Raw genomic sequence first — 288358 nt, 5'->3', positions numbered from 1 at the left:
CTCAGCTTAGTGGATCTCACTCAAAAAGGACTTCAACAGGATAGGTGCCATGTCAAAGTAAAGCTCTCCTAGTCATAGCCACAAGCCCATGGTCAAACTGCACATTAAGTTAATTGCATAGCATGTCACTAAGGCTTCTCTCTCTGTTTCTGTCTCTCTGTCTCTCTTTTTTTTTTTTTTACTATAGAGTATGCATGAGCACAATTTTGAGTATCTCTACACCAGCCTAAAATCCCACATTTAAAATCAGGCTTTCTGCTTCCATTTTAAATGCAGGATCACAACGGACTCCCTTTACACAGGCTTCCTTTCCCCCTTCCCCCTCCCTCTCCCCCTTATCTGAGTCTTCCATATGTTTCATTATACAGCTGCTAGATGACACTGTGGTCTAGCTCCTCTTCTTGCAGCTTTACCTTTTTCACGGAGGGAACTCAAGTGGAACACAAGTGGGGTAATTTGATAGCCCATGATCTCCGATCTATTTAAAAATGGAATAAAGGTCATTTAGTGCAGGGGACGCCCCAGAGGTTAACGACGTCATCTAAAGGGCCCACAAAATTTTGTGAGTGAGCAATCTTAATAGCAGGATAAAAGCACTGTGTGAAGAAGTCCTTGGATCAGGACTATCGTGCACCAGAAAGAGAGGATTAAACCTTCCCCACAACACACACCATTTCCTTCCCAAAATCCACCTCCCGCTGCCTCATGCATGGGGGGAAAAGAAAAAAAAGTCTTAGCATTAATGGAGGCTTTTTTGCTTTTTTTAAACCCCTGTGTGTGGGGGATTGGGGGAAGCAAATTATGGTGGGGGTGGGGGAATCACACTCCCAATGTGTGATGGTCCAGATCCAAATTGGGTCAACAGTCACTCACTCCAATTAAAAAAAAAAAAATAGAAGAGAGAGAGAAGCCTCAGTGACATGCTACAAAATTAACACAATGTGTAGTTTGACCCCTAGTTTCTGAAGGCTGTGGCAGAACTCCGAGCAAAGGGCTCACAGGATGACATATGTCTAGAGGATTCAGCTGGCTGTAACTGGGGTAGGTAATTCTCTGCACCCTCAGATAACTATAGTTACTTAGTTTGTTTGCAGGAACTGGTGGCAATTACACTGGTTTGATACTGGTTTTAAAGTGGTTTATATTGGTGGTGAAGAGAACACTTAGGGGGCAATCTACATTACAACTTTAAACTGGTTTCAAACCTGTTTCTGGCTATTACAGCTACCAAATACAGGAATTCTGGGAATTGTAGTTCTAAGAAGAGGGGCCACTTGGGCAGGGGACAGGGGTCTCTAGCAAAGAATTCTCCGTACCCTCATGAAACTGCAGGATCCCTTTAGATAAACCAGTTTGAAACCAGTTTAAAGTTGTAATGTAGATTGCCCCCCAGAGAGACAGAGGGCTTCTTCACACAGAGCTTTTATCCTGCTATTGAGATTGGCTACTCATGGAAGTTTGCAGGTCATTTAGATGAACCTTCAGGGTGTCTCCTGCACTAAATGACCTTTATTTCATTTTTTGAAAGACTGGAAATAATGAGCTATCAAATCAGAGTGCTTCAGTTCCATTTGAGTTTCCTCGTGAAAAGAGGAAACCAACCCTGCAAGAAGAGGAGCTAGACCACAGCGCCATCTAGCAGCTGTTTAGTGAAACGTATGGAAGATTCAGATAAGGGGGAAAGGGGAAGGAGAAAAGGAAGCACGTGTAAAGGCAGTCCGCCGTGATCCTGCATTTAAAATGGAAGCAGAAAGCCCTGTTTTAAATGTGGGACTTTAGGCCGGAGTAGAGATGCTCACAAAGGGAAGCAAGGAAAATCTGGAGGGGAGTGTGTGAAGTAACCCACCAGTTGTGGCCAAGGCCAATGATTGCTTCTTTGTTTTTATGAACAGATTTCTTCCATGTAAGTGGAATTAGGATCACTCACAGCCTTAATTAGATCCAGAGTACAGTGGTAACATCAGTAGTTAATTGCCTTCAAACTCATAGATGTTCAACGGATACAGTCTGCTCCTTTTGTTTGTTTGTTTGTTTTTTATTCTTATTGGCAGTACATCTGAAATTCATCCATCTGTAAATCCATAGCTCCTTCAGAGCCCAAAGCTTATATCTCTAAACGCTTATATCTCAAAAGCTTATATCTCTATATCTTATATCTCTTTGCTGAGCTTAAAAAACAAAACAAAAACAAAAACCAACAACAACCCCCAAACAGCATCAGTAAGTACACTCTGAAAGCAACAACCAGGAGAGGCTGTGAAAAATCTAGTTCAGAATAAATTGGCTGTGCTGAAACATTTGTAATTAAGCATGATAACCAATTACAGAAATACCTGGAGAAGCTCTGCGATTCACTTCTCTCACATCAGAGGCTTCCTAATCAATTTGAAATAAACCAGCCGCTGCTGCAGAAAATAAGCAAGATCACAGCATTTGCTAATGAGTCTCAGAAATGGATTTCACTGCATGAAAATGTTCATTGTCAGGTGAAAGGCAGCGTTCCTCAAATCTTCAGGGTCATTTCCATTTGCGTGGAATTGGGGAAAAAAAGTCCCCTTTGTTATTTTTCTTTCTTTCCCTTCCCACTCCAACATCCCTTGCTACATGGTTGCTTTTCATTCTTTTGGTGATTTCTTAGTATGGTATGTCAATGTGGCCTACCAACTTCTAAAAATATACCCAAATAAGAGCCTTTTGTGTCAAAGCAGCAAGTATCCACTTTCAATTATTACTTAATTTCACTCTGTAACACTGCTTTCCTTACATTCAAATGCACATGACATTTGGGAGAATTGTTTGACAGAAGACACAGTAGCGCAGTGACGCTGAAGCACACGCCAGAGGAGTGTATTATGACATGAATGACACCACTTAAAACATCTGTAAAATGTAAGGTTTCCATGCACTCTGTCCCTCAGGAACACAAGCTATGAGCAAGCTGTTCCAAGATCACCCCTTCTGAAGGGAGCGAGAAGGGTTTACAACCCACAAAGCCTCAAGGGGTGGTGCAATGCTTGCTTGCTTGCTTTATTTTTTTCACAATAACAAGAAAGATTTCAACCCGGCAGCTCACCTTCCTTGATTTATACAGGACATCGGCCATGGGGAAATCCATTCCCTGCACATGCATCTGGTTATGTTAACATGCTCTCCTCTCACCAAGTGTGCTGGTCCACTTGCATGATAGCATTAACGATGAGCAAACTGACCCCATTGTGATTTGGAACTGGACTGCAGATTTATGAGCCAGCCCAGCTCTATAAATGTGGACAAAAGCTCTCCTATATTTTAGGCTTTTGAATCATGGCCAAAGTTTGGCACATGCAGATTACCCAAATACATCTTGGGATCATGGTGTGCTTAGTGCAATGTTCATTTTCCAACCCTGTGCACCACAGCTGGGGAAATACGAAAGTGACTTACCTTTCCGCGGATTATGTTGATGGTGGGGGGGAGGTGTTCCATCCCTCCCCCCGGAATCCTGGCCGGGGGGGAGGCGCTCTGTCCCTCCCCCTGGAATCCTCGAACAGCTGGCTGTGCTCCGCGGCAGCTCCGCGGAGCAGCCGGCCAGGCCCGGCCCGGCCAGGCCAGAGCTGTCCGCAGCCGGATTTCTGGCCACGGAGAATTCTGGGTAAAAAAACAAAACAAAAACAACCAACTGTGTACGCAGTTCTGCATACACAACTGTGTACGCACATTTGCATTCCTTCTTTTTACCGTCTTAATCTACGTAAATATTTATGTAGACTATGATGGCAGAAAAAAGGGGAATGCAAATAGCGTAGCGGGCGCTATTTGCGTCCCTTTTTCATTCACCGTTTTAGCCTACATAAATCTTTTTATGTAAAGATTTATGTAGGCTAAAACGGTGAATGAAAAAGGGACGCAAATAGCGCCCACTATGCTATTTGCATTCCCCTTTATTTTCGCCGTCATAGTCTACGTAAATATTTATGTAGATTAGGACAGTAAAAAGAAGGAACGCAAATGGCGGCGGCCATAGCCGCCGCCATTTGCATACGCTTTTTTTTTTTAAACCCACCCAACCATGATAGGCTACGTAAAGATTTACATAGCCTTTCACATCTTTAATTTCTTTTTTTAAAAAACCTAGCCATGATAGGCTACGTAAATCTTTACATAGCCTATCACGTCTTTTTTTTTTATATATACACAAGCCTGGAAATGGCGGCGGCGGCAGCTGGTCGGAAGACCGGCCGCTGCCAGAGCCGCCACCAGAGCCGCTGCCGTCCGGAAGATCCGCCCCAGGTAAGTCTCGTCCCAGGGGGGATCAGCGGGGGGGCGGGGGGGCAGGCCGTTCCACCACGGAGTTCGGGGGGCCGAATGCACTGGCATTCGGCCTCACCGAGATCCGTGGCAGAATTCTCTGACATCCCTAATCACAGCACCACAAGTCACAATGCAAACTCTCTCATTGGCGATTGTCACATGTTACGAACTGAGTAGATCAACATGGATCCACAGGTGGAGGCAGTGGCTGTGAGGGAACATGCAAGCTGCACTAGGCACAAGAAAAAGAGAATAATTTGTAAGAAATCTCAGTATTAATTACACACAGATTTCTGTTTTGGTGGGTCAGAGGCAGGGTTCATGATGCAAACAGGAAATACAAAGAACCTAGATACACAGTATCTGTGATAGGGTTGCACCCCCTCTGAAGGAGCAGGTTTGTAATTTGGGGGTGGGGGAAAGGGTGCTCCTGGATCCATCTTTGTCAGTGGAAGCTCAGGTGACCTCAGTGGCCCAGAGCACCCATTACCAAGTTTGGTTGGTACGCCAACTACACCTCTTTCTGGATAGGGATAGCTAGCTACTGTGATCCATGTATTGGCAACCTCACAATTAGACTACTGTAATGCACTCTATGTGGGGCTGCCTTTGCATGTGGTTCAGAAGCTGCAGCTAGGGCAGAACGAAGCAGCTAAGTTGCTCAGTGGAGCACCTAGCTAGACATTGCACATGTGTTAAAAGAACTGCACTGACTGCATATTAGCTACCAAGCCATGTTCAAGATGTTGTTGTTAGTATTTAAAGCCCAAAACAGCTCAGGACCAGGATGGGAACTGCAGTTGAAAAACATCTAGAGGGCTACATGTTCCCCTTCCATAATTTAGAACTTTGTATACTGTCCTTCATACAACTATATCTAAGAGCTGTTCACAAGAAAATACAATTAGGGCACACTTCTATGAATGCTGAGACAGAAAAAAGCCCCACAGTTCCCAGCATGCCATGCTGGCTGGGGGATGCTGGGAGTTGTAGGACATTTTTCTGTCTAAACATGCCTAGGATAGCACCCTTATATAATTAACATTGTGCAACACAAACACACACACACAATTACAACAAAAGCACTTTTCAAATTTATCACATCAAGACCAATTCAGGCAGCAGAATAGAGGACCCAATTGCAGTGCTTAAAATTAGGGATGGGCAAATCTGTCAGTTCTGCTTTCTCCTGCATTCGAAGTCTCAAGTTCTTTCTCTCCCAAATATAGGGATGTACGAAACACCTACCTGGCTCTGCGCCGGGCAATCCATGGTGGGGGGGAGGCGCTCCATCCCTCCCCCCGGAATCCTCGACAGGGGGAGAGGCAATCCGGTCCTCTCCCCCGGAATCCTGCCCAGCTGGCTCCGCTCCGTGGCCAAGCCACTCTGTCGTAGCCGCTGCCATTTGCGTCCCTGTACTGAGCTGTGATAGGCTACGTAAATATTTATGTAGCCTATCACAGCAGGGGGGAAAACCCAAGCATACGCAAATGGCAGTAGCCGCCGCCATTTGTGTACGCTGGGTTCCCCCCCCCCCCGCTGTGATAGGCTATTTAAGTATTTACATAGCCTATCAGGGCAGGGGGGAAAAAACCCAAGACGGCCGCCATTCGCAAAGCAGCGCGGATGGGAGCAGGTAGAGATGTCAGAGAATTCTGCCACGGATCTCGGTGAGGCCAAATGCCAGTGCATTCGGCCCCCCAAACTCCATGATGGAATGGCCTGCCACCCCCCCACGGATCCCCCCCGGGATGAGACTTACCTGGGGCAGATGTTCCGGGCGGCGGCTGCGGCTGCGGCGGCTGGTCTTCCAACCGGCTGCCACCACCACCATTTGCAGTCTTGTCTTGTTAAAAAAAAACAACGATGTGATAGGCTACGTAAAGATTTACGTAGCCTATCATGGCTGGGTTTAAAAGAAAAAAAGAACCGCGTACACAAATGGCGGCGGCTACGGCTGCCCCCATTTGCGTTCCTTATTTTTGGCCGTCTTAGTCTATGTAAATATTTACGTAGACTATGACGGCGAAAATAAAGGGGAACGCAAATAGCGTAGCGGGCGCTATTTGCGTCCCTTTTTGATTCGCCGCTTTAGCCTACGTAAATATTTACGTAGGCTAAAACGGTGAATCAAAAAGGGACACAAATAGCGCCCGCTACGCTATTTGCGTTCCCCTTTATTTTCGCCGTCATAGTCTACGTAAATATTTACGTAGATTAAGATGGCCAAAAATAAGGAACGCAAATGGTGGCAGCCGTAGCCGCTGCCATTTGCGTACGTGGTTTTTGTTTCTTTCCTAGAGCCCTCCGCGGCCGGAAATCTGGCTGCGGACAGCTCTGGCCTGGGCTGGGCCTGGCTGGCTGCTCCGCGGAGATGCCACAGAGCACAGCTGGCCGTGGAGGATTCCGGGGGGGAGAAACGGATCGCCTCCCCCCCCGTTGAGGATTCCAGGGGGAGGGACAGAACGCCTCCCCCCCCATCAACATAATCCACGGAAAGGTAAGTGACTTTCGTACATCCCTAGGAGCAGGTAAGTGCTCCGTTTCGCGCGCCTTTCGTGGGGTGGGGGTGGCGGGGACTTCGTCCCACGCGCCTTTTGTGGGGTGGGGGGCGGGGGCTTCATTCCGCGATGGATTTCGGGGGGCCAAATGCACTGGCATTTGGCCTCACCGAGATCTGTCGCGGAATTCTCTGACATCCCTACCCAAATATGAAAAACATGTCCTAATCAGGATGTTAACAAAGTATGGATCACTGCTGTAAGAGAATTCCTGTCCATGACAACTCACAGTTGGGGGCCAAATTATACATTACATTAAATGTGCAGCATGTGGCTGCTTCTGCTTTTTGCTTGCTCACAAGTAAGCTTGTGAATCCCTGATCTGGATCGAAACCACCATGAGTGGGGAGAGAAACCACCTTTCTCTCCCAAGAGCTTCCCTCCTAATATTTGGCCCCCGTGCAGGAGTTAAAGAAGAAAAAAAGCCTCTGTCAGTGCCAATGGCTCCTTTCCCCTTTTAAAAATCCCCCCTGTAGGGGGAGGGATATTAGGAAGGAATTGGCTCCTAATGCCCTCTATGCATGGTGGTCCAAGACAGGTTCTGGGCTAAAACTGGGCCTCAAACCCAGTTGAAATGGGTCTAGAAAATTTCATTCCAGTGACCCTGGAGTTTTGCAGCCACCACTTCCTTGAATATCTTTCATTTATATATAACTTGATCAAGTTCTCACCTTGTTCTTTATTCAGTTTTCCCACTACCATATACATATATTTTTTAAAAAGCTCTTCTCTTTTCATTTTTGGTTTCTGTCTCTGTCATCATGCAGATTTCTCATTTAAGGTGAAATTCATTCTGAACTGAAGTGTAACACAAACTGTAAAAGTCAATTAATAGAATCATGTTCATAAATGTTGAGAGGAATGGAATATCTGCCAACACTACATTGAAGTCATGTAATATCACGCATGCTTCTTGCACTTTTCAACATAGACCTGCACTCAAAGATCACCTTCTAGAAAAATAGTGTGTTGACCTGAGACCAGCTCAAGTTCTTGGAATGAGCTTATGAATGGACCTAGTAGGAACCCTTTTGACAATGAATCAGCTGCTGTCAAAATTGGCAGCATAGTGGGTCCCAAAGACTCTTGAGCACTATGCACAACCTTTATGAATGCTAATCTTTCCCTTTTCAAACAAGGGGGGGCGGTTCTTTCTACATTAAAAAAAAAGTAGAAAGAAGACCCCTCAAGAATTGCCTACAATGAAAAAGGTATGTGGAAACCCTGTCCCCCTTCCCAAGGAGAAAATGCTCCGAACTTCTCACCCCTCCCAGCCTCTTTCACCAGAGTTCTTGTTTTGCTTTTGCCACCCCCACGAAATGCTGAAAATGAAAGAATCAAAATTTGCACCACAGCACTAGTTTAAACCAAGTACTGGACCTTGCCAGACCTGAGCTGATGTATGTACTGTACAAGCCAATGCATGTGCATATTGCAATAGAAAAGCTGAAAGGGGGCCTGAGACTCCACTATAGGTAACTAATGCTGAGGAAGGCAAGAAGCTGCAGTAATCATGCAAGAAAGTTAACCTAGACCTTGGGTCACTCCAGAGCCTACCCTGGCAGGGACCTTCAAACTATCCAAACAAGTCCAGCAGGGTGACCACATTCTGTAGCCAACAATCCAAGTAGGAGCGAAACCACTGCAATGCAGTGCCTGCCACTCCCAACTCAGAGAGCCATCCTACAAAGATGCCATGGTCGATGGTATTGAAAGCCACTGAGAGATCAAGGAGAAACAACAGGGTCCCCCTGTCTTTCTCCCAACATAGGTCATCATACAGGCAACCAGGGCTGTTTCCATGCCAAAACCCAGCCCAGACCTTTACTGAAATGGATCCAGATTATCAGTCTCATCCAAGAGTGTCTGGAGCTGGTTGGCAACCACCCGCTCAAGAACCTTGCCCAGGAATGGAACATTTGCAATTAGTCTGCAATTATTAAGTTTTTCCACGTCTAGGGAGGATTGTTTCAGGACTGGTCTCACCACCGCCTCTTTCATGCAGCCCGGGACCACTCCCTCTTGCAAGGAGGCATTAATCACCTCCCGGTCCCAGCCAGTTGATCCCTCCCTACTGGTTTTTATAAGCCAAGGGGGCAAGGATCCAATACAGATGTGGTTGTATGAACTGTCAGGGTGGACACTGAGCCCATAGAATCCCAGAGTAGTTCTGATTCTGAGGAAGAGGAGTCGCTCCTGGGAGAGGAGTGCGCTCCTCTTTCCCAGGGCCAACAGCTGACAGAGATTCCTCCCACCAACATTCCTAGCTTAGATAGCAGTCCTGGGAGTGACAGAGCGTGGGAAGCAGACTTGATGGACGCGTGTCGCCGACGCAGAGAGCGGAGCCAAATGGAGGGCGCGGAAAGGAGGCGTAGTGCCCGGTTGGCGCACAAACAATGGTTGCGCCCAGAGGATCCAAGGGAAAAGGGGAGGAACTCTCCCTAGCCCTTAAGTTGAGGGTCTGCCAGTGATTCCCTTTCAAACGGGAACCAACTGTTCCAACTTAGGGCATAGGTACTCTGCTGCTCATATCTAGTTGCTAATAGTAGAGTTGTTAAGTTGTAAAGGAGGAATAAAGCTTTGAAAAGAATCCCTTTGTCTGTGTCTGGACTTGGCTACTGGATTAGACTGAGAGAGACCTCCAAGGAGCCCTTGACATGAACCAGTCCAAGCACCTTATCCATGTCTACGAGCTGTACCAACTAAAACTCATCCAAGAAAACCAGACCAGGCTGTGCTCTGGACACCTCACCTGATTCACCAGCAGTAAAACTGGAGTCTAAGTCCCAGCAGATGCAAGAGATTTTATCTCAGAAGTGCCTCACCAGTGCATTACAGTGGGCCTCAGATCATTCCATAGTGTCCTTAAGGCCAGAATGTAAAAGGCCCCAGACAACCCTAAAAAGCTCCTCTGGGCAGCATATGGACAATATGCAAATGCAATATGGACAATTGAATAGAGGCAGGGGTAAAAAATTTCCTTGCTTCTCTCACTGCCTTTGAATACACCTGGCTATAGGTACACCCCAGAGTTCGACTGCATCTACTAGGAATTTTTCTCCACCTTGCAGGACTTTTTCTGTCTAAACATGCATAGGATTGTACCCTTAGGTGCTCAAGACACTGGAGTAATGTTTGGGCCTTCTATATTCTTCAGTTACATTTTTTAAAAAATGGAACAGTCTTCCTTCCCATTTTGTTAAAGCTGCTTTAATATGGGAAAAATAGCATCAAACTCTCCCTTTTACTTCAAGCCACCCAAACATCTGTTTTAGTGTGCATTTAAGGATGATCTTCAGCATCTCAGAAAAGACATCAAGTAGGTATGAGAGAACAGAAATTGTGCTTATTTTGTATAATATACAACTCAGTTCCAGAGGCACTTTGACTATTATAACTCGGACAGCTGTGTTAGAAAAGCTCTAGCAGGTTTGACTTTTCAGACACCACTAAGAGTCAGATGATTCTCCTACAACATCAACTATCAAACCATTTGCTCACGCACTTTACTGCAACCTCTTCTAGAGTCTCTGTGCGACTGCATTCCCCACCCCATCATTCCCAACATATCCCCCCCCCAAAAAAAATACAGTTATCCATAAAAGAATCTAATTCAGGTCAGATGTTTGTGAATTCATTATGTGAGTCACATAACATGAGTCACATAGCAGATATGAAAAAGGTGCCCCAGGTTTGTTTCAGGCCCTAAATATTTAAAGGGTGCACAAAGGAAGAAATCCCTTGAGAAAAGGTTAGCTTAGCAGATGTACTTAGCAGGTGGTGAAGGAGAAAGGTTCTTAGCTCAACACAAGCCTGTCTGGGAAGTTCCTGCAAGTTTCTAAAAAATATCTAGAATTTGGAAGTAAATTCAGAAGTCTGCCCTTGTGGTTATGGGTCAAGTCTTCTGAAGGAACTTGCTGGATTCTGTTTAGGCCTGGAGTCAGTCTGGGACACTCACTCCCCAACCTGCACGTACCACGGGGGCACCAAAGGACAGCACTCCAGTGGGGTTCATAATGCCATAAACCTACAATAGTGCCACAGGCCTGGGTCTAACAATATGCCCACACAGTTCAATCTCTGGAATAACCAAGTAGGCATCTAGTGGACATCCAGAAAAATAACCCAGCAAGCCAAGTTATTTCCAGATCACAACCTGTAGGGATAGTGCATCTCCAGCCTATTCATCCAGCTTGCTTTTAAGTTTTCAATGAAAAATGCAACCACTGACCCTCCAGATGTTATTGGGCTGCAACTCCCAATATCCCTGATGATTGGCCATGCTGGCTAGGACTGATGGGCCACAGGTTTCCTAGGGCATCCATGTGTCATCTTTTACAGAGGACATTTCTCTATTTGAAGGGCTGCCAGAGGAGTGTCCTCTGTTTTGAAGGCATCTTCAGTTTGAAGGGCTGTTGGGTCCAAGTCCAATTTAAAGATAAAGATCCATCAGGAGGAAGAGCTGGTCCTTGAAGTTTCCCATCAACAGCAACTGGGCAGCAGACTGAGCAAGGCACACAGGTCACCTGGTCACAGTCTTCTGCACTATGGTGCGATGTACTGAATTTCTATTTAAAATATAATAATAATTTCTAAATTTGCTTCTATACCTATAAATTAGCATATGTAATTTTTCTACAAATCATTGTCCTCCTTTGTCCTCTTTTTTTGGTGATTCATAAGTGGCCACCCTATTTCCTACCCCTGCCTCATGGAAAAGAACTCATAGATCACTGGGAGAGGATATGCCTTGCATGCCAAAAGTCCCTTGTAGCTCCAGGCAGGCCTGGGAAAGAATCCTGCCTGAAACCCTGGAGAGCTTCTGCCAATCAGCACAGACAGTACTGAGCTAGAAGGACCAATGCTCTGACTCAATATAAGTTTACTAGGTGTGTCCACTTTGGGATGAGAATTAGTACCTGTTTGTTAACCAGTTTCACAACATAACCAGGGTTAGAACAGCATTTCCAGTAGGCTCTATATTTACAAATGGAGTCAAGGACAGGGAAAACTGTTTACTTACTTGCTTGTTTCAAAAAACCAATCATTCTTGATGAACTGACAAAGCTGCATTTCCCATTCAAGAAAACACATCCTTGTTTTGGCCCAGTCAGTGACCCACTCTTTTCTATCTGTTAGAAAGTGAAGAAAACACAGGGAATCTTGATTACTCAAATATGCTGGCAATGATATGAATCTATTGGGATCTATAATGGATGGTTGGTTAAGATGCAAATATTATGAGATCACTGTAACACCACTCCGTGACATCTCTCAGACTGGTCTGGATATCTTTACCCAGCGCAACAAGTTTCAAGAGATTAAAAGGCCGAGAGGAGATTATTTATCAAGTACTCTGCGCCCTTTATATCTTATGAGCAATATTGCAAGTATTTGTAAGAATGTCTGTCTGGAGTTAGAAAAGGATAGATTTTGTGGCACTGTCGAGAAGTGAAATCATTTTTTTAAAAAAAATAGTGCTCATCATAAATTAACCTCTGGCTCCAGGGGTAGCTTAGCCCCTGCACCAAAAGGCTGCTGTCAGCACGGAGGTGTGTGCAACATAGAAGGCAGGTGGATGGCGCTACAGATTCCGGCAGAATGGAAACAGAGTTTGGACTGATATGCAGGGCAGGCATAGTGAGGAAAGGGCTAGGAAAGCAGAAAGACAGAAGCCCCCTACATACTGTATACACATGAAGGAGTGCCACACAGTTACCAGGAAGCAAGGTTGTGCTGCTGCCTCCATTGCTGTGCTGCCCAGTGTCCACGCTTTGAGCATGGAATAGGGAATTGGAATGCTCGACCTAATTAAAGTTGCCCAAGCTTCCATATGTACTATTGCGGTAGATTTAAAATAGAGGCTGGTTCAACAAAAACTGATTTTTTGTGTATGATGGACACTTCTTAGGCTTGCTAAGAAGAAGCTGGCTAGCTCAGCTAGATGCTGGCAACACACTGCGGACCATGCCTCACTGAGGCGTGTGATGTGGGCATGCCCTGTGGCGGCTTCTTTCTGGTTGGGAAAGAAACCTTTCTGGTTATATTGCTCGTATAAATTTTGTTCTTGAAAAATGGCGCTTTTAAATTGTATTCCTGTGAAGGGGGGATTAACAAATGGACATCAAAGGTGGATACTTGCAGTTGCAGAGGGACTTCTACTTCAACCTTGGAAAGATAAACATCCATCACCTATCAGTCAGTAGTCTGAAGATCTTACTGCTCTTGCTGCGCTTGAACATATATCCTACAGCAGAGGTTGGCAACATGGTGCCCATGGGTGCACTGACACCCTCCAAGGCCCTGCTAGACCCCTCTGGAAGCTTGCAGCCTTACCTTCCTCTCCCTCTGTTGCCACCATGCATGCTATCTTTCCTCCCCACTCCACCTCACCTCACCTTTCTTTCCCCTCTGTCGCCCCCACACCCTTCTTTTCCCACCATGGCCTTTCCTTTCCCTGCTGCAGACTTTCTTCCCCTCGCCCTGCTGCTGGTGCTGCAGCCAAGGTGGTCTTTCCTCCCCACCCCTAACTCCACTTCCTTACCTTGCCTTTCCTCCCCTCCCCTGGTGGTGCTGCCATGCACACGATTGCTGCTGCGGTCTTTCCTTCCTCCCCCCACCCCGCACTGTTGGTTTTGCTGTGTATACAGTCTCTGTGCTCTTTCCTTCCCTCCTGTCATGGTAGCACAGACTGGGAGATAAGATGAATGCAGCAGGAGTGGGGGGGGGACTAGAAGGGGGTCATGAGTAGGAGTGGAGAGGAGGAAGAAAATATATGCAAATATATGCTTATATAAGCATATATATATATAGAGAGAGAGAGAGAGAGAGAGAGAGAGAGAGACCTGAGTGCTGCATGACGGAGTGAGCTCCCGTCTTCAGTCCCAGCTTCTGCCAACCTAGCAGTTCGAAAGCAAGAAATTGCAAGTAGATAAATAGGTACCGCCTTGGCGGGAAAGGTAACAGCGTTCCGTGCACCTCAGTGTTCAGTCATGCCGACCACATGACCACGGAAGCATCTTTGGACAGCGCTGGCTCTTTGGCTTAGAAACGGGGATGAGCACCGCACTCTAGAGTCGGACACGACTGGTTGGGGACACCTTTACCTTTTTATATATATATATGCCTGCCCAAGGATTGAGATCTGTTGGAGGAGCCCTCCTCTGCATCCCACCACTGTGAAACATACACTATGGGGGGATGTGGGAGAGGGCCTCTGCTGTGGCACCCCAGTTGTGGAATGCCCTCTCCTTGGAGGCCCGACTGGCACAGACATTGGTCTCATTTTGGCACCAAGTAAAAACTTCGCTTTTGACCAAAGCCTTTGAAAAATACATGAATTCCCTAAAGTTGCACACTATTTTAACAGTTGGGGTTTTTTTAGATTTTTAATTGGTGTTAGCTTATTTAATGGTTTAATATGCTTTTAGCTTTTAAATTACTTATTGATTTATACTGTTTAAATTGATTTTATCTGTACGCTGTATGCTCCATCCTAATGATATAGGGCAGGATACAAATGTTGTAAATAAATAAATAAATAAATAGAGGTGGGGAAGGAGGAGGAAATCGTGAGCATGGTGGAGGAACTGGAAGAAGTAAAAGGGGTCATGAGAAGGGAGATGAGAAGGAAGGGATTAGCAAGGGGGGTCGAGGAGGAGGAGGAAGAGCGGGACTCCCACCCTGACAGCAAGTTTTGGTGGTGCATGTGAACACATTTCAAAATGTAAAATGTGCATGCAGACCCAAAAAGGTTGCCCACCCCTGCCAGCAGTCATCAATTTCATCTGAATGCTTCTTTAGATAGACTGCTTATAATAACATATATATTTGAAATAGAAGTGTTCAATCTTTTTTTTCTTTCCTTTTTATTAATGATAGGTGTGAATGGATATACTTTTTTTTGCTATGTTCTTTTTTTTCTTTTTGTTTGTTGTTGTTTTCCCCTTTCTCTTTTTTTTTTTGTTTCTATTATAATTGCAAATAATTAAAAATGATGATGGAACATTTATGCATAAGTAAACGAACATGCCTAAGTGACTTGTGATTGGGACTAATGTGCTATTGGGGGTCTTAATGATGCAGAGTGCCTTTGCAAATGTAATAGTGCTGTGCCAAACATTTCTCACACATTTTTTTTACCATTCTCATTCAATTTGATAGAAGAAAAATTGCTCTTGAAAAGAAATTCAATGGTGAAGAAATTCCAGAGAAATTCTCATGGGGTGTGTTTGGGTTTCTTGGGCTTAACTTACCTAGGAGGTGGCCGAGGAGTGAGCACAAGTGTCCTGTTTTTCAATGTACAATAATCTCTCTGGTCGCCTGTGGCCTTCTAAGCTTCCTACACTTCAATTAAAGCCCAGTGGAAGGCAACATGAGGTAATTCCTCCCATGGAGTCTTTTCAGATCAGGACGTGCCGGCAGCCGGGGAGGTTGGCTGTGATTAGGTAAGCTCAGAAACACCACAAAAATAAACTATGCAACATCCTGAATGAGGCAGAACAATGGAAGAGAATGGGGAGATAAAACATTCAGGAAATTGGAGGGCAGATTTTGGGAGAGCACTGACTCCACCTCATCCCTGGAGCTGGACACAACACTGCCCCCACCTGCACTGTGGTGGATGCAAGCTGGGGCCCAGGCTGCCGAGGCAGTTGATGCTGTTGCAGCACGAACCCCCCCCCCCCCGCGCAAACCCTTACCAAAAAAGACAGCAGCTGTGCTCCAAGCCCTGCCAATGGGGAGCCCTCCCTGAGAGAAACTGTGGAGAATTTCTCCTCTCCCTGGAGAAATGTGGTGAAATGGTCTCCCAAATTTCTCTGCCAACAAGTAAGGTGGGGAATTTCAAGAGGTCAGTTGCACACAGCTATAATATATAATGCTCCTTACAGACGCCCACACACTCAATATGTGAATGTCGGGGGGCATGGCTAGCAGCAAGCGGAATGTGGGGGCCAGGGCCAGCTGATCAGCCCTGATGCTCAGTAATCATGGTGATCCCCCATATGCATGTGCGTGTGTGACACACGGAGCCAAACTGCATGATACGCTAATTGTGCTGTGTGTTACCGAAGGTTAGCTTTTTCTTTTCTTGAGCGCAATTGCATGCACCCCCAATTTGGATCAGGATTACCACACCCCAAGAAGGGAGGATTAAACCTTACCACCCTACCATTTCCATGCAAAATTGCCCCCCCCCCACACACACACACATATGCAGGGAGCTAACAAGAAGAAAAATCTCCATTGGTATCGATGGTGGCTTTTTTTTTTTTTTTTACTAGCTCATCAATTAAATTAAATTAAAAGGTGTCCCCAACCAGTCGTGTCTGACTCTAGGGTGTGGTGCTCATCTCCATTTCTAAGCCGAAGAGCCAGCGCTGTCCGAAGACGCTTCCGTGGTCATGTGGCCGGCATGACTGAACACCGAGGTGCACGGAATGCTGTCACCTTTCCCGCTGAAGCGGTACCTATTTATCTACTTGCAATTGCTTGCTTTCCAACTGCTAGGCTGGCAGGAGCTGGGACTGAAGACGGGAGCTCACTCCGTCACGCAGCACTCGGGTCTCGAACTGCTGTCCTGCAGACCTTCCGGTCTGCAGTTCAGCGTCTTAACCACTAAGCCACTGTGGCGGCTTACAATTACCATACCAAAATTATTATGTTACATCTATAACAAATAGAAAACTGAAATTTGGTACATGTTTAGTCCAAGACTATTAAGAAAAAAGAAAGCAGGAATACTATGATGTTACGGTTCTCTGCTTGTGGTCCATATGGGCCAGTTCTCATGACTAATTTTTCCAAGGCAGAACTCTTGATTTCTAAGCCTTGTGCAGATAGTGGAATTTGGCTGTCCAAACTGGTTTGCTATGACTTCAGTTTCCTAACCAAAATACATTCTAAACATGAAGATTTACAGAGGTTGTTTCAAGTTGGAGAGGTAGACCATCAATCCTTCTAACTACATATTCAGCCTGCTGAGCACCAGGACTGCAGCCAAAACTAAGACCACTGAGAAATAAGTGGGAGAGATATCCATCGGCATGCTGGGGTAAACCCTGAAGTTTGCAGAAGGACAAAAAAAAAAAAGCCCCTTTCTAAATAAAAGCTAAAGGGGCAACCCTCCCCAAAACAGCCCAGTGAGGATGAAACATGCTCAGTAGTGATGAAATGCAGAGTAAAAGTCAGAAACTAAAAGCAGAAGTGGGTGGGTAAGTGGGATCTCATGCTCAAAGTTAATGGTTGGCTGGAATCTGAATGGAAGCATTCCTTTTAGACAGCTGGATACACTGCAAAATTTTATTGCAGCCCCTGCTTATGGCAGACTAATACCTGCTTCTGTGTGGGTCACATCACATAGTGATAGCAAAATATTACTGCACATGGATGAATTGTTTATAACGATTTGTCCTATGGGCAATATGTATCAGTGTGTATTGGCTGATAATATACTTGCTGTGCTATATCAGGGGTGGGGCATTTGGGACCCTCCAAATGACATTGGACTCCATCGCCTATTATGTATGTATATATGTTTGTATGTATTTATTTTTAAATTTCTTCATCGCCCATCTGGCTGGTCACCTGGCCACTCTGGGCGATGTACAACAGTACAATTTAAAACAGTAAAATTACACATTAAGCATTACTTAAAAATACCCTAACCCACCCCAAATGCCTGCCTGAATAACCAAGTTTTCAGTGCGTAGCGGAAGCTCATTAAAGAGGGGCATGGCAGAGTTCCCTAGGGAGGGAGTTCCACAGAGTGGGGCCCACCACATAGAAGGCCCACTTCCTCGTCCTCACCAGCCTAGCTGTCCTGGCTGATGGGACAGAGAGAAGTAGGGGTGCACGAAAGTCACTTACCTGGTCTCGCAGCTGGCTTCACGGTGGGGGGGAGGCGCTTCGCTGCTCCCCCCGAAGTTCAGGCCGGGGGGGGGAGGCTTCCCTCCTCGCCCGGCCGAAATTCAGGCCGGGGAGGAGGCGCCTCGCCTCGCCTGGCCGCGAAATAAAAAGTTAAAAAAAAACACGCCCCCATGATAGGCTGCGTGATGATTTACGTAGCCTATCACGGCTAGATCTGTAAAGTCAGCCGTGATAGGCTACGTTAATCATCACGTAGCCTATCACGGGTGACTTAAAAAAAAAAAAAGCACGTACGCAAATGGCGGCCCCCATAGGGAGCCGCCATTCGCGTTCCTTATTTGGTCGCTGTAGTCTATGTAAATCTTTACGTAGACTACAGCGAAAATAAGGGCAATGCAAATAGCGTTGCCCTTATTTTCGCCGTAGTCTACGTAATCTTTACGTAGACTACAGCGACCAAATAAGGAACGCGAATGGCGGCTCCCTATGGGGGCCGCCATTAGCCGTACGCGCTTTTTTTTTTTTTAAGTCACCCGTGATAGGCTACGTGACGATTTACGTAGCCTATCACGGCTGACTTTGCAAATCTAGCCGTGATAGGCTAAGTTAATCGTCACGTAGCCTATCACGGGGGCGTTTGTTTTTTTTTACTTTTCTTGGAATGGCAGCGGCGGCAGCCGGTCGAAAGACCGGCTGCCTCCCCTGCCCCTGTCGAAGCCCTGCCGAACCACCGCTGCGACCTGCCACCGGGAGCGACATTCGGGAAAGGTAAGTCCCATTCCGGGGGGGGGCGGGGGGCGGGGGGGCGGAGAATTTCTCCCCGAAACTACTTCGGGGGGGGCAATTACGTTGGCACTCGGCCCCCCGAAGTTTCAGGGAGAAATTCTCCCCCATCTCTAGAGAGAAGGCCATCTGAGGCTGATTTTAGGCTACTGAGCGGCCTGTCTGGTGTTGCTGGAGGCGCTCCTTGAGATAGGCTGGGCTGGAACCGTATAGGGTTTTAAAGGTCAAAACCAACACCTTGAATTTGGCTATGGATGTACGAAAGTCCCTTACCTGGTCCCGCAGCTTGCTTCATGGTGGGAGGGAGGTGCTTCGGTTCTTCCCCCAAAGTTCAGGCCGGGGGGGAGGTGCCCCGCCTCACCCGGCCGAAATTCAGGCGGGGGGGAGGCGCCCCGCCTCGCCCGGCCAAAATTCAGGCCGGGGAGAAGCGCCCCATCTCCCTGGCCGCGAAATAAAAAAGTGAATGTTAAAAAACACAGACACACAGACGTGATAGGCTACGTAACGATTTACGTAGCCTATCACGGCTAGATTTCCAAAGTCAGCCATGACAGGCTACGTAAATCATTACGTAGCCTATCACGGGTGACTTTGAAAAAAAAAAGCGCAAATAGCGTTGCCCTTATTTTCACCGTAGTCTACGTAAATCTTTACGTAGACTACCCGGGCCCAAATAAGGAACACAAATGGCGGCACCCATGGGCTCCGCCATTTGTGTACGCGGTTTTTTTTTTTTCAAAGTCACCCGTGATAGGCTACGTAACGATTTACATAGCCTATCACGGCTGACTTTGGAAATCTAGCGGTGATAGGCTACGTAAATCGTTATGTAGCCTATTACGTGTGTGTGTTGTTGGTTTTTTAACATTCACTTTGTAGTGGTGGTGGCGGCAGCCGGTCAGAAGACCAGCCGCCGCCCCCGCCCCTGCCAAAACGCCGCCGGGACCCGCCGCCGAGAGGGACATTCGAGGGAGGTAAGTCCCATCCCGGGGGGGGCGGGGGTGGAGAATTTCACCGCCAATTTCGGGGGGCCGAATGCGTTGGCATTCGGCCTCCCCAAGATTCGTGGAGAAATTCTCCGCCATCCCTAAATTTGGCCCAGAAAACAACTGGTAGACAGTGTAACTCCTTCAGCACTGGAGTGATGTGATGTGATCACGCCCCAGTCAGCACAGTAAAGGATGATGGGAGAGGTAGTCCACAAACATCCATACAGCCACAGGTTCCCCACTCAGTTCTATACAGTGAGTGTCTGCTTTTTCTGTGAATACTTTCTATTTTTCAATTGAACAGTTACACGTGGTTTTGGCATGCTGCATACCTTACATTATTATTATCCACACACCCAATGCAATGGCATCCAATGTGATGTGCAAGCAACACAACAATATTTTATATTTTGTAAACCCATATGGTATAAACTGCTTTCTTCTGCTCTTTATCTTGGCTGTAAGTGGTGGCATATATTTCTGGATTTGCCCTCCATGTTAGCCTATGGAAGAAGAAAAAGAGCAAGCAGTTCCCTTGTTCAAAAGATAATCAACAATGGTGGTGATCAGAATAAGCGGAGACTGCTATACCCTGTTTCTGCTTGCAGCTAACCTATTTCAGCTCTGAGCATCTGATTCACAAACTGTCTATCCCCGAGCAAGCATGAGAGAGAGAATCCACAGCAGGGGGTAATGTAATGCCATCCTCACTATTTCTCCCTTAGCAAGGAAAGCCAGATTATTTTGATTGCAGGAGGTCTGCCTGAAAACACAATTTAGATGGGTGGCTGTTAGAAATCTGGCACGTACAAATGTATTGTTGCTGTGGAACTGCCTCAGATAATGTTTTCTATCACTTTGTACAGTTTGTGGGAGAACTGCAAACTTTCTTAATACAGTACCTTTGGACCAGTTTATACATAACCCATTGATCACTTGATGACAGCAGTGTCAAGTGATGTTCTGCATGTGTGAATGGTCTGTCACAGATATTTATAACACTACAGAGAGAACTCTGATGTCTTTTCACATCATATCAAATGGCATGCTTTTCAGTGGAGCCAGTTCACACATTTCGCTGCTAGGTATCATCATGTGTGCGCAGAAAAACCAAGTGATGTATGTGCAGGTGTGAATCTGGACCTGAAATTCCAAACATGCAGGAAACAAAGGTTGCTTGTAATTCTATAGCACCTGTAACTGTTACAGGGATCTGATCCGACAGAGTGCCTGGCCTGGATGGGAGACCATCTCAGAAGCATTTGTAAACCACTCTGTTCTCTTTGGAAGAAGATATAAATGTAATAAACAATTTTAAAGAAAATTAGATGGTTGATGATAGACAGAGACAGACAGACAGACAGACAGACAGACATGGGCATTTTGAGAATAAAGCCACATGCATGAGACAAGAACTTATAAATGTAATTGGGGCTGGGGTGAAAATGCACTAATTTTATAGCTTTAAAGAGCAGCTTGGAGGGCGAAGTTACACAAAAGCCCTCACACACCTTTTTTTGGCCTTTGGTCACCTGTTAATGGGTCCTGATTGTAGTGGTGGCAACAACTTACTCTGCTCCAGCTGGGAGCCGTTTCTCTGTCTCTTTTTGTGTGATTACACCTGATGCCAGGCCCAGCCCTAGGATAAGTAGTGTCCTGAGTGAGGAATGCTTTTGCCCTCCCCCCCAGACAGGTTTGCAGGGCCTGGTGCAGGTGTGATGTCCATCGTGATGCCCACATAATTACTGCTGGCAATAGATGTGTTTCTCAGATTTCATGCTGTGACTTAGGGAATAAGTCCTGCCTGGGATGTATTTTCAAGGATATCCCTGAGGAATATTCATCAGTGATTCGTCTAAGTAGCCCACTGGATGTCATTACTGTTCTCCTAAAAGCAGAGGGGAGGGGAATGGTGGTGGGGGGGGGGAGAGACAAGTGCCCCAGATTTTTTTCTTCAAACTATAGCTGGGAGATCATGGGGTAGAGGGAATGAAGATTGGGGGGATGAACTTTTCATCCACTTGGCCTCTGTTTGCCTTGAAGTCCTGCACTTCAAGTTTACTCTCATCAGAAGCTTCAGCAACTGTACTTTGCAGCCCTTCAAGAAAGAGATAATTACTTTTCTTGAGTCACATGCTTACTAATATGGAAATTCTTCTTTTTTAACCTCCCCCCACCCCAATGCAGTAAAAGAACCACTGTTGCTTTAAATAATTTAAGATGCTGCATTGGAGATGCTAATTTGCCATCCAAAGCTGATGGAATGCTGAAGCTCTGACAAGTTCACATTTTGAAGTCCTCTTTGAACTCTGAATCTCCCTCTCCTGCTCTGCATTACAAGCAGTGATTTTATTTTTTTTAAGAGCAACATAGAATTTTTTGATACTCTTTTTTTAGTAGTCCCCGTATACAACACTAGGGAGTGGATTTTGACTTTTGCCAGGTTCCGTATCAGCAGATGTCTGAGAACAGCCACTGAGTGTTTTCTGTGGTATGCAGTTTATCAGAAACTGAACTAGCAGGCAGAGAAACTCAGAACAGGGAGTGTTTATGATGCAAGTAAAGAAACACAGCCTCCCCAAATAGATTTGTCAAAGTCAAAAGAGTATGCAAAAACATCTTTGGCCTTAGGATAGCAAGTGAAGTAGCATGGGATTGGATCCAGACTTAGTAAGATGAACTTTGGCACAATTAGAATCCATAGGACAAGTTGGTGATGACTTCAGGCCCATTGATGCCAATGGGAATGGAGTGCACCTAATCTTTGGACAAGGCCAGCGCAATGATGAGAGGGCCAGAGATTAATGGAACATGAAATATCAAGTAAGAGTTGAGACCAGCCAATGGGCTGCGCATCTGCTGTATGATCTCCCGTACAAAGGTATCCACCTTTCCCAGAAGAGATCCAAGATATTTCATAACTAAAATGTTGAGATATGCAGGAAAGCTGTTCATGTGAATATCCAATAGATATATCAACAATAGCAGTGGTCGTTTGTCGGGTGCCAGCATTGTTTCATGAACAAGAGGGCCCCACACACTCTTATTAGTGGGATTCAGCAGCTAGATCAGCACTATGGAAGCATTATGGCTGCTGACTGGCTATCTGTGCCCCGTATGGGCACAGGTCAATGACATCAGTGGATCATATGGGGCCAATCAGCAGCTGTGCATACGCATATAGTTCAGAATTAGCTACTCTGTGCTTCCAATGCCATCACATGATTCATGCCATTAAGAGTGTGGCCCCTCTCTTATTTAGTCACTCAGTATCCGCTATACCTGCTACACCACTTCACTACCCACTGCTGGGTTTTGTTTTGTTCATTTTATTGATCCATGGTGGCTGTCAGGCTTTTTCTGTGGCCGTAATAATTCTGTGTTTTTACATTTTGTGCACTTGTGTGACAACAGATTTACAGGTGTGTTTTCATCTCTCATTGGTTCAAATTTTTCAGGTTTGTTCCCCTTTTTGGATTGTGTGTGCCCTGAGATTATCTCCTTTCTTCCTTGCTTTTTTGTTTGTTTGTTTGAGGTTGACCAAATACTGACTGCCACTGCAGATCAAATGCTTTCAGATATTGACTGCTGTTGCATGTCAGCTGTCAAATAAGTTAAATATGAAATGCCATCATGTATCTGCTATCAAATACTATCAGACATATACAATTTTCAACATTGTCAGCTTCAGGAACTGAAATCAAACATCAGATGTCAAATAATGATACTGATATAAGAATATTTAGGACATTTGATTATTGGAAGCATTTGCAGAGGAGAATTGGGTTGGAGAAGGGCATCCCTCTTCTCACAGTGAGCAGTGCGGACTATTTAAATGAATAGGTTTTGCATTCATCACCACTCTTTCCCCTTCTGCTCCCTGAAACATGTTCTGCTTACATGACCTGCAGCTTAAAACTATGTGTTTCTGTTATTTGTACCAGCTTCCTCTGGAGTCTTAATGAGTGATCTACTACCACAATGATGTGTGAGTTAAGACTTGTCTAGACTGACGTTTTTTGTAGTGCGTTCCAGGGAAACATAAGTACCTTTCCCCCAGGGACACTGCCATGCTCTTCATTTGTAAGCAAGCCGTGGGCACTGTCTAAACCTCACATTTCCTGCATTGGTCCCTTTCAACTATTCAGGGCTGAAGTACTTATTCCTCTGGATTGCAGAAATCAGAAACACCAAACTGATCCATGATATTAGTGCTGTATGAACACCACTTCTTCTTTAATTAGAAGGAGGGAGACTTTTGCCATCCAAGAATTCTGCCAGAGCAGGGGCAGCCCAAGATATTTTGCTGCCTGAGATGAAGAACAAGACGGCGCCCCTTTCCATTCCACATACAAAAGCCAACTGGACTGGCAGATTAGTCTGCCTTCAACACGGATGACGGGGCAGCATCCTCCACTGCACTTGAAGACAGCAGGCTAACTTAGGCAGTGTAGAGCAGGCTGCATGGCACATGGATCTCTCCTCCAACACCTTGCTGCCACCTTCCAGCATCTGCTGCCTGAGGTGACTGCTTCACTCTGCCTAATGGTAAGGCCAGCCCTGCACCTGATGATGGATCACTCCAACCTGATATGGTTTGTAAAAAAAAGTATAAGCTGTTTGCCAAGTCTTGGTGAGTTCCCCGAATCACAGGTCTGTCATGGAAAACCAAAGAGGAAGCCTAACCCTGTGCCAACCACCTCAGTGAAAGTCATGTCACTCATAATAAAACTCGTTTTTTAATTGATGTGGGAAATAGTGCTCAGTTATGCAAACTGATGGGGTTAGTTTCTCCCTAAAATTTTGTACAGCTTCATAACTGTAGGGCTTGCTTAATGGCCTCTAAACCAGCTGCATTTGGCTTATACCCCAGCTGTGTGAATGAAACAGTTCTGCAGGTGGAATCTATCTGTCCAGAGAAAAAGAATGGTTGAGTTTTTGCATCTGGATTACAGAAGGCAGGCAGCCTTGGGGAACTACACGGGGATCCTGTTGCTTTCAGGGAGGGGAAACTGGTGCTGTCCCAAGGCTAGTTCTCCTGCTGCCTTCTGCTTGAACATCTGTAGATAAAAAGATATTTTATTTACAGGCACTGTTTGGAGGAAGTAGTGGATGAAAAACTTTACAATGTTCAGACAACGTACCATGCACAGTAAAAAACAAAACAAAACAACAACAACCAGTGTAGCTGCTACCAAGAGAAGCACTCTTGTGTACTAGTAGATATGAGGCCCCCAAGATGTTTCAGGGCAATCAATGAATGAAGTGATGGAGAATGGATTCCAGGAAAGGCAGACAATGACAGCTAATGGTCTTGAAGCTTTCAAACTGGCTATTATTAAAGATTTGCACAGACAGGGAAACTTCAAATAAAATATCAAACTCACATTTGAGAGGTTTGCACAGGTTTGCACAGATTTGCACAGGTTTGCACAGATTTGCACAGACAGGGAAACTTCAAATAAAATATCAAACTCACATTTGAGAGGTTTGGTACAAGTGAAAACCAAAAATTGCAAGCAGCACTCCCATGTTCAGCCAGTCTCTGTTTAATGTGAACTCAGTTTAATCCACCTTCTTGCAGTTCTTAAAATAGGCACAGGGAGGGAAGGCAGTGAAATGGCAAAAACAAGCGTGCTAATTCTCCAAGGAGTCATTTTCACACAGGTTGCTATTAATTGTAAAAATAAATTTAAAAGGGCTTCTAATAACCTCTGTTGCTGTCCAGTTTTTCCTGTGGTTGAAACTATTTTTTAAAATAAAAGCAGAGGTCTTATGGAACTAATCCCCCCCTCTCAACCAGATTTAAAACAGCAAAACAACCTTCACCACTGTTTCTGCTTTCATCTCCAGTGTGAACTGATGGTTATGGAAGGCTTCCTCTCCCTTAGGACTGAACTGGGTCGCATTGTGTCACCATCTTTTATTTTCTTTAATATTGAAGGAAAGGAAAGCACAGATTTATAGGGAATCTAAGCTTTGGCTGCTAATTTTAAAAGCATTTTAGGAAACTGAGCCATAGAGAAAGGACTTTCTCAGGAGGCCTTACTGATCATTCCATTGGCCAATGGAATGTCACCAAGTATTAGTGCATAAGTGGGCCTTCTCAGTGATGGCACCCACCCTTTGGAACACTCTCCCATGTGTGGTACAAGTGGCAGAAATGGTGGCAAGTTTTAAATGCCCCTTGAAAACACGCCTATTCACACTGGCTTTCCCTGACCTGTGCGGGACTCTGGTTACTATCCTGTTTTATTGTGATGGTATTGTAATGATATGCATGTTTTTCAGTGTTTAATTATTATTTATTTCACAGTTTTTATATTGTTACTTTGTATTTTAATGTGAATGTCTCAGGGATTTTAATATATTAAGTGATATAGAAGTGATGTAAACAATAAATAAACAAATAAACAAACACATTGTTTGTGAATTTATAATAAATTAATTAATTTATAAATAAAGTTATTTATTTCACAATAAATTACCACATAAATGAACAAAAATTAACATGCTATCATCAGTGATTCATACAGTGAGGAACACAAATTATATCCCCCTGGATAAATACTTTTGGGCCTTACCTGATATTATATAGAAAGGAGGGACCACAAAAGAACTCAGATGTTATCTCTGCTATGACTGTTGGTAGCAGGAAAACAATCCCTGAAAGAGGAAGTCTTTATCAAAGAGGTACTTCCTGTTGTGGGACCTCTGAGCAGTGCCAGCTCCACACCCTCAATGGCTCCCTCCCTCAGCAGGTCTACCTTCTCATCACCATTATCACCAGCTCCTGTTGCTCTTCCTCCTCTTTCTCAATATTGCAGAAAGCCAATGAGCTAGTAGACAGTGGCATCTACTGCTCCTCCTTCTCTGGGCCTGAATAAGAGGCACGTGAATAAGTAGGTAGCCATGGTGAAGAGGAGCAGGAACTCCAGAGGGCTCTTTTCAGTGGGCCCCTGCTAGGATGTTGGCCCTCAGCAGGTGCCCAACCATGCCTACCCTTGATGCCAGCTCTGTCATTAAATGTCATTTAAGCATGACATTTTTACAAAGAGACCTCCTGAACCAGACCAAGGCCTATCTAGTCCAGCATTCTGTTCCCACACTGGCCAACCAGATTCCTTGGACCTGCTTCTGAATGTAATCCTATTGATGGTTTCCACACAGTGCGTCTTTAACTTAACATAAGAACATAAGAAGAACCATGCTGGATTAGACCAAAAATCATCTAGTCCAGCATTCTGTTCACACGGTGGTCGACCAGCTGTCGATGGGAAACCTACAAGCAGGACATGAGTGTAACAGCACGCATTAGCACCCTTTTGCTCATGTTTCCCAGCAACTGGTATGCAGAGGCTTACTGCCACTCATAGTGGAGGTAAGATATAGCCATAATGACTAGGAGCCACTGATAGCCCTATTCTCCATGAATTTGTGTAATCTCCTTTTAAAGCCTTCCAAGTCGGCGTCCATCACCATATCACATGGCGGCAAATTCTGCATGTTAACTATGTGCTGTGTGAAGAAGTACTTTTATCTGTCCTGGATCTCCAGCCAATTACAATCACTGGGTGACCCCCAGGTTCTAGTATTATGAGGGAGAAAGCAAAACTTCTCCACATCCACTTTCTCCATACCACACATAACTTTATACAGCTATCATCTCTCTCCTGACTTGCCTTTTTTCTGAGCTAAAAAGTCCCAAACGATTGTAACCTTTCCTCATACAGAAGTTCTTCCAGCCACTCTATAATTTTGGTTGTCTATGAGCACATGCGAGCAGCAGGATGTGCTCATAGACTTATACACAAAATAGAGCTGTGAATCTTGCGACCCAAGACACAGACGAAAAGGATTTTTTCCAAGGCTTTATTCCTTTACAACTTAATGACTCTTTCAGATGCTAATCACCAGCGACTAAGCAAGGAACTGCATTGGGGTAGTTAGCAGAGTAGCCTAAGCTCGAGGTAAGGCAGTTGGTCCCCATTTGAAGGAGGAGGGTGGGAAGACTGAACTTATGGGCTACGGAGAGGTCCTCCCTCCTGCCCTTGGGTCCTCGGGACCCGACCATTGTTTTAGCACCAAGCGAGCAGAGCGCCTCCTCTCGGCACCCTCCATCTGGCGCCTCTCCCTGCATCTGCGCCGAGCATCCAGCAAGGCCCCATCCCCCGTTCTCTCGCTGCCAGGGTCACTATCTCTCTCAGGAATGCAGGCAGGAGGAATCTCTCCCTGCCGCTGTGCCTGTGAGAGATGAGCGAGCTCCTCTCCCATGGGTTGTTGCTCTTCCTCAGAATCAGAACTGCTCTGGGGCTCTATGGGCTCAGTTTCCACCCTGACAGTAGGAGAGAAGGTAAGCGCCCCCAAGCCAGTTTCCCCCCAACCCCCGGAATCCGAGCTGAGTGGAGCCGCTCTGGAGGATTCCGGGGGGGGGAGGAATGGATCGCCTCCCCCCCCCACGGATTCCCCACCGGAACAGACAGTGGGGAATCCATACACCCCTAGTTGTCCTTTTCTGCATCTTCTTCAGCTGTATAATATCCTTATTAAGGTCCGGGGACTCGAACTGTACACAGCATTCCAAGTGTGGTTGCACTATAGACTTATATGCAAATAGAGTCATGAATCTTGCATATAAGTCTATAAAAGCACCATAGATTTCTATAAATGCATTATGATAACAGATAGAATTCAGTTTTTCCTGACACAAGCACTAATGCTGTTGTACAAGCATAAACCAACACTTGCACAATGTAACTAGCACAATGGGGAAAAGTGATTTGCTGCCAAAATACGACAGCAAAATGCAACCTGTATACCTTATTTTGAAGAAAAATCACCCCCTTTTACTGCTGCAGTTCCAAATTTAAGCAGCAAATCACCATCCCCCCCCCCCCATCGTGCTAGTTACATTGTGCAAGTGTTGGTTTATGCAAGCACAACATCATTAGTGCTCATGTCAGGACAATGTTGGATACTACCCATCTCCTTTGTTCCGTATTGACCCTCCTAATACATATGGACAGGCAAAAATTGTAACAGGCCATCTCTCTTCACGTACCTGGACATGTGGTTTGCAGTACAATGGCACTATGACACCTTGGAAAAATGACTGTCAGGAAGTGACCTTAGAATGAATGGGTAGCTAGTTCCTATTTTACAGATAGAGAACTGGTATTATATCTTTAATAGATTTTTCTTTAGGATAGATTTTCATGTTCACGAGGTACTTTGCTTTGGCATGGGGCAATAATCAGTGTATAATCCATGGGGCTTTTGATAATCATTCAGAGCTTTGGGGGGACATACCCCTGAATTGTGGAATGTGGTGCCTCATGTCAAGTGAAATATGTTGTCGGGGAGATTCAGAACTTTAAATTCATGGTAATTTTTAAAATAATGTTAGACAGGCTTGTGTAATTTTATTTATTTTAGCTGGAGATCCAGAATTTTAAGTTTATTTTCTATCATTTCAGTTTGTATTAATTTATGTAAATATGTTATCTTTGTATTGATACCATCCATTAAATGTTTGTTTTGTGATGGTCTGATGTCTGTATGCAAATAGATACATCTGAACTGATCTGAAAGTGAAATAGAAACGTGGGGAAACTGTTACTTAATTTGCAGCAATTTGCATTTCTTTAATTATCTTGGCTACCTGGCTCCTAAATTCCATAGAAACCTGGCCATCCAGAATCCTAGAGCCACTGCTTTATCTTCTTCCAGGATGCCAGGTAGAAGCAACTGACTTACAGTGAACAGATCTAGGTTTTTTTGAAGTAATAAAAATGAGAAAGAGAGAGATCGAGATCAAAGAAAAGAGACCAAGATGCTCAGCAAAACTGGGTTAGTGTGGGCATGCTTGCCACAAACATAAAGGAAATGAAGTAAGAGAAATTGACTGTTCAGGCAGGCCAAGTACATAGAAGCTTAAAAGCAAGAAAAAGGTTTGCATTAAACACACACACACACACACTGCTGTTCCATGGTAGGTGGAAATGTTAACAGCTTTGCTTTGTGGGAACCTGATTAAAAGTCATTATAATTTCATTGACCAGCATCGGTCAGCAGTAAAAGATCCCATACTTTTGCGACTACTCATACATGTGGTTTTCTATGCTTCTCTTCACATAGGTGATAGAAATCAGTCTAATATAACATTATACTATGGAGGTAGATTTTTACATCACCATTCTCATATGGTATAAAAATAACAGGGAAAGCTAGGGTCTAGAAGTTCGAATTAAGCAATTCAGACCAGATGGATCAAAGCTGGGTGAAGCCCACACATAAAATGCCATAGCTCAGTGGCAGAGTTCATGCTGATGCCAGGTTCAGACTCTGGTTAAAATAATCTCATGGAGCAAGGCTAGGAAAGATCTCTGCCTGTAACATTGGAGAGCCGCCTTCAGTCAGAGCAAACAGGAGTGGGTTAAAAAGAGAAATGTTCGGATTCACTAGGCTGTTCTAGATCTCTTTGGTGTGATGACCTGTAAGACAATTTGCACTCTGAAGCCTTTTCAGTTATATTTCATGACTGCTTCTTCTTTTTTGCAGAAAACAGGAGCTTTTCTAAGCCTGTAACCAGAGATGGGCAAAGGAGCAATATTCCAGCTCACTGCTCATGTCATGCTCGATTTAGGTTCGTGTTTGTGATCCTTGCTCATTTGGTGTGAATGGAGAAATTGCGCAAAATGAACAGTGATCGAATGTGAAAGTTGCACAACCCCCCAAATTCCCCCCATAGATTAAAACGGGGGTGATTTAGACATTTACACAAATTTGAAAATGTACACAGATTGAACATGGAAAGTTGCACAAATTGGAACACGAGCACATATTCAGTAATTTGCAAACATTTTCGGTGGATATGTTATCACTCTTGCATTTGGGGTTGCGAACAGGGCAGGCTCGAGTGGAAACGAAATTCTCATACATCCCTACCTGTAACTCTCTAATTGGCCTGCACTGGTCAAGTATTGCTACAATGCTCAAGTACTGCATGCCCCATAATTTTATAGTATGTGGCATGCCAAAATCCAAATGGCGCATGCCATATAATATAAAATAGAAATTATCAAGCCATCTTGAGACTCTCCATGTCCATTTAAAACTCTCCAGGGGTTGCAAAGAAAGGTGTAAAGTATGGGTAAATAAGGAATGAGAGTGATGATCAGGGCAGAGGGGAAGTGATCACAGAAACAAATTGGGTTGTGGATGCTAAAGCAATGAGTGCAATTAATTCTAGATGCTTTGGTTATAATACCTCTGGGGAAAAATATGAAAGAATTAGTGGGCTTCGTGTTTTTAATGGACGTCAGAGAGGTAACTTTAGGAAGAAAGAAATTAGGCCCAATTAATTATAGCAGTATTCAGCAGCAGTCTTATACTTTGTATTGAGAGAACAGCCGCGCCTCCATGTCTGGCCTGCTATACAGTCGAAAATAGACCCTACCCCAGGACCCAGCAAGATACTTGCCTTGAATGTATGGCTGCTTCCTATATTTTCTCCACCATCTGCATTACTGAGTATCCACAGTGGATGCAGATGCCCAGAACATTCGCCAATGCTTTCTTATGCAGTTGCCTAGCAAGAGGCAGGGTATCCAGGAGGACCACTCTGCCTTATACCCAAACCTGCTCCTAATACAGTGACCAGTACCTGCACAGGATCCAGCTTTTTCTCTAGGAATGGGCATCCATGGTGAGCACCCACAGCTAATCATTTCTACTTAGTAGTGCCGTGCTGCAAATTTCAATTATTCCAATTTTCAGCATTGGGGGGGAGGTGAAATGAAAACTCTGCTTAAAGAGGCTAGGGAGATGACAATTTTGAGTAACTTTCTCCTTGGGGAGGATGATAGGATTTCCACTTACTTTTTTAAGTGTAGGTGGTGGCTGAGGGGTATTCTTTCTTTCTTTCTTTCTTTTACTTTGAAAACACCCCCCCCACACACACACACTTTCAGCTGCCCAGGACTCTAGGGAAGTTTCTCTAGACCAGCAGCTCTTTCTGAACTCCCAGGAGACCACGAGACCTCACCCTATCCTATAGGCATTCAGGAAGGGCTGTGGGGCTGCAGAAGCCCTGCAAAGCAAGAACAAATGGGGCTTTTAGAGCTTTAGAAAAATTCTCTTCTCCCTTGCAGCAACACAGAGCAAGCAAAATAAGAGTTTTTTCTAAAGCTCCCAAAGTACCTTTTGTTCTGGTTTGCAACAGCCCGGGACTCTTTGCAAAGCTTCTGCAGCCCAGGCGTTCTTCCTGAATGCCTATAGGAGAGGGCAAGGTCATGTGGTCTCAAGTGCTCCCAGGCTAGAGAAGCCTGTCTGTAAAGAGTCTCATGCTGGGGGCGTTTTTCAAGTAAAAAACAAAGAAAAGAAAAGATCCTTCCACCACCTTCCAAACAAAAAAAGTCATGTGGAAACCCTGTCCCCCTCCCCAAGGAGAAAATTCTTTGAAATTCTCCCCCTCCCTCCGAAAGGGGCAGAAAAAATTCACAGGGAGAAAAAAGAATCCTGGAAAGAGGTGGCAGGATTCAGCACAGCACTACTGCTTATTTTTTCAAATGTGCTACCATGCACTTGTCCAGAGAGCCATAATGGAGGGTCCAACTTTTTCTCTCTTTCTTGCCTTGGTCAGGGCCAGAACATGAGAGAGATCGTTCAGTGCACTTAGTCTGTTCTTGATTTGCTTTACTTCTTTATATGACCTAGGGATGGCAGAGAATTCCACCACGGATCTTGGTGAGGCCGAATGCCAGTGCATTCAGCCCCCCGAACTCCGTGGCGGAACGGCCTGACGCCCCCCTGCCCCCCCCGTGGATCCCCCCCGGGACGAGACTTACCTGGGGCGGATCTTCTGGGTGGTGGCAGCGGCGGCGGCAGCTGCGGTGGCTGGTCTTCCGACCAGCTGCCACCACTGCCATTTGCAGTCTTGTCGCTTTGGTTTTTTTTTTTTTTTTTTTACAAGACGTAATAGGCTATGTAAAGACTTATGTAGCCTATCATGTCTGGTTTAAAAAAAAACAAAACCGCGTACGCAAATGGCGGCAGCTACAGCCGCCGCCATTTGTGTTCCTTATTTTGGCCGTCTTAGTCTAAGTAAATATTTACATAGACTAAGACGGCAAAAATAAGGGGAACGCAAATAGCGTAGTGGACGCTATTTGCGTTCCCCCTTATTTTCGCCATCTTAGTCTACGTAAATATTTACGTAGACTAAGACGGCCAAAAATAAGGAACGCAAATGGCGGCGGCCGTAGCCGCCACCATTTGCATATGCGCGGTTTCTTTTCTTTTTTTTAATCCAGACGTGATAGGCTACGTAAGTCTTTACGTAGCCTATCACGGCTGACTACAGGGATGCAAACGGCGGCGGCTACGGCCACCGCCATTTGCGTCCCTGCTAGCCAGCGGCCGGATATCTGGCTGCTGGCGGAGCCGGCCGGTGGCTCCGCGGAATCCCTGTGGAGCGGAGCCAACCGGCCAGGATTCCGGGAGGGGGAGGCGCAGAGTGCCTCCCCCCCCCAGTGAGGATTCCGGGGGGAGGGACGGAGCGCCTCCCCCCCAGCGGAACCCGGCGGAGCCAGGTAAGGGGACTTTCGTACATCCCTAATTTGAGCACTGCTAGCCACCACAGAGTGAGAATGTGTGTGCGTGTGAGAGAGCGAGAGATTGAGAGAGAGAGGGAGAGAGTGAGTTTGGGGCCAAGAGTTTAATGTGCCCTACTTGCTTCTTGGACTGTGAGTCTGGAAGGGGGCTAGAGTGAAGCAGGACAGCAGCAGCCAGTAGCAGCTAGCACAGTCAAGTATGTTGCTTTGCTCTGTGAGGTGCCCTCACCATTCCTTCTGTTTAAAAAAATGTTCACGCAAAATGTTATTTTTTAAATTGCTGGACTGGGTCAGAGGAGCAGTCATGGGAATGTGTCCTCACCAAGTGTTATTTTTCCAACTTCTTTCCATTTTTTCTTCATTTGTCCCCTTTTTTCTCCCAATTCTTTACCTTCAGTTTGCCTTTTCTGTGCATTGCAGTGGTTTCTGCTAGGTTAGAAAATCTGGGTTCAAAGAACTGCTTTTGTGTCTAGTTCTGTGAATCCTCCCTGAACCCTTTGCTTTACACTCCTGATCTTCTCGAAGTTAATTTGACTCAGTTTGCCCTTTCTGTGTGATGGGTTCCTTCTGTGGCGGAACAGTCTGCCACCCCCCCTGCCACCCCCCAGGGATGAGACTTACCTGGGGCGGATCTTCCTGGCGGCAGCGGCTCCGGCGGCAGCGGCTCCGGCGGCGGCAGCTGCGGCGACCGGTCTTCTGACCGGCTGCCGCCACCGCCATTTCCAGTTTAAAAAAAAAAAAAGACGTGATAGGCTACATAAAGATTTACGTAGCCTATCACAGCTAGGTTTAAAAAAAAAACCATGATAGGCTATGTAAATGTTTACGTAGCCTATCACGGCTGACTTAAAAAAACAACAACAACGCGCGTACGCAAATGGCGGCGGCCACGGCCGCCGCCATTTGCGTTCCTTATTTTGGCACGTCTTAGTCTACGTCAACATTTACGTAGACTAAGACTAAGGATGGACGAAAGTCCCTTACCTGGTCCCGCAGCTTGCTTCGCGGTGGGGAGGCACTTCGGTTCTCCCCCCGAAGTTCAGGCCATGGGGGGGAGGCGCCGTGCCCCTCCCGGCCGAAATTCAGGCCAGGGGGGAGGCGCCCCATCCCTCGCCGCCGAAGTTCAGGCCGGGGAGGAGCGCCCCATCTCCCCGGCCGCGAAATAAAAAAGTAAATGTAAAACACACACACACACACACACACACACATGATAGGCTACGTAACAATTTACATAGCCTTTCACAGCTAGATTTCCAAAGTCAGCCGTGATAGGCTACGTAAATCGTTACGTAGCCTATCACGGGTGACCTTGAAAAAAAAAAAGCGCGTATGCAAATGGCGGCGCCCATGGGCGCTGCCATTTGCATTCCTTATTTGGGCCCAGGTAGTCTACGTAAAGATTTACGTAGACTACGGCGAAAATAAGGGCAACGCTATGCCCCCGCCAAACCACTGCCAAACCGCTGCCGGGACCTGCCGTCGAGAGGGACATTTGAAGGAGGTAAGTCCCATCCCGGGGGGGGCGGGGGGCGGAGAATTTCACCGCCAGTTTCAGAGGGCCGAATGTGTTGGCATTCGGCCTCCCTGAGATTCGTGGAGAAATTCTCTGCCATCCCTAACTAAGACGGCGAAAATAAGGGGAAGGCAAATAGCGTAGCATCCGCTACGCTATTTGCGTTCCTCTTATTTTCGCTGTCTTAGTCTACGTAAATCTTGACGTAGACTAAGACGTGCCAAAATTTGTGTACGCACATTGTGTTTGTTTTTTTTTAAGTCAGCCATGATAGGCTACGTAAACATTTACGTAGCCTATCACAGCTGACTGCAGGGACGCAAACATAGCCACCGCCATTTGCATCCCTTCTAGCCATCGTCCGGATGTCCGGCTGCTGGCGGAGCCGGCCGGCAGCTCCGCAGAATCCCTGCGGAGCGCAGCCGGCCGGCCAGGATTCCAGGGGGTGAGGAACGGAGCGCCTCCCCCCCTGTCCAGGATTCCGGGGGAGGGACGGAGCACCTCCCCCCCCCCATCAACATAATCCACGAAAGTTAAGTGACTTTCATACATCCCTAGTGGTGGAACGCTATAAATTTCACCAGTGGGGACAGAAACAAGGAGAAACTACAGATCAGTGTATTGCTGCTTTGAGGGAAATGGTTGTTACTTGTGATTTTGGAGATATGGCAGAGGAAATGATTTGGCATCAGTTGGTAGAGAAAACAGTGATGCCCCACATCAGGGAACGCCTCTTACAAGAAACTAGGGATGTCAGAGAATTCCGCCACGGACTCCAGTGAGGCTGGATTCTTTAGAATCCAGCCCCCCAGAATCCGTGGCGGAACGGCCTCTCCTCCCGCCACCCTGCGGAATCCCCCTGGGACAGAGCCTACCTGGTGGCGGATGTGGCGGTGGCTCCAGCAGTGGATGCAGCAGCGGATGCGGCAGCAGCAGCTCCGGCTGGTCTCCCAGCCGGCCGCTGCCGGGCTGCTGCAGCCGCAAATGGCAGCCATCGTAGCGGCCACCATTTGCGTGATTGCAGTCAGCTGTGATAGGCTACATAAGTATTTACGTAGCCTATCATGGCAAAGAGCAGGGATGCAAAGGGATGCCGCTACGCCATTTGCAGCCCCGCTCTTTGCCGTGATAGGCTACGTAAATACTTAAATACTTATGTAGCCTATCATGGCTGACTGCAAGGACGCAAATGGTGGCCACTACGACGGCCACCATTTGCGGCCGCAGCAGCCTGGCCACAGCCAGAACTCTGGCTGTGGCTGGCCATGGCTGGCGGCTCCGTGGAGCCACCATGGAGCGGAGCCGGCTGGGAAGGATTCTGGGGGGAGGGACGGAGTGCCCCCCACCGCAGATTGCCTGGCATGGAGCCAGGTAAGTGTTTCGTACATCCCTACTAGAAACTGATCTTACCTTGCTGAAAGCCATGACAATTGCCAGCCAGATAGAAACTGCAGTGGCAGAGGCAAAGCTAATGGATCAAGGCAAGGTAGAACCAGTACAGGCTGTGCAGCCTTTCAAAAAAAAAAAAATCCTGAGGTCTATGGACAAGTTTAAAGATGGTACAAATAAGTGCCTAGAGCCCTCAAAATGTGCACAGATAGTACGCTATCGTTGTGGATCAACACAACATACAGCAAATTATGCTAACTGTCCTGCAAGGGAGGCTCAGTTCAGACAGTGCAAAAGGAAAGGACATTTTGCTAGGGTATGCCGGAGTGCCCAGTCTCAACAATCTATAAGTGAAGTTGCTGTACCAGAAGTTACTGTTTTATGTCTGGAGAAACTTGCTGAAGCTACTACAGTGGACAGAATGACATGCATTGTTACAGTGCGTGTTCCTATGGTAAGGAAGTCCCAGGACATTGAGTTGATGTTAGATACAGGCTCTGCAGTCTCCATACTGCTCAAGTCTGTTTATATACAGTAACTCACCACTTACAGCACCTAAATTGCATCTCATAAGTTACTCAAGGGATCCAATTTCAGTAGGGATGTACGAAAGTTCTGCCACGGATCTCGGGGAGGCTGAATGCCAGTGCATTCAGCCCCCCAAAATCGGTGGTGGAATGGCCCGCCCCCCCCGCCCCCCCGGGACGGGACTTACCTTGGGCGGATCTTCCTGGCGGCGGCAGCTCTGGCAGCGGCTCCGGCGGTGGTTCGGCAGCGGCTGCTCCGGCGGCCAGTCTTCCGACCGGCTGCCACCACCGCCATTTCCAGGTAAAAAAAATACACACACACAAAAACATGATAGGCTACGTAAAGATTTACATAGCCTATCATGGCTAGATTTTAAAAAAACACCATGATAGGCTACGTAAATGTTTACGTAGCCTATCATGTCTGGCTTTAAAAAAACCCTGAAAAAACGCACGTATGCAAATGGTGGCGGCCATGGCCGCCACCATTTGCGTTCCCTATTTTGGCACGTCTTAGTCTACATAAACATTTACATAGACTAAGACAGCGAAAATAAGGGGAACGCAAATAGCGTGGCGTCTGCGCTATTTGTGTTCCCCTTATTTTCGCCATCTTAGTCTACGTAAATGTTTACGTACACTAAGACGTGCCAAAATAAGGAACGCAAATGGCGGTGCTCATGGGCGCCGCCATTTGCGTATGCGCGTTTTGTTTTTTAATCAGCCATGATAGGCTACGTAAACATTTATGTAGCCTATCACGGCTGACTGCAGGGATGCAAACAGTGGCGGCTACGGCCGCCGCCATTTGTGTCCCTGCTAGCCAGCGGCTGGATGTCTGGCTGCTGGCGGAGCCGGCCAGCGGCTCCGCAGAATCGCTGCGGATCACAGCCGGCCGGCCAGGATTCCGGGGGGGGGGAGGAAAGGAGCTGCTCCCCCCCCGGCGAGGATTTTGGGGGGAGGGACAGAATTTCTGAGAATTTCTCCACGAATCTCAGTGAGGCCGAATGCAAACGCATTCGGGCCCCCGAAATCGGCGGTGAAATTCTCTGCCCCCCCGCCCCCCCAGGATGGGACTTACCTTTCATGAATGTCCCTCCCGGCGGCGGGTCCCGGCGGCGGTTCGTTGGGTCTTCGTTAGGGGCGGGGGCGGCAGCCGGTCTTTCGACCGGCTGCCGCCGCCGCCATTACAAGTGCAGTAAAAAAAAAAACCCAAACCCGTGATAGGCTACGTAACGATTAACATAGCTTATCACGGCTAGATGTCCAAAGTCAGCCGTGATAGTCTACGTTAATCGTCACGTAGCCTATCACGGGTGACTTTGGAAAAAAAAAAGCACGTACGCAAATGGCGGCCCCCATAGGGAGCTGCCATTTGCGTTCCTTATTTGGTCCCTGTAGTCTACGTAAAGATTTACGTAGACTACAGCGAAAATAAGGGCAACGCTATTTGCATTGCCCTTATTTTCGCCGTAGTCTACGTAAATCTTTACGTACACTACAGGGACCAAATAAGGAACGCAAATGGCAGCTCCCTATGGGGGCTGCCATTTGCATACGCGCTTTTTTTTTTTTTTTCCCAAAGTCACCTGTGATAGGCTACGTGACGATTAACGTAGCCTATCACGGCTGACTTTGGAAATCTAGCCGTGATAGGCTACGTTAATCGTTACGTAGCCTATCACGGGTGTGGGGTTTTTTTGTTTTGTTTTTTTCACGGTCGGGTAGACGGGGCGCTTCTACCCGGCCTGAATTTCGCCGGCGAGGGATGGGGCGCCTCCCGCCCAGCCTGAATTTCGGCCGGGCGAGGCATGGCGCCTCCCCCCCTCGCATGAACTTCGGGGGGAGAAGCGAAGCGCCTCCCCCCCACCGCGAAGCAAGCTTCGAGGACAGGTAAGGGACTTTCGTCCATCCCTACCATCAGCATAATCCCCAAAAGGTAAGTGATTTTCCTACATCCCTAAATTTCAGTCCTTGGTTGTCTATCAGCAAAAGTAGCATTTGAGACACATTGTGTGGCAGCTGAGTTCTGCGTTGTACCAGAGGGAACTCCCATCCTGGGCAGAGATCTTTTTGTTGTACTGCGCGTGCAAGGACTTAATGGGACTATCACCTCCATGCCACCCAACAATACTACAGTTCATACTTCGCTTGCAACTATAATAGCTCACAATACAGGAGAATTAGGCGGGGGAAAGAGCTTCATTCACAAAGTTAAAATTAGACACAATATGAGGCCAGTACAATGGAAACTACGCCAATTACCATCTGCTGTGAGATGCTGTATCACAGGAACTTAACAAATTAGTGAAGAATGACATCATTGAGGGTACTGATTCCTCTGAGTGGGTTCCCCCGTTGTTGTGATCACAAAGAAGACAGGAAATATCCACCTTTGTGTGGACTTGAGGGAGCCAGACAAGGCCGTGGTGGTTGATAGCCGCCCGCTCCCTCACATGGAAGACATCTTGACTGAGCTGCGGGGAGCCGCATTATTTTCCACCCTTGACCTACAAAGCGCATATCATCAAGTCTTATTACAGGGGGACAGCAGAGACCCCACTGCATTCATCATCCATGATGGCTTGTTTCATTTTAAATGTTTGCATATGGTTTAGCATCAGCCCTCAGTGCCTTTCAAAAGACGATGTCTCTGATTCTTAAGAATCAGCCAGGAGTTCAGTGCTATCTGGATGACATTATTGTATTTGGACAGACCCCAGCACAACATGAAAAACAACTGCAAACTGTCCTGCAATGCATAACAGATGCAGGACTAAAGTTGAACCTTTCCAAATGTGTGTTCAGACAGAAGGAGTTACCTTTCCTTGGGCATATTATATTACAAAATGGATTGAAAGCTGATCCTGACCATGTCAAGGCAGTTACAGACGCTCCACCACCTGGAGATGTGCAAACACTGCGCTCCATCTTAGGCCTCATGTCTTAGTATGCCAAATGTGTGCCAGATTATGCATCTAGAACCCCTACATCTGTTGCTTGGTGGATCTACACTCTGGATGTGGACATCAGCTGCACAAACCAGCTTTGAGACAGTGAAATCACTGATTGAACATAGCCCAGCATTGTCCTTATTTGACCCAGCACTATCTACCATTGTGACTACAGACGCCTCTGACTATGGTCTTGGAGCTGTACTTACCCAAGTTCATGGTGACAAGAGTGAAAGGACAGTTGCTTTTGCATCCACAACTTTACAAGGGTCAGAAAGATCTTACTCTACAGCTGAAAAGGAGGCACTGGCATGTGCATGGGCTACAGAGAAATGGCGGACCTACTTGTGGGATTGCGCATTCACACTGCGCACTGATCACAATCCATTGACAACCTTGCTTACAACTAAAGGTTTGGGGAGGGCAGGAAAGAGGATTACTAGATGGTCTCCTAAACTGTTGGGTTTTACATACAAGATGGAATACAGACCTGGCACTGAGAATGTTACTGCAGACTGTTTATCCTGGCTATCTTTGCCATCCTCAGAAACTGAACAAGATGAGGACACAGAGGTGATTGCTTCCATCACATCTGCTCTGACAGCTATTTCCAAGGAGCTGTTTAAAGCTGCTGCTTGTCCTGTCCGGTACAATGCAAACTATGGGATTACTTCATGGTGAAATGGTCACACAATGTGCATAATGTGGATCAGAACCTGTTGCCGTTCTTCAAGATTCATGAGGAATTGTCCTTATATAATGGTTTAGTTATCCGAGGTACTCATTTTCCCACTGTTCCACCAGAATTACAAGCAGAACTGATACAACCGGTCCATGATACGCATCCGGGGATTGTATCAATGCAACAATGACTGCGTGATTTATACTGGTGGCCTGGAATGGATATGCAAGTTGAGGCTGCTATCAAATCTTGTGCAACTTGCCAGCTTCATGACAAGATAGCAACCAAACTTGTGCCTCCACTACAGCCTGTCCCGCTGCCTGATTCAGCCTGGGAGAAACTGGCCATTGACATTGTGGGGCCGTTTGATAAGGGTCCTGCTGATTATCATTATGCCATTACCCTTACAGACTATTTTAGTGAATGGCCCGAAGTGGCTTTTACTCCAAAGGCTACTTCTGCTACCGTTATCAAGTTCCTCACTTCAGTTTTCAGTAGAGAAGGAGATCCCAAGAAATTGATCTCAGATAATGGCACCCAATTTACTTCGGTAGCATTTGAACTTTTCTGTCAGAAAGGACTATCAAACACAGATGCTCATCAGCTTATTATCCACAGGCGAATGGAGAGATAGAGCGTTTTAATAGAAGTTTGAAGGAAAGTCTATAAACAGCTGACTTGGAAGGCAAGGCATGGAAACCTTTCATTACAGAGTTTTTACAAGTTTATAGAGCCACAAGACATGCCACAATACAGAAGTCACCATCTGAATTATTACACGGGAAGGAGACGCACACAAAGCTTCGTGTTGCTGGACTACAAATGCATACCTCTTTACAGTCAGATGTGAGGCAAACAGTACAAAAGAAACAACAAAACTATAAGAGGTATACAGATCACTGTTATGGAGCCAAGGAACCAGGAATACAATGTGGTTCATTTGTATGGGTGAAGAAACCGGGAATCATTTGGAAAGGCGAACTGAGATTCACTTTACCCCTCCAGGTACTTGACAGGGTAGGACAATACACCTATAAACTGTCCAATGGCCAGATATGTAATGCCTGGTACCTGGCTCCTGATCATTCTGACTCTGCCAGAAATGGCCAGATATGGAATGCCAGAAACCTGGCTCCTACTCAGTATTATCCTCTTACCGACACTACTGGTCACCTAGTTGGCACTGATGACTCCAGTGTATTACCCCTTGCACAGAATAGCCAGCCAGGACCTTTGCCTGTTCTCAGTGCACCAGACGACAGCCTGCATGGGCTAAAGACTATGTTCTGTAATTTTCTCACATCAGCTGCAATTAACAAGGTTGTTGATTCGAGGACAACTTGTCTTACATTGTTTGCAGAGATGTGCTAGTCTTTTATGTATCGGTTGGCTGAAAAGGTATTGTTTTTTAAATAAGGGGGATATGTGGTATTGTGGTAAGTGAACTGCATGTTGGGAGTTGTAGTATAGGCATGGAAAGAAGTGGGGTGGAAGTGAAAGGGAGGAGTCAGGAGGATTGGAGAGTGAGACTATTTGCTTGAGTTTCAGTTTTAAGAAAGGCCTAGTGAAGGCCTAGAATAAAGAATTATTTTTAAGTAGCTGTCTCTGGTGTCTTGGGATTCTTGCAATGCAACAGATAGTCAGCCTAGGCCAGTACTGAAGACCAGGCCTCAACACCTGCCATCCTTGAGCAGCTGCAAGGCCCCAGCACCCTAGTAGGGCCCACCATGCCTGCCTTGGGCCCTCTAAAACAAAAACAAAAACAACCTGGCCTGGCACTCCAATAGCATTTAGCAGCTACTGCAATTTTATTTTCACAGCCTGCCCCTGACCAGTGTCACTCTTGGGCCTCTCCATGGGAAATTAAAATGGCAGCCCCCAGTCACTGCTAGGAACACTGCTGTGCTGCTGCCTGACACAACTGCAGATAAGCTCTCTAGGCTGCACCACAGAGGAGGGCCCCCACCAGAAGGCACTTTACCTAGGGCTCCCTCAAACCAGAAACGGGGCCTGGAACACAATATGGAATTCAAGACCTGGTTACCACAAAATAAAATACCTCACACACAGCTGAACCTGTGAACTGCTTCTTTGGGAAAATACTGGGTTTTAAATGATGTGAGGTGTTATGAAAGCCATCACTTGATGTTACAGTCAGAAACATGCATGTGCAAACCCACTCGGCTCAAGAGATGCTCTTCAGAAGGGAAAATACTACAGAAGGACAAGAGGAATTGTGAGTTTTCTAGGGGCATTTCATGCATAAGCAAAGTCATGATTGTACAAATAATGTGTTTTGTGTACAATTCAAAGTGAGTACTTAAGAATGCAGGGACAACTGCTGTTAAAATATCATGTTTAAAAGGGTAGCATAGCATTTAGCAGGGGAAGAAGCCGAGGATTTGATTTGAGAATCTAAGATGATGAAACCTGACAGAGCCAGCAGGCCAATCCTCAAAGCACTCTGTCAGTCTGTCCCAGGGAAGAGAAAGACCCTCGGTTGGCCCTGACCCCACAAGGCGAGAACAACAAGGCACTCTTTGAACGTACAAGCCTTTACATGTAAAGCAAAGAAAAGGGAAACATTTATGCTGTGTATAACCCACCTGTGGAACTCATTACTGCAGAAGGTCAAGGAGTCAAACAATGCATCTGGATTTTCAAAGATCTGGAGAGAGCTGTGGTCATCAATAACATCAGCGGCTATGCAGGCAAAGATAATATTATTCTACCCTCATAATTCATGGTGTCACTTGATCGTTCACAGAGCTTGGTCAGGAATCTCTTCCCTCGTCTGCATGGAATTGCACACAAGCTGGCACCATGCTGCTGCCTCCTCTGAACAGGTAGAGAAATTATTGTTAGGAATGGCTTAGATCACCTCTTTAAATACAGTAGGATACATTAATCTGGATTGTAAACTTGCCTTGGAATTCAGGGCCAGAACTAAGAAACTCATAGCTCAGAATCCAACGGGGCATTTATGCCCTGCCCATTCTCTTCCACCCCGCCAATTCCATTGCACAAGCTACCCCCACCACGTGAGCAATGTTGATTTACCACTTCGGGGCAGCCTGACACAAGCAGAAATGCTCATTTCTGGAAGGAGGCAGGCCAGTGGAGCTCACATAAGGGAGCTCCACTGACCTTCCTCTTTGCAGAAACAAGCATTTCCACTCATTTGGGGGCTTACCCTAAGGACTGCTAAATCTCCCTTGTGTAAGCAGTGGGTCCCACTTGTGCAATGGAACTGGCAGGGCCCACCACTTGCGGAAGGGAATCGGTGGGGCAGAAAGGAATCCATGGGGCGTAAGCACCCCATTGGATTCTGCCTTTAGTCTCTAGCTAAGACCTAGGCTCATAAGCTACCATGGGCTATGTTTGCTCAGGCCTCAGAACTCTTTTCAGGAAGGGATAGGGATGTGCAACATTGGCCCCTGTAATTCACAGTCAATACGAAGCTTCCGGATTGGTCAGATTTGCTATAAGTGCTGGGAGCCTGGCATTTGGTCCTTGCTTTGTCAGCAGAATAATACCTTCTGCCTGCAATGGCTGCAGCTTCAGCAGCTGAGCTGAGGGGCCCTACTTTAGGTCTCAATTGGTGATATGAGCACCAGCGACTGGCTTTGACAAATCAATTTGTCTTTATCCCAATGATCATCCAAAATACAAATCTAATTGTATTTGCAGATAAAAGGAAGTATTCTTGGAATGATATTACCCTTCAGTGCCCTGGATCAGGCCCAAGTTCAACCAAGGGGCAACCCAAAAATAAGTCAATCAGCAGGCAATGGTCAAAAGCACAGTTTTAATCAGGCAAGAGGGAGCAATCCAAAAGGGAGGTCTGAAGAGCAGCCAAGGTCCAAACACAGATAAACAGTCAGATACAATATGCAGTCCAAGAAGCAGAGTCAACCAGGGGCCCAAGGTCAGTAGCACAGAGGTTCAATCACAAGGCAAGGTGAAAACAGGATACACAACAGAAGGAGATAGTGAAGGTGTTATTTCCAGCACTGGCAAGGCAGACACTGAAGGCTTTTAAAACTAAAGCCTGCTGAGCCTCACCCAGGCCTCAGCTGCGGTACAGTAGAGCTCTCTGGACAGAGCCCTACTCATGAGGAATCACTATCTCCTGAGGAGTCCTTCTTTGCAAGTGAGCACTCCTTCTTACGGGAGCCGGACTGGCCTGTTGCTTGAGGCAACAATGCTCCTGGGGGCCAGGGGGTTGCTCAGACTCTGCCTGACAGGGATGGACCTGCAGCACTCTCCCCTGTGGGCCCAGGCTCCTCCTGGTCTGGTGACAGTGACTGCTCTGGAGTACCCTCAGTTTCTGGGAGCTCTAGTTCTTCCTCTGAGGAATATTCCCCCAGTGGAGGCATGACATTCAGCTATAAAGCAGCCATACAATTCAGATATGGAAGTTCTGAGATTCCAACAATATCAGTCTTGCTGTACTTTCAGTTAAGGATATTATAACTACCTAGTGCTGTTTACATCCTAATGGCTTGCTTCCAAATTTTTCAGAGGTTCATAAAATAAGGGTTTGATTTATTTTCACTTCCCAGGGGGACATCTTGCAGATGCCAGTTTCATGACCCAATGCTGTGTTCCATTTGAGCATTCATAAATTGTTATGGATGTCCGAAGAAGAGTTTCAAACAGTCTTCCTACGTCAGGAATACATGGAGTAAGTTGCTGTGCTATTTTTTTTAAGGATTTGCATGGTCAGGAAACATCAGATGCATAATGGCTTTCTGATGGCTTTCAAAACAGCCATCGCTGCATAGTCTTGACTGTAGAATAATGTATTAGTATATTTATGAACACACATATACTTGTGTATTACTATTTATTTTTATTTACTTAGTATTTATAGGTTGCTTTTCCACTAGAAAGCCTTCAAAGCAGCTTGTGTGTGTTTGTGTGAGTATATAAAATCCAGTAATCACAAAATTAAAACTATACCATGGCTGGTGTCACAGGTTGTCAAGGTCAAAGAGCTTTTCTACATGAGGCTGTTAATCACTATATCTGCTTTCCGTTTCAGCCAAGAATTGAGATCTGAGCTCTACAGAAAGAGCTTTACCTTCTGCCACATAACCTCTAGGTAGCACTATGCTACAGAGGAATATTGCAATTACACAAGTAGGAAAATACCTTTCACTTTCAGAAATAACACCCCATTTCCCCTGATCTAAAGCCAAACAAATAAACAAACAAACAAAACTTCCCTTAAAAAAACAGAAGTGAATCTGGAGGATCACAATGTGATCTAAGAACCCGTAAACTACTGTGAGTAAGGAATCACAAGCACACAATAAATGCCTCATGTAGGAAAGCTCTAACAATGGGGCCTGCAGGCCCATAAGGGACCTACCAACATGACCCTTCTTACTTTGTATGGGAATCCATAAAGAGTTCATTTTTCCTGAACTGGGTAAGATTTGGGACAGAGGAATATAAGGAAGTGAGAACATAAGAAAAGCCCTGCTGAATCAGACCAAAGGTCTATCCAGTTCCACATCTTGATTTACACAGTGGACATCAGATACCTCTGGGCAGTTCAGGAGCAGGATGTGAGGGCAATAGCCCTCTCCCACTGTTGTCCCCCAGTAACTAATAACTGGAGGTAGCATCTAACCAACATAATTTGTAGCTATTGCTAGAGATCATCCATGAATGTTCTAGTCCCCTAACCATCATCAACAAGCCATAAACATGTATTGTGCAATAACCTAGAGAAAATCTCTTATATGCAAAATGTGCAGATATATTTAGTCCCAAACTTAAGAAAGAGGGTGGCCTTCCCCAACCTGGTCCCCTCTGGATGTTTTGGAATACAACTCCCATCAACCCCAGCCAGTGTGGCCAGTGGTTAGGAATGCTGGGGGTTGTAGTCCAAAACATCTGAACTGCACTAGGTTGGGAAAGGCTAAAACAGGAAGTCTGTTGTTTTTAGTCCAAACAAAAAGCTCTGGGGAGTTATTGAGCAACTCGTAGTAGTGCATCCCTGGCCATTTTGAAACTCCACCAAGCGCTTGGAGGCCACCACTCTTTTGAGAACTGAGTTGCAATTGACTCAGAAAACATACATATAATTTTAATGAATGTGACAGATGGCAAGTCACAGTTGGTGGACATGCTGCTACTATCCTGCAATATTAATATGCTGGCTTCACTGACTTCAAATTTGTAGGGGGGGGGGAGGTGTGAGGGTTGTATATTTTCATCTGTCTGTCTGTCTGTCTGTCTGTCTGTCTGTCTACCTATCTACCTAATGAAAAATCAATGGATGCATGTTGTAAAAGTGTTCTTGTGTACTGTGAGGAAGCTTAGAGCAGCCTTCCCCAACCTGGTGCCCTCCAGATGTTTTGCAATACAACTCCCAACTTTCCTGGCCGTCGGCCATGCTGTCAGAGGGCTGATGGGAGTTGAAGTCCAAAACTTCTGGAGAGCACCAGGTTGGGGAAGGCTGGTTTAGAAAACCAGGCCAATGATGTATAGTTCTGTAGTACTATCTCCTGATATAGGCAGTAGGATTTTCTGAGCTCTCCACAAACGCTATGCCATTTCGCCTGGATCATTGCTTTAACTATTCTGTGTGAACATACAAAGCTGCCTTTTATGGAATTGGTCTAGCTCAATATTGTATACTTTGAATGACAGGGATTCTTGAGTTTCTCAGATAATTCCCAGCTCTGTGCCTGAATTCCTTTAATCCACAGTGCCAGGGTCTGGATCCTTTTGCATAGGAACCATGTGCTCTTCCGTAAGACCACCTGGTGCCCCCCAGGTGTGTTGGCTACAACTCCAGGCATGGCTGGCTGGGACATGCTGAGAGTTGTAGTCCATCACATCTGGGGGACACTAGGTTGGTGCATTAGGCCATCTCACCATGGGGCTGTGGCTGCTGAATGACTTCAGAACAGTTGAAAATAGACAGACCAGTATTTTATTCCAGAAGAACCTTTTACAGCCTAGTTCAATGCCTGTTTACTCGGAAGTAAGTCCCACAGAGTTCAATGATACTTATTCCCAAGCCGTTATGCACAGCATTGCATTCTTTACATTATTATCTTCCGTTTCCCTTCTCCCAGATATCAACAAAGGGCATTTATGGTGTCTCTTCAGTTCATTAGAGTGCTGTGTGGTTCGGTCAGGACAGTTATTTCTAAACTGGGCAAGCAAATGGAGCGTGCTAGCGTACTGGGAGAAAGCTGCTAGTGGGCCATGAGAAAGAAATTAGTTAAACTACTATGACATTTTTACCCCACATTTCTTTCAAGGAGCTCAAGGCACCATACATGGTCCTCACAGCAACCTTTACTGCAACTACTATGCCCTGACAACAACCCTGTGAGGTAGATTAGGCTGAGTGATGGTGACTGGCCCAAAGTCCTCCAGGATAGTGATTTGAATCCAGTCCTTCCTGGTCTTAGTTTGACATTCAGTCTAGGCACTTCACCACACTGGCTGGCTGTCAGACTGAAAGCCCAAAGCACCCACCTGCATGGGTGGGTGCAGCCTGTTGTGTCTCTGAATGATTCACAGCTCGGCCTTAATTTTTTCCAATCAGCTCCTGCTGGGGACAGGTAATTTTTTCCCATATCTGGGCACTGGCACACAAGTGGATGACTCAGTCACTGCTGTTGCATGATGAATGCATTTTCCTTCCAAGGAGGCTTGCCTAGAATAATGATTCACACAGAAACACAGAGGAAGGGCTCCTTTGAATGGGAGTAGTTCTACTTTTGCACACTCTAGAAGTAAACCTTTTGGGGGGTAAGGGTTTCTCCCAATTTTTAATTTAAGAAATAGCAGGGCTGTAACATTGGTTAAACAACTAAAAACTTTTAGTGCCTCATTAGTTGGGCAGAATATACAAGGATACATAAAAAGTGTAGATACAAACACTGGCTCTCTTCACACCTTCTTTAATCACTGTTTTTTGCGGGAGCTTTAAACTATGCCAATGCTCTCCTGCTGCTATCTCACAGATTCCCTCCCTCTTCCCATGTTATCTGAGAATAGGAAAACCTGGCATTTTCTGTGCTTGAAATCGCCATTTCCCCCCTGTGTATTTCCCCTTTAGTGCTTTGTCCTGCTTTGTGTGGGCATGTGCTAGGGGGGTGTTGCTGGGCAGTGTTGAATAACATTGTCATGACAACAAATCGGTGGGAGGGGGGGCAGGTTACTGACCACACTTCCAGTGACCATTTCTGCCTCTCTCCCATTCCACTAAGGGTGCTTGAACTGTAAAGTGGTTAACCATCCCAAATGGTTCTCTGAGATCCCCCTGAACACAGCAATGCTTACTTCTGAGTAAATGCATTGGCTGTAAGTCTTTGCTTTCCAAGGAGTAAGTGCCATTGAAATCTGTGTGGCTTGCTTCTGAGTAGGCATGCATAGGAGTGCATTGTAAGTCTACTTACAGTAGCAGTCTTAAGGTCTCCCATCCCCTTCAATGCATTTACTTGGAACCTCCCCCTCCCATTGACTTCACTGACTGCTTCTTCTCTCTTTTGCTCACCAGACTGATGGGCTTTTTTCCTCCCAGGGTGGATGAGGGAGTCTCCCTTCTTGGCCACCAAGGAGAAAGGCTTGACAGGGTTTCAATGGGTATTAAAAGTGCCTTTTCTCCTCCCCTGAATCATGCAGAGCTTGGAATGGTCATTTTTAATAGTTTCCTTTTTGGTTGTGAGTTCTTTTAGATAAGGCAGTCATGCTGAGGTGGTTTTTCATAGTACTCCCTCCCACCTAGCCAGCCACTATCTCTTCTCCCAGCCCACCTTGCAGGGTTATTGGGAAGCCGGAATAAGGGGGAAGAGCAACAAGAGCACGGGGTTGGGGAGAAAGCCAGCCACTGACTCTTGTCCTAGCCCACCTTGCAACAAATGGGTTTTACCTATTGTTGATCTAAAATTACGTTTCTGTTAACTTATTCCTCCTTCCCTCCCACTACTATTGTAACTTTTGGTGGAGGGATGTCTTCATACAACCTATGAAGATATCACGTAGAAGATTAAAAAAAATCTTTTGGGATTAAACACATAGGGATGCATCCAGACTAAGCTAGTTTCATTTAGGTCTCATTGAAATCAATGTGATAATTTAGTGACTGAAGTCCCCTTGATTTCAGTGGGAACTCAGGGCAACCCATGTAGTCTGGATCCAGCTCATAGTGCATAATAGGAACTAAGAAAATATGCTCTAAAGCCAGTTCAAATCTCATCTCTGCCAAATGTCATCTCTGCCTTAGGCCACCACCTCTACATGTTAACCCCATGTGCAAAATGGGACTAATTTTACTTACCTACCTTATAATGTTGTTTTAAGGATTAAGGAATTGTTGCAATAATCCATGAAAAGCATTTTGAACCCACTAAGGCAGAAATCCTAAACATGCTTACTAGAGAGTAAGCCCCACTGAATACAGTGGGACTTATTTCCAAGTAAACATGTATAGGATTGCACTGTAAAGCACCATATAAATGCTAAGTACCATCACTAACTCTGAAAAGCAATATGTTGTTTTCACCTCTGTTGTTAGTCAAAGTACAACAATACTAAAAGGAGTTATTGTATTATGAAAAGGAGCTGGTCTGGTGTACTGGTTGGAGTGTTAGGCTAGGATTGGAGAGATCTGGGTTCAAATCTCCATTTGGCCATGAAGCTCACTGGGCAGTCACTGTCTCAGCTTAACCTATCTCACAGGGCTCTTAATGAACATAACATGGGAGATCCTGTCCTGAGCTCTTTGGAAAAAAAAAAGTGATATGAACATCATAAATAAATAAAATAATGTTCTAAATAATGTGTTTATTTATAAAATGATTTCTGCTCCCATCTTTGGCTCTCAAAAGTATAAGCCACTCCCACAGTGGCTTATACCCATAAAAAGAAATAAGTAGAAATTGACAAGAGACTATAAAAGCAGAAACAAAGAAACTGAGTCACTAAAGTCAATTCAAACAGCTGAGAGAGCTTCAAACCACACCAGATGCCTGGCAAACAAATTTACCCACAAAGCTACAACAGAAGGGGCCAACATAACCTCTCTAGGGATGGTGCTCTACAGTCAGGGTGCCTCAACTGAAAAGGCCCTGTCTCACATGACAGCATTCCAGCTGAGCTATTTAAGATCCTAAGAGACGATGCTGTTAAAGTGCTGCACTCAATATGCCAACAAATTTGGAACACTCAACAGTGGCCACAAGACTGAAAAAGGTCCGTTTACATTCCAATTCCAAAGAAGGGCAATGCCAAACAGTGTTCAAACTACTGTACAATTGCGCTCATTTCACATGCCAGCAAGGTTATGCTCAAAATCCTACAAGCTAGGCTTCAGCAGTATGTGAACCGAGAACTACCAGAAGTACAAGCTGGGTTTCGAAGAGGCAGAGGAACTAGAGATCAAATCGCCAACATTTGCTGGATCATGGAGAAAGCAAGAGAATTCCAGAAAAATGTCTATTTCTGCTTCATTGACTACGCTAAAGCCTTTGATGGTGTGGATCACAACAAACTGTGGCAAATTCTTAAAGAGATGGGAGTACTAGACCACCTTACCTGTCTCCTCAGAAACCTGTACGAGGGTCAAGAAGCAAGAGTAAGAACCGGACATGGAAAAACCGATTGGTTCAAAATTGGGAAAGCAGTACGACAAGGCTGTATATTGTCGCCCTGCTAATTTAACTTATATGCAGAGTACATCATGAGAAACGCCGGGTTGGATGAATCACAGGTCGGAATTAAGATTGCCGGGAGAATTATCAACAACCTCAGATATGCAGACGATACCACCCTAATGGCAGAAAGCGAAGAGGATCTCAAGAGACTCTTGTTGAGGGTGAAAGAGAAGAGTGCAAAAGCTGGTTGGAAACTCACCATTAAAAAAACTAAGATCCTGGCATCTGGCCCCATCACTTCCTGGCATATAGAAAGGGAAGAAATGGAAGCAGTAACAGATTTTATTTTCTTGGGCTCCAAGATCACTGCAGACGGTGACTGTAGCGTAGCCATGAAGTTAAAAAATGCTTTCTCCTTGGGAGGAAAGCTGTGGCAAACCTAGACAGCATAGTAAGAAGCAGAGACATCACCTTGCCAACAAAGGTTCGTATAATCAAAGCTATGGTTTTCCCAGTAGCAACGTATGGCTGTGAGAGCTGGACTATAAGGAAGGCTGTGCGCCGAAGAATCGATGCTTTTGAACTGTGGTGCTGGAGAAGACTCTTACGAGTCCCCTGGACTGCAAGGAGGTCAAATCAGTCCATCCTAAAGGAAATCAACCCTGAGTGCTCATTGGAAGGACTAGGGATGTCAGAGAATTCCGCCACGGATCTCGGTGAGGCCGAATGCCAGTGCATTTGGCCCCCTGAAATCTGTGGCGGAACGGCCTCCCCCCCCTGCGGCTCCCCCCCGGGACGAGACTTACCTGGGGTGGATGTTCCGGGCAGCGGCGGCTCTGGCAGCGGCGGCGGCGGCTGATCTTCCGACTGGCTGCCGCTGCTGCCATTTGCAGTCTTGTCGTTTGTTTTGGGTTTTTTTTACAGAGACCTGATAGGCTACGTAAAGACGTACGTAGCCTATCACATCCTGGTTAAAAAAAAAAACGCGAACGCAAATGGCGGTGGCTACAGCTGCCGCCATTTGCATACGTGTTTTTTTGTTACCCAGAGCCCTCTGCGGCTGGAAATCCAGCTGCGGATGGCCCTGGCCTGGGCCTGGCCAGCTGCTCTGCGGAGCCGCCGTGGAGCACAGCTGGCCATCAAGGATTCCGGGGGGGAGGAACGGATCGCCTCCCCCCCGTCGAGGATTCCGGGGGGAGGGACAGAACACCTCCCCCCCCATGAACATAATCCATGGAAAGGTAAGTGACTGTCGTACATCCCTAGGAAGGACAGATACTGAAGCTGAAGCTCAAATATTTTGGCCACCTAACGCGAAGAGAAAACTCCCTGGAAAAGACCCTGATGCTGGGAAAGATTGAAGGCAAAAGGAGAAGGGGACAGCAGAGGAGGAGATGGCTAGATAGCATCACCGATGCAATGAATCTGAACTTGAGCACACTCCGGGAGAGAGCGGAGGACAGGAAGGCCTGGCGTGCTATGGTCCATGGGGTCACGAAGGGTCGGACACGACTGAACGACTGAACAACAACACATCCCAGCCAGTTGTACTGCTGATGGCAACAGGATGTTGAGCAAGACCTCAAATGACGAGTGCAGTGGTGGATGGGCAGGTTTATGTGGGAGGAGGTGGTCATTCAAATATCCTCTTAGGGCCTTATTGGTAATAATCAGGATCTTGAATTCACTGTGGAAATGAACTGGAAGCTAGCACAAAGCGAACGAAATCAGACTAGTGCGACATATTATGGGTAATAATTTCAAAAACTCTTCCAAAGTAATTACTCTTCCAAAATAATTACAAAAACTCTTCCAAAGTTTAAACTGGGGCATTGGGGGATGGTGGAAGTGGCGGTTGGAGAATGAAGAGACGGCAGAAATGTCATTCCAGGTGAAGCATCCCCACCGTAGAGTCACGCCCGAGGCACGAAGTTCCACACGCGCGCTCTTTGGCTTGTATTGTGTAGCAAACGACCGGATCAGAAGCAGCAGCAGCAGCAGCAGCGGAGGGCATGCTTGAGAGAGAGACTTCAAAAAGAAGAGCCCGTCTTTCTCTGTCGCACAACGAGGCGGAGAGGAAAGGAGCCGCGGGGGGGGGGGTCTTCCGCAAAGCCCTCCCGCTCGTACCTCCCACCACATTCACTTGCAAATCGCCGGATGCCTGGAAGAGGCGCTTTTTCTTTCCGCCAGCCCTTAACCTCTCCGTACTGAGCAGCGGCTCTAGAGACACAGCGGTCAGAGGAGCAGCGGCAGAAACGGCAGCAATACAGTGTCTGTGTGTGAGAGAGAGGAAGGAAGGGAGAGAGAGAGAGAGAGAGGAGGAAGAAGAAGAGAGAGGAGGAGGAGGAGGAGGAAGCAGGAATATATATCTATTCCCCCCCGCGCGCGCGCGCACACACATTCGCACCCTTTCCTTTCCCTCTGTTAATGAAGAGCGCTGAATGGAGCCCCGGTCAACCAGGGAGCCCCTTCGGCTTTGCTTCCCAGCTATCGCCAGAGTTTGAAAGTGATGCTGGGCGAGAGAGAGACTGAGCCCCAGTTCAATGCAAGTAGCTCCAACAGCAGCAGCAGCGGAGGAGGAGGAAGAGGAGGAGGAGGAAGGCAGACGGAGAAGCGGCACCGTTGCTACCAACGCTGGCCGCTGTTTCTCTCTGCGCGGCTGAGCCCCTTGACTCATCTTTCTTCTTCTTGCCTTCTCTTCTCAACGGTAAGGGGACGAGGCTTTGCGCTTCTTTCCAGCGGGCCGGGGACGCTGCCGTGCAAGCCAGCCAGCAGAGGCGCCCCTTTTATTTGCCTTCGGTTTCTTAGATTGCTTGGTTTGTTTGTCTTTCTGACCACCACTACCCCCAGCCTTCATCCCGCAGCCCGTTCCTCCGTCCCCCCTCTTTGGTCTGCTGTAAATGCTAATGAAACCCTCTTATTTGCCAAAGTTGGCAGGTCCGTTACTATGGGAGCGCCATAGTAGTGTGGCAGCACATGGGCAGCTATGCGCTCTTTTCGGATGGAGACGGGTGGTGTGCTTTTTTCTTTTCTTTTTGGCGCATGGGATGGGATGCCAACTGGGTGCTAGCGATGTGCTTGTTAGCAGCATATTTGCTGTCATCTGAAGTAAAGAGAGAGACCTAATATTTATACCACTAGCAAACCCTTAGAAACCCTGAAACCTACATCCCCTCATACGCACACATCCCTTATTGGAAAGCATATTAGAATGAGATTTTTTAACACCTTTCTCTTTGGATCTGATATTGATCTTATTAGGCAGAAGGAAACCCATGCTGATCTAGTGAAGGTGCGCAGTTGAAATTAGGTCTTTCCTTGAGAAAAAGTCAGGGAGAGCAGAAGGAGTTGAGATGCCAGTGAAGCCGGTAAAATGTGTAAGCCTTTGCACATTAAAGGAGAGGTGGTATGTAAGTGAATAAATTGGGTACTGAAGTTGCGCAGTTATAGAAAATTCAGTCTTAAGCTGAAACATCTCTCTTGGGAAAACTATATGTACTGAAAGATATTGTATGCATGCATATCGTGTGTGTGTGTGTGTGTGTGTGTGCGCGCGCGTGCGTGCATATATACATCCACTCATAAACATTCAGCATGCACACATAATGTTTTAATTCAAAGGTTGGAGTCTGGAGATATGCAAATAGCACAGAGGTCAGTGGACTGGAACAAGGTCTTGACAGTGCTGCAATAAAATCCATATTTTATGGAGAGTTAAATGCACCACTTTGTAAGTGCAACTGGATGTTCATCTAAGGTAACTCCTGATGATGATATTCAGGGATCAAGAGGTTTAATGGCTACAATTCCACTCCACCCAGTAGCACTTCTGCTACCTTTAGCCAGAAATGGACCAGGAGATGCCTCTTTATGGCACCTATGATTTAAAGTTTTCTTCTCACAAGATCTGAATGAGGGATGGGCTTGTCAACCTCATTCCTTCCTTGAGGAGCAAAAGACTTTACATGAGACTGATGTCATTCTCTTGTGAATAGCATATACTTAACAGAAACAGACAGACAGACAGATGATAGATAGATATTGTGTAATGATCCCTCCGTAGATGAAATGTCCGCATGGGTGCCTAATACAAGAGACATATGCAGTTCTTGCTTACTGCTTTGAAACTTGTGAGCAAAACCATATACTCGCAGTTATACACAGACGTGTGTGCGAACTTACATGAGAAGGGACATGCCTAATATTGATGGCAGGACTACATTAGTGATACTCCCACCATTCAGTGTTTATGGCATGCAGGACTGCTATTGCCGTTCCCTCTTTTTCATAGGGCCATAGCAGACAATATGTTCTGGGGGGAAATTGGGCTGGAATGGCCATCCTTATGTTTGCCATATATGTGTGTGTGTGTGCCTGTGTATGTGCATATTCTTATTCTTCCAGTCAAGACAAAGGCTTGTTTCATGGGATGTTCAGTTCCTGCCAGAAACTGTTTGCATGGAACTTTAAGTTCCATACATTTGATTACCAGCCCTTCCCAACAGATTGTGAAGATCAGTATCCCTGTTTTTGTTTTTTGTTTTTGTTTGTTTTGTTCTCTTTTTTAAAAGGAGGTGACCTAGGCAATAACTTTCCGTTGGGAAGAAGGGCAGGAAATCCGCTGATGAGTCTGGTGGGATGAGATCAAACAGATTCCTTCACCTCCCTGATATATAAATACAGATTGCCATCCGGCTGCCACTGTGAGAGGGACCTAATTAAACAGGCTCCTTTAAGCAGATCATAACGGCAGGACTTGAGTCGCTTCTCTACGGTATGATCAGACAGGCTTGTGCACTTCTCTGCTTCCTGGCTTTTGATTGCACCAAGCATACTCTGGCTCAAATTTCAAGAGATTTGTGACCGCAAGTAACTGGTTTCTCAGAAATAACAAGTTAGAGGCATGCCCAGATGGACACACACACACAAATGTCTTAAAAGCAAGTAGAAATGATTCAATCTAACCGTAGCTCCCTGCAATTATCCTCTGCAGCCATTTGGGGCTCTTGGAAGCTGGTCTCCCCTCTAGGGACTTGCTAGTTCCTCCTTAAAGTAGTTTTCGCACCAGTTTCCCACTATCACATATCTCAAGGCTAGTAATAAAAGATTACATCTATGACCGAACCTTTTTTTTAAAAGGATGTTGAAATCACATCATTCTCCATTAGAAATATGCCTCTCTCAAGATTTGCCTCCTCACTCTTATGTCAGGTCTCCTGTGAAAGCAGTCACCTGCCATTCAGTTCCTTCCCTGCACCCCCAGCCACAATGAAAAGCAAGGTTAACATTTTCCAGCCATTGATACCCGAGCTTTCTGTACTGGGGAACCAATATCGAGGGGGGAAATTCTCTGTCTCTCATTCACCTGAACATGAGTTGCCTACTTTTAAAAACTTGATGGAAGTTTTTTGAATAGACAAGTTCTGTTATCTGGACTGTCAGTCCATTCTCATGACTCATGGCTCCTGAGACATGAACCGTCCCTCTTTGCAGCCTGCTTTTTTCCTATGTTTTGAGTGGAGACTGCAATAAAGATATTTTTCGCCTAGCTGACGTAGAATCTAAAATGTGCTGTGATTTGAAAAGTTCTCACTTGGATCATGAAGTCCTAGCCTGTGTCCAATTTGATAAATGGAATGCTTTTATAAATGGAGTACTTGTACAGTTATTAAATTAAATATTGTGATCCATCTTTTGTTGGAATTTCTCTCTCTTGTTTGCTGCTTTGATAACGGTCTGACATTGGGTCTTGGTTTTATTTTAATGCTGCCTCCTGATGTTAAAGCGTATTATGATGACAACATTGTTTCTGGATCTCAGATTAAATTGTGGGCTATTAACAAAACTGAACAATTCTGACTTCATATGGCATCATGTTAACACCACTGCAAAAGCCAGCTTAACATCAGGACTTGTGACATCACATTGGCATAGCTTCATCCCAAACTCTTACCTGCCATTTTCCAGTATGTATGGGGGTATAAATCACATTGGTGCTATACAGTAATGGCATTGGGCCTAGCTATGGATTCCTATTGTATGATGGCTGGGATTCTTTTATTGATCTACATGGTACAAGAGGGAAGTGCCCAATGGACACAGGTGAAGGTGTACAGCTAGGGTACAATCATAACGTTTATGAATGTATCCAGGCTATGGCTTCAGTTTTTTAATGTATGTTTGCACCTCACATGAATTGTTTACTCTTTGACTCATGAAATAATATGAAAATAAAGCAGACTTTCCTTATCATCTTGTGGCTACTGTTAGTTACAGATGTTCTCCTTTCTTGCTTACATTCCAAGAAAGCTGTTGTGCCCCTTTTGGTGTGTCTAAAGGATTTTAGTTTGAATCATCATTCGGAGATTTTGTAAAAACTTTAAATCCAACCCACTGAATGAGCTATTCTATGTGCTAGTAAATCAATAGTTACTGTTGACTTGGTGTAGGAGCTGACTTGCACTTAATAAACATTGGTTCTCAACTTTTACATTTGTGCTTTTTTGTGGGGCCAGGAAAGAAATCTGGTATAAGCATGTTTCATTGGATGACTTCGCATCTTTCTCTGAAAAAGTGGGTCCGCTCTGGAAGGACAGAGCAGTGACTTAACCTGGAATGTGTGGTTCTTTCAAGAAAACTTTTTTTACTCGGCTGCTGTCTAATTCTTTTACCTAAGAAAATGGCACAAGAAGATTATCAGTGCCTTTTCAACCCTCCTCCCACTTTGAATAATGAACCATACATGCAAAGTATCCAAATCATAGTTTGAATAAGGAGACTGGAGAGAAATGTATCAGTCCTATTGTATTCTATGGAAAATAATATTTGATTTTTTTTAAAAAAAAAAACCTTTTAAAATATAGCAGTTCATCAAGGTATCAGTCCCTTTGATTTTTTTTTAAAAATTCCCCCGTTATTGTAATAGAACTAAAGATTGGACTGCAAACTTAGAGCTCGATCCTTGTGTCTCAGTCATTTGTTCTCGACACACACTTCCTACGTGTACTTGTGCAAATTATTTAGCATAATTTCCCTCAAAAGCATTAGAAATGGTTCCCCCTCATCCTGCCCTACAGAAGTTCATTCTGCAGAGACAGCATTTTTTGTGGTTGAATGTTGTAATGTCATGCATATTCTTGTAGGACAGCATATTTCATGAGGCCTAATTTATTTTAATTAACTTCAGGAATATTGGCCACTTTTGATTTTTTTTTTTTTTTTGCTTTAAGAGAAAGGGAAGCACTGTCTAGCCAAATGTAAGACAACTTAAGCCCCATTGCTTTCATTGTGAAAATCATAGGGACTTAACAGTGATTTAAATTCACCTGGATTGTGCCCTGCTGCTAGTCCTCATGCTTGTGGCACAACGCCATTAACTTGCGGCTGCATTAACATGTGACTACCCACAAGCCAATTTAAAATCACATCTAATTGTCACAGGGTTCCTTTTTTTATTTAACAAAGAAAATAAAAAGTGAAATCAGAATGCCTGTGTGTAGACAGACAATTTTGGATAGTGCAGCACTGAAGTCATACTGGAGGCTGATAAACATCCACATTCAGCATATTAATTCCACCTACTTCTCAGGCACATTCTTGACAGATACTCACTCTTCAGGAACAGTGTCTTGCTGCAGACAATAGCAACATTCACATAGCATCCTGTGGAATGAAACTTATGCATGGGGGTTGCCAGATGTTCCTTATTTTAATGGGCTTTCCTTATCCCATAGCATCACCACTCCCAAACATAATGAAAATATCCCTGAATTCAGGGGCATCTCTACACCAGCCTAAAAGCCTGCATTTAAAATGGGGCTTTCTTCTTCTGTTTTAAATGCAGGATCATAATGACTCCCCTTTTCACGTGCTTCTCCCCCCCCCACTTCTCCCTGTATCTGAGTTTTCCATTATCTTTCATTGATCTCGCTCCTCTTCTTCCCCCTTTAACTCTTTTGACGGAGGAAACTGAAGCAGAAAACAGGGTAATTGATAGCTCATTATTTGCGATCTATTTAAAAACAGAACAAAGGGCATTTAGTGCAGGAGACGCTTTGAATGATCACGGCGTCATGTAAAGAGCCTGCAAAATTCCGTGAAGGAGCTATCTTAATCGCAGGATAAAAGCTCAGTGTGAAGGAGCCCCAGAACTCTGAAGCGCAGCTCGTTAGTACCCCACAAATAGCACTGCTACCTTTTAAACTGACAAATTAAGGACATCCCAGACCCTTGCTTCATCAGTGGGGTACAACCAAATAGGACAGCAAAAGGACACCTGTTATGGCTGCAGTAGCTAGCTAGTCACATAATTTCAGGGTGCAATCGTATGCATGTTTAGACAGAAAAACGTCCTACAACTCCCAGCATCCTCCAGCCAGCCATGTTGTTGTTGTTTTTTGTCTAAACATTCTGTCTTAACACCATTCGTTGTTAAATGTGGAATTGGAAGACTAGTCACTAATGCCTGTTGATCACTGTGGCTCTTTATTTTTCTATACAGCAATTTCAACCATTCAGAAATTATTTTCCCATACTGCAATTTCAGTTTTCACTAAGTGGGTATGACAATTCTACAAAACGACCCGTCCTTATTTAGTTTTAGGACTTTGGTGTGTGTGTGTGTGTGTGTGTGTGTGGAGGAGGGGTGGGTGGGAAGGACTATCTGATTAAAGAAAACTTGAGTCGAGAAATTACATTTGCCTAGGAATGAAATCAATCATTTCGAAGGAGATCGTAAGAGTTGTTTTTTAAACAATGTATTTGTGCGTTGCAGCAGCTACCATCTTAGAAGAGGCGTGCCTTCCTGCAGCCTTCCTCAACCTGGTATGCTCCATGTTTTGGACTACAACTCCCATCAGCCACAGCCAAGATGGCCAGTGGTCAGGAATGCTGAGACTTGTAGCTGAAAACATCTGGAGGGCACCAGATTAGGAAAGGCTACCCTCCCTTATGAGATGGTGCCTGCGTTCTGTGATGTTTATAAGTATTGTTATTAAAGATGGATATTTTTTTAAAAAACTTGTCTGATTAATCAGGGACGGCTTTTAAGTCAAATATGTTTATAATTGACTAATCGTCTGATTAATTGACTAAATATAAAAGCCATTCTTTTTGTTTTTTAGTAGAATGCATACATGCACTTGCTGCCCCCTGAAGCCTTCTACCCTGTAAAATATATAGGACACAATTCAGCCAAAGTTAACAGTGTGTGTTTTTGGTCCCATGGATTTCAATGGGAGGCGTAAGCACATGTGTACATCACTCCCATTGAAATCACTGGGAGCTGAAAATAGCTTTGGTTCCGCTGCAGCCATATTTTTGAAAGGAAAGGCATTGATAAGCATTGATAAGCATTGATTTGGGACACAAATTTATTTTCATAAATATATGTATATGGTCAAACTCAGTTTATCATTAAGACCTGCCTTGCTTTACCTGAGATGTGTACAGTCCATATAAATTATGAAGAAATAGTACAGTTCATATAAATTATGAAGAGATAGAAACCTTCATAAGGACACATGGCTGCCCTAATCACCTTTGTCTGGTTGGTTGTTGTCTTGACCTTTCTAAGCAGTGGGTATTAAAAGTCCTGTCCCTCCGTCAAGGCAAATAGTTTAATGCAGATGGCCTTCAGTACATCCTGGAATCTTCCTACACCACCATTTCTTCTTCTTTCCAAGAAGGTTTCCCTTTGTAATAATTTATTCTGCCTGAAGAAATATTTTCCCTTTCTCTTTCTGTTGTTTCTTGGGCATGCAGGAGTTGGAAGGAAAGGAACATCGAAAACACTACACATTTTTATGACATCGTTGGCTTCCCCTCACACCCTTGTCACAACTTGCCTTCTTTTAACCAGTCCCCAATCTCTCCTTTGTCACAACGGTGCTCCCCTCTATGAAACATGGAATACGACTTTAAAGATATATTTGAGTGGTATCGTACCTGGACCTCCCTGAGTTTTCAGTGGGTCATTAGACTAAGTCGCCTGCTTCTTTCTACGGAAAAGTTGGCTGTAGACAGGTCCCCCACCCCCTGCAATTGCTGAAGGCTGATATGATAATCAGGGGTGGTGAACCTCGCCAAGCTCCATTTTAAAGAAGCTCTCAGGGGTGGGTGGGGCCAAAGGTGAAGGGGGTGGGGCAGAAGGCAAAAGGAGTGGAGTCAAAAATAGGGAAAAAAATGCCAGTATATTGAAGCTTTAGGAGAGACATTTCAACCTTTTAGAATGGGAAAAACTGCAGAAAAGTTGAGAAAACACTAAGCGATTGGTCGTGAGGAGAGTGGGGCCATCTGGGGAACCTCGGAGGGCTAGATTTTAATCCCTGGGCCTGAGGTTCCCCACCACTGAGATGGAGGCATGGTGGTCCATGCTATGTAGTGCACATCCCATTATTGTTTCAGTCTTTTCACAGGTCTTACAGTGTTTAGCGATTGCAGCGAGAACTGGAAACGACAAGTTCACATATGAACTTCCCAGTTTGAAAATCCCTGAGCCATTACAAGCTGAGCCACACACCCTCCAGGTTTCAGCTCAACTCATGATCACTAGTGCAACAAGCTAGATCACTAGTGCAACAAGTTGGTATGTTTGTGAAAGGGTGGGAAATGAGGGAAGAAACAAGAAGCAAAGACTACTGTTGAAAGCCCAGAGTTCATCCTATATTCTTGTAGTTCCTGTCTACAATACCTGTTGTGATAGCTGTCAGAATACCTTAAGATTTCTCTCTGCTGCACCTGCACTACAAATGAGTACTCTGGGAACTGTAGAACATAAGAACATATGAAGAGCCGTGCTAGATCAGACCAAGGGTCCATCTAGTCCAGCATTCTGTTCACACAGTGGCCGACCAGCTGTTGACTACGAACCCACAAACAGGACATGAGTGCAACAGCACCCTCCCACCCATGTTCCCCAGCTGTGTAATAAGATTACTGCCTCTGGTACTGGAGGTAGCACATAGCCATCAGGACTAGTAGCCACTGACAGCCTTCTCCTCCAATCATTTATCTAACCCCTTTTAAAGCCATCCAAACTGGTGGCCATCACTACAACTTCAGGTAGTGAATTCCATACTTTAACTGTGAGTGAAGAAGTATTTCCTTTTATCTGTCTTGAATCTCTCACCCATCAGCTTCATAGGATAACCCCAGGTTCTAGTAGTTGAGAAAGGGAGAAAAATGACTCCTTATCTACATTATCCACACCATGAATAATTTCATACACCTCTATCATGTCTCGCCTTTTTTCCAAGCTTAACAAGCCCAGCTCTTGCAACCGTCTCTCATAGGGGAGATGCTCCAGCTCCCTGATCATTTTAGTTGCCCCTTTCTGCACTTTATCCAGCTCTACAATGACTGCAACAGCACATTGTAGTTTTTTAATCCACCTAAGGAATTCTTTCTTGACGCTCTTGTTAATGTCAGTGTGGTGCAGTGGTTAAGAGTGTTGGACTGGGACTTAGGAGATCCATATTCGAGTCCCCGCTCAGCCGTGAAACTCACTCAATGACTTTGGGCCAGTCACTCATTGACTTTTGGTCTAATCTACCTCACAGGGAAGTTGTGAGGTTAAATGGAAAGGAGGAGGGGTCCCCAACATGGTGTCCGCAGGCACCCACAAAGCATGTTTATTTTTTTTTAAACTTTTTTTAATAAACATGCATTTGTATATATGCATAGTGATGAATACATATGAAATGCCTACAACTTTCTAGCAATTAAACATAGGCTTCAACAACAGACAACCAAATATCCAAATAAGTATCCATTTGAAGGTGGCATCTATATGCCACCCGTTCAAATACTGAAAGCACTGTAAGGTCCTCAATCCATTGCATTACAGGAGGTGAGCGTTTATCCTTCCAATGTTGTAATATCAGTCTTTTAGTCAAAAGGGTGTGGAGAATTCCTTTATGATCACCATTTATTAATTTCCATGAAGCAAGGAAATAATTTAAAAAATCATGTACATCAATGAATACTAGACTGTTCCAGCACAAAATTTATCTGTATAATAACCTCCTCCCCAAAAGAAGCAACTATTAGACTTTGCCAAAACATACAAGAGACGACTCTACACATGGACATCACCAGATGGTCAATATCGAAATCACATTGATTATGTCCTTTGCAGCCAAAGATGGAGAAGCTCTATACAGTCAGTAAAAACAAGACCTGGAGCTGACTGTGGCTCAGATCATGAGCTGCTTCTTGCAAAATTTCGGCTTAAATTGAAGAACGTAGGGAAAACCACTAAACCATTCAGGTATGACCTAAATCATATCCCTGATGAATACACAGTGGAGGTGAGGAATAGATTTCAGGGATTAGACCTGATAGACAGAGTGCCTGAGGAACTATGGACGGAGGTCTGTAACATTGTTCAGGAGGCAGCAACGAAATCCATCCCAAAGAAAAAGAAATGCAAGAAAGCCAAGTGGCTGTCTGATGAGGCTTTACAAGTAGCTGAGGAAAGAAGGGAAGCGAAAAGCAAGGGAGAAAGGGGAAGATATATCCAACTGAATGCAGAGTTCCAGAGAATAGCAAGGAGTGACAAGAAGGCCTTCTTCAATGAACAATGCAAAGAAATCAAGGAAAACAACAGAATGGGAAAGACTAGAGATCTCTTCAAGAAAATCGGAGATCTCAAGGGAACGTTTTGTGCAAAGACTGGCATGATAAAGGACAAAGAAGGCAGGGACCTAACAGAAGCAGATGAGATTAAGAAGAGGTGGCAAGAATACACAGAAGAACTATACAGGAAAGATCTGAATGTCCCTGATAGCCATGATAGTGCGGTCATTGAACTTGAGCCGGACATCCTAGAAAGTGAAGTCAAGTGGGCCTTAGGAAGCATTACTAACAACAAAGCCAGTGGAGATGATAGTATTCCAGCTGAGCTATTTAAAATCCTAAAAGATGATGCTGTTAAAGTGCTGCATTCAATATGCCAACAAATTTGGAACACTCAACAATGGCCGCAAGACTGGAAAAGGTCAGTTTACATTCCAATTCCAAAGAAGGGCAACGCCAAAGAGTGTTCAAACTACCGCACAATTGCGCTCATTTCACATGCCAGCAAGGTGATGCTCAAAATCCTACAAGCTAGGCTTCAGCACTATGCGAACCAAGAACTACCGGAAGTACAAGCTGGGTTTCGAAGAGGCAGAGGAACTAGAGATCAAATCGCCAACATTCGCTGCATCATGGAGAAAGCAAGAGAATTCCAGAAAAACGTCTATTTCTGCTTCATTGACTACGCTAAAGCCTTTGATTGTGTGGATCACAACAAACTGTGGCAAATTCTGAAAGTGATGGGAGTACCAGACCACCTTACCTGTCTCCTGAGAAACCTGTACGAGGGTCAAGAAGCAACAGTAAGAACCAGACAAGGAACAACCGATTGGTTCAAAATTGGGAAAGGAGTACGACAAGGCTGCATATTGTCACCCTGCTTATTTAACTTATATGCAGACTACATCATGAGAAATGCCGGGTTGGATGAATCAGAGGTCGGAATTAAGATTGCTGGGAGAATTATCAACAACCTCAGATATGCAGACGATACCACCCTAATGGCAGAAAGCGAAGAGGATCTCAAGAGCCTCTTGTTGAGGGTGAAAGAGGAGAGTGCAAAAGCTGGTTTGAAACTCAACATTAAAAAAACGAAGATCCTGGCATCTGGCCCCATCACTTCCTGGCATATAGAAGGGGAAGAAATGGAAGCAGTGACAGATTTTACTTTCTTGGGCTCCAAGATCACCGCAGACGGTGACTGTAGCCATGAAATTAAAAGACACTTGCTCCTTGGGAGGAAAGCTATGGCCAACCTAGACAGCATAGTAAGAAGCAGAGACATCAACTTGCCGACAAAGGTCCGTCTAATCAAAGCTATGGTTTTCCCAGTAGTAATGTATGGCTGTGAGAGCTGGACTATAAGGAAGGCTGAGCGCCGAAGAATTGATGCTTTGGAACTGTGGTGCTGGAGAAGACTCTTACGAGTCCCCTGGACTGCAAGGAGGTCAAATCAGTCCATACTAAAGGAAATCAACCCTGAGTGCTCATTGGAAGGACAGATACTGAAGCTGAAGCTCAAATATTTTGGCCACCTAATGCGAAGAGAAAGCTCTCTGGAAAAGACCCTGATGCTGGGAAAGACTGAAGGCAAAAGGAGAAGGGGACAGCAGAGGATGAGATGGCTAGATAGCATCACCGATGCAATGAATATGAACTTGAGCACACTCCGGGAGAGAGCGCAGGACAGGAAGGCCTGGCGTGCTATGGTCCATGGGGTCACGAAGAGTCGGACACGACTGAACGACAACAACAATGTTTAATAGAAGCATTAGCTGCATTGCGCCACCAGCAATTAGCCAAATTAGGCAATCTTATTAAACAGCCATTGTGTTGTCAAATAGACACGAAACAGAAGGTTTTACTAAAAAAGACGCAGCCTAAGATCCATAGACATGAAAGGTCGATGCCAAAGCAGCGATCCACTAATTAGGCATTTTGTTGAGAAACCGCAGCAGTTTCTCAAATTCCCAAATGTGCTCACAGGTCCAGAAAGGTTGTAAGCCACCTTTCCTTGGAGGGAAGAAAAAGGCAGGACATAAATATAATAATAAATAAATGCTTTATTTTTACTCAAATCCCCAGGAAGATACCTCAGGAAGAGCAACAAAAAACCCCCACAATTCCCATCAGCAATGGAGGCACTGCATACGCTCAGAAGCCTTCATTGCAGACAAGGAACCTAGGAACTTGGGATATGTCCTCGTCTTCCCCCAGTCTTTTCTCCTGCCACTTTCCTTTATCTTTCCTACTCCTTCCCACACTTTCCCAAACTCACCAAGTTTGAAGAAGGGAAAAGGAAGCAACAGCATTCTAGGGAAGCCTAGCAGTGGTGGAGGAGTTCCCCTGGCTTGGCTTTACTGAAGTTAGGAAAACTCTAACTTTTCTCTAAAAGTTCTCCAAGAAAGCTCAGAAGGACTGAGCCAGTTATGAATCAAGGTGGGAAATTTCACCCATAACTGGTAGTCTTTCCAATCCCTGCCAAGGAGCTTTGACCTAAGACAATACATCAAGAGAACTGAATGGGTACCCAGTGGAAAATGAGAGAACCTTTGTTAAAACTATGGCCTGACTCCAGCTGTTGATAACTTCACTGAGATGCTACCCTAAACACCAATGTGAAAAATCAAGGATAATAACAATAATAACACTGCATTGGCTGTGTCATGCGCACAACCCAGCTACCCCCCATCCCCAAACACTCAAAGTATAGACATCTTCCATCTCTTCAAGTTCTGAACCATGCCAACCTTGCTATATTTCAAAACTATCCATTTAATAATGCCATTGCTTTGGAAATATGGGGAGACATCTCATGGATTAATTAGGCTGCCTTTCTATGTATTATACAGAAATATTTAAGTATAGTCAGAATGTGACCATTAGATTTCATTTGCAATATTACCTATGCAGTGTACGTCTTCCAAGGGTTCCTGTGTGGCACACTTGTGCACACAGATGCCCACAATGTCCAACTTTGTGAAGAGAACCGTTTATGAATGAGCTACCATTGCACCTGTTTGGATACCTTAAATTTCTCTCCGCTAAACAAATTCCTTCATCTCCTTGCAACATTTACAGCTGCCTGAAAGATAATAAGTAGAGAATCTGTTCAGCATTTCCAATTGTTTTGATTCAACTGCAGAGCCAAATCAGCTCAGAGAAGGATCAGTGCAGTGGAGAGAAACTGCAGATTACTAGAGGAATGTGCTTCCAAATGTCAGAGGAACCCAATTTTCATAGTTCAGAGGAACCTTACCTATTACAGTCCTTCACACCATATCCTATTCTGTTTGGAGGGTCCTTCAACACCAAGGAGCAGCTCTTATGGGAGCCAGTGTGGTGTAATAGTTAAAAGTGTTGGACTGGGACTTGGGACGTCCAGGTTCTTGCCCACACTTAACCATGAAGCTCACTGGGTGACTTTGGGCCAGTCCCTGAATCTCAGCCTAATCTATCTCACAGTGCTGTTGTGAGGATAAAACAGAAAGGGGAAGGACTATGTAAGCCACATTGGGTTCCTTGCAAGACAGGGAAAAAGGTGGCCTATAAATGTAATAATAAATAATATATGGGTGCCATTTTTGAGTGCAATTTTTTTGTAGAAAGGTGGGGTACAAATAAATAAATCAATGGAGGGGTTGGGCTTACATGGGCTGGAGGAGATCAGCAAAAATCAGCTGGCCAGGTTGCACAAGTGGAACTGCTTTCTGCTAAGGTAAAGCCACCACTGGATACAACAGATTCACCTGTAAAAGCACATCTAGAATGTTCATTCTGTCAAGACAAAGCCACCATTAGATATAAGCCCATGTTCATTTGGTTTTTCCTATTTGTGAAAGACTGAGAGAGGCCTAACTTCTCAACTGTGCCTATACTCAGTTAACAGAATCTGAAACCACAGATCCTATCAAGGCTGGCCTCAGATATTTTGCTGCAAATCAATGGTGCCCCACAACAAAATGAAGGCACATAGTACTCAGGGGTTCCTATGTTATTTTGAGACCTGGGGCAGAAAAACCCACAAACACCGTTCTCCATCCCTGGCAGCAGAAATGCAATTACAGTAAATTAAATAGATAACTATTTGCTGCTCTTTCACAACATCCATAATCAGCTGCTTGAGGCAGTCAACTCACTGCCTAATTGTAGGGCCGTCCCTGAATGAACACAATCATTTGCGGATGACATTCTGCTTTAGTACACAGTGTAAAACCCCACTAAGGTGGGTTGGAAAGGGCAACTCTAGGATACAAGTCTACTTTGATTCATATACACACACAAAGGCAAGGTTTTGCACTTGGCAATTCCAATCACACCCTGTTTGGCATTAAAGCTAAGTTGCTGGTGGTTAAGTTCCACGAGTCATGCTCTGATCTCAAGGTGATGTGAGCTGGGATTCAAAGATGATCGCTCTGCACTACAGAGCAGCAATACTGAAAGGTGACGAATATTCTGCATTTGCTTAGATCTTCAAAAGAATCAACTCATCTTCCCATTACTTCACAGTGTCTTCTTTGAGGGGATGAGGAAGGCAATTTGCTCTATTTGAATCATGTTTACTTGGAAGTAGGACCCATTGAATGTGCAATTCTAAGCACCTTTACTAGGGAATAAATCACACTGAAGTCAGTGTGACTTACTTTTGAGTAGATACATATAGGATTAAGTCTGTAATTATCTATTCACTTAACATATGAAGCACTATGCTGGATTAGGCTGAAGGCCTTTTCATACAAGACCAGATTCTATCGTATCATTTCCAGTCCCTTCTGTCTGAAAGGGGTGTTTTTAATCCATAAGTAGTAGTGTAGTTATAGTCAGACTTGTAGTCATACATAGACACATTGAAACAGTCTACATACGATGGGGGCAGGGGTCAGTGATGGGAATTATTTGGTAATGATAGGGATGTCAGAGAATTCTGCCATGGACTCCAGTGAGGCTGGATTCCTTAGAATCCGGCTCCCGGGATCCATGGCGGAACGGCCTCCCCACCGCCACTCCACGGAATCCCCCTGGGACAGAGCTTACCTGGCGGCAGATGTGGCAGTGGCTCCGGTGGCGGCGGATGCGGCGGCTCCGGCTGGTCTCCCAGCCGCTGCCAGGTTGCTACGGCTGCCATTTACATGGCTTCCTTTTGCCATGATAGGCTTCATATTTCACAATTTCTTCCATAAAAAAGCAGGTACAGCATAGAGTTTCAGACAAAGTTTGTTCATTCCATTTCTTTGTATTCTACAACACTGGCAGAGGAGAGACCAAGTGTACGTACTCTCAGCAATGGAGGAGAACGGGGTGGGCAAGAGGGAAGAGCAGGAAACCATACTGTAGGCTATAGAGATCCTAAGGCTAGCTGTGGTCCAAACTACCATGACCTAACTGCAACACTGCCCCCTTCCTGTAACTTGCAGATGGGGTTGCAATATTCCCAGCAGTCAGATCTCCACTTCCTCTGAAGAATTCTTCTGCACTTCAGTACCATATATGCTTACTCAAGGTAAGCTGCCTAGGATTGCAAGTTTACCTACTTGAGTTAGTAGCTAAATCGCAATCTGGAATTAGTAGCTCAGGCTGAAATTTTGTACACACTTACCTAGGAATAAGTCTCATTCAGCTCACCGAGGCTTACTTCTGAGTAAGTGTATAGAATTGCACTGTAAATTACTGCAATCCACTTCTTGATGTTAATTGGTCGATTCAGCCCATAGAGCAAGGGTGGGCAACTTGTGGCCCTCCAGATGTTTTGGCCTACAATTCCCAGTAGCCCTCACCATTGGCTAGGCTGCCTTGGGCTGCTGGGGGCTGTAGGCCAAAAATCTGGAGTGCCACACATTGCCCACTCCTATAGCATCTGTAATATGCAGAAATTCAGAGTAGGAAAGATTTTGACACGCGAGGCTTACTTGCCTGACTTGAACTGTGAGTTGGCTGCTGAAGTGAGGAAGGGAATTTTCGCTGTTGATCAATTCTAATCCTAGCTGAGCTCTTGCAAACCTTAGCTGATTGTAATTAACTTGCAAAGAGATTTGCTTTGACGCCATTGCTCAGCTCTCTTGCAAAGCTTATCTTGCTCTTGCTGGCAACAGCATCCCAGTGAAGAAATAACACTTTGTGCAATACTTCCAATTATTAATCGGGTCCAGGCAAACTATAGGGCTGTAGATCATGGTTAACAAGTGGTAGGGATGTGGATTGGTCTTACTCCATCAGTACTGGCTACTTCTTAAGGAGGTTTCAGGAAAGAAAGTTGAGATGAGGTGTGGCAATCATTTTCATTTAACATTAGAAAGTGTGGACAAGGAAGAGAGGAAGCCATTGATGGAAGATGATCACTACAGTAAGGATAGAAAGCAATGGAGTCAGCAGATGTGAACTAGACTCTCCAGCATGGTGCCTGTACGTGGCAGTGGTGCCCACAGACACCTCTCTTGGTGCCTCCAAAACTCACCTCTCCTGTTTTTTATTTCTTAAGATTTTATTTTAACTAGGAAGATCAGCTGGCATGTGGCAAAGTGCTGCCGTCCAGCACCATCTTTATTTGGGTTCAAAAGTGTGGTTTTGAAGCTCAGAAACTACATCTCTTTGTACTTGGGCAAGTTCTTCTATAGCCTCACCTGTTCGCCTTTTGTTAGTCTCACCAGTTTCGCTTCTAGGAAATGAGTGTTTTGAGACCGGCCATGCCCACCCTGCCTGGCAGCCATTTTATGAATGGGCAAGGCATCTCCATGGCAGTCATTTTGTGAGTGCACCCATGCCATTTTCTCAAATTTCAAATGTGCCCACTGACCCAAAAAGGTTGGAGACCCGTTATAGTGAACTGGTCACAGGAAAATGTTATTTGTGAAGTATTCTTCCTTAGAGGCTGTTTGAGGGAAGAGGGAATTAATGCACTGAGGATGATTTGCGAGTACAATCCTATGCATGACTGTCTGTGAGCAAGTCCCATTGAACTCACATGTAGGATCGGAATATAAATCCAGTTACGTAATTAGAGTGGAGCTATAAGGAACACCTCCCTCAGGCACAACCTGGACACACGTGCCACATGGATTTCAAAATGGCATGCATCAATATTATTATGTTAAATGCTTTCTTTTCAGTTTGGAATAATTAGACACAGTTTCAATGAAGTGACAGTACAGAAAAGCTTGTTGGGAGGCTTAAAAGGGCAGCAGTCCAAGTAGGGAGGCACACGTATTGTTGGTGAGGAAAGAAGACAATTAGAAATACAGCTGTCATTGGTTACTGCTTTTTGGACAACAGATCATTTTCTATACCACAGCTTCTGAGCTGGCTTATTATCAAGCAGCAAATGGCAGGAGAAGTCTATCTGCACTATGAGGTCTTGGCACTTATACACAAGTTATACAACCATGCTTGACAGCCCAGATGTTACCTTTTGCTCCCAAAAGAGGTATATCTAAAATCCATATATCCAAGAAGCAGGCCTTTAAAACTTTCTGAAGAAGTCCTTCTCTCTACCTTTCCAAAAAATCTATTTGCCCCCCCACACACACACACACACGCCCCCCAAAATGGGAAATGCAGCCCTGCCCATTTGACAGTAAGCATTTTGAAGTGTTGGCGTCACAACATGAGATACGCTGACTAGTTTACATACAGTATCATTCATTAAACTCCTCTAGGTGTAGAACATTGATTGCAAGTTCTTAAGATTTGCCAGGCCTGCAAGCGTAGGAACCAAATGCAATAAAGGTTGCAGCAGACCACTCTAGCCAATCCCTTGAAAGGTATCTCTTTACCTCATTTTGCATCAAATGCCCTACCTCCACGTCCCGCTTGCCTGACGGGCGGGTGAGGAGACGTCGCGGGCTGCCTTTGGGCAGCTCCTTGGCGTCACTCAAAAGGGGAGGGGCCGGAGAGGCTTTTAGGATCCGCGCCCCTGCCAAGCAGTCTGTTGCTCACGTGGCTGCTAGGCGTGCAACACGTGCTTCACAGCCTCTGGAAGGAGAGGCTGCACCTGCGACGGCCCGCTCGGCGGCGCGTCCTTTCTCTCCTCCTGACCGGTCGGGGTTGCGGCGCGGCGGCGGCTAGCCTTGACCCGACCCAGCGGCGGAGGCAAATGCAATAAAGGTTGCAGTAGACCACTCTAGTCAATCCCTTGAAAGGTATCTCTTCACCTGTTCTTTCTGGGCCTTTCTCATTTTGCCTCAAAGCAGCCTCTCCTTTCCTCTGCCCAGGGGAATACATTTCCAGCTGTGTTGTGTTGCTCTCCTCTAATACTTGTCATTGCATACCACTTCCTTTTCTCTAGTGCTTAATTTGTCAAAGAGCTAGAGAGATGCTGGGGCTCAACCTTGCCTGGTAGCCACAGGCTCAGAAGCCCTTGTCTGCTATATCCCACTTCACCTTTTTGTTGGAGTGAGAGCCTGGTTCTATGTTGAGCTTGCCATGTCTCCTAAGCCCATTGATTTCAATGTGCCTAGCCTTGCATAAGATCAGTTGTCTGAGGCCACAGTGCATGTTTGATTAACATTTCACAAGTGAAAGCACAATTTTACAAATAATTGTCATCTCCTGTTGCGATGCTGTTCAGTGTGCTGTTCTCTGATAAGAAAGGAAAACACTTCCTTTGGTTTCTGGAAAAGTTCCCTATTAAGTCAAAAGCTGCATTAGAAGGTGCTTTCACTTCAATTAGTGGTGATCGTGATGAGACACCCCATGACTCCCAGATATTCCTCCTCGATGACGGCAAACCAACTGTGAGCACGCACTACCTAACCCTAGCTCAGCATCTGGTGCATCACTGAAAGCCACACCAATGTTGTTGTTGCAATTACTGGACGTGGTGCTTTATGGAGGAATATAAAAAAAGAGGGGTACATCCCTACTTACAGTCTACATTTCAGCAATGGGGGAGACCACAAGGAAAGGGAGAGGTAAGGGTAACAAGGGACACATGTGAGCAAATGCAATTATATGCACTTGAACTATTTATTTAGGGTGCATTCGTATGCATGTTTAGACAGAAAAAGAGCCCTACAACTCCCAGCATTCCCCAGCAAGCATGACTGGCTGGGGAATGCTGGGAATTGTAGGACTTTGTTCTGTCTTAACATCCATAGGATTGCATCCTTAGGGTCGTGCTTTTCGATATAATGATCCTCAGGGTGGCTTTCAGTGGGTTGCAGTAATGCGCACACACACACAGGCTGATAGATGGGACACCTCTTAATCCCATCTCTTTTGAACGCACTTGCTGCATTCACCATCCCGTATATGTGTAACACTTGGAAGCCAAGGATTGGCAGTCTGGGCTGATGCACCTCTGGTATGCTTGCTGATGCTGCACATGCATAAACCAGCACACTTGGTAAGCATATTTAAATGAGGCAGGGCTGCATAGAATATTTATACCAGTAGGTGCTTTATCTGTGGCCCATGTCACATATGAATTGGGCCTTGGTTTCACTTCAGGATGATTGGTGCAGTGGCTGTACACACTGATTTTTTTTTAATGGCCCTGTGCATTAGCTGTCCATTCCAAAGGCACACATCCCTCTGCCCCCAAATCCCCTGAAAGGATCACTGTTTGACCAGAGTTGGCATCACTGCTATACTATAGTTAGTACCAAGTGTAAAAAGATATGTATAACAAGCGTTCTTCAAAAATACACTGTGTTTTGGGCAGGGTGGGTGGGTATGGGTTTTTTTTGGTGGCGGGGAACTGCAGTTTACCCTTAAGTGGATTGTCAACCGTAGTCATAAAGTTGTCTTTGGCTGGCATTGTCAGGCAGCAGCCCAAGGCAGTTCTCCGTGGCCATCTCCGTACTACCTCTGTCTGTCCACCTGAGCCTCCCCCTCTCTGACCCTACGAGCACTGGCAAAAGCAAAGAAAGGGACAGCAGCCTCCACTTGCCTTCCTTCTCCTTCTAGGCCAGGTGCAGAATCTCAAGACCAGAGTCCCAATTCAGCTTCCTGGGGCTCCCTAGATGGCCATGCCGCCTTCTGCTGGCTCCATCACTTTTCCCCTTATTGCCGATTGTTTGGCAGTTCCCTGGCCTTTGTGCAGTTCCCCCCCCCCATTCTAAAAGGTTGAAACGCCTCACCTATGGTGTAGTTACTGGCAGTTAAGAGCTTTAAGCTAAAATATGCTGGCAGACTCATCTGAAATGAAATTCCGCCCTTGTTATCTGTGTATCTGTGTGTGTGTGTGTGGGGGGGGTGTACTTGTGGGTTAGTTCTTGTTTTGAACCTTGGCAGCTCCTGTAGAGTTGGGAGCTTCTGCTAAGTTCTGCAGTCCTGTCACTGTGTGTGATAAATAAAGGACAGTTGTGTTTGAGGCCTGCTGAGTCTTATGGTCATTCCCTCTGTACAACAATTTGTGGCGATGAGGATGGGATACTGAGAGCTATACAGGCAGCAAGGACTGTGAATCCAATGCATACAGCTAACTGGTAAGCAGTCAGCTAGATCCACTTAAGAATTTAGCGGAAGCTCCATGAACTGCTGCGACGCCCTCTGCAGGAGCTGCCAAGGTTCAAAACAATGACTATAACAATGAAACAATGTCAATAACAGGACCTCCTCCCCCCCCAAATACATAACAGCCCTCGAGCTGAAAGAGGCTCAACACCCCTGTTCTAGGCAGTGATGTGGATTGGGCCCTGAGAGAGAGGGAAGCGAACTGGACAGCAGTGACAGTAGCAAGGCGGAGTGGGCCTACTCAGGGCAGTTTGTCCAAGTGCTCCACAATAGCTAGAGCCGGCACTGCCTAGTAGGTTCCATATGCTGTAACCTCTCCCTACTGCATTCACTTTATGCACACACATTAGAGTTCCTCCCCCTCCCTTCCTCCCCCTCCCCAGTGACTGGTTGTAATTTCATCAGCCTGGTTACCATGAGGTCACTGTCTGTGTGCTGGTGGTTGTCCCAAGTATGTAGAGTTAAAGCACAACCTGCACCCTGATTTCCTTGATGATCTATTACATTGAACTTTCACCGAAGGCACTTAATACTCAACAGGCATTATTTATCATGACAGCTCCTTCATTGTTGACAATTCAGGGAAGCGTGTACGTTGCAGTGCATTTAAATTTAACTGGACAGCTTGGGAGTATTCAGATTTAACAACAAGGCACACTTCATCTGTGCCTTCCTTGCTCATCTCATTCAGTATTTTGGCTGCATGGGGTTGTTGTTTTTCCTTCCCTCCCCAGCTACCTGCAAAGGCTTTCGACATCCCCTGTTGAGTCACACTCACAACATAAATGGGCTACTTAATCTATGGTGCCACCTAGGGAGCAAAAGCAGCAAGCAGGTTGCAGGAAGGGATTTTTGTGCCACCAGATTACCTTTTTGCAAATCACCTCCCCAGCGTTTCAGCTCATAAATGTGGTGCGCTTAATGCACATCCCTGTCTGGAACCACAGTTTCAGAAAGGGCAGTGGAAAACATGCCCTAGCTGGGAGCTGGGCCATTATGGTTCAACAGATCATTTGGAATTGATGATGAAACAGGGCTTTTATATTTCTGGCATCTCTGCAGCATTCCTCCCGAGGTAATTACGGAGTTATAAAAAGGAATGCAGGCTACTCACTGGGAATGTGTATTTCCAGTGACTGTGCTCCTTCGTCTGTTCTCTTGGCTGCTCCCCCTTCCTGCGTATTCATTCTCTCTCTCTCTCTCTCTCTCTCTCTGTGTGTGTGTGTGTGTGTGTGTGTGTGTGTTAGGAGTTGCTAGTTGTGCCTTTTACAGAGCCATGCTACACATGTTTATTCACCCTGAGGTGCTTTGAGTTCAATGGGGCTTCCTCCCAGGTAACTGTGTATAGGATTACAGCCTTACTGTAGCTTTAACTAAGACTGGTACAGAGAAATTCATGAAGACCGTCTCCTCTCTTCTCACCACTGTCTTGTCCTGTGACTGAAGAAGCCATGCTCGGCAAATCTCTCTCTCTCTCTCTCTCTCTCTCTCTCTCTCTCTCTCTCTCTCTCTCTCTCTGCTGTGCCAGGTAGTAAAGGCCCAGGTTAGTTAACTTCTTGGTGACCAACAGACACATTTATTTGGCCCATGTGGCCCTACTAAACTCTTAATGAGGAGATGGTATAAAGTTTGTCCGTGGCTTTACTTGTAAGGAAAAGAAAAATGTTTTCAAGTTGTGAGAAATGGTCCACACTTTGATGTTATGCCTCTCTTTGACCTGTATGTAAGATGTATCTAATGTGTAAATGTGAGCATTTTAATGTAATGCTGTGCATTGGTGTGTATACTCCATAACTGTGAAGACCTTACTGTTAGGTGGTGCAACAGCATTATGGATCCTGGCTATCCTTGGAAGAGGTCTGTATAGGTGGCACAATACACTTTGGCTTCTGGACTACTGTCAGGGTTTGATCCTGGCAAGGTGGGTGCATTTACTTTGATCCCAAGGGTTGGGGTGTTGGTACATATTATTTTGTTCAATTAACCCAGTGAGGCTACTGACAAAACAGTTTTGGCAAACAAGGGTATTCTTACAAGCCTGTCGCTCTTGTCCAGTTGGAGAATAAGTTAGGATTGTCACTTTTTGTCTTTAACTTCTGCACAGTTGATTAAAAAAATTCCACAGGGGAATCCTCATCCCTGTGCCACCATGCTGAAATTTTTCTGCAGTTGAATTTCTGCTTGTCAGGTAATACTCTTGTCCCTATAGGATGTTACTCTAGCACAGAACTCCTCTTGCCTGTCTGTTTTTTTCATGTCAGCAAATAACCATTTTGCAGCAGCAGAAGTACTATTATTTAAACCATCGTCTGGACCCTTCATAATAACTTCACAATAGTGGTGCCAGCCAAGTGCAAAAAATGCCGACATCTGGAAAGCAGAAGGAGTCTCATCTCAGCTCCAGTGCCAGGCCCACACACAGCAGAGCCTCATCAGAAATAAGTTTCTGAAACATGCGAGATTAACTCGGCATGGCTCCTGCAGTTGAGATTAGTGGTATGCCAAAAATTTCTCCCCCATTTTTTTCAACCGTTCTCATTCAATTTGAGAGAAAAGAAATTGCTTTCAAAAAGACATTCAAAGGAGGAGAAATTTCAGAGATTCTCATGGGAAGACAACATGAGGCAATTCTTCCCATGGGGCTTTTTCAGTTCAGAAAGTGCGGGTGGCCTGAGAGGCTGCAGAGCAATGGAAAGATGTGTAACACAGAGAGAAAACACATGCAGCACCCTTGGTTACCTCACAGTGATTAGTAAGCTCAAAGCCCAAAAGAAATTCAAAATTCTGCCTCAGAAAAGTGGAAGCCTCAATACAGTGGATTGCCCCCTACAGAAGCAGTGCAGTAAACCAAAACCCTTTAGCAAAAAAAAAGAAGAAGCTGTGCTACAACCCCTGCCAATAGCGAGCCCTGTCTGTGAGAAACTGTGAGAATTCCTCCTCCCCTAGGAGAAATTCGGCAAAATTGTCCCCCAATTTCTCTGCCCACAAATAGGCTGGAGAATTTTGAGAGGCTGTTTGTGCACAGCTGTAGTTGAGATATTAGAGAAGATTAGAGAGCGGTAGAAAACGTTTCATTTAGAGGGGAAACATGACTGATTAATTAAGCAGCAGCAAAAGAGCTTTGCTGAACATTGCTAGGAGACTTGCACTGTTAATTGAACATAGAGCGCAGCACCTATTTGTTATTGAATGGAAAAAACCCTGAAGTTTAAAAATGTTTATTCTTTTCTCCCCGCCTCCCCTTTTTCTTAGCTAATCTGCTTCTGTGTGGCAAAATGATTTATCTTGGCTGGTTTGAGAAGCCACTACAAGCAGTGTTGCGGGAGGGGGAGGGAAATGGAGATTGTTCTGTTTTATAATTAAGACATATGCTAATATTCGTGACATCATGAGCAAGTACTTCAAAGCCATGAGCAGGCTTTGTCTCGCATATTAAACTGAACAATTAACATGGTAACAAGCAGCTCTAAGCAGAAAGTAAGTCTGACATTATATTTGAGGGAAATAGTATCGTTTGAGATTTTATGTGTTTTAAAAAAATGACAAAGATCACCTAACTGACAAGTATTAAGGAATAAAATAGAAGCGATGTCTTCTCTCTCTCTCTCTCTCTCTCTCTCTCTCAATATTCAGAACAGTTTCTCTCATATATTTCGTGATTTTTGTCACATGATGAAACTTCTTTTGTTTTCACCAGAATATATGATATAGCGGCAAGATGGTAAAATGTGATAGGGGAGAGTCCCATGGAACATAGGAGGATAACCTTGTAGTGACATTGTTTTTTTCGAGGCACAAAGAAGTTTTCTATTCTGACAGGAACGATTCTGTGTAATTTATTGCTAGATAGCTCAACAGTAGCAATTTGTCATCCATTGTGATGTAATATGATGGGTTCATTTCTTAAAATGAATTATGGATTATAGATTACCACTTTTATATCAACAGTGCAGCTGTATCACTTCATATAAAAAATATTCCATCCATTCTCCCCCTTACTTTTCCCATCTAATTTTTCCTTTGTCTAAATGCAAGTCTTTCCCTCCCCACAGCTAATCTTTTCCCTAATAAGGTATTTAATAATTTAAAAATCTTCAGAATGAGCATATTTCAAAGGGGCTGATATCAATGGCAGTCTGAGAGCTGCTAGCTATGAAAATGCGAATGGGGCAACCAAACTTTTAAGAGACAGAATCCCAACTGTCTTTTGCCTCTAGGCAACAATTTTATTAAAGTCGGTATTAAATTGCAGTGCATAGGATGTAATTTAACTATGCCCCCATAAAAAGGATCAGCAGAGGCTCATCATTTTGAAATTCAAATCTTAATTCACATTTTGGATGGTGGGGTGTTTTTTCTAATGACATCTTACCTAAGTTTTTCGTTATTATTTATTTTTGGTGGCTTTTTGAAACACTAATTCATAAGAATATTTCAAGGACAGGTCTCACCAAGCCATGACAGCTCCATGGAACCTCCATGTTCAGGGGCAGTACATTTAGCATTATCAGGTGTTGGGGCTATTACCAAGCGAGTTGCTAAATTTTTGAACATTGCTATTTTAAATAGATCCTCTATGGCACTGTGACTTAATCTTATGATGTAGAACAATGTATTTTATTGTTATGTATTTTTGTATCTTTTGCTGGTGGTCAGTTGACCATAAATAAAGGATTCAGGTGTTGGGGTCAATCAACAGAAGAATAATAGAATCATAGGGTTGGAAGGAGCCTGCAAGACCACTGAGTCCAACCCCCTGCTCAATGCAGGAAGCCTGATTCCCAGGCAGTCTCCCATCCAAGTACTAACCAGGGCTGACCCTGCATAGCTTCCGAGATCAGACGAGATCTGATGCACATTCAGCCCTTAATATATGACTCTTATTATCCACGCAGTAACCCACCACTCTATTAATCAACTACACACCATCCTGGTTCCCTGAGGGATCTATTTTGTATGATATGTGGTTGGTTTTATTTGGAAATGAAAACAGATAGACATCACCTTCCATGCCCTGTCTGCAAGCTTCTCCAAGCAATCTGGATGGATGTTGTCAGAAATAGAATTCTAGACTAGATGGGCTAGATTAGGGGTAGGCAGTTTGGGGGGGCTTGTGGGTAACTGTGCATAAGATTTCAGTCCTGCCCCATAAACTCAGGTGCAAGATTTTATTAGTGTGTTGTTTGGGGATGTCTAGGGCTATCTGTATTTTTTTATGGAGTTTTTAACCAGAGCGTTAGCTCAATTGAGTATAAATCAGGGGTGAGAAACATGTGCCGTTGGACTCCAATCAGTCCTAGCCAGCAGTGAGGAATAATGAGAGTTAAAATCCAACAACATCTGGAGGGCCACAAGTTGCCCCTCTCCCCATATAAATAATAGAATCCAACTATATCTATATTTTTATCTATATCTCCTGGCAGTGTGGTTATAGGGCTATCATGATGAGCCCTGCATGTACTACTGCTGCCCACGGAGCCAAAATTCCAACGGTCCTACCTCAGTTAGGGAAATATCTTTGAGAGATAGACCCAGTCCAAACGATTGCAGTGAGGGAAATAAGCCACTATGGCTTATTTTCCCACCATGTGTGCTAGTTGCATGCCAGCCACAGTTTCCTGATTACCCTCATTGGTGTGGCTTGCTGTGTCGCCCAAAGCAGGGAGTGGCTTGTTTGTGGGGACAGCAACCCTCAAATAACGAATGGGCTGTTCTTGGATTATTTGAGGGTTGCTGCCCCCCAAATCCAGCTATGCCACCTGTGTTCAGATGACATGGCAAGTTGTGCTAGTGAGGATAATTAGGGAAATCTGGCTGGCACACAACCAACAGTTGTGGCAAGGAAAATAAGCCACTGTGCCTTATTGTCAGGGTGGACACTGAGCCCATAGAATCCCAGAGTAGTTCTGATGCTGAGGAAGAGCAGTCGCTCCTTCGGGAGAGGAGCGTGCTCCTTTTTTCCCAGGACCAACAGCTGACCGAGATTCCTCCCACCCACATTCCTAGTTTAGAAAGCAGTCCAGGGAGTGACTCAACACAGATAGCAGACTGGGGGGGATGCGCGGCGCAGACGCAGAGAGCGGCACCAAATGGTTTGCGCTCAAAGAACGGTTGCGCCCAGAGGATCCAAGGGAAAAGGGGAGGGATTCTCCCTAGTCTTTATATTCAGGGGTCTGCCAGTAATTGCCCTTCAAACGGGGACCAACTGTTCTAACTTAGGGCATAGAGATGCTGCTGCTCAGATCTAGTTGCTACCTGTAGAGCTGTTAAGTTATAAAAGAAGAATAAAGCTTTGAAAAGAATCCCTTTGTCTGTGTCTGGACTTGGCTACTGGATTAGACTGAGAGCCCTCCAAAGAGCCCTTGACACTTATTTCCCTTGCTACAGTCACTCAAACCAGCCCAGTGTCTGCTTGAACATCCGGATTTATATGGAAATTCTAATCTATGTTGGTGAAGATTCTTTAAAGGGTGTGGTAGTATTTTAGTCCAGATTAACTGATGTAGGGCATAATAGTGTGATAGTTAACATTACTGACACTGCAAATAAAAATAAGAAACATTCATTTCATTCATTCATTTATTATACTTCTGTACTGCCCCATAGCCCAAGCTCTCTGGGTGGTTCACAAAAATTAAAACCATCGAAATACATTATATAAAATATAAAACTATTCAGGTAATAACATAGAGCAAATAACACACACAACAGCAACATATATCTAAAACAAAAACAATCAGCCAGAGACGATCAAGAGACCTATACGCTGCCAAATGCCTGAGGGGAGAGGGCAGTTTTAACCTGGTGCCAAAAAGATGACAATGTTGGCACCAGGAGGGCCTCGTCAGGGAGATTATTCCATAAACGGTGAGCCACCACCAAGAAGGCTTTCTCCCTTGTTGCCGCCCTCAAAGCCTCCTTCGGAGGAGTCTCCTGGAGGAGGGCCTTAGATTAAGATCGTAGCATGTGGGTCGGTTCATGCCGGGAGAGGCGTTCCATTAGGTACTGTGGTCCTGGGTCGTATAGGGCTTTATAGGTCAAAACCAGCACTTTGAATTGGCCTCGAAAGCATATAAGCAGCCAGTGCAAGCAAACCAAAGTCGGTGTTATATGTTCAGTCCTTCTGGTCCGTGTTATCAGTCTGGCTGCCACATTTTGCACAAGGTGCAGCTTCCAAACCTTCTTCAAAGGCAGCCCCATGTAGAGTGCATTGCAGTGATCTAACTTGGAGGTTACGAGAGCATAGAGAACTGAAGCCAGGTTATCCCTGCCCAGATAGGGGCATAGCTGGGCCACCAACCAAAGTTGGTAAAAGGCACTCTGTGCCACTGAGGCCACCCGAGCCTCAAGTGACAAAGATGACTCAAGGAGAACCCCGAAGCTACAAACCTGCTCCTTCAGGGGGAGTGCAACCCCATCCAGAACAACCTCCATCTGGTCAGAAGAACCATCCACTAAGCATCTCAGTCTTGTCTGGATTGATTTTCAATTTATTAGCCCTCATCCAGTCCATTTTCGCATCCAGGCACCAATTTAGTGCATCCACAGACTCATCTAGGGGTGCACGAAAGTCACTTACCTGGTCTCGCAGCTTTTCGCGGTGGGGGGGAGGCGCTTCGCTGCTCCCCCTGCGAAGTTCAGGCCGGGGGGGGAGGCTTCCCGCCTCGCCCGGCCGAAATTCAGGCCGGGGAGGAGGCGCCTCGCCTTGCCCAGCCACGAAATTAAAAGTTAAAAAAAAAAAAAACGCCCCCGTGATAGGCTACGTGACAATTAACGTAGCCTATCACGGCTAGATCTGCAAAGTCAGCCGTGATAGGCTACGTTAATCGTCACGTAGCCTATCACGGGTGACTTAAAAAAAAAAAGCGCGTACGCAAATGGCGGCCCCCATAGGGAGCCGCCATTCGCGTTCCTTATTTGGTCGCTGTAGTCTACGTAAATCTTTACGTAGACTACGGCGAAAATAATCTTTACGTAGACTACAGCGACCAAATAAGGAACGGGAATGGCGGCTCCCTATGGGGGCCGCCATTATCCGTACGCGCTTTTTTTTTTTTGCAAATCTAGACTTTGCAAATCTAGCCGTGATAGGCTACGTTAATCGTCACGTAGCCTATCACGGGGGCATTTTTTTTTTCTTTTCTTGGAATGGCGACGGCGGCAGCTGGTCGAAAGACCGGCTGCCGCTCCCGCCCCGGACGAAGACCCGACGAACTGCCGGCCGGACCCGCCGCCGGGAGGGACATTCGCCAAAGGTAAGCCCCGTCCCGGGGGGGGGGGTGCGGGGGGCAGGGGGGTGCAGAGAATTTCTCCCCGAAACTTGTGCGGGGGGCCGAACACGTTGGCGCTCGGCCCCCCAAAGTTTCGGGGAGAAATTCTCCGCCATCCCTAGACTCACCTAAAGAAGATGAAAAGGAGAAATAGAACTGCGTGTCATCAGCATACTGATGACAACATACTCCAAAACGCTGGATGACCACACTCAACTGTTTCATGTAGATGTTGAATAACATGGGGGACAAAACTGACCCCTGCGGAACCCCATACTGGAGAATCCACAGGGCCGAGCAATATCCCCCAAGTACCACCTTCTGGAGCCAACAGGAGCAAAACCACTGCAGTGCAATGCCTCCCACTCCCAACTCAGACAATCACCCCAGAAGGATACCATAGTACATGATATCGAAAGCCAGTGAGAGATCAAGGAGAATCAACAAGGTCAAACTCCCCCTGTCTAACATAGGTCATCATGCAGGGCGACTAAGGCTGTTTCTGTGCCAAAACCCAGCCTGAACCCTGACTGAAATGGATCTAGGTAATCAGTCTCATCCAAGAGTGTCTGGAGCTGGTTGACAACCACTCGCTCAAGAACCTTGCCCAGGAAAGGATCTTTTGCCACTGGCATAAAATTATTAAGATTTTCCTGGTCCAGGAAGGGTAGCCCAACATCAGGGTGGGTGGATAACAAGAGCCATCTCAGGAACCTTGAGCACAGCTGGCCCAAATCAACAGTAATCTGCCCCGGGAGTGTTTTTTTCTCTCCAGCTCCAGCCTCGGAGGTAACGTCTCACTCAGGCAGGAACACAGCGCCAGGCAGGGTCAGGAAGATGGTAAGTTGGCCCCACATGAGACTGTAGGATATCCGAGCTGCCTGCCTCTCCTCAGTCCATGGTTCAATGAGTGTCCCGGTTAATTCTTGTACATTAAATGCATTATTTTAATGCTATGCAGCATAAAATAACACAAGTGCCAGGTATGGACTCTTTGTCTCATGCAGCAAGCAAGAAAACTGTGGGAAGCTATGCATACATACATAAAGAGAAGGGGGTTGTTTGTGAAGTTAATGAAATGCTCTTAACTGGCATAGCCAAAATAATAATAATAATAACAAAAACAATAACATTATTTTAACATGCTTTACTTAATCACCACACATACACTCAGTGTGGCTAATAACTAGTAAACACAACCACACATTAAAACAACAACAATAAAACAATCTTTTAAAAGTTAAACATCACAGTCTTAAAACATTAGAAAGAAGTTCAGGGCAGTATAACACAATGCAAACAATATCAATTAAACATTAATTGCAGTCAAAGGTACCTTAATGGCCACATAGTAAATTGGACAGCAACATTTTTATTGTCGGTATTTTATGATGTTTGTTCTGCTGTTCTTATTTGTAAATGTATTTTGCTGTGACTGTGAGTGTCATGCTTTCCTGTGGGTGTTATACTTTCCTGCTTATGACTGAGACAAATAAAATTACACTGAAACATTAACTTTGTCTCTAGCTCCCCATGCCCCAAATGCCTTGTAAAAACAAGGAGCAAGCTAATCGATCAGACATTTACAGGGAGAGAATTCCATAAAGAGGGTGCCAGTACTGAGAAGGTACTGCTTCTCATTTCCATATGCTTCTATCAGTTCACTCAGTAATAAGCTGATTTATTTTGCATTAATCAAACTTTCCAAACAGTCTTCAAAGGTAGCCCTGGTGTGGTACAGTAGTCCAGCTTAGAGGTGATCAAACATGTATCATGGTAATTTGATTTCAACATGGGAAACTAGTAGAAACATTAAAGGATATTCCTGGGTTTGCAGTTATCACAGATTTACAATTATATCCCCAAATATGAAATTCCTTGTTAAAATTAAAAGTATGCATGGATATACTTTCTCTCATTTTTACTATAATCTTCAGTGGATCCAGTGTTTATTCTAAAAAGGTTAAATGGATGGCTATACCCTAAAGTGATAAGTGAACTGGATTTCTAGCTACAGCTTGAAAACTCATCTGGTTTGCAGTTAAAATTACAATTTTTTTGTCCTCTGGGGTCTCAGTATCTTTAGAAAGTGAAACACTAATTAAAAAAAAAGAAAGGAGATGCTGGTATTTAAACACTGGCATTTCTTTTCTGTGGCCCTGCTTGAACTCTTTAACTTTTTGATTTCACTCCGTGGTTTCCCTTTTAATCAACAGCTTAGTGTTGTCATGAGCTCGGGGGCTTTACATTTTAAATGCTAAATCCATGGTGTACAAGTGGCTAGTCTGTCTTCAAAGAGAAATGAAGAAAAACACACACATAGAAAACATCATTTCTCAAATGTTTTTCTAGCTCCAGTTATTTAAATGTAGTTCAGTTTTCTCTCCTGCTTTGGGATTGGCCTTGGCTTTTGCTAAAGAGGTTAGCAGGACTCCTGCTGGCCCTGGTCAATAAACAGTTTTACAAAAGGACTCTTTAAGGAGTAGGGATGTATGAAACTCACCTTTTCACGGATTCTTTCGTGGTGGCGGGGGAGGCGCTCCGTCCCTCCCCCCGGAATCCTCGACGGGGGGAGGCGATCCGGTCCTCCCTAATATTTACATAAAATATTTATGTAAGATAAATAGGCAAAAAATAGGGAACGCAAATGGCGGCCGCCGTAGCCGCCACCATTTGCGTACGCTGGTTTTGGGGAGGGGGCTAGCTGTGATAGGCTACGTAAATTCTTACGTAGCCTATCATGGCTGCAAGGATGGCAATGGCGGCGGCAGCAGCCCAGCCATGGCCGGCCAGGAGACCAGCCGCCGCACCCGCCGCCTCCGCATCCGCCCCAGGTAAGTGCCGTCCCGGGGGGATTCTGCGGGGGGGCGGGGGCCGTTCTGCCACGGATTCCGGTGGGAATTCTCTGCCATCCCTATTAAGGAGCAGATGGAGACTCAAAACGCTGCCATGTCTAACATGAAAAATCTAAATGGTGTAGGTAGACAACATGGTGCCCATGGGCATCAGCGTGCCCCCAAACATCTTTCTTGGCATCCATCAAGGTGTCCTACCCACCCCACTTTTTAAGAGAAACAAAACTCATTTTGCTGTGATATAAGTTTCTGTTGGTGCTGAAAAGTATGGGTTAAAAAGAGTAGTTTAGTTTGTTCCAATGGCCCCAAGCGATTGCCTAACCCTGCTATAGGACCAATCCAAATATGCTTGAGCAAACATTTCTAGTGTTGAAAATAGGAGAAAATGGGGTAAAAAAATGTTTCCAAAAAGTGCCCCCAAAGCATGATCTTTTGCACCAGTGAGTTGCCACTAACAGTCCGAATTGGCTATGATTTCAGCACAAGTTTTGGTTTGTTGTAAAATAGCCATCCTTAGTAACTGTGGTGTTATACAACCAATCAAGTTGTCTACGTGACTGTGGCCGGATCTACAACTTGTGTCATATTATTACGATCCCATCATGGTAACGCTATATCCCTCTTGCGCATTTATACCTTGTAGGACACACAATGGCATTTGTTGGGATATTTTGGATAATGTGGATTAAAAAGCAAGAAATAACACTATGATAGCAGTATATCAAAAGTGTAATGTGCCCCAACAGTTATCAGTGCATGTCAGTACAGCTACAAAGCAGTAGTGTAGATCTAGCCCATATTACCATTAGTGGGAATAAAAGGGTCTATTTGGCTACAAAATATGTTGCCACAGCAGCTCATAGTGTTGCAAAGAGGCTCACAATGAAGTGTTGTGGTTACCATGCGTTACTGGGGACACACGTATCTGATATGTGCCAATGGGACTTTTCCTCGTGATGCAAATAGCAGCTTCAGGGGAGTGTTGTTTGGTTAGAACTGTGGTGGGAGAAAGGGTTAATTGCCACCTGCCATATCCCTGATCTTGATTCCCCCCACCTCCATGGCAGCTTTTTACTGTTTTTTAAAAGTTACACATAATGTTAAGCCATGTGTTTAATGCAGAGTTGTGCACATATGGCCTCTTGAAATTCTCCAGCCTATTTATTAGGGATGTACGAAAGTCACTTACCTTTTCGCAGGGGTGATTCGCGGTGGGGGGAAGGCACTCCACACCTCCCCCCGAAATCCTAACCTGGCCAGCTCCGCTCTGCGGCAACTTCGCAGAGCCGCTGACCGGGTGCATTCGCAGGCGTGTGGAGCCTGCGGACGCAAATGGCGGCAGCTACGGTGGCTGCCATTTGCGTTCCTGTTTTTTACCATGATAGGCTACGTAAATATTTACGTAACTTATCACGAAATATTTACGTAGCCTATCACAGCAAAAAACCAGGAACACAAATGGCGGCGGCTACGGCAGCTGCCATTTGCGTTCCCTTTTTTTGCCATTGTAGGGTACGTAAATATTTACGTAGCCTATCATGGCCTCCGCAGGGATGCAAATGGCATCCCTGCGTTAGCCATGATAGGCTACGTAAGTATTTACGTAAGCATTTACATAGCCTATCACGGCCTAAATGGGGAAGCGAATGGCAGCCGCAAACACGGCCGACATTCGCAAAGCAGCTTGTACGGCACCAGGTAAGTGCTCCATTTCGCGCGAATTTCGCAGGGTGGTGGTGTGGGGGCTTTGTTCTGCCACGGATTTCAGGGGGCCAAATGCACTGGCATTCGGCCTCACTGAGATCCGTGGCGGAATTCTCTGACATCCCTACTATTTATGGGCAGAGAAATTAGGGGGATAATTTCACTGAGTTTCTTAGGGGGAAAGGAAATTCTTGAACAGTTTTTCACAGACAGGGCTCACCGCTGAAAGGGTTTGTTACACAGCTTTTTTTTTTTTAAGGGGGTGTGTGTTCCGGCTGGAGTTCCGGCCGAGGACTGGCTGGTGCGGACGCAAATGGTGGCTGCTGTAGCGGCCGCCATTTGCGTTCAGCCAGGCTGCCGTGATAGGCTACGTAAGTATGTACATAGCCTATCACGGCAAGCCAAGCAAACAAAAAACGGCATACGCAAATGGCAGCAGCTACGGCGGCCGCCATTTATGTTCCCTATTTTTCGCTGTTTTAGCCTTCGTAAATATTTACGTAGACTATTACGGCGGGAAAAAAATGGGAATGCAAAAAGCGTAGTGGGCGCTATTTGCATTCCTCTTTTTTTTCGCCATAATAGCTTACGTAAATATTTATGTAAGCTAAAACAGCGAAAAAAAGGGAACGCAAATGGTGGCCACCGTAGCCACCGCCACTTGCGTATGTGGTTTTTTGTGGTTTTTTTGCTTGGTTTGCCGTGATAGGTTACGTAAGTATTTACGTAGCCTATCACGGCAAAGGCAGCTACGCAAATGGCGTGGTGGCCGCCATTTGCGTGGCTGCCTTTGCCGTGATAGGCTAGGTAAATATGTAGCCTGTCACGGCAGCCTGGCTGGATGCAAATGGCCGCCACTATGGCGGCCGCCATTTGAGTCTGCAGCAGCTGGCCAAGAGACCAGCTGCCACCGCCGCCAGAGCCGCTACCGCTGCCGCCAGAGCCACCGCCACCAGAACATCCACCCCAGAAAAGCTTTGTCCCGGGGGGGGGATTCCGTGGGGGGGCGGAGGTGGGAGGCCATTCCGCCATGGGTTTGGGGGGGCCGATTGCCAGTGCATTCGGCCTCACTGAAATCCGTGGCGGAATTCTCCGCCATCCCTAGGTGTGACGGGTGCAGTTTTCTGTCTAGCTCCAAAGAAGGGGTGGAGCTAGTGCTTTGCCAAAATCTGTCCTCCAATTTCCTCAAAATTTTCTTCCCCCATGAAAGAGGCTTCCATTGTTCTGCCACATTTCCATGGTATTTTGTAATTTATATTTGTGGGGGTTTTGAGCCTAGCTAATCACTTTGAGGCAGGTGAAGGTGTTGTGTGTGTGTGTTCTTTCTATTAGACTTCATCGCTCTGCAGCCCCCCAAGTTGCCTCCACTTCCTGATCTGAAAAAGCCCTATGGGAGGAATTACCACATGATGTCTTCATCTGAGCTTTAATTGAAGTGGGTGGGAAGCTTAGGGTGCTACAGGCTACTGGAGAGATAATTGTCCAATGAAAGAGAAAGCACTCATACACACTCCTTGGCCCCCTAAGTAAGATAAACACAAGAAACCTGAACCCAACCATGGTAATTTCTCCAAAGTTTCTTCTCCTTTGAATTTCTTTTTGGAAGCAATTTATTTTCTTTCAGATTGAATTAGAATGGTCCAAAAATGTGGGAGATTTTTTTTGCACAGTACTAGTTTAATGTCATGTGTAGTGTTGGCCATAATAGCATGATATCTCTGTCCATTACTGGAAATGACCCCCTTGAGCTATATGTGTGGTAGAGGAAATAATGGATACAACCACCACCCATGCAAATCCATCCTTCAGTGACAGATATGAAGCAAAATTATAATATTATATCTTTCAAGTTTATTCCAATCTAAATTCTTCTCTAATTGTCATTCATGGGCTTAAGAGTGCCTTCCTTCAGGGGCTTGTGACCTGATGGGGACCAGTGAAGTTTCACTTTACATGACCAAGATATTCTTTTTGGGAGCTCTACCTGTAAATGACTATTCATACAAATCAGCACCTCTTTGCCAGATCATAAGCCAGCTGGCAATCCATGCCCAGGCTTGGGTTCAGTACCCAGCACTCTAGTGCTGATAGGACCCACTGCTGCTGAAGCTTGCCTTGCCCCAGCAGTTGGGTGTGGGACACCACCATTTTAAACCTCCCACCCTGACCTGGAGCACCTGATGTAGTTACACTGTGGGGCATCGTGGGAAATTTAGAATGGCAGCTTTCCAGCTGCTGCCACTGTCCTGAGAAGGGGCACTAACACACGATGGTCCCCCCACCAGACAGCACTTGCTGAGGGCACCCTCATGCTTAAAGTCAGCCCTGTCCATGTTCTTTTGAGTGATCATGAAGTTGGTGCGGCCCATCTGTCCTAGACCTGTGTGGTATAGTGATTTTTTTGTGGGGATGGGTGGTGGTTTATGTGTGACAGGACAGTCTTGCATCTGTCCTAGGCCTGTGTGGTGCAGTGATGTTTTTGTGTGTGGCTAGATGGTGGTTTGTGTGTGAGAGGACAGTCCTGAATCTGTCCTAGGCCTGTATGGTGTAGTGATGTATTTTTGTGTGGCTAGGTGGTGCTGAAGGAATAGTATTGCATCCGTCCTAGGGCTGTGTGCTGTAGTGAAAGTTTTTGTGTGTGGTTAGGTGGTGCTTTGTGCGTGAGAGGACAGCCCTTCATGCTCCACTTTCTAATGTCTTTTTCCAAGGTTTTTACAGACCTGTGTGCTGATAGCCCAAAGGATAAAAACAGCTCCCTACCATTTCTATCTTAGAAAATCCATCCTAGTTTGGTTCAGGAGATAAAAGCTGAAGCCGAAATTTGAAAAGTAAACTAAACAAAATTGGAGAAAGTGAGAATGAAGCAGCACATAAAACAGAGCCTTGAGGAAAGAGTGTGCGGGTCAAGAATTGTGCCTGTGGGTGTCTTCAGGCTAAATTCTGCCCTCAGTTGCACATGTACAATCCCATTTTCTTCATGGAATTGCATGGATGGAACCGAGGGCAGGAACTGGGCTGTTGTCTTCAAATCCTTGCACTCAAGACTGTTTGTAACTCTGTTACATTCTTCTTTTACTGCAGCACATTCTGACCTGGACAATAAGCCGCACAAATTCAGCTCCCTTGGTATTCCACCACTCTAGCTAAGGCCTGGTCGATTGGTGCAGCAAGGCTAAAGATAATTTGGGGACATTTGTTGTTGTTGTTGCTGTATTTGGCATCAGGGTATTTCAGTTTAGTCACATTTTCTCTTCCCTTCTGCAGAATCCAAACCAGCTAGTTTAAGAAATGAGAAGAATGCTGCTTTTGTCAGCTCTTCTATGTTTTGAAATATATGCTGTGCCTGCATCTGTTGCTAGCACTCTGAAATGTTCACAATTAGCCATGGTTTTATAAGCAAGGTACACAACATTATCAATCCAGTTTCATGAGAAGTTTGACTCAATAATACATTAATAGTCAATTTAGCCGTAAATCCCAGACCCTAACTGTCAATTTTAGGTGGATTAATTTTTGCCCCCATTTGAAACTGTTTGTCATGCAGGCTGCTGCAAAAATATGAATCACCAGTTCAGTTTCCTCTTAGGTATCACTGACACCAAACATCTTATAATTTGGGTGCAGGTCCAGAAACTATGGAATAGATTTGCTCTACTAGAATTTCAGTGTCCAGCCAGGGTAAACGTGGCAGCCAACAGGAAATACATTTCAGCCCCCAAAGATTGTTTGACTAGAACACAGAAATGAGTATCCAAAACTAAGAGCAAACTCAATTCTCTAACTGTGGATGCTCATGTAGCCAAAATGCCACCATCCATGCAGAAGAGGGAGGTATCAGCACATTTGTGGGAACCCCAAGGTTTGCAGAAGTACAAAAAGAATTGTAAAAAAAAAAAAATCCTAATGAGAGGATCCTAAAGGGCCCGGTGAGAACTGACTGTATACAGCAGCCATAGAATGCAGACTGACTGTTGGAGCGGGGGTGATGGGAAACTGGGTAAAAGGGGAAATGGAATGGAGTGGTGTGGAAGAGGCCATGGCTGGCTGACTAGAGCAGTGAACAGGAACACCCCACACTGGACGTTTTTTGCAAGCCCCACTTGTGCTTACAAATTATATTGTACTGTATTCTTCTAAATATTGTATTATCTTTTATTCTTTTAACTGTTTGTAATCCACTAGAGAGAGTGCTTGTTATTGGGTGGATTAAAAAGAAAATCAATCAATCAATATATATTTGGGGTAGAGAAGGGAGTCAAATAAGTAACAAATTCATAGAGAATTGAACTTCCACAGTATTGCAATGTTAATAATAAATACAGTGATAATGTCCATTCATATTCTTTATTAACATTATTGTAAGTTCTGTCTTTTTTGTATATATTGTATACAAGATATTTATTATTATTAACAATATCTTGTATTATTATTATTATTAACAACAACAACAACTTGAGGCACGGAAAATGAAAACCTCTCACTTTACAGGTAGAATTCGTGGTGATTTTGTAAGTTTTACCTTGAGGCAAAACAATTTGTATTTTGATTTTTATAGAGAGACCTCCCCTATATCTACACTTTCCTGATATATAGTTAGCTTCCTATATTCCTCTTCCCAGCCACCTCACTCACATGAATTGCTGTTGGGAAGCGTCACCTATTAATGAGCACACTGGTTCATATGTTACTTCCTCTATGGGACCACTCAGTAGGGAAGGATTTAGAGTCTTTGCCAGAGCCCCAAGTTAATTGGCAGTGCAGTGTCCCCAGTCATCTGAAAGCAGTTTGAGAAAGCAGCAGAACTGTAGGAGGTCAAAATCTGATTGATATACTGTTAACTCTTTGGCAAAAGCCTCTCTGTTCCCACTAGAAAAGCACTCATAAAAACTATATATGAAACATGCATTTCCACGATGGTTACAGAGACAGATACATTTCACAATTGTACCATAAAAGTGCACAACAGAATAAGTTTTCAGCGGTTGTGGTTTGGGCCAGGAAGATTTTGGTTCCAGACCCTGCTCAGCCAAATTGAGAGGCCTTGGGATAATTACCATTTTACTGACTTAACCTACCTGATGGGGTTGTTTTGAGGATAAAAATGGAAAGTACACCACCCTATGGTTGTCATTCTGGTCAACTGACTAGTCAAATATAATAAGTTTGACAGCCTATTATTTGACCACAGTCAAATATTCCATGAAGCCACAAGTCTAATGTTGCTTGAAGAATTGGCCTGCCGCCCACTTTGCAGAACTGCCTTTAAGAGTCAATTTCATTTTTTAAATAGTTGCTGCTATTCTTTGCTTTTTATATTTTTTTAATTCAACTATTGATTGACTCTTGTGTAAAAGCCAAAGTAAAAAAAGCCAGGGAAAAAGCCAAAGAGCTTTTGGCTAGGGGATCATTCACATGTATAGAAAACTTACCTACCATTGTTAAAAATAAAAAATAAGTCATTACATTTTTTTCAAAAAGTTTATTTCATTGTTTCACAGTAACTGTTAACAAATTTTTTTTTCTAATTTATCATAAGTACCAAACCTGTTGATGATTATAGCTACAATCCTATACCCACGTAAGCCCCATTGAACTTAATGGGTCTTCCTTTTGAGTAAACGTGTATGTTTGTGCTGTAAAGTACCTTTTTGTTCTAATAACATTATGCTTTTAAAATACTTAATTCTTTGACCAATATTTGACTGCCGGTCAATTAAAAACCCTTTTTGACTGGATAAATGACCAACATTATGCCGGTGCTCCCCACTGGGACTTTAGCTCCCATCTTCCTAGCCTTCTTGTCTATTGGCCATATTGGCTGGGGATTATGGGAGTTGAAATCCAACACACATATGGTGGGCACCAGTTTGGGGAAGGCTGCCCTGAGCCATCCTGCATCCATAGGAAGAAAGGTGGTGGGATACAAACATGATAAGTTAAAAATGCTTTTCTTTTTCTCTGTGAAGCACAGAGGTTAGCTGAGAAGTAAACTGCTGTTTAAAATGGCATTTGAAGAATGTGTTATATTTCTTTTTAATGGCCTCTAAAAGTCTCCTTTTGAAAGGTTTTTAGAGAGCCATTCCTGCATTCCCCACAGTGCTGTCAATTGGCGGCTGCCTCTGGGAGAGGGAGGGGAGGAAGGACTATTACTTTTAAAAAGTCTCTTAAACAATGTTGTTAAAAATTACAGCAGCATATTCTAAAACACCATTTAAATAGTATTTTTGCATGCTTACCTCCCTGTCTTCCTGTCTTAAACACATGCAACCCTGACAGTCTCCACTAAACTCTCTCCCTCCACCTTTTTGTACCCTTCTGCAACTATCCAAACACCTGCTAAGTGGGCTGGCATTTTGCAACATGTAAAAGACTGATGCCACATTGGCTTGGGTAGCTAGTAAGATGTATGTTGGATTTTTACCCAGGGCATCCCCTAGTTCTCTGAAATCTTCACTAGGTGTACAATGTACTATTCTCCCATTACATGACTTGGACAATATTCTTTCTCTGTCAAGGGCCACATTCCGTCAGGGTTAGATGTGGATGAGGCCAAAGCCAATGGTGGGCACAGCTATAGCCAAAACTGAGTGGCGTCAACCTGTTTTCTTGCCCTTTATGAAGGTTTGAGGCCTACAGAAGCAAAAGGAAAAAGGGTCAGGCTTAGAGGCCTGGAGTTTTCTGTTGGGAGGGGTAACCATGAGAGGAGTAGTTTCATTTAAGTGTCAGTTTAATTTCTCTACTTAAGTTTCATTTCTTCAGGTTTGAAGCAGTACTTTTGATTTTGAGGGAGGAGGGTATATAAAGAGAGTGAGAGAGCCAGTAAGAGCAGAGACAGCCAGAGCATGAAGTGAAAACAGAGTCTGAAGAGTGAGCAGGAAGACACAGCCTAGAAAAGTCTAAGGACAGCTTGGGCAAATGAACTGGCATTTTGCAATTTTAATTTTCTTTTAAGGTCTTTTGTATCACCCAGCTCTATTGTGTAAATACTTTTAGTTGTAATTTGTTTGCTTTAAATCTACTAGTAAACTGTTGTGGTTAAACCCTGTGTCTAAAGTGTCAGTCACCCCATGTCTACAGCCTAAACCCCACGTTACTGGGAAGGGGAAATTTAAAAGAAGGAAAGCGGGACTCTTAAGAAGGCAGGAGATCTTTAAGGGATTGCTAAGGGCGTCCAGGTCATAAGTGGAACCTTGACACCCTTCTTTGAGAAAGGTTCCTTGTAGGGTTAATAACTCTTGACATCAAAAATGCCAGTACACCAAATAATTTTGAAGGGCAAGATACAGCTGAGATAAACAGATAAACAAACAGCAACTCAGCATCCTTCTCAAATGGCTGTCCTACAAAGCAAGCTTTTCCTGAGCAGCAACTCAACAGAGAGATGTGTAATTTTCTCCACATGCCTCAAACAGCTCATTGTTTTAAAAAAAACCCGGTGGCATGGAGTCAGTCCCTTGATGCACTTGCACACAGAGAGCTTGCCATATGGATGATATTATATTTGGGTAGGGCCTGGGGTTAGCCCTCCAGAGAGAGTCTAATGGTGGGACAAAGGAGCTCAGCATTGGGGGCAGGGTGTGTCTGTGGGTGGAAGCCCAGTACAACAGCATTTTATTATCTTAAGCTTTAAAAAAATTACTTGTCCCTTGCTTTTCTAGCAGCTGGCCCCAAACCATTTGTTTTTCTGGTTCGTTGTCAATCCTAGTTGTTTAATATATATACTTTGAGGAATTTAAGAAAGACAGTTGCCCAAGGTCACTACCAGGAAGCTTCATGACTGAGCAGAGATTTAAAGGAAATGCAAATCCTGCACTTAATCCACACGCCACTAGCTCCCCTTGATGTGTGTTGACTCTTAGCATTGTTCAGTTAGAGCACCTGTCCTGAAGACACAGATGCCATTCTGATGTTGACTGGAGTCCATCGAGAACTCTGACAAGATAACAGGCTGTGGGCATTGGGCAGCAAGCCCAAGCAGGCATTCAGTCGGGAGTTTAGGTGCAAGCATTTGTGTCCGAGCAAAAGGTCTATCACAAGCAGGAGTCTGGCATGGTCAGGACCTTGGACAGTTCCAAGTACTGCTCAGGAGAAGTAAGGCTGGATGCTGATACACAAGGAAATGCTGCTGCAGCAGCAGCAATTGACTTTAGTGAGGCTCTAAATAGGCTGCAGCTCCGTCTTGGTGGGGAGCTCTGCCTTTTCAGCAAAAGTCTCCTGTATTTAAAGGGGTCTAGCCCGGTTTTGTAAGTGCTGGCTTTGAATACGCTGGTGGAATCATGGCTCCACTGGGTTTGTGGGATGGAGTCCTTGGAATCTGAGGATGATGCTTAAGTCAGACTGTCCACAGCAGATGAGGCCATACTTTTCTGAAGAAAAGGCAGTGTGTGTGTGTGTGGGGGGGGTCACCCACAGTGCAGATCCCAAATAACCACACTTCTCCTAAGGCCTTGGCACACAAAAAACCCACAGAGCTCATCCTACTGCCACCTTCCAAACCTCCTTTATTTAATTTTATTAGATTTATTACCTGCCCATCTGGCTGGCTGCATAGCCACTCTAGGTGGCATACAATACTAATAGCAAATTTACTGAACAATCAACTGAACAAAACAACACTACTCTTAAAAAACCCTAACCCACCCCAAATGCCCTTCTGAACAGCCAGGTTTTTAAAGCCCAGCGGAAGCTCATCAAAGAGGGTGCATGACAGAGGTCACTAGGGAGGGAATCCCACAGAGTGGACTGGGCCAGAACTATATAGGGTTTTGAAGGTCAATGCCAACACCTTGAATTGGGCCCAAAAAACAACTGGTAACCAGTGCAACTCCTTCAGCACTGGAGTGATGTGGTCTTGCTGATGGCTGCCTTTAATCAGGCGGGCCGCTGCATTCTGCACCAGCCGCAACTTCCGAACCACCTTCAAGGGTAACCCCACATAGAGTTCATTACAGTAGTCTAGGCAAGAGGAGACCAGGGCATGAACTGGTGGGAGCAGATGGTTAGGGAGATAGGGGTGCAGTTGCTGTATCAGATGGAGTTGGTACAGCGCTGCCTGGCTCACGGGTGACATCTGAGTCTCCATGGACAGCTGGGGTCTAAAATGACCCCCAGACTGTGGACCTGGTCCTTCAGGGGTAGCTGCACCCATTAAACATCAGGTCAACATCGCCCAACCTCCCCTTGTCTCCCACAAAAAGTACTCCTTAGGTTGGAGACCCTTTTTCCTATCTAACTAAAAGTTACCATGCTCAATGCCTTAAAGGAGTAGTAGCACGCCTGATTTTATGCCATTTGGGTGGAAGGCACCAAAGTTATAGAGGGTAGAAGATTGGCTGGTCTGCCATTGAAAGCAACGTGAACTGAAAATGAATGAACCAGTTCTGAACTTGTTAAATGAAAAGCCAATGAATGAATAACAATCATATGAAACCTTTATTACTGAAAATGAATAGAGTAACTACATGGTTTTCCCCCTAGTACACTGCAACTTGTTAACATAATTCTGAGCTCAAATCAGATTCTGATGTACTTGGAAGTAACCTCTCAAAACAAAAGTTCTCAGATATCAACATTTTATATGCTTTATAGAAGTAAAATACTTTGACATCTGATGAGATCTTAGCTGTGGATTTTGTAAAGCATATAAACTGTTAGTATCTGAAAAATGTTCCTATTCCAAGAGGAACTAAATGAATGTGCTACAAAAGCAGGGCCACATCATCAGATATCCTACTTAGTTCTGTGCTAAAAATTTCTCGCACATGTTTTTCGACTATTCTCATTCAATCTGATAGAAAAGAAATTGCTTTCAAAAAAAAATTCAAAAGAGAAACTTCAGAGAAATTCTCATGGTTGGGTTTGGGGTTCTTGGGCTTACCTTACTTATGAGGTGGCTGAGGAGTGTGCATCAGTGTCCTGCCTGTGATTGTACAGTCATCTCTGTGGCAGCCTATAGCCTCCTTGGCTTCACACACTTCACGTAAAGCCATAATGAGGAAGTCATCATGAGGCAATTCCTCCCATGGGCCTTTTTTAGTTTAGGAAGTGCAGGCGGCCTGGGAGGCTGAAGAACAATGGAAAGATGTGTAATCAAGAGAGAAAGCACACACAGCTGCCTTGGCCACCTCACAGTGATTAGGTAAGCGGAAAAATACCACCAAAAGAAATTCAAAATTCTGACTCAAAAAAGTGGAAGCCTCAACACAGTTGATGCTGTTGCCCCCTACAGAAGCGCTGCAATAAATCAAATACCGGGGTGGGGGGGAGAACCTGTGCTACAACCCCTGCCAATAGTGAGCCCTATCTGTGAGAAACTGCTGGATAATTTCTCCTCCCCTAGGAGAAATTCAGTGAAATTGTCCCCCCGGTTTCTCTGCCCACAAATAGCCTGGAGAATTTTGAGAAGCCATTTGTGTACAGCACTAATTCTACCCCTACTTCCTAGTAAATCAGAATCCAAATGTGTTAAGAAATATTTTTATAATGCAAGATTTAGTAGAGTGTGTTCTTACGAAATATGAACATGTTGTTGCTATTTTGTGTATATTTTTATGGCATGGTTGAGAAATATAGTAGGTGAAAATAGGACAATATGCTTAGAATTTTTCAGGCAAATATTTAGGAGTCAGTTGCATTAGAGTGGCATAGCAGAATGATCCACAAACAGCATAAATCAAAGGTAACTTTTATTTGAGTTCTAACTGATCAGGAGGCATGAATCAATATCTGAGGAGATTGTAACAGAAATCTCTAATTGGGGTGGGTGGTTAGGTTAGGTTATGGTAGCTAATGGCACTGAGGTTGTTCTCCAGCCATAAATGGGTTTAGGAAGTTTAGTGCCACCGAACTAAGTCATTAAGTGGCACAGTCTGGAGTTCCTAGCCTCCAGCTCATCCATATTTCAAATTCTCAGCAAGGAGGAAACTTTGGATATTGGTGAGCTATTTTTGTCCACAGATGTGTCACACCAAAGCCCATGGGACTTCATGCTTGCTATTAGGATTATTTGCTGGCTGTGTTGAGTCCTCTTCTACACACACACAGAGAGAGAGAGAGCAATCCTATGTCCCCTAGATAGTGTCTGGGAGAGATAGGATTTTTTGATTACCCAGCTATGAGCTCATAGACAGCGCTACGAGCTCATAGCTGGGAAACCATGCTTCCTGCGCCTCCCCCACCCCCTCATAGCAGGGGTGGAGAGAACAATACCACCACTGCCTCTGTGCTTGTAACACAGAGCATGGCAGGGTGAAAATGGGGTGTTCCTGGGGGCAGGGATGGGAGGAGACCACAGAAGCTGTTTTAGACAGCTTCCTATGTGGTCTCCAGGCCCGTTCCTCCCACCCCTTCCCAAAGCCGCCCTTAGATATGCAAAAATGTGTGTCTAAGGCAGAATGCTGCTTCTCCCCCATGCTGGTTCTGCCCTGCATTGGATAGGTGGTCACCTCCGACTTCAGGGGTGGTCAGAGGCTCCTGTCTATCTCTATAGGATTGCGCTCTAAAGCTGCAATCCTGTGCACACTTACACTCGACACAGTGGGATTTACTTCTGAGTAAACATGCCTAAGATTGCAGCACTCATAGCTCTACATGTATATAACTTCATATGATCTTTCTCTTCCTCTCTGAACTTTCTCTCTCTATTTCCCCCCCCCCCTTTACACAGTATATAGGCTGTGGTCACAATGTCCTATCTGATATCGTAAGAAGAAAATGGAGATAAGACTAATATTCATTTAGCCAAGTCTCTGATGGCAGGACACAGACAGAGTAAATTTGGCAGTTTACCTGGTGATTCTGTGCAGTTATTCCCTGCCAACGTCTGGCAATCACAGGTTAGGGGCACCTTGATTAACAAGAATGCATTTACTGACCAAGTAACTTAATAGACCTTCACGGCTTGCTCCTTCATTAGGCTGCTCTAACGTTCAGTCTGGTCTACTGGCAAAAGCCTTTGTTCACATTAATGATGGCTCTTTGAGGATTATATTATATCATTATAATGCATTATATGTTGTGCAAAATATGTGTAGTTTTAAGTCACAGAGCAAAATGACATCAGTAATTGACATCTTTCAGTTATGGATGAGTACACTGAAGATTAGAAGCAACATAACATTACTAGATACCGAGAGCCAGATCAATTACTTCATTCTTCATTATTTCATTCCACTTTTTTTCCCCTGTGGGGCACCCCTGAGACTGGAATGGTAATGGAAGTTCTGTGGGTTTGCCTTTTTTTGAACTTTAGTGTAGTCTAGTGTTGCAGTGACAGGAACTTCTTATTATATATTAATGTATTTCTAACTTTTGTAGGCTGTCTTTCAAACTTGTACAAGTGCACAAGGTGATATAAAAGGCTTATATGCTAAAATAGACTTTTCTTTGAAAAAAATAATTTATTTCTGAAGTGTTACAATATATACACATACCACATGATCCTATCTGTTAAGATCAGCGAGGAAGATCTTACTAGATCAAGAACGAAGATCTGCTAGAGAGAGGGGTCAGTTGCTCAGGGCTATGAACAGGGACTTTTTAATTCTTGCCCCATTTTCAGGAATTCCACTGCAGTGAGAGTAATCAGTTAGCATGCAGGAAGAAAAGCAAGAGCTTTCTGCATGATATTTAAATCAGTGACTGACTATTAAGGGCATGACCTCCCCCATCCATGTTTGGAGAGAAGTGCTAGTGGGCCATCCCGTTGCTATATATTAGAACGCTTTCCTGCCAAGCCTCCCAACCCATAGTTTGCTTTAGCCAGTGCTGGTGCTAAATGGGCATCCCTCCCATTGCTACCACCTGTCTTCTGGCTCACGCTGAGAATCCTCTCAGCAGAAGACTCTGGAGAGCCACATCAGCCAGAGAAAGTGGCTGGCATGGCTCTTCAGAGAGTTGGCCAGGGCCAAATGCCTGGCTCTGAAGGGTCCTTCCTCAGAGCCAGGCATTGTGTGGGGGGCATCCCAGGAGATTGCCTGCAGTACAGAGGATTCTCAGCACGAGCCAGAGGGAGGGTGGCTGAGAGCAGCCACCTATTCTCAGCTTTGGTCTGAGGATCTCGGAACAAACCTGCTCTCTGTCTCGCTCTGAGGGGGTAGGTGGCTATTCCAGAGAGCCCCGCCAGCCATGCTCACTGCAGCAGTTGTCACAACGGGAGAGTGGTTGGCACCTACTGTAGTGTCACCTTGCTGGAGCGAGGCAGTGGCGAGGCCCCTATGGGGAGAAGGGGAGTCCACAATTCGCCACTCCTAGCACTCAGCCACCTGAGGTGGGGAATTTACCTCACCTCATGGGAAGATCAGTTGCAGTTCCAGGTGAGTTGCAATGTACCCAGGGGTCCTCCCATGCCTCACATTACCACATCCAATGGCTCACTCCTCTGCAGACCCTAGCTGTCTAGGCTAGTTACAACAGGAACATAAATGACCGGTGAGATGGGGACCTGGAGAGGAGGGGACATTGGGAGCAGCAAATAAGGCACAGGAGGGCTTCTCTCCCCTGTTAATGGCCTGGATGCACAGCAGTGCTGTGTGTGCTCTACACTTTAAAGCTCTATGTACAGTGATGGCACTACAAATCATTATGTAATGAGAGGTGGGGAAGGGCCTGCAACAAATCATTGCAGTGTGAAGTGCTTCTCTTTGGAATTCCATGCTGCCTCCCTTTCTCATCCCTCACATCAGTCAGTCAACATCCCACGCTCACTGAGCATGCTCAGTCTTCATTAGGGTGTTTTGGGGGGGGTTCACCCCAGTTTCCCCCCCTACTTCTGCAAACTTTTTTGTACTTCTGCAAACTTTGAGTCTGCTAATACCTCCCTTATGTGCATGGATGGTGCCATTTTGGATGAGAACTGGCACTCAAAGAATTGGGATTGCTATTGGTATATTTTGTGGTTTTAATTTTTGTGAACCACCCAGACAGCGTCGGCTATTGGGCGTAAATAAATTATAATAAAAGCAGCATATAAAATGTGTTAATCATCATATATACAAAGTGTGGTATGTATGTGAATATACTGTTAAGAAACCTACAAGTGTTAGTTTCTCTTTCTTTTCTGGTTGTCTGGGTGGGGTCTCTCTTTCCCCCTCTTAGTGCAGGCCTTGGATCTGAGGCTGATGTGTGGCACCTCAGGAGTTGAAGTGTGTTGCCTGGAGAGCAAGGGGTGGAGAGCAAGTCGAGCAGGAAAGCTTCCCACACACATGCACACATATTAGCCATGCTCAAGGGCCAGTATATGATCTCAGTTCTCTAAGGGGGAAATGAAAGGGGGAAATGGAAAACCTGGGACAGGAAGGGGAATGATATGCAGTGGATGAGACCCTGAACAGAAGGACTCCATATAGCAACGTATTGTTGAAGGTCCCACTTGTTCCCTTCTTTCATTCCCTTGATGTTCAGGCTGTGAGTGACATTGCTTATGTAGCCAAAATGGCATCACCCATATGCAAGAGGACAGTATCAGCAGACTCAGGGAAACTGCCAAGGTTTGCAGAAGAACCGAAAATCTTTCAGGGGCAGAAAAAATGTAAGAGAAGGAACTCAAATGAGGATTGAGCACGGCTATAGAATGCTAAAGGACTATTATGGGGTGGAAACCAGGTGGGAGGTGGAATGGAATGTTGATATTACAAACAGGGGATCTCCACAGTGTGCCATTTAGTGGCAGCTCCTACATGTAATAATTAATTCCCAAGCAAGACAACAAATGGCCTTGAGGTTTCATCAGTTGAACCCCCTTTATGTTTTCTTTGTCTTGTTGACCTTAGGACGGGGGATGTGTCAGTGGTTTTATTTTTCTTGTCTTTGGGAGACTTGCTATGAAAAATACTTGAGAATCTCCCTTCTAGCACACGCACGCACGCACGCACGCGCACACACACGCACATACACAGTCTCTTTTTGCAGTACTGGAAAAATGAGGGGAAAAGCAGAAGGTGTTTACGTCCACAGTGCAGTACTGTGGTAATACACTGAATCCAAAATAGAAAACCCAGAGATAAAGGAAAAGGAAAACAAAATATGCTGTTCAACATGGGAAGGATGAAGAAAAAAATCTGTGATCAAAAACCCATCTGCATGCTAATCTGAACATTTTCAAGAAGAACAAGTGTAAGGGAAGGTGGGGGGTGGAAACCTGCACTGAAAAGAAAACATGAGCTGCGAACCAAAATAATTACAAGCGGAAAAACACTGACAAGTTAGAAATAAGTAAGGAACAGATTGGATTGGCGTGCTTTTCTTCACAACACTGGAAACATATATTCAGCAGTGTGACTATTATAATTGGGGCATATACCAAATCAAGCACAATATTTAAACTGGTCTTTTAACAAACAGGCAAACTGTTAAAGGTTCCAAGAATGTAATGGAGGGTGGGGGGTGCTTAGGGGGACAGGAAGTGTGTATGTGGCTTCTGTTGCTGACCATTCCAGTTGCCTTACACCTTCACTCTTTGATGCCTCTCTTTGTGTTAGTCAATCGGTTATTGGCATGTTTTTGTTAGGAGCAGTAGGGCTGGAGGTTGGCTTAATGAGCTACCACAGGCTGTGTGGATGTAGGCCTAAGCTCCATTTAAATGTGATGCAGGGAGGGGGACAGGGAAAACTTACCTGCATGGTATTGCCTGTGCCTGACATCTCATTTAAATGGCCACCTCAGCCATTACCTGTGCACCATTAGCACACCAGCTATCATTAGTGTGGAGAGGCATTGCACTGGTGTGCCAACATTGCAGGTGTAGTAGCTGAGGTTTGAGGTGAAACATGATGCAACAATATGCAGGTCAGTTCTTCTAGCCAGTGTAGTGTAGTGGTGAGAGTGACGGACTGGGAGCCGGGAGATCCGGGTTCTAGTCCCCACTTGGCCATGGAAGCTCACTGGGTGACTTTGGGCCAGTCACAGACTCTCAGCCCAACCTACCTCACAGGGTTGTTGTTGTGAGGATACAACGGTGAGGAGGAGGATAATGTAAGCCGCCTTGAGTTCCTTGCGAGAGGGAGAAAGGCGGGGTATAAATGCAATAAATAAATAAATAAAATAAATAGTCCGCCTTGGTCCTGATTAAATTGGGCCTCAGAGCCCTTCTTCAGGCACTGAAGGGAACAGGGCTCCTGTGCCTGGCAGACAGTGTGACTCCTCTGGATTAGCCAAACCTGGTATAAATGTTACCAGAGCCATCCGCTTTGGCTGAACACCAAAGGTGTTCAGGGTTTCTGCTAGTTGTGCTTCAGACTCCAGCTGAAGCCGCTTATCTCAGGGTGGCTTGAGTTGGAGAATACACCCTCCAGGTCCTGGTTTGGATATGGCTGCCCCTGACCGATGCCTTTGTATAAGCACATAAAGAGGGACACAGTTGCATTTCATTGGGGGATACCTCAGTTCTTGTTTTGCACCTCAGCAAAACTGTGTATTCTTCTTTATTGTCCTTCTGTATTGTCCTTTAGTTCTCACTTCGTTAACTTGCTTTACTCTGTGTGTGTGTGTGTGTGTGTGTGTGTGTTAGTATCCAACACTACCCATGTGCCAGGGCCCAGGGGTACCCACCACTCGTGCAACAGGAACTTCTGCCTTGGCTTGATCACCTCTGCACAACAGGAAGCTAGTGCTTCCAATCCTAGAGCAACTCTGGAAATGAGCTGAAACGTTCGTTTCCGGAACAGAACAGATCAGCGGAGCCACCAGGAGGGAATTGAATGTTGTGCCAGAGGTGAGGCCTGCTGGCATATCATGATCAGTGGAGATACACGGGTTTCATTGGATACTGCGTGTTTATATTTGTGTGTGTACACACAACCCAACTCTCAGTTCATGCACTTTATGTTGAAGTGGGAAACACACACATACACACCCTTTCTAGGGGGTTAAAGCACTCCTATTTGCGGCAATCTTGTAGCAGCCACTTTTTCATGTCCTCTTCTCATACTGTACCAGTAATGTGTCAAGAAGACACCATATATGGATTATTTATGTGGAAAGAAACTATCTTATTGAGTCTGCCCATGTGACTGATTCATGTATGTGGTATTGGAATGGGGTAAGAAGAAGATCCCCTTCATGGATCACTGCCTTGTTGTGGCGAAGGGGCTTGCGTAACTCAGTGAAGCCATAAGCTATGCCGTGCAGGGCCACCCAAGACGGACAGGTCATGGCAGAGAGTTCTGACAAAATGTGGTCCACTGGAGAAGGAAATGGCAACCCACTCCAGGATTCTTGCCAAGAAAACCCCATGGAACGTATCACAAGGCTAAAAGATATGACGCCGGAAGATGAGCCCCTCAGGTCGGAAGGTGTCCAATATGCTACTGGGGAAGAGCAGAGGGTATTTCCAAGTAGCGCCAGAAAGAGTGAAGCGGCTGGGCCAAACCCGAAAGGACACTCAGCTGTGGATGTGTCTGGTGGTGAAAAGAAAATCCGATGCTGTAAAGAACAATATTGTTTAGGAACCTGGAATGTCAGATCAATGAATCAAGGTAAGCTGGAGGTGGTCAAACATGAGATGGCAAGATTGAACATCGACATCTTGGGAATCAGCGAACTAAAATGGACAGGCATGGGCGAATTTAATTCAGGTGACCATCATATCTACTATTGTGAGCAAGAATCCCTTAGAAGAAATGGAGTAACACTCCTAGTCAACAAAAGGGTGGGAAAAGCAGTACTGGGGTACAATCTTAAAAATGATAGAATGATCTCAGTACGAATCCAAGGCAAACCATTCAACATCACAGTAATTCAAGTTTATGCCCCAACCACTGAGGCCGAAGAAGCTGAGGTTGATCGGTTCTATGAAGACCTACAACACCTTCTAGAACTAACACCAAAAAAAGATGTCCTCTTCATCATAGGGGATTGGAATGCTAAAGTAGGAAGTCAAGAAATCACCGGGATAACAGGCAGGCATGGCCTTGGTGTACAAAATGAAGCAGGACAAAGGCTAATAGAGTTTTGCCAAGAGAACACGGAGATCATAGCAAACACTCTTTTCCAACAGCACAAGAGGCGACTCTACACATGGACGTCACCAGATGGTCAATATCGAAATCAGATTGATTATGTCCTTTGCAGCCAAAGATGGAGAAGCTCCATACAGTCAGTAAAAACAAGACCTGGAGCTGACTGTGGCTCAGATCATGAGCTGCTTCTTGCAAAATTTCGGCTTAAATTGAAGAACGTCGGGAAAACCACTAAACCGTTCAGGTATAACCTAAATCATATCCCTGATGAATATACAGTGGAGGTGAGGAATAGATTTCAGGGATTAGACCTGATAGACAGAGTGCCTGAGGAACTATGGACGGAGGTCCGTAACATTGTTCAGGAGGCAGCAACGAAATCCATCCCAAAGAAAAAGAAATGCAAGAAAGCCAAGTGGCTGTCTGAGGACGCTTTACAAGTAGCTCACGAAAGAAGGGAAGCGAAAAGCAAGGGAGAAAGGGGAAGATATACCCAACTGAATGCAGAGTTCCAGAGAATAGCAAGGAGAGACAAGAAGGCCTTCTTAAATGAACAATGCAAAGAAATCGAGGAAAATAACAGAATGGGAAAGACTAGAGATCTCTTCAAGAAAATTGGAGATCTCAAGGGAACGTTTTGTGCAAAGACGGGCATGATAAAGGACAAAGAAGGCAGGGACCTAACAGAAGCAGATGAGATTAAGAAGAGGTGGCAAGAATACACAGAAGAACTATACAGGAAAGATCTGAATGTCCCTGATAGCCATGATAGTGCGGTCACTGAACTTGAGCCGGACATCCTAGAGAGTGAAGTCAAGTGGGCCTTAGGAAGCATTAGTAACAACAAAGCTAGTGGAGATGACAGTATTCCAGCTGAGCTATTTAAAATCCTAAAAGATGATGCTGTTAAAGTGCTGCACTCAATATGCCAACAAATTGGAACACTCAGCAGTGGCCACAAGACTGGAAAAGGTCAGTTTACATTCCAATTCCAAAGAAGGGCAACGCCAAAGAGTGTTCAAACTACCGCACAATTGCGCTCATTTCAACTGCCAGCAAGGTGATGCTCAAAATCCTACAAGCTAGGCTTCAGCAGTATGCGAACCGAGAACTACCGGAAGTACAAGCTGGGTTTCGAAGAGGCAGAGGAACTAGAGATCAAATCGCCAACATTCGCTGCATCATGGAGAAAGCAAGAGAATTCCAGAAAAACATCTATTTCTGCTTCATTGACTACGCTAAAGCCTTTGATTGTGTGGATCACAACAAACTGTGGCAAATTCTTAAAGTGATGGGAGTACCAGACCACCTTACCTGTCTCCTGAGAAACCTGTACGAAGGTCAAGAAGCAACAGTAAGAACCAGACATGGAACAACCGATTGGTTCAATATTGGGAAAGGAGTACGACAAGGCTGCATATTGTCACCCTGCTTATTTAACTTATATGCAGAGTACATCATGAGAAATGCCGGGTTGGATGAATCAGAGGTCGGAATTAAGATTGCTGGGAGAATTATCAACAACCTCCGATATGCAGACAATACCACCCTAATGGCAGAAAGCGAAGAGGATCTCAAGAGCCTCTTGTTGAGGGTGAAAGAGGAGAGTGCAAAAGCTGGTTTGAAACTCAACATTAAAAAAACAAAGATCCTGGCATCTGGCCCCATCACTTCCTGGCATATAGAAGGGGAAGAAATGGAAGCAGTGACAGATTTTACTTTCTTGGGCTCCAAGATCACCGCAGACGGTGACTGTAGCCATGAAATTAAAAGACGCTTGCTCCTTGGGAGGAAAGCTATGGCCAACCTAGACAGCATAGTAAGAAGCAGAGACATCACCTTGCCGACAAAGGTCCGTCTAATCAAAGCTATGGTTTTCCCAGTAGTAATGTATGGCTGTGAGAGCTGGACTATAAGGAAGGCTGAGCGCCGAAGAATTGATGCTTTGGAACTGTGGTGCTGGAGAAGACTCTTACGAGTCCCCTGGACTGCAAGGAGGTCAAATCAGTCCATCCTAAAGGAAATCAACCCTGAGTGCTCATTGGAAGGACAGATACTGAAGCTGAAGCTGAAATATTTTGGCCACCTAATGCGAAGAGAAAACTCCCTGGAAAAGACCCTGATGCTGGGAAAGACTGAAGGCAAAAGGAGAAGGGGACGGCAGAGGATGAGATGGCTAGATAGCATCACGGATGCAATGAATATGAACTTGAGCACGCTCCGGGAGAGAGCGCAGGACAGGAAGGCCTGGCGTACTATGGTCCATGGGGTCACGAAGAGTCAGACACGACTGAACGACTGAACAACAACAACAACAACAAGAAGCCAAAAGAAACTGACTCCTAAATAACTTACGGGTATAGGACAGTTGTGTTGCCACTGCTCTTCTCGAAATATCTGAGTTTCAGCTTGTTTTCTTGAACAATCCTTTTCCAGCATTTATATGGACAGTTATTTTTTTCCCATGTGGATGTCAAAGAAAAATTCTTTCAATGGGCATTCAGTGAATGGGCCACTTTTGATCTCTGAAAAAAATACATGATGCTGAAGCTGAGATTTCTGAAATTCTTCAGAAGTCTATAATAGCTACTGGACCCTATGGACATGGGTTATTATTTTACACCTACCTTCCCCAATCTGGTGCCCTCCGGATGTTTTGGACTACAGCCTCAGTCAGCAGTGCTCGTGGGTCATTGGAGCTGTAGTTCAAAACATCTGGAAGGCACCAGGTTGGGAAGGCTAATTTACACCACTGGTGCACTGCCACATAACAGAGAGCTGTTCTTCTACAAAATATAAAACAAGTATATTAGTTTTGCATAACATATTTATACACATGCCTAGAAATTTATTTGAACTTGACCATCATTCCTTGATGCCACACACCTGGTTGAAAAAACAAATGCAGGTTTGGCTAATGCAATGTCATCCAAGTTTGCTGCACTTTGCCTTAAGTCTGATCAGACTGTGAGACTGCATTCTAGTTGTTAACAGGTGTGTTTCCACTTTCCAGAGCATAAAATGAACATATGCATCCACTGATCCAAGTCCACTCTTGCCTCCTCTAACTCGTAGCAGCTTTCCAGAGTCTCGCGCATTCATCTTTTCTAGCCTTGCTACCTGAAATCTCTTCTAACTGGAGGTTGAACCTGGACCTTTTGCTTTGCCTACTACTGAACCATGGTCATTCCCTGGGGCTATATGTAAAAAAAGAAAAAGAAAAGGAAAAAGTACAACAGAGAAGGATGTGTTGTAAGTATCTTACGCAGCCCTTTAACATGAAGGGATTGTGCTCATAGGATTTCCAGCAGATATAATCAACTTCAGTTAGCATTTACAGGTCAACATTTCATGAGAGGGACACAACAGAACAACCCCAATGCAGTTCTTCAGTCAGTGACCATATTATTATTATTGACCTGCATGTCCAATTAAACCCACAGTTCTCAAACTGTCATATGCAACCTCTGTGTGTTAAAGATCAAAACTATTCAAGCCTAAATATAACCAAGGGCTTTTCTGGATGATTTTTTGTTGTTGTTGTTTTGCATGCAAAAAATGTGCAGTTGTTATTCATTTACTCTGGGAGCTACAGGGTTTCTTTCTGTATGTTCCATTAGAGAATGTGAGAGAGGAAATGTGAGTGACTCACACTTCTGTTGGCGCTACCCTAACTGGCTAGGTGGGGGTGTATATATCTTCTGCATGTTGTCTTTGACGTGGGGATAGGACAAGCATCTCCCTACAGGTGAAATGCATATTCCGCCCTTCCGTCAAGTCTGGAAAGTGAGGAAGTGCAAGTAACTCTTGTTTCCTCTCTTTCCCTGAAAGTAACACATTTGTTATAGCAAGAGTGGGGCCCTCCAGATAGTTTTGGGGCTTCAACACCCATCAGTCCCAGCCAGCATGGCCAAAAGGTCAGGGATCATGGGAATTTTCATCCAAACAACACATGGAGGGCCACAGGTTCCCCATCTCAACAGGCTCAAATTAAATTGTTTTGTACATGAGAAAATGTGCTTTATTGCTCCAAACAAGGGTGGTGTAAAATAGTAAACACTAACAAGACTATCCCCCTTGTCCCCCCCATAGAATTTCAAATATCTGTTGCTTTAAAATATTTATTTATTTATTTATTTGAAGGCTTCTGTGTTTCCCATCCCTGGCAATATCTCTTGGATATGTGTTTTTTAAGCGGCCATCAATAGTTTAACGTTCTCCCATGGCAATGGCCCACGCAGCATGGAGATTCTTGCAGAGGAAGGCTCACCCCTTATTACAAGGAAAAACAATATTGCACTGATGACATCTGATTATTATTATCTGGAAAAACTCTGAGGCCAAAATACATTCACTTGGTTGTGCGTTCTTTTCCCTGTCATTCAGAGTTCAAAGGAGAGGGGGCAGAGTAGGGAAGCAAGGGTTGTGGCAGACTGTATAAAGATAACAACAGCAACAACAACAACAGTGTTCTACTTACCCTTCCTAGCACTGAGAATCAACTCAAAGTGTGGATACACAGAATGCTGCATTGTACTGATTGATTGGGCAGGGGAGAGACTCAAACATGTATTGTCTGTTGCAGTTTGGGCAGGATCCATAAGTCAGTGGCAAAGCACATCTTAGGTAGGGATGTCAGAGAAATCCACAACAGAATCAAATGAGTTCAGATTTCTATGAATCCAACCCACAGATTCTGCAGTGGACCAACTTTTCCTGAGTTGCATGGATTCTGCAGAATTTGGGACTGTTTCTTTTACTTTCTGGAATTTTACATCAAGTTAGTTGTAGAAAAATACATAAAATAAAAAACCGCAGCTGAAAATGCACATTTCCCCTATAGCCTAAAGGCAGGGAAATGCACATTTTGAGGGAGATTTGCACATTTTCACAGGTGCAAATTTGCCCAAATGCGAATTTGCGCAAAGCCAGGAAATGGGGAAAAATCTGATTCCATCAATAAGCATATGATGGAATGAAAGGCAAACGACAATCCATGAAACACAGACAGAATGGTTTTTATAAAACCCATACATCCCTAATCTTAGGTACCAGAACTTGGGGGGCAGGGGGATCTGCCTAGGACCTTGGAGAGCTGTTGTCATTCAGGGTACATGGTACCAGCTTAGATGGTCTGACTCAGAATAAGCCAGATTCATGTGTTCACTTACAGAAAGCACATTGAGAGGAATCAGGGAAGTCAGTTTGTGCCCCTGTGTCCACATTGAGCTAAGAATATGAGTACCAGACTAAATACTGGCTAAGAGCCATTTTGGGAGAGATGTGTCTGCTACTTTGGTCTTAGTGGACAAGAACAAAATCATTCTTGTTCTCCCCGCCCCTCAACCCAGCTTTTCTTGCATTAATGAGACTGAGAAAATGTATAGTACTAAACACAGATAGGGATGAAGAACTTACAGGGGCTAAACTAATTGTATAAGATGGACTGAAACACCCATGATGCAGTGGAACTATGAATAAAGTACACAGGTGCAAAAACATCTCAGAATTAAATGCAGGAAGTATAGTGGCACAAACATTGACTAGCAGCAGTTCACATAGAATACAGTGGGACAGGTGGGTTTTCTTTGTAATTCTGAACTCATCAAATGAAAGGATTTCTATAAAGTGGTCAGGGGGTGTCCTTCATTACTATGCAAAGCCCTTCTTCCTTCAGACTGAGAAATCACCATTCATACTGTGAGCCCTTCAGGGACATCAATCTTAATCTTCTTCTTGCTCTCCTTTGCCATTTTACAAATACATACATGAAATACTCCCTAAACTCTAGGGACAGGTAAGATACAAATCCAAAGAAAGGAACAATCATCTTTCTTTCAAGGACATTTGAATTAGTCCACCTTTCTCCTGCAGGAGGTGTAAAGTATAATCGCTTATCCGATTATCACGACAAGGTATCAACTTCAAAGTTTAATTTAAATCAAGTGTTCTCAACATATTCCCCACCCTTCTTTTCTTTTTTTAAAAAAATGATCAAAAAGACTATGTGAATATGAGATTTTGTTAATCCAGTATTAAGACTGCACACTGTAAAAAAAGTTAAACTTTACAAAAATGAGGAATCTCAGGTTGCCACAGATTTTGCTATTAAACATTTTGCTGTTTATTCATTGTGAGTCTTAATAACTAAAATGGAACATTTGTGAATTTCGTTTTAGAATGGCATATGCCTTTTCATAGGACAGTAGTATTAGTTGTGTTTTCCTCGTGAAATCACCTCTCTCTCTATGAAAGGTCAACCTTTCTGCATTCAGGATGTAGACATGATGTTTCACCAGCTATTTCTAGATGTGTGAGATTGGATTTGAGCTTGTTTAATTGGAAATGGTTAATTGGCCTTGGTGTCCTATGGCAGGAAAATGACGCATCTTAAGCAGAATGAAGCTCCGTAAATATTTCAGCCCATGCTAATTTTCATGTTTACAGCTGAGTTGTCTAAAGTTAAAAAAAAGAAAAGAAAGAAAAGAGGCCCTTTTGTATGCCATTAAATAGATAATCTGAAGCTGCAAACTGTTATCCATTTGCATTATGTGTCACATCACATTTTAAAAACAAAAACAGCAACAATCAAATTGGATCCCTGATCGTTAAGGCTGGCACTTGTTCCACTTCCACCCTGAAATTATTTGTGAAACCAAAGTGTATCTGTTAGTTCCTGGATTTTGAAAAGCCAATAGACAGATTGCCACTGTTAACTTTGAGGTTTATATTAAGTACGCACAACAGCTTGCAAAGACTGGAGCTCCCTCAAGTGGATACTTATTCCAGCTAGTGAAAAGCAACATTATCTCCCTTTTCAGTAAGTGTGGACTCTCTTGTATACCATGCAGATGAATCCAAAATTGTAGAAGGGTTGCAGAACTATGGAATATAACCCCAACCCTGTTTTTCCACTTTCCTTTAAAAGGTATCTGATGAAGCACATTGTTGTGTTGCCCAATGCACCTTCCTTCTTCTTTTCTCATCCCCACATACTATTTGGAGGTGAATGAAGCAAAATTGGAGTGGGAGAAACTAGGAGAAAAAAAATCCAGAGGTGTAAAGGAAGATAATGAGTTTGTACATAAGAATTATCTTGCTGTCTCAGCTCAGCATCCATCTAGTCCAACATTGTGTCTCCTGCAGTGGCTAGCCAGATGGTTCAGGCTAGGGATGTTGTGGGCGCCCGACTGGGTCCAGGAATTCGCTGGGCTCCCCCTGCCCACAATTCCCGGACTGCGCCTGCCGAGATGCTGTCCTTGCTCACCACCCGCTTGCGCTCTCCAGGACTCACTGTGATCCCGTTCGGTGAGCGCCCGCCATTTTCGCACCTTTGATTGCTACATATAACAGGAAGTTAAAAGCATGTGCATATTTAAATATGCGCAGTTTGGAGCTGGGAAAGCTAAATAAGCGCAATATTAGAGGGATTATACCCCTAATATTGCACTTATTTAGCTTTCCCAGCTCCAAACTGCACATATTTAAATATGAGCATGTTTTTAACTTCCTGCTTTACGTAGAAATCAAAGGCTCAAAAATAGTGGGCGCTCACCGAACGGGATCCCAGTGAGCTCGGTGAACTTGCGGAGCTTGTGGGTGGCCCGGGGTGTGTGTGCAAGCAGGGCCGCCACTTTGGTGAGCACCCGGAAAAACCTAGCTAGGGTGAGTTCTTACATCCCTAGTTCCAGCAAGCTCATGAACAACGAATGATGGTCAGCCATTGCTTCCATGAATTAATTGGTAATCTGAGATACATTGCCTCTGAATATGGAGATCTAAATTAAGTAATCATGGATTACAGAGGAGGCCTCCCTGAGTTTGTCTAATGCTTTTTTGGAGGTGGGGGTAGGGGTAAAGCTTTCACGGGTCAATGGCTTACTAGAACAATGTTTGGTGGGTTGGTGATCTGTGTAAGTTACAGTGAGTCTACATGGGCAGCAAAATCACTTGATACAGTTTTTCCTGGACTGCAGAGCTCTGGGTTGCAAGTAGAGGTTGCAGGATTGAATGCTTCCCCACTAAACTCCTTGCGCACAGAAAAATAGCCAGTCAGGGAGAAACCTAAGTGTCTACAAATTCTTGTGGAAATCCTCCTCTTGCCTTCCCTCCATTGTGGAAACTGTCCAATTATCCTTACTATTGTTTTCTGTTTCTCAGCCAATTAGTGATCCATAAGAAGACCAGCCCTCTAATCCCTTGAGTGCTACATTTTCCCTGTCAAATTTCGTCACTAAAAACTTGGTGAAAGTTCAAGTCCATCCTATCAATGCCTATCTCCATGTTGACCACCTATCACGGCCGGTGTCAAGGACAGGCATGGTTGGGTACCTGCTGAGGGCCCTCATCCCAGCAGGGGGGCCCTGACAAAAGCCCCCTGGTGTTGTGACCCCTCTTCACCATTACAACCTGCTTGTTCACCTGTCTATCATTCTGGCGCAGACAACAGAGGTGGTGAGGAGGAGCAGTAGATGTCACTGCCTACTTGTTCACTGGTTCTCTGCCTGTTGAGCAAGCAAATAGTAGCACTGATAAAAAAAGAGTAGGAGCAGTGGTAACAATGGTGCGGAGGAGGCAGACTCACAGAGGGAGGGGGCCCTTTCAGGGGGTCTTGCCCAAGGGCCCTCAAAAATGTGGAGCTGCCACTGCCACGGAGCTGCCACTGCCACACAAAGTGCAGTACTAATTGTATGGATACGTATAGATCATATTAATGAAAGCATGGTGAGACTTTTTTCCCCCCTGCCATGGATTCTAATGTGCGTGAAATAGGGATGGCGGAGAATTTCTCCACGAATCTCCGGGAGAAATTGGCATTCGGCCCCCCGAAATTGGTGGTGAAATTCTCCGCCCCCCCCCCCCCCCGGGATGGGACTTACCTCGTGCAAATGTCCCTCTCGACAGCGGGTCCCAGCGGCGTTTTGGTGGCGTTTCGGCAGGGGCAGCGGCCGGTCTTCTGACCGGCTGCCGCCGCCGCCATTGCAAAATAAAAAAGGAAAGTAAAAAAACAACAACACACACCCATGATAGGCTACGTAACGATTTACGTAGCCTATCACGGCTAGATTTCCAAAGTCAGCCGTGATAGGCTATGTAAATCGTTACGTAGCCTATCATGGGCGACTTTGAGGAAAAAAAAAAGTGCGTACGCATGGGCGCCACCATTTGTGTTCCTTAATTTGGCACGTCTAGTCTACGTAAAGATTTATGTAGACTACGGCGAAAATAAGGGCAACGCAAATAGCGTTCCGTTATTTTCGCCGTAGTCTACGTAAATCTTTACGTAGACTAGACGTGCCAAACATTTTTTTGACTGTTCTCATTCAGTTTGATAGAAGAGAAATGCTTTCAAAAAGAAGTTCAATGGTGAATAAATTCTGGAGGAATTCTTATGGGTTGGGTTTCGGTTTCTTGGGCTTACCTTACTTAGGAGGTGGCCGAGGAGTGAGCACAAGTGTCCTGTTTTTCATTGTACAATCATCTGTCTGGCTTCCTATGGCCTCCTCAGCTTCCTACACTTCAATTAAAGCCCAGTGGAAGGCAACATGAGGTAATTCCTCTCACAGGGCTTTTTTCAGATCAGGATGTGCAGGCAGCCTGGGAGGCTAGCTATGATTAGGTAAGCTCAAAAACACCACAAAAATACATTATAAAGCATCCTGAATGAGGCAGAACAATGGAAGCCTCTTTCATGGGGGGAGAAAACTTTCAGGAAATTGTAGGGCAGATTTTGGCAGAGCACTAATTCCACCTCATCCCTGGAGCTGGACACAACACTGCCCCCACCTGCATTGTGGTGGATGAAAATTGGAGGGCAGCCTGCCAAGACAGTTGATGATGTTGCAGCACGAAAACCCTTAGGAAAAAAGAAAGCAGCTGTGCTCCAAGCCCTACCAATGCGGAGCCCTACCTGGAAGAAACTGTTGAGAATTTCTCCTCCCCCTAGAGAAATTTGGTGAAATTGTCTCCCAAATTTCTCTGCCCACAAGTAAGCTGGAGAATTTCAAGAGGCCATTTGCACACAGCTCTAACTGAAAGGGGGTGTTCCGATGGACTGAGAGAGAAGAGGCCAGGATGCAGGAAATCCTATGGCTACTCCAGCCCCAGGCCTGCCCCCACCAGTGTACCTCCATTAGACAGGCTCCGGGACCCATCTAGAAGAGTCTGTGTGGGGGGTGGGGTGGGGAACAAAGGAGGAAAGAGAGGTGAAAATTGTCTTCTTGCTTCTTCTGCCCTGCCAGCAGGAGCCGAATAAAGCACTGGATACTCGGAAGACTCCAAGATCAGAGGGTTTCGTCCAATGAGGGCCTAGTCCATAGGAACTTTACATGTGTACCAAGCACAAGAAATCTCAAGGGTCATGTTGTTTGGCACTATCCTTGTTTTGCGGCAGTAGTCTGGTCTACCTCGTTTAGGAACAAAATATATTTCCTCTTGGCTTCCTATAGAGTAGATGCTGTTGATTCTTTTGATGTGATTCTGTGCTGGCACCGTTTTAAAGCAAATGTTTTTCCAGAAAATGAAACTTTGCAATATTTCCTGTATGTCCTGCTTTCTTTGAAGTGGACAGCCACCTATGGACAGTGAAGTTTATGCATTTTTATTTACTTGGTTTCTGTGTGTCTAAAGATGTATGCATGGTGAGTAGGGGCTTCTTCACACACAGATTTTATCCTGCTATTGAGATTGCTCACTCACAGACATTTGCAGGCCCTTTAGATGTTGTTGTGAACCTCCAGGGCATCTCCTGCACTAAATGACATTTATTCCATTTTTAAATAGATGGGAGATAATGAGCTATCAAATTACCCTGCTTGTGTTCTGCTTGAGTTCCCTCCTTGAACAGGACAAGCCGCAAGAAGAGGAGCTAGATCAATGAAACATATGGAAGATTCAAATAAGGGGGAGAAGGAGTGGGAAAGGGGGGGAGGGAAAGGAAACATGTGTAAAGGGAGTCTGTTGTGATCCTGCATTTAAAACAGAAGCAGAAAGCTCCATTTTAAATGCAGGATTTTAGGCTGGTGTAGAGGCTCTCTAGGGATCATGCTGGCTTGTGGATCATGAGCTTGGAGTCCACACATTGGGGTGGAGCCCCCATATAAATGGGACCCAGAATGCATGGAGGATGAGCACATCAAGAGTTCTGGGCCAGTGGAATGGTCTCGACCTCACATATATCTCTGCAAACAGAGAAAATCTGTGCAGGGCTTGTGACACATGAAATGGATGAAACATCTAATCACAATTTTGAACAGACAGAACCTTCGTATCATCTCACATTAGCTCAAGCTAGGGATGTACAGACTGTGTAAAATCCGCTCTGTCTGTGTTTTGCGGATTGTCAGGTGCCTTTCGTTCCATCATCTGCCCACAGATGGATGCAATTTTTTTTTCCATTATGCAGAAAAATACAGAAATAATTGCGTAAATATTTACGTAAGTATTTACATAATTTACCCCAGTACGTAACATTTACTGTATTGTCCCCTATGTTTCCTCAGCAGAAACTTACGTATTTTTCTACAGATTTATATGCGTAAATTTCAAGAAAGTAAAAAAAATCATCCGAAAATCCACGGACTCCACAGGGCCTGAGGGGGTCGCTCCACAGCGGATTCTGCAGGTCGGATTTTTAGAAATCCGAGCTTATTTTAATCCGTCCCTAATTTCTCCAGCGTCCCTAGCTCAAGCTAGGGATGGATGTATTGGTGTTTTCTGATTTGTGTCAATTTGTCATGTGTTCATTGGCAAACCCATTTCTGCATTAATCTCTGGGCTTTTTTAAAGGGTATTTAAATATGTATTTATGACTACATTTTGTCACAAAACATGCATTTCAAAATGATACTAAAATACAGTTTTGTAACACGTTGGTACAGTTTTTGAGCTGAAAACTGCATCACAAAATTCAGAGAAACGCAAAATTCAAAGGGTAATTGTGTTCTGATGTATACATTAGTCCAGGAGCTGTGGATCAGGTTGGTGTGCTCCGAAAGGCAGACCAACCAAAATCCTTATGCATTTCTAGCTCAAACACAATGCTTTTCAATGGAGGCAGTTTATATATGCAGGTACCAGCCGTCAAATGTACAGTCATCAAGTACAGGGAAATCATGATGTAAATGCATGTGAGAATGCACTGTGTCTCATTGACCCTGATTCATCTTTGCCATATTGTCTTCTTCCCATCATAAAGCAAATCTGGGTTATCTATATATAATTAAAATAGCGTGGCACTGTGCATAGGGAAGGGTATTTGAACTGTTGCTTGACATCTGAAGTCTCAGGCATTGGTGGTCCATGTTTTTTGTTTGTTGCTGCCCTTGGCAAATGTTACTGAGCTTTAAGTTTAGATGAGCACAACATATACATCCCTAATAACAAAAATGGCAAACCAAAATAGAACAAAAGGAGGGCTAGGAGACGAGGGAAGGGAGAGAGGAAGGGGTGTGGATTCATAGGTTTTGCTCAAAATGTTTCCCTGAGTTTTCCATTTATAGAGGTAAATTGAACAAAATATATTTATATTAATCTAGGCATAGAGTTGGATATAGGCAGAGATCCACAGATAATATCCTGGCTTAATATTATTTCTTGTAGCCAGCAAGAGTAAACATGTTTCTGAGCATATGCAGAGTGCCTTTCCTTTTCCGCCCAGGAAGTAGCAGCTAGAATGAATGAAAAGGGCTGATAGCATGGATGGCATTGCGCCCCATAAGCTCAGGTTCCCTGCAGGTCTCTTTCTGAAAATTAATCATGACCCCTGGGTCTCTGGCAAGTCACAGCGCACAAAGCGTCTCTTTTCAAAACCAGAATTAAAAGGGCTAGGAGGCACAATATTTCTCTCACTCCCAAGGACCTACTGCTCCTTCCCTGCAGCTAGGGATGGGCAAGAATTTCATTAGGTTGGGGGGTGGAGGTTATAAGAACTTATCAAAATGTGTACATGTCTTAATAAGCGGGACAGAAAGCATGGCAGAGACCAAAAGCTGCAGAGACCAAAACTGGCAGATTCATCCATCCTTTGAGTGCTTAGCTCTTAAAGGTCTGGCTTTGAATCCTGTGTATTTGACCATGTCAGTGCTGAATTAGGGCTGCCACCTCCTTTTTTCGACAGGCTCTTTATCTTTAACAGTGACATGGCAGCCATGGTCCTCTCCATGCTGGGCATAACTGTACCTATTAAATTTGGTGAGCACAAGTGGGTGAGAATTTTGTTTCAGTTTGTTTTTGACAAGAATTTGCCAACATTCGCAAATTTCTTCACAGACAGGATGGAAAGAACTTGAGCTTCTAAAAATCTGAATGCAGGGGAAACCGAACCTCACGGATTTGCCCATTCCTCCCTGCAGCACCACCCTTCACAACCCAGGCCAGCTCTACACCTCGTGTCATATCCCATCATGGTGACGCTATATCCCTCTTGTGCGTTGATAGCTCATGGCACACACAGTACCATCTGTTGTGGTCTTTCGGATAATACAGAATAAAAAGTGGGAAATAACACCAGAAAAGCAGTATACGGAATTCACATAATGTGCCCCAACAGTTATCAGTGCACTAGTGTAGATCTAGCACCAACTTTTGTTATTGTTGTTTCTGCTGTTTCTTATCTTAATCAACCTCTAGAGAACAAAACAAAAGGCGTTGGCCTTCCTTTTTCTGGTGTGGGAAGGGGAAATGAGACAGAGAAGCTGGTTGTAAGTGGGGCTGGGGAAATCCTGAGGGAAATTAAAGAGTGATGTGATAAGTTCATCAATGTACAAAGCAAACCTTCCTTGTGCTTTAAAAAAATCTATCTAAAGTTGGAATGAAGCAGAACAGGAGCTTGCTTTGGGAACAGGAGAAGCATAGGTTCATTTCATCCTTTGGTTTCAGTACGTCTAGAGCAACATAGTCCAGAATTGAAATGCCTTAGATAACTTATTCCAGTGATATCTTCGTCCTTAACTGAGAATAGCTACTGTACTTTTTAGATAGTGATAATTCTAGCTGGAGCATTTAGTCCCTAGGATTTTTCATGCCTTTGTACTTTTGTGCATTTGCGAATGTCATCCTGATGGCATAAGAAAATGTTTTTATACATATCTGAAGCCAAAAGGTCAAACCTCCCCCGGCTCATTAGCAAAACTTCTTGTCCATGTTCTTCGAAGTGTTGAATAAGTAAAGGTGATGGGAATTCGACAGCAGACTTGTAGCTGCTTTACCATTGTGGAAATAGATGTACAGTATAAATCATGGTTGTACAACTCAAATTACTCTTGAGGACCACTTTCCCATTTTTATTTGCTCAAGAGGGCCGCATAGCTGCATTACTCACAAAAAAGCATTTTGGGATACAATTTTCTCTTCTTCCCATTAACTTTCTCTTTCTCCCTATGTCCCATTGTATCTACTCTCTTTTCTCCATGCCCTTCTACAAGTCTTTCTAAACCTCTCTCTGTCCGCTAACCCTCCTCTTCTCCCTCCACTCTGTAGTACCCTCTCTCTTTCTCCTCCCTAAGCTTAGCAAGCAGGCTCCCTCTGCACTTCACAGTCTGCAGCCCTTCTTTGTTGCCCCCCCCTTTTCTGTTGCCCCACCCATGGGTCTCTCTCTGCAGCTTACACTTGATTCTCTCTCTCTCTCTCTCTGCCCTCCATAGCATGCTCTTTCTTCTCTCCCTGTTCTGCTGCATCTCACTGCATCTGCATCTTTGTGGGGGGGGGGAATCTGTTTCCCATGGTCTATCTGCACCCCAGTTTCTCAACTACCCTCTCTTTTTTCCCTTTATGCTGATCTCTTCGCATCCCATGTTACACCCCTTTCTCATTCCATCCTGTAGTGCTGCTTCTTTTCTGTCTGAACCATTACAGATCTCTCTCTAACCCCACCTCTACTATCCCCATCTATCTTGCTGCACCCCTACCCCCTTCCCTGTTCCCATTTTTGTCTTCAGTCTTTGTTCCCCTCCCCCTTGTCTCTATGCTTCCTCACTTAATTTGGCAGCAACAGCCCACAAGGTTTTCCCTCGGTCAACAATCTAAGTCAAGGAATCACAGACACAGCCTGGCTGGCCGCAAGAGACTGGACATGATACTGCCAATTCCAACCTGTGCATCTGAATCCAGGGAGAGGAGAAGCAATGCAGACAAGAATTGTATTCTCACCTCCACACCCCACTTCTGATGGGCTTTGAGCAGACCTTGGGCTCCGGGTTGACCCAAGACATTCAAAGCCAGCCAAGTTATTTTGGTACATGTGGCAGAAAATCCCATGAGCACCGCTCCCATCCTTGGCGGTACAAATACAGTAATAAGAAAATAATTAACCATTTGCTGCCCTTTTATGACACCCAAAATTTGTTGCCTGAGATGACCGCCTCACTCTGCCTCATGGTAGGGCCAGCCCTGCTTGGGCTCCCTTCTTCCATTACAGCTCCTGTCTTAGCCAGTGCTGCCCCAGTTTCTGTGAAGTCTGATGCTTGCATGTTAGAAGCAGCAGCTTACCCTTCCTTCATCTAACTTAAAGCTTCTTACCATAGTGCAGGGTTAGGCAGTCTTTTGGGGCCCATGGGCACATTTGGCATTTTGAAAAGCTGTCGTGGGCACCGCCACAAAATAGGCACATTGCAGATGAAAGCATTGGCCTGCAGCCAGCGGCCACCTTCATTTCCTAAGAATGACTCTGAGCCCCCCGTGTGGCCAGAGGCATTCATGGGGAAAGAAGATGGGAGCAGCTAGAAGGCCTCACTTTGCTTAGAAATGATCTCAGCTGCCAGTAAGAACTTTTGCTATTTTTTTAAAAAGGGAGAATTAGAGAACCTTGACTAGCACCAAGAAAGGTGTCAGAGGGAACACTGGTGCACACAGGTTCCATGTTGCCTACCCTGGCCCTAGTGGTATGAAATGAAGGTACACTGCCCCCCAGCATAACATAAGAAGGGGGCTTTAGGCCTTAAATGTTGGAACAAAGGAGGGGGAAGGGGATGCAAACTATCTGGTATTAGGAATTTCCCCAGGGAAAGAGTCAGGGGGAGGAAAGCAGTGGACCTTATGTTTTGCAATGAGCCCTCTATAAATAAATGCCACATCATAAACATAGGGAGAATGTATAACTCTGATGAATTGGTATTTCCAGACAGAACATGTTGCATAATTACTGTACGTTGCATAATCCACGTGGCTATAAAACTCCGTTTGGCTACTGGCATTTGTTTCAAGTTTGTACACACAAATCAGAGAGAAAACAAATGTAAATATTAGGGATATACGAAATGACTTACCTGTTTCGTTTCGTAACATCCACGGTGGGGGGGAGGCGCTCTGTCCCTCCCCCCGAAATCCTTGCCGGCTGGCTCCGCTCCGCTGCAACCCCACAGAGCTGCCAGCCGGAGCCGCCCGCAGTGACATCCGGCCGCTGCTGGGCTGCGCAGGGATGCAAATGGCGGCTGCTGTAGCTGCCACCATTTGCGTTCCTTTTTTTCACCATGATAGGCTACGTAAATATTTACATAGCCTATCATGGAAAAAAAAGGGAATGCAAATGGCTGCTGCCGTAGCCACTGCCATTTGCGTTCCCTTTTTTTTTTGCTGTGATAGGCTATGTAAATATTTACGTAGCCTATCATGGCCTCCGCAGGGACGCAAATGGCATCCCTGCATTAGCTGTGATAGGCTACATAAGTATTTACGTAGCCTATCACAGCAAAAATCATGAAGCGAATGGCAGCTGCAGATGCGAGCGCCATTCGCAAAGCAGCACTAATGGCACCAGGTAGGTGCTCCATTTCACACGCCTTTCACGGGGTGGTGGGATGGGGGGGCTTCATTCTGCCATGGATTTTGGGGGGCTCAATGCACTGGCATTCGGCTTCACTGAGATCCGTGGCGGAATTCTCCACCGTCCCTAGTAAATATTGAATCCTTATTACAGCAGAATAAAATATTGTCTTCCTTATGGTTTTGAAGTGTGCTCCCTAGTGAGTTAGCTCCCCCCCCCCGCACGAGTGAATGGCAGCCACTTAGCTATATGGAAGAAAGTAAAAGGGTGGTGCATGCAGAAATTCAGCAATGTGAACTGGCCTTAAATTATCAAGGTAGAAAGTAGAGATAGTAAGAATGCCAAACACATGCGCGTACACCGTAGCTCAGTGGCAGAACAGCACATGCTTTACATGCGCAAGGTCTGAGCTTTGGTCTCCTGCATCCCCATTAAAGGCTTGGAAAGACCCCTGCCTGAACCGGTTTGAGAGTGACTGTCAGTGTAGACAATATGGAGCCAGGTGGGCCAATGGTCTGACTCAGTATAAGGTAGGTTCCTATGTTTCTGATAGAGGGGCACTAAGCATAACTATAGTACATGCTAATGATAAATAATGCCACCGTTTCCTAGACCATCAAAGCATAAATATTAGCTGTACCTGCAAATAGGAAGAGAACTATCATCTGAAGCTGCCCAGTGTTGTTTATTCAGACTAGCAGTGGCTCTCCAAGGTCTCAGGCAAAGGTTTTTCCCAGTCCTACAGCCTGGGATTCTGAAGGTCCCAGGTTCAATCCCTGGCCTCCAGGTAGGATTGGAGAAGCTCCTGCCTGAAACCCTGGAGAGCTGCCTCCAGTCAGTGTTGATAATACTGGACTAGATGGAACTACGTTCCTAGTGGCTGTGGGAGAGTACATAGAAATTGCAACAAGATGGCTCCAATAAACACCGAGGGTATATACAGAGCAATGGTTTAAAATGGCTACTTTGGGCAATATCCCTGTAGCAAAAGCATCATGCTCTGTAAGTGCCTATGATTGGGCATAGTAGTGCCCTTCTACTGTCATGACAACACCATCACCTCAGTATTGCAGGCATTATGTGCGATTTCAAATGTGCCAAAGAATGAACCCGGGGCCTTACACACACAAGGCACATATTTAAGGACTAAGCTGTGGTCAAATCTATAACACATATTTTAAGAAATGACATCAACTTCCTTGAGAACAGTTCTGCAGTCTCTCAGTCCAGGTCCTCTTGGGGTTTTGTTGAAATGCAGCAACCCGGGGTGAGGGTAGAGAAATAATGTAGGGTCATTAATCCAGGAATAGTGACCAGATCTAGTTGCTTCTACTATTCAGTGACTTGAAGACCAAATAGTTGCCTGAGCCCAGAAAATCAGGTCCACCACTCATAGTCAGAGGAAGTCAAAGGAATTGTTAGTCACCCAAGGAATTAATTTAAGGAATTCCCTACCAGAAGATGTAATGATGACCACTAGCTTAGGTGGCTTAGAAAGGGGGGAATCCTGGAGGACAGGTCTATCAGTTATACTGTGAGCTATATTGAACTTTTAAGATAAGAGGAGCGGGCTCTTGGCTTCATGCCCTGGGGGCATCTGTCGAGGCCATATTGGAATCAGAATCCTGGAATTAGAGCTGTGTGCAAAAGACTTCTCAAAATTCTTCATCCTTTTTCTGAGCAGAGAAATTGGGTGGACAATTTCACCAAATTTCTCCAGTGGAGAAATTCTCCCAACAGTTTCTCACAGGTAGGGCTCAGTGTTGGCATAGCTTTTCTCTTTTTTCCTAAGGGTTTTGGGTCTTCTGTGCTTCCGCTGCAAGTGGCAACAGCATCAACTGTGTTGGCAGACTGGTGCCCATTTTGCATCCTCCACAGTGCCCCATACCTAGCATCTGGGGCATTGTCGGGGGAAGGGAGCATTGCCACTGGAACAACAACAACAACAATGGTGCAGAAATCAGGGTGAAAATTCTGCAAAGTGGCCTTTTATTTCCAGGAGTTAAGTAAACAAAATCTCACAACTTTTCTGAGAAAAATGTCTCCTGAGAAATTTTGGCTTAGCTCTAGTTGTCCTTCTTCAGGGTTCAGCACCTTCTCCAGAGTCTTCCAAACATGAAATTTCTGAGGTGATTAGGGATACATCTTGCTTCTAATGCAGATGCTGATAGTACTACTATTTCCCTGAAAGCCCTATAGTGAGGTGGCACACTGTTGTGTCCTGCTCCAGGGAAGAGGTGGAACTAGTGCTGTGCCAAAATCTGTCCTCCAATTTCTTGGAAGTTTACTTCTCCCTTGAAAAGAGAATTTGTTTTTTTGTGCCTCATTCGCAGGACGTTTTATAATTTATTTTTAATTTCCTTTGGTGGTGTTTTTGAGCTTATCTAATGCCTGTGACCCCTTCATGGATTACTGCCTTGTTGTGGCGAAGGGGCTTGCGTAACTCAGTGAAGCCATAAGCTATGCCGTGCAGGGCCACCCAAGACGGACAGGTCATGGCGGAGAGTTCTGACAAAATGTGGTCCACTGGAGAAGGAAATGGCAACCCACTCCAGTATTCTTGCCAAGAAAACCCCATGGAACGTATCACAAGGCTAAAAGATATGACGCCAGAAGATGAGCCCCTCAGGTCGGAAGGTGTCCAATATACCACTGAGGAAGAGCAGAGGGTATTTCCAAGTAGCGCCAGAAAGAGTGAAGCGGCTGGGCCAAAGCCGAAAGGACACTCAGCTGTGGATGTGTCTGATAGTGAAAAGAAAATCCGATGCTGTAAAGAACAATATCGTTTAGAAACCTGGAATGTCAGATCAATGAATCAAGGTAAGCTGGAGGTGGTCAGACATGAGATGGCAAGATTGAACATCGACATCTTGGGAATCAGCGAACTAAAATGGACAAGCATGGGCGAATTTAATTCAGGGGACCATTATATCTACTACTGTGGGCAAGAAGCCCTTAGAAGAAATGGAGTAGCACTCATAGTCAATAAAAGGGTGGGAAAAGCAGTACTGGGGTACAATCTCAAAAACGATAGAATGATCTCAGTACGACTCCAAGGCAAACCATTCAACATCACAGTAATTCAAGTCTATGCCCCAAACACTGAGGCCGAAGAAGCTGAGGTTGATCGGTTCTTTGAAGACCTACAACACCTTCTAGAACTAACACCAAAAAAAGATGTCCTTTTCATCATAGGGGATTGGAATGCTAAAGTAGGAAGTCAAGAAATCACCGGGATAACAGGCAAGCATCGCCTTTGTGTACAAAATGAAGCAGGACAAAGGCTAATAGAGTTTTGCCAAGAGAACATGCTGATCATAGCAAACACTCTTTTCCAACAGCACAAGAGGTGACTCTACACATGGACATCACCAGGGGGTCAATATCGAAATCATATTGATTATGTCCTTTGCAGCCAAAGATGGAGAAGCTCCATACAGTCAGTAAAACAAGACCTGGAGCTGACTGTGGCTTGTTTTCTTGTTGCAAAATTTCGGCTTAAATTGAAGAACGTAGGGAAAACCACTAAACCATTCAGGTATGACCTAAATAATATCACTTATGAATATACACTGGAGGTGAGGAATAGATTTCAGGGATTAGACCTGATAGACAGAGTGCCTGACGAACTATGGACGGAGGTCCGTAACATAGTTCAGGACACAGCAACTAGGGATGTACGAAAGGTAGGGATGTTAGAGAATTTCTCCACGAATCTCGGGGAGGCCGAATGCCAATGCATTCGGCCCCCCGAAATTGATAGAGAAACAGTCTCCCCCCCCCCGGGATGGGACTTACCTTGTGTGAATGTCCCTGGAGGAGGCGGCTCCCGGCGGCGGTTCGGCAGCGGCTGCAGCGGCCGGTCTTCTGACCAGCTTCCGCTGCCGCCATTTCCAAATAAAAAAAACAAAACGTGATAGGCTACATAAAGATTTACGTAGCCTATCATGGCTAGATTTAAAAAAAACACCGTGATAGGCTACGTAAATCTTTACGTAGCCTATCACGGTTGACTTTGGAAAAAAAAAAAAAAAAGCACGTACGCAAATGGCAGCGCCCATGGGCACCGCCATTTGCATACGTGCTTTTTTTTTTCCCCCAAAGTCAGCCGTGACAGGCTACATAAACATTTATGTAGCCTATCACGGCTGACTGCAGGGATGCAAACGGCGGCGGCTATGGCCGCCGCCATTTGCGTCCCGGCAGGACAGCAGGATTCGCGGCCGGAGGGACGGGGTGCCTCCCCCCAGGGCAGAATTTCGGGGGGGAGGGACAGGGCGCCTCCCCCCCAGCCAGAATTTCGGGGGGAGAGACGGAGCACCTCCCCCCCACCGCGAAGCAAGCTTCGGGATCAGGTAAGGGACTTTCGTCCATCCCTAACGAAAGGTACTTACCTTTCGGGGATTATGCTGATGGTGCGGGGGGAGGCGTTCCCTCCCCACGGAATCCTTGCTGGGGGGGGAGGTGCTCCGTTCCTCCCCCCCCCCCCGGAATCCTGGCCGGCCGGCTGTGCTCCACAGCGATTCTGTGGAGCTGCCAGCCGGCTCTGCCAGCAGCCAGACATCCGGCTGCTGGCTAGCAGGGACAAAAATGGCGGCGGCCGTAGCCGCCGCCGTTTGCTTCCCTGCAGTCAGCTGTGATAGGCTACGTAAATGTTTATGTAGCCTATCACGGCTGATTAAAAAAAAAAAAGTGTGCCGCCATTTGCGTTCGTTATTTTGGCATGTCTTAGTCTATGTAAACATTTACGTAGACTAAGACGGCGAAAATAAGGGGAACGCAAATAGCGTAGCGTCTACCCATGGATACCCATGGGCGCCGCCATTTGCGTACGCGCGTTTGTTTGTTTTTTTAATCAGCCGTGATAGGCTACGTAAACATTTTTTTTAAATCTAGCCGTGATAGGCTACGTAAATCTTTATGTAGCCTATCACGTTTTTGTTGTTGTTGTTGTTTTTAAACCTGGAAATGGCGGCAGGAGCAGCCGGTCGGAAGACCGGCCGCCGCCGAAGCTGCCGCCGCCAGGAAAATCTGCCCCAGCTAAGTCCCGTCCCAGGGGGGTGGCGGGGGGTTGGCGGGGTGTGGCGGGCCGTTCCGCCACCGATTTCGGGGGGCTGAATGCGCTGGCATTCGGCCTCCCCGAGATCCGTGGCGGAACTTTCGCACATCCCTAGCAGCAACTCAATCCATCCCCAAGAAAAAGAAATGCAAGAAAGTAAAGTCTGATGAGGCTTTACAAGTAACTGAAGAAAGAAGGGAAGCGAACAGCAAAGGAGAAAGGGGAAGATATATCCAACTGAATGCAGAGTTCCAGAGAATAGCAGGAGAGACAAGAAGGCCTTCTTAAATGAACAATACAAAGAAATCGAGGAAAACAATAGAATGGGAAAGACTAGAGATCTTTTCAAGAACATTTGAGATATCAAGGGAACATTTTGTGCAAAAACGGGCATGATAAAGGACATAGAAGGCAGGGACCTAAAAGAAGCAGATGAGATTAAGAAGAGGTGGAAAGAATACATAGAAGAACTATACAGGAAAGATTTGAATGTCCCTGATAGCCATGATAGTGCGGTCACTGAACTTGAGCAGGACATCCTAAAGAGTGAAGTCAAGTGGGCCTTAGGAAGCATTAGTAACAACAAAGCTAGTGGAGATGACAGTATTCCAGCTGAGCTATTTAAAATCCTAAAAGATGATGCTGTTAAAGTGCTGCACTCAATATGCCAACAAATTGGAACACTCAACAGTGGCCACAAGACTGGAAAAGGTCAGTTTACATTCCAATTCCAAAGAAGGGCAATGCCAAAGAGTGTTCAAACTACCGTACAATTGCACTCATTTCACATGCCAGCATGGTTATGCTCAAAATCCTACAAGCTAGGCTTCAGCAGTATGTGAACCGAGAACTACCAGAAGTACAAGCTAGGTTCCAAAGAGGCAGAGGAACTAGAGATCAAATTGCCAATATTCACTGGATCATGGAGAAAGCAAGAGAATTCCAGAAAAACGTCTATTTCTGCTTCATTGACTATGCTAAAGCCTTTGATTTAGGTCAAATCAGACCATCCTAAAGGAAATCAACCGTGACTGCTCATTGGAAGGACAGATACTGAAGCTGAAGCTCAAATATTCTGGCCACCTAGTGCGAAGAGAAAACTCCCTGGAAAAGAGCCTGATGCTGGGAAAGATTGAAGGCAAAAGGAGAAGGGGATGGCAGAGGATGCAATGGCTAGATAGCATCACCGCTGCAGTGAACATGACTTGAGCACGCTCCGGGAGAGGGCGGAGGACAGGAAGGCCTGGTGTGCTATGGTCCATGGGGTCACGAAGAGTCGGACACGACTTAACGACTGAACAACAAACAACAATGCCTGTGAAGTGGCTGAGGGTGTTGTGTATGTTTCTTTTCCGTTTCTATTACACATCTTGCTCTGCAGCCTCCGAGGCTGCCTGCTCTTCCTCACCTGAAAAGGCCCGCTAGGAAAAATTATGTGACAATGTCTTCCCCTGGGCTTTAATTGAAGTGTAGGGAGCAAAGGGGGCTTCATCCTGCCAGAGAGATGATTGTACAATGAACTTGAAGATAGGACACTTGCGCACAGTCTACAGCCACCTCATAAGTAAGGTAAGTCCAGGAACTCTGAACCCAACCCAAACCTCTGCCCAGCAAATTCTGCCAAAATCCTGTTCCAAATTTTTCTTCTCCTTTGAATTTCTTTTCAAAAGCAATTCATTTTCTATCAAATTGAATGAGAATGGTCAAAAGAAGTGTGGAAAAGCTTTTGGCACAGCACTACCTGAAATCCATGGACCTTTGGTCTGAACCAGCTTGACTGTCCTTCTGAATAATTAATGATAATAAGTTATATAGAGAGTCCCTGACAGGCATGTTCTTAGCAGATGTGGGTGCAGGGGAGAGCATGTGCTTATGGGTTTCCCAGAAACAACTAGTTGGCCATGGTTAGAAAACAGGATGCCAGACAAGATGGACCCTTTGGTCTGATGCAGGATCTTCTTATCACGGCACAGTGTGCTATAAATCTGAACATTTGGAGAGAGCTACCTTTACAAAGCTATATAGTGTATGTCACTGAGAGTACATTTCCTGTGGTTTGACACCTCGCATTATTGTTTTAAATAGCAGGAAAAGTAATACTGTCATGCTCTTGAGCAACACAACTCCAAGTGTGTCTCTGTCTCCCAAGTTGCATAATTGCTCCCATCCCCATTTATTTTCTTTTAAAAAAGCTGGTTTTGAGACTTGAACAAACAGGGAAATTAGCAGTGAAATACAAGTGTGGCACACATACATGCGCACGCACACACAGACAGCAAAGTAACCCTCTTAAGTATTTCTGCCCCCTTGGCTCCAATTAACCCAAGTATTCTTTATAGGTTTCAGCCAGCTGCAATCAGTCATGTTTTCTTCGGTTGGAGTAAAAAAATACACACCACACACCCCCTAAAATCTGCCATTATTGCAACTTCACTCAGACATATACGGGTGGATTTTTTTTCCTCTTGAAGTATCATAATCCTCCATTTACCAAAGAGCAGTTGTGAAGAGATGCAGCTCAATTTTCCTTCACATCTGCTTGATTCTTTGGTATAATCAGCGCTATGTGCACTGGGCAAGGTCATGCACAGTAGCAATGTTTGTCGCCGCATGCAATCTCCTAGTTCTAGCTCCACTAAGTACGTGGTAACTTCTCTCCTCTCCGTCCCACTGTTTTTAATCTGCCAGAGCACTTCAGAAGTGGGAAAGGAGAGCTCTGCTTGCAGATGTATTTCAGAGATTACTATCACAGACCACCCTTCCTATTTCTTTCAGTGGAATGAGGTTGTGTGTGCGGTTGGGGTTTTTTTAAAGGAAGACACAGCAGGATTTAATTTTAGGATTTCTGCCCATACACCTGCATCAAAGACGAAGCCAGGACGCAACTGGCATTGCAATCTAACAAACAGCATCACCCTTGGTAGCTTTCCTGTAGGGTTTCTTGCAGCCTGAAGGTTGAATAAAATCAGCAAGAAAAGGGCTAAAAGAGTGGGATTATATCCTCTTCCTTAAAGAGCTGTGAAGTCTACAGTGGTTCATTTGCACAGGATTCTTGTTTAAAAGAAAGAAAGAAAGAAAGAAAGAAAGAGAAAGAAAGAAAGAAAGCCAGCCATGGCTTATCTGGAATTCAGAGCAGGTGAGGATGTTGCCTCAGGCAGCAGAAGCGGGGGCGAGGGGGTCAGAAGGTTGTTCTCCAAATACTCGCACAGTGTTTGCACAAAATGATGTGTACCACTTGACAAATGTGGTACATTGTTGCAACTGGGAACTCCATTCATTCTCCCTAGGGATGTAAAGATTTTGTAAAATCCATTCCATCTGTGTTTCATGGATTGTCAGCTGCCTTTTGTTGTGTCATCTGCTCATTGGCAGATTCTGATTTTTTTCCAATTTCCTGAGTTTGCGCAAATTCACATTTGCGCAAAATTGCATTTGCACAAATTTGCACTTGTGCAAACTCGCAAATCTCCTCCAAATGTGCATATCTCCCCCAAAATGTGCATTTTCATACTTTTGTCAATGGAAGAAATGTGCATGGTGGGTTTTTTCGTATTTTTCTATGACCAAATTTGCTCAAAATTCCAGAAAGTTTAAAACACACACACACACACACACACACACCTGGTACGCAGTTCCTGGAATCCTTGTGACTCAGGAAAAGTTGGTCCCCTGTGGAATCTGTGGGTCAGATTCACAGAAATCTTCTGAACTCATTTGATTCCATTGTGGATTTTTCTGACATCCCTAATTCTCCCCACCTCCCAAAGTGTACTCATCCACCTGTTTCCATAGCCATATGCTGTTTTGCTCAGCATTTATTGTTTTTACACCGAAGTCAGAAGAATTGCTTTACTGGATCTGACAAAAAGTCTTCCTTGTCTTGCAAACGTCCTCTAACAGTAGTCAACCAGATGGTTATGGGAGGCTCATAAGGAGGGTATAATGGTGTTAACCATCTCCCGCTGTTTTGTCCCTAGTATCTGGTGATTACAGGTATGTTGCATCTGGACATGGAGGTACCATTTATTTGTTTGTTTGTTTATTAAATATATATACCCCACTCAACTGACAAATGCCCTCAGGGCAGTTTGCAATTATTAAAAAAAACTGTAATGTAACTGTAATTCATCTTCCATGAATTTGACTAGTCTTTTTAAAAGTTACCCAGTCTTGAATTTAGGTATAGAAAGAAGGCCACCTATATGGAATAAGGATTTTTAAAGCATTTTGAAAATATTTGTTTGTTTGTTTGTTAAATTTATATCCCAACTTTTCCTCCAAGGAGCCCAAAGTGGAGTGTATGATCCTCCTCCTCTCCATTTTATCCCCACAACAACCCTGTGAGGTAGATTACGCTGAGAGTCAAGTGACTGGCTCAAAGTCACCCAGTGAGCTTAATGGCTGTGTGGGGACCAGGACCTGGATCTCTTGAGTTCCAGTCCAACACACTGGCTGTATGTTGTAGTCTTATTGGTTCTAGTTGGTTCTATTCTCCTCTAGAATAAGGGGTAAGCAACTCCTAAAAAAAAAAAAAGTTAATCTCCTCTTGAAACAAGAGCATGTGATCCAAGCTTTTGAGTTTCTCAGAGATCTTTATCTGGGAAAATGAGCAAGCCCATGATAAATGTGAGGCTGATGCAACTAGCAATGTTTTGTATGGTGCAGTACTGTTCATGTTGACTGATTTCCTTGCATGCAAGCAACAGTGGATTGCAGCCCACACGTTTTGAAGCAATTTGGAAGAACAGCAGATTTGGAGATTAAGTCTGCATTGTGTTTTTTACATGAGCTTTCAGAATGAATCTATGCAGGGAATAAAGACACCTGTGAAAACAGAAAAGTGTGAAGAGATGAAAACATCACAGGCATATCTCTGCAGTATCTTGCATCCACTGATATTCTACTACAGAATCATGGATTTGGTTTTATGTCAATGCATTTAGCAGGTAGATGAATGAATTTCAGAGTCACTGACTTCGTTATTGAATGATATTCTCCTTCAGTGTTACAAAAGTGCCAGCGTGAAACAGGCAGCTTTCTTCTAATTGTACAATGTAGAGAGCCATGGCAGACTCAATAGCACTCAACGTGTAATCTCTAGTCATGGAGTATAGAAGCTTTGCTTTGGACAGCAATAGAGACACACAAAGCAAGTGAGTCAGAGCTTCAGAAGAGGGCTTATTTAGCATTGCCGGTAGATTCAGGATTTTTCACCTTTAGGTCTCATTTTTGACCTGGTTCTTTGGATTTAAAGAATAGACCATCCATGGTTTGATGAGATACTACTGCTGTAAAAGGGCATATGTATATATGGAATGGTGTGGTGAGCTAATATAGATCTGTGCAATGCTTGCTTCAGGTTTTGGAGAGCCCTTGGGCAAGACATCCTCAATGGGCACTCTGCCCCAGTGAGTCTACCTTCTCACCACCATTGTCACCAGCTGCTATTGCGCCTCCTCTTTCTCATCATCATTATCACTTGCTTGCTTGAGAAGCAAAGAGCCAGTGAGCAAGTAGGCAGTGGCCTCTACTCCTCCTTCTCACCGCCACCGTTATCTGGGCCAGAATGACAGGCAAATGAGCAAGCAGGTTGCAATGGTGAAGAGGAGGAGCGTGTGCGGGGGGCTGTTGTCAGTACGGACCCCTACTGAGATGTGGGCCCTCAGCAAGTGCCCGACCATGCCTACCCTTGATGTCAGCCCTGGATCTGTGTTTTGTGGGGGATAAGTAATATATTCTCTTCTTTTGAGATCTTCGGCTGAACCTCTTCTTCAAGTCCCTCCCTTATCAAATTTGCATTATAAAAAACAAAAGAGAGGGCTTGGGGGGGGGGGATGGCGCCCTGGTTATGGAATGCCCTCTCTAAAGAGGTGTGCTTGGTGTCTACATTACATTATTTTTTGGTGCCGATTTAAGACTTAAAAAAAAATTCCCAGGCATTTTAATTTGAGAAATATCTTAGCTTGCTATATGTTTTTAGTTGCTGCCTCATTTTATCATTACTCTTATGGTTCTGTTGTATATTTTAGTGATATATTTGCTGTTCACCATCCTGGAATCTGTTGGATGCAGGGTGGAATAGGAATGTTTTAAATTAAATAAATACATAGAAATAAATAAGAGAACCAGTGTGATGTAGTGGTTAGAGCAGCCTTCCCCAACCTGGGTCCCTCCAGATGCTTCCATTATCCCTGGCTATTGGCCATGGTGGTTGGGGCTGATGGGAGTTGTAGTCCAAAATTTCTGGAGAAACCCAAGTTGGTGAAGGCTGGGTTAGGGTGTCAAATTAGGACCAGGGAGGCTTCAACTCCCCACTGAAGCTATCTGGGTGGCCTTGGGCCAGTCACTAACTCTCAGCCTACACTACCCCACAGGGTTGTTGTTGCTGAGAAAGAAACAGGAGGGAAGAATCATACTCTTCCCTGAACTCCTTGGAGATATACAGATGTTGTTGTTGTTTTTAAGTCAGTTGCAAATTCTGTGCTCATGTATCTTGAAATCTGGTTCTTTTTCTCCTTATGTGCTCATGTTATGTTGTGTTGCATTATGTTGTATATCAGGGTTCCTGTCCTTTTTGGACCCGTGGGCACATTTGGGAATTTGAGAAACTGCTCTGGGCACCACCACAAACGCCTAATCAGTGATTGCCACTTTGGGGTCTACCTGTCACATCTATGGACCTTAGGCTGCATCTTATTCAGCAAAAACTTTTGTTTCATGTCTGTTGGATACCTCAATGTCTCATTAATAAGGGATTGCCTGTGCAGGGCGGGGGGAGGTTATTACATAAATAAATTTGTACTGGAAGATTCTTTAATATTCAATGATGTACATGCTCTTTTAAATTATTTACCTGCTTCATGGAAATTAACAAATGGTCAGCATAAATAGATTCTCCGTACCCCTTTGACAGCTAAAAGACTGATATTACAACATTGGAGGGATAAACACTCACCTCCTATAATGCAATGGATTGAGGACCTTACAATGCTTTCAGTATTTGAACAGGTGGCATTTAAATGCCACCTTCAAATAGATACGTATTTCGATATATTGTCTGCTATTGTTGAAGCCTGAGTATAATTGCTAGAAAATTATATGCATTTCATACAAATCCACGTATGTGTATTTAAAAAAAAAAAGATTTAAAAAATGTTGTGAACTGTTCGTGGCCACTGTTGGAGGTGCCCATGGGTGCCGTAGTGCCCATGGACATCATATTGGGGACCCTGGTTAGAGATGGTTTATCCTGTACTATTTTGAAAGAAAATTAAATACAAAGTGACTGTTCCCAGAGAGGGAACCAGAGAAAGTCCCAAATTCCTTGTGCAGCATTAGGAATGTACGAAAGTTACTTACCATTCTGTGGATCTGCTTTGCGGTGGGGGGAGAGGCATTCCATCCCTCCCCCCGGAATCCTCGACGGGGGGGAGGCACTCCGTCCCTCTCCCCGGAGTCCTGCCCGGCCGGCTCCGCTCCACGGGGATTCTGCAGAGCTGCCGGCTGGCTCCGCCAGCAGCCGGACATCCAGCCGCTGGGTAGCAGGGACGCAAATGGCAGCCGCCGTAGCCACCGCCGTTTGTGTCCCTGTATTCAACCGTGCTAGGCTACGTAAAGACTTACGTAGCCTATCACGTCTCGGTTAAAAAAACAACAACGCGTAGGCAAATGGCAGTGGCTACGGCCGCCGCCATTGGCGTTCCTTATTTTTCACCGTCTTAGTCTACATAAAAATTTACGTAGACTATTACGGTGAAAATAAAGGGGAACGCAAATAGCGTAGTGGGTGCTATTTGCGTTCCCTTTTGAGTCGCCATTTTAGCCTACGTAAATATTTACGTAGACTAAGATGGAGAAAAATAAGGAATGCAAATAGCGGCGGCCGTAGCCACCAACATTTGTGTACACATTTTTTGTGTTTTTTTAACCCAGATATGATAGGCTACATAAGTCTTTACGTAGCCTAGCACGTCTATGTAAAAAAAAAAAAAGAAGAAGAAGACCAGACTGCAAATGGCGGCGGCAGTGGCAGCAGCCGGTCGGAAGACCAGCCTCTGCCACCGCTGAAGCTGCCGCTGGAGCCAGCGCCATCCGGAACATCCGCCCCAGGTAAGTCTTGTCTCAGGGGGGACCCGCAGGGGTGGCGGGGGGGTGGCAGGCCGTTCCGCGATGGATTTTGGGGGGCTGAATGCACTGGCATTTGGCCTCATTGAGATCCGTGGCGGAATTCTCTGACATCCCTATGCAGCATTAGTTGCCCATTTGGAGTTTTCACATTACATGATCCTCTGGAAGCACGAACAGACCAGGCAGAAAGTGTTCAGCAAAAGAAAACCATTGCAGATGAAGAAGGAGAATTCTAGGCAATGAAAGACATTGGCACCAGCAAAGTCTTTCCACTGGTATATCAGCTAATAAACAGGGGAGTGGTAACTAAGCCCATTACTAATTACTTAGTTCTGACAAATGAATCTGGCCCATAAGCAATTAACACATCAAACTAGGGTGTTTCGGTTCTGCCCTCTTGGGCGGACGCCGAGAGCTGAAACATGCTCCTAAACAGCCGTCATCCCTTCTAGCTTGTTTCCCGTGGAAGATCTCTCTGGTAATAACTCAGAAATCAGTAGGGATGTACGAACGTCACACCTTTTCAATGGGGTGATTCGTGGGAAATTCGTGGGAAATCCCAAACTGTCCGGCTCCACTCCGCAGCGGCTCCGTGGAGCCACCGGCCAGGGCCGTCCACAGCCGGAGTTCCGGCCGCAGATGAGATGGGCTGCTGCAGACGCAAATGGTGGCCGCCGTAGCGGCCGCCATTTGCGTCCTGCGAACCTGCCATGATAGGCTACGTAACTATTGATATAGCCTACCACGGCAAGCCAAAAAAAAAAAAAGACAGCATATGCAAATGGCGGCGGCTGCAGCGGCCGCCTTTTGCGTTCCCTATTTTGAGCCATTTTAGCCTACGTAAATATTTACGTAGGCTATTACGGCGGGGGAAAAAGAAATGCAAATAGTGCCCACTACGCTATTTGCATTCCCTTTTTTTCTCCATAATAACCTAGGTAAATATTTACGTAGGCTAAAACGGCTCAAAATAGGGAACGCAAATGGTGGCCGCCGCCGCCATTTGCGTACGCTGGTGTGGGTTTTTTGGCTTGCCGTGATAGGCTACGTAAATACTTTCGTAGCCTATCACGGCCTCCGCAGGGACGCAAAGGGCGTCCCTGTGTTAGCCGTGATAGGCTGCATAAGTATTTATGTAGCCTATTCATGGCTATGATCAGGAAGCGAATGGTGGCCACAGGGCGGCCACCATTCGCAAGTCAGTGCAGACAGCAGCAGGTAAGTACTCCGTTTCACACGCCTTTCGTTTGTTGGGGGGGCGGGGGCTTCGTTCTGCCACGGATTTCGGGGGGCATTCAGCCTCACCAAGATCCGTGGCGGAATTCTCTGACATCCCTCGAAATCAGCTCAAGGCTGAAATGCAGCTGTTTGATAAGGTGTACTTATTCCTTTGGATTGTACCCCTCCTTTCACCCATAATTAGCAGAGAAGTTAAACCGTGATACATGCCCATAGCAGCCACCTTCTCTCAGCCATAGTGGACATTACATCATGCTTTTTAAAAGCTGAAGCAACAACAAAGTCTCCCTCTCGCTAGATCCCAACCTTAGTCCAAATAAAAGAATGTATGAAACCTTTCAGGGTAATGTATCATCCAGCCAGGGGGAAAAAAGAAGCTTAGACTAGGATCCCAACTCCTGACTCACAAGAGTGGAGGGAGCACCCTCTCCCTCATGGAATCTTGGAGATACATCTACAAGGGACCATTTCTTTTCTAATGTGCATTTCACCAGCTCACAGAAATGGCTGCCAAGGCAGCTGGATGTTCCCAGTCCTTAGGGTAAGGGCTCCCTCTGTGGCCCAAAGCTGCCCTCCATCTCTGGTTCTCCTTGGCAGCCAAGCACTGGGGCGGGAAGATGAAAACGAAGTTCTCCTCAGTAAATGTCTTAGCTGCCAGTCCCCTGGCAGCTTATTTAAGCAAGCATACAATTTTGTTCAGTTAGATTTTATTACTTGCAAGTGGCAGACAGAAAACACATGTTCCTGTATTTTAAGTTGATTGTTTCAAAATCAGACACTAACAAATGGACTCCAACATAAAGGAGCAGGACACACACAAACACAATGTGCATGATGAACTGGCAGCATATAGGAGAGCATCTCATTTATACATTAACTGCCAGTTTAGTCAATGAAGTGACTTTTAAAATTAGATTACTCAAATGGTGAACTTAATTTTTTTTTAAAAAAAAAAAATATTACTGCATGATATATTCTGAGGTTAATACAGGTAACACAGTTAATTTGCACAGATGAATCAGTTGTCCAGAAAAACCTTGAAAATATTACTTCAGGACTTGCATCTTCAAAAGACTGTATAAACCAAATGTGTAATGCAGGAAAACATGTAATGTTCTCTATGTGGTGATTTTGTGTATATTTGCTAAAGGTGTGAATAGGCCTTTTGATCTCTGTTATAGGGCCACAACTGTGTTAAGGGAGAGTCAGATGAATTGCATTCCACCATAATAAACAGAAATGGAAGGGAGCAGTAGGTTCTCTGACATATACTCAGAAAACAGCTCAACGGATTGTTCTGAAATGTGGTAGTATGGGAAAGATTGGCTTGAGCAAGGTCTGAGGCAACACTGAGGTAAAAAGGGTAAGAAATGGCTTATTCGTAGGAATTTAAGGTTTGATGATTGACCTCCAGAAGTTTGACAGGTAGTATATGTTTGCTTTTTCATAGACTTTTCTGGGGTTAAATTTTATTTGGCAATTTTTCCATTTGTACAACATCTTTGGGACACAGTTTGTTGTGTAAGGGGTGAGGGGAAAGGTCAAGTACACCCTCTGCCCTAGTAATAGCGTAACGTGATTCTGGGTTTTTTAAAATTTAAAATGGAGGGTTTTGGCCCATTTTCTCCTATGGAGTTTATAAGGTCAGTCCCTGGGAGTGAGTGTGGATGGTTACCAGGGAGACAGGATAGAAGGAGAGCAGGGTTAGAAGGAGTTATTATGTCACTTAAGGTTAGTCAGTTGAGAGAGAGTGAAATTTGGGGAGGAAAAAAGAGCTGCAGTGTTAATTCTACTTTAATTCTACCAGATTCGCATGACACAAACCCTGAGTGGGGTTGGATATGCAAAATGGCGGCCGCACACACCCCACATGCGCTGTATCCTGTCATGTTGTGCAAACTGGTCCTTAGTCTCTTAAGAACTACGCATCCCAGAGTTCCTTAGTTCATGCTAGCAATTTCTGTGCACTTGAAGAAATCAACCATGTAACCAACTGGCTACAGGAGAGGGAACAAACAAAAGTAAGCACAACCATTGATTCCGGTAAGAATGGGAGAGAACCATTTCTGCTGCTAAGGGAGCAATCCTATGGCCTTATTGGCCTCTAGACAGGCGCTAGATGGCCATAGGATTATTGGGGTTTCGGGAAACAACCCCAGAGCCCATGCTTCAAGGTCAGTTCCCAGAAAACTGTCTCCCTGCCATCTTGTAAGAGGCACGGTTCGTCCCCAGCTCCGTGCTCATAAGGGCAGTATGGAGTGGGGGAAAGGGGGGCAGGGAGGGGAGGGGATGGCAGAAGCATCATTACGATGCTTCCTATGCACCATCCAGCCTCCCCCCTCCCGCTCCGACCTGCCCTGGCTAGACAACCTAAATTGACCATCTAGCTGCTAATGCAGGGTGGCTGGAGCATGGAGGATAGGATCCCCTCCACACTCCACCCACAAGTTCAAAGGTGGCCGACTATCCCCATTGGACTGTGACCTCCATGTACAGACCCCAAAAGGTATGTGAGTAAATAAGCTATCCTTAATTTACAAGTTGATAAGCCTATCAGAAAGTTATGCCAGTGGGATTGGGCATTGTTAGAGCAGTGCTAAATTTCTTGAAATAATAATCACCAGTTTATTTATTTATATTTATTTATTTATTTCTATACCGTCCAATAGCTGAAGCTCTCTGGGCGGTTCACAAAAATTAAAAACAAACAACACACAATAAAACAATTTAAAATATATAGAACATTAAAACCACAATGAAACCACAGTTCATATTAAAATATCTGTAACATAGTATTTCTTCTTTGGAATAAATGTGTTTTGTTTTTTTTAAAGTATGTCAAAGTGCTTCTGTGCAAATTCATATCCTTCTAAATGGTGTCTGATTTCTCATTAATTATGATATTTCTTCCTTTTTCCACTGAGTTTCTCATTTTCAGTTTCAAGTTTCCCTGATCAGAGAGTTTTAGGCATAGCCTTGTCAAAACATAATTAAATACAATTAACAAAAAAATCTTTTAGTTTAACTTGTTTTGTTAAGGGGTTTCCATGTTCACTCAAGCTCCAAAGTGCCAGGTAATTTTAACAGACATATCATTTAGGCAATATGGTTATGGTATGGTATCCTATGTAGTGGCCTTGGAGCTGGATTGCTGTCAGTAGTAGATTGGTGGGCCTAAATCCCAGATTTGACTATGACTGGAATCAACACATGGAGTCTCTGCAACTGTGCTACAATTCTACCTGACAAATACCCAGTCAGCAACCAATACCTTTCACATAGAATGACAGAGCTGGAAGTAGGGATGTCAGAGAATTCCACCACGGACTGAAATGGGATCGAATCCCCTTCAGTCTGTACCACAGAATCCTCTGCGGAACGGCACCACTAGGTCCTGTGGAGCCAGCAGTCATGCAGCTTTTTTTTGGTCATCCGCACAGAGTCGTGAAGTTTTCGTAAATAAAAACATAAGGTAGTATATTTTGATAATAAATACGTACATTTTTTAAAAAAAAAAATGAATTGTGCTCACCGCCTTGTTTGTGGGTGTTCTTTTTCAATTGAAATCCTCCGTCTCCGTTTACTTTCAGCCAAAACACTTCCTCCTCCTCCGGGCTTCCCAAAACAAGGCTGCCCTAGGTGTCCCTGAGCGATGCACTCTTTGTTTAAAGCAACACTGTTTGAAAGAAAGAAAGAAAGAAAGAAAGAAAGAAAGAAAGAAAGAAAGAAAGAAAGAACCTTTTAAAATGACCATGCCGTTCTGGAGCCCTGCACGAGTATTATTCCCCCTGCTAGGCTTTCTGTTTCCACATCCAGTCTTGTTGGTGACATTGTGAGGCTACAATGGAGAGGAGAACCAACTCTGTGCATGTCTACTCAGAAGTAAGTCTTACTGAGTTCAATGCAACTTACTCCTACACATGTCAGCACCCCACTTGCCCCCAGCTCAGCTTTGTATTTCCACATCCAGCTCATGATCAAACCTCCTGTTAGTTATCTCAGAAGGCCCTTGGGTGAATGGGTTTTTTTTTTTCCAGGGAACAGCTGGATTGAGGGAGATTCCCCCCCCACACACACACACACATATATACATAATGGAAGAATACAGTTCTTCATATTCCCTGGTATATTTATTCCTCATTTTGTCCATTCCCTGAGTATGTGCAGAGTGTGCTTTTTATTCAAACAAAGAGAAGGTTGCTGATCTTTCCCTTCATGCTCCATTTGTACAAGTGTGACTGCATCAGAAAGAACTTTCCATTATACTGTCTTTTTCTTCATGTGTTTCATATAACAGAAGTGTGATGTAGTGGTGAGAGTCCAGCCCAAAGTCACCCAGTGAGATAACTGAGAGGAGGTTTGCTAATGAGCTGGGAGCAAGTGGGGTGCTGACATGTGTAGGAGTAAGTTGCATTGAACTCAGTAAGACTTACTTCTGAGTGGACATGCACAGAGTTGGTTCTCCTCTCCATTTTAGCCTCACCATGTCACCAACAAGACTGGATGTGAAAACAGAAAGCCTAGCAGGGGGAATAATACTCGTGCAGGGCTCCAGAACGGCATGGTCATTTTAAAAGGTTCTTTCTTTCTTTCAAACAGCATTGCTTTAAACCAAGAGTGCATCGCTCAGGCACACCTAGGGCAGCCTTGTTTTGGGAAGCCCCGAGGAGGAGGAAGTGTTTTGGCTGAAAGTAATTACTGCATGTCTCAGGACAGGGGGAAAAAATATGTAAATATCTACGAAAAATAGCCTTTCTTACAAAAGTTATGCAGAATTACGGCTGTCGGTATGGATTTATCTTCGTAATTCTTGGAACAGAAAAAAAAAGAGGAGAATTCCGGGGGCTTGCGAATGACGGTACGGAGCACTGGCCGCAAACTGCGGAAGTCAAGCAGCACAGAAAGTACACAATTCGTACATCCCTGTTGTTCAGTCGTTCAGTCGTGTCCGACTCTTCGTGACCCCATGGACCATAGCACGCCAGACCTTCCTGTCCTGCGCTGTCTCCCGGAGCGTGCTCAAGTTCATATTCGTTGCATCGGTGATGCTATCTAGCCATCTCATCCTCTGCCGTCTCCTTCTCCTTTTGCCTTCAGTCTTTCCCAGCATCAGGGTCTTTTCCAGGGAGTTTTCTCTTCGCATTAGGTGGCCAAAATATTTCAGCTTCAGCTTCAGTATCTGTCCTTCCAATGAGTACTCAGGGTTGATTTCCTTTAGGATGGACTGATTTCACCTCCTTGCAGTCCAGGGGACTCGTAAGAGTCTTCTCCAGCACCACAGTTCGAAAGCATCAATTCTTCGGCGCTCAGCCTTCCTTATAGTCCAGCTCTCACAGCCATACATTACTACTGGGAAAACCATAGCTTTGATTAGACGGACCTTTGTCGGCAAGGTGATGTCTCTGCTTCTGACTATGCTGTCTAGGTTTGCCATAGCTTTCCTCCCAAGGAGCAAGCGTCTTTTAATTTCATGGCTACAGTCACCGTCTGCGGTGATCTTGGAGCCCAAGAAAGTAAAATCTGTCACTGCTTCCATTTCTTCCCCTTCTATATGCCAGGAAGTGATAGGGCCAGATGCCATGATCTTCGTTTTTTTAATGTTGAGTTTCAAACCAACTTTTGCACTCTCCTCTTTCACCCTCAACAAGAGGCTCTTGAGATCCTCTTCGCTTTCTGCCATTAGGGTGGTATCATCTGCATATCTGAGGTTGTTGAAGATTCTTCCAGCAATCTTAATTCCGACCTCTGATTCATCCAACCCAGCGTTTCTCATGATGTACTCTGCATATAAGTTAAATAAGCAGGGTGACAATATGCACCCTTGTCGTACTCCTTTCCCAATTTTGAACCACTTGGTTGTTCCATGTCTGGTTCTTACTGTTGCTTCTTGACCCTCGTACAGGTTTCTCAGGAGACAGGTAAGGTGGTCTGGTACTCCCATCACTTTAAGAATTTGCCACAGTTTGTTGTGATCCACACCATCAAAGGCTTTAGCGTAGTCAATGAAGCAGAAATAGACATTTTTCTGGAATTCTCTTGCTTTCTCCATGATGCAGCGAATGTTGGCGATTTGATCTCTATTTCCTCTGCCTCTTCGAAACCCAGCTTGTACTTCCGGTAGTTCTCGGTTCGCATACTGCTGAAGCCTAGCTTGTAGGATTTTGAGCATCACCTTGCTGGCATGTGAAATGAGCGCAATTGTGCGGTAGTTTGAACACTCTTTGGCGTTGCCCTTCTTTGGAATTGGAATGTAAACTGACCTACATCGTACATCCCTAGTTGGAAGCAAATTATTTTATGCTTGTAGCAGTACTGATTGGATCAGCTAATATGATGGCAAGGAGTGTTCATGAACATTTTTCAACTACTCAGGAAACAAAGTTATCAGGATATTTGCAGTTCATGTTCTGAGAGATAAAGAAAAAGTTGTCAAGCTGTGTTTGGCTGGGTTTAAAACTTTGCATGTACTCCAGAGGCAGGATAAGGAACAGGCTAAGGACTGGGGAGAGGTCTCAGGAAGCTTAAAGCCTAGAATTGCATGTACATGATGACTGAAGAGAGGGTGCAAAGAGGGTGGAAAGTAAGGCAATCAACTCAGAAAGAGGAACCTGGGAGAAGGGTGGAGAAGAAGACTTGAAGACAAGGCAGAAGATGCAGGAAAATGAGGCAAAAGGGGTTTAACGTGAAAGGGGACGTTTGAAGAAATCTCATAGTACCTGAGGTCAAGGATCACTTGAGCTTCCTATTCCACTTCCCCATGCTACACAACATCCAAAGCCACTCTTGAATGCAGCTGGATTATGTCATTTTTATATCATAGCAGCTGAATGATATACCATTTCCCAGGGCCAACCATAGCTGGTAAAGCCCCACTTAGTACAATCCCTTAAATCTTCATGCTTGCTTGCTTGCTTATTTATTTAAACTATGGATATACTGCTTGATATGATAAGATCTCTTAGCAATTTACATTAAAAATACATAAAATTCAATATAAAAACCAATATAAAACAGTAATAAATGTATTACAGTGTTATAAAGACAGTAAAACAGAGCATTGTTTGTGATAAGTCAGGGGAAGCTAAGTTAACAGGTACATCTTAAACAGGCATCTAAAGCTCACCACACTTTCTGCCTCTCAGACCGACCACACATGGGAGAGCATTCCAAAGGGCGGGTGCCACTTCTGAGAAGGCCGCTTAAGTGCAGCTACTTGACGACACACTGTTGGTCATGGGATTCTTCCCTCAGCTATCTGTCCCAGCCTTCACTCCAGCTTTTCATTCTATACTGCTCTTCAATTCCTTATTTGTTCTTCTACCGTTGACAGGCACAACTGTTCCATCTGTACGCTGGATGTGTGTGACTTTTCCTTTGAATGTTTTTTCTATAAATATATTACAATTCAGTTGCCAATATATTTTGATACAGTTCAGTTAGGCGTAAAATCTCATTTCCAAATCAGTGTCAGAATAAAAATTGTCTAATGGCTTTTGTGGACATAAGCATTTCCTTTTGATCTTGATCTAGAAGCTCCATGCACATACAGGAGCTGTGATACACATACAGCCTCCAGCTTCTTGTGGCTGGAGGCTTCTCTGTTCAGTTTGGTATTAAGGAACATCCATATTCACAATCCTACTGAGTGTGCAAACCATTTCTTAACCTTGAAGTCAACAGAAAAGATCTAGCCTCTGTGGAGCTTCATATGCACATTTGAAGCTCATGGAATTTTGCTTGTGCGGGGGTGTCATAGGACTTGCAACGCCCTGACCTTTGTGTGTGGGAAGGAGAGCAGGCCAATAGAGTGCCCCACTCCTGTTTGCCTTCCCCTTCCTTTCCATTTCCATTTGTTATATTTCTATACCGCCCCATAGCCGAAGCTCTCTGGGCAGTTCACAAAAATTAAAAAACATTAAAAATACATTATACAGATTACAAAACTATTTACATAAAACATGTAAACAGATAGCAAACACAGAGAGACAACATATATCTAAAACCAATTTTTAAACAATCAGCTAAAGACTATCCAGGACCTGATTAAAAACTCATTATATCCTGTCAAATGTCTGAGAGAGGAGGGCAGTTTTAACCTAGCGCCAAAAAGATAAGAATGTTGGTGCCAGGAGGGCCCATCAGGGAGATTCCATAATTGGGGGCCTCCACTGAGAAGGCCCTCTCCCTTGTTGCCACACTCCAAACCTCCCTAAGTAGGACCGTAGATGCTGAACATAGTATATGGGTTGGTTCATGCTGGGAGAGGCACTCCATTAGGTATTGTGTTCCCAAGCCATGTAAAGTTCTATATGTATAAGGCCTTCCTATGACTTTTTGGCTGCCACGAGATGGAATTCTTTATTTTCACCAGCTGCCTCCACCAAATAATGTGTGATTTGGCTTTTAGGCATGGACAGTTTTAGAAGTTAACTAAAAACTTATTATTAGGAAAAAGGTTTTATTATCTGAATGGTTACAACACACATACACAAAAACAAAACCATAAGAGCAAAAGGATCAGAAAATAACCAGGGCTAAACACATCCAGCTAACCCTAACTAGACTATTCCTATTTTATCCAATTTCTTCCCAGCAATATCTTACTGTCCAAGTTCTCAGCTTTCCCAAGCCACTTTCTTCCTTGATATTATTTCTTCCTTCTTTCCAACATCTCAACCTTCTTTTTCAGTTCTAAACACCTCTTTTTGGCCTCCAAGTTTTAAATGTTAAAATTAGCTTGTGCTCTTGTAGGAGGGCTTGCCTTTGCCTTAAATTCCTAATTCTGAGCGCTTTGCACACATTTCTGCAAAACCAAAAGTACTACTTGCAAAACTACAGTCCCTTCAGCACCACAACTTAAATAAAAGCCCTTCTACAGTCTCTCTGGCCACCTGTTCAACCTCCTGCTCACTACCTATACATTCTCTATTTTGTTGACTTGTCAGCACCAAAGCAAAATAAAACATGGAACTGAACTTTTGATCTTTTTTCCCTTTTACACTGACCAGGCATACACAGAGAAATATTAACCCTTTCAGATCCAAGCTATATCCAGAAGTATAACAGAGTTTTGTTCCTTCCCAGGGAGGCATTGTGTGTAAACTCTAATAGACTGCTATCTTGCACTTGCACTTGTAAAGTGTAGAAGCCTTGTGCCATCAGAAATTCTCCCTTCTTTCTCCATTCATTCTGAATGAAATTTGCTTCCCGCTGCATTCCTTAATTGAATCAAATGCAGTGGATAACACTCATGATTCTGAGGTTAATATATATTCCAAGCTGGGGTGTCAATTTTTAATATAGCAACATGAAATACAATTAATTGAAAAAGAATACACGAGTCACCTTTTCTCATCCTTGTAGTTCCTAAAGTGAAGCATAACCATAGCAGCTAACAGAAAAGTGATATACTAACTATAGGATGCAGTTAGGTACACTGGGATTCTCAGATGTCTGAGCCCCAATTTATATTTATATGTAACCCAGGGTAGCACTTGTCTGTGCATACAATTGGGTGCATTATGATTTTCCAAATGTATTTGTCTACTCTGTTAGAATACTTCCAAAGGAGGAAAACATTACCCCAGACTTGGAGGCTGCTGTATATGTTGAAGAATATAACCTCTGGAACACAATAGTTTGTTTTGCAACTTTAATATATGAATAACAATTTGCAAGGTTATTTGATAACGACAAGCAAGTTCATTTTATAAGGACATAAGAAGAACCCCACTGGATTAGACCAAAAGTCTATCTGATCCTGCATCCTTGTTCCCAGAATGGCTGGCCAGATGCCTCTTGGAAGCCCACAAGCAGGATTAAGGCAATAGCCCTCTCCTGCTGTTGGTCCTCAGGAATTTGTATTCAGAGGCATGCTGCCTCTGATCTTGGATGTAGCATATAGCCATCATGACTAATAGCCATTGATAGCCTTGGCCTCCATGATTTTGTCTAATCCCCTTTTAAAGGTGTCTTAAGTTGGGAGCCATCCCATATCTTGAAGAAGCAAATTCCATAGTTTAACTACACATTGAAGTGGGAAGAAGTACTTCCTTTACAATATGAATTGGGATCCTCTGGTCTACAGGCCAAATACAGCCCTCATCTAGTCCACCAGTTCCTCATCAGGGACCAGATGACAACAGTGGGGTGGTCCTACCCACTTTGGGATGTAGCCTCACCAACTGCTAGTATACTGCCCCTGACATACCTTCCCAGAGCCAATTCAGCATATGAGCCAAGAATGGTTCCCCAACATACCCTTTTAGTTACATGATTGGATTCATTCCTAATTTATCCTTGAGTAGTTTTATTTTTTCAATGGTGGTGTTTTATTTTATTACTGTTTTGTATGTATAATGGATATTATGTGATATGATATGCAAGGGGCTTTTGGATTGGGGGAGGGATGAATAAACTGATTTTTTAAAAAACCTACTGTTGCTGTCTTTTGGATAATGGATATGAGTTTGACTTGTAAGAGTGCATCTGTGTTGGCAGAACGTAAGCAACTCTGAGACTGTAAGTTGTGATGGCCCCCATGCAGCTGAGTTGACTTGTTAAGTACTGTCTAGGATAGAGATAGGCAGCTAGTGGGCCAGAGTTAATTTTGCTCACAGGTATTTCCAGACCCAAATACATTCCTTTTTATGCCCTCAGCTGCTTTCTCCATTTAACCTCCTCCCCAGTATGAAAATTCTGAATCAGAGATTGTTTGACATCTCCTTTATGCACCTCAGCTGCTCACACCTGTCTGTGAGTCAAGAAACAGGTAAGCAGAAGTAAGTACCTGAGGAACGTAAGAGAGCCAAATGGTTAAAGAGACATTTGCCTATGCCTTGGTTTGCACAGGGGTAAATCAGTGTGCAAAGCCAATGTTAATGGATTTTGGCCTTCGTTGAGTTCAAAATATGTCCCCTGTAAATAAATACTTGCTGAGCTAGTGTCTAACTGACACCTTATTGCCTCTGTTTTGGAATACTTCCAGACTTATTTTACACAACCTGTTTCAGCTGAGAAGCATGTCCTTTGATAAGGTTGTCTCCATGACTAGATATTGCATTCAGATACTGATGCAGTTCTATTCGTGGTGGTTGATCCATGAGAGCCATTTGAACAGCCAAACTGACTGCATAATAGTTGTAATTTAATTGCCTGCCTTCCCCCAAAATGGAGGCGTGGGTGGATGAGAGCAGTTCAAAGTAATTGTTTCGATCATGGAGTGCTATAACATTTGTAGGAACAAGGTACTTGACATATAATGGCTTATTTTAATGCTCGGGTTCAGCCCTCTAACTTAAAACTCTTGGAAAAGGGCCTTTGGGCATATGCAGAATATATTTCCTTTCCCAATGAGTGAACCCACAACCAACCCCAAATATATGAGGCTAGTGTCCTGTTCAGCTACTTGCTATGCCAATACACACAGTTAATTGTAACAAAGGAGTCAATTAAGCAGGCCAAAAGCAAAGTAGAGTTTTTACCAGCAGACAAAGATTTCCAGAGATAAGTTATGGATGTAGCCAAGTTCAAGTGCACAGGAATAGCAGGCAAATATAATCAGAACCCAGAGGCAGTGTCAGGCAGAAGTCCAAAATCAATAATGCAGAGACCCAAACATGAGTTAACATCAGGATACACAGAGCTGAGAACCAGTGTTGTTTTCAGTAAAGTCCAGACAGATAATGCAGGCTTATATTCCGTCTGAACCACAGCTCAGCTGTGGTACATTACAGCCCTTCCTCCTGAGTAGTTCTTCCTTGGAGTTGGGTACTTCATCTTAAAGGAGCCTTACTGATCTGCCTCTTAAGGCAATGGCGTTCTCTGGGACTGGGTAGAAACTCAGCCTCTGAAGCAGAACTTCCCTCTTCTGGCAGGGCCAGAACCGGCGGCCCAGGTTCCCCCTTGCCTCCTGACAGAGGTGGCCCCTTGGCTTAGGAGTTCTAGCTCCTAAGAAGAGGAGGATCCCTCCAGTGGGGGCATAACACCTAGTGGGAAAGTTCCCAAGTGTAAGCCCCAGAACCTTTCTGTTTAGAAATTAGATTCTTCAATTAGCCTTTAAATACTGAATTCTAGGAAGTTTTTTCCCCCCTACCACACCCCTAAAACAACATAAAATGACAAATGATGGATCTGAAATCTCTAAGAAGGCATGATGTCCCCTTCAAAATGCCAGCCAAAAATATTTCAGTCCTCATTCTAAAATAAACCAGTATGTGGCACCTAAAGAAATTTCAGTCTCTCTGCTATCAGCATGGCTGGCTCTCAGCCAGATACAGGCACTTTTCAAAGCACATTCCACTGTGGCCTTCCGTAACCGTTTTTAAAGTTTATTTCTTTCTCCAGCAATTTTAAGATTGATTGCACTGCAGCAATCTCTCCAGCTGTTACCAAGAGCCACAGGAGAGTGTGCATCTAATGCAGGCAGGACTCTTGTTAGGGAACTCATGCACGTAGGTCCACAGAATGCAGGTACATGCAACCAATGCTTAGTTCGTGAGAGAAATACTAGTGCATTGATCTTCAGCTGCTGAGTCATAACCCCAAAGAGGGTTGTATCAAAGTGTGCTACTATTTTAAATGAATGTTGAGAAGGAGAGAAAGTGGGATGGAAAACATTAGGAGTGGGTTCCATTTTGTGGGATGGAGTTAGGGGTTCTGGGTCTGAAAAGCCTGAAGGAACAAAGGAACAAAGGAAACTCCATTATACTGAATTAGACCCTTGGTCCACCTAGCCCAGTATTATCGATACTGCCTGGCAGCAGCTCCCCAGGGTTTCAGGCAGGATTCTTTCCTGCCAGCCCTACCTGGTGATGCCGGGAGTTGAACCTGGGACCATATGCTCTACAATTGCTGAACTGGAGGTTGACATCAGTGGTGTAGTGGAACCAGGGCTCATAGGCAGTGTTTTATTAGCAGGGATGTTGATGTCATCTGCCACCACCACCCCGACATCCCTGTTCCCTCTAAGCGCAGTTACAAACCTCACAGTAGTGGGGGAGGGGAAAATGCATTTATCCAGCAACAATATAAAAACAGTGAACACCACTAAACCTGCAGCCCACAGATTATGAAAAGGCCAGTGAAAATAAGTGGACCTTCAGAGCCTTCCTGAAGGCCTGAAAAGAATGGGTGTGACAGATCCCTGGTGGAAGCTGATTCCAGAGATGCAGGGCCACCACTGAAAAAGCCCTCTTCCTTGTACTCACCAGCCTAATTGCCCTTGGCTGCAGGCAGGTGAGAAGGGCCTTTGCTGATGACCACAAAGTGTGAACAGTCTGGCACATGGGCCCCAATCATTAAAGCTCCAAATTCTGCCTCATACCATTCCACCTAATGTAATAACCCTTTATCATTCCTATCTGCACCTCAATATATGGGAAGTTCCTTCAGCAGAAGTGAAAGTGTTTGGAAAGACCATAAACTGAGGTTAGATAGGAAGCTGCCTTATACCAGGACAGCTTGTCAGGGTCTCAGGCAGAGAAGGGTTTTCCCCATCACTTGCTACCTGGTCCTTTTAACTGGAAGATGCCAGAGACTAAACCTGGGATCTTTTGCATGCAAAGCATGGAACCTACCACTGCACTCTGGCCCCTCCTCAAAGGAATAAAACGAGCATCATTCAGAAAATCTGGTTGATCAGATTGGGTTGTGTTTGTGTCAGCTGAAAAAATAAGTTAAGAGCATTTATTTAGATTTATAGCCTGCCCAAGGGCTCAGAGCAGGTTATTATTACTAATCTCTATCATATATATAGTGTATTTCACAGCATACATTGTATAATTGTTAACCATTCTTATTTCACCTACCCCTTCCCTTCCAAATATTTTACAGGTTTCACATTGAAAAGGGCAATGGGACAGCTCTCTTCTCTTCCATAGGGAGGTTTAAATCATCATGAGGAAATGCTGAATGATTTCTCCCACCAATTCTCATTCATTTCTTGTTTATCCCCAGGTCCCTAACTTCCCCTTGGCACTGGATACAAACCTATTTTAGCCTTCTAGGGAAGGCAGTTATCTCCCCGGCCCCCATGCACATTCCTCTTGCAAGAAGGTTCCCAAAAATAATATATTCAAAGTGAGAAACACCACCCACCCATGCACAGTAATCCTAAACAGCTAGGAGCTGATGTTTCTTACCTGGGAGATGTGAAGGTAGGATAGATTGGCCTTCACCAACCTGGTGCCCTCCAGATGTTTAGGACTGCAACTCTCAGCAGCCCTAGCAACATGGCCAATGGTCAATTCTGGGAGTTCTCATCCAAAACATCTGGAGGGCACCCAGTTGGGGAAAGCTGGGATAGATGTTGGGGGTCCAAAGGTGGGCAAGTAGGTCCTTTCCTGTTGCTGTTGTTGTTGCACTACTCTGCATTTTTAGTCCAGTGTTCTGTAGCAGCAGAAGTAGTAATTAAAAAAAAATGATTCTGACAAGTTTCATTAAAAACAAACAAAAAAACAACCTCTGATATTAACAACCCTAAAAGCAGAGCACTCAATTAAAAGTCACATGATGGCAATAGCAAGCAGTGACCGCCCTCTGGCCTCCGGAAAAGCTTGTTGGAAGGAAAAGGTCTTTGCCCAACTTCTGGAAAACCAACATAAAGCCTTCAGAGAACGCTTCTTAGGGGAACGTGTTCCACAATGGGAGGTGCAACTAAGTAGGTTGCCACATCTTGAATTAAATATTCTGGTATCTGGAGGGAAGCTTGGTATGGTGCCCTCTGGGTCAGGAGGTGGAGTCATTGGTAGACCGAGTGGGGTTTTTATGGATATGAAAGGAGGACACCATGCCAAAGCTGGCTATTTACCTAAGGTGTACAGCAGAGAACATCTTGCCTCCCCGCCGCCCCCAGGCCAAATATGGACATCCAGACTTCTGGATTCTCCACAGGCTATGCCGCTTCTCCACAGGCCACATCCCCTCACTTGCCCTGCTCCCGGCTATTGATATTATTTTCAGTATAGGTTTTATTCTGGTTGTACTGTTATATTGTGGTTTTAAGCTTTCATATTTTATATTGTTTTATGCTGTGCTTTGTGGTTTTAATTTTCGTGAACCGCCCAGACAGCTTTGGCTCTTGGGCGGTATAGAAATGAAAATAAATAAATAAATTTATTCCAACCCACTCTGTCTCCCAACTACAAAGCTGATGGAGCTAACCTTGCACAAGTTGGGGAAAGAGAATGCCTGGATGCAAATGTCTTCCCCTGCCCCCATTGCACACTGAACAAAGGTAAGAAACACATCCATAACTCTGCCCACTTTTGACTCCACTTGGTTTGGGCATTTTCCCATTGACTTGCATGGGAAAACACAAATGGCCATAACTTTTTTGGTTTTCATGATAAATACATTAAACTTGGGGCCCTCTCTGCTGACATGGAGCAGATCTTACCTGCCAAATATCAGACAGTTTGGCCCAGTACTCCTTGTGCTAGGTGCAGCTGAACGTTGAGTTTTTTCATAAAAACTCTCAAAGCAAAAAGCTATACCTCTCAGTGCTGCGCCGCTGCTGCCCCCTGCCTGGTTGGCTGTCTATGGCCATGTTTCCATGACAACAGAAGGAGAAGCTAATGAAGGAGTACTGGATTTTAATTTAAAAGGAATCAACTTTGCTGCAATGTGGGTCCATGTAGGGCTCCACGAACAGGTTCTCCGCACCAGTAAAAATCGCTTCACAGAACATACTTCCTGGTGGGGTTGGGGCTTGGAGTGAACATCGTCTGACTGACAAGGGCTGCTCAGCCATTTCTCCTTTCCCCTGAAAGTCCAGACGCACCTGCATTTCAGGAGCAAGCCTCATTGATCACAATGGGAGTTACTTCTGAGTAGACAGACAGATGCGTGTGCTGGGAAAGAGAGCAGTAAACACAAAAGGGACTGGGTAAAATGAGGACCCAAAAAATCAAAAAGGGATCCTCCTGATTTTATATGATTTTTAAAGGGGTGACCCACAAAACCACCATCCAATCACAAAGTACATCTGCCTCCATGGACTGAAGCAGAAAAATCATGGATCCGCCACTCATGGTTGCAGCCACGGTAGAAAAAAATGGATTTGAGGCAGGTATCCTTAGGGATCCTCATGATTTTTACAAGAAAAATACACCCAAACACCGTCATATCACAGAGCACATCTGTGCCCATGGAGTGAGTGACAAAAAACATAGATCGTGGGGCTTCATAGCACCGTCAAGTTATAAAGCCATGGATAAGATGCCCAATTCAATATGGATCCTCTGAATTTTTACATTGGGTCCCACCTGCCCGCCCACCCCCATCAAAGCACAGAACTCATCTTAGTATACACACTAAAAATCCCAGATCTGCTACTTCCCAGCAGATCCCAGATCTTCTGCTTCACCTCAGATGGTATGAAAAAATCATGAAATCAAGAGGATCCCTCCCCCAGATCCCTGTTTTTGCACCATGGCTGTGCCCATGAGTGTCGGATCCATGATTTTTCTGCTTCAGTCCGTGGAGGCAGATGTGCTGTGTGAGTGGATGGTGGTTGTAAGAGTCTGTCCTTTAAAAACCATATGAAATCATGAGGATCCCTTTTTGATTTCATGGATCCTTGTTTTACTTTCTTCCAACACAAAGAAATCAGCCCACATTTTAACCCTCAGGATCTCTATAACTTGTCAGTTGAGGGGGTAATTTGCTGGTGGAAACACCCCCAAGGACTGCTGGGCATCTCCTGCTCATGAAGAGACAGCTAGCAAGCAGTGGGGACATGTGCCTCACCTCCTCCTCCTACCTGGGTGATTCACAGTGCTTTTTGTGTATAGGTCTATGTGCACATAGACTTCCAATCAGCATGTTTTTTAAGAACATGGCTACTGTCTGCAGTGGAGGTGGAGGAATTGGCAAGCAGAGCAGGGGCTGGAGGTGGGGGCTTTCTCACTTCTAATATCCCCAAGTAACGCCACCAGAATGATCTCTGTCTCTGAAATGCAGCCGTTTTTCTCCAGTTATTCAAACTTCCCCCCTCCTCCATTATCTCTGATTGGAGATTGCTGGGTTACGTTCAGCCCTGATTTGACAACTAGAGTTTCCATTCACCAAAGCTCCCTCCCACCCTCGTCCTTCTCAACCCTTTGCTAATCCTTCTGAAGTTGATACTTTTGGTGCCAAACTGTCCAGGTTGCTCAGAATGCTTCACCGAGTTAGACGAGGTGCTTCGTATACAAGCCGCTTCACTCTGGGGTGCATCATTGCTATTCTGCTCTGTGTTGTACCACACGGAGGCACCTCCGAAACAGTCCGCTTTGACTCATTATTCGGGCTTCGGACTGAAGCAGTGCACAGCCCTAGTAAAGAAGATAAAGAACAGGGGACCATCACGGGATCTACTGTCACAACTGCAGACCTTTCTCTGTTTGAGAAAGCTGCTGTGCAGAACTCTGTAAGACGAAGTACAGGTGGATCCAGAAAGGCAGTTTTTCTATCAAAAACAGAGGAGCCAGGATTTGACTGGATCAGCTTAGAACAAAGCTGAAAAAATCCTTCTGGCTCTCCGCAGAAGATGGCTTGGCTAGTTATTTTTTCTTTTACCAAATTTTTCTGCAGCAGCGAGGATGCTTCTTTTCCTTCTCAGTTTTATTTGGGAAAGGGGGGGGCACATTACAGCTCCTGTATTGAATTTCACGTGTCATTGGGTTTAACAAATTTGCATATATAGCATGAGTCTAATTGCAGGAATACAAAAACCAAGCAACTTATGTAAAATCAATCCCATGCCAGAAAGCAACTATCATTGAAAGTAAGCCGGGGGAGGGTGGGGGGAGAAGGAATTGCAATTGCCAAGAGTAATATGCTGGCAGCTGCATATTTGCTCCAACCTTTCTCCTAAAGATTTTCTCATTATACTTTAATGTGGTTTGGTGGAGAAACCAAAGATCAATCCTATAAATTAAAGGTTTAAAAGCTAGCTTAAGAGAGGGGGGGGAGAGATGTTCCATTGCAATTTATTTATTTATTTTGGTAGAATGTGGGAGGGGGTCCATCCACCCACCCCCATTCTACTGTCAACCTTCCCTTGGAAAAGGAACTATAAAAATAAAATTAGCTTAGAGTGCAGTAACTTATTATTCTAAGGAAAAGGTAGGCAATGCTAAACTATGGCCGATTATACAGAGGTACTAAAAAAGAGGAGATGGCTGTTGGATCTTAACTCTTCATTGACTCTTTGTTTTAATCTTGCCTTCATTATTGTTAGCCACTTTGAGCACCATTCCGGGGGGCGGGGGTTGGAAAGGCAGGATATAAATCAAATAAACTCTTCTTTCAGTATAACTGAAACCCAGAATTACCTCAGGAATTAATGTTATTGTCAGTTCTGGGTAACCCCTAAAAATCATACTGAACAGGTTTCCCCCACACCTTACACATAGATATTCACATTAGCCCTCCTGCAGGCCTTCCCCACTTCCACAAGATTTTATTTCTTTATTTAACCATTTATATACTGCCATTTAGATTGCTAAAGGGCCCTCAAGGCGGCATGCAGCATTACGGACAAATATGAAACATTAGGATATTTTCTTCTGGAAGTGCCACTGGTTGAGGTATGTTCCCTGTTGTGTTAATGTTTGGTGTATAATGGCTGACTGCTATATTACAATAGCACTGACTAAACTTGACTGAAAGTAATAATATAAATTAAAACCAGAGAGCATTAAAATGACCCAATAAAAGGCATCTGAAACCAGGTAAGAGTTAAAAGAAGTCAAAAGGTTGGCATAACAAACAAAAAAGTCTTAGCTGCCCAATTCATCAAAGAAGGGCTTAATCTAACTTCCCGTCCTCAGTTGGGGTGCGGCTACTCTAAAGTTACCATCTCACATCCCAGGCAAGGGTATTTCTTGTGGTAGAAGCACAACAAAGCAGGCTTCTCTGAACGTAATTGATGGACAGTTCAGACAGAATGAGATGGTCTGTCAAATATCCTAGACCCAGGCTGTTGGTTTATAGGTAATGGCAAGTACCTAGAACAGCTGGTTTTATTTGTCTGTTGGTTTATGCTTCCCTTCATCCAGGGATCTGAGGGTAACAGTTAATGTGAACTTAAGGTAGGTTAGGCTAAGAGACAATGGGTGTTCAAATGACCCCTTTATGTGGTCACTGGAACCCAGGCAGCCGGTTGTGATGGTGATAGCTATTTCATATTATTAGGGGATTACAACTTCATCACTATGCAATTTAAGGCATATTACCTCTGAGCATGGAGGTTTCATTTAGGCGTGTTATGACTTACAGCCACTGAGAGGCCTATCCTCAGTTCATTTGATCCTTTTAAAAAACAACAACCTTTTGCAAATGGCCATCAGCAGTAACAAATATTGAGAGTTAACTATGCTTTTGCAATGTTTAGAGAAAATACTTTCTTTTGACTATCTTGGACCTACTGCCCATTCATTTTACTAGATAACTACAAGATGTAGTATAAAGTGTGAGATATAAAATGTTTTCTCTCCAGTCACAGCCTCCAGTGTTCATAACAATGACTTGCACTAGGCACCTACTTTCTTTCTTAGCTATAATCAAAACAAAACAAAACTCTTTATCCTTTCCTGTGCTTTTGCCATTTTACAGCACAATCCTCTACATGTCTACTCAGAAGTAAGTCCTATAAAGTTCAATGGGGCTTACTCCCAAGAAAGTGGGTGATGGATTGCAGCCTTAGGCCCTTTTAGCAAGAGTTAAGAGATATGACAATGCATGCATGCTCCTGTCTCTCTCCCTCCTTGAGTGTCGAGAATAGGATGGATTGCACATATTCCAGAGTGGTGATGTGTGAGAAATTTTCTCTATCAAGTTTTTTTGGGGGGGGGATTTACCCAATTGTAACACCCACAATTTGCAGTCAGAAAAGTGTTCGACAACACATTTGAAAAATGGGCAAAGAACAATGTGTGCATGGGTGCATGCAACCAAAAATATGTACATTTAAAAATATGTACAAATTATATACATTAATGCATACATTATGAAAAATGTACAAATTTCCATATGGATTAAAAAAACTATGCAAGCTTGCTTGTATAGAAACAGGATGGGAAGGGCTCAAAAACCTAGAATATTAGCAAGACTGACAGATCTATCCATTCCTATTCCAGAGTAACACTATTGAACACTTTCCATATCATCCTGGCTACAGATACCAGAATTTAATTTGTAATTCTGCTGTTCAACAAAGGCACATTCTTTTAAAATGTCAGGTGCCATTTTTAGAAGAAAATTCCAGCAAGAGTATTGTAGAAAAATAATTATTAAGAGAGTGATGAGATCTGGAACAATAAATAGGTTGACAACTTGTCTTTCAGACCTTTTTACCCTGCCCCCTACTTCCATGCATCCCACTTTTATAGCCAAAAAAAGCATACATCAGTTATCTGTCTCATTTTCATCCCACTCACCAAACAAAACTAATAAGATTTCCCTAGTGAATTACACACTGGGTGCAACTGCAAATCTCTTCACATTTGAGAATAAAATCACTATATTCAACTGGATTTGCAGTTCTTAACTTAAACCTCAACCTCTCGAGCTTACTTTAGCCCTTGAGTTACTACTGAGGGGTGCTTTTCCACATTACTATTACCTCATTCAGTAAATCCTGAAGTCCCTGAAACTGTAGACTAGTAAAAGGCAGCATTAAATAAGCTTCAACATTTCGCTAGCATGAACTGGCCCACCTCTGAAAAGTATACTAAAAAAAAAAGACAGAGAATCAGGGCGTATGGTGGGGGAAAACTTGCATTGCTTAGATAGTGATGCCATAGATACTTGACTTCTGGAATGTTCTCTTTAAAAGCTCAGCAGTGTTGTAAGAGAGGAGTGGACGGTGGCTTGCAGGTTCTTGTTACCATAATAACAGGGCTGGCCAGAGATATTTTGCTGCCTGAGGAGAAGAACCCCTTCCGTGTACAGAAGCAGACTGGACAGGCAGTTAAATCTTATTTCAACAGTGGTGACAGAACAGCATCCTCCACTACCCCTGAGGGCAGTAGGCTAATTCAGGAGGGGAGCAAGGGAGAGGACAGGCCATCTGGGACACACAGCTCTGTCCTCCAACACCTTGTTGCTGCTTCCAGCCCCCCAGCATCTGCCACCTGAGGCAGCTGCATCACTCTACCTAATGAATGTGTCACTCGAGTTGCGCCACTCTACCTAATGAATGGTAGATGTACACCAGAAGAATAGAGTATTCAGTTGTTGAATGTATGCATAATGGTAAGATCAGTCCTCAGCATCCATTTTTTAAAAAGAAGGTAGGATCCAAAGAGCTCCTACGGGCATGTGTAATGTTTCAAGTTTATATTACTAGAATGAGGAGGGGAGATTGCAGTCACTTCACAGACAAACAAATAAACATTTAACAGTATTTATTTTAGAATGTTTGGTAAATAATATTAAGAAAATGAGTAGAACTATAAACCAAATATGAATACCTCTAACTTTAAGCCACAGTTCACCATAAACCACAGTGTTACTGCTGTTAGACAGCAGCAGTTGTTTGCCCCAGTTCCTTTAGTCTTTTGTTGCCAGTCTGTGTTGTGGAAGTTCACTCTTCTTCTAGCTGAAGGCTGCTTTATCTGCTTCTTTCTCTTCACCACCACTGCTGGTTTCCCTGAATTTCTTTCTCAGTTGTCCTCCTTTGATCTCCTGCTGCCCGTGCCTCTTCTCTGGTGCCAACCATATTTTCTTTCCAACTGGCTTTTTACTCTCTCCTCCCTCCATTCCATGACCCTCCCACTTTACACAGCGGACACTGCATGACCCTTAGAGGAAAGTATTACATTTGCCCAAGGCCTTATATCTGCCGATGAGATTTTTAGTTTTGAGCAACAAAGACTCCTGTAGCACCTTAAAGGCTAACACATTCAAATCCCTCCCCCCCCCCCAAGACATCTCATGAACTGATTCCAGTTGGGTACATAGGACCATTAGCACCGTGCTTTGAATTATGGCTTTTTTCTCCCAGCCTCTCTCTTTCTCCCTCTGTCTTAGCTGTCATAGTTGCAGAGAGAAGTTTAAAAACATGTTGTATGCTAAAGAATCCAGGGTCCAAGTGAGTTCAGTAGTAAAGTCTCCCGGAAAATAACAACTGAATAGGCCCAGTTTTCCAAACCCTCAGGGGTATAGTGAAGTGTTTACCTTCTGATTATCCCTTACATTTAATATGATTTACAAAATAAGAAGAAAGTACAATTCACTATACTCGTCTTCCCTATTGCTTTCTATAGCTACCAGTGTACAGTTTGAATGGTGGTGGTTGCTTTTCTTAACTGACTGCAAGCACAGACTAAAACAGCCATTACCAGCACAGCAGGTAGAAACGTGTTTTGTAAAGTGGAATTTCTTGGACATTAACTGTGCTATGTGAGTTCTGACAGAAGGGGATAATTTAAAAAGTATACCGCTCATGAGAGTTAGGCTATGCTTCTTGCAACAGATTCCACTCAAGTGATATCTTTATAAATCCTCAGAAATGTTCTGAATTGCACTGGGATTCGTTCATATATCATAGAATCATAAGGTAGGAAAGAGACTACAAGACCATCGAGTCCAACCCCCTGCTCAATGCAGGAAGCCTGATTCCCAGGCGGTCCCCCATCCAAGTACTAACCAGGGCTGACCCTGCTTAGTTTCCTAGATCAGGCGCATCCAGCCTTTTGGGGGACCTTTAGGCAGATCAAATAACGGACCAAACTCATTGCAGAAATATGCAGTTTACAGTGTTTTACCAACCAGTGTGCCTTGGAAATGTGTAATTATATCACCTCTATCCAGTATAAAAGCAATGTTAAATTATGTTGCTGTATTCATCAATATTCCTGTTGCTGAAGGTTCAATTCTGTGAAGCACTGTCACCACCTTCAGTTCCTCTTCAGACATTCTCTATCAGTCCAGGGAGGTCAGGGATGGAGAGGGCAGGGACGGAACACAAATAGGATTTGATAATGCTTGAAGAGACCTTATGGCTCACCCTAAATTACCTAACAGAGTTGTGGTGATGGTTAACATGGCAAAAGCTCATATACACAAACTTGAGCAACTTGAGACCAGGATAAAAACTTGATTGATTGATTGATTGATTGATTGATTGAAGGCACAGAACTTCTATCTGTAAAGAAGATGGGAACGTCTAATCAACTTTGCATTGAATCACCAGGGGTGTCTCATTCATACGGGCAAACTAGGTGGTTGCCTAGGGTGCCAAGTTAAGTGGGGAGCCAATTTGAGGGGGAAAATACAAGTGAAAAAAATGAAAAAAAAATTGTCTCTATTTTATCTGATCTCAGAAACACTGGTTGGACCGATGGACAGACAGAAAAACCAAATATTTATAACTCTGTTTAAATAAATGCACTTAAATAACATTAAACTGCAAATAGGGGCAAAATGTTTCCCAGGTTGCCAAAAACCTCAGCCTAGATCTGCCATTTGGGATTGGGGCTGGGGGCACCAATTGCATTTGCCCAGTTGCTGGCAGCTAGTCTAGGGCTGACCCTGTGAACCACACTTAGAATTTCTAAGCTAATACATATTTAGTATAGACCTAGTCCTGTATCTCCCAATTCAACTAGAGTCTATCGCTGAATTCTTGGAGCTGTGGGCTCAGGTTTGAGTGATCCCCAACAAATCAGGATTGCAAACCAAGATCAAACTGTAGTTTGCAATCCTAGTTTGGAGGATTCACCCAAATTAAAGTCTCCTGGCTTGGACATAATGGCAAGCTATGATTTGATCTAAAGAAGAAGTAATTGATGGGCAGAGCAATCCCATGGTCCCTGGGAACATGTTCCAGGGACCATAGAATATGGCAGATCTCCCCTCCTGCTATGATGTTGGGAGTATGAACAAGCTGAGATTAAATCCAGAAGAGAGAGAGTTGCTGGTGGTTAGTAGGAAACCTAGCTCGGAGATGGGATTCAACCTATTTTGAATGGGGTCCTCCTTCCCCTGATAGATCAGCTTTGTAGCTTGGGAGTGCTGGAGCCTACGCTGTCCCTGGATCTTCAGGTTGCAGCTGTGGCAAGAAGTGCATTTGCTTAACTACCTCTGGTATGCTACCTGCAGCTGTTCCTAAGTCAGTCTGATCTGGCAACAGTTATCCATAAGAGCATAAGAAGAGCCCTGCGGAATCAGACCAAGGGACCATCTAGTCCAGCATTCTGTTCACACAGTGGCCAACCAGCTGTTGATGGGAAACCCACAAGTAGAACACGAGCGCAACAGCACCCTCCCACCCATGTTTCCCAGAATACTGCCTTTAATACTAGGAGTAGCATGTAGCCATGCCTTGGTTATGTCACAGTTAGACTATTGCAGTGCACCGTATGCGGCACTACACTTGAAGAGCATCTGGAAGCTTCAGTTGGTCCAAAACGTGGCAGCTAGACTGCTTAACCGATGCACTGTATCAGAAAGGATCACATCATTCCAGTAGTTGTTTTCTGGGCTCAATTCAAGGTACTGGTTTTAACTTCGAAATCCCTAAAGGGCTTGGGGCCTGGCTATCTGATAGACTACCTATCTTGGTATGAACCTGCTCCGTTACTAAGATCAGCAGGAGAGACCCTGTTGAAGACACCCTTACTTGCACAGACCCACTTGTCAGGCACATGGGAAAATAGGGATGTGCCTAATCCCTATTTTAGGGATAAAATTGGGCTGGTGCCCAATTCAGTCCAGGAGTCCAGTGGAACCACCCCTGCCCGCATCCCCAAGCCCCACTTGCCAAGCCCCTGCCCCTATTTGCCCCTTGCCCTGTTTCAGCGAATGGCCTGCACTCACACCAGTGACCTTGTTGAGCTTCGCGATTGCCATTTTTTGAGAAATAAAATGGCAATCACAAAAATGCACATATTTGCACACAGGCAAAAATGTGCATGTTGCGAATGCGCATATTTACGTATGCACGAAAATGCGCATTTTTTCAAAATGCGCATTTTTGCACACATGCAAATATGTACCTTCACAAAAATGTGCATTTCACACATTAGAATATGTACATATCACTAAATGCGCATTTTTATGCAATACAAAGACATGCGCATTTTTGCGATCACCATTTTATTTCTCAAAAAAATGGTGACCACAAAGCTCAACGACACCACCGGGGTGAGTGCAGGCTGATCACCGAGCATGGGAGGAGCTCAAGTGTGGTCCAGGGACTGGCAAGCAGGGGCAGGGCGGACATTCAGAGAACCTGGACAGGGGTGAGTTCGCACATCCCTATGGGAAAGGGCTTTCTCCTGTGTTGCTCCCAAACTCTGCAATGCACTCCTTGTGGAGTTGCAACTGGTCCCCAACTCTCCCTGCATTCAGGAAGGGGGTCAACGTGCATCTTTTTAAATTTGGCTTTTAAAACTGTTATGGTTTTAAGGTGTTTTTTAAATGTTTTATTATGTTTGTATTTGTTTATCATTCTTGTTTTTTGCATTGTTGTAAGCCACCTTGGTTGGTTCTAGGAAGGCAGTATAGAAATGCAATAAAGAAATACGTCCAAGAGCAGACAGGACCTCGTCCCCTTACAGTCACCACAGAAAGCAGCACAGCAGCTGCTCTTCTGAGGCTGCAAGAGGAACCTTGGAAGAGCTCGGAGAGAGGGAAAAGGAGGCAGGATGGTGAGCGGGGAGGGGAGGGAGGAGGAGAAGAACTGCAGAATCCTAAAGCCTAACTTTCGCCCATCTTGCCCACAACAAGGTAGGTCAGCTAGTTGAAAATGTAAAGAGAAAGAGGAACAGGAGGCATTTTCACCTGTGTCTTCCTCCCGTCCTGCCTAGTCTCTGCCAGTAGGGCATAGGATAGACAGTGGGTTCTGTTCTCGGAGCCCTTCGTCTATTGAGTGGAAGTCCCTTAAAACTGTACTCTAAATTGGTGGCGGAAGAGGAGGAGGAAAGGAACATAAAGAACAGTGAAGAGCACTCAAGGCTTTGATGCAGCTTTTATACACATACACACACACACACACACACACACACACATGGGACGAATGGATTTTCTTAAATCTGTTCTGTGTGTCCCAGATTGTTGGGCGTTCTTCATTTCATCGTGTGCTTTTTGATGGAATTGTATTGTTTTTTAGGGTCGTACGAGAATTTAGTTTAATTTGTGCTAATGCAAGAGTAAATTTATTTATTTATTTATTTATTAAATTTATTAATCGCCCATCTGACTGGTCACCCAGCCACTCTGGGCGATGTACAACCCACCATAAAACAATTTTAAACAATAAAATTTTACCATTTTTTTTTTTTAAATATCCTAACCCACCCCAAATGCCTGCTTGAACAACCACGTTTTTAATGCACGACGGAAGCTCATTAAAGAGGGGGCATGACAGAGTTCCCTAGGGAGGGAGTTCCACAGAGTGGGAGCCACCACAGAGAAGGCCCTCTCCCTCGCAAATTTGCACAAATCCCCACAAAAGGTTAAAAAAAATGGTCCACAAGTTTGCATGACTTGAGAAAAGCCAGTCCGCTGTGGAATCTGCAGATCGGATTCATAGAAATCCAAACTCATTTGAATCTGTTGCGGATTTCTCTGACATCCCTGATACATACCCACGTATGCATGCACACACACACTTTTAAGAGCATAACCTATTTGAATCTCTCTTATCTTGAAACTACACTTGTATTATTAATCTTCATATAATCCAGAGAAAATGAATTAAGCTTCATGTATATTGTCAAACAGCTGAATAAATACTAATTACTGACTCCTTGCAAGGCCCCTCTAAGGTAAATAATTAGTTATATAAAGAATTAGAACAGTTTAGAACTATAATATAGAAGACTAAGATGGCTCTAGTGGAAAATATGTCAAATTATTTAATTTGAATTGAAGCTTCATCCCATATCTATCTATCCTTTCTCCCACTCCTACTCTCGATCAGAATCCTACACCATGAAGAAGTCGTCTTTTTGAGAACTTGCTAACAAGCCAAGACTTTAAATTGCCCATTATTTTGCTTCAGATATGCCCTTCTAACTTGTCTCCACTTTATGCAGTCTTACATTCCAATACGTTTAAAATAAATGTAGGTAAAGATGTCTAGTTTTCCCAAGTTAGACTTGTTCTAATGAGTTCAAAAAACCACTACATACTTTCCCCACATTAAATAACGCTTTGAAGAGACAAATGCTAATTATCGACTTATTGCAAAGCCCCTCTAAGTTAGGTATGCAGTTATCTAAATGATTAGAATAGTTAGAAATATTATTCAAGGGACTAAGAGTATATGTACTAAGGCAGCACCTTCCCCCACATCCAATTAATTCATCTAAAAATCCTCACTCCATTAATTTATCTGAAGAAACTGTCTAATTAAGACAGCATTCAGGACATCCAACAATAATTCCCCCACCCCCCAGAATAACTAAAGATTGATAATCATGTGCCCCATGATAATATTGGGCATGTGAAGGGCCTAAGGTATGGATGCAGAACTAATCTTCGGTGGGGTCCCAAATTGCTCCCCATTAGGCCTGTTGTGGGCCAGATGATGCCAGCGAGTGTAGCCATGGCCACACATGTCAGTGAATGTGGCCACACCAACTGATGTCAGTGTTCTGTCCATTTTCACTTTCTCCATGCTGAGGAACAGCACAGAATTCCATGCCTTTTTCAGCACTGAGAAAGGGACTCAGCCATCATCCTAGCTTCATGCGCTGCTTGATGTGATGGGGACATGAAGCGGTATGCCAACAGACTTGGCTGGCACTGGAAGGAGCTGTTCCTCCCAGTGCTGGCTGAGTGAAGTGACTCCTCCACACACTTCTCACATCCCCAACGGGAGCAGTGAGAGGTGTACAAAGAAGGACTCGGCCGACACTGTAACCCTGTTAGATTAGAGATAACAGTGGGGATTTCTCCAGGGGGTGAGCTTGAAGGCCAAGCCCACACACTGAAGGAACCCAAACAGACTCTGTGGGCCAGAAAAGGCCTGGGGGCTGCCCCCCCACTAGGCCTGTTGTGGGCCAGGTGATGCCAGTGGGTGTAGCCCCTGGCATCATTCCACCCCTGGCCTAAGGCCCCTGGAAACAGCTGAGTTGCTTTGGTACTAGAGCTCATTTTGATTATGTGGTGATTTATGTTATAAACTTAAAATGGACCAGAAAATGGGCCAGTATCAGAGGCAGTAAGCCTATATACAGTCAGGGCCAGAAATATTGGAACAAGCATAACTGTTTTGGCAGTTGGCCTCTGTACACCACCACACTGAAGTTGAAATGAGACACACCCAGATGGGAGCAAAGTCAGGACTTTCAGCTGTAATTCAAGGGGTTTGACAAAAGTGGGGCACTGACCACTCAGGAAGTACTGCCAGTGGCATACACACACACACATCGTTGGTGGCTCTTAAGTAACGGAACAAACCAACATCATTTCAAACTCAAGGATCGCCTTTAATACCTAGATGAAAATCCTTTGCAGTCAAAGGGTTCCTGAAGTCTGGAACCCATGGACATGACCCAGTGCTGAGTTTCCTCCCTCGAGATGCTTTGTCAGGCCTTTACTGCAGCTGCCTTCAGTCGCTTGTTTGTGGGTCTTTCTGCCTTCAGTCTTGTCTTCAGTAAGTGAAAAGCATGCTCTGTTGGGTTGAAATCAGGTGACTGACTTGGCCATTGAAGAACATCCCACTTCTTTGCCTTGAGAAACTCTTGGGTGCTTTTATCAGCAGTGAGGTCATCAATAACCACCAGTGCCCCAGCTCCATTGGCAGCTGTACATGCCCATGCCATAACACTGCCTCCACCATGTTTGACAGAAGATGTGGTATGCTTTGGATCATGACATGAGCTGTTCCTTTCCTTCTCCATACTTTTCCCATCATTCTGGTACAAGTTAATCTTGGTTTCATAGGCCAAAGAATCTTATTCCAGAACTGGGCAGGCTTTTTTAGGGGTTTGCTGGCAAAGGCTAATTTGGCCTGTCTGTTCTTGAGCGTTACCGGTGGTTTGCACCTTGTTGTGAAGCCTCGGTATTTACATTCATAAAGCTGTCTCTTGACTGTAGATGTTGACAATGACATGCCTACTGCCTCAAGAGTGTTCTTGACCTGGCTAGATGTTGTGAAAGGGTTCCTCTTCACCATGAGCAGAATTCTGCGGTCATCCACTTCAGTTGTCTTCCGTGGTCTGCCAGGCCTTTTGCTGTTGCTGAGCTTGCCAGTTAATTCCTTCTTTTTCAGGATGTTCCAAACTGTTGTGTTGGCCACTCCCACTGTTTTTGCTATCTCTCTGATGGGTTTATGTTGTTTCCTCAGCCTAATGATGGCCTCCTTCACTCGCATGGACACCTCTTTGAACCTCATGTTGGGAGTTCCAGTGAATAGCTACCAAATGCAAATGTAACAGTCAGAACCACCTCCAGGCCTTTTATCTGCTTGATTGGTCATGGGGTACCCAGGAAACAGGCCACACCTGGCCATGCAGCTGCTTGTCAGCCGTTCGTTCCATTACTTATGAGCCACCAATGACGGGTGTGTGTGTATGCCACTGGCTGTACTTCCTGAATGATTAGTGCCCCACTTTTGTCAAACCCCTTGAATTACAGCTGAAAGTCCTGACCTCGCTCCCATCTGGGTGTGTTTCCTTTCAACTTCAATGTGGTCGTGTACAGAGGCCAACTGCCCAAACAGTTCTCCTTGTTCCAATATTTCTGGCCCTGACTGTATACCAGTTGCTGGGGAACATGGGCGGAAGGCTGCTGTTCCACTCATGTCCTGCTTCTGGGTCTTCTGTCGACACCTGGTCGGCCACTGTGTGAACAGAAAGGTGGACTAGGTGGACCCCTGGTCTGATCCAGCATGGCTTTTCTTATGTTCTGAAGAACCAAGGGAACCCCGAATGCCCATTTTCTGTAACTAGGTTCTCCAGATTCTGGAAACCATAGAGTGCTCCCTGTCTCCATACTCAAAGCTGGAGTAATTGTCTACCTGCCTTCCTATGTATTCTCTTTCAGCACTTTGCCTTAGGACTTGGGATGTACGAATCCCTTACCTGGCTCCCCTCAGGGGCATCCGCAGTGTGGGGGAGGCAATCTGACCCTCTCCCCGGAATCCTGCCCAGCCTGCTCTGCTCCGCGGCGAGTCTGAGGAGCCACCAGCCAGGCCCATCCGCAGCTGGGCTGCCATCCGCTGCTGGGCTGCTGCGGCCGCAAATGGTGGCAGGTGTAGCGGCCGCCATTTGCGTCCCTACGTTAGGCCGTAATAGGCTACATATATATTTATATAGCCTATCACGGCAAAGGGGAGGGACACAAATGGCGGCCGCTACGCCATTTGTGTCCCTGCTCATTCCATGATAGGCTTCCTAAATATATACGTAGCCTATCACAGCTAATGCAAGGATGCAAATGGCGGCCGCTACGCCATTTGCGTCCCTGCGTTAGCCGTGATAGGCTGTGGAAATACTTACGTAGCCTATTACGGCTAACGTAGCAAGGGAAATGGTGGCCGCAGACCGGGGCCACCATTCGCACCCACAGACGAGGGCAGCGGACAGCCGACACAAGGTAGGGTCCATCCCGAGGAGGTTTCGCGGGGTGATGAGGGGGATTGCTCCGCTCCGCTATGGACTCCAGGGGGCTGGATTCCAAAGAAGTCTGTGGTGGAATTCTCTAATATCCCTACTTAGGACAGCCTTCCCCCAACCTGGTACCATCCAGATGTTTGAGGCTTCAGCTCCTATCTAGGCCAATGAAAACATCTGTAGGGTGTCAAGTTGGAGAAAGCTGCCTTAGGACAAGGCATTACGGCAAACGAAGTCTTATGTGTGTAACATTTGTTTTGTTATGTATGTTTTATATTGTTAAATTTAACCGAGGAAAGATAGGGTAAATAGTATTCCAGAGAGTGAGTGAAAGGTGGGAGGGGCCTGAGTATACGTGAGGATTCTGAGGTTAGTTAGTCAGATAGGGCCTTAGGGATTGTGGAAGCAACATCTAGTTAGTGGGTTTTGTGTACAGGATTTTAGAATGGGTAGAGTAGGTAGGTAGGGCAGTTAGGACTAGGGATGCGTGGACTGTGTAAAATCCTCTCCATTTGTGTTTCACAGATTGTCAGGTGTCTTTGGTTCCATCGTCCACTCACGGATGCAATTTTTTTCGTCATGTGGAAAAATATGCAAATAATTACGTAAAGGATTTTGTAACAATTTACGTGATTTACCGTAGTATGTAGCATTTAGCGTATTGTCCCCTATTCCATTCAGCCTTTCCTCAGCAGAAACTTGAATATTTTCCTATGAATAAATATGCATAAATTTCAGGAAAATACATTATAAAAAAAGATCCAAAAGTCCACGGACTCTGCGCAGCCTCAGGGGTTTGCTCTGCAATGGATTCCGTATGCCCGATTCTTCCAAATCTGAGCTCATTTTAGTCTGTCTTGAATTTCTCCAGCATCCCTAATTAGGACCAAGTATTAATGAATAATAGTAACATATAACTCTTCTTGTATTAAATACATTTTAAAAAAAAATCCAAATTCCCACATGTTGATTGATTTTATGCTACCTTTATTATATCTGTTTCCTAGTTACTTCTCCTGTAGTGGATTGAGAGAACCGTTTGAGCATATTGAGTTTCTCTGGAACGCAGAGGGAGTAAAAGGGCTGAAGCTTGTGGGACAGTGGGTACAGCTGTCCCAAAGTGAAAGCAGGTGTTCCTGGGGGGTTTGGTTCTCAGTTTCTGGGAAAAAGGTGGAACCCAGACAGGAACGCCACAGGGTGCGTAGTCCAAGATTCTCCCCCACCCCCAAAATAAACCCAGATCCTTCTGCTGTATCAGAGATTGCATCTGAAATTAATCCAAGTTGCAGTGGCTGATTGTCAGAGGAGGGAAATCCAGGAGCTAATTTGTACAAGAGTACAGATGGTGAATAATCTGGAATCTTTTGGCTGGTGGAAAATATGCCTGAAGCATCCCTAGCAGAAACCTCTCCAACTTTTTCTTTAAAACATCCATGAAATACAGGTTCCCCAGGCAGCTTCTTCTACTGCTGAACTACACTGGTGGCACAATTATGCTATGCCTGTGTTACAAGCCTTACTTTTATTCTATATTTATTTATTTTCGACATTTTTTTTGTTGGTCTCCATGAGTTGACCTTATTGAGTAAAGAAAGATTTCTTGAAAGTAATATGGAATACCCTTTTGGAAGTAATTACTCTCTGTTTTTATAGTACACTTGCCTTTTTCAAACAGATAACTTCCCTTTCTGGGTGATCTCACTCTCACAAAGTCAAGTTAGCTGACATTAGAACAGAGGGATGTATATAATGAAGTTATTTCCCAATCCTAACATTAAAAATGATTGAACATCAAAATTGCCCTTTTTTCTTACTTTTTTAAAATAGCATTTTTCTTTATGTGTGGCTATCATTTAGAAAAGGGTGTTCCATGGGGTGGTGGGTGGGGAGGAGAAATAGTAGTTTAAAATCTAATTCGCAATCCAGAAAATAGAGGAAGGCTTTCAGTGTAACTGCTTATAAGAGACATAATTTCAAAGTCACCTCAGAACTGCTCATTTGCTATTTTAAACCAAGTTCGTTATGGATGGCTCTGCAGTGCTATCTATCATCAGTAACGGAAACATAAAAATTACTCAAACTGCCCTCCAAAGCACAATATCTTCATACTTAAGAAAACAGTATTTGGAAACTTCTCATTTATTCTCTTTTTGCTATTTCCTGAATACCCTTCACCCCCATTATGTCTTCTCCATTTTTTATTTAACTATATTAACTGCTCCAAGGAAATGACAGTTATGTCATCTAGAACTATTGTGAGGGGTGTTCATTTTATGTAGCACACCCAATTGGTGCCGAGGGGCAAAACACAATACTTTAAATCTGTAGTTAGCCGCTACTCTTTCTTTCATTTTTACTCTAAAGTAGGCACAGGGCCTCTGACTTGGATTGGGACCCTAGTGGGGGCGGGGAGTACAGAAGCTAAAACAGCAAAATGTTTGAAGGCACATCAATGGTCAGTTAGCCTTCATCCTTCTTCACTATTTATAGTGGAAAGGTGAGAAACAAATTTAGGGCACAATCCTATGCATAATGAGAGAGAAGTCCTACAACTCCCAGCATTCTCTAGCCAGCTGGTAGGACTTTTTTTTTCCTGTGTAAACATGCATAGGATTGCACCCTTAATAAATTATAAAAGAAATAGCGGCTGATCATCCTATGCTGCAATCAACATGGATTGCAACCTGGTTGCAGTCAGCTGTCGAAAGCCAGCCACTGCTCCCTCATGTCAGCGTGCACACAGCTTGTGGGAAAATGTGAGTGGGAATCAACCAAGGCTGATTAGGAACTGTGGCTCTGTCATGGCCTCAAAGGCTTTTACCCTTAAATGCAGCTTTAAAATAGTTTTAAATGCACGTGAACCACCCAGAGAGCTTTGGCTATTGGGCGGTATAGAAATGCAATCAATCAGTCAATCAGTCAGTGGGACCTGTCCTGATCTTTCACTGTGTGCACACTTCTAACACAGGTCTGTGAAGGTTTCTTAGAAAAGCTAGGGTGTTGAAGTTGTTAGAGCCCCCAGCTTCCCCCAGCTTGGTCCCCTCCCAATGTGCTGGACTCCAGATGTCATCATCCCCCACCAGCAGGGCCACTGGGAGCTGCAATCCAACATATCTAGAGGTTTGGTCAGGGATGGGTTAGAACACAATGTGCCCATCCTCAGCACAGGGACCATTACCAGATATCTACTTACAACCACCATTATGAGAACTAATTCTTACATTGGAATTTCTACAGTTTTAAGCAAATTAAACGTTATGTGTTCATTAACCCAAATAATTTCAACTTTGTTGTTGTTGTTCAGTCGTTCAGTCGTGTCCGACTCTTCATGACCCCATGGACCATAGCACGCCAGACCTTCCTGTCCTCCGCTCTCTCCCGGAGAGTGTTCAAGGTCATATTTCAACTTTAACTTGCTGTAAAAAAAAAAAAAAAGTGCATAGAGGGGGCCATACTGACTGCTGTGCATTGTCACAATTCATGACATTGCACTCTGCATTACAGGAAGACAGACTACACTACTGCAGATGTTTAGGCTAGGGATTTAAGTCTACAGAGCATAAAAAAGCGAAATGTTTGAAGGCGCATCGGTGGACAGTTAGTCCATTGATCTTCATTTGGTGTTTCAGGACCCACAACTGGAACGACTCTGCCTGACGTAAGTGGGTTGCATCAGCTGCTCTGCCACTATGCACATGCCGGGTAAAAAATTAAGAGGTGGGCCCCATAATTCATGTTTAGGCTAAAGATGGCTTCCAGATCTACTGAGCCACTGAAACCATCCCTGGCAAAGGCTCACACAGCCCCTTTTAAAAATCTCTAAATATAGAGGTAACACAACATCCTTGTAGAATGGTTTGCATTAAAGTGGTGTATTCTGATACCCAACCTACTTCTCCTTGCTAATACCTGAATCAGTTGTGCAGTGAACCTGGCAAAACCTCTGTTCTTCTCCCTGTGAATGGCAACTTTGTAGACATTTTAATTCTATTTTGGAATCTCTGCCCCACCTCCTGATAAGACAAGCAGATAAAAAGGAAGGAAGGTGTCATGGAAAGCTTAGAAGACACGCCAACCAGAAAGTTAGACAAGAACTTGATTGTCTCCCAGAAACAAGAATAGAACAGCAGCAGGAAACTCCTGGTTTCACTCAGATATAACTAAGCCCAGTGCCACCTAGTAACTAAACTATATCATGACACTATCCACAAGAAGGCATTTTGGCAAGTACAGTTTGTGATGCAGGGCTCAGAAAAAGCTCAACCTATCAGAAGCTTCTATCTGTTAAAGATACAGGTGCACTGTCCTCTTTTGCATTACCTTCCACATGTTATGTCATGGTATTCGTTGCTGTTCTGTGAGTCACCCTGCAATGTTCCATTTTTCTTCTCTCCCGAGACACAGAATAGCAAAATGGTCAAGAATTACAGTATCGTTCAATTTTAGTGTACTCTCCAGAACTAATTAAATATACCCCTATCATGCTGACCTAGGGAGAATGGAAGGGAAAGGCACTAGGATTTAACATGTGCTCCACACTTAAAGCAATATTGGATTTGTGACGTTCCTGGCTTTCTACAAGATGTAGATACCACAGGAAGATGAGTTAGGTAACATCCTTCAGGATGAGATCCCCTGCTATGGTTATCTGTAGCATATTACAGCTGGGGAGACATTAAAAAGCTGCGTTTAACAGCTGTGATCTCATCCTTGCAAGCCATATTTCAACCAGAGCTGCTATAAAACCTCTCCTGTGATATCAGAGCTGTGAAAAATAGCAAATGTGAAGTGCAGAATAGTCCCCCCGCAGGAGTAATTGTTTCCTGGCAATTGACATTTCGAGGGCTGTTCCTTTAAATGGCCAGCCTCTCCATCTTACTTGACTCTTCCCCCGGCATGACTGAGGGAATCTAGCGCAGGAATAATGGCTCACCGCAGGCTTCATCCACGGGGGTAATGAAAAGAAAAGGAACGATGGAGGTGCCTGAGACGGGGTGACTTCCACTACCCTCCCCCCACATGCCCCAGTGATATATCCAGCCTGTACTAATGACAGAATAATGGGTTGGTTGGTATGTTCTGCCTGGCTGTACCCACAGACCCTTCCTCCCCAACAAGAAGGAGCCAGGCGCACGGAGCGACAACCAACCCATCAGTCACTTTACATCTGCACTCTGAGCAAACATAATGACAGGCGCGCTGTTTTCTGGCAGCTTGCCAGGACTGCAAACGATTGCGGCCCTAATTAACTCACCTGTGGAATTCACGCTCCACAGCCACACTCTTTGTGTAGTCTCGAAGCATGCTGCCAAGAGAAGACGAAGAAGAAGTAAAGGGGGAAAGCTAATGGCAAAAAAGAAAGTTTCAAACATCCAGTGAGGCTGACGGTTCTGTTTTGTAACAACTCCACCCTATAGGTTTAAATGGAACATATCAAAGACCATCTCATGGGAGAGTGGAAGTTATCTGGTGACAGATGAGCAAACGCAGAGTAGATTGGTAGTGTATTGTGTAGTCAGGGTTGTCCTCCCCTTCAACCCTTAAATCCATTCCATTCCTTTCAGTTCTACCGATTTAATAGGATGCTACTTATTTTCACAGTTTACGTGCTCGTTGACTGCTGTGGACCATTATGGTACATAATATGAGGGGCATTACCTCTACTGTGCCTATTTGGCTGATAACTAGCCACGTTGCTGGTATATAGTCATTTGTCCCAAAAAAACATTGACAAATTTGAGAACTTACTTGTATGACATACTAGGTGTGGGGGGAATCCATACAGATTTCTTGCCCTTACACTTAAGAGATAAATACTTTCAGTAAAAAATAATCATCCATTTGTTCAGGGGAAGAAAATACAAAGAAAATACATATAACTGTGAAACCAAGTTGCTATCACAATGTTAAACCATTCACATTAAATGATTCAGTATTACACCATGGCAAACACTTTCGGTCTCACATTATCTTTTGGTTTATTCATTTCCAATAAACAATATAAGGCAGACATATTTCAAGGAAAAAGTCCATAGAATAGATTTTGCCATCCTGTAAATGTCTAAAATAAGTTTTTCTGTTTTCATCTTCATTATCTGCCAAACTTTCCTCGACCATTCGTCTAGATTTGGAAGTGAATTATTCATCCAGTAGGACTCTACGGATAAGCAATACATTTCCAACCAATTCCCTATATCACTCTTATCTTTAAATATCCCAACAAAATTAGAGGTGGATTCAGTGGAATGGCATACCCAATAATTTTGTTAATACTACTTAAAAAAAAAAGGTTGGCCATACTTTATATTGTATGTGTTAGGAAATTGAGATTTTAATATTTAAACTCCCAGAATTCTTCAGTGGGCGAGGCTAGAATGATCATCAGATGCTCTTCAGAAGTAGTGAGAGAGGAAGCACAGGGGAATTGCCTCTTCCCATGTTTCCAGTTCATAATGTCCCCAGGGCCTGGCTACTGAGTTTATCACTGACTGCCACAACCCTCCTGACAGATGTTAGACTTTCCTTGCCCTACCTCTGCCTGTACGAGGCTGGCAGAGATGGCTCGATTCATGCTGGAAAACAGGGAACTGGCTTATACTTGTTGTTCAGTCGATAAGTCGTGTCTGACTCTTCGTGACCCCATGGACCATAGCACGCCAGGCCTTCCTGTCCTCCGCTCTGTCCCGGAGTGTGCTCAAATTCGTATTCATTCTCCTCCTTTATCCCACTTTTTAAAAGATCAGAATGCGATAAGGGACATTAATACCAGCTATTGGCTGTGTGTAATGATGGCATTGTGTTATAATCACAGTGCCATCTAATGGCTGTAAAATGAAACATATCGAAACTTATCGAACTTGCCAAGAAAAGAAGTCCTTGATTCAAAGCATGTGTCCGCCAATGTAAAGGAGCCGATCCTAATCCCATAAAGAATCCAAAAGCAGAAAGCCCCAGTAAGGATACGGGATTTCAGCCTCGTGTGATGAAACCCTCTGATTAGAGTATTGTCTACTCTGATAGTAGCTGCTCTCCAGGGTTTCTAGAAGAGGCCTTTCCTATGACCTTTTTAACTGGAGATGCCAGGAATTAAGAACCTTCCTCACTTGAAAACATGTGCACTACCACTGACTTACGGTCTTTCCCCAAGGAAGAAGGGCTGAATCAGACTTGGTGGTCTCTAGACTCAGGGCAGGGATGCATCTCATTACCCAGGTAGGCCGATCTGTTTGCTTTGTCTGCTGTTTCATCTTGTTAATTTATGTTGCTTTTTTCCATTTTAGTGCTTGGTAGATGTATTTTAAATGCCTTTGATTTTGTTTTAAACTGATTTATGCTAAAATTCCTTGAAGGCCTGTTGTGGCCAAAACAGTCCAGTATGAATTTGGAACATAAAGAACATCTTTGGCATCTACAGAGGCACAGTGGCCTCAGGGAAGGCACAGGTTATAAGACTTTTTGGACATCTATATTTGGAACATCTAGAGTTTTCATCTGATGTCAGGTAGGCCAACTTCTTCCATATGAGCCTACCCAGACATTTCATTCCCCCTCTGAGGCCCTCCTCCACCCCACCCAGCCATTTTCCCAGTGAGTTGTTGTGACTAGAGAAAAAGCCTTCTCAGTTGTGCTGCCACGGATTTGAAATGGCCTGCTCAGAGAAGCTGTCCCGGCACCAACTTTGCTGTCTTTTTGGCAACAGGCAAAGGCATTTTTATTTGCCCTGGTATTCCAAGTTGTTTTATAGCTAGTTTTACTTTTGCTTTATGACTTTCCTGGATTTTAGTGGTGTTTTAGTGGTATTTCCTGTGGCTTCTGTAATTTTATCTTTTTGTTTCTTAAACTGTATGCTACCTTCAGACTCCTGTTACTGTACTGAAGGGCAAATTATACATTAATAAAATAAACATATCAGTAATAATATGGGGGCAAAATGATCAGTTCCCCAACATTCAGACTTAACATTTCAAAAAGTTGATGTTTCAAGTGCAGCTCTTAGAGATTCCCTGCATTGGTAAATGTGCATAGGATTGCAGTTTTTCAGCACATCCCTATACATCTACTCAGATGTAAGTCTCATTAAGTTAAATGGGGCTTACCCCTGTATAAATGGGTACAGGATTGAAGCCTTAGATGTCATTTCTATGCTTTGTTTCTTGAGCCGAAACCCTATTGAATGAAATGGAACTTACTTCTGAGTAAACATGCCTAGAATTGCACTACATGTCAGTGTTCCTGTTGTTAAGAAAAGTTGCCCTCTGGGATAAAGCATTCCAATTTCAAAATGTGATGTTAAAATGTCCCATTTGAAACACTGATTCAGATTTCTCATTCAAAGTGTGCATGATGAACTTGGAATATACGTTATATTTCACACATTTGCATCTTATTGAAAATCGAGGAGGAAAACAATGAAAACAGGACACAATCTGCCTCCTGAGTTCTGTTTTGGCAACTTTCTACAATAACAGGATAATAATATTCCTGCCTTACATTGTGAGGATTACAGCCAAATACATGTGCTTAATGGAATTGCACTCATGCTGGGGGCAGGGGGCAGAATATGATCTTCATGATTTCTCCTAAGCCCTCTAGCCCCCATGCCTTCTGAAAATCTGCTTTAGACGGGACGTTATGCAGTACCATGAGAGGTGATGCAGGCGGAAGGGGAAATTGGTAAAGCTCACCTCCCCACCCCCTTCTTTCAGCACGGATTCTGCTGGATCCTAGTTGCCTTCCATGACTGGAAGGACTCCTTCTGTTCACAGAACTGCCAATCTGGATCCAGCCCATTCTGTTCTTAGAGCATTCAAAAGCCTTATCTAAATACTAAATATTATTAAGGATAATTGATGCTCTTTTCATTGTGCTGAAAGAACTAGAGGATGGAAAAAGCTGGAAGAAACATGCAGAGATGGCTCATGTTGGTGAGCTTGCTCCAGGGTATTGTTGTCTCAGTCTTGCTTTTGATGAGCATAATTCAGTAGCCACCATTTTTAAGTGCACATGTTCCATCAATTCCCTTGCTCCAGCAGAGCATATGAGATTTATGGATTAATTTTATCCTCAGGTAGACTGCGTGCCATTTCTATCACACACACCCCACACCCAATTATACCATTATTGTGCTTCTTTCCTTTTTTATGGGAGCCTCATTAGTGTTAAAAACAGTTTAATACATCCATTCTGTAAGCTTTAGAATGAGGGATAGCTTCTGCATGTCAGAATCAAAGTGTGTCCCTTGCATTTCTTCCTCTTAAGCATGAATTTAACACAACAGAAGAGAAGAAAAAGAGGTTAGCACTTGATATTGCAACAAGCTTAGTATTTTACTTGCTTTTTCTCTCCCCTCATCATTGCTGTCTGATTGATAGAGCTTAGTTATGGTTTGTTTCACGTAGTTTTGGTGGGATTCACTTATTATAAACAAACAAAACATAACTGATAAGTAGTGCAATGTATTATTAAGGTAAAGTCATATTAAAAAAGGTCTCACGGCCGATTCTCCTGCTGTAATGTGACCTTGACTTCCTCCTGGCTTTGCAATTTGAATCACTTGTTATACATGCCAAAAAACTGAACTGCAGTTTGGCTATCACTTTGCTCCCTGGCCCCTCCTGCCCTGCAATTTGGGCAGGCTCCTTGCCTTTTTTATTGTTTAAAGCAGTGCTGGCAGCATGTTTTTGAGGGCCCTTGAGCAAGACACCCCCAGTGGGCCCCCTCCTTCGGTGAATCTATCTTCTCACTATTGAGCTCTGCACAAATGGCCTCTCAAAATTCTCCAGCCTATTTGTGGGCTCCCGTGTTTGCCCTCAGCAGGATCCCAACCGTGCATACTCTTGATGTCCGCCCTGGTTTAAAGCACTGCACCCCAAAGAATTGTTTATCATTCACTCTCTTCTTTACCAACCCCCTTGAAAAGCCGCAAAACTGGCAATTGTGGGGAGGTGGTTTTTTCCACAGCTCGCTTCTGTTGCAAACTTGCAGAACCATTCTGCTTTGTTTTTTAAGAGCTCAACCCTGGAGAGGCATAAGTAAGTTTGAACAAAAGCAGGTGATGAGGTCACTTCCAAACTGTCCCCACCACGTTACATGTTCGATCTGTCTTATCCCTAAGAAAAAATGCTGATTAATGGAGCATAAAAGCAGACTGACCTCTGTTGACCAAAATGACCTTTGCCACCATCAGAACCATCATATATGCGTGCCAAAGACACCACAATCTCCCAGCACATTTGCTAATTTGATGACATGGCACATAGTAATGAATGATCCAAGTTGTGTACCTATGAAATGGAAGGTGACAGGATTCCAACATATCTAGGTAGGCAGGAAATATTTCAGTGAAATATTTGACCTATAGATTGATAGTAAGGTTCATGTGCTTCTACCTGCCCCAACTAGTGTATCAGTTTGAAACCCAAATCACTTGAAACTGGATTACTGCAAGAATGTATGAAAACAATTTTTAGCTCCTATATCATATATCTCATTGTTTGTTTCAAGTGTTTCTCTGTTTGGGGTCAATATTTATAGTATTTTACAGCATTTTACACTGTTTGGGGGTAATATTTATAGTTAATATACTGTGCCTGTGATTCCCAAATCTTGGACCACTGGATTCCAACAATGAATTTTTGTTCTTTATTATGACATTGCACTTGATACTCGGGTATGCTCTTTTGAGCTTTCAGTTTAGGGATCCAAACACAAGGGCTGTGTTTCCACTAGGGGTGCACGAAAGTCACTTACCTGGTCTCGCAGCTTTTCGCGGTGGGGGGGAGGCGCTTCGCTGCTCTCCCCCCGAAGTTCAGGCCGGGGGGGGGGAGGCTTCCCGCCTCGCCCGGCCAAAATTCAAGCTGGGGGGGGAGGCTTCCTGCCTCGCCCGGCCGAAATTCAGGCCGGGGAGGAGGCGCCTCGCCTTGCCCAGCCGCAAAATAAAAAGTTAAAAAAAACAACAACGCCCCTGTGATAGGCAACGTGACGATTAATGTAGCCTATCACGGCTAGATCTGCAAAGTCAGCCGTGATAGGCTACGTAAATTGTCACGTAGCCTATCACGGGTGACTTTAAAAAAAAAAAGCGCGTACGCAAATGGCGGCCCCCATAGGGAGCTGCCATTCGCGTTCCTTATTTGGTCGCTGTAGTCTACGTAAATCTTTACGTAGACTACGGCGACCAAATAAGGAACGTGAATGGCGGCTCCCTATGGGGGCCGCCATTAGCCGTACGCGTTTTTTTTTTTTTAAGTCACCAGTGATAGGCTACGTGACGATTTACGTAGCCTATCACAGCTGACTTTGCAAATCTAGCCGTGATAGGCTACGTTAATCGTCACGTAGCCTATTACGGGGGCGTTTGTTTTTTTTTTAGTTTTATTGGAATGGCGGCGGCGGCAGCCAGTCGAAAGATCGGCTGCCGCCCCCGCCCCTGACGAAGACCCAACGAACCGCCGCCGGGACCCGCCGCTAGGAGGGACATTCGGGAAAGGTAAGTCCCGTCCCGGGGCGGGGGGGTGCGGAGAATTTCTCCCCGAAACTTCTTCGGGGGGCTGAACGCGTTGGTGCTCGGCCCCCCGAAGTTTCGGGGAGAAATTCTCCGCCAACCCTAGTTTCCACCAGTGATTTACTCCAACCTGGCTTCACGGTGAAGTCTCTGTGTTTCCATGACATCATGGCCATTCAGCACCAGCCCTGCATTTTATCATGGAAAAACCACTTCTTCTGAGACTGGTTATAGTCCAACTTTTCCAGCTTACTTTGGCTGTTGAGGTGAAGGCCCCTTGACCTCAACAGGAGTCAGCAGGCACCCCTGGACTAATGTGTTATCGTGTGATAGCGCAAATGTGTGTTAGTGCTATTTCACGATTGAGTGATAGAGTCATAACAATATACTGATGTGGAGGGTATGCCTATTGATGGAAGACTTGTGCAATAGTGTGATAATGAGATAGCAACTTAGCGTGTGCCTGCTAATGTGGTAGCCTTAGGGGTTCCTCCTAATGTGGTAGCCTGCTATTTAGAGGGAAAGGAAAAAATGGGCAGAATCCAGCATACGTCTGGGAAGACTACGCAGAAGTAACTCCCATTGTGGTCAATGAGGCTTGTTCTCAAGATTGCCATTAAGGGGAGTAGACCCTGGAGGTGGGAGCCGCTCTGATTGGTTCAGCAGCCCCTGCCAGTCTGATGACGTTCACTTCCAATCCCCCCACCCCACCTGGAAGTATGTTTCTAGCAGCGAAGGGGGAGAGGGAGGGGGACTCAGCAAGAGGAGGAGATGGGAACATGGATGAAGTAATCAGACCCAACCCAGACTCCACCCAGCCATCAAGAACATAATTCAATTAGAGCTCAGTGGAAACAGCACAGAGCCCCAGGCTGTTGTTGTTGTTCAGTCGTTAAGTCGTGTCCGACTCTTCGTGACCCCATGGACCATAGCACGCCAGGCCTTCCTGTCCTCCGCTCTTTCCCGAAGTGTGCTCAAATTCATATTCATTGCATCAGTGATGCTATCTAGCCAGCGCATCCTCTGCCGTCCCCTTCTCCTTTTGCCTTCAGTCTTTCCCAGCATCAGGGTCTTTTCCAGGGAGTTTTCTCTTCGCATTAGGTTAGGTGGCCAGAATATTTGAGCTTCAGCTTCAGTATCTGTCCTTCCAATGAGCACTCAGGGTTGATTTCCTTTACGATTGACTGATTTGACCTCCTTGCAGTCCAGGGGACTCGTAAGAGTCTTCTCCAGCACCACAGTTCGAAGGCATCAATTCTTCGGTGCTCAGCCTTCCTTACAGTCCAGCTCTCACAGCCATGCGTTGCTACTGGGAAAACCATAGCTGAGCCCCAGGCTACAGCAATGATAATTTAAGCACTGTGGAAACTGGAAAAGGAGCAGATGCAATTGGGGAAACATCGCAACAAAGTCCCAAGCCAGGTGAAGCCGATAGCATGGAAACACACCCAAGGTTTCTCTGTCCTAACATTTGTGAAGTAAAGGTATTTGTTAGTCATTATTAAATTTAGTTACAAAGAGATTTAGTTACAGAGACAGAAATGGGATTTCCGAAGTATGTCTAAAGGAAAGTAAAAATGGATCAGTCCTAGTAATGGGCTAATCAGACATTAAAGGGAGCAAAGTCAAATGGATATTTTACTTTAAAGTCCCTGAGAAGAAGGGAGCAATGTCTGGAAAAGGGGACTATTCCCACAACAAAACTAGGGGTTCCCAATTAGTTCCCAGTATCATCAATCAGTTCAAACAGAGAGGCACACAGCATCCTGTGGTACCCTGATTAGGACTTGGTTCATCTCATAAATGCCTAATCAAGAAATGTACAGAATTACTGTAATGCTGCATATATGTCCTATGGTCCATAATTATTACCACAGTTTAAAATGTCCCAATTGAAAACAACAACAATTCTTGATATAATAAATGAAATCACCATGAACAAAGTCAAAGGAATAATCAAGTTGATCAAACTAGTATTTTTCAAGTAAGTAGGATAAAGAGCAAAATAAATAGTGTTTATTCCTCCTACTCAATAGAGATATTGCATTCAGTTTATGTAAAGGAAAACTTGGAACGTTTAAGAACTGAGAGCCTTCCAGGATTCCTTTTGTGGCAATTACAGCTACCTTTCTGTCATATTTTCTGTTATACTGAATGCTAAGTAGCCCTGTAAATGCTTGGTAAATTGTTGTTGTTTTTATTTATTTCAGAGATCCATAGAGACCTAAGCAAAGAACATTAAGGAACAAAAGAGGAATGAGACTGGCTCCAGCACAGAAAACCAATTTGCATTAAGGTGAAGAAAGGAATCACCACTTCAATCTTGGTTTGTATTGCCACAATGAGGACTTATCATTGCTTCTGGCTCCTCTTCTGGGTTTCTCATCTCCACCAAAGTTCTTCCACACCATTATCCAAAAGAACTAGTGGCCTTCCAGAAAACCCAGTGGTTTGGGATCTATCTAGAAGCAACAAGAAAGAGTTTAATCGTTCCAAAAGAAGCTGGATGTGGAATCAATTCTTTCTTTTAGAGGAATACACAGGCTCTGACTATCAGTATGTTGGCAAGGTAAGATTTTTATTTTTCGCTCCACTTAATTCTAGAGCTTTGAGAAGTCTCTCATAATGGACCAGTCAAAACGGCATGCCATGTCATGCCATGCCATTACACTGACTGCCTCTTAGCAGTCTCCTGATAAATAGTTTCTGTGCGAGAATTGCAGAGTGTGCTCCATCGACTGAGCAAACAATGCAGGAAATGGCAGAAAATGTGGTCTGATTTACATATCAACAGCCATACACGTTTAGGGTACAATATGCAATTAGAACTTGTCTTTAACAAGAAAATCAATTTAGTTGCATTAAGAAGTTCCATGCTGTTGAGCTTGCAACATAGGGAATTAAAATGTGTCCCTTAATTTCAGTAGAGGTACATTGATCTATACCATTAGGGTCACAAAGAAGGCATTTTAACAGAATATACTGCTCAGTGCTTTGGAGATTTAACATTAGAAGATTCCTCTCCTCCTCCTATAAATGAGCCAGCAAATGTATTTAAGATTGTAATAGTGAAATTGGAGGCTTGCTTGTAAATCCAGAAAATGGTGCTGTATGTTTAGTCACATAATGCTCCAGATTACAGGATGACTGCATATACTACTGACATGATTTGGGACTTGGGTCATCATGTTATCTAGAAGCAATTTTTGGTTGGATGCGCTTGGTTTCATTTTAAGAGCTGCTGCCTTATTGTTTGTGAATCTTGAAGTTCTGCAGAAATCTTGAGTAACACTGGATGTTCTGTATAGCCTCTTGTTATACAGACCAGGTCTGTGTTTCCACCAGCGATTTACTCCAACCTGGCTGCACGGTGATGTCTTTGTGTTTCCATGACATTGTGGCCATTCAGCACCAGCCCCGTGTTTTATCGTGGAAAAACTGCTTCTTCGGAGACTGGTTATAGTCCAACTTTTCCAGCTTACTTTGGCTCCACTACTGATCTGTTTCCACAACTGCACAGGGTTCAGTATCATAGGCCTGCCCATGGGGCATGTAGCCCGGCCCTTGTGGGAGTGTCGCTTATTACATCAGTGACCCAACCCTTTACCTCTCTGTTTTACAGAAGTTTCATCACCGTTTTGGAGCTGGATGCCGGAGGGTCAACTTTTAAAACATTATTGAAAATAAGCGCTGGAACACTAGTGCGTATAAGCCTGCTATCGTGGGCAAGCAAATACTCCCACTACAGCCTGAAAATAAGGTTTATCTCAGGTCACTTCCCTAGAACTACACATGCGGAGGATCCACGGCTAATATTCCTTTGTGTCATTTAGACCAGGGAAACAATGCCGCAAGCATCATAGTCTAGTTTTCATATTACATGCTTAGCTGCAATCTCATTATCACACTGTTGTGCAGGTCTGTGATCAATATGCACACCCTCTATGTTAGTATCTTCCTATGACTCTTATCACTCAATTGCGAAATAGCAGTAACATGCATTAGCACTATGTGCAATAGCATTATTGCGCATTAGCGCATTTTCCAGAAAGAAATGCCCTTGACCTCAACAGGAGTCAGCAGGCACCCCAGACTAATGCGCTATTGCGCCATAGCACTATCATGCAATAGTGCAAATATGTGTTAGTGCTATTTCACGATTAAGTGATAGAGTCATAGCAACATACTGATGTGGAGGGTATGTGTGATGGAAGACTTGTGAAATAGTGTGTTAATGAGGTACTGACTTAGTGTGTGCCTGCTAATGCGGTAGCCTTAGGGGTGCCTCCTAATGTGATAGCCTGCTATTTAGAGGGAAAGGAAAAGAAATGGATGGAATCAGGCATTCATCTGGGAAGTCTACTCAGAAGTAACTCCCATTGTGGTTTATGAGGCTTGTTCACAAGATTGCCATTAAGGGGAGTAGAGCCTGGAGGGGGAAGCCTCTCTGATTTGTTCAGCAGCCCCTGCCAGTCTGATGACGTTCACTTCCAGCCCCCCCACCCCACCCCCGGAAGTATGTTTCTGTCAGTGAAGGGGGAGAGGGAGGGGGGACTTAGGAAGAGGAGGAGATGGGAACATGGATGAAGTAATCAGACCCAACCCAGACTCCACCCAGCCATCAAGAACATAATTTGATTAGAGCTCAGTGGAAACAGCACAGAGCTCCAGGCTGCAGTGATGATAAGCCGGGACTTTAAGCACTGTGGAAAATGGAAAAGGAGCAGATGCAATTGGGGAAACATTGCAAAAAGGTTCCAAGCCAGGTGAAGCCGATAGTGTGGAAGCACACCCCAAGAGTGTTGAACCTCTTTCAGCCCAAGGGCCAAATTCAATTTCAGAGACGCTCTTCAGGGCCACGATCCAGTGGTGGGCAGGGCCAAAGGCAAAAGGGGTGGGGCCAAAAATACTGGCATATCTACGCACAAAGGGCCAGGAAACCATTAAACAATTGGTGGTAAGGAGAAAGGAAGTGGAGCCAGGGGGTGGAGGCCGTGACCATCTGGAAGACCCCAGAGGGCATCCTGCTATCGCAAGCAGGCTGGCCTTGTGGTTCAACACCCCTGCATTAGACTACGCTCTACATGTTTCAGACAGTTCCTTAATCCAAACAGGGGAAAGAGCTAGAAAAGAACTTTGAAACTGGCCTCTCTCGCTGCTTCTGCTTGTACCAGAGTCAATTTAGGCGAGTACAAATTGCCTCCGAGCAATGAGGCAGGGAATCTTTAGGGGAAAAATGGTTCTCTTTTCTTTTATGCCATGAATGACTAACATAGGTATTGATGTTCTGTTATTATCATGGTGTTACTGGTTTTACAGTTATTATTTTTGGTAAGATATCTCAGACACTTCCATTCAATGGTGGGATACAAACATTTTAAAGAAATAGCATTGGTATTTATGTATCGTAGTTCACAACAGTTAAAACAACAAAATACTACAGCATGATAAAATGTAATATAAAACTTTTCAAAGTTTAAAACTATAGTATAAAACCAGGGTACAAAACCACAGCAGTTTAAAGATCTCAAAATACATATCAGAATTTAAACAGTAAAAACTGAAGAGCTTAAAATGCCTGGGAGAATAAAAAGGTCTTCATGTGATGCTGAAAAGACCACAAGGTAGGCCCCAGATGAGCTTCTCTGTGGAGAGCATTTCACAATTGGGGTGCCACCACTGAAAAGGCCCTGTTCTTAGCAGCCACCTATCTCACTTCATTTGGCAGGGGCACCTGGCGGAGGGCCTCTGAGGATGACTGTAGGGTCTCGGCAGACATATATGGACGGAGATGGTCCTTCAGGTAACCTGGCCACAGGCTGTTTAGATCACTGAATTTATAGGGCAAGTTACAAAAAATGTGGTATGAGGGCTGCATACATTTGCCCTCTCTAATCTTTATGAATGGCTTGTCATCTTTCTCAGACGGACGAGCAGTACCAACACTGGGGAGCAAAGTGATGATTTGCGGGGGCGGGGGGAAGCTTTGTAAGCTTACATTTCAAGGCTGATTCGCACTATTATGAAGTCACATCTCCACAACTTGCTGTCTGATCCTAAATACATATGAAAGTACATTTCACGGAAATCAATGGAATTTGCTGCCATGTAAGACCCAGACATTGAAACGACATGTATATCCATTTTCGCTTGGAAGAGATAAATACATGCACGGTTCCCATCCACTAAGGCTTCACTGGGAGATGATAAACTTGAATGCATCTTTTAGACTTGTGCTGTTGCTATTGGGAGGTGATTAGGTTACATACTTTTAGCTCCCCCATCAGGCTAGACTCTTTGTATGAAGTTTTGTGTTTATGTGTGCATATGCCCTTGCTTGCAGCTAAGCATCCTCATGCAGTGATTAGCTCTGAGCCATGGGTGCCTCCCCTTGCAAATGTAGATGTGCTCCCTCCACTGGAATGAATGGAAAAGCTAGTGTAGACAGGTGCTCAGCATGCATATGGCAACACCTGTGTGGGGCTTTGGGTTGTGGTGACCATGCTTATCATGTGGTTACTGCAAAGGCCATAACAGCAAGACGACTCAGATATCATATCGATTATCATATTTGAGGCATGTTACCTTGATAAAACATAACTTTCTTTTTCGTTTGGGAGCGTAAGAGAGCAAACTGTAATTTCACCAGCAGGTTTGTGATCATCAGGAAAGTGTTGCTCAGTCCAGTGCCATCTACAGAATTAGAATTTCTGTTGTGTCACCCTCTGTAGTGTGGCTTGGTCCTGGGATCCAAGGTCTCCCTTTCTGCCCCGCCCACTCCAAAAGATGACTGGAAGGGCCTTTTCAGACTGGCAAGTATAACAGGTTAATCAACAGCTTACTGATCAAAGGTGATCCCCCAAATCCAACCAAAATACCCTCTCCAATCATTTTCACGGAGCTTGAATTAGTCCTGTATTTGTTGTTTTCTGTGTTTAATATTTAATAGAAGTGACGTACTGCATTTTTTCCCTTCCTGGTATGTTGATATGCATCTTTACAATGGTATGGTGGAGAAAGGTGAGCATGTCCCTGGTATAATGCGGGGCGGTTGAAGACCCTGGGTCTGCCAGTTTTTGCTTTATATGAAGTTTATAAAGGATTTAACAGGATGGGAGTTTATCTTCAGATAAGCCTTTAGGAGTGAGTGAAATGTAATAGACAGCACCACACAACAATTGCAGAAGTACTGCATTGTGAATTCTAACAAAAAGCCAATATTCGTTCTAATCATGTAACTATGAAGGGGGAGAACAGTATGTAGAAAGAACGTAGTGTTCTTTTTGGATCCAACACTCCTTGTTCCATCTGAGCAGTCCTCGCTTCAACCTGACCTCTTAGATCTTGCAGACAAAACATTTTCAATCTCAGGGGCATCTTCTTGACCTGTGGGTGCACATAGTGTGATCTCTTTCCACAAAGCTTTGACTATTTCCCTCAGAGTAGGTGGCCACTTCTCAAGCTTGCCAATCAGCTGCTCAGCCATGGGTGGATTTGACATGCAGATGAGCAGCTGAGAAAGTCAGAGTGAAGTAATGGAAGTACTGCTTAACTACTGCACTCAGAAACAGTCTCCGTCCCAGATTACAACTGTGTTTACCTGAATGGCCTAGGTCAGATAAAGACTACAACTCCCATCAGCACCAGCTAGCATTGCCAATATTCAGGGATTATGGGAGTTATAGTCCAAAACATCTGGAGGGCTTGCCCAGAACATTTGAAGAATTAGAAGTTAGAATTAACATATGGTTACATGTTGGTCTGCATATGAAGGGTCATATATTACATTTTTAGGGGTGAGCTGAAATATCAGCCCTAACATGGATGGCACTCTTTTTCACAGCTTGCAAAGAGGGACTGCCTTTTTGCCAATTTTTTTGGGGGAAGGCTACAAATGTGAGTGAAGTTGATCCATTGTGTCAGGCAGTGGGGTGGCACACCCGGCCTTCCTGCTCTGTACTGTGAGCTGCTGGGAAGATAGGGAATGTCACCCCATTGTTGAAGCACCATCAGTCAATTGCCTGGGCAGAAAGGGAAGTGTGGTCTGACTTCCTTCTTCCATGGCTGTGACTAACTGAAGAAGAAGCAAACAAAAGGTACATTTGAGGTGGGGTCTCAGGAGGCATTGTTTATTTTTAGCAAGGCCGATTCCAGGTTTGTTTGGGCCCTTGACAAAATGCCCTGTGATACCTGTCCAGCCCCAGCCAGTCAAGAGAGCCCCCCAATGGGATTACCTGACAGTGGTGGGCAGCTCTGATGAGTGTCTCTTCAGGAACTGTGGGAAATTACAATGTCAGACCACCACCACCACCACCCCGGATGGAGTGACAGAACGATGCAACATCAGAGGCATTGTAGGAATTTAAACAGTAGCTCCAAGCCACCAGCAGGTACCAATAGCAGACCATGCTGGGACTCTGATAGCTGCCCAAGGATGCCAAGTGCTGCTGCCCGCCCTGATGGTTAGTATAACTCAGCACTAAAATGCATGCTGTTTAGGTAATGATTGTGCTATTTTGGTACAGGAATGGTTTATTACATGCCTCAATGTGCCAGCAGACATTCCTTGTATGCCTTGTAGCCATGCTTCAGCGAAAGGGATTTGTTGTTGTTTTGCATTCTGGGTATCTTACAGTCATATCTTGTTAACTTGCTTGATCATGCACTTTACCTCAACATGTGTGTGTCTGTATATATCGTTACGTATCCCTATCCCCCATGTGGTGAGATGCTTGCCTGGGTTTGGTTTCCTTGGGAGGGAACACTGGTGGTGACTGAAGGTGTTTCTGTAATAGTTGGGTTCATTTCCAAATATAGATGTTGAGCATAAGTGGAGGCAATCTGTTTGACATTCCTACCAAACATTCCCCACATCAGATCTCCTGAGCAACACCAGCAGCCCAAAAAGGCACCTTCCAGAGCTCCTTTCTGCCTCAAACAGTGGTTTCTCTGGCTGACAGCCCCACCACCTACATCTCACCTTCAGTTGTTTTTACACACAAACACATGGATTGCATCATCCTTAGCTGGGAGGGGAATGCTGTCACATTCCTGGGAAGTTTCTGCTGTGTCTTTGCCATTGCTTCCTATTAAGAGACATTTCCCTGGCCATGGAGCCATTAGCCTGTAATCTACTTAACAACAGTACAGCCAGACTAGCATTCATACGACATGCACGCACATGCGTGCCGTGCGCACACATGCACACACACACACAATTGATTGATTGATTGATTGCATTTATACCCCGCCTTTTTTCCTCTTGCAAGGAACCCAAGGCGGCTTACATTATCCTCCTCCTCTCATTTTATCCTCACAACAACAACCCTGTGAGGTGGGTTAGGCTGAGAGTCTGTGACTGGCCCAAAGTCACCCAGTGAACTTCCATGGCCGAGTGGGGACTAGAACCCAGATCTCCCAGCTCCTAGTGCAACACTCTTGCCACTACACCACAATGTTCACTGCATGGATCTGATGAAGTAAGCTCTTGGGAAGGCCAAACCATAAATCTGGGAATTAGCTACACTCCCAAGGACAAAGTGATTTGACTGCGAGTGCTGTTAGCCACAGCTGAATGCAGCACTGCTCCTGCCCTCATATCCTTTGGCTTTGACTCTTGTTTCCTCCCTTCCCACCCCACCCCCATCTTGCAAGCAGGCATGAGGTCAGGAAGGAGGAAACTCTTAAGACGCATCCACTGAGCATGTGAATATGAGTGCCTTTCCACTCTCTCCGGACTGCTTGTTTCATGCTCTGCATGTTTTATCTGGGGAACTGGAATTCATCTGGTGAGTTGCATATGTGGTTCCCTGCTCCAAGATTTTAGACTTGGAGCCCAATCCTATGCATGTTTGCTCAGAAATGTGCTCCACTGAATTCAGAAAATGTCAGCTGTCATAATACCACCATACACTTTTATGATGTGCAGCTGAATGTGTGAGCTCTTTCCATTGAGTATTTCAGTTGAGCTGGCATGGGTGATACTAAAGTTCGAGCCATGGTGTTTGAACTGTGGTGGCTCATTCTAACAGCTTTTCTACAGGAGGCATTTGTTGTGCGCTCATTGTTGTTTACGGATTCTTTAGACGATGTCGTGATCCTCTGTTTTTTGCTTCTGTTTTTTTAGAGCACAGGAAAAACGGGGTATTACTTCTCAAAGTGGTGTTTCTACTTGTGTATTTGCTTGCTGTTGTTGTCGTTCAGTCGTGTCCGACTCTTCGTGACCCCATGGACCATAGCACGCCAGGCCTTCCTGTCCTGCGTTCTCTCCCGGAGTGCGCTCAAGTTCATATTCAATGCATCAGTGATACTATCTAGCCATCTCATCCTCTGCCGTCCCCTTCTCCTTTTGCCTTCAATTTTTCCCAGCATCAGGGTCTTTTCCAGAGAGTTTCCTCTTCGCATTATGTGTATTTGCACTACTCCACTATACCACAGTGCCATCTAGAGGTTATATAGCAGAAAAGTAGGAAAGGCAAAGCTGTCATGTAGAAAAGCTCTAACATGCAGGTAACATTTTGACATAGCACTCATAGTGATGAGCATCCATGTAAGATTTTGTCCCTCAGTCCTAAAGCTTTGTGTCTTGCCTCTGCATATGTGGAGTACAATTCCAGGCCTTGTGCACTTTAAGAATTCTCCACCTATGACTTATTATGTGACTTTGGGCATGTAGATTTTTCTCGGGATCTGCAAAAACAGAAAGCAATGCTCTAGATGTGCATGCAGTCCATTCCCATCTGTCCCTTTGGAACACAGACCTAATCTCTAAGGTACTTCACCATTTCCCACATATTATTACAATTCATAGCTCCATCCACCTCAACAGGCCTTCATTCTATAAACATGTAAGGCAACCTTTCCCAACCAGGTGCCCTGGCTGGCTGGAGGATGATGGGAGTTGTAGTCAACTCATCTGGAGGACACTGTGATGTGGAAGATGGTACTGAGGGATGACTCGTAGCTGAAATATGGGTAATAGGATCTAAGACTCGCTGGTAGGACAGAGCCAGGAAATGTGATAGGCCCTGGGAGTTATGTTTGAAGTTGTTTATTTTAGTGTGAATGGCACTTTATCTTGCAAAGTATGGAATGGACACATGGTATATAAATGTCATTGACTCCATAGCCACAAGCACTTCACAACTGGCTTTCCATGTGTTCTTGGGTGTCAGAGCGGCTCACATCCTTGTAATTGAACAATTAGCCATGAGGCATGAAAGACAAACACATGTCTTATTGGAAATGGCTGATGTGTTAGAAGGAGAGTGCAGTATGCAAACGTCTCATTGATTAGAGCAAAGTCCACACAAATCCGTTTTTAATTAATATACTAGACAATAGAAGGCAGCTATGACAATGAGCTTATATAGATTATGTTTATGCTTGGTCTTAGCCTAAGAGGCTATTTTGGCCTATGTTATCCAGGGCCGGCTCCAGGTTTGAGGGAACGCTCAGCAAAACACCCTCTGATGGGCCCCCTCGTGGGAGAGGCAGGCAGCACTTGATCCCTTTTGCAAGACTAGATACTTGTATGCCTGTAGTTGGTCCCACTGCAATCAGCGTGTAAATAAAACAATATGTAAAACCAAAACAATGTGGCTTCATTGTCTGAGATTGTTGTACACTGCCTTGGTGACTTTTTAATAGATAAGGCAATGTATAAATGTTAATTTAAAATAAATAAACAAATGTATGTATGTAACACCTAGTTGTTCTAATTCAAGCTGCTTGCTCTTTGATTGTCGCATTCCCTAAAGTTCAGACTGCCTCATGGGGGCTTGTGCATTTGCTTTTTGTGTTATGTTATGGGGTAATTTCCAGACCCCCAATGCACGTTTTGCACAGTAACATATAGTTGAATGGTTCTCTAACTTAAGTCTTACTAAATGACAGCTTGACTTCTAATTCTCATACCAATCCGATAGCTTTCTCTTGTCACTTGTATGAACTCCCCGCCCCACCCACCACCACCCCTTTTCAAACATTTCAATACATCCGTTCAGGGTTTTTGCTATATAATAACACTGGAAAATGCTATTGCTGGCACCTCAGTGCCATAACTAGTTTGCTGTGTAAAGATTGGATGCTAGCGGTATTGGGAGAGGTCTTGGGGTGAGGTTGGCACAAATATAGCCTTGTTCCACTCTCCTTTGTCATGGAAGCTTCTCTCTCTAATCCTTGTTTGGAAATCAGAGGTGGTTACTTACTAGTAAAATTAAGGCACTCTGCACATGGTTGTGGACACCTTTTACTGTATCTTGAAACTTCTACAGATTACACTTCAGAAAGACTTAGGATGTAATCCTGTGCATGTTTAGACAGAACAAATTCCTACAATTCCCGGCATTCCCCAGCCAGTAGGACTTTGTTCTGTCTAAACATGCATAGGATTGCACCCTTAACTACTGAAATCTATGATGCTGGGGCTCAAGCCGAAGGCATGAAAATCACTTTCTGTTCTTTAGAAATGATGTTTGGCTGGCTGTGGTTACCCGCTGGCTGTAATTAAGCTGTACAGTGCAGTGGCCATATCCATCTGGCACCTGTGTAGGGAGTACTACAGTCCTGTGAAATGGCATAGTAAGCCATTTGTTAGTTGTTTTTTAAGTAGGGGTGGATGGAGTGATAGGGGAAAGAGTAAGGATAGCGTGGGCAGGAGTGGCATCTGATTGGTTGCTGGAAATGATCAGAAGGTCTCTAGGTATGTGCCAAGTGCTTCCCCATTGAGGCTTAAAAAAAATGGGAAGATCAGAAATTGCGCTCTCTCCCTCTCTCTCTCTCTCTCTCTCTCTCTCTGAACCATGATGAATGGATTTTGCTTTAGAATTGGGGTACTAACGATAATGCTGTTGGCTTCAGGAAGGCATTTTCATATACAGTGAAAAAGTTTGGATGATTTATTTTCATTCCCAGAGATAGGTGTCTTGGCTCCCTTGCTTGAGCCATATGGATTGTTTTATTGGATGGTTTGATTAATTCAGCAGTGACCCTTTTGCATATGTCATCCTGTCTTCTGTTTGGATGATGGCATTTGTCTGGCATGAAGGAGGAGTTTATCCTAGATTTGTCAACTTTGGGTGTAAGGTTATGTTCTCTATACACGCAGTACAATTCCAGGCCTTGTCCACTTTAAGAATTTTCCACCTATGACTTACTCTGTGACCTTGGGCATGTAGATTTCTCTCAGGGCCAAATGCAGAAAGAGTACAGGAGGATGGGTTTAAAGGCTTTGTATGGTTCACCTGCATTTCCTATTTTCTGCTTCTGGCACAATTCTCTGATTGTGTTGCCTCTATCCTTTGGGCTACCAGGCCACCATCATGCCCACACATTCACAGGAGTGTCCTGATTTTCATCTGCCAAATGTTGGAGGGCATGGAACCACCTTTCGAGATCAAAGATGCATTTTGGAAAATGGTGTCAGGTATTAAAATATATGCTTTGAGTTGGATCTAGAGTAGTGCTTGTTTATATCCCACCTTTTTTTCCTCTTACAAGGAACCCAAGGCAGCTTACATGGTCCTCCTCCTCTCAATTTTATCCTCACAACAACCCTGTGGAATAGATTAGGCTGAGAGTCAGTGACTGGCCCAAAGTCACCCAGTGAGCTTCATGGCTGAGTGGGGACTAGACCCCGGAACTCCCGAGTCCCAGTCCAGAACTCTAACCACAACATCATAGTTTCTTATTGGAGTTCCAATCACAATGGAGGAAAGGGGTGTGGAGGTGATCTTTGCAATTCCTCCTTCCCCTTGCAGCCGCCTGAAAAACTTGTCTGGAGGGTTGGGGGCCCCTCTGGAGTAGAATGAGAGGTGACACAGAGGGAGGGGGAATCAGCGAAGATCACCTCCCTGCTGCCTTCCTCCAGCAGAGAGCCTCCATTGGATCCCGGTGCCTTCTCTGAATGGAAGGAGCCCTTCCATTCATGGAATGGCTGCTCTGGATCCAGCCCTTGGTTTCTTCAGATGCAGATTTCCCAGCCCAATAAAATAGGGTCTGGCAGTGCTGAAATCACAAGCATAAAGACAAGCTACTGGAGTATACAGAGCTTGTCTCATTAATACCGCAACCCCTTTGTCTTGATACTGCTCAACAAGCCCATGGTTCACAACTGCAGGACTATATAACTGCGAGGGGAGAGGTCATGCGTCCAACCTCCTGCACTCAGACACAGTTGCCTTCTCTGTCCAAACTCGATTAGCTCATTAGCTCAGCACTACCTGGCACATTGCAAGGTGAAAACATGCATTTTCTCTATACAGGAATCCTCGCCAATCAAACTCAAACCAAAGGTGTTTGAAACACTCATCCCCAAAAACTAAATGTTCTGGTCTTCGTGTGTAGGATAATAGGTATGTGCTAAAAAATGTAACATGGAATGTGGCCTTCAGATTGCCAGCATGCACTCAGACTCATGATCCACATCAGGGGAAAGCTTAAACATCAACTCCAAATGGTGTCCCTAAGAGCACCCCTTTCTTTCCCCCCCCCATCTAAGTGAATGATTCCCATTCATTTTGTGTGTGTGACAAAGTGCCATACAAAACATGTCCCCTACCTGTGATACTTGGGTGGCCTGGCCTCCATTGAGAGGGGACCCTTTTGGAGGAGCAGAACTGCCGGCCCTAGTGTCGGACATTTTGCTATAATATAGTATTTGTCGGGGGGAAACGTTACGTGCAGCAGAGCTAGGATTAGCAACTGACTGTTTCTCTCTTCCTAGGTCCCTTTCCTCCCTCCCTTTCCTGCCCAAAAACACACACACACCTTCTTTCTGATTCAGAGGCTGCATTCCTTATGCTCTGGCAGGCTGAGTGTTTACCTTCCTTTCTAGGCGGCAAGGGGAAAATGCATGGAACTCAGTTTCTTTTATTTCTATCATTTATATGCTATGCTCCATCATTTGATTTCCTGATCTACCCTTTGTTCTGGAATGTATACACTCACTTGACTTCTTGTATCCTCCCCCCACCCCCCGGTCCTCATATCACTGACATTGATGCAAGTTCTCTAAACTGTCAATCCATCAGATTAACAATGCGGAGGTAGGTTTTGAAATGACAGGCAGTTGAAGTGTTAGTGGGTACGGGGAGGGTGGGGGTGGGAATGGGGGGAAGCTGTAAAAACAACCTGAACATTTCATACTGGCCCAGTTATAGAAAGAAAAACAAATATGGAGCCTCAGAAAGAGATGACGGACATAGAAACAGAAGTTGCAAGATGCATCAAACTCAGCTCCTCAAATTAGGTACACATCTCTTTAATATTGATCTGCTTCTTTGGGGCCCCCTAGGCAACCTAGGAGGGTTCATTAAACCAACCGTCATTTGGTAACAAGCATCTCGTTACACCACCTCTCTCTCCAATCTTTTCTGTCAGGTCTTCAAATAAAGTCTCCGGCAAACATAGTCAGGACTGATAGAATTCCAAGGTATGTTGTTGTTGTTTTTTAAAAAAAACAACCCAATCTAAAATTCTTTGCCAAGAAACCTCAAATTTGGCAGATGTAATGAAATGTGTGAAATATAATACATAGAGTTCCTACAAAGCCCCAGACTTGGTGTTCTAATAAACCACATTTATCAAAATCAAATGCATGTTAAGTGCTACACCTTCTGCATTATTCACATTCTGAGCATTGTTTAGCTCTTTAGCAATGTTGTTGTTCAGTCGTTAAGTCATGTCCGACTCTTCATGACCCAATGGACCATAGCACGCCAGGCCTTCCTGTCCTCTGCTCTTTCCTGGAGTGTGCTCAAGTTCATATTCATTGCATCGGTGATGCTATCTAGCCATCTCATCCTCTGCCGTCCCCTTCTCCTTTTGCCTTCAACCTTTCACAGCATCAGGGTCTTTTCTGGTGACTTTTCTCTTCGCATTAGGTGGCCAAAATATTTGAGCTTCAGCTTCAGTATCTGTCCTTCCAATGAGCACTCAGGGTTGATTTCCTTTAGGATTGACTGCTTTGACCTCCTTGCAGTCCAGGGGACACGTAAGTCTTCTCCAGCACCACAGTTCGACAGCATCCATTCTTCGGCGCTCAGCCTTACTTGTAGTCCAGCTCTCACAGCCATACTTTACTACTGGGAAAACCATAACTTTGATTAGACGGACCTTTGTCGGCAAGGTGATGTCTCTGCTTCTTACTATGCTGTCTAGGTTTGCCATAGCTTTCCTCCCAAGGAGCAAGCTTTTAATTTCATGGCTAAATATTTACATAGGCTAAAATGGGGAATCAAAAAGGGACGCAAATAGCGCCCGCTACGCTATTTGCATTCCCCTTTATTTTTGCCATCATAGCCTATGTAAATATTAATGTAGACTAAGACGGGCAAAAATAAGGAACGCAGATGGCGGTGGCCATAGCCGCTGCCATTTGCGTATGCGGTTTTTTTTTTTTTTAACCCACCCAGCCGTGATAGGCTACGTAAAGATTTACGTAGCCTATCTCCTCGTGTTTTTTTTTTAAAACCTAGCCATGATAGGCTACGTAAATCTTTATGTAGCCTATCACGTCTTTTTTTTTTTTTTTTACAAGAACAAGAGTGGAAATGGCGGCGGTGGCAGCCGGCCGGAAGTCCAGCTGCCGCAGCTGCTGCCGCCGCAGCCGCCACCGGAGCCGCCGCTGCCCGGAAGATCCGCCCCAGGTGAGTCTCGTCCCGGGGGGGATCCGTGGGGGGGCGGGGGGGTGGCAGGCCGTTCCGCCACAGATTTCGGGGGGCTGAATGCACTGGCATTTGGCCTCACCGAGATCCGTGGCGGAATTCTCTGACATCCCTACAATCCACCCTGCCTCCTTCCACACACACACACACACACACACACACACACTGCAGAAGTTGCCTCTCTGCTTGCTATCTACTATATTCATTTCCTGTGCAATTGCCTGCCCTTTGTTGGCTTCTGAAGTAAGAAATGTCAGCAAACTGATCATAACAGTTATTTTAAATAAATTTTTAAAACCCTGCTTTAATAGAATTCGTAATCTCACAAACGATCTGGTTGTCTGTATTATAGAATACCGGGAACTCCAAACACATTTAGGGTGCAATCCTATGCATGCTTATACAAGAAATAGTTCTACAACTCCCAGCTTGCCCCAACCATGCTGGCTGGGGGATGCAGGGAATTGTAGGCCTTTTTTCTGTCTAAACGTGCATAGGATTGTACCCTTAAGTAGCATTTACTACCTGGATATTATTAAGGAAGAGGGCTGCAAAGGAATTTTGTCACTTTTTTTACATGTGTGCGCTAGAGTAGCAGGGGCCGAAAGTAGATTGGGATCTATTTGTAGGTCTCTGAGTGCTCTGCAGTAGATTGCCAAAGGTTTCCAACTCTGAATATTTTCACAATAGCAAATAAAATTGGAAAAAGTAAATCATCTGCCATGATTGCCTTTGTGCTCATACCCTATCCCTGAGCCTCAGGTGTTCCTCACTTGTGAAATAGAAGTACTAATTGGTCACCTTCGACCAGATCTTTGTTAACAGGTTTGAGTTTTGCTTTAAAAACCCCATTTGTAGCAAATGGGATGTAGATTTCTACATGGTTACGCAGGTCATCCCAGTTGCCAATTGTCTCTGCCCTTTGAAATGCCACTTTGCATGTGGCTCTGCCTTTCTGGGCCACCATTTTGCACCTAGTTCCATTTGGTGGACCTTAGCTAGTAAAAAAAAAAAGCACCCAAAGAACAAAGTAGATCATACAACACTTCAGTCTGTCTAAGCCTGGACTTGAGAAAAGATACATCTTCTCCCTACCACATACACATACCCTGAGGTTTAACTTTCAGAGACCTAACATAGGGGGCAAGAAAACAAAAGAACTCTAGTACGTATTATGTAGGGATGGCGGAGAATTTCTCCACGAATCTTCGGGAGGCCGAGCGCCAACGCATTCAGCCCCCCGAAAGTGTTGGGGAAATTCTCCGCCGGCCCCCCCCCCCGGGATGGGACTTACCGTGGCCGAATGTCCCTCTCGGCAGCGGGTCCCGACGGCGTTTCGGCGGGGGCGGCGGCCGGTCTCCCGACCGGCTACCACCGCCGCCATTACAAAATAAAAAAGTAAAAACAAAAACACACACCCGTGATAGGCTACGTGACGATTTACGTAGCCTATCATGGCTGACTTTGGAAATCTAGCCATGATAGGCTACGTAAATCGTCACATAGCCTATCACAGGTGTTTTGTTTTGTTTTTCACTTTTTCTTTCGCGGCCAGGGAGACGGGACGCTTCTCCCCGGCCTGAATTTCGGCCGGGCGAGGCAGGGCACCTCCCCCACCGGCCTGAATTTCGGCGGGCGAGGCAGGGCGCCTCCCCCCCTCGCCTGAACTTCGGGGGGAGAGACAAAGCGCCTCCCCCCCACCGCGAAGCAAGCTGCGGGACAAGGTAAGTCCCTTTCGTCCATCCCTAGTATTATGTGAATTAATCCCCCTTCTTTTTTTTTAAGCATTCCCCCCAAACTCTTATCACAACACAAGGCAAAATAGGCACACTTATTTGTCAGGGACGTGTATCAGAAAACTGGGACAGCCTCTGATAAACTGGGACAATTGGAGTGTATGCAAACAGTGGCCCTTGATAGTATGCCTCATATGCCTCAAAACAAAGACATACTGTATCCAGCCATTTCAGTGGAGCCTGGATGAGCATCGTGAATGAACACTGTATCTGCGCCTGCTTTAGCCTTATATTTGTTACAGTACAATTCTTTGTTGTTGTTGTTCAGTCATTAAGTCGTGTCCGACTCTTCGTGACCCTATGGACCATAGCACACCAGGCCTTCCTGTCCTCCGCTCTCTCCTGGAGTGTGCTCAAGTTCATATTCATTGCATCGGTGATGCTATCTAGCCATCTCATCCTCTGCCGTCCCCTTCTCCTTTTGCCTTCATCTTTCCCAGCATCAGGGTCTTTTCCAGAGAGTTTTCTCTTTGCATTAGGTGGCCAAAATATTTGAGCTTCAGCTTCAGTATCTGTCCTTCCATTGAGCACTCAGGGTTGATTTCCTTTAAGATGGACTGATTTGACCTCCTTGCAGTCCAGGGGACTCGTAAAAGTCTTCTCCAGCACCACAGTTCGAAAGCATCGATTCTTCGGCGCTCAGCCTTCCTTATAGTCCAGCTCTCACAGCCATACATCACTACTGGGAAAACCATAGCTTTGATTAGACGGACCTTTGTCGGCAAGGTGATGTCTCTGCTTCTTACTAGGCTGTCTAGGTTTGCCATAGCTTTCCTCCCAAGAAGCAAGCGTCTTTTAATTTCATGGCTGCAGTCACTGTCTGTGGTGATCTTGGAGCACAAGAAAGTAAAATCTGTCACTGCTTCCATTTCTTCCCTTCTATATGCCAGGAAGTGATGGGGCCAGATGCCATGATCTTCGTTTTTTTAATGTTGAGTGTCAAACCAGCTTTTGCACTCTCCGCTTTCACCCTCAACAAGAGGCTCTTGAGATCCTCTTCGCTTTCTGCCATTAGGGTGGTATCGTCTGCATATCTGAGGTTGTTGATAATTCTCCTGGCTATCTTAATTCTGACCTGTGATTCATCCAACCCGGCATTTCTCATGATGTACTCATCTGAAATGAGCGCAATTGTGCGGTAGTTTGAACACTCTTTGGCATTGCCCTTCTTTGGAATTGGAATGTAAACTGACCTTTTCCAGTCTTGTGGCCACTGTTGAGTTTTCCAAATTAGTTGGCATATTGAGTGCAGCATTTTAACAGCATCATCTTTTTGGATTTTAAATAGCTCAGCTGGAATACTGTCATCTCCACTAGCTTTGTTGTTACTAACGCTTCCTAAGGCCCACTTGACTTCACTCTCTAGGATATCCAGCTCAAGTTCAGTGAGCACACTATCATGGCTATCAGGGACATTAAGATCTTTCCTGTATAGTTCTTCTGTGTAATCTTTCCACCTCTTCTTAATCTCATCTGCTTCTGTTAGGTCCCTGCCTTCTTTGTCCTTTATCATGCCCGTCTTTGCACAAAACGTTCCCTTGAGATCTTCGATTTTCTTGAAAAGATCTCTAGTCTTTCCCATTCTATTGTATTCCTCGATTTCTTTGCATTGTTCATTTAAGAAGGCCTTCTTGTATCTCCTTGCTATTCTCTGGAACTCTGCATTCAGTTGGATATATCTTCCCCTTTCTCCCTTGCTTTTCGCTTCCCTTCTTTCGTGAGCTACTTGTAAAGCCTCATCAGACAGCCACTTGGCTTTCTTGCATTTCTTTTTCTTTGGGATGGATTGAGTTGCTGCCTCCTGAACAATGTTATGGACCTCCATCCATAGTTCCTCAAGAGCTCTGTCTATTAGGTCTAATCCCTTAAATCTATTCCTCACCTCCACTGTATATTCATAAGGGATATGATTTAGGTCATACCCAAATGGTTGAGTGGTTTTCCCTACGTTCTTCAACTTAAGCCGAAATTTTGCAATAAGAAGCTCATGATCTGAGCCACAGTCAGCTCCAGGTCTTGTTTTGACTGACTGTACAGAGCTTCTCCATCTTTGGCTGCAAAGTATATAATCAATCTGATTTCGATATTGACCATCTGGTGATGTGCATGTGTACAGTTGCCTCTTGTGCTGTTGGAAAAGAGTGTTTGCTATGATCAACGTGTTCCCTTGGAAAAACTCTTATTAGCCTTTGTCCTGCTTCATTTTGTACACCAAGGCCATGCTTGCCTGTTATCCCGGTGATTTCTTGACTTCCTACTTTAGCATTCCAATCCCCTATGATGAAGCGGACATCTTTTTTTGGTGTTAGTTCTAGAAGGTGTTGTAGGTCTTCATAGAACCCATCAACCTCAGCTTCTTCAGCCTCAGTGTTTGGGGCATAGACTTGAATTACTGTGATGTTGAATGGTTTGCCTTGGATTCGTACTGAGATCATTCTGTCATTTTTGAGATTGTACCCCAGTACTGCTTTTCCCACCCTTTTATTGACTATGAGTGCTACTCCATTTCTTCTCAGGGATTCTTGCCCACAGTAGTAGATATAATGGTCACCTGAATTAAACTCGCCCATGCCTGTCCATTTGAGTTCGCTGATTCCCAAGATGTCGATGTTCAATCTTGCCATCTCATGTTTGACCACCTCCAGCTTACCTTGATTCATTGATCTGACATTCCAGGTTCCTAAACAATATTGTTCTTTACAGCATCGGACTTTTTTTTCACCACCAGACACATCCACAGCTGAGTGTCCTTTCGGCTTTGGCCCAGCCGCTTCACTCCTTCTGGCGCTACTTGGAAAGTACAATTCTTACCATTCATCATATATATTCATAGCAAACTCAAGTCTCCAAGTGCTAATCCTTATGTAACTAAAATGGCACCATTCACACACAAGAGGGAGATACCCTCTTCTGCAGGCTCGGGGGAACGCCAAGGTTTGCAGAAGTACAAAATTATTATTATTATTATTATTATTATTATTTGTACCCCACCTTTTTCCCAGTACTGGAACACAAGGCGGCTAGTACTGGGACACAAGGAGGCAAAATATTTAGGGGAGGAAGCAAAGAGGGGGCAAATGAGGACAGAGCATGCTCGTCGTGGCCACAGAATGCAGACTGACTGTGGGAGGAGGGTTGGAAAACCAGGGGGAGTGTGAATAGTATATCCCGAAAGATGGCATGGCTGGCTGGCTGGAACCCTGAACAGGATCACTCCACGTTGCAACATTTTATTCTAAGTCCCACTTGTGGAATTTCAGAACCATAGCATGCTTTACATTTCAGCCACTTAACTGTCCTCAGAATGACATGGGCTTGTAAAAGTTCTGTAGGCTCAAGCTTAGGGAAGTTCACTGACAACTCTTCTTGTAAAGTTTTCAGTAGAGTTTCATGTGCACTCTCAGTTGAGTGAGTCTCAATTGAGTAGGCTTTATTGGGCAGATGGTAGCAATGGGACCTGGCTTTTGGAACTCTTAATGGGTGTGGTTTTTGGAAGCACCAGATGTAAGAATTCCTCTCCCCAGGCCTCTTGCTGTCTCATTGGGCCCACAGTAGCCAGAGGGGAATACCCTGTTTTAGGATACTTTAGTTACCTACTTAAAGAACGTCCCATCAACATACTTGATTTGATCTGATCCAGGTACCTACGCATTAGGCAGGATTAGGGTGACCCCTTGTGAATCACCCAAAAAGGACATGAATCACCACTGAGTACCCCAATTTGCATAAAATGTGCATATTCTCTTTTATATGTATAGGTGCAAATTTAGAAATAAATTTCAATAGGAATGCAGTATATCTCATCATAGTGCGGAAGACTGTGGCCAGGTGACTTGTGTGCTTTGCTCAGTCTGCTGTTGAGGTGCTGTTGACGGGCAGCTTCAAGGCCCCGGTCTTCCTCCTGATGGCTCTTTATCCTTAAACCAGACCTAGACTGGACAGTCTTTCAAATAGAGGACACCTTCAAAATAGAGGATTTCCCTCTGTAAAAGAGGATACATTGCCACCCTAGTATTCTATACTGTACCATGTTAGAATGCAAGGGATGTTATATTTTTCAGTGCTCCCCAAATAAAAAGCTCCCTGCATGTAGTAAATTAGCATGCCTGACGGCTAAATTAAACCTTTGCCCCTAATGTGCTAATTAACAACATGGAAGGGGAACATTATGTGGGGGATCATTTGAAAATGCCACCACCACCCACATTAGCAATAAAATGCAAAGTATGAGTTTGTGTGCATGTGGGGAGCAGGGAGGAGACAGATGAGACATCCTGTCTTGTTGTGCACATGGTGTGTGAATGTATGCACACACAATTTCTGAATAATTTTGGATCAGAAAGATAATATTTCTCAGTTGTCTGGAAGTTGGGCTCTGCTGTCTCTCTCTTTTCTTCCCCATACCACTCTTCCTTCCTTTTCCTCCATGTACAAGTAATATGCATGACTGCCAGAATCAAATGTTCAGCCTTCTGCTGGGTCACCTTTATTAATAAGAAAAAGATGAGACTTTGCTTTCAAGTGCATCCATCAGGGAGTAGGAAGACTCTGTTATCTGCTGCGGACAGGATGTGATGTTTTATTCAACCACTTCCTAGTGAAAACATTTGTGGATTTTTAGGCCAGAGGTTGATTTTTATTTATAATTCATCCTTAAGAGCGTGTCCCACCCACCCCTCGAGATGACAGGTGCTCACTGGGGTCAATATGCTGTAGTGTAGGGAGCATGAAGATTCTCCTTATGTGTGTAGGACCATTCTCCGTAGAGAGGCACTCCACAGTCATTGGACTCCAGCAGATGGCTCAATTTAGCTAGACCCAACTCGATACCAGAGATTCTCAGTATCTGCTGACTTCTAGAACTTACAGTATGGACCCAGGCAAAACCACAAGGAAGTAGTTGGAAGATCTCTCCCTTCCCCAGGCCTACACCAACCCTGCAAAAACAAAACAAAAAATGCAGATTTCAACCAACCAAAGAAACACACAAAAACCCTGGTTAAAAAAAGAAAGCAATTGCTGTATTGGAATCTAACAGTGTCAGTGAACAGAAATGGGACAAGAACATTCATGCTGTCCTGCCCATATTGGACTCATTTTGGTTTGGAACAGAAGAGAGGAACATAGGCCAATCCCTTAAGCAAAATTTGCGTTAGCTCTGATGGAGAAGGTTGGTCCCTTATATAACTGGTTGGTCCCATACATACATACATATATATGCCGATGCACATAGGGATATGGTCTAGTCATTACCATTGACATTTGGGTGTGGCTACCCCAGTGCACACTTAATTTCAGTGAAATATTCCATAGCCATCAATTATAACTGCTGTACTTTTTAAATTTGGATTTTTTGCAATGTTGGAGAAAACAACAACTAAATGGCAAATATTTTCATGAAACTGTGTCCCAAAATGCAGCAAAGAAACTTGATTTTAAAGTATGCCATCAAATCTAACTTTGGAAATAGGCCTCTCCTGCTGTTGTTCCCCAGAAATTGGTATTCAGAGGCATACTGCCTCTGATCTTCGTGGTCTGTGTTGGTGGTCATCACATCTTGAGGCAGCAAATTCCATAGTTCCACTGTGCACTGTGTGGAGAAGCACTTCCTTTTGTCTTTCCTAAATCTGCCACCATTCAGCTTCCTTGGATGGCCCCAGGTTTTAGTATTATGAGAGAGGAAGAAAAACATCTATCTATCCACTTTTGCTACACCATGCATTATTTTATAAACCTCTATCAAATCTCCTTACTCAACTTTTTTAAACTAAAGACATCCCCCACCCCCGCATCTACTGCTGAAGAATCTTACTTGTACACCGTGTAAGACTGTTCAGTTGTGATGCAAATTTTTCAATGATGGGAACGTTTTTCTGTTTCCTAGAAGAAAATGACTTGTGTGCTTTTTACGGCTTCCAAGTCTGCAGAGGTTTGGATTTTCATTCCTGATCACTGAAGTGTATATGTTGGGTAATTTTTAAACTCTCTTCTTTTTCCCACTCCCTCAGATACATGTAGAATACAGAGCATTCATAACACCATGGGTTTTTGTTGTTGTTATCGCTTTTTCCAATTCCTCTGGGGTGGTAAAGTATTGCCACAGAAACCGGTACATGAATTTCAGACAGCAGGGTTCCTCATTTCTACTGTGGGGTATCTAGGGAGTGCAAAGAGAGAATGGCCTTACAACAGACCATGGGTTATATGACGGTTGGTTAACCTCATACAACCACCGCTTCACAGGTTTTGACAACACAAGAAACCACAGCAACTCCCACCAGGGGATGAATATTCAAAATGGCTGCTCACACATGCCACAACCCACCTTGCCTTAAGTAAGCCATGGTGGGCTGCAATGATTGTGCGAACCCAGTCAACACAACATGCTAACCCACACTCAGTGGTTGAGTGTGGGCTGTTGTTGAGCCATGAATTGTTTGTCGTACCATGGGTTAGCATGTTGCCCGAACAATGGTTGAGTGTGGGTTGTTGTTAAACCATGGATTATTTGTTGAACCGCGGGTTAGCATGTTGTCCAAACCCAGGACATTTTCCACAGGATGGCTTGTTAACCATGAAGTATGGCTTCTTAACCACCCTGAACAACCCAACAACAAACCATGGGTTCTCAAGGTGGCATGTTTGAGAAAAATAAGCCACACTAATTTTGGACTTACTCGCTGGTAAATATGTTTTAGGATTGATCATCAGTGAGCGTGTAAAACTAATGAGTTGTCCAGAAACGTAGGAATTCCTACAGAATAATTGTACATAGACTGCCTAGAAGCAGGCTTTTCATTTCTGTGACAAGTTTTTGCCCTTTTAAAAGAGAGGAACATTCCTTACAAATAATATGAAAAAGTGTAGGTAGGTTTTCAAGGTGGGTGAACTTACTGGCTTTCTTTTTTAATGTCCATTTAAAAATGGTATTGTTATGAGTTGGTCAAGTTGGCCACAAGGTCCCCTTCCAACTCCTATAATTCTTGACTCTGAGATTTCAGCTGTTAGATTCCTTGGTGTGGTGTCCTGAGGTAACAACTTTCAAAGACCTGACAAAAGACAGCCAGTGGCTGGTAACATTCTGTTGATGTGCTTCAGTGGGAGCTGGGATGGGCAAAGAAGATATAGGTGATGATGGGTGGGGATAGCTTATCTTTTCTTTCCTCCACTAGACAAAGGGAGAGTGAGTGTGGGGAGCAGGCAGGCTGTGCTGGAACTGGATCTGAAAAGGAGGCAGAGAGCTGACTTTGCTCCATGCAGGAAATCTTATGGCATTTTGGATTCAGAGTATATGTATATGATGTGCGTGTGTGTATGTGTATGTGTAAATAAACGATGGCTCTCTCTACATGAAGCTAAAATCCTACAACTTTACCAGGGCTTCTGCTTCTGGATTCCTTGCGAGATTATGGTCGGCTTCTTTCCACATGGTGTTTTCCTTTTTTTTCTGGGCAAGTTCTATATGTTTCATTATAAATCCACTAGATGGCACTGTGCTATTGCTGCAATCAAGTGCCACATTTCATCAGTATACTAAAGATTTACCATGGTTCATAGCAGGATGGAAAATGCTGGACTTTTGTCATCATGAAAAACAACGTGATAAAGGTTGCAAGGAGTGGGTGCCCTGGAGGATTACGATGTCGTGTATAGGGCCTGTGAACTTCCGTGAGTGACCAATCACAAGCACACAATAAATGCCTCATGTAGAAACGGCCTAAGTCACAGAAATGCCTAAGTCTCCAGTGACCTCCTTCTAAGAAAACTGAATCCTGAGGAAGTGCTGGAACCCCAGAAATGTCTCACTGCTCAGAACTGAAGTTCACACACTTAACAGTATAATTGTTTTCCATAAACTGAAAAGCATATCCAGTTAGTCTGTTGCATGTGCCCTTCAGCGTCCTGAGCCCTTCTGCGAGTGCAGTGATTCACTCTGTTGAGGGGGCTGGGCAGAGTGCCCTAAATCAATCAAGTTTAACCACACATCTAGTCTTCAAGGTCAATCCCCTTCAAGTGGTTGGAAATTGAGTTAAGACATTTCTCAAATGGAAGTCAAGCCACTCTAGGGGAAATGTGCTTGACTCTGTGAAGAAGCACCCCACTTTTCTCATTGAACTATTTGCAAAAAAACACATCTTGATAACTAGAGAGGATTTACTCTTCCGCTCCCATCCAGTGAATTAGAAATGTCTAATCCAAGGCTGGGCATCATCGGGGGGGGGCAGACACATTCCCTCCCCCAGAACCCACTGCAGGCCAGTATCCTCCCCCAGTACTTGAAGTGGCCATGTGGTCTGATTCCCAGCGATACACAGTCTCTCCAGCCTGCCAAAGAGCTGTTTGGTGGGCTCGGGGGAGCGTTATTCTACTGGGAAGGAAGGCACATGCTCCCCACATGGCTGGCTTCCCAACGGAATCACTGGGAACCTAGTGATGCTGCGGTGGCCATGGTGGTGGTAGGGGACCCAGCACGGGCTGCAAACCCCCCATGGGGTCTGCATGTTGCCTGCCCACCCTGATGTAATCTGTTTGGTAAAGTTTTGCAGACAGACAGACTGCAGGTTTTCTCTTGTTCATACCACCCTCTGTTGGAAAGCTCCCTTACAGAGAGAGCTTCTGTGATGTCGCTCAAGGTGTTCACTCTTGCTGCCTTTAACCCAGCTTCATAAATTAGAGGGAAAACACGGATTTCTGGCTATTGAGATTAATGGAAGGAAAGTCTTGCTGACAGGTGCATAGTCCCACTGAGAAACCTTTTTAAAGGGGAATATTATTAATATGAAAGAAAAACTAGATGTAAGTTGGCAGTGAGATTTCATTTGTGTGTTAGTCTATGACATTTTCTGAATAGTGTTGTGTAGAGCTGAACTAGATATACCTGGTTGAATCGTTTCCTATCCAAGCAGCAGCCTGCTTGCTGCTACTCTATAAATCTCAGACTCAAAATGAGCTTCTTACTTGGAAAAGTAATGGTGCAAATGATGCCAGCATCTGCCATGTGTAAACCAGTATTTTAATCTGACAGCTACTCACCTCCCTCCTATTCAGTATCTCAAGCCGTTTGCCGTATGTTCTGTGTCTTGTTAGTGGTGAATCACAAATCTGATCACCGCAGAAACAGGAAAGCAGCTGCGTTGCATCCTTAGCGCGAAATAGGCTATAAATTGTGACAGATGGTATATAGTTTCATGACAGTTTGAAGATGGTTGGCTGGTATGCAGACCCCTGAACTGGTGGCTCCGCTTACAATTTTCAAGGCTGTGGTCACCAATGGATGGATGGATGACACTGGATGGTGCTGTTGTGCTCATTTCCTGCTCCTGGACTTCCCGTGGGCATCTGGTTGGCCATTGTGGGAGCAGAATGCTGGATGAATAGGCCTTTGGTCTGATCCAGCAGAGATCTTCTTATGGATTTATCTTTCCACAGAGGACTGTATGCAATATGTTCCATTTATTTTAAAGCCTCTTTAAAATAAATGGAACATTTATTCCATTTATTGGAATATATGGAACACACACAAAAACCCTGTTTTCCCCTTTGTCCCATGTTGCTCCATTTTAACCGGAGCAACATCTTCCTTTTTTCTCAGGTTTGGTAACACTGCCCCTCTTTTCTTTCTCAAAACTTTGCTGTCTTCCTTAGAAGTGAGCACTATTCAGATTTTCAGGAAAGGTGGTTGGTCATCACCAGCAGGATTTTTCGATGTCTAATTTGTGGAGAGTTGACTGCAAACCGCCGTGGCAAGAAAATTGTGGATCACTGGTACCATGCAAGTGTTCCAATATATTGAGCCAGTTCACAGAACCTTGAGGACATGGTAGAACATCTCTTTTGGAGCCAAGTTTGATTTCTGCCCAAAGTGAATGGGTTCAGGCTTTGTAATGACAGAAAAGGCCAAAGAGTTCTGTGAATGGGTGTATGGTGAGCATTGGTTTTGGGGAACATCAGCAGATACTTGAAACTTAGGGCAATAGCCAATTTTAAAATCAATATTAAATAAAGTTTATTTGTTCCACCATTCACCCTCTTATTGCATCACTCTGTACAGTTTGTAGCAGCAAGTATAACAGGTTCTGCCATGGGTCCAAATCACAGTTGAGCACACAGTTGTTCAAATTATTTTTGGAAGGTTTCAATGGCATGACCAGTCACTTCTGGTTTGGGTATGGGAGCCCAATACAATATGTTTTCCCCTACAATCTGCAACATACACCCAAAAGCAAACAAGCCAAAAATGCACCCTCCCATGTTTTCTGAATTCATCTCCCAACCACTAAAGAAATTCAAGAAGAGCCTTCAAATTCTGTGGACCAAACTGGATATAATGGAAGATATGGAAAGATATAGTGTTGTCAGTGATGGGATGTTGAAGAAAGGAGGTGGCAGTCCCTTCTGACATCACAAACATGGGTTTGATGTTACAAGAAAAGAGAGCAAAGAGACACAGCCTAGCAGCATCTCTGTCTCTTAAAATATGTGGTTTGGCACTGTGATGAGAGTGTTAGGGAGCAATCTATGTCTGTGCATGTTTAAACAGACAAAAGTCCTACAGTTCCCAGCATTCTTTAGCCAGCCAGTTGTAGGACTTTTATCTGTCTAAACATGCTTAGGATTGCATACGTATTGGGTCAGTTATAGAACCAAATTTTTAGAGTACATAACACCAGCAGTAATAAACCATTCAAGTCTTATGTTGACTTCATGTGATAACATAGCTTTAGTCTTGAATGTTCTCAACATGGGCTAGAAGGTGGAAAAGTTATTTTTACATACATGTTTAAGAGAAGGAGTGGGATGGGGAGTGAGAGAGAGAAAGAAAAGACAAAGTAGTGCTATGCTGAAAATTTCTCCCACATGATTTTCGACCATTCTCATTCAATTTGATAGAAAAGAAATGGCTTTCAAAAAGAAATGGAAAAGAAAAAAAATCGGAGAAATTCTCATAGGTTGGGTTCAGGGTTCTTGTGCTTACCTTACATATGAGGTGGCCAAGGAGTGTGCAGGAATATCCTGTCTGTCATTGTACAATCATCTGTATGCAGCTGCATTAAGAGACAAGATCTAGCCACAATTCACCTTCAGAAATTGAACATTTGGAAGACTCTGGGGAAGGTGCTGAACCCTAAAGGATTCTAAAATCTAGAAATCTAAAAACTAGAGCTGAACCAAGACATTTGAACAGAAGACATTTTCTCAGAAAAGTCTTGAGGGTTTTTTTTTTCTTACCCCCCTAGGAATAAAAGGCCACTTTGCAGAATTTCCCCAAACGTCATCCCCATTTTTGTTGAGTTTTGATTCCCCCTTTCTCTGGAATGATGCTAGGTATGGGGTTTTGCAAAATGGGGAACCAGCCTGCAAAATGGGGGCCAGGCTACCAACATAGCCGCTGTTGTTGCCACTTGCAATGGCAGTGCAAAACGAACAAATGAACAAATAGCTTTAGGAAAAAAGACAGAAGCTGTGCTACAACTCTTGCCAGTGGTGAGCCCTACCTAGGGATGTACGAAAGTCACTTACCTTTTCGACAGGGTGATTCGCGGTGGGGGGGAGGTGCGGAGCACCTCCCCCCGAAATCCTAATCCAACCGGCTCCGCTCTGCGGATATTCCGTGGAGCCGCCAGCCAGGGCCGCCCACAGCCAGACATCCGGCCGCTGGGCAGCCTGCAGGAAAAAAAAAACAGCGTACGCAAATGGCGGCAGCTGTAGCGGCCGCCATTTGCATTCCCTTTTTTTTGCTGTTTTAGCCTATGTAAATATTTATGTAAGCTATTATGGCGAAAAAAAGGGGAACGCAAATAGCGTAGTGGGCGCTATTTGCATTTCTTTTTTTCCCGCCGTTTTAGCCTATGTAAATATTTACGTAAGCTATTACAGCGAGAAAAAAAGGAACGGAAATAGCGTCCACTACGCTATTTGCATTCCCCTTTTTTTCGCCATAATAGCTTATGTAAATGTTTACGTAGGCTAAAACAGCGAAAAAAGGGAACGCAAATGGCGGCTGCCGTAGCCGCCGCCATTTGCGTACGCTGTTTTTTGTTGTTGTTGTTGCCATGATAGGCTATGTGAGTATTTACGTAGCCTATCACGGCAAAGGCAGCTACGCAAATGGCGTGGTGGCCGCCATTTGCATGGCTGCCTTTGCCATGATAGGCTACATAAATACTTACGTAGCCTATCACAGCAGCCTGGCCGGATGCAAATGGCGGCTGCTATGGCTGCCGCCATTTGAGTCGGCAGCAGCCAGCCGAGAGGCCAGCTGCCACTGCCACCGCCGGAGCCACCGCCACTGGAACATCTGCCCCAGGTAAGCTTCGTCCAGGGGGGGATTCCGCGGGGGGTGGGGGGCTGTTCCACCACGGATTTCGGGGGGGCAAATGCCAGCGCATTCGGCCTCACTGAAATCTGTGGCGGAATTCTCCGCCATCTCTACTGTTTGCTCCATGTCTGGACTGCAAGCTATGATGCTGCTCTGTTGGGTGCTAATAAACCTCCCCCCTCTGCCACCATGCTACTTGGCCACTGCTGTTTTCCCTGCATGTGACATCACAGCCAAGGCACTCCTGTGATGTCTCAAGGGGAACAATCTATGACCGGCTCCTCCCGAGGATTCTAATGCCCATGCTAGTTTTTGGCAGAAGTAAGAGCTTCTATATGCAGGACTATATGCAGGGGGGGGGGCAAAGGAGGAATCATTTGCTGAATGCTTCAGTGTGAGCAGCGCTGCATTTAGGAGCCAGTGACCCAGGTCACTGCCTGGGGTGCCAGGTTCGACATAGTACCAAGCTTGGAAGTGCCTGTCACGAGCTATCTACTCAGCAATCTACTCAGTAGCTGAAACAAACAATACAAACATTTTATGTTGACTTGTAAAACTAGCAATGTGCATAGCCAGCACTGCACTAACACACTTAAAAAAAAAAGTGGGAATGTTTACAACATCACTGCCCATTCAAGAAACTCTGTGACCCTGTTCAGATGCAGATTGGGGCAGGGTGGTTAGGCTAACCACAGTGCAGGGTGTTTAGTGTTAACCACTGTGAGATCCCCTGTCACATGTGCACCTAACCATGGTCCACAGTGTGGTTAGCCTAACCACTCTCTAATTGACCTTCCTCCTGCAGTCCTCCCACCACTCCTTCACACATCCCAGCAGCCTCAGTGGCTCACACAGCTTTTACAAGAGAAGGGCTGCTGATGGCTGTTGGGGCCATTTTCTTCCTTCTTTCTGATTCTGTTACAAAAATAAGCACAATTTTTTTTAAAAAAAAGTTGAAAGATTGCACAAAAATTATCATATTGCTGAAATGCACATTTGCACAAAATCACCACATATTGCTAAAACACACATTATCCCTGTATATTGCTAAAACACGCATTTGTGCATATGCATGAAATCGTTATATAGCAATATACAGGGATAATGCATGTTTCAGTGATATGCGGTGATTTTGTGCAAATGTGCATATGTGCAAATGCCCATTTCAGCGATATGGCAATTTTTGTGCAGTTTTTCAACATTTTTATTTGTTACTTATTTTTGTAATGGAATCAGAAAGAAGAAAGAAAATGGCCACCAACAACAGCTCGACTCCTGTAATGGCCATTTTCAGCCGCTCTTGCCGTGGAGTTCTATGGAAGCTCTCCGCTAACCACAGGGCCTGTTCAGATGTCACACTAAGCCATAGTTAGCACCATTTAGAGAACCAGTGTGGTGTCGTGGTTAGAGTGTTGGACTGGGAGCCGGGAGCTCCGGGTCCTAGTCCTCACTCGGCCAAGGAAGCTTACTGGGTGACTTTGGGCCGGTCACAGACTCTCAGCCCAACCTACCTCCCAGGGTTGTTGTTCTGAGAATAAAATGGAGAGGAGGATGATAATGTAAGCTGCCTTGGGTTCCTCAGAGGAAAAAAGGTATATAAATGCACCAAATAATAATAACCATCTTGCAGCAGGTGATTAGTGAGCGTGGTTTGTGAGTGGTTAATAAATGACTATGGTTGGGGCTAAGCCCTGTTCAGACATCATCTAAGCCACCACGGTTAGCTCAAAAACGCTACTCATCATGGCTTAGCATGATGTCTGAACAGACTCAGTGAGTGATTGTGATATCATTGATAACATAAAACAATATTTTTAAAATATTATTTTATTGCTTTCCATAATATTACAAATTCCAAAAACAACATTACAAAAAAAAAAAAAAATAAGGACATTTTAGCACATCTGATTTAACTCAGATACTCATTATTACTAGAAAATATCCCGAAATAATTGTGTGTATGTGTGTGAATATGTGGCTCATTAATGGCTCATTTCCAGCACTCTATTAACTTCCTGTAATTACTGTTGTGTCTCTGATACACTGCCAATTTTACACCATAAAAATAATAAAGCAAAATGAGATTAGCAACTATCAAATCCACATTAACACAATGTTCATTTTGCTGTTTTTCTTGTGAGCAAATGGAAAATAGAATGTTTGAAGTGAAATGCTTCAGGTATTCTATATGTGGATTCATTTTTCACTAGCTTCCTAGAATGTCCTGGATCGTTGCAGAATCTCATAAAACCTGCTGGACTTCCTTAAAACTACATCAGCCTCAAACATGGGGTTTTGTCTTGGGGTTCTATCTGCTCACTTGGGGTTTCATCTGGACTTGAACTGGCCCTGAATGTGAGGCATGAGAGTTTCCCCTTGGAAGCAGGGTGGCCATGTGCATTACTTTACAGTGGAGAATCCGCTATTTAAAGGCCTACTCTATTTGAAGATCTGTCCAGTCCAAGTCTGGTTTAAAGATTTATTTATTTATTTGAGGCATTTATATACTGCAGAATATAATAAAATCACTCAGCAGTTCACAAAAGTAAAATACAATATTAAAAATATGACATTAAAACGCAGCATTAAAATACAGCATTACTTCCAACTACAGTAAAAAGTCAAGGAGCAGTAAAATGGGGCAGGATAATTAATTTACTTACAGCCCAGGGAAAGCCTGGGTGAACAAGTGTGTTTTCAGGAGGCATTTGAAAGATGTCAGGGTTTGAACTACACGAGGGAGGGTTTTCCACATGGTGGGTGCTGCTACAGAGAAGGCCTGCTGCCTGAGTATTTCACAGTGACATTCCCTTCATTTTGGAATGACCAGCAAGGCCTTTTCTGATGATCTTAAAGGTCGCCTTGGTATGTGTAAGGGAAGGCGGTCTGCTAGGTACCCTGGTCCCAAGTTGTTTAGGGCTTTGTATGACAATACCATAACCTTAAACATGTCTCGGTAGCTAATAGGCAGCCAGTGCAGTTCATTTAATTCAGGTGTTATGTGGGCATAGCTAGGTGTCCCAGTAAGCAACCTCACTGCTGTATTCTGCACTAGCTGCAGCTTCTGAACCATGCACGAGGGCAACCACAAATAGAGTGCATTTCAGTAGTCTAATTGTGAGGTTACCAGTGCATGGATCACTGTGGTTAGCCTGCCGCTATCCCGGAATGGACGTAGTTGGTGTACCAAGTGAAGTTGGTAATGGGTGCTCTGGGCCACCAAGGCCGCCTGGGCTTCCAGTGACAAAAATGGGTCCAGGAGCACCCCCAAACTATGTACCTGCTCCTTCAGAGGAAGCACAACCCCATCCAGAACAGGCAAACACCCCAATTCCCAAACCTGGGAACTGCCAACCCATATGGTCTTTGTCTTACTGGGATTCAACTTCAGTTTATTGGCCCTCATCCAAGCCATAACTGCATCCAGGCACCAGTTTAGAACTTGCATGGCCTCTCCTGATTTAGATGTCACAGAGAAATAGAGCTGGATGTTGTCAGCATATTGGTGACACCTTGCCCCAAATCTCCTGATGACCATTTCCAAGAGCTTCATAGAGATATTAAATAACATTGGGGACAGAATGGTGCCTTGTGGCACCCCCCAGTTCAACTGCCATGGGGTAGAGGTACAGTCACCCAACGCTATTCTCTGGAACTGACCCCTCAAGTATGAGTTGAACCACACAGAACAGTGCCTCCAACTCCCAACTCCTGGAGGCAATCCAAGAGGATACCATGGTCAATGGTATCAAAAGCCACTGAGAGATCGAGAAGAAGTAACAAGGTCGCACTCCCCCTGTCCTTCTCCAGAAGAAGGTCATCCATCAGGGTGACCAGGGCCGATTCTGCCCCCAAACTAGGCCTGAACCCAGACTGGAATGGATCCAGATAACCAGTTGCATTCAAGAGCATCTGCAACTGAGATGCCACCACTCTCTTGAGCACTTTACTCAAGAGCGTGGTATTTGTGACAGGACAATAGTTATCATAGATCTCTGGATCGAGGGGGGATTTTTTCGGGAGTGGTCAAACCACTGCCTCCTTCAAGGCAGTAGGGACCACACCATCATGCAATGATGCATTCACCGCTCGCCTTATCCATCTGGTCAGCCTTGCGCAGCTAGCTCGAATAAGCCAGGATGGGCAGTGGTCGAGAGAGCACGTGGTGCGTCAAACAGATGCAAGCGTTAAAAGATAAAAGAACCATAAGAAGGGTGAACCTTGTTGAAGTTGTCCATCAACAGTTAGTACCTGGGCAGCAGACTGAGCAAGCCCTCAGATCACCTGGTCACTGTCTTTCCCACTATAGTGAGATGTATGCTATTTCTGTTCAAATTGTAGTGATTATTTCTAAATTTGCATTTATCCTAGGGCCCCTTATCCACCTCGGGGGATGCTTAGGGGTTTCTGAGGTGGGCCCGATTTGCTTTGGGCCAATATAGGGGTAGAGAGCTGCTTTGGGCTCTGGAGTTGAAGTGGGATTTGGCTGGCTGAACACCACTTAGCCCCCTCGCCCGACATCCCTGCCTCAATGTGCGAGCCCCAGCTCTTTACTTGGGCCCTTGGGATGTGCACCAGCAGCCATCTTCTTGTTCCAGGGAGTCAGTGCCCCTGCCAGCTCCTGGGCCCTTGGGATGGGCACTGGCAGCTGTCTTCTTGTTCCAGCAAGTCTCCATTTTTAAAAAGGCACCTCCCTGGAACAAGAGGAGAGCTGCTGGCTCATGTCCAGAGAGTTGGGGGCTGGTGGCAGTGGCAGCACAGCTGGGCTTCTGGTTTGCTCCAAAGTGCTTCGGAGCGACCCAACCCGCTTCATGCCCCCTCCACCTCTCCTCGGAAGCAGAACGAAGCGGCCCAAAGCACCCCACTTTAGCTCGGAGTTTGGCCTTCAGGCCAAAGCAGTGCACTGCCCTAATTTATACATATAAATAATAACATAAACAATGCAGTGATTACTCGAAGCCAACATGGATTTGTCAAGAACAAATCCTGCCAGACGAATCTGATCTCATTTTTTGATCAAGTAACCTCCCTTGTGAACTGTGGGAATGCTGTAGACATAATATACCTCGACTTCAGCAAAACTTTCGACAAAGTGCCCCATGATATCCTGGTGAGCAAACTAGCTCAAAGTGGGCTAGATGAAACAACGATCCGGTGGGTCCACAGTTGGCTACAGAATCGGACTCAAAGAGTGCTTATCAATGGGATCTTCTCAAACTAGGGAGAGGTAACAAGCGGGGTACCGCAGGTCTCAGTCCTGAGCCCAGCCCTCTTCATTTTTATTAATGACTTGGAGGAAGAGGTTCAGGGAATGCTGATCAAATTTGCAGATGACACAAAATTGGGCGGAATAGCTAATACTTTGGAAGACAGAAACAAAATTCAAAGTGATCTTGATAGACTGGAGTGCTGGGCAGAAAACAGCAGAATGAAATTTAATAGGGATCAATGCCTAGTTCTGCACCTAGGAAAAAGAAACCAAATGCACAGTTACAAGATGGGGGATACGTGGCTCAACCACACTACAAGCGAGAAGGATCTTGGAATTGTTGTAGATCACAAGCTGAATATGAGCCAAGAATGCAATGTGGCCGCAAAGAAGGCAAATGCTCTTTTGGGCTGCATTAATAGAAGCATAGCTTCCAAATCCCGGGAAGTACTAGTTCCCCTCTACTCAGCACTGGTTAGGCCTCATCTGGAGTACTGTGTCCAGTTCTGGGCAGCACACTTTAAGAAGGATGCAGACAAGCTAGAGAGGGTTCAGAGGAGGGCAACAAAGATGATCAGGGGACTGGAAACAAAGCCCTATGAAGAGAGACTGCAAGCACTGGGCATGTTTAGCCTTGAGAAGAGAAGACTGAGGGGAGATATGATAGCGCTCTTCAAGTACTTGAAAGGTTGTCACAGAGAGGAAGGCCAGGATCTCTTCTCGATCATCCCAGAGTGCAGGACACGGAATAATGGGCTCAAGTGACAGGAAGCCAGATTCCAGCTGAACATCAGGACAAACTTCCTGACTGTTAGAGCAATACAACAATGGAACCAATTCCCTAGGGAGGTGGTGGGCTCTCCCTAGGGATGTACAAAAGTCACTTACCTTTTACGAAATTTGATTCGCGGTGGGGTGGAGGCGCTCCATCCCTCCCCCCGAAATTCTGGCCGGGGGGGAGGCGTCCTGTCCCTCCCCCCGAAATTCTGGCCAGGGGGGAGGCGCTCCGTCCCTCCCGCCGCAAATCCTGGCCGGCCAGGTCTGCAAATGGCTGCAGCCGTAGCCGCCGTCGTTTGCGTCCCTGCAGTCAGCCGTGATAGGCTACGTAAATGTTTAAGTAGCCTATCACGGCTGAGTTAAAAAAAACAAACCGCGCGTACACAAATGGCGGCGCCCATGGGTGCCACCATTTGCCTTCCTTATTTTGGCACGTCTAGTTTACGTAAACATTTACGTAGACTACAGCGAAAATAAGGGGAACGCAAATAGCGTAACGTCTATGCTATTTGCGTTCCCCTTATTTTCGCCGTAGTCTACGTAAACGTTTACGTAGACTAGACGTGCCAAAATAAGGAACGCAAATGGCGGCGCCCATGGGCGCCGCCATTTGCGTACGTGCGGGTTTTTTTTTTAACTCAGCCGTGATAGGCTACGTAAACATTTACGTAGCCTATCACGGTATTTTTTAAAAATCTAGCCGTGATAGGCTACGTAAATCTTTACGTAGCCTATCACTTTTTTTTTTTAACTTGGAAATGGCAGCGGCGGCAGCCGGTTGGAAGACTGGCCACCGCCGGAGCCGCCGCCACCAGGGAGATTCACCCAAGGTAAGTCCCATCCCGGGGCGGGGCGGGGGCAGACCATTTCGCCACCGATTTCGGGGGGCCGAATGCACTGGCATTCGGCCTCCCCAAGATTCGTGGCGAAATTTTCTGATATCCCTAGCTCTCCCGCACTGGAGGGATTCAGTCAAGATGAGGCCAGACAGCCATCTGTCAGGGATGCTCTGACTTGGATTCCTGCATTGAGCAGGGGTTGGACTCGATGGCCTTGTAGGCCCCTTCCAACCCTACTATTCTATGATTCTATGAAAATTATTTATATAGCTATAAGTAAAAAATACCTAAATGCATCAATGCAATTTTTATGCAAATCTGCCCCATCTTTTATCTTCTTTTTTAGTGATGCACAAGTGGCTATGATGCTTGGAAGTGAATGTGAAGCAGCATGTATTAAGAGCAACTGTTGACACAAGTGATGAACTGGCATGGAGGGGATATGGATTGCTATGGTGGAGCTGGGAATAGCTACCAATGGAACTGTACCCTGCTCTGCTCTCAGCACACAGGTTGTTCTCCTAGTCAGTGTAGTCTTCCCAGTTGATTTACAGACATGGGAAATTCAAACAGATCAATTTAAGCCTCCCCTCTGAAAGGAATAGGGAGGTGGTGGGCTCTCCCATACTGGAGGCATTCAAGACGAGGCTGGACAGCCATCTGTCAGGGATGCTCTGATTTGGATTCCTCCATTGAGCAGGCGGTTGGACTCAATGGCCTTGTAGGCCCCTTCCAACCCTACTATTCTATGATTCTATGAATAGTGTACTTCAGTGAAGGCTCATTGACAGATCTCACTGCTTGCACGTTACTAAGGTTGCAATCATATTTACACACTTAGCTGGGAGGAAGCCACATTGAAGTCTCCAACCATGATGCTGATGCTGGTAGGAGTTTCCAGACAATAGGGCTACCACGGGGGAATTACAGCAATAATAATTTCCTCAATAATTAAATAAATGATTGATTTTAAAGATTTCTGTACCACCATTCTACAAAGCCTCCTGGGCAATTTACAAATTCCAGCCCAGTATTTTTATTTTGTAGAATTTAGAAGAAAAATATGTGGCGGGGGGCATATATGGACAGCTAAAATTATGCTCTGAAATCCATTTTAGGTGACCCCCCCCCCATCAACTTTAGCAGTACCAAAAGCTAGGTTTAGGAATTCATCATTAGATGCTTGCATTTCAAAACTGTAGCATAAGACATTTAGAGGGGAAACAAATGGGGAAATGGCTGGATAATTTTTATTTGGTAGAGAATCATTAAAAGTGAGTCAGATAATTAAACTTAACAATGGTATGTAAGTGAAATTAGTAAAAATGTGCTTTGTTCAACATAAAACCTTTTATTTGTAGTTCATCTTCTGCCTGCCATTTCTATTGAGTGAGTTATTTCTCAAAGGAGTCCCCGTTATACCCAGGGAGTTAAGCAAATTAATTCACTGTAAGGACTATGATGCAAGATGTGATAGCGTTCTCCCCGTTGTTGTTTTTTAAATAGTAATAGTGACAGCTCTATGGCTAAGTGGGGGTTTGAACCCGGGTCTCCATGTACCTAGTCCAATATTTTAACCACTCCACCATCCTTCCCCAACATGGTGCCCCCCAGATATTTTTGACTAAAACTCCTATAATCCCTGACCATTAACAATGCTGGCTGGGGCTGATGGGAGTTGTAGTCCAAAACAACTGGAGATCACGGCATTGGGGAACACTGCACTACACCATACTGTCTCTATAGTATGCCCAGCTGCAGAGGTGACAGTCATGAGTTGCTCTGCTCCAGCTTATTTCATAGGATCCATGTGCTAGGCTATAGTGATCTAAGAAGTGGAAATGGAAAGTTCCAGTACATTAGGCAGGCTGCTGAGTCAAAATACCTTTGACCAAAATACCTGTTACCTTTTTATTTATTTATTTCAATTTTATACCACCCAATAGCTGAAGCTCTCCGGGCATTTCACAAAATTAAAACCACAAAAATACAACTGAAAATATAGTATAAAATATAATAGATTAAAACTACAGAATAAAAATACAACCAGAGTAAAACTAGCGGCAGTGCAAATATTTAACATGCAATAGCAGATTTAAGACAGCTGAGCTAAAAAACAAACAAACCTGGAATGCTAAAATGCTAAAAATGCCTGGGAAAATAAAAAAAGGTCTTCACCTGGTGCTGGAAAGAACTTCTCTAGGGAGTTGGTTCCACAACTGGCATGCCACAGCAGAAAACGCTGTTTGCCTTACCTCTTTTGGTAGGGGCTCCTGATGAAGGACCCTTGAAAATGATCTTACGGTCTAGGCAGGTACATATGGGAGGAGGCGATCTTTCAGGTAACGTGGCCTCAAGCCGTTTAGGGCTTTAAATGTTAATACCAGCATTTTGAATAAGGCCTGGAAAGGGACCGGCAGCCAGTGCAGCTGGGAAAGTACTGGCATAATATGATCTCATTGGCCAGTAGACATTAACAATCTCGCTGCCCTGTTTTGGGCCAGTTGAAGTTTCCGGACCATTTTCAAAGGCAGCCCCACGTATAATCCATTGCAGTAATCTTTTCTCCATGGGTACTTCCGGACAGGAAGCTCCTAGCTGTACCGGTCAAAGACTTTGTGCAGCTATTCTGACTTTCCTTCCTTAACAGATTTTCTGTGGTAAGAAAAAAGGTGGGAAAAGTGGTGAGAATATATGGGAGGCTTACAAATGAAAGACATTGTCGACTGGGTCCCTTGTAAAATTCCATGAATGAGGCGGGGCGATTGCAAAATAAAAGCCTCATGGGGGGGGGAGTAGGCAGAAAAGCCCTCTAAATTCTGTGAGTTAGACATAGCAGAAATAGAGAGGGGTGAATAGTAGTGTTATGACTTTGAAGTAACTTTGGGTTAATTTGACTTAACTTTTAAACTCTTTCTTAGGGTTGAAATTGAGTGTTGGGAGTCTTGGGACCAATGAGATGTCGTCCCCCCCAGATTTGAATGGAATTGAATGAAGACTGCATGTATTTTCCTTTGAAATGTTGATTTCTTCTTTTGTTTTGGGAATTATTTGAATTATTTATTATGCTTTAACACATCACAGAGGTCAAGGTGCTTCCCATACTGTAATAATAAAAGAAAAAACTCTATTAGGCTTTGCTTCAACAACAGCAGTGACAACAACTGAGTCAGTATGAAGCACATAGTCAAGGACAAATGCAGAGGGAGGAATATAAAATAAACGGCATCTTTACCTCACTGGCTAAGTTACAAACATCCTTGTCATGGGCATTTTTTTTTTCCTTCTGAGGGTTTACTGCAAATAATTTATGTGATATTTAGAATGGAAAATACTAGGGAAAATCAGGAAAGGTTAATCCTCTTTGTGTTCACATTCAGACTGTAGTTTTCCCTTACTTGTTGCCCTCCAGATGTGTTGGACTACAGTTCCCATCATTGTCAACCCAATGGGGTTGGTAGGAGTTGTAGTCCAACACATCTGGAAGGCGCCAGCTGGAGAAGGCTGATGCATCAGGATTTGAAAACCAATCAGCTTTATATATCTACATGCACACATTTTTACTAGGGCTGTGCAGGGAGCCCCTGATTCACCTCAGGGTCTGCTTAGGGGCGTCTGAGGTGGGCCTTATCTGTTTTGGGTTGATTTGCCCCCCCTGACCCACTTCAGCCTTTGGGGCCAAAATGGATTCGGATGTCCAAGTCCCATTTTGTCCCCCCAACACCCCGAACGCACCACGCAATCACCCAGCTCCTTACGTGGGCCCTTGATGTGCACCAGCAGCCATTTTCTTGTTCCACAGAGTCACCATTTTAGAAAATCTCTGTATTTCCAAAAATAGATCCTGTGCAAGTGGCAGCTGTCAAGCCATCAAGTACGCTACATTAATGTTGCGTGCTTGACAGACTCCATTTGCGCCAGGTCATTCATCACATTTGTACCCTACTATGCTTCTGTGGAACTTGGGCCAGCGTGTATTGCGTTGTTCCTTTTTTCTCTCACTAACAACCCTGTAAGTCAGGGTGGGCAACTTCTGTCCTCCAAATGTTTGACTTACAAGTCCCATCAGCCCCAGGCCAACATAGACAGTAGTGAGGGATGATAGTTGTGGGCCAAAACAGCTGGAAGGGCACAAGTTGCCCATCCCTACCGTATATTACATTGAGAAAGAGTCACCGGTGCTCAGTTTGCTTTGCAGCTGACTGGAATTGGAATTCTGGTTTCCCCATTCACCCTAGATTTTGGCTGATCAACTGTGAGGAGACATATAGCAGTTATTGCTGAAATTTCCCCTGAAATCAGACTGTGAAGGGAGAGGGCCCTTCATAGGTGTGTTGAATGAGAGACTTCAGAAAATACTGATAGCACCACCAACTATGAGTAATACCTGAAGCCAGGCCGGCCCAAGTCATTTTGCTGCTTGAAGCAAAGGACAAGATGGTGGCCCCCTCCACTCTACCAACAGAAGACAACCAAATCGGCAGTTCAGTCATTCATCACTGGTGATGGGACAGTATCCTTCACCACACTTGAGGGCAGCGAGCTAGCACAAAGGGGAATGGCTGGGGGTCTCAGAAGGAATGGCATTGGAACATCTGCCACCTGAGACAGCTGGCTCACTCTTCCTCATTGATGATAGGGCCAGGCCTGCCAGAAATACATGAGAGGAATGTCATCCTATTGTGGTGATTGGGATCTCCTCTGTTGTGTCAGGGCATTCCCCCCACATGGGAAAACAAAACAGGCATTTTGGCCAACATGCAACAAGCCCTTGAATTTTGCCTTCGTTTCTTGATTTTTCTTTTAGGGCAGCCTGGAAGTTTTGGCTGTGTTATTTTTATTATTTTTTATTATTACATTTATATCCCACCTTGTTTCCTCTTGCGAGGAACCCAAGGTGGCTGAAATAGTCCTCCTCCTGTCCATTTTATCCTCACAACAACAGCCCTGTGAAGTAGGTTAGGCTGAGAGTCAGTGACTGGCCCAGAGTCACCCAGCGAGCTTTGTGGCCAAGTGGGGACTAGAACCCTGATCTCCCAAGACCCAGTCCAACACTCCAACCACTACACCACACTGGCTGTCTTACGGCATTCAAAGCCATTGCCTTAGCAGATGGCTGTTAGCTCACAAGAGTCACTGATCATGAACTCTGATATGAAGCAGTAAAGTGGCATGTTTAATAGGATTGGCAGACTAACAGAGGATGGGCCTTATAGTTTGCTTGTGGTTTGTGTACTGTAGCATCAAGTAATAACATGCACCTCTGAGTGAACATCATAGATTGAACCAGACCTCTGGCTGTGTTTAGATGTCACCTTCCCAATCCAGCAAACCGTGGCTTGTTAGATTAGAAATGAACAAGAAGATTGAGCATGCACCTTCTTCCTTCATCCCCTTGTGCACCTGGCTTCAGTGAACACTTTTGCTTTGTTAAACCACAGTTCACTATGAGGTTCAAACCTGACTAACTTGTCTAAGCCAAGAGCTGGCAGAAGGTAGATCTGGAGCTATTAATAGATCTCTCAATGATTTGCAATAACTTTGCAAGGATTTCTGACTCCCAGAGATTTAGCAATAGCAGCAACAATAACATTACTCCTCTCCATTTGCTCTAAACTCTACTGTTGAAATGTAGAAAGCTTGCAGGGTAACCAAGTGTAGATTTTTGTTTGGAAAGACTGAGTTCTGTTCAGTTTTGGTACTCTACTGAAACAAATTCCTAGGCTCAGAATTCTTTAATTGTCTTTTGTGCCAAGCTGGTGGATCTCCAACTTCTAGCAAAAAACCAAAGTAGATCTCCCAATCCCACCCCTGTTTTAAGCACTCCATACAAACCAAGACTGCAAACCACACCTTGACCCTGGTTTGCAATTCTGGTTTGTAGAGAGCATTTACCCCCCATTGATAACCCTCCATGGGTGGCTGGGGAATAATGGGAGCTGTAAGCCTTTTTTTCTGTCCACAGGTTTTTGTAAACCTGTGGAGTACTATTGACCCCTGATACTATAGTGATATTAAGAAATCTGCCTATGAACCTTTCTAAGAAGAAATGGAAAGAACAGGTTCTAGTCTAAGCATCTATAGACATGAAGAGGAACTACAGAACTGAACAGCACTTTGCAGAGTTGCTTTGACCCCTAGGACCTTAGATGAATGGTTTCCCAGTTTTCTCATTCCAGTAGGGGTAGAATTGACCCGAAAAGTTATGACAATAAACACATCTATTTTTTGCTGTATTTGGGTGGGGCGGGGGGCTCACTCAAGCACCACATGGCAATTCAAACCTCATCATTGTTGAGGAATTCCTGGAACACAGAGTTGTCAAAGGTTTATTATTTTTTTCAATACTGTCAGGGAACAATTGACCCCAACTAGCCCTGGAGGGTTAAACCACTTTTTCCAACATAGACGTCATGGTAAACTGTGGTTTAACAAATGAGGAAGTCTCCTCTGGAGCTTGGCGCACAAGAAGAGGAGGGTGTTCTCGACTCATCACTCATTCATGATCCAACAGAGTATGGGTTTTTTTGGACTGAGAATGGGATGTCTGAACTGGGCCACTATGTTTGTACAGTATTATCCAATGACAACTAAAAAATACAGTATTTTTCAATGTAAACAGTTTGGGCATCTGTCCAGGGCAGTAATCAAGCAGTGAGAGCTCAATAGCATACAAGCCTGTATGAACCATCCCACAGTTTAATTGCCCCATAATAGGGTGCCTTGTGCAGGAACATAATTGCATGGTGAAGAATAGGAAAGTAGATTTTTTAAGGAGCATTTGTGCAGAAACTGTCACTCTCCCCCTAAATGTGATGCAAAATTAAATCTTGGTAGGTTCTTGATCTTGTCACTACATCTCTGCAATAATGACAAAGACACTGCAGGTTTTACTTTGGTATATATTAAAAATAACTTGTTTGTTTCCACCAGCAGTGAAGCTGTATTTTTAAGCTGAATATGAAGATGGAGCATTTTTGTTCTTATTTAAAGCACTCACAGTGACTTCAGCATTCTGTATGCCTTTATATTGCCCTGGCCATGGGCTTCGACCTCTTAATTTAGAGGTGCCAAGATAATGATAAATCAAACCCAGGTTTACTTACAAGGAGTACTTCATTGAGTAACTTACAGCACACAAGCGTACCCAATGGTTGGATCAGACAGCTTCTCTGAACCCAGAGCCATGGGGTACAATGGGTTTTATACAATACATGTTAGCACTAAGGCAGCATAACAGCAGCAAGCGCCCCTAGCATTCATTCCCAGCATAGACTAGAAGTGTTCTGTTCTCAGCACAGCTACCTAAGATAAACAAACTTAGCTTCCCAAGCACATCGTGATATCGGCCTTCTGATTCATCTCAATATGCTCAGAGGCCTACTAGCATGGGAATTGCACCAATAATGAACTTAAGCAAGCATTATGTATCTCTAGGCCCCTCTAACACTATAAGTGACTTGGATACGATCCTGGGGCCAATACAATCTTTTCTCCCAAACTGATCAACAGCATGCATGCTTCCTTCCATTGTATAGCATTTTTGTTTGCTTTTGGGGATTCTTCCTTTTCTAGAATATGTGTGGGGAAAACAGGGCCATGCTAGGGGGTTTACCAGCCTCCCAGCTTGCACCCTCGTTTTTTTCCTTTCTTAAATCACAGAAACAATTGTGATTTTTTGCCACCATTCCAAACCAGGCACATAATAATTTTCTTACTGTTCTTTGGCCATTTGGAGTATCAGTTCCTCTGAGTAGGTCAATTGGTATTCACTACAAAATGAATCAAAATATCTGATTATTAATCACATCTAAGACAGAGCATTCAGCCTAGATAAATGCAGAAGGTTCAAGCCCAGAAGCAAATTGGTGCAATTGATAAAAATATATTAGGAAATCATGTGACTTGAGATTCCAACTAGAGAAGAAAACAATACAATTCCAAACCTGTCTTAAAAGCACATTTTCAGGGGTCTCATTTTGGCCAAAAGAAACCAAAGCTCAAACGTGCTTTAAGGTGCAATCCTATGCATGTTTAAGCAGAAAGAAGACCTACAACTTTGTAGGACTTTTTTCTTAGGGGTGTACAGATTCCCCACAGTCTATTCTGGTGGGGAATCCATGGGGCGGGGGAGGCGATCCATTCTTCCCCCCAGAATCCTCCAGAGCGGCTCCACTCCACTCGGATTCCGGGGGGTGGGGGAACTGGCTTGGGGGCCACTTACCTTCCCTCCTGCCAGCTAGAGCCGTTCACCTCCTCCCTGTCCCTGCTGATTGCCATGTCTTTAGAAAAAAATAAAAAATGGCAATCAGGAGGATGTGCCCATAGACTTAGATGCAAATAGAGTCTTGAATCTTGCATCTAAGTCTATGTGTCCATAGGCTTATACACAAGATTCATGACTATTTGTGTATACGTCTATGGGCACATCCTCCCGATTGCCTTCTTCTTCTTCTTTTTTTAAGACAATCGGCAGGGACAGGGTGGAGGCAAACGGCTCTGGCTGGCAAGAAGAAGCTGAGTGCCATTCTGCCTCCAGTCCTCCTGGAGCGGAGGTAAGTGGCCCCAATCCTCTGCGGAAACCTGATTTGCGGATTCCTCATTTGAATCCGCAGTGGATTTCTCTGACATCCCTATTTTTTCTATCTTTTTATGCATAGGATTGTGCCCTTTGTTACCTAGTTCTTAAGAATCCATTTCCAAAGCAGGATCCAAGGGCCTAGGAGGCAGTCATTGAGTCTCAATAATCCAATAAACATATTGTCAGAGAACAAGGAAGTACCCCACAGCTGAAATTCCTCTTCATCCAAAATAAGTGCCTGTATAATTTCAGTCGTGCCTTTTCATAGGAAAAACCTTTAGAACTGGGCAGAGGTGAATCACTCACCCCTTGTCACGTGGGCCAATTTCTATTTTCTGAGGGCAAGAAGTTGGGCTTATGAAAAGCCAGTCAGGGAAGGCGACACTTGAGATGAGACTTCCATTTTCCAGGTTAGCAAAGGTTGATTCACATTAAGCACTCTTAATGTTGAACTGCTCACCCAGAACAAAAAGATTTAATAATCTCTGGGGCTAATTTGGCCAGGAATTTGGAAATTCCCCTAGAGCATTCCAGGTTTTTCAGGGTGCTTAATGATAAATTTCAAGCACCCTGAAAAGTCTTCCATTTTGTCTAGTTAAGCACCATTAACTAGGCAGAATGGAAACGGGAGAAAGCTTGGCTCTTTTTGTCTAGATGACCTACACTCATATCAAGTAAGGCCCAAACTAGACATGACTGACATTACATGCAACAGACGAGGAGGGGAATTTAACCCTTTCCCTCCCTGCTTCAGCCCTCCTCTGAAGCTGTTATTTGCATTAGGAGGGAATCCCCCCTCCCCAGTTGCTACCAATGTGGGATTTTCTCCCAACAAATACCAGAAATGGGGAACTTCTTCCTAATGCGAATACCAACCCCAGGACCACAGCAAAGGAGGAATGCGTTAAATTCCTTCTCAGTGCCTGCTGTGACCCTGATGATTATCATACACCAACACACACATCGGTGATGCTATTTGCACTTTTAAAAACCATCACACTAAATGCAAAGCCATATTTAATGTTGCGTTTAGTTTGGCCAGAAGACAAACTAGGTTTGCTGGCTCCCAAAATGGAGATTTGCCCTTTTAAAATGGAAGGCAGTAATACCAAGCTGGCCAGAGCTTTAGCAGTCATGGCTGGTACAGTCCAGGTTTGTCACTATGTGCTAAGCCCTCTTTTTACAACAATCCCCTTTTCAAAACAAAGCTCCCCCCCCCCAGCATGCTTTGCCTTAATGAGATTTGGCTGGCTGAAAACAATTTATGATTGGAAAGGATCTAGAGGGGATTGAGATGAACAACACTGTAAAACTCGCTGGGATCTTCTAGCTAGTGAATGCTGCTTAAACATGAATCACAGATGACAGAGATTCAGCCTCAGGAATGGCTTCCCAATTATTTATCCCTTTGTTTATTTCTTATTTTTTCTCACAGCTTCACTCCGATCAGGACAGAGGAGATGGTTCACTTAAATACATCCTTTCTGGAGATGGAGCAGGAGACCTCTTCATCATCAATGAAAACACGGGAGATATACAGGCCACAAGGAGACTAGACAGGGAAGAGAAGCCTATTTATACTCTTCGTGCTCAAGCTGTCAACAAAAGGACTGGAGTACCAGTGGAGCCAGAGTCAGAGTTCATCATAAAGATTCACGACATCAATGACAATGAGCCAGTGTTTACAAAGGACATTTACAATGCCAGTGTCCCAGAAATGTCTGATGTAGGTAAGTATCAGATCAGTGAACAATGCAGAGATCAGTTTTCGCTAGCTGGTCAAGGGACAATTCTAGACTCAATCCAGTGACCACTTCTTCACACGCCGAATTCTGCATGGATCTGTTCAGCCTGCATTAGTGACAAGCTGTGCAAATTAAGCCCTCACCGATAGGGAAAATATGAGAAGAGAGAGGTGGTGGGTCAACACAGGTGACCATGACATGGTGCACGAAACCATGTGGAAAGCTGGCTGTTCGTAACATTCCACCTAGTGATGAGGAGGATTGTACCATGCATGTGTGCCCAATCAGAAAACTGAGGAAAACTCCCCCCTCCCCCATGGTAGAAGGGTGTCACAGGTTACCAGCTTCCCTCATGGTAAAATGCAAACTGTTAATTTGAATGTAGATGTCAACAAAGGATTGGATCGAGATTTAATAATACAAATACTGGACTCACATGATCACAGGGGTAAAAGAAGCCATCGTGGCTTCTCCCCCGCACATGCCGCATGCACCCCGTTGTTTACATAATTACCTGCACTGCAGCATGGATTAATATGTTGTCTGAACCCGGTGTGTGGCGGGACGGATGTGGCTTTGTACTTACCCTACAATCCCTACTGTCAGGCTTCCCGATCCCCCCAGGGCACACGCTCAGGCAATCTGACACTGGTAGGGATGTACAAAATGTACTTACCTTTCTGCGGATTATGTTTATGGCGGGGGAGGAGGCGTTCTGCCCCTCCCCCGGAATCCTTGATGGCGGGGAGGCGCTCCGTTCCTCCCCCCACGGAATCCTCATTGGCGGCAGTGCTCCACGGCGGCTCCGCAGAGCAGCTGGCGAGGCCAGGCCAGAGCCGTCTGCAGCCAGATTTCCGGCTGCGGAGGGCTCTGGGTAAAAACTAAACAAAACAAAACCGTGTACACAAATGGCGGCGGCTACGGCCGCCGCCATTTGCGTTCCTTATTTTTGGCCGTCTTAGTCTACATAAATATTTACGTAGACTATGACAGCAAAAATAAAGGGGAACGCAAATAGCGTAGTGGGCGCTATTTGCGTCCCTTTTTGATTCGCCGTTTTAGCCTACGTAAATATTTACGTATTTTCGGTTTTTTTGTTTTGTTTTTTTTACCCAGCCATGATAGGTTACGTAAATCTTTACGTAGCCTATCACGTCTTGAAAAACAAAACAAAACACAAGTCTGCAAATGGCGGTGGCAGCAGCCGGTCGGAAGACCAGCCGCCGCCGCTGCCTGGAAGATCTGCCCCAGGTAAGTCTCGTCCCGGGGGGGATCCGTGGGGTGGCGGGGGGGGTGGCAGGCTGTTCTGCCACAGATTTCGGGGGGCCGAATGCACTGGCATTCAGCCTCACCGAGATCCGTGGCGGAATTCTCTGCCATCCCTAGACACTGGACACCCAAATCAGTGGGATATCTTTATTGCAGGAAATCCCATGGCAAAAGCTTAGTGGTTACACTCTTCAGAAATCATATAGCTGATGGTCAGTAGCTATAGGCTCTATGTAATTCCAGAACAGTCCAAAGCTAAACACACTACTACCGTGACTGAGATCCTCATCAGTGTGGTTTCTCCGTTGTCATTCTCCATGGTTCTGAACACAAGGGAAGGGGCTCTGGATTCCTGCCATATCTAACCCAGGCAATCCATACACGGGGTTCCAACCCCGGACATAGAAAGGGAATGAATCCATCAAGAATCAAGGGATAACTTCTTGAAGGGCCTAAATAAACCACACCCATAGAGAGTCCAACTCTGAATTTTTTGTCAATAACTCCAGTCTAAATGGTCAAGGCCTATCAAGATCAAAGGAAGGGTAAATCCAGCCACTCAGGGAGTTCTGTGCCACCGCTTTTGCATTGGTAACTCCACACTGCATGCGTCCAGGCAGAGGAAAGTCCAAAAGTAGTAGATCAAACCCAGCCTGCCAGTATGCTATGCTGATGACAAACAAAGACACACAATCCACAGCAACGAGAGTTGAAGTCTATGAAAAGCCTCACAGTACTTTTCACGACAAGTCCTTAACGATCCAAAGTTCCAGTCCGTGTGCAGAGTGCCTCCAAAAGGTCAATGATGGATCCAAACAGAGAAGGCTTCGGGCGATGAAGATGAGATGTTCCTAGCAAAGGCTCTTCGCCTTTGATCAGTTTAAAAGGGAAGGAATGACTGCTAGGCACACCCTCTGGATCTGTTGATAAACAAGAGGCTCTAGCTTTTCAGCAAGGCCCCTGTCTAAGCAGGGCGGCACTGCTCAGCCCTCCAGCAGTGATGCTTCAACCTGGGCGACCCTTCTGCAAACCCCACCCCACCCCTGTCAAGTTCTCACAGACAGCTTCCAGCCTCCCTGCCTGCCAAGGCCAGACCAGCAGGTGGACAGGGAGTCGGGTGACTCCCTCTGGCTCTGCTCTGAGAACACTGACAGAGATAAGCTCACACAGATTCTGACATTCCAGAGGCTGAATAGGCCTAAGTCCTTCCAGGCTACTTCTAATCAAATCTTAGCTATAACTTACAAGGCCCACTGCAGTGTTGACGTTGGGCCCTGACACCTACTGCATCTTGTGGGTTGTAGGGTGGGTCATTCAAACCGTGGCATGCACCAGGTTTGGATGACACACCAACCCACGCTGGTAATTATATAAACATCCAGCACATGCGCGGGAGAGAAGCTACAATGGCTTTTACCCCCATGATCATGTGAACCTGGCCTTAGAGTAGACCCATTGCAATCAATGAGATTTAGGTTAGTCATGACTAACTTAAGTCCCATTGATTTCAGTGAGTCTCCTCCGAATATAACTAAATCTGGATCCAACCCCAAGGATTCACACACCCCCCCCCATTGTTTGAAGATACACTCTTCCATAAGGATTGCTTTGCTGGATCATGTGAAGGTTCATCTAGTCCAGCATTCTGTTTCCAGTTGCAACTAGCCAAATGCTTCCGAAGCTCCTGAGCAACATCGTAAAGATGATGATAGCCTGCCATGATGTACGCCCCCAGCATCTTGGCATTCAGATCTCAGATACTGCCACTGTTCACAGAGATGAGATGTGACTGTCTTGGCTGATAGCCATGGATAAACCTATCCTCCATGAATTCAGGTAATCCTTTTCAAAGCCCATTTAGGCTAGCAGCTATCACATCATGTGCTATAAGAATGGGGTTATCATGCTCCATAAAAATCCTTTGTTGTCCAGTATGGAAGACAGTATTTGCAGTAGGGAAGATTAACATATGTTGGTTGACTTTAAACTATTCAGTAACACAAGAAGAAGAAAAGAAAAGCTTGCTGTAGGTTTGTCAGGAGAAGGTATGCTTATGGATATTCTTCCCAGGCCTTAGCAATGTTTTTTTTCCCTCCCTAGCATTGCCAGTTTTCTTCAAACCCATGCCACCATTTCCCTTTCTCTTCCCAATATTTTCCCCACAACAACCATGTGAGATAGGTTAGGCTGAGAGTTGTAACTGGCCCAAAGTCACGCAGTGAGCTTCATGGCTATCAATGGCTAGTAGTCCTGATGGCTGTGTGCTACCTCCAGTACTAGAGGCAGTGAGCCTGTGTACGCCAGTTGCTGGGGAACATGGGTGGGAGGGTGTTGCGCTCATGTCCTGCTTGCACTCGTGGGTTCCAGGTTAACAGCCGGTAGGCCACTGCGTGAACAGGATGCTGGACTAGATGGACCCTTGGTCTGAGCCAGCAGGGCTCTTCTTCTTATGGCTGGGTGGGGACTGGGGACTAGAACCTGGGTCTCCTGCATCACAGTCTAACCGTCTAACCACTACATCACACTGGCTCTGTATTGTACATAAGATACATCAGCCTTTCCCAACCTGATGATCTCCAGATGTGTTGGGCTGCAACTCCCATAATTCACAGCTGGCATGGCCATACTGGCCAGGAATTAAGGGAGTTGCAGTCGAATGCATCTGGAATGCATCAGATTGGGGAAAGCCGGGATACATATTTAAGAGAGTTACGTATTGCCTAAGCTTAATATGTCAGAAAGGTGGAAACACTTTCAGACAGGTGGACAGACTTGTCTCTCACTAGGACATGTGAGCCTGGAAGGGCCTCATTCAGCAGCTCATGGGATACTTTAAACATTACCATTATGCTTGGTAGAGGAAAACTCTTTACCTGTGCTGAAGGTGCACAGGTAAAATAGCTCCCTATGCCATGGCAGTCCTGAGTATGTGCAGCAGATGTGTACAGATTTGTATGTGTACAGATTTGTACACTAGCACTGCCACTGACCAGATGGGTGGTGCTGGCAGGCAGATAGACTAGTTGCTGTCCACATGATAAAGAACCTTTAAATGTTCTATTTCCTGTGTATAATGACAGTTCAGGTAAGGACATCCCATGACCTGAACATGAGGTGAGTAACATTTAAATCATTGGGGCCATACCCTCTTCTCTCAGCGGGGTGAAAAGTGGGATCCCAGGATTCGTCTATGTATCTGCACCCAATTGGAAAATTTAGGCAAGAGGGCAGTGGTAAAGCAGGGATGGGCAGAAGATAGATCCCCAGATGTTTTGGACTTCAAGTCCGAGCATTCCCAGCCTTTGGCCATGCTGGCAGGGGCTTCTGGGAGTTGAAGTCCAAAACATCTGGAGATATACCTTCCACCCCTGTGTACTCATCTACAGTGTGCTACAATGTATTGCCATCTACATTTACTCTCTTTGCCACAAGAGCCAATTTTCTCAGGTTTGAGGAACAATTTTCCATTTATTTCCAAACAAATTAGACCGTTGGTCTGCCACATTATATGCTTTTGCATAGCTGTTTTTTCTTTCACAAATCGCCAGCACAGGAGAGGGCAGGGTCAAGATAGATTGGGACCATGATGTGGTGGGAGGGGAAATGCAAGTCCTTGCCCCCACCGTGGTCCCGATTGGAATTCTCCCCCCCCCCAAACACCCCACTGCCAAGGGCTGCTATTAGGGATGGACGAAAGGGACTTACCTTGTCCTGCAGCTTGCTTCGCGGTGGGGGGGAGGCGCTTCGCTTCTCCCCCCGAAGTTCAGGCGAGGGGGGGAGGTGCCCCGCCTCGCCCGGCCGAAATACAGGCCGGGGGGGAGGCGCCCCATCCCTTGCCGGTGAAATTCAGACCAGGGAGGAGCGCCCTGTCTCCCCGGCCGCGAAAAAAAAAGTAAAACACACACACACCCGTGATAGGCTACATGACGATTTGCGTAGCCTATCACGGCTAGATTTCCAAAGTCAGCCGTGATAGGCTACGTAAATCGTCACGTAGCCTATCACGGGTGACTTTGGGGGGAAAAAAACGCGTACGCAAATGGTGGCGGCCCACAGCCGCCGCCATTTGCGTTCCTTATTTTGGCACGTCTAGTCTACGTAAAGATTTATGAAGAACTACGGCAAAAATAAGGGCAACGCAAATAGCGTTCCCTTATTTTCACCGTAGTCTACGTAAATCTTTACGTAGACTAGACGTGCCAAAATAAGGAATGCAAATGTCGGCGCCCATGGGGCACCGCCATTTCCGTACGCACTTTTCTTTTTCTTTTTCCAAAGTCACCCGTGATAGGCTACGTGACGATTTACGTAGCCTATCACGGCTGACTTTGGAAATCTAGCCATGATAGGCTACGTAAATCGTCACGTAGCCTATCACGGGTGTGTTTGGTTTTTTTTACTGTACTTTTTTATTTTGTAATGGCAGCGGCGGCAGCCGGTCGGGAGACCGGCCCCCGCCCCCGCCGAACCACCGCCGGGACCCGCCGCCGAGAGGGACATTCGCCGAAGGTAAGTCCCATCCAGGGGGGGCGGGGGGCCGGCGGAGAATTTCCCCAACACTTTCGGGGGGCTGAATGCATCGGCACTCGGCCTCCCGGAGATTCGTGGAGAAATTCTCCGCCATCCCTAGCTGCTATCCACAATGCGAGAAAAGCTCACATTGGCACCAATGGGAGCTTTCTTCCCATAGTGGATACCAGTCATGAGGACAGAATTCCAATTGGGACCACAACAGGGCTCCCACACACATACCATGATCCCAATCCAGCTCTTCCCCCCCGCCCAGCAATTTGTGAAGGAAAAATCAACTAACTGGGAAAACGTCATGTCTAGAATTTAGGGGAGAATACTGGGAACAAGCCTCACCCCATGTTTCAGGAGTAGGGATGGGAGAACCAGTGATTTTCAAGCTCACCTAAATGGTCTGAAAATCACTTCAAAGCTCATTTCGGCTAGCTCCCATTTTTGTTTTTCACCTGTTTTTCGACTCCTTCGAATGGGAAACAGGCGTATTTCTAATGGGAATTCTGTGTGTATTTTTCCAAAGTGTGCATTGACTAAAGCATGAAAATGTGTATTTTTTAAAGAAAATGCACGTTTCAAAGTGTATGTATTTCTTTTTAAAGCAATTTTTGAATGCAATTCCAAAATCGGAAATTTGCAAATATTTCTCCAAAAAAGCACTCCTGCTAGCTTTCACATTCGGGATTGCAAATGGGACATGTGTGCATGATTTACAGACAGAAATAAAATTCGTGTACATCCCTATTCAAGAGACCTTCCACAGGAGCACCTCTATCTCTGGTTATTTTGAAGTAGATTTACACATCTATCCAAGACCAAGCCTTCAAAATTTGCTGTGGATATTGATGCCTCTACTAGGGCTATTGGAGAAATCCACAACAGAATCAAATGAATTCGGATTTCTGTGAATCCAGCCCAGGGATTCTGCAGCAGATGGGCTTTTCCTGAGTTGCATGGGTTCTGCAGACTTCCTCGTTTGTTGCTGCTGCCGCCGCCGCTGCTGCTGCTGCTGTTGTTGTTGTTGTTGTTTACTTTCTGGAATTTTATGCCAATTTAGTTGTAGAAAAATATGTAAAATAAAAAACACTGGCCGAAAATGCGCATTTGGGGGGATTTGTGCATTTTTGAAAGTGTGAATTTGCACAAATGCAAATTTGCACAAGCTTGGGAAACTGGAAAAAATCCATTTCTGTCCATGAGCAGATGATGGAACAAAAGGCACATGACAATCCGCAAAATACAGACGGACCTGTTTTACAAAATCCATACATCCCAAGCCTCTCCTCATGAAATCTATTTCCAACCCCTCACACTTAAAGAACCCTGAAATGGTACCTCTGTTGGAAGCCACAGTTATGGAGCACACACAGTTGGCCAAAAGCAAGCACGACCATTTAAATTATGTCCTTTGGCAAAGCAGCTTATATTTTTCTATGTTTTATGATTGCAGGTACATTTGTCGTTCAAGTCACAGCGACGGATGCCGATGACCCTACATATGGGAACAGTGCTAGAGTTGTCTACAGCATTCTCCAGGGGCAGCCATATTTCTCCGTCGAGTCCGAGTCAGGTCAGGGGACCTTAATCTGTCATTCTCTGACAACTTCCATAATTTTAAATGATGTGCTAAGTCGAGCTAGGACATATTAGGCAAATTCTTCAATGAAATTCAATTTGACTCGGTGCAGACTTCGAGAGGCCCAATAGAGCGATACATCTGTAAATGTGACACATTATTTTAATCTTCATATCTGAGCCTAGAAGCAGAATATAACCTGGATGCAAAGCCCAGTGCCAGTCCATTTAAACAAACAAACACTAGGTATATTTAGGATGCTGGCATTAAAAGCAGTGCTCAGTTGGCTTCGATGGGTGAAAAGGAAAGGGATGATATCGAGGTAATTGGAATTAGAACTGGCATTTTTGCTTCCTCTATAGCTCATACAAGAAGCTGATTTGAAAACCAGATCAGTCAGCTTTAATGGTTAAAGTGGAAGGAAAATGGGGAAGATACTGCCTGACTGTGTAACTCTGGCTCCAGCCTAGTGTATGGCTCATGCAATAGGTAATTTACTCCACTGCTCCACACCCACTATTTTGCACCTGGCTCTGATTCATGAACCTCAGGTTTTTCGTTTAAAAAAAATCAAATTGGATCCCACAAATTGAAGTCAGCTCCCCCTCGCAACTGCCCTGGCGTAGCGCGTTGGGCTTTCCCAAACAAAGTCTGCCCATCCCTGGCGTAGAGGGTGAGACTTTCCAAAGCCTCTTAAAGCATGAAACCTTTGATCTACTTTTGACAATGCATTTTAGGCATTATTTATTTTGGGTGGGGGGAGAAGGTGATTCACAAGCATCTTAAACTTTCCATCCTGGGTATAAGTTGATGCATTCAGCCTTCCCCGAATTGGTGTCCTCCAGATGTTTTGGACTACAACTCCTATTATCCCTGACCCTGCTGGGCTGGAACTGATGGGAGTTGTAATCCAAAACATGTGGAGGGCACCAAGTTGAGGAAGGTCAGTTGGAGGGGTTCAGGGCATCTCTGTTAGTTCTATACACAGTGACAGAACTCACCCCCCCTATGGGAGATCTCCACCAGTGAGTACCAGGCCAGCCTATACCAGGGTTGAACAGCAGGTTTCTCCAAGTGCAATGCTTTAATTTTCCTATGGGAGAGAATGACAGCCATTCCCTTTACACAAATGCGGGGTGGACACCAAACCTTTTTCCCCCCATCTGTTGTCATCCTAGACACTAGGAGGTTAGGAGAGCACATCCCCGCATGCAGACAGCCCCAAGCCACCTTCTCCATCTAAAAAGATCTCAGGAGAGCTGGAAAAGACCTGCCTCTACTGGAAAACCTTGGAAAGCTGCTTGGAATAGAGCATGTTGGGCTACATAGATCAATGGGTCTGACAGAAGATAAGATAGTTTCATATGTCCATATAAGTATCAAACATGGCCCTATCTGCTTAGTTTAATCTTGTTTCTGGGCTACACTAGGGTTCAACACAGCCTTCCCATCTGGATCCCTCCGGATGTGTTGGACTTGCAGTCCAACACATCCGGAAGGATCCGGTTTGGGAAGGCTGGTGTGACAGAACCGTGGGAACCTGGTTTTCATAGTCAGACAAATGGGACCTGCAGCAAAACATTGCTGTAGAAATGCTCCCCATTCAGGATTCCAGCCATTCCATTCCCCCACCCCTATTTTTCCCTCTCTCTCCCCGCTCCTTCAGCATTCAGTGGCCATTAAGCATGCACAGTCCTCATTGGGCTATATTGGGGCGTCTCTCTCTCCTCCCCCACCCTCCCACTTTAGGGTGTTTTTTTTTCTATAGATGTTTTATACTTCTGCAAATGTTAGAGTTCCCCCAAGCCTCCTTTGATATATCTCCTTTGTGTGTAGATTGTGCTATTTTGGTTACATATGCAATGGCACACAACCTGAACATGGTAACTAGAGGGAAAGATTAATAGGCAAGTCTGCAAAGACACCAGATGACTAAGAGAAGCCAATTAGAGTTCATATTTCTGCCATGCTTGTGTTTGTGTGGGGGGGAGGGGGGAGGTTTGGTTTGGTTTGTTTTTTTGTTTTTGCTTTTTTTAGGTCCCATCACTGTTTCTAATTTTAAATATATAGAAAGAATGTTTAGGTGCTTGCTGAATTGCTTTCAGTTTAATTCCAAATCTGTATTAGTGTAATACCTTTATTAGGCCAACCAATCAATTTTATTATGGTCATAGACCTGCTTCCTCCCCTCCCTGGCCGCAGGACCGAGGACGCCACCGCTCTTGCCACTGCTGAGCTGGGCCTCCGGGTGCCACTCCAGCACACGGGCCTCTCAGAGCAGTGGTGGTGGTGAGGAAGAGGAGGAGGAAGCCACACCACTGCCACTGCAGGTGCTGGACAGTCAGCCCAAGAGCGTCCCGGGTTCCGCCTCACCACACTAGTTCTGGGCCAAGACTCAGAAGCTGCTGGACATTGTGGCCCGATCGCTCTATTCACAAAAGGAGGTGTTTATTTGGGAGCTGATCTCCAGCAGATAGATGATAGATAGACAGACAGACAGACAGATAGATAGATGCCAACCAAAATGTGCAAACTCTCGAGTTCTAGAGATCTTAGGGAAGACGTTATAAAATGTAGGTGTGGGAGGGAGGGATAGGTGCGAAAGAAGGAATAAACTGTCACGTTTGCATGTTCACTGTCCCAGGATGGAATGGGGGAGGAGGGGTCTGTAGACATTCAGATTAGTCTCTGAAGGTCATGTGATAATTACAGGAAGGAGCTTCTGGCACCCCTAGGGCTGCTGGGACAAAAAAAGGGGGAAACGTTGGATCCTTTGGTTTTGAAAATATAAAATCCAGCTGTTCTCAAATGTGTTTTCCCATCCTGGGTGAAGCACATAGGTTCCTTTTACATTTATGTTCTAGCGCTGTGTCATGAACTCTTGCTGAAATTAGCTTCGTTGCTTTTGCCCAGGCTGTCAAAATAAAACCTGCAGGGGGAAAAAATGGGTGTGAGAGAAATACTCTCACGCACATAGGACAATAAGGAACCAGGGCAGGGGGGAGTTATGCTTCTTTCTGTTTCACAAAAGACTTTAGCATGGGATTAATACATTGATAAAAGAACTGTATGAAACAACTATCCTTTTTTCCCATGGCCGCCATTGCTGGTATGGTGCCAGTCATGAAAGCAAAAGCACCAGATACAATCTGACAAGGCTGTAATTTAGTGCAGCAACTTGGCAACAGTTAAATATTTACACCAGCTTAAGTGCAGTCATTGCTTAGTCAAGATGATAGGGTAGAGGTTCACATTTATTTATTTTAATACATTTCATTATCAGGGTAAATACGACCATTGCTTAATCAGGAGGGCAGAGTGGCCAGGAGGGCTCCCAATTGCGTAGGGCTGGCTAGTGATGTAGTGGTAAATGTTAAAGTGTAGGCCCTTGTCATGACAGTCCCCATAGCCACATGAGACCGAATATGAAGACAGCTGTGTTGATCCATATCAACAAACCAGTTTTCATTTCTACCAGGGGGGGTCTTTGGTAAAGCTAATGGGTCTTAAGTTAACTGCCCATTCAAGGCCAAGCCTCCCCAAAATACTTTGCATTGCAACAGCTCTACACTGTTGCTGGGAAAATCCATTTTCCTCCCAGCTACTGTGAGGAGGGTAGGTAGTCTCAGAGGGAACAGGGAAGTCTGAGTGGGGTGGCAGATGTTGTCACCGTCTCTGCTAAACTAAATGCCCCAGTGCTTCAACCATGTGAGTCCTGGTTCCACGACACCACTGGGTTTACCATGTTTTGAACTAATAGAAGTAATAATGCATTACCATCTAAGGAGGGAGGGAATCCCAAGACCATGAAGTCCAGAATCTAAAATTACATAGCTGCACCACTGAAGAACAGGGATCCAGCTCAGCATGCTGCTAGATCTTTCCATCCTTAAAAAGGACATCTGGAAGAGAGTCCCACCCATTGATATTAGGCTCATCTAGGGAGGTTCATACAGGAAGAGAGATGCTGCATTCCAGCCACTGAATGTAAGTATTTCCAGCAAAACATCCATGATCTTCAATGGTGTCTTTAATTTTCTCATTCTCAGGCATCATCAAAACAGCTCTGCTGAACATGGATCGAGAAAACAGAGCACAGTACCAAGTGGTCATCCAAGCCAAGGATATGGGAGGGCAGATGGGTGGATTATCAGGAACCACCACAGTGAACATCACTTTGACTGATGTCAATGACAACCCACCTCGCTTCCCCCAGAGTATGGAGAATTTAATCATTTGGCCTTATTTAGTTAAAGCCACTGATCAGTTCCTCAGTCAAATGATGTGAACCTTATGAGTGCGTAGCTCGACAGCAATTTCGGCCTGCTTTTTTCCCATAGTGAAGCAGTACCCTATGTGAGACTTAGTGCTATGCAACATTTCTTAGTTATCTGATCCTGGGCTCAAAAATTGTTATTTTGCCAAGTACCATGGAAACTACCCACCACAACCTCACAAAAGCTCCTTGCCTGTGGAAAGCTTTCACATTAGGAAGAAGACTAGGCTAAGACCCCTCTCTCTGATATATTAGGGCCAGGAGGGAAGGATTAAACCTCCCACCCCCCATTTCCCCCTAAATTTCACACACACACACACACACCGGGGGTGGGGTAAAATGGACACCACTGAAGTCACACCCATGGTTGGGGGGAGTGGAAGATTAGGGAAAAAATGGGTGGAAGGAAGGTTTAATCCTGCAGTGTGCTGGTCCTGATCCAAGCCAGGACTATACACAGTTACACTGGAGAAAAGAAAAATATCCGTTTCAGCTACACCTACATGATTAACAGAACATGTAGCCCGGTGCTCATTTTTCTATAGTTTTTGATGTATTCTGAAGTGGTACTAGCTAAGAGGACTGTGCCAAATGCTTTTCTCTCCAACGAAAATAATTCTGGACACAGAACGATGCGACGTTTTACCTATTTTAAGATATGATTGGGGTTTTCTTCCAGTTGAGAAATAACTCAGTAATATAGGGCAAACCTTGGCCTATAGGGCAGACCTTGGCCTGTGGGTATGGCAACAGGAAACTCCTGTTGACATGAGTAGGCCATAATATGAGATGCAGCTCCATGGCCCAAAGAGCATTACGCATTTCTGTCCACAGGCTGCTTGCATACTCTGAGACAATGACACAGAAACCCAATGACCAAATGGTCCCTCAAGACAATGTCTCTGGGTCATTTGCAGCACAGCTTGCTGATAAGAGCAGCAGTATCTCTGTTATCAGCAGCAGCTCTGGTGCAGCCACAGGTAGCAGGCAGACAGCAGGTTGGAAAAGCTCTCAGTCACAGTCTACCTAGGCAGATGGTCTCCACCCTCTCTTCGTGGTGTGGGGGGAGTGCAGGTAATGTCAGCTTTGTAGGGGCAGGTGGGATACTACTGACTCCTTAGCCCTGCTCAGATCACCGGTGGAGCATGTGCTTTGCTTGCAGAAGATCCCCAGCTGAATTCACAGCATCTCCAATTAAGGCTGGGAAACCCTGAAGAACCGCCGCCTGTAGGTATCAACATTACTGAGTTAGGTGGGTCAGTGACCTCACATCATACAAGACAGGTTCCTAAGATGAAATCCGTATTACTGTGATACCTCTATTAGGTCAACCAAAAGTTCACAAAAATTGTGCAAGCTTTCGAGATCACCACATCTCTTCATCAGGCAAGATGTTACAAAAAGCAAGTTTAGGGCCAGGGGCGCAGGGAGAGATAGTTGCACAGCCCAATTTGAATGTCTGCTGAGCCCTCTCCCCCCCCCCCACACACACACATACACTTCACCTTAGGACACTGCACATGCAGACACTCTGACTTCACCATCAGGTCAGGAATCTTTACTCCCATATCCCCTTCCCTCCCCAACTCCCTGTTTTTGTAACATCTTGTCAGATGAGGAGCTCTGAAGAGCTCGAAAGCTTGCACAATTTTGGTGGTCTTTGGATTGATCTAAGAAAGGTATTACACTAATATGGATTTTGCACTTTTTCTTATGGTCAGCACCATTGAGTTTATTTCTTCCTATCATGGTGTTCAAACTTTGCCTGTGTATGGAACTGTGCATGGGTTTAGAACATATGCCATATGTAACATAGAATGGTTAAATAAATGCTTGCTTTCATAGCACTTCTCCATCCAACATGGTGCTCTCCAGATGTTTTAGGCTACAACTCCCACCATTCCTGATCATTATCCATGCTGGTTAGGACTGATGGGTGTTGAAGTCACCCATTTAGAGGGCACCAGGTTGGAGAAGGCTGCTTTATAGGCACCTAGCTTCTCACTGAAATCAGGCAGTGGTGGAATACAGCATTGTGCCACTGTAAGTGTCCAGGAGCCAGACAGGCCCACGAACAGCTTGGAGGAGCAGCAATCTATTAGTAGCTTTACACAGTGTGTAGACACTGGTAGAGAATGGGTGTAGCAAGAAAATCTGTACCTGACTGGGGGGTGGGGGTTGTGGGGGTGGAGAGGGAAAGCCCAAATAATTCTGAATGCCTGACTAAAGTTTCCCTCTCTTTACCTTTAGGTGCCTACCAGTTCAAAATTCCAGAGTCTACACCACCTGATTCACCAGTTGGCAGGATAAAGGCCAGCGATGCCGATGTGGGTCCAAATGCAGAGATGGAATACAGCATCATTGAAGGGGATGGCTCAGAAATGTTTGGCGTTGTCACAGATAAGGAGACGCAAGAAGGCATCGTAACAGTAAAAAAGGTGCATGTTTTAAGATGCTTCATTGTGCCACCTTGCATTTCAAACATTATGAAACTAAACATGACATAATGTTGATAACACATATGTAAAAACATACTGTTTTCATACAAGAATACTGTTCTTTCCATTGAATGCAATTAATATTTCTATTACTGTACATTCTCCCTCCCGCCTTCCCTCCCTCCCTTGTTTTTTGGGGGGGAGGGGTTAAGAGCAGTGGCTTTATTAGATCATGGGTGGGAGTCATCTAATTATATGACACCTTTTGTTGTCAGAAAGAGTTACACTAATCTCATTTACAAGCAATCTTTCTGGCAAGCTTGATAAGGTTACAGAGATCAGCCTTCATCAGTTCAAGCCAAGTTGGTGTGAAAGAGACATTGTGTAGATTTTCAAACATGCACTTTTGCCTGTAGATATCAATACGACACCTGTCATGGCTTGTTCATACAGAAATGCCTCGTAGGACTTGATCATGATATCAAGTGATTTTTTTTTTTTTTGTGGTTCATGTCTGGTTCTGAAAAGAACCCTTCGGCCAGGTTTCATACAACAAAAGGAATAAAACTTTGGTGGGCAGGGGTGGGAGCTTTAAGGACTGGTAATGTTTCTTCTGTACCCTCAGGTTTGCATGATGTAGTCAAATCTAATTGTGGCTGCATCAGACGCATCTCCTCCATTTCCCCGAGCCGTAGGGACTTCCAGGGGTAGCCTCTACGGGGTCTGCTTCTTTGTGATGGAAGAGCACGGGCAGCAGTCTCTGTTTATTGAACATGGGGAAGAGAAGCATCAGTTCACCAGAAAGCAAATGGCATCCACTTGGCATCCTTTCCCAGGGCTCCTTCACCAGTCCAGCTAGTAAGGCCATTGTCTTTTTCACTGACTACACTGCAGCTACCAGCTACTTCTCCACGCCCAACCAAGCATGTGGATTGTGTCGCAACTCAGCAGATGCCTTCAGTGCTCAGGATGAGAAATCCTATAAGACATCAAAAGTAGGGATGTTGGAGAATTCCGCCATGGATTCTAGGGAGGCCGAATTCCAGTGCATTCGGCCCCTGAGAATCTGTGGTGGAACGAAGCAACCCCCCCTGCCACCCCCCGAAATGGGCCCGGAATGGAGCCTACCTGTTTGCGGCCGTCGGGTGCTCTGCGAATGGCTGCCGCGTCTGCAGCCTCCATTCGCCTTCCCACGAATGTCCATGATAGGCTATGTAAATATATACGTAGCCTATCATGGCAATAGGCAGGAATGCAAATGGCGGCCACTACACCATTTGCGTCCCTGTCTTTTGCCATGATAGGCTACATATATATTTACGTAGCCTATCACGGCAAAAGACAGGGGCTCAAATGGCGTAGTGGCCGCCATTTGCGTTCCTGCCTTTTGCCGTGATAGGCTACGTAAATATATACATAGCCTATCACGGCAAAAGACAGGGACACAAATGGCGGTGGCTACGGCGGCCGCCATTTGCGTCCCTGCGCAGCCCAGCAGTGGCCGGATGACCAGCTGCAGGCGGCCCTGGCTGGTGGCTCTGCAGAGTCACCGCGGAGCGGAGCCGGCCAGGAAGGATTTTGGGGGGAGGGACGGAGCACCTCCCCCCCACTGCGGATGTCCCTGAACCAAACCAGGTAAGTGTTTCGTACATCCCTAATCAAAAGTCATCGACATAAGCTCTGGCTAGTTGCTCTAGAAACGTCAACTGACCTATCTGGGCTCGTTAACAAGCCATCAGATCCGAGAAACAATGGTTATCAGTCAACACTACACAAAAGCATTCCCGCTATACTGTTTTATTGAATGTCATCCTCGATTGCTTTTGACTTCACATAACATCCTCAGTTGCGTTTCCAGTGGGGAGCAACCAATGTTTTAGCATATAGCTTCTCCTCACACACAAATGTGGCCTGTTTATATGCTCAATGCTTTTAGGGAAAAAGGAAGACAATTCAAAGTGAGCAATTTATTTTCTCATTTGCAAGGACATCTTATTTTATGGCAGGAACTGCGTGGGGAAGTGTTCATTTAAGAAAGACGGGAGTGTGAACTTGAACTTTCCCTTAGTATATCCTGACATAATTCAGGGGGTATCTGAATCTTTCTCTTGACTTCAATATTGCTGATGCCATTGACACCTTCTAAGAGGTGAAAGATTGTACGTACTTCTGAAGAGAAACCTGTCATCTGACAGCTTCGCATTCTCTCAGCAAGTTTTTACTTCCTATTCTGGACATTCAAGATTTCTATAACAGATAGTATTACAGTTATCATCATATGCATTCACAGCTACCTTCTTCAGTTGAAGCCTTCGTAGTAAGGATGGGGCAATTATTCAAAATGGGGCAGCTTGAACATGTGAATACTCTTGCTTGACTCACAGCAGCCCCAATTCCAGGCAAGCATAGCATCTCCTTTGAGTCGACCATTCCTGCTAGGGATGTACAAAACACTTACCTGGTTTCCTCCAGGGACATCCGCTCTGTCCCTCCTCCCGAAATCCTCCCCGGCCGACTCTGCTCTGTGGCAACTCCGCGGAGCTGCCAGCCGGGGCCGCCCGCAGCCGGACATCCAGCCACTGCTGGGCTGTGCAGGGATGCAAATGGCGGCCGCCATAGCCGCCACCATTTGCGTCCCTGTCTTTTGCCATGATAGACTACGTATATATTTACGTAACTTATCATGGCAAAAGGCAGGAACGCAAATGGCAGCCGCTATGCCATTTGCATCCCTGTCTTTTGCCGTGATAGGCTACGTAAATATATACGTAGCCTATCACGGCAAAAGACAGGGATGCAAATGGCGTAGCGGCCGCCATTTGCGTTCCTGCCTATTGCCGTGATAGGCTACGCATATATTTACGTAGCCCATCATGGCCTCCGCAGGGACGCAAATGGCGTCCCTGCCTTAGCCATGATAGGCTACGTAAATACTTACATAGCCTATCAGGGCCATTCATGGGAAGGCGAATGGCAGCCGCAGCCACAGCAGCCATTCGCAGAGCACCGGACGGCCGTAAACAGGTAGGCTCCATTCCGGGCCCATTTCGGGGGGTGGCGGGGGGGTTGCTTCGTTCCACCACAGATTCCAGGGGGCCAAATGCACTGGAATTCGGCCTCCCTGGAATCCGTGGCGGAATTCTCCAACATCCCTAATTCCTGCAATTAGGGCTCATTCTCTCTCTCTCTCTCTCTCTCTCTCACACACACACTCACACACACACCCTACCCTTCCCCTTTCCCAAACAAACAAACAAAAACCCTTCCAATGAAGAAGAGGGAGAGGGTAGCAGATGGAGGAGAGCTCTCCTCCAGGTTTTTCTTTCATATATATATATATATATATATATATAAACAATTTTTTCATGACAATACAATTAACCCATACAAAACGGTTTTTCCTCAGGGGCAACTTAGTTGCAGAGAGCCTTTTCCTTCCTGGGGATCATGACTATATGCCCCCAAAAGGTGAACTGGAGGGCCAAAACACACATTACCTTAAATCTGTGTATAGCAGCTATGTCTTTATTTTTCATTTTTACTCTAGAGTAGGCAGACCCAATTCAGATCAGAAGCCTAGTGTTGGGGGTAGGGGGCTTTTAAGATCCAGATTGCGGCCTCTGTACCTACTCTGGAGTAAAAATGAACGAAACATGAAGCTGCTAGACACGGATTTAAGGTAATGTTTGTTTTGACCCTAAAAACGCACTGAAGTAAAAGCTATGTTTTATTTATTTATTACATGTATTAAACACCTCATAAAATAAATTTTAGGCATTTTACAACAATAACAGTAATAATTTCACAATAAAATAAACCATATAAAAGTAATAAACATGCCAATGCAGCATAAAATACAATATCAGGTATAAGCAGTAAAACCAGATTGAAGGCACTAGAATAATAAAACACAAAAATAGTTTAAACTGTAAAAATTTAAAAAGCCTGGGAGAAAGCCTGGTGCTGAAAAGATAACAGTGTGTGCACCAGGTGAGCTGTCCTTCAGAGAGCATTCCACAGCTGGGGGGCTACCACCAAAAAATCCCTGTCTCTTGTTTCCACCCTCTGAGCCTCAGAATGAGGGGGCATTTAAAGAAGGGCTTCTATGTATGACCCTTAAGTACAAGTAGCTACATATGGGAGGAGGTGTTCCATAAGGTACTGAGGTCCCAAGCCATATAGGGCTTTATAAGTCAAGACCAGCACTTTGAATTGGGCCTGGAAATTAATTGGGGGCCGGTGCAGATGAGAAAGGGCCAGTGCAATATGTCAATGGTGCCTGGTCCCAGTTAGAATGTTCTTTTATTATCTGTGAAAGCACTCCAATTTACAGTTGTACCGAATGTGTTTCAAGCGTGACCACTCTTCAGTAGAGGCAAAAGTTCCTTCTTTCTCTCCTGCATCTGGAGAGCCTAACTTCATCCTTTAGGAGAGTACTTGTACATAGGAAGTGCCTTATACTGAGGCAGACCACTGGTCTGTCTACCCCAGATCTCAGCTGTCTGTTCTGACTGACAGTGGCTCTATAGGATCTCAGGCAAGGGTCATGCTCTTGGAGAATGCTGGGAATTGAACTTGAGGCCTTTATCCATATAAAGTGCATGCTCTTCCACCATGCTATGGCCCTTCCCTCCCTGCAACTTCCCCCTCTCCCAAAGTTCACATTACCTCTGCACAAGCAAATTTGGAAATAGGTGTTTGCCTTGGTCATGTGTAAATCCCCCATTAGAGTTCAGGATTGCACACTTCCCAACTGTTAGGAAGACCTATCCAAATGTCAAAATCTGAAATAAGATGCAAGAATGTTGGGGGAGGAACATGATTGTTCACAGTTGCTGGTTTTTATGTGCCCCTTTACTGCTATTATCTTGGAGACCTCAAATACATATTTGTTCTTTTGTATCTTTATATGAGTCGGACTCAGTAGTGGGACTTCTACCAAGAAACTTGTACTTAATACTCCATTAATAGCAGCAGTGATTTTACTACAAGCCTGAACAAACCAAACTGAACAGAGATCACCAGCCATGTATTGTTGCATGGCAGAAGCTCAGTTAAGCTGCTGTTTGGTGGCTTGCCAGTGACTGCAAAGACAGAAAGTTTATGAAGCCCCTGATCACCACTATATATTCATACAGTTAGCTGGGTGAAACTGGTGCAGTCCTGAACTGTACACCAGTCAACTGATGGCGAAATGTGAAGGGTTGCTAGGAAGATGCCATTAAAATCCTGTGGAGCTTCAATCCAAAGGAGCATATACAACACAGTTCTGTGCATGTTTACTCAGGAATACGTCTCACTGTGTTCAATGGGAGTTTACTCCCGAGAAAGAGTGCTAATTATGCATAACATGCATAGCATTGTGCTGTAAATGTTTGTTTTGAATCACACCACATAAACTAGCTCAGTGCATCTCAGTGCTTCTTTAAAGAAATGACAGCTCTCCCTGGAAATGCCATCTCAGTTTTCTGTTTAACGTGTCCCATTTTCTCTTCCTAGGCTTCAGATTTTGAGAAGAAGAGACAGTTTACCCTGAAAGTGGAAGCTAGCAATCCTCATGTGGATCCCAGATTCCTCTATCTTGGGCCATTCAAAGACATTACAACCGTCAGAATTCAAGTGGAGGATGTAGATGAACCTCCAGTGTTTAGCAAGCCAGCCTATATACTAGAAGTAAAGGAAAATGTCCAGGTAAACACTGTCATAGGAAGTGTGACTGCCCGGGACCCTGACGGTGCAAAAAACGCTATCAAGTAAGCATATAGACTATTTCAGTTTTTATTATTGCCCCTGAAGTTATCATGGTTTTTAAAATGTCAATGACTGTTAAGAATGACATAGTTGTATAGCTACATTTCTGTGTTTTATTTCTAGACCTACCCCGTGAGTTTAATTCTGATTCTTTTAGCATAGAGTACAGAAAGCTTTGGCTTCATGCAAACATAATGACAACCATAAAAGGGATATTTCCAATCTATTTTTCTTTTGCATTATGCATTTAGAAGCAGCTTATTGGAGTGTGAATCAGGATCTGTCAGTGAGATGTTACTTAAGAAGTGAATGAAGGAGGGCAAGTCATAAACAAGGGGTGGGATCCAGACAGCACTTGGCAATGCTGATTTCGCACTGAAATTAATGGGACAGAAGCAGATGGTTAGGGTTGGATTACCTCATACAGAGGTAGGTTAGGTTACCTCATACAAAGGTGGGCTAGGTTACCTCATACAGAGGCAAAAGTCCCTGTGCTTTCATTTCAGTGCGGGAGAAGAGGAAGCTAACAAAGTAGATTCCTTCAAAATGCAAGTCATTTTTTCTTTCATTGCATACCACCCCACTGTGAGCCAAGCTGTACAAGTCTCGAGGCCTTCACCTGCAGTGTGGACAGGACAGATTGGAGTTCTCCCCCCCACGCTGCACCACTACCACCACACACACACACACTTGGGGTGAATGTGTGGGAAACATTCAGTGGGTATGGGTTGTTTGTGTGTTTGTTTGTTTGATTGTTTGTTTGAAAAGGATTTTTAGTGAAAGAGGAGGAGTGGGATAATGTTTGAGATGAAGTGGTAGAGGCCGGTAACCTTGATTTCGGCGGGGCTGTGAATCCATTCTGGGTTTCAGTCAGAACCAGCCAGCACTCTAAAGGAGCTATCCAAGGTGCTGAATCCTATCCCCAAACTGGGTTCAGCACCTTGGATAGCTCGTTCAGAGTGCTGGCTGGTTCTGGCTGAAATCCAGAATAGGTGCACAGCCCCACTGAAATCGGAGCCACAACCCTCCACTGGGATGAGGCACACCCCAAGGTGTTAGTCTACGCATAAGCAGGGACAGCAGCAGAGAATGGCTAGTGTTTATTGAGGAACTAATGTACCAAAAAAAACACCCTAGAAGTTGAGATATGGGACATCTACCATAATGAAATATGGACATAATTCCTCATTATCATAATCATCCGTAGTACTAGCAGCAGCAGCAGCAGCAAAAGTAGCATGTCATCAGTGTACATGATTATCTGCAGAGTAACAGAAATAAAAGACAGGTCCCTGCCCAGAGAACTTCACATTTAAATAGGTGGGCAATCAACAGAGGGAGAGGCAAGAGTAACATAGAAGGGTGTGAACAAATGCAGTTACTCTGCTTGGGCTGCTGTCCTACATGCTGTTCCCTGGGAGTGTCCAATTGAAGTCAATGGGACTTAATTCTGAGTAGACAGGCATAGGATTGTGCTGTCAGGCTCCATTTCATTTGGAGGGTGAAGACTAAAGGGTTAAACCCAAGTCTGCAAAGCAAAGGTGGGTTTTGAGCTTGGGGTTGAAGAAGAGAGAGAGTGTACCACACAGGTTCCAGGCATAAGGGACAGCAAGGGAGAACAGACAGAGCTGTCCCTTATGCCTGGGAGCAGGGGATATTCAGATGGCTCAGAGCGGAAGAGTGGGAGGAGTGAAGGACAAGGGCACGAAGAGCAAGTAGAAAGATGCGGGAGGAGAGGGGCAGTGGTGAACACTGAAAGGGAAGGACAAAGATGGGCGGAGATGTGCAGCAACAGATCACATCAAAACTAGCCAGTGTGGTGTAGTGCCAAGAGTGTTGGACTAGGAGCTGGGAGATCCGGGTTCTAGTCCCCACTCGGCCATGGAAGCTCACTGGGTGACTTTGGGCCAGTCACAGACTCTCAGCCCAACCCACCTCACAGGGTTGTTGTTGTGAGGATAAAATGGAGAGGAGGAGGATAATGTAAGCCGCCTTGGGTTCCTTGCAAGGGAAAAAAGGCGGGGTATAAATGCAATAAATAACAACAACAACAACAACAACAACAACAACAACAACAATAATAATAATAATAATAATAGCAGCCTCTACAGATATACGCCCTGGAAGTAACGGAAGTGAGGAAAGGGGGAAAATAATTAAATGAGCAGGGAGAAAGCAAGCAGACTGCATGCCTGCAGTGAGATGTGATCCTAAAGCGCCTTTCTGGTGCAATCTCTCCTAGCATTTTCCAAGATCTGTGAGGACAGATTAGGGCTGCATTGTCTTGACAGTGATTCCCCCCACACACCGTCATAAGTGTAAATGCTAATTCTAACTTCCCCTCTCAGCTCGGGGGAGGATGCAATTAGACCATTATATGTACTACTTGTCACTTACTTGTCAGGTTCCCCTGACAGTTAGAAATAAAACCTTCAGACATTTGATGCTACATTGAAAACCCTCAATTTTTTCCCCACTTGACTGTAGCTTTAAAAAGAAAAAGAAAACCTAAGCACAGAGCACTGTCAGTTTGAAAGCCCTTTGATCTCCCATTAAAGAATCCTTCATAATGTCATTATGAAAATGCTTAGTGAGAAAAAAAAAATCACACATACTTCCCTTGGCGGCCCACAAATCTTCTCGATTTGCAGTTGCATTAAACACGAGGACGCTGTATTTAAGAAAGTAATTAGGAGGAGATCTCCAAGGAACGGGTTTTGTAAAAACCTGTCTTTGGCACAAGCAGATTGAGTGACATGTACATTTGTCAATAGAGTAACATTTTAGTGGCTGATTCCCCTTGTCTGCCTGGCTGCTGAATGAGATTTCAGATGAATAAATGTGTTCAGTTCATACAGTGATGTAAAACGATAAAAATATTAGAGCTAATAGTTTCCAGTCCTGACTCCAATGAAGCTCCCATCCCATTAAGACCCCATGGTGGAGAAGAAACTTTGACCCAGGAGCCAGGGTGTAGTGGTACATTTTGAAGTGCAGGAGCTCATCGTGACAGTCCCCATAGCCACACCCCCAAGGAGAGACCAAACATGGAGGCAGTGGCGTTGATCCATATCAACAAACCAGGTCTAGCCATTTTCATCTCCACCAGGAGCAGGTCTTTGTAAAGTTAATGGGTCTTAGTTACTCATTCAAAGCCAACCCACCACCACTCCAAACTATTTTACATTACAATAGAGATAGCTCACAATATATTGTTGTTGGGAAAATCCATTTTCCCGGAGCTACTGCGAGGATTGCAGCTAAGATCCAGCATGAATCCTGGAGAGGGATTGGCAGATGATGTCACTGTCCCTTCTGATAAAAAATGTCTTGGTGCTTCAACCCTAGAGCCCTGGTTTCACTTTCACTACAACACTGCTCAAGAGGCCCCGCCACATATCACTGCATGGCTCAGCTGCAGGCTCTCTGCTATTCTTCCTCCTGCATTTTCCATAAGGAAAGTCTGCATAGGAAGAGGGAATAGAGCACCAAAGTGGCACAGCCATACTGCTTTGCAAAAGAGTTCTCATTAGGCATGATGGTCTAACTGGTGACTGAATGAACTTGGATATAGCAAACCTGTATGTAATGCATATGCATGTGTGCATTCACACGCCCAGGGACAAAATAGAACCCTGGTGGAAGATAAATGCCAAGGAGCCAATAATAGGCTCCCAAAAGCAGCTTCTGGAATTGGCCATTCAAATAGGAACGGAACTATTGCAACACAATGCCTTCAAATCCCATCCCATCCCAGAAGAATAGCATGATCGATTGGATTGAAAGCCACTGAGAGGTCTAGAAGAATCAACAAGGTCACACTCTGCCTGTCTTACTCCTGGCACAGATCATCCATCTGGGTAATCGAAACAGTGTCAATACCAAAACCAGACCTGAACCCCAGTTGAAATGGATATAGAAATTTAGCCTCATCCAAGAGAACTTGGAGTTGTGTAGCAACCATCCACTTGAGCACTTTGCCCAAGAAGTGAATATTTGGAACTGGCTGATAATTACTAATGGGACTCTATTGAGTGCCAGAATGGGACTCTACTGAGTGCCATTTTTTTGTTAGAAAAGCAAAGTACAATGCAAATAAATAAATAAATAAAATGTATTAATAACGTAATATTATATTTCAAGTCCAGAGTCCTGTCCAGCCCAAAGTTTTCTGTGTGTACAGGGCAGGCTCAGATAAGTGCACCCATGCCAACAGTACCAAAAGAACTAGAAAAGAACAAGTAACTGGGCACTACTCAATGCCATCTGATAGACACTTTCCAGGATTTGTGGATGTATGATTTGTGGTGTCCCACAACGTATTCTGGGGTTCATGCCACCAGTTCCTTATTCTTTTCTACCTGACTTTGCCATAATTGGCATGGGGTGGGATTCTTGTCCGTGCCCTGCACATAGAGGAAGCTTGGGGACAGACAGAACTTAGTGCCATCTTGTACATCAGGGGTGGGCAACTGTGGGCCATTGGTGCCCCCAGACACACACACACACACACACACCCTGGTGAGCAGCACACCCCTGTGAGCACAGAATATCTGTGTGTGTGTTGCATGTTCTCCACCCCTGTTGTAGAGAAATCTCTGCTGGACATGTGGGTATATGATTTGGGGTGGCCCAAAGCTTAATTTGGGGTGCAAAGTCCCAGTCCCTTATTCTTTTCTATGTATTGTAGCTATTACTGTTATGGTGTGGCATGCATGGTATGGCCTGACTTGCACAAACAGAAAGCTTTGACTCATATAGGACTCAATGCCATCTTGTAGAGGACACTTCTGTGGCTGAGTGGTGATATAATTGTGGGTGTTTAGTGCTTACTGAGGGGGGAACAGCACCAGGTCCTTATTCTTTTCCACCTCTTTGTGCTGCCATTGGCATGGTAAACCATGCCTGGCAGTGCCTTGTGTGTACATAAAGGTAGGGACTGAACGCCATCTTGTAGGGGGACACGCTGCTGGACTGTGGGTGTATGATTTGCAATGTCTCGAAGCTTATTGTGGGGTGCATACCTCCAGGTCCTTATTAATGTATGTTACGGAAAAATGATCCTTGATTAGAGATAATTGTTGTTTGTCTTGAAGGGAACAGCCTCCCTGTCACGGAGCTATATGATATGGGGTAGCCCTAAGCTTTGTTTAGGGTTCAGGTTCATTGAAACATTAGGTCCTTATTCAGGTTCCTGACTGAGCTCTCTTTCGACCTTTCATGCAAATAAGGAACTGGGAACTAGTAACCAACTTCAGCATCATTATGGATATGAACCAGTGGGCCTTTTTGACTTCCTGATGAATGTGTAATTTGAGTATCTATTCAAAAGCATAAACAAGAACAAAAGGACAACCACCTGTTGCTGGAACTTACTGGCCTGATGCTAGCATAGCTAGCACCCCCTTCCCACCCCCTTCTTTGCCCACTCTCAGTATTTATTCATAGAGCCTCAGTGGCATCTACGTGTTTTTATTAACCTTGCAACTTGTCAATTTCCCCGGATTTGAAGGGAATAAATCCCAAAATCTGACGTACACGCACCAGTAATTTCATTAAAGAAATGTAAAAATGAGTTTGATGTTGTCGACTTAATTCTTAATAGGCTATGATCCGTAAGTCAAAGTCACCACCAATTCAATGTAATTAGCAGCCCTTGATCAAAAGAAACCCAGGATTATTTAAATGGAATGAAAGCAATGACAGGGTAGCCTATTAACAGTATCCTTCTAGGTCAGGGTTAATGATATAATTAGAATATACTTTTACCTATTGTAACCTTGTCTTGTATTCTTTTTTTCCCTGAGTAGGAAAAATAATATAAAAATAACAATTTGCCAAGCCACAGTATTTCCTAATAGTGTCATTTTATGTTCACTTCCTCCTCTGCGAATGATCTTATGTATGGAGCGATTTCTGAAAAGTTATGTTTCATGAGAGGGAAACCTGCCATGGAAAACACAGATGGGAGCTGAGTTACAATTCTGAGTTGGTTCTCAAGCAAGATGAGAGATAATGGCCCTGTTCAGATGCACATTGAGGAAGGGTGGTTAGGCTAACCATGGTGCATGGTGATTACCGCTGACCACTGTGAGTGCTACTGCCACACGAGCAGGTAACCATATTCCGCAATGTGGTTAGACTAACCATTCTCTAACCACCCTCCTTCTTGCAGGAAGCCGCAGTCTCCAAATGGGAGGCCATGCATCCCAGTAGCCTTTGCACTGTTGGCCATTTTGCTGCTCAGCAGCTACTCCTTCTTTGGCTGCTCTAGCCACAGAGCTCTATGGCAGCTCTCAATTAACCACAGAGGCTGTTCAGACATCACGCTAAGCCATGGTAGAGCCCACTAACCATCTTGCAGCAAGTGGTTAGTGAATGTGGTTAGTCTGTGGTTAATAAACCACCACGGCTGATAGACACCTGTCATCACGCTAAGCCAACATGGTTAGCTCAAAACTCATGGCTTAGCGTGATGTCTGAGCAGGGCCAAGCTTTCTCCCTTCATTCTCTGGAGTGAGGGACAGAACCTAAGCCCCTACTGCATCCCCAGAAGCTTCCCAGCCTAATTACATGTTATGTCAGCCTCCCTCCAGATGTTTTGGACTCCCAGAAGTCCTGACCATTAGCCATGCTGGCAAGTGCTGATGGGAGAGGAAGTCCAAAACATCTGGAGGACACCAAGTTGGCCAAGGTTGTGTTAGTGATGTGATTAGGCATTTTGATCAGCAGCAGTGCAGCACATGTGGAGAATTAAACCTTCCCTCCTCGGCTGTGATCTTGCTAAAAACCGCTTGGCAAAAATTGCCAGTGTGGCAATTCACATCAGGGGGAAAAAATCCCATTGTCACCAATGGGAGTTTCACCACTACCCCACCACCAAATGCTAATTGCCACATGGCGGTGTGTGTGTGTGTGTGGGGGGGGGGAGGATTTTTACAAACATCACAGCTGGGGAGGGAAGGCTTAAACCTTCCCTCCTCGCACGCTGCAATTCAGACCATAATCCCCGCTCACCATCCTTAGTATTTAATTTTCAAAGAACCGAAAGAGTTTTTAGTTATTTTGTTAACCTAAGGCCCTAAGCCTGAGGCTTAACACACACTCACACACCCGCCTTTGTCTATAGGAAGATTTGTCTAATCTGGCTTGTCTGATCAGTTGGTAGGAAGAGAAACTATTGGATGGAATCCAGGAGACTCTTGTCCTTGTAGAGATGAAATGCCTGTTCGTTAGGCTGTGGGAATAGGGCGGCTCCTGCTCCCCACCACCACCCTAAACCCCCAGCTCCCTAGCAGTTGCTGCTTCTAGAAGCTCAGTTTAGCTGTGAAGCTTCTGGAGAGTCCATCCATTATCCCTCTTTTGCAGAGAAGATGGAAGCAAAGTGAGCATTCATCTTCCATCTAGGGATGTTCAGATGCAGTAAAATCTGTTCCGTCTGTGTTTTTTGAATTGTCAGGCACCTCTCATTCTGTCATCGGCCCATTGGCGGAATAGGAATTTCTTTGTTCTGAATTTGCATAAATGTGCCCGTGTGCAAGTGTGCACATGTAAAAATGTGCAATTTCCCCCCAAATGTGCATTTTCTCACTTTAGCCTGTGGGGGCGATATGCATTTTTGGCTGGTTTTTTTTTAAATTTTGCATATTTTTTCTACAACGAAATTTGTGCAAAATTCAGGAAAGTTAGAAAATTGGCCTGCAAGTCCGTAGAATCCGCCCAACAGGGGAAAAGCTGGTCTGCTATGGAATCTGTGGGTCAGATTCCTGAAAATCTGGTTCCGTTGTGGATTTCTCCACCATCCCTACTCCCATCAAACTTAAGATGAGAGTGAACACTGCTTTCCACCCACTCACCATCAGGCATGGGCTGCAAACCACAAGGCTACCCTTTTTCCTCCTGGACGTCACTTTCCTGAGTTTCCTCCTAACAGAGGTTACAGTCTGATTAGGGCACTCTCTTGTCTTCACACACACCCTAAAATGATCAAGTGCTTCCACTGCAGCTAAAACCAGTGCACATCAGACTGTAAATTAAGAATCAAATGTAAACAGGTTTTCTCCATTGCTTCTGAGAGCTGTGTCACAGACATTGTGCTAAATCCGTGACATTTGGATTTCTGGATATTAGGCTCCTATTTGAAAACCTTACGCCACTAATCCCCAGTTCGCTGAGCATGTGAAAGATGCTTGCTTAAATCTTGTTAAATAACTTGCCAGCTCCAAACCACGACACTACTGCCAACTTTCAGTATGTCTGAGGTATTAATTGTTGCCCCAGCCTGAGCTCCTAGGGGTTTTTTTGCCACTCATATAATTCCGTGAAAATTTCTGCTAGAGTGCAGCTTTTGAAGTTGACAGTCACAAAGCTGAACGGTTCCAGGCTTTTAAATGGTAATAGGGAGAAATTATTATGTTTTTTGAGTGAAGGGAAATAACTAAAAAGCAAACATGTTCATGATCTTTAATTCACCTTAACCCTTTCACAGGGAAAGCTGGACTGCCGACCTTTCAACAGATGGAATTGAAAATTGCATCTGATGGCATGATCCTATGATCATGTCAGAGCACGTCAGGACTAGTGCGAGTAGACTTTCACCCTCTCTCCTTCTTCCTGCAGCCCCCTCTGACCAGCCCAAAATCTGCAGCTGACGGTGTCCCAGCCCTCTGGAACATATTTTGAGGTGCACAATTTTGCCCTCATTCCCCTAACAGAGCTGCTTCTCGCAGTGGAATGACATCATTGGACCCAATCAATTAAGAGCAGATGCTGAAATGATACTGGCTATGCAACACACCACTTAAAAACCTTTACTTAGAAGGAACTCCATCACATTTGAAAAAGTTCAAAGGGGTATATGCCGGCCCATAAGTGTACAGTGTCCAAAAGCCAACAACCCCTTGCTCAAGCAGAGACCACACTGCTGCACAGTCCCTACACAATTGTGCCAGAGCCACGTAAACATTGTACAGACTGTGTGAGAGACCTATATAGGTAAGAACTTTACAGTGATATTGCATGGGGCTAGCATCACCTTCCCCACCATGGCATGAGAGGACAAGCCATCTCCTTGGACCAGTACAGACATCCAAGCACTTGTGTAACAATGACAATCACTGCTCCAGTACTAGTGTTCCTTCCCCCTTCCTCTGTGCTTATACAGCTGCACTGTATAAGAGGCTTTTCAGGTTGGGCCAGGAAGGGGAAAAAGCTCCCTCTAGGCCTAGCTTACTAGCCCCTTTCATCCCTTGCCTTTCTATATCCTGCATTTTATTGCCAGCCTTGCCAAAATATTCTAAATTCTGCACCAACAAAAAGCAACGGTGACTTTTCAGTTCTGGGTTGGTGATATTCAGCAAGGGTACAAATTGCATATTAAAAAGCAGTGTGTGGATACCTTATTTATTCAACTGGGAAATGCAGGGAAACAAACAGCTCCTTCCCTCATGTGAATAAATCAGGACCCAACATGGAGAACTAGAGGGAAGCCAGGGTAAGAGAACTGACTGAAGTGCATTCACCGGGGGGTGGGGGTGGAGGGGATCTACGCGAAAATAGAATGAGCAGCATGTTGGGGTATTATCTGGATTTTCATGAATTGGGCTTTGGTCCATCAGAAGCACACGAAGCAAGAAAAGCAGTGTAAACAGTACCCCAAAACCTGCTTTTCAAAGGGCAAACTGCAGTTGAAATCACCGTACTTTGCGGTTGAGCGGGTGGAGTCCTGCTAGAGGAAGTGAACTTCATCAACCCCATAGATGCTGCTCAGCCATAGAGAGAGGCTTGTTCCCTGCCCCTCCCCTTGCTCCTCTGATCAGGGAAGTTTCACAGAGGAGTAGGGTGGTAGTTTTCTCTAAATGCTCTGGAGCCAGCAGCAGGGCTGTTGCTGCTGCTGCCTCCTTTCCCAACTACGAACTAAGCCTCCTCCTGCCCACATTTTTATGAATGGGACATAAAAGCTACTCTGACAGGCGAAAGCAACAAATATGAAAGGCTGAAGCTCCCAAACAGCACTGTAATGCCTTTATGAATGAGAAATACAGGCCCATTGAGCACAACAGGCTCGCTTCCCTCCACAGCCCCCTTTCCATGCTCAGTGAAATGCGAGCGGAGGCAACCAGTTACTTCCCCATCGTGGCACCCATGGGCACAGTTTTGGCAAATTCGATCCCAAACCTGGCGCCCTCGGGGGGGGAGGGGAATAATCTGGGGCAAATTAAATAAAAAATGTATGAATTGAAAAGGCAGGCTAGGTACTCCCAGTGGCGACAGAGTGAAGGGGGGGAGCAATTGTGAATGGTGGAAACAGCACTGTAGCGCATTTATGAATTGAAAAAGCAGGCTAGGTACTCCCAGTGGCGACAGAGTGAATGAGAGGGGAAGGACCATGTCACTGCCAGGTTACAGCCATGTCACAGAGGCATGCCCAGGATTTAATGCAGAGGGATGGGGCTCGCTACAGCTGAACTACCCGGAAGCCACTTTAAGTAAAAAGTATAGGACAGGACTTTCTGAAAATGTGGCTTTTCAAGAGAGAAACTGCTGGTTTTCTGAAGATTGGTGATAATGTTGTGTGTTGCGAAGGACCTCAAACTGCTCTCCTTCTGCAACTAAATCACTCATGTAGATTGGCCCCAAGTCACAAACCGCTTTTGAGGTGAGACAGACACAATGAAGTCACCCTTTTATTTCAGTTTTCATGTGATTAAAGGCACAATCCTATGCATGTTTCAACAGAGAGAAAAAAGGCCCACAACTGGCTGGGGCATGCTGGGAGTTGTAGGCCTTTTCTCTGTCTAAACATGCATAGGATTGCGTCCTAAAGCACTTCACCCAAAGCATTGCTATGTCCATGTCATGTTAGGTTGCAATATTATCATTGGTGGGAATCTTTTACAAATCTGCTTGACCACAGAAACTCTGAGGGATGGGGGCATATCACTCTATGGGAAACTGAAACCTCCCAATTTGGTCCTGGATTGTCAAACTGCCATTCATCTAAAGCAAGCAAGAGGTTCTCCTACTGAACAGAATCATAGAGTTGGAGGGGGCCTTGTAAGTCATCTAGTCCAATTTATTGTAGGAAATCCAGAGCTAGAGCACTGGCAACAGATGGCTATCCTCCAACAAGGGAGAGCCCACCACACCTCTAGGGTAGGGGTAGGCAGTATGCTCCGGGATACCTTTCTTGGTGCCCTACCCCTCTCACATTAAAAAAAAAAAACTAAGCAGAGTGAGGGCTTTCAGCTGCTGCATAATGGGGCTCAGAGACAGTCTTAGGAAATGAAGACAGCTGGGCTTTGCAACTAGCCACACCTCCCTTTGCAGCCATTTTGTAGTGGTGCCCACAACAGCTTCTCATATGGCCATGGGCCCAAAAAGGCTGCCTACCCTGCTCCAGGGAATTGGCCCCATTGTCAAACTGCTCTTACATTTAAGACATTTCCCCTAACATTTAATCAAAATCTACTCTCCTGTAACTTAATCCCAGTATACCTAATATATTCCATAAAATCTTGATTTCTGCACTACAGAGATAAAGAGGGAGATAGTCCAAGCATGCTGAAGTAAAGAACTCCAAAATGCCAGCAAAATGAGTCGGTTTGCCTTTTAAAATGTCAAGGTATAAATTTCTGTGGTACTTAGCATAGAAATTGTGAATCCGCCTAAGGTGTTTGGGCTGTGACTCTTTCTCTCACCCTCTTTTAAAACAATAGTATACTTGGGTATTAAGGGTGACATTTTGATTTTGTGAGCAAACTAATTCCAGGTAAAAGCACAATAATTCATGAATGCCATCAGTAAAAAAAAAAAAAAATAGAATGCAGCATCACTTTCTTTAAAGAACCATCATTGTAACCTACATTATTGCGCATCCCAAAAGATTTGTCTACATGCAGGGGTGGGGAAACACTAGCTCCAGCTCCCATCAGCCTCAGCCAGCAAGACCAGTGGTTGGGTGATGGGAGTGTAGTCCAACCACATCTGGAGGGTCACAAATTTGCCGCCCCTGGTCAAAGGCAAAAGGTGTTGTTTACACCTTTTCTAAAAGCCAACAAGGACAAGCTCAGGTGGGTTTCACTAGGTAATAGGTTCAGCAGTGCTGAACCACAAGGAACAGACAATTGCCTGAGGCGCTTCTTGAAATGAGAGCTGAGACTGAGCAAGGCTTCCCCAGTAGATATCAGTGGGCAAGAGGCACCCTCTTATCCTGGCAGCTTTAGATATATTTAGAACAGAAGCAAAAAGTTAAAATAACACATTTCTCCCTCCCCCCCTTTTTTTTCTTTTTTAAAATGATCAAGGAGGTGGAAGTTGGAAGCAGGAAATGGGTGCTTGCACTGTAATTTGCTGCCCGAAGTCACTGGATTGCTTTGCTTCATAGTAAGACTGGCCCTCGGAGTTCAAGGATGCAGACCATGCAGAGTTGTATAGGTCAAACCCAAAACCTTGTGCAGAAACAGTGGTCCCGTTTCTAATTCAAGGCTGGTTGTTACAGGCACAGACTCCAGTTGATTTCTGTACACTTGATGACAGATAGCCCAATTTGTGAACTGGCTCCACATTGCGACTGAGGTGGTGTGGAGATCTACCTCTGGTGTTAGATTGGCGATGGCTAATTCACACTCTGACAGGTTGCCACAAATTTGCAGTCATCACATGATTGGAGAGGCCCCAAAAAGAGCATGGATCTGCATAAAATTTGCATATGCAGATAATTTGGAAATAATTACTATAATTTATATCTCACCAAACCTGTACATCTGCCTGTTCAATCTGCTATACAGATGCTAACAGCTGTTGATGGGCAATTTCAGGGGTCCCTGCTCTTCCTTCTTAGGGTGCTATCTATTTGAACCAGACAGCCCTTCAAATAGAGGACTGTCCTCTGTAAAGCAGGACACGTGGCCACCCTACATGTGATTGGCATGCATTTTTTGATCCAGTCCCCAGGCTTTCCAGTATGCTATTACTCAGAATCTCAGACTTGAATTTACTTTGTCTGATTGTTCCCTTAGAGCACAACTGCCTACCTCTAGTATTACCAAATGTCAATGTAGTGGTGTGATATTCCAATAGGGCATATATGCATGAAATCCATTGTTCATAGGCCCAGATAGCACAGTTAATTCCTGAACTTTATTTGAGAAATCAACCACGTGCTCTGGGCCTGGTTTATACATACATATTTTAGAACATTTCACCCCCACTAAGATCTGGTGATTTTGGAGGCAGTGGGAGGCTTTGGACAAAGTATACCAAGATGCTGCAACTTGTAGTACCACCAACACAACAATTTAGTTTGTTTTATTTACTGATTTTTCCTATTTAGCCTTAGAAAACACTATGGCTGAATCTACACATAACGTAACAGCTGTCATAACTATTGCTACACGACATGACACCAATGGGCACCAATAGTTATGATAATGGTATGATAACAGCATAACTGCTATGTGTAGATTCAGCCTATAACATTTTTTGAAATTGTGAAATAGAAATGGCTGTCATCTCTAAACGACGGTGTTTCTCTTTTTAGGTATTCTGTAGATCGGCACACTGATATGGACAGAATATTCAACATTGATTCCGGAAACGGTTCAATATTTACTTCCAAACCTCTCGACCGGGAAACGTTATTGTGGCACAACATTACAGTAATAGCTGCAGAGATCAGTAAGTTGTGCATGAACACCATTGATGTGACGAATCCAGCCTTCCCGCTGAGACTGTCTGAGAGGAAGTCAGTCTCCATACTTTGGTTACTTGCTGTTATTCAAGGAAGCAAACCTGAAAAGGTTTCTGCATTCCGCTCCCCCCGCCCCCCCAAGGCTACGAAGAGGCAAGTTTGTGCCTGAACAGAAAGAAAATTAACACGCCACTTCTTTCTGAACAAACAGACCGGAGAAATCCTCCTAGCCATTAATTAATTAGGACAGGAATTGCTGATTTGTGAAAAGCTGCATAGATCGTATATCTAAAAAATAGGCACATAATGTTGGAGAGGGGGATGAAAATCCACTACTTTTTATGTGCTAGCAAAATTCAGCCCTGTGCCATTGACCAAGATACTCAAATGGCCATCATCTAAAAGTCACTTACTTCTGTTAATTTTATTAGGGCCAGATTTAATTAGGAAACCTGCAGCCCATCACATCTCTCCTAAATCCATTTCTATGAAAGCTATTATTGATGCAAATTACTTCTAAGTAGATAAGCTTACAGGAGTAGCCTGAGACATTTAGATTACACTGAAAATTAGGGATATTATGGGAGTCCAAGAGTGGGGTGAAGTCCAGTGGGCTCCCCCTCACTCGGCCTTCCAGCCTCCAGTCCACGGACAACCGCAACTTACCCACCCCTGTTCGGCTCCCTGGATGAGCTGCCAGGTGATCCGTGGGCGCCCGGTGTGCAGCCGCCCGACTCCTCAGCGAACCACCATTTTGCGTAAAAATGGCAGCTCGTTTTACATAAAAGGCCTTTTACGCAAACGGTGGCTGTAAAGCAGCCATTTATGCAAGATTACAGGCGTGAATGGTCCATTCATGGCTGTAATCTTGCATACATGGCTGCTTTACAGCTGACATTTGCATAAAAGGCCTTTTATGTGAAATGAGTTGCCATTTTTACGCAAAATGGTGGTTCGCTGAGGGGTCGGGCGGCTGCACACCGGGTGCCCACAGATCACCTGGCAGCTCATCCAGGGAGTCGAACAGGGGTGGTAAGTGGCAGTGGTCTGGCGAGCAGCACATGGGGCAGGCATGGGGTGGTTGTCCATCCCTACCAAAAACTAAATGCAAGTTTGTCATCTTTGAAAACATCCGCAACATTTACCACCCTTCTCCAATTCTTGTTTTGTCCAAGCTGAACTTTGCAGGGGATAAGTGTGAAATGACCCTTTGCACTTGCTAGTTTAATTAATCAAGTAACTATGCAGCTAGAGATAACTGTAGGGTCTGGGCAAACAAACAAACACATGTTAGACAGCCTTGTTTATGTACCCCCTTTTCTATATAAACCCATAGTGGAATTCTTTCTTATCTCCAACTCTTAAGGGCACATTCTGGTAACAGACATAGACCAGTTTAGGCTGGAGTCCTGTGCCCACTTACTTCAGAGGAAGTGCTGTTGAGTAAGCCCCATCAGTGGGACTTTCTCCCAAGTATTAACGTATGGGATTACACTGTTAGTAGTCATTCCCTTTACCTGAGGGAATTGCAGTTCTGTGAGGGAGGGGGAAGCTGGAGATCACCAACAGATGGCCCTCAACACCCTCAAATGACGAAGATTCTAAGAGCCTTTCTACACAAAGCATTTCTTGTGTGCTCACAATTCCTCACCCGCAGTAGTTTGCAGGTGCTTCACACAATGTTGTCATCCTCCAGGGCCTCTCCTGTTGTTTGCAACCATTTTAGCTTCTTCTTTTTTCCTAAGACGCAATGTCTGGTTTTTCAGTGAATGGTGGCGTGAAACCCTAGTGCATTTGCGCAATTCTGCTATACCACAGCACCACCTAGTGGCTGTGTAGTGGAACATACAGAAGGGCAGAGAAAGAAAAACACCAGGGAAAAACATGTGTAAAGGAGCCAATCTTAATCCCACAAAGAATCCAGAAGCAGAAGCCTTGGTAAAGTAGCAGGCTAAAGGCTTCATGTAGAAAAGCCCTTTGACTATCACATTTAAAGTGGTATAGCTAGAACTAGTAAGTTTGTAGCATAGATGGAAGCTAGAGGTGCCTACATGTATTCATGCAATTCAGTTAATTTCTATAGAGTTGAATCTATTGTGTTGCATTTGACTCTACCAGAGTGACATTGTTTAGTGCCTTTGATGGTTTAAACATTTAGATAGGCTCTTCCTTGCAGTTCAATAAGAGGAACTCAGTGCCAGAGCTAAGTGTACTCCATGCTGGAAATTGGCTCCTAGACAATCTAAATTATGTGCCAAGAAGAGCTGAATTCTGTACTTTGAATTAAGTTATTCAAGTTGAGCATATTTGCATAAGTCTCTTATTTTGCATAAGTTATTCCTCAATGTTTTGCATAACATAGTCTAGGAATGGCGCAGCTGCCCAACTGGGTCCAGGAATCCATCCCCCCCCCCGCGCCCCCGGACCACACCCATTGAGGCTCTGGCCTCGCTCGCCCCTGCTTGCACCCACCCAGATGTTCCCCACACTCACCTGGACTCATGCACGAGCGCAGCGCCTGCCATTTTCCTGCACTTGTTTTTATGAAAAAAAGGAGGTCTTTTAATATGTGCATATTTAGAGATGCACAAATTCAGACTGGGAAAGGCTGCTCTACTCAATATTAGAGCCATAAATGGCCCATTTACGGCTTTAATATCGCAAATATCACCCTTTGCCAGCCTGAATTTGCGCATTTTTAAAGACCTCCTTTTTTCGTAAAACCAAGCTCAAGAAAATGGCGAGTACTCATGGACAGGATCTGGGGTGAATGCAGGCAGCTCAGTGAGCTCGTGGGGGTTCAAGTACGGGTCGGGGGGGCTCGAGTAGGGGCAGTGCTTTAGCAGGTGTCTGCCAAAACCAGATGGGGGTGGATCCGTCCATCCCTAACATAGCCCAGACCAGTTTTGCTAGTCTTGGGTGGAGCAAAGGATACAGAAGTTCCATCTCCAACTACTGAGCATCTTATTCAGTCGCTTCTCTGGTTTTTGACATTCAAGGAGGCATGCCCAACATGCGGCCAAGCCTGTCTTTGCAATCTAGAAAGATCCTTTTTTTAAGCTGTGATACTTAGGGAGCCGATTCCTGTATCATTCCCACATTCTCTGCTTTTTTTCTGTGCCCCCTCGGAATCGCTGCATACGCATGGATCTGCTCAGTCCTTCCATTTTCTCATATGTTTACGCTCACTGGCAAAATGGGTCACTGAACCCTCAACCGAAAGCTCAACTCTGCTAGTCTGGAGAGGCCGAGGGCAAGGCCTGAGCCAGGACACCTCAGGCAAATGATCTGTAACTAGCTTTCCAGAAGAGAAGGAAAGGAATCATGCCTCACTTCTCTACCCATAATCCAGTCTATATACATATGATTACGTCATAAAGGACTCGCTGAAAGTTGTTAGTAGTCACCACACCAATTTACCATCTTTTACTACAGTACACTATTAAGCCCTACCATGCTGACAGCCAGGAGCAATTAATTGCTCAATTTTGCCTTGTCTTGCTTTTTTTGCCGATCATATATTTTACCCCGCACTTAATGAAACCTTTTGCCAGTGGATTTCTGAAGTGCTGAAGCCACAAGTGCACATGGGCATTATGTGTTTCTTTCCAGGCGATGGATAGCTATGAAATGAGAGGATCATCGTCACTGTTTTCACCTTGCTATAAGCACCTGAAGTAAACAGCTCCCTGCCCACCAACTCAGTCTAAAGAAACAAAAGGAGAGGGAACTTGAGAGGGGGAGAGACGCTTTTCTCCTAAGGTTCATAGCTATGTGGTGGGATGAAGGGTTTTATTGGGATTGTGGCTGGGGAGGCAAGGGTTAAACCTTCCCTTCCCTCATGAAAATTGGGGCCAAGGCAGTCCTATTGTTTGTTTTACAAAGAACTGATGTACTTTCTGATGAGTATTTCACCCCACTTGTAGTTTTGGCCCTCACTCAGCTAATGGCAAAGTTTCCCTTTTCCCTCCCAAGTCCCTTTTATCTCATGTGGTTTCTAATGACACATTTAGTGTCATGTCAAGTTTGACCCTTAGTCTAATGAAAAAACAAGAAGAGTTAAAGTAAAGCCTATGCAATAATTAGTTTATGAATGGGTGGGTGGTGGGGACGCAGGGTAGCACAGAACATCAAGAAGGAAATGGAAGAGAGAACATAGGTGTTTTTAACCATTTGTTAAAACAGGACAAATGAGGTCAGCATTTTCTCTAAGCATTTTAATGTGTTTATCGATTACATTGTTATCCATGCTTCTTCCAAGATACTCGGGGCAGTGTGTGTAGCTCCCTCCCTCACCCCTTTACCTTAAGAGCCCTGTGAGTGGCTGGCCAAAGGTTACACCCTGAGCTTCATGGCTGAGTGGCGACTTGAAGTAAGGTCTCCTGGTCCTAGTCTGCAACTCTGACCGCTGTGTCACACTGCCTCACGCCGGTGATAAACATAATATATACTGAGAAACTAGCCATTACGTTTCTAGTCCTCAGCCATCTCCTGTTAATTTATGCGCTGATCTGAAAGATGTTCTGAACGTAACATTCTCTGCAATTGCCACACTGTGGTGCCCCGTGGAAGCTGCATTTCTCTGAGATCATCTCACAGCATTGCTGTAATATTTCCAGGCCCCATGGACTGGGAGCATCTCTAATCCTGCATTTAAAACAGGGCTTTCTGCTTCCATTTTAAATGCAGGATCATGACGAACTCCCTTTACATGCGCTTCCTTCCCCCCTCCCTTTCCCCCTTGCTTTTCCCCCTTATCTGAGTCTTTTATATGTTTCATTATACAGCTGCTAGATGGTGTTGTGGTCTAGTTCCTCTTATTGAGGGTTTTCCTCTTTTTACGGGGGACCTCAAGCGCGGTAATTTGATAGCTTATTATCTCTGAACTTTTAAAAAATGGAATAAAGCTGATTTAGTGGGGGATCACCCTGGAGGTTGTCGATGTCATCTGAAGACCCGCAAATGTCCGTGAGTAACCAATCTCAATAGCAGGATAAAAGCTCCATGTGGAGAAGCCCTAGGTCTTTCCCATGGTGCTGCACTAATGTATAGAGGACACCTATATCTATCACTGCTTATCGCTGAGAGCCAATGTAGTGCAGTGGCTAAAAATAAGTATGCTTAAGACTGCAACCTTGTGAAACAGCAGGATTTTTTCCAGATGTCGGACATCTGTTATCCAAACAAGACAGTTGTGGATCAGTACATGTTACATGGGAATGGCATCATAATCCCTGCTCAGCCAATGAAATTTAGAGCAGTTACCTTGTGGAGCTCTGCCATTTCCATGCCATTAAATGTGATGGCTGAGTGTTTCTATATTGTATGGGAAATCACTCACCAAAGGAAGACTATTTCTTGGTTACTGAAATGTGTCCTAGTGACAAATGTACACCCACTTTAACACGTGGACAACTCTCATTTGGGCCTCCATGACCTACTGATGAGCCCAAAGAAGTCCGTGACAGATGCAGAAATAGAATTCTGGCTTTGCAGTTCGCAGTTCACTTCCAGATGAGATCTCTCAGGTTTTGAATGATGAATTTTCTATGCCTGAAAGGTATGAAAGCTGAAACAGCAACTGCACTGCAGAAAGTACTTCAAAAGCTAAAATCAAGAGAAATTTAGGATTTCAGAATCAGTCCCTTGTTTGATAGATGCTACATGAATAACCAAGAAAGGTGTGTTTACATTATGCATTGATAGGAAGAAGCTGCCTACTCCATACACTGTAGGAACACAATTTCCTTTCTTTTTTTCCTTTCCTTTTTTCCTTTTTTGAAGAAGAATCAGGTGGCAATTGGTTATAGACCAAAGTTTAGAGATTTATTCATTGAAGAATAAAGGGAGGGAGAGAGAAGGGAGGAAGCGAGGGAGAGAGAAGAGATAAAGACCAATGAAGCATAAAGCTTGCATTAGCCTATAGGAAAGTGGTGTTCCTGACAGCTATTGCCCAAGAAGAGATTGTGCGAGGGAGAATATTAACTGTGCATTTCTAAGAAAGTATCTCCTATTGACTGCACCCCCCACATTTAAAAATGTTGCAGAGTCACAGCCATTACACCAGTCTTCCCAGCCTGGTGCCTTCCAGATGTGTTAGTCTGCAACTTCCATCATCCCCAGCCAACATTGTGGTGATGGGAGTTGTAGTCCAAGACAATTGGAGGACACCAGGTTGGGGAAAGACTGCATTAGACTATACAAAAGAAAAACCTGCACTTAACACATTTGGTGCAATCCTAAACGCCCTTTCCAGGGAGTTGGTCCCACTGAACTCAGTGGGACTTGCTTCTGAGTAGAAATACGATTACGCCATTAGAAAACTACTAAAGGCCGGGATGGGGAGAAGAATGGTGGCAGAGGTCTACAGTGGTAGAATGGACCAAACCACTTGGGACCAGTGGTGAGGGATAGGGTATCGCTTTTGAATGCTCCCTTTCATTAAAAAAAAAAAAAAAATCCCCTGCGAGAACAGTAGTATAGCAGGATGTACACTGTGCTAGAACCCCACCACCACCACTTTTTTTTTTTTTTTTACTCTTAGAGAATTTTTATTAGGAGGATGAGAACTGAAAAATGGCAAACAGACATGCCTCTAGTCTGAAGTGGTGCAGTCCACACTACCACCTCATTCTGGTGCATGTATAGAAGATCAGAAGTGTGGCTGAACTGCATAATAAAGGGGAAGCCTTACCAATGCCCCATCTGATGTTCATTCTGGGGAATGGGGTTTTAAAGATTCCTTTGCCTGCATCTCAGTTTATGTAGGTCAGGGGTGGGCAACATGCAGCTGCATCCCCCCCTACATAATTTAAAAATGGCATCCAGAGCCATTTTGACCCTTTTTTACCCATAAATCAGAGAGAGCTAGTTTTGACCCTTATGGTACTCCATAGCTACTCTGGATGCCATTTTTAGGGGGGGGGGTTCAGTGCCACTCGGGGGGTGTAGCCCATGCGGAGGGGGTTTCTGGGGGCAAAAATGGCCCCTGGACCTCCTGAACTTTCCCATCCCTGATGTAGATGCAAATCTGTGGTGTATAAGCCACAATTGTTTGCCTTTCGGCCTCGCTTAAATCAACATATAACCCCTAATAAAAATGACTTGTTGATGAAGGCTCTAATAGTAACTCCCCTCTCCTACCTCCTCCTCCTCCACAACTTTCCTGAATTTCATTGTGGGTTACTGCAACCTGGCAAATCAAATGAAATCAGCAAACGTTATCCACCCAGACTTCTTTTCCCCTACTTCATCTGCCTGCATGTATCTATATCACTCAACCAAACACATTTAAGAGCAGGAAGGTTCTTAAGTGAGGGCTTTTATCACACAGGCCTTTTTCTAATAGGGGACCATGCGAGAGTGACAGATCAACATTTCAAATGTAAGGAATTCTATCGAGTTGTGGGTGGTCTTCTTGGTGGAATTTTATAGAGCTGGTCAAAGAAGGTGCTGTAGCTCAGGGGCAGAGCGCATACTTTGCACACAGAAGGTCCCAGGTTCAATTCCCAGCATCTCCAGGCAGGGTTACGAAAGTCTCTTGCCTGAAAACCAGGAGACCCACTGTCAGTCAGTGTCGATGGACCATTGGTCTGACGCAGTAAAAGGCATCTTCCTTTGTTCGTGTGGAGTAACCGGGGGAGAGGATCAGATGTGAACGTTCATTTTAATGTTGAGTTTCTACCTTCATTTTAGCAACTGTTGCAATTCTCTGTGCCTGATTGTGCCTACAAATATTTGAACTCGCACAAATAATTGTATATGCTAATAGCGTTACTCACGCTCAGTGTGAAAAGGCTTTCCCTGGCCTGCTCTTTTCTGTTGTTGCAGACAACCCAAAGGAAAGCAGTCGCATCCCAGTGTTTATTAAAGTCCTGGATGTCAATGATAATGCCCCAGAGTTTGCCATGTTTTACGAGACCTTCGTCTGTGAAAATGCAAAGGCTGAACAGGTCTGCGGTTTGTGCTGCTTCATAAGAAATAAATATATCATTTATGTATACGGTTTTGTGTTAGGCATCAGTGTTGTCCTCAAGAGCTGGCACCTTGCATTGCAGGGGACTGCCAGTAATGCTAAGTGAAATCAAGCCATAGCTACCTTGAAGCATTCTGGCATTCTCTTAGCAGCTGATGTAACTCTGCCTTTGACAAACTTCATTGTGGCTGCTTCTTGCACGTTAGTTTGCTACCTCCCTTCATGCCTTTTCTTTTCTTTAAAAAAAAATAGTCCTGCTCCTGCTCTGTGCAGTGCTTCCCTTGATGCAGATCTACACAAATGATCTGCAGCCCGATTTTGCACCGTGCCGCTCAGTCCTCTGGCACATGGCTACAAACTGATTGCTCCAACATTGCTTATTATGAATGGTAAGGGACGAAGAAGATCTTGGTGTCAAAGAGTCTGAATGCCACACTGATGCTACAGTAATCCTGTTGTCAATTTTTTAGCTCATACAGACACTAAGCGCAGTTGACAAAGATGACGCTTTCGGTGGACACAAATTTTCATTCTCATTGGCCCCTGAAGTAGCCAGTAGCTCCAATTTCACTCTTCAAGACAACCGAGGTATACTTGCTTTTTCATTGTATTCTCCTTCCATCTATCTCCTTGGGTTTTGGCATTCAGAACAGTGATGCAGCTAGCGCTGGACCTCAGGGTCAAAGTCCAGGGATCCCCCAAATGACCACCCAGAGAGTGGCAGATGATGAGGGCAGCAGAAGAAAACTCCATTTTATTCCTGTGGTTATGATGGCACCATGATTGAAGTGAGTTTAAAATTTAAAACTGCACATGCTCAGGGTATTTATTTATTTAAAATCAGGGTTGACGATTTTCGCTGTTGTTTTTTCTAACATAACAGGAATGTAGACACAGTTGTAAAGCATGGGATGGCTATTGGAGGGAGGAAGAGAAATATCAGTTGTGTACTTGACTACTGAAGTAATACACATGGCCATACAAAGGCGACCCCCAAAAGACCATCAAATCCAGGGTCTAAAAATACCTAACTGCCCCACTGGTGCAGAACTGCAACTTACGATATTGGTACATCTTTCCAGATAACACAGCCGGGATCTTCACAAAGAGAACCAGATATAACAGACATGAAATGAACATGTACCTCCTGCCTGTGGTAATATCAGACAACGAATACCCGATTCAGAGCAGTACAGAGACGGTGACAATTCGAGTGTGTGCCTGTGACCAGAGAGGCAAAATGCTCTCCTGTAATGCTGAAGCCCTGATCCACCCTACTGGCCTTAGCACAGGCGCTCTGGTTGCAATTCTCCTCTGCATCATTATATTGCTAGGTAAAGGATTCGCACGAATTGGTGTCCGTGGCGGGAAAGGGAACAGTTCCCACCGAATGGGTGGAACATGTGTGTGTGTGTTAGACTTAAATGTAACAAACAAGATTTAATACTGGAGTTATCCATTGTCATGGGTGGAATTACTCCATATAGGTTATACAACATCTTTGTACCTCGTACCAGCATCCTTCTGGACAGCCATCACAATTCTTTTGTCTGTACAATCATCAGTACTTGGGCATCAGCCAGTGGTGATTGATGCCTGAAATGTCGACAGTTGTACACACAGTACAACCACCTCAGCTTCACTCATCTGCCTCAGTTATAAACTTGCCAACTAGAATCAGAGCCCATCGTAAGCAACCACCCTTCTATCCACACAAAGAGCCAACCATCACAGACATCTTTAGCTACATCTCCATTAAATCTGCAACTCACAAACACAAACCTACACTCACTAAATGCACTAAAACAGAACCAACAAACCTCTGTATGCCTCTGTATACCAATTTCTGGGGAAGGTGAGCAGGAGGGTACTATTGTCCTCATGTCCTACTTGTGGGCTTTTCACAGGCAGCTGGTTGGCCACTGTGTGAACAGAATCCTGGACTAGATAGGCCTTTGGTCTGATTCATCATGGTTCTTCTTCTGCTGTTCTGTTCTTAACATAGCCACTCTCTGCAGGTACACACTGACACAACCATACACAGTCCCACTTTGGGTCCATTTAATCCAAAATTCACCAGCCAGGACGTTATGGGCATGCCAGCTCCTCAATCCCAGTAAAGCAGTTCCAGCTCACTCAGGTGATTCATTAGCACCAGCCACCAATATCCTGTTTCTAATTGTGGCAGACCTATCATTGCCCAGTGAGATCCAGGCTGGGATCCAAAGACTTCACTGTGCCCAGCAGGAGCTTCTCTCTTTCTCCCCTACCCCAGCAGAAGCAGTCTGTGCTCCACCAGAGGATATTATGAAAGGCACTCTGGGCTTGGGGGTCAGCTTTGCATGGAAGCTGCTGTCACTTGTGTGGGGTCTGAAACTACAGTTATTTGGATCCCAGGCCTAGTGTTGAAGTGGAAGAAAAGGGCAGCATACAATGGTTTTTGATTAACAGCTGCTATATCGTCGTATTTTTTTCTTATAACCTGCTTTCAAATTTAGCATATGCAATCTCAACACTGTGTGAAACAAAGGCACAGGAAAAAAATGAACTACAATTTCCATTTTTAACAGTAACAATGGCAGATAATTTGGGGGTGGGTTCTTTTATTTTTTGTTTTGTTTCTGGTCATATGGTGGATTTCAGTTACAGCCTGAGAAACCTAGTTATTTTTTGCAAAATCCCAGATCATGCTTGGAATTGCTGAGGGAAGGGAGAAAACAGCCACCACTTGGCTTTACATTTATTTTAACATTTTGTTGAACATTAAGAGGGCTTATTTTACAAGTTCATGGTAAAAGAAAAACTATCAAGAACACAGTTATATTTGCAGCTGACTCACTGAATGATTTGCATAAATCTAACCTGAATATTCATTTCTTTCAGTGAAATCTCATTCATATTAACATTAGAGGAGCATAATAATAATAATAATACCACCACCACCACCACCACCACCACACCAGCTTTGGAGCTTGGGCTGGGTATGGTATTATGGTATGACACCAGGCACAAACATTTAGCAAAAGACAATTTGGGGGTGGATGGAGAGTTCATAATTAATGCATTATAGAGGGGCGGGGGGGGGGGGAACAGTACAGTGCTTAATATGTAATTTGGTCAAAAGAAGGGACCATCTCCAGGGCAAGCCCCTGAGGGTGGAGACATCAGGCATTTGTCATGGCCTAACAATGACAATGGGCCCACTGCACAAACAGCATCCCTACATTCATATTGCACAGAAGAACATACTGGCAGCAGTGTAGAGAATTAGGGGAGGGGCCATAGCTCAGTGGTAGACCACCTGCAGAAGGTTCCAGGTTCACTCCCTGGCACCTCCAATTAAAAATATCAGATAGCAGGTGATGGGAAAGACCTCTGCTAGAATGTCACTGTCAGTCAAAGTAGACTATACTGGGTTAGATTGACAGATAGTCTCAAGTGGTATAAGGGAAGTCCCCATGGGTAAAATCCAACAGACATCCTACTTAGAGTAGACCCATTGAAATGAATGGAACTTAACTTATTCATGACTAACATAAGTCCCATTCATGTCAGTGGGTCTATTCTAAGTAGGATTTATGTTGGATTCCACCCTATGTTGCCTGATTTGAGATTTGCATTCTCTTCTAGGCTAAGGGCCCCCCCTGAAGATACCTAGCTTCAGGGCCCCCCAAAATCTTGGAGCCAACACTAATTAAGTCCTTAATGTTTCTTGCAGTAGAAATCCAAAAGCACAATTAATTTGTGTGTGGCATGTCCCAATGAGAGCAACATTCAGCATTACCATTCATGTCCATGTTCAAGCATTTTAAGTTGTGTTTTGTGAAGTGTTGGGATAAAGGGGAGAGCCAAAGGCTCAGCCTGAGAACATAGCTAAGCATTTGGTTTTATTCCAGTTTAACTGTCATGGCTTCTCCCAAAGCATCTTGGGAATTGAAGTGTCCTGAGAATTCCCTATGAAGAGATCCTGAACCTTTCTCACAAAACTACGCTGCCCCCAGGTTCCCTAGGAAAAGGGAATGACTGTGGTCTACATGTGCCTTGAAAACACCAAAAAACCACAGAGCAGCTTTGAGGAGCTTTGCCCATTGCATGCATTGCAGCCTTATTTGCATCAGCATCCACGTAAGTGTTCACCTGAGCCCCTTTGCAATGGCTGAACACTTCTTTCGAGGTAAATCCTCACCTGAAACCACCAGTTGTTATGTGTGTCTGAACCCGGATCGGGGTCCATCTTGAGATTGGGCAACTGGCAGCCTGGGTGCCAAATCCAGCCTCTTCACCTCTCATGCCCATCATTGCTCACTCCATTGTTAAAGACCAATGCGATGGGGAAGAGGGATGTAAGAGGCAACAAGACGAATATTGAGAGATGTTCCTCATTTTTTCCTCAAGGAAAGAAAAAAAGAAAGAAAGGAAATCAACTATTGTTTTTCTTCTACTCCTTAAATAATACTTCTGATGTGACATCTCACCTTGAAAAAAATGCTGTATGCTTTCCTTAGACAACAAATTCCAAAGTATTTCAGGAGATCAGCATTAGTCATTTGATGAAACTGGCTTCTTCTTTTCCTTTTGTCTTCCTTTAAAGTACATTTGTGATTTCAAAAAGATAAAGAAGTTTCCTTGCCTCACAAAGTTAAAACCAAACCATTTTTTTTTTACTGCTGATAAAAAAATGTAACTGAGCTTCGTCTTCCTTTTAGCTCAAAATCCCTTTTTCCCCAGTATTTATTCTGTTTTCAACTATCACAGTGATCATGGTAGGATCGGCTCCAGTGTGAGAATGTGGGCTTGGAGTGTGCATTTGGCAGGGCTTCCTATAAAAGACAAGGGTCAAGCAATACAGATTTCATCTTTGATTTGTTTGGTTTTAATTGGGTGGAAAATTAACTCCCCCTCCCTTCATCCCTCCCCCAATGTTGCTTCATTTTTTCTTTTCAGTTACAGTGGTGTTGTTTGCAGCCCTGAGACGGCAGCGAAAGAAAGAGCCTCTGATCATTTCCAAAGAGGACATCCGAGACAACATTGTCAGTTACAACGATGAAGGTGGCGGAGAGGAAGACACCCAGGCATTTGATATTGGCACACTGCGGAACCCTGAAGCCATAGAAGACAATAAATTGCGCCGAGACATTGTACCTGAAGCGCTTTTCATGCCGCGCCGGACTCCAGTGGTACAAGATAACACTGATGTCAGAGATTTCATTAGCCAAAGGTTAAAGGAGAATGATACGGATCCAACAGCGCCCCCTTATGACTCATTAGCGACATACGCGTACGAAGGCAACGGCTCTGTGGCAGAGTCCCTCAGCTCCTTGGAGTCGGTGACTACAGATGGAGACCAGGACTACGATTACCTCAGTGACTGGGGTCCTCGGTTTAAAAAGTTGGCCGATATGTATGGCGGAGCGGACAGCGATAAAGACTCTTAATATGTTGCCTTTTTTCCATTTCCAAGGAACAGCATTGAAATGTGTGACATTGCTACTTCTTTCTATTTATCCACAGTTCTCTGAAAGGGTTCTCTATTCTACCAGTTCAAATTGTTTCCGTGACTGCAGTCTTTGTGTATCTAATATCATTTTCCACCCCCACATATAATTTGAGCTTCCATGAGGCAAATAATGAGGAAAAACAAACTTTGTTATTTTTTGTAGTGCATCCTGTTTACCTAGGCAGTTAAACAGACACAAATGGCAAGGAAATTGAGGGACAACAGAAATACAAACGGAATAATAGTTTTAACTTGTTCTACTTATCTTGTAAATTGGATTATCTAACTGTTATAGTTCACCAAATAATCTTACTGTATTTTAATTATTCAGCTCAGACATGCTTTCTGCAGATTATGTATTGAAATACCCCCATTGTAAGGAAGTATTGTGGCTTAGCATAACTATAATTGTAAAAGGAGTGGGGGTATAGCTCTTTTTAAAGCCACAATCTGCCTACAAGGAATGAAGATGTTTTAAATGATCTATTGGCCATTCAAGCACTAGTGTTAATCTTGAATTGGTCGCTTCCCTTAAAGCATTAAACCATACTAGTGGTTGACAATCAAGAGTTGAAAGGAGGGAGAAGTGTTTGTGTATGTCTGTGTGTGTTGAGGGGGGGTCTCAGTGGGTTCTCTATGTGTGGTATACCAATGCTCCACAAACGATACACCAATTTAAAGATACTGTGTTCCTGGAAAGCATTCTACCAGGCAACAACATCTGTTGAGAAAGAGATATACACATAGGGTTGGATCCAAATTTAGTCATACTGAGAATAGGCCCATTTCAATCAATGGGACTTAAGTTAGTCCTGGTTAACTTAAGGCCCATTGATTTCAGTGAATGTACTCTAAGGATGACTACATCTGGATCCAACCCATTAGATATAAAGAGGGGTCAGCCATGTTATCCAGCACATCAGGTGGGAGTTCACATTAACCACGAGGTGCATTGAAGATGGATTTCCATGGAGGCAAAGTCCAAGAATATGTCAAATGTTATGAAGGATCAAAAAAAAAACAACAACAACAAAAAACCCCCAGCTAAGATGAAAGGCAAAGCAGCAAAGCAAAAGAGAGAGTAGTGATCAAGTGCTGATTATACAATTGGTTGGAACTCAGTTAAGTGAAAAGATTGTACTAAGATGATTAAGAACAGCTTCAAACAATATGAAATACTTGAATAGGTTTTATAAAGCTCTGCTGGAATGCCTTTTCAACCCTCTCATCCACCTGTTATGGGTGACCAACCAGACTGACAGGGAGTTCCATCTGTCCACCTCATGAGCTCTCTGCTTTATTTAATGGCAGCATTCTAAATCATTTAAAAATATGTTGTCTTTTTTGCATTATAGTAGATTCAGTCTTATGATAATTATATAGCTTCGTATGTTTTTATGAATCATGCTTTTTGGTTATATAGTTAATATTAGGGTACTTAGAGTACAAGTGGTTGTTATCAGATGAGACAGAGAGATATAGGCCGGAGGTGTTTTCTGAATTAATTGGATAAAGGGCCCCACTAATTATAAATCTGCTTTTCCAGCCCTGTAGATCCTAGTTAAAGTCTGTGTTGTAGCCATGATACCTGGTGCGGCAAACAGCAATACAGCTCTCACTTTTGTGGTTTGTAAAAGAGATCCATTATGACCAGATCTGGCACTATAAAAACTCCTGGGAGCTTTGCAAGGAACCTCACACAGCAGTAGGAACAGATCCATTGTTATTATGCTCTCTTGGAAGTACTAAACTATCATCATAGAAAGTCAGATTAAGTCAGTGTGATCCTATGCATGTCTGCTTAGAAGTAAGTCCCATTATGTTCAAGTGAGGCTTATTCCTAAGTGTGCATAGGATTGCAGCCTAAATGTTACTAAGAATTTAAGCCATGAATCCATTTATTTGTCACTTTGATTGCCAGAACAAGTATAGTTAGATCTCTCCTATTTTAATTACACATGCCAGGATGGTGAGCATAGAAAGACCGTATTGAGAACATCCTTTTAAAAAATGATTCTTCCTTTGCCAAATTTGCCACTTCCCTCCCAAAGAGCAGAAGAGCAGTTCTGATGTTATATTCCTGTGGTAGCATCGTAAAGGCTGAAATACAAAACAAGGTAAAAAGGCTACCATAAATGTGAGTCTTTATCATTGCAAAAAAGTCGGATGGAAAATGTAGGACCTCGATTTTCTAGAAGTTCCAAAACAGATCTGCTAAATCTATGTGTCACAGTAGTAACTGTAACTGACCATTCCAGCCATTCTAGTTTGATGTAGACCAACTTTCCCCAGCCTGGTGCCCTCCAGATATTTTGGACTACATCCCCCCGAATCCTTGATCATTAGCTATGCTGGCTGGGGATGATGGAAGCTGAAGTCCAAAACATCTGAAGGGCACCAGGTTGGAGAAGCGTGATGTAGACTCATGTCTAGAGGCGGGGGGGGGGGGAGACAAAATCCACCCAATTTTGTATTTGGAGACAATTGCTTCCCACCCACCCCTCAGAGGACTGAGGGCATTTGGAAAGAGATATTGTGTACATGCTTGCCACTTTAAGATTTTCAAAGACAACAGTAGGGTAAAAGAAATGCATGTGTACATCTCATACTACGAGAAGTGAAACCCTTCTCAAGCCACTTACTGGTCTCTTTAAAAACTATTGTCAATCTGCAGACCTTAAAACACAAGTAGAGGAATCATAGACCATCAGAACCAGCCCACAGTCAGGTCAATAGCTGCCCTTTAAAACAAACAATATACAAGATGCAGAAGTAATTAGCTAGGTACTCTTTCAGGGTTTTTTGCACATCTTGTCATCTGTAACTGGCAGTAGGCCACTTGCACTTACTGTGCTGCAAAGATAACTAAACTGAACATTTAGTGACACTTGGAGAAAGGCAAGGGGCTGAAGTATCATCGCACAGTATAGTGTTTTTTAAAAATAATAATTATTTAGGTACTACTGTTGAAATGAAACAATCTTATTCATAGCAAATAGTGCTTATTCCTTGTTTCACTTTAAAAATTATGAAGAGGCTGATTTGAAGACCAGTCCAAAAGGATGGCCATGAGCAAGAGCAAATCAGTGCTAAAAATGCTAAAATAAGTTTGCATTTTTTGAATCAGAACACATCCAGATTCCCATTGCCCTGCCAAAGAGCTAAGTTGGTCTAGACTTGGGGAATTTGACAAGCAATTTTTATCAGTTGAGTAAGAGTGAGGCTATGTCAGGGGCCAGGTGCAATGTAACTGCTGTAGATATGTCAGGGGCTAACAACTTGGGAGCTACCACTCCCATCAGCCCTAGCTAGCATAGCTGATTACGAGGGATCATGAGAGTTATAGGCCAAAATATCTGGAGAGCCACAAGTTGCCCACCCCTAGCCTAAGGTGTAAATCTGGGCATGATCATGCCATGATGAGCAAGTGAGGATTAATCAAATAGTAAGGACTGGGCAAAATTCAGTGCAGATGCAGGTATGTGAAGTGGGCTAGCAGAAATTATTGGCAATGAATGGGAAAAATAAAAGGACTAAACCAAGTGGTTGCAGGGATACAGGCAAGGTGCAACCAAGAGGTTCCAACCACAGGCTGCTGACCAACTTGCCAGGAGCAATTCCTGTTTCTTTTTTTTACAGGAACTGATAGAACGTCAAGGGCACCAGAGCAGACAGACATCCCCTGTGTGATGTTAGCCAATAACAAGCAGGGTAGGACCCAGGCATGATTCCTGACAGTTTTTGAAGTGAAAACTTAAGGGAAAATAACACACGTGCCCCCATGAGTGAACTATTGCATGCCATCAACCCATTTGAAGATGGTATTGGAATTCCTAAGTTGGGTCAAATTGAGAGAAGTTCGATGTAGCACTGGCCACACCACCATCTTGAGTATTATATAGACTATAGAAACTGGTGTGCCTTAAGCCGTACCGTGCCAAATCAGCCACAGAAGCTTAAGGTGCTGAGTGGATTGTATGAACAAACGTTGATTGTACTTTTCTCCTGATATAGCAAATTTACTGTGATGGCTTAAGTTGATTTAGCTAGGATTAGCTACACTAATTCTGTGACACTTTGATGGCTTTAGAAGTGTTCTACCAACCCCAAATCAGTGACACTTAAGTAGCAGGCAATTCCAGCTACAACTTTGCATTTTATTGACAAAGTGTTTGGCTTGTCAATAAAATGACAGTAAGCCACCCACAGCTTGCACATAAATATTATATAAACTATTTAACATACTAGCATCAAAATTAGGATGCCAAACAGAATAAAAAATGAATTATGGGATACTCCGGAGGCTGACACATTATGCATTAATCACTTGAAGTTTGCACTTATCCATACAATTTACGAGTATGGATTTTTCCACAATTTGGCATCAGTTCATACTCTGTTGATATATGACTACGGCCATTTTTTTTTTTAATCCACATTGCAACATAAAATGCAACTAAAAGTAAAACTCTGTGAACAAACACTCCAGGTTTAAGTGCCAGGATACAATGACAAGAAAAGAAGGGGGGAAATGCACAGTGTATTATTGTTCCACTATGTTCCACTATTGTTCCACTATGTTGGAACAATAGAAGAAAATGTGGACAGATAAAAATGAGTGAAAAGACTAGGGCTACAGTCCTATACACTCTTAGGGTTAAACTACCCATTATGTGAATTGTGTAGTATGCAAGTGAACCTGTTTGGGAGGGTGTGGCCCTGATTCAGATCAGGACCAGTATGCACCAGGAAGGGAGAATTAAATCTCCTCCCTTTTACTTCCCAAACTTCCAGCCCCACCCACTCTGTGGAGATTATTTTTTAAAGGAAATGCATTCTCCATCAGAGGCAACGGAGGCTCCCTGCCCCACTTTTTTTTAAAGTCCTTTGTGGTGTGTGCATGCATGCAATTTTGGAAAGCAAATGAGTTAGGGAGAAAGGTTTAATCCTCCCCTTCCAGTGTGTGCCATTCCCAATTAAAACTGGGGCCATGTGGACTTAATCTAAAGTAAAAGAGAGAGAGAAGAACAGGCTCAGCTACATGCTATGCAAGTAATGTAATATGAAGCTTAACCTCTCCTGGGAGTAAGCCCCGCTGAACACAATGGGATGTACTTCTGAGCAGACATGCATAGGATGGCACACACTCTTAGTGATAGCCCATGGTGAGGAAATATTAATTGCAGTCATATACAATCAGCATTTCTCCCTGCTCATTTTAATGGTTGTGGCTGATCCTTGTCCTGCTGACTCAGAATGAATTGAGTCAGTTCATTCCACTCTTAGGATGAATCAACCTTTTGGACTGTGATCCTGAGAACCATTACTTGGAATCACTGGGAGTTGCTTCTAAGGAAATGTGCTTAGCATTGAAGTATTTGCTTTCTTTCTGAAAATATATAAGGCTCCTTGATTATGGAGAGAAATGTAGCTCATTATACACACACTAAAATAGAAAAGGCAGTAAGATTGCTATGTGTCCTGCATGAAAACCGATATTCCTTATTTTGAGAAATTATCCCACATTCCAGAACATCTCATATTTATTCCAGGGGCATAAAACAGAACTGCACAACTCGCAGCAAAGAGGCCACATGACCCCACCCCCCACCCCAGGCTGCCCTGAAACACACACACACCCCTTGAATTCCCTCCACGAGTGATCCTGACACAGATTGCCCTTGCCTTGATGAAGGCCCCCCACTCCCTCCAGAAATCCTCATACAGATCATTCTCCCCCACTATTGCTAGTAAGGAAAGAGTGGTCTGTATTAGGATGGCTGGGGGGGTGTGTGTATGCATGGAGGCCCTGACTCCTGTACCAGCATCAGATGTGGCTCTGGAGGCTGAAAAGCTTGTGCACTCCTGCCATAAGAGACAGAGAATGGACCTGCAGAGAGCCCCTCATTTTAAATTTTTAGCAATGTGATTGCCCATCGCTTGCTAAGTGGCTGCTAAGATCTCAAGACACATCCTTAAGTTACGAGAGAGAAAAAACACATATTGATTAAATGGTGCTGCTAATGATAAGCAATATGGAAATAGCCAAGTAGCCATGATGAGATTTGTGTGTAAATGAATAAGGGGAAAGCAATGACTGAAAACCATATTTGATGCCTTTAGCAGCTCGAAGGCTTTCTAAAGAGGGAAATGCAGTAGCTAGCATAATTATTAGAAGTGAATGAAGCAAGTTGTTATTTTTATGTCATTGATTTCTTACATTCCCTGTACTAGCAGTTTAATTCAGATACTGCTGAGACAGTCTTCAATGTACCAACACTTTGCAATACAACACTGAAGGTCTCATCCGACATTCATCATTTATCAAAACCTCTCCTTGCAGCAAAAGAGCTCAAGTCAGAGAGGCTCTCTTGTTATCCACGGCTGTTTAACAAACACTCTTGGGGGTGAAGAAACATTGAGAAAGGTCAACTATAATCATACTTTTAAAAGATCTAATCAAAAATAGGCTAGTCACAGATGTGGCAAGTAGGGTTGCCAACTTTTTTTTTACTGACCTCCTGCTCCTGTGTTTTTAACAGCCACTTGATCTTCAGACATTAGGAAGTGATCATGTTTACCTAGGCTCAGTGGAAAACTTCATCTGCCAATTTCTCAAAATCAAGTTGCTGTAAAGGTGCAGAAGCAGGCTAGGCCATTTTCCTCTGGTCAGTTGGCAGCTGTAACTTTGGCAAACAGAATTGTGTGAGCTTATACATTTTGTACATTTAACAGAGGTTGCAAAAGAAAAAGAAAGAAAGAAAGAAAAAGAAAGAAAGAAAGAAAGAAAGGCATTTCCTTTCTTCCCAGATGTAGCGGATTTGACAAATGAGGCAAAGAAGGCCCAGCATATACCGCAAGAACCCTTTAGCCTCCATGGGCACTCGGCCTTTCCTACAAGACTGCACTATTGATGTAAATACATCCAGATACACTTTGTATAAGCGTTTAGTTTTCTAAGACCTTTTAGTTTAGTGTTTATTAAAAATGTATAGGATTATTATTAGGCATTCAGGTAAAGACATTTAAAATAAAATGTAAAAAAAAAAAATCCACAGCAAACATGAAGCTATTTTAATTCTGACAAAACTTTCAAAAAAGAAACTCTTCAAGCCCACTGTATTATTATATTCTACTATTTTAATTACTGTGGAAGTTACATTCCCCCTCCTCCTGTTTTCATGGCCTTATAATAAATGCTGTGTGCATCTTAACCATATACTATGGGGGCTATGTCAATTCGGCAAATGCCTGTTGTGATTTGCAGTTTTTAAATCCTTTAAAATAAATGCCTCTCTCTTTTTGGGGGAGGGGGTATTGATTTCTTTTAATTAAACGAAGACACCCAGGCATAAATTAGGGTGGATGCCATCATCTGGCAAGATTGAGTAGCTGTTCTTGTTGTGTGGCTGTTTCAAGTCACATTTCTTTGCTTTTTGCAGAGAGGGAAATATTGAAGACAGAATGGGAACACTGGCCAATTAGCTCAGAGAAACATTTGCTTTTAACACAGCTGTATCGCAGCCAGGATGAGACACTACTGTCCACACGATTTCTATGGCGTGGAGCATCTCCAGCAATGAATGCAGGGCTTAATTTGCGCCAAGTCTATTTTCAATGCTAGAGCTCAACCTTGGAACATGTGGAGTAAGGGCAGGCTACAGTGCCCTCAAGCATGTGCAGAAAGCATTCCTGCCATCAGTGCTGAATTATCCACAGAGAATCCCACACGTCAGGGATTAGGAGGAAGGTCTTCCAGATCAGGGATGGATGTTTCCAGAGAAATCTGTGCCCTGGGAATCACTTTTGCTATAACTTAAGCTGTGAATGGGTTAATCTTTTCATTCACCGGCTATCATCAGGCAGTCATTGAGCTGCTGAGATCCATCCAGGTTCCCTTACTGGCTGCAGCACATGATTCTATAGCAAAAAGTGGAGGACACCAGAGTGCACCATAGTGTTACCACACCATAAAGATTTGAAGGTGATCAAAGTTCTGCCCAAGCTAGAATTGTGAACATTTTTGTAGTTTAGTAAGAATGGCCACCCATCAACCATGAGTCAATAGGTCCCTTTCCATTGAGGGATCAGACAGCAAGTTAGAACATTAGGGCTGCAATCTATGCACACTTAACGATATGCTCCTTTCAACCCAAGGGACTTGCTTCTGATGCATAGGGGTTGTGCTGTAAGATGCCCTAATGCTGGAATGATTTCCTTATTTCACCCTGGCTGAGGTCCTCATCTGCCATAACGCCAATCACTTTCTCCAACCTATTTGCCGGTTATATTTCTTGTGTAATGTTTCCCTTTCCATTTGTTTGAGCAGTAATTTCTCACATATATATATATATATACACACACACACACACAAAGTGAATTTACCTTTTTTGAAAATCAATTTTTGTAACAAGGTATTTATATGATACTACTAAATAAACTGGCTTTTTTTTTCCTAACCCGCTTTTTAAAAATTATTTCAACAAAAAGTTTGGATATCTATGCGGCTAATGTTGAAACAAGAATGACATATTAATAGAGATCAAGGCAAAAACCCTCTGGAGACACTGAAAGATGTCTCCACGCATGATTATGAGTGCAGTCCTATATAAACTTACCTGAGAGTAAGTCCCACTTGAACTCAAGGGGACTTTGAGAAGACAAGCATTGGATTGCGCTGAATGGTGTAACCCAGGTTTTCCCAACCTGGTGCCCTCCAAATATTTTGGACTTCAGCTTCCATCAGCCCCAGCTAGCATGGCCAATGCTGAGGGATGATGGGAACTGTAGGCCAGAACCTCAGAAGGACCACATGTTGCCCACCGCATAATGTTCTAGAGCATTATAAGAGGATAACACAAATCTCTGCTTCGTTTCTTCTTCCCATGACTTTCTGAGACAGTGGATAGTGAGGGTCTAACAACAGGAATAGCTTTTCTTGGTAAGTGTTAGAAATTCTCCTCGAAGGCTACAAACAGATGTGAGCTTTTCTTCAGCATTATACAGAGTGAAGAAATGTGTCTGTATATAGCCAAGGTCAGCACCTTTGCTACATTCTACCATCACACTATTGAAGCTTCCCCCAACCTGTGCCCTCCAGATGTTTGGGACTAAACTCCCAGCATTCTTGACCATTGGCCATGCTGGCTGGGATTGATGGGTATATAGCCCAAAACATATGGAGGGCCCCAGGTTGGGAAAGGCTGCTACAGTATGCCCAAGAAAATGAACCGAGTGTGGGGCTATGTAGATTAAGGGGTGGTGCTATGCAGAGAGAGAAGTGGGCTTGATTCTCAGTGTCTCTTCTAAGTCCTACATGACAAAATAAATAGGTTGTAATCAACAGGATTGTTGGCCCTTTAGCCCTTAAGACACTTGGGGCCGGGTTAGCACCACGCCCCAGGATTGCTTCCAAGCACTTTTCTTCTATATGCATTAGTGACTGCATTCACCCCTGTAGGGAAAATAAAATGAGGATGCTATCGTGGCACACAGGACCTGTTCCAAGTGTGAGGGGTCTGTGAGCAAAGTGCCCTCTGGTTGGCCCCCAACCATTTTTTTCTTATTTTTATTTAAGATATTTCTTGGCCGCCTTTCAGGGCAGAAGCCTTCCCAAGGTGGCTTACAGCAATAAACTACATAAACCATGGGCTTACCTGGCAGTGGTGGCCATTTGAATTTCTCACAGAAATATCAGAGGTATTGAGGGAAATTAAAATGTCTGCTTGCTACTGCTGTCACTAGGTATGGGAGACCAAGATACGTATCAATACCTGTGGGTCTAGTGGTGCAGCTACATCATTTTAGACGCTAGCCCTAATGAACTTATGTGGGGTAGGGGGAGTGCTTTAGAGGGCCATGTGTATTACTTCAACTGTGAAGCATGCTATTAATGTTTCTCTTCTCCACCCCCAACCACCATTCCACACTTGACAGTTGCTTCTACATTCCTGATATGTTAGATCAGCAACAACAAAACTGTTTGATATCCTTGGGTTTGTTTGTTTTAAAAAATAATAATACTCTGAGGATGTGCAGTTTTGCATATTTAAAATCAGAGCAATATCATGATTAGAGGAACAAAATGGAATTTCTTTCTGCCTCTCTTGATAACTGCATCAACTGCCACTCTCTGGGTGGTCATTTGTGCCCCCCCCCCAGGCCGAGGGTCCCCGGACCTAGCTGTGCTACTGGGTGCTAATAGCAGATTTGGTGTTAAAGGCACTGCCCAGACAGTGTGTGGCTAGCCTTTACAAGACGTCTAGTCCCAAAGGCTCAGCAGTGAATAGGTCCTCTCTGTGTTCACACACATACTCTACCAATCATGATGTTTAGCTAGCTAACAGTAGAACAAAGACCTCCTGGGTTAACAGGGTGGGAAACTGTATATGTCAAGAATTGCACTCGTGAGTATCCATAAAAATATGAGACAACTTATTTATTCTGTCCAGGTTCTAGCAGTATATCATACATAATCAAGCTGAAACTTTGTATAGTTCAGGGCTTCCCTAGCTGTTTCCATATTTGTGCATCCTAATTAACAAATGAATTTAGTTTTTCTAAACATCTGTTTCGTCTTGGATCACTCAACAAGATGGCTATCTCTGACAGGGTCAGTGGGTAATGTGGTTCATCTCTCAAGGCACAACTCAAGGGTTTGTTGCTTGCAGGCTTGACATGTTTCCTTCACTTGCTCCACATTGTCACCAGTGGAACCAACATGGTGGGCCTGATCAAACAACCTACTGTGGCTTATTTAAGCCATGGTGGGCTGCAGGGTATGCCAGTGGACATTTGAATATCCAAGCTGTGACCGCAGCTTGTTGTGTCCTCCAAACCTGGTGGGGGTGAGCTGTGCGAGGGTCAAACCCTTGTACAGCTCACCCCCACTGGGTTCAGCCAACATGACAAGCTGTGGGGCGCAGCCTCAATTTTCAGGATGGTGCCGCAGCAGTCATGTGAACCCAGTCACTTTTTCCTTTCAAAAATTGTCAGGAGCTACAAGTCGCTAAGACTTTCCATTGCTAAAATCAGTCAAGGGAGGGTTACCAGCATTTCTACTAGCCCTTGCTGCTTGATGCTGTTAAAGTGCTGCATTCAATATGCCAACAAATCTGGAACACTCAACAGTGGCCACAAGACTGGAAAAGGTCAGTTTACATTCCAATTCCAAAGAAGGGCAACGCCAAAGAGTGTTCAAACTACCGCACAATTGCGCTCATTTCACATGCCAGCAAGGTGATGCTCAAAATCCTACAAGCTAGGCTTCAGCAGTATGCGAACCGAGAACTACCGGAAGTACAAGCTGGGTTTCGAAGAGGCAGAGGAACTAGAGATCAAATCGCCAACATTCGCTGGATCATGGAGAAAGCAAGAGAATTCCAGAAAAACGTCTATTTCTGCTTCATTGACTACGCTAAAGCCTTTGATGGTGTGGATCACAACAAACTGTGGCAAATTCTTAAAGTGATGGGAGTACCAGACCACCTTACCTGTCTCCTGAGAAACCTGTACGAGAGTCAAGAAGCAACAGTAAGAACCAGACATGGAACAACCGATTGGTTCAAAATTGGGAAAGGAGTACGACAAGGCTGCATAATGTCACCCTGCTTATTTAACTTATATGCAGAGTACATCATGAGAAATGCCGGGTTGGATGAATCAGAGGTCGGAATTAAGATTGCTGGGAGAATTATCAACAACCTCCGATATGCAGACAATACCACCCTAATGGCAGAAAGCGAAGAGGATCTCAAGAGCCTCTTGTTGAGGGTGAAAGAGGAGAGTGCAAAAGCTGGTTTGAAACTCAACATTAAAAAAACGAAGATCCTGGCATCTGGCCCCATCACTTCCTGGCATATAGAAGGGGAAGAAATGGAAGCAGTGACAGATTTTACTTTCTTGGGCTCCAAGATCACCGCAGACGGTGACTGTAGCCATGAAATTAAAAGACGCTTGCTCCTTGGGAGGAAAGCTATGGCCAACCTAGACAGCATAGTAAGAAGCAGAGACATCACCTTGCCGACAGAGGTTTGTCTAGTCAAAGCTATGGTTTTCCCAGTAGCAACGTATGGCTGTGAGAGCTGGACTATAAGGAAGGCTGAGCGCTGAAGAATCGATGCTTTCGAACTGTGATGCTGGAGAAGACTCTTACGAGTCCCCTGGACTGCAAGGAGGTCAAATCAGTCCATCCTAAAGGAAATCAACCCTGAGTGCTCATTGGAAGGACAGATAATGAAGCTGAAGCTCCAATATTTTGGCCACCTAATGCGAAGAGAAAACTCCCTGGAAAAGACCCTGATGCTGGGAAAGACTGAAGGCAAAAGGAGAAGGGGACGGCAGAGGATGAGATGGCTAGATAGCATCACGGATGCAATGAATATGAACTTGAGCACGCTCCGGGAGAGAGCGCAGGACAGGAAGGCCTGGCGTGCTATGGTCCATGGGGTCACGAAGAGTCGGACACGACTGAACGACTGAACAACAACAACAACAACAAGGTCCAATTGCAGCAATTAGCAGCATCTGCTAATAGCTGCAGGTCAGGCAGCCATTAAAGCCATGGCAGGAGGGGTTGGCTGAAAAAGTTGGCAACCCTACATTCCGATTCAAGGTTTGGGGATTTGCTTTCCTATATACCTGCTGCCTCAGCTGTTTCCCCTTTTCCTGATAAGAGATGATGTGTGTTTTTTCATCTGTACAGGAGGGGCAGAAACACAACAGATGCAGTTTTCTCTGGAAAGATGCTGTGATGTGAAAAACCACAAATGTTGAATTGCTACCTGTGACACAACTAGAAAAGGCACATTGCTTTGGGGAGAAGCCGACAGCCCTAATTCCAAAATGTAGATCAGATCCCCAGACATCATGCACACAAGGCCAAAACAGACATTACTTTAAATCTTTGCCTAGCAGCTCTCTCTCTCTCTCTCTCTCTCATTCATTTTACTGTAGATTAGGTGCAGGGGCCCAGTCTGGACTGGAACCATAGCATATGAGGTAGGGGGCTTTTAAGATCTGGATCAGTGACTACTCTGTGTCTAGTCCAGAGTAAAAAAAAAATGACATAGCTTCTATTAGGGGTAGGCAACTTCTGGCCACCCAGATGTTTTGGCCTACAACTCCCATCATCCTTTACCATTGGCTATGCTGGCTAGGTCTGATGGAAGTTGTAGGGCAAAACATTTGGAGGGCCAAAAGTGCTAGACACACACTTGTCTGAAGTAATGTCTGCTTTGGCCAACAGTGGGTTGGATCCAATTTTAGTCAAAATTTTCAGGATTCTAAATCACAGGGAAACCTACAGACAGAAAATGCTCCCCAATGCAGAAGTTATCTCTCAGCACATGAGGGGCCAGGAGGAGCTGCACAACCTGGGGGTGACACTAAGGGCTTCTTCACATGGAGCTTTTGTCCTGCTATTGAGATTGCTCACTCAAGGAAGTTTGCGGACCGTTTTAGATGACATTGTGAACTTCCAAGGCATCCCCTGCGCTAAATGACCTTTATTCCATCTTTAAATAGATTGGAGATCATGAGCTATCAAATTACCCCACTTGTGTTCCACTTGAGTTCCCTCCCTGAAGAAGAAAAAGTCTCAAGAAGAGGAGCAAGACCAATGAAGCATATGGAAGACTGAGATACCAGGGAGAAGGAGGGGGAAGGGAAGGGGGGAAAGGAAGCATGTCTAAAAGGACCTTGTTGTGATCCTAAACTTAAAACGGAAGCAGAAAGGCCCGTTTTAAATGCAAGATTTTAGACTAGTGTAGAGACGCTCTAAATATGAAGCCTCACAGTCTCTTTGTACTCATTGCAAAAGTCACAACTGAACAGGGCTCATCTAAGTACTTGTTTAATATCAAAGTTAAAGAAAACCATACTCTGCTTGGATTACTTCTCTACCTTTTCCTGGGTAGAATGGAGCCCCTTTCATTTCTGAGGCACCACTGTGCCAGTACATATATTTTTTTTAATGTAATAGCTGCTCTATGGACACACGTTAATGAATACAGCGCAGTATCCACTGTGCATATAATGCAATCAAGTGCCATGCACCAATATTTAATTAATTAATTAATCAATCGCCCATCTGGCTGGTCACCTGGCCACTCTGGGCAATGTACAATGGCACAATTTAAAACAGTAAAATTATACGTTAAAACATTATTTAAAAATACCCTAACCCACTCGGACTGCCTGCCGGAATAACCAAGTTTTCAGTGTGTGGCGGAAGCTTATTAAAGAGGGGGCATGGTGGAGTTCCCTAGGGAGGGAGTTCCACAGAGTGGGGGCCACCACAGAGAAGGTCCTCTCCCTCGTCCTCACTAGCCTAGCTGTCCTGGCTGATGGGACAGACAGAAGGCCATCCGAGGCTGATCTTGTTGAGCAGCTTGTCTGGTGTTGCTGGAGGCGCTCCTTGAGATAGGCTGGGCCAGAACCGTATAGGGTTTTAAAAGTCAAAACCAACACCTTTGTGTTGAATTTGGCCCAGAAAACAACTGGTAACCAGTGCAACTCCTTCAGCACTGGAGTGATGTGTTCTCGCCGGCGGCTGCCTTTAATCAGGCGAGCATCCGCATTCTGTACCAGCTGCAGCTTCCGAACCGTCTTCAAGGGTAACCCCACATAGAACGTACCATTCCAATGGTAGTGTTGTGACTATGGGAGAAGTGGGAGGCATTTGAAAGGTCATGAGTGCTTTATCATTTGTGTTTATAGTACAAGCACAAAGCCACAGTACAGTGCTGCAGTTGCAGGAGAAGTGGGAGGTCATGCTGCCATTTCAGGATGCCTTTTGTTAAGTCTAGTAAATGCATGAGCCCCTGTGTAGCTGTGCAGGAATCTCAGGAACCCAGGTTTTAATGTAAAGATTGAGTGGTGGTTTACAACTATGAGATGCACATTAAAAAAGAACCTCCCACCCTAATTCTAATGGCTAACCAACCACCCCAGTCATAGATGGGAAAGAAATGAGGGATAACCCATGGACTTCATTCCTGCAAATCCCTTCCCCCCCACCACAAGAGATCAAAGGAAATGGTGGGAGGAAATGTTGCCAAGCAGGTTCTACAGCTTTGAAGTCACTTCCACTGGTAAGAGTTATAATAGTGATAAAGTGGAACAGGGATAGCTCAGTACCACATGGAAACCACAGTCACTGGAAACATGTAATTAAAATGGTCTGGGGAAAATGGAGTATTAAGGGAGAAATAGCGCCAGGACAAGAGGTTGGGGAGTGTGCCGTCTGCTGCGCAAGTGTGCCAGAAGTTACGCTACCAAGAAAAAACACCAGGGTATATCAGCTTCTGGTTCCTGGAAAAATCTTTAAAATACTCTTTCATTTTGTTAAAATTATGCATTCCTCATAGCACACTAGTGTGTCCCAACGTATAGCTTGGGAAGTGAGGATAGAGGTTCAGTGAGCTATTCCCAGTAAGGCTGAACTATGCTTCCTACATGCTAACATCTAACTCATGTCATCTTTGCATTACTGCTGGATGTGCCTGATCTCGTCTGATCTCGGAAGCTAAGCTGGGTCAGCTCTGGTTAGTACTTGGATGGGAGACTGCCTGGGAATCAGGC

General features: G+C 44.5%; 1 protein-coding gene across 2 annotated transcripts; it reads left to right on the top strand.

Moving 5' to 3' along the window:
- The first annotated feature begins 52761 nt into the window (after positions 1 to 52761).
- LOC146347371 (cadherin-6) lies at positions 52762 to 273787 on the top strand. Of its 2 annotated transcripts, XM_084850554.1 has the most exons (13): positions 173969 to 174067; positions 175603 to 175637; positions 180058 to 180416; positions 225471 to 225765; positions 233024 to 233143; positions 237199 to 237366; positions 239676 to 239863; positions 245363 to 245616; positions 259155 to 259291; positions 267135 to 267256; positions 267750 to 267867; positions 268362 to 268613; positions 272224 to 273787. In XM_084850554.1, the coding sequence occupies exons 3-13, from the start codon at positions 180189 to 180191 to the stop codon at positions 272712 to 272714; spliced, it is 2373 nt and encodes a 790-aa protein (XP_084706680.1). In that variant the 5' UTR covers positions 173969 to 174067; positions 175603 to 175637; positions 180058 to 180188; the 3' UTR covers positions 272715 to 273787. The 2 variants fall into 2 exon arrangements, with proteins under 2 accessions (XP_084706679.1, XP_084706680.1); XM_084850553.1 differs by lacking the exons at positions 173969 to 174067; positions 175603 to 175637 and adding an exon at positions 52762 to 53505.
- The last annotated feature ends 14571 nt before the right edge of the window (positions 273788 to 288358 follow it).

The sequence above is a fragment of the Heloderma suspectum genome, chromosome 4, assembly GCF_057233095.1.
Source record: "Heloderma suspectum isolate Gila_16-S chromosome 4, 16-S_ref, whole genome shotgun sequence".
NCBI lineage: Eukaryota > Metazoa > Chordata > Lepidosauria > Squamata > Helodermatidae > Heloderma > Heloderma suspectum.
Note: the sequence above shows the minus strand (reverse complement) of the source record. Positions and strands in the feature narration are given on the sequence as shown.

What these genes read in the sequence shown, in the direction of transcription:
- LOC146347371 (XM_084850553.1), top strand. Translation starts at nt 180,189, where the DNA reads ATGAGGACTTATCATTGCTTCTGGCTCCTCTTCTGGGTTTCTCATCTC. An exon ending in ACTATCAGTATGTTGGCAAG is followed by an intron (nt 180,417 to 225,470) that starts GTAAGATTTTTA and finishes TTTTTCTCACAG; the next exon opens with CTTCACTCCGATCAGGACAG. An exon ending in AAAATGCAAAGGCTGAACAG is followed by an intron (nt 267,257 to 267,749) that starts GTCTGCGGTTTG and finishes TCAATTTTTTAG; the next exon opens with CTCATACAGACACTAAGCGC.